The sequence below is a fragment of the Lutra lutra genome, chromosome 17 (genome assembly GCF_902655055.1).
Source record: "Lutra lutra chromosome 17, mLutLut1.2, whole genome shotgun sequence".
NCBI lineage: Eukaryota > Metazoa > Chordata > Mammalia > Carnivora > Mustelidae > Lutra > Lutra lutra.
This window is the reverse complement of record NC_062294.1, coordinates 47,746,324-47,977,481: the sequence shown is the minus strand read 5'-3', so window position 1 is coordinate 47,977,481 and position 231,158 is coordinate 47,746,324. Positions and strand designations below refer to the sequence as shown.

General features: G+C 55.9%; 9 protein-coding genes and 1 long non-coding RNA gene across 40 annotated transcripts; 6 read left to right on the top strand and 4 right to left on the bottom strand.

The window, feature by feature from the left end:
- Nucleotides 1–58,728: 58,728 nt before the first annotated feature.
- DEDD2 (death effector domain containing 2) lies at nt 58,729–75,040 on the bottom strand. 2 transcript variants are annotated; one of them, XM_047709950.1, is made up of 5 exons: nt 74,844–75,040; nt 73,895–74,260; nt 72,056–72,178; nt 68,041–68,181; nt 58,729–59,933 (listed from the first exon to the last, which is right to left on the bottom strand). In XM_047709950.1, exons 2-5 carry the CDS (start codon nt 74,220–74,222, stop codon nt 59,542–59,544), a joined length of 984 nt encoding a protein of 327 aa, XP_047565906.1. In that variant the 5' UTR covers nt 74,223–74,260; nt 74,844–75,040; the 3' UTR covers nt 58,729–59,541. The 2 variants fall into 2 exon arrangements, with proteins under 2 accessions (XP_047565906.1, XP_047565905.1); XM_047709949.1 differs by having other exon boundaries at nt 74,878–75,037.
- Nucleotides 75,041–76,705: 1,665 nt separating this feature from the next.
- Nucleotides 76,706–81,535, top strand: ZNF526 (zinc finger protein 526). 2 transcript variants are annotated; one of them, XM_047710311.1, is made up of 3 exons: nt 76,706–76,796; nt 78,653–78,752; nt 78,844–81,535. In XM_047710311.1, the coding sequence occupies exon 3, from the start codon at nt 78,861–78,863 to the stop codon at nt 80,907–80,909; it is 2,049 nt and encodes a 682-aa protein (XP_047566267.1). In that variant the 5' UTR covers nt 76,706–76,796; nt 78,653–78,752; nt 78,844–78,860; the 3' UTR covers nt 80,910–81,535. The 2 variants fall into 2 exon arrangements, with proteins under 2 accessions (XP_047566267.1, XP_047566268.1); XM_047710312.1 differs by having other exon boundaries at nt 76,733–76,751.
- Nucleotides 81,536–83,684: 2,149 nt separating this feature from the next.
- On the bottom strand, nt 83,685–92,833 carry GSK3A (glycogen synthase kinase 3 alpha). The gene is made up of 11 exons (XM_047710315.1): nt 92,416–92,833; nt 90,336–90,523; nt 89,244–89,327; nt 88,977–89,087; nt 87,311–87,441; nt 87,112–87,218; nt 86,059–86,156; nt 85,885–85,980; nt 85,337–85,523; nt 84,933–85,025; nt 83,685–84,374 (listed from the first exon to the last, which is right to left on the bottom strand). The coding sequence occupies exons 1-11, from the start codon at nt 92,696–92,698 to the stop codon at nt 84,301–84,303; spliced, it is 1,452 nt and encodes a 483-aa protein (XP_047566271.1). The 5' UTR covers nt 92,699–92,833; the 3' UTR covers nt 83,685–84,300.
- A 109-nt stretch (nt 92,834–92,942) lies between these two features.
- LOC125088818 (uncharacterized) lies at nt 92,943–94,571 on the top strand. Its single transcript, XR_007123793.1, has 2 exons — nt 92,943–94,148; nt 94,380–94,571. It is a non-coding gene; the product is annotated as an uncharacterized LOC125088818 (long non-coding RNA).
- A 3,130-nt stretch (nt 94,572–97,701) lies between these two features.
- On the bottom strand, nt 97,702–104,659 carry ERF (ETS2 repressor factor). Its single transcript, XM_047710314.1, has 4 exons — nt 104,495–104,659; nt 99,818–100,052; nt 99,316–99,431; nt 97,702–99,193 (listed from the first exon to the last, which is right to left on the bottom strand). Exons 1-4 carry the CDS (start codon nt 104,514–104,516, stop codon nt 97,893–97,895), a joined length of 1,674 nt encoding a protein of 557 aa, XP_047566270.1. The 5' UTR covers nt 104,517–104,659; the 3' UTR covers nt 97,702–97,892.
- Nucleotides 104,660–114,296: 9,637 nt separating this feature from the next.
- On the top strand, nt 114,297–140,973 carry CIC (capicua transcriptional repressor). Of its 8 annotated transcripts, XM_047710947.1 has the most exons (22): nt 115,034–115,177; nt 117,587–120,090; nt 120,292–120,403; nt 131,891–132,040; nt 132,123–132,357; nt 132,440–132,569; nt 132,665–132,847; nt 132,931–133,096; nt 134,060–134,262; nt 134,345–134,570; nt 134,991–135,094; nt 135,343–136,570; nt 136,650–136,837; nt 137,212–137,333; nt 137,434–137,600; nt 137,703–137,993; nt 138,090–138,415; nt 138,726–138,985; nt 139,086–139,240; nt 139,320–139,451; nt 139,741–139,872; nt 139,969–140,973. In XM_047710947.1, exons 2-22 carry the CDS (start codon nt 117,598–117,600, stop codon nt 140,334–140,336), a joined length of 7,371 nt encoding a protein of 2,456 aa, XP_047566903.1. In that variant the 5' UTR covers nt 115,034–115,177; nt 117,587–117,597; the 3' UTR covers nt 140,337–140,973. The 8 variants fall into 8 exon arrangements, with proteins under 8 accessions (XP_047566899.1, XP_047566903.1, XP_047566902.1 ...); XM_047710943.1 differs by lacking the exon at nt 115,034–115,177 and adding an exon at nt 114,297–114,391 and having other exon boundaries at nt 117,587–120,403; XM_047710946.1 differs by having other exon boundaries at nt 117,587–120,403; nt 138,093–138,415; nt 139,089–139,240.
- A 909-nt stretch (nt 140,974–141,882) lies between these two features.
- PAFAH1B3 (platelet activating factor acetylhydrolase 1b catalytic subunit 3) lies at nt 141,883–144,600 on the bottom strand. 5 transcript variants are annotated; one of them, XM_047709864.1, is made up of 6 exons: nt 144,461–144,600; nt 143,996–144,089; nt 143,727–143,816; nt 142,978–143,094; nt 142,775–142,897; nt 141,883–142,205 (listed from the first exon to the last, which is right to left on the bottom strand). In XM_047709864.1, the coding sequence occupies exons 2-6, from the start codon at nt 144,071–144,073 to the stop codon at nt 141,918–141,920; spliced, it is 696 nt and encodes a 231-aa protein (XP_047565820.1). In that variant the 5' UTR covers nt 144,074–144,089; nt 144,461–144,600; the 3' UTR covers nt 141,883–141,917. The 5 variants fall into 5 exon arrangements, with proteins under 5 accessions (XP_047565820.1, XP_047565819.1, XP_047565823.1 ...); XM_047709863.1 differs by lacking the exon at nt 144,461–144,600 and having other exon boundaries at nt 143,996–144,132; XM_047709867.1 differs by lacking the exon at nt 144,461–144,600 and having other exon boundaries at nt 143,925–144,056.
- PRR19 (proline rich 19) lies at nt 143,905–148,686 on the top strand. Of its 8 annotated transcripts, none has more exons than XM_047709860.1 (3): nt 143,905–143,973; nt 147,478–148,084; nt 148,170–148,686. In XM_047709860.1, exons 2-3 carry the CDS (start codon nt 147,484–147,486, stop codon nt 148,631–148,633), a joined length of 1,065 nt encoding a protein of 354 aa, XP_047565816.1. In that variant the 5' UTR covers nt 143,905–143,973; nt 147,478–147,483; the 3' UTR covers nt 148,634–148,686. The 8 variants fall into 8 exon arrangements, with proteins under 8 accessions (XP_047565816.1, XP_047565810.1, XP_047565812.1 ...); XM_047709854.1 differs by lacking the exon at nt 143,905–143,973 and adding an exon at nt 144,137–144,266; XM_047709856.1 differs by lacking the exon at nt 143,905–143,973 and adding an exon at nt 144,604–145,081.
- A 1,667-nt stretch (nt 148,687–150,353) lies between these two features.
- On the top strand, nt 150,354–158,765 carry TMEM145 (transmembrane protein 145). 7 transcript variants are annotated; one of them, XM_047709842.1, is made up of 15 exons: nt 150,354–150,549; nt 151,330–151,404; nt 151,521–151,598; nt 151,680–151,766; nt 151,859–151,960; nt 152,066–152,150; nt 152,259–152,330; nt 152,448–152,516; nt 152,951–153,031; nt 153,115–153,193; nt 153,339–153,432; nt 155,147–155,267; nt 157,259–157,465; nt 157,955–158,333; nt 158,432–158,765. In XM_047709842.1, exons 1-15 carry the CDS (start codon nt 150,430–150,432, stop codon nt 158,613–158,615), a joined length of 1,833 nt encoding a protein of 610 aa, XP_047565798.1. In that variant the 5' UTR covers nt 150,354–150,429; the 3' UTR covers nt 158,616–158,765. The 7 variants fall into 7 exon arrangements, with proteins under 7 accessions (XP_047565798.1, XP_047565802.1, XP_047565796.1 ...); XM_047709847.1 differs by lacking the exon at nt 157,955–158,333 and adding an exon at nt 154,159–154,331 and having other exon boundaries at nt 150,355–150,549; nt 158,432–158,647; XM_047709844.1 differs by lacking the exon at nt 158,432–158,765 and adding an exon at nt 154,159–154,331 and having other exon boundaries at nt 150,355–150,549; nt 157,955–158,336.
- Nucleotides 158,766–159,195: 430 nt separating this feature from the next.
- Nucleotides 159,196–196,822, top strand: MEGF8 (multiple EGF like domains 8). Of its 5 annotated transcripts, none has more exons than XM_047709831.1 (42): nt 159,197–159,896; nt 160,124–160,353; nt 165,915–166,078; nt 166,334–166,540; nt 167,322–167,502; nt 167,584–167,672; nt 168,262–168,674; nt 169,114–169,262; nt 169,400–169,522; nt 171,202–171,356; nt 171,618–171,737; nt 172,101–172,245; nt 172,329–172,492; nt 174,511–174,711; nt 175,107–175,307; nt 175,723–175,959; nt 176,842–176,960; nt 177,050–177,181; nt 177,282–177,395; nt 177,835–178,083; nt 178,608–178,807; nt 179,142–179,352; nt 179,451–179,700; nt 180,246–180,378; nt 181,801–182,048; nt 182,128–182,238; nt 182,377–182,495; nt 183,067–183,274; nt 183,862–184,042; nt 184,523–184,686; nt 185,436–185,580; nt 187,004–187,235; nt 188,406–188,529; nt 188,641–188,854; nt 188,983–189,197; nt 191,830–192,037; nt 192,222–192,381; nt 192,706–192,898; nt 193,384–193,554; nt 193,647–193,777; nt 194,299–194,431; nt 195,321–196,822. In XM_047709831.1, the coding sequence occupies exons 2-42, from the start codon at nt 160,167–160,169 to the stop codon at nt 196,587–196,589; spliced, it is 8,370 nt and encodes a 2,789-aa protein (XP_047565787.1). In that variant the 5' UTR covers nt 159,197–159,896; nt 160,124–160,166; the 3' UTR covers nt 196,590–196,822. The 5 variants fall into 5 exon arrangements, with proteins under 5 accessions (XP_047565789.1, XP_047565787.1, XP_047565786.1 ...); XM_047709830.1 differs by having other exon boundaries at nt 168,262–168,677; nt 169,117–169,262; XM_047709834.1 differs by having other exon boundaries at nt 159,747–159,882; nt 160,107–160,353; nt 168,262–168,677; nt 169,117–169,262.
- Nucleotides 196,823–231,158: the final 34,336 nt, after the last annotated feature.

Here is a 231,158-nt window from a genome sequence, read left to right as displayed (position 1 = left end):
CCCTCTGCTCCCCTCCCCGCACCCTCCCGCCCCCGCGCGCACACCTGCGAGGGTCACACAAAGGCGCAGGACTCCCAGCGCACCGCGGTGTAGACAAAGGCGCGGCGGAGTCCGCTGCCCTCTTCCTCCTGCCCGCGCTCGGTCCGAGGCTGCAAGGCCACCTGGCGTGTCCACACAGCCCGCCCGCCCACCCTAGGTCCCGCAGGACTCGCCGCGCCCACGCTGAGGGACCCCCAAACCACACGTGCGCACACAGACGCCTGGACTCACCCAGACACATACACTCAAGCATTTACACACATGGGCCCCAGCACTTCACACACACGTGTGCACACGCAGACACAAGAGAACCCTCGTCTATGAGCCCAGGGTCCAATATCAGCCCTCTCTACCCACCATCCGAGACTCCTGTGTACAGAAACCCCTCTGCTCCCTCACGTGGACACAAGGGCACATCTACACGTGTGTGCCCAGGCACACCTCCTGGCCATGTGTGCCCACGCTCACACCCGTGCACACTCGGGCAGGACAGAACACACAGGCAGACCCTTCATGAGTGCCCTTCCTTCTGGACCCAGTGCACCCAGACACACCCAGGCAGGCAGGCCAGCCCGCCCACTCACTGGGGATGGCCAGGGGCTTTTACATCCGCACACAGAGGGGACAGTTCCCAGCCACCTATACTCCACAGCATCCCATATCCCAATAGCTGTTTCACCCAGGAGATCCAGAGACCACAGAGCATCAAGCCACCCACCACAGCTTCAACTCAGACCTCCCCCTTCCTGGCCCAACCCCGTCTCTCTTTCAGATGCAGGGTTTCTGTACATGAGGGCCTTCCGGATGGCAGTCTGGCTGGTGGCTGTGAGTACTGGAGTCTTGTCTTGATGCTGTAGGCTCTGTTCTGATTTAGGATTTATATCTTGAGGGGCATGGAAATGAGGGTAATGAGGACATCACGGGGGGCCAGAACCCTACCAAGCCACCGTCATGATCCACCGTGGACATAGTCAATATCATCCATGTCAGGTTCCTGCTTTTGGACATGACTGGGTGTCAACCCCTTAGGATGAGAACGAAGGGAAGCGCCACCCATTTCTGGCGCTGCCCTCCCAGGTCTGCAGCTGAGTGGGGGGAAGCCAGGGAAGGCCTCAAGTGCTCCCCCAAGGGATAAAATCACCCCATACCTCTTGCCTCCCAGGCTGACAGAGTCCCTGAGCTGGAGTCAGGGAGTGGAAGAAGAATGGGTCTGAGATGTCTGCCTGCTGGGAAAGAACAGAGGGCCAGACTTTGGGGCCACTGGGTGGATAAGGCCTGGCAGCAAGGAATGGGAGGCCCAGGCAGGGCGGTAGTGCCCTCTCAGCCAGAGAAGAGGCCTCAAGCCATGTTGAGCAAGGCAGGTAGGACATGGGAGCTGGGGAGCAGTGGGGGGCCTCTCAGGTGTGGGGAGCCTGGGAGGGAGGCAGTACAGGGGAGGCCAGGCTGGGCTCAGGGCTGAGCGGTAATTAAAGGAGACGTAGGGGGCTCCCCAGGGCCAGCGGGGCTGGTAACTGACACGCGGGCCCCATTGCTCTGCTCATATTTCTCACCGGATCGATACGTTTGACTCCCGACAAGACAATAATCGCTTGTACGCGGCCGGTGAGTCGATCAAATACATTATTAGAGCGAGGTCCCCTGGGGGCCCAGCGGGGAGTGGTGGGGGGGAGCAGCCAGCCCACCGGGGACAGCAGAGCAGGATTCTTCACCCCTCAGGGCCCCCAGCCATGGCCTCTTCCTCTCTGTTGCCCCTGGGGACCCTCTCTGTGGCTTGGTTCCCTGACTTCTTTTGGGATTCCCGCTGTCTCTGGCAACCTCTCCACTCAGCCCCCGCAACATGTCCCTGCTCTGCGTGGGGACCCAGCGGGTCTTTCTCCGCAAGTGCTTCCTCATCTGTAGGGCTGTGCCTGTGCGAGCTCAGAGAGGCCCCTCAGACCCCCAGCTCAGCCAGAGACAGGGATACAGGCCACGCTGAGTCAACAGCCGGCCCAGTAGGAGAACTGGTGATTTACCGATACCAACCTTCCTCTTCATCTCAACTCGTGGGCCTTTAGAAGAGAACAGACTGAGAAGGCTCTGGAGGGGAGAGGGGGTCAGGGAAAACTGGCTAAGGGACCCAAACACATAGGAAAACAGGATGAGGAGTGGCAGACAGACACAGAGACAGAGAGGGGTCTGGCTAGTCCTACTGCAAGGCGGTCCTCCTGTGGGCCTTAGATACTCTCAAACCAAACCTAGCCTTGGCCTGCCCTGGGGACTGCTTGCCCACCTCCTCCCTTACCTGCCCAGTTTCTGGGCTTGAGCCTTCATTTCCTGTTTACACACCTGCTTCACCCTCTGCCCTGCCCTCAAAACGCTTCTCCAGTGGCCCTAAGTCAAGGTCAAACTGCAACCACCCCATGATCTGCTTCGGAGCACCCAGCATCCAGGGACTTAAAAATATATTTCTTCTTCACCATCATCATCATCACCACCACCAACACCACCAAAAGCAGCAGGAGCAGCACTGTCTGCTCTGTGATAGTTGAGCCAATACAGTATGTCTAGTTCTCATGACAATCTGAGAAAGGTCTATGATCATCCCCCATTTTACTGATGAATTGGAGCTCAGAGAGGTGAAGTCACTTGCCCCACGTCGCACAGCATGTGAATGGTAGAGTCAGGATTCAAACCCAGACCTGTCCTCCGCATAGCTTGCTCTCTCTCTCCTGCACCATGGGCCTCCTTCGAACTTTGGAATGTTCCCCATCCCCCAGTGGATAGCAGGAAGCCCGCCCAGGAACACCAAATCCCTTCATGGGCCCGCAACCCCACTCCCACAGCCCTTAGTCCTGATTTTCAACAATGCAGTCAACTCCCTCTGACTCATCAGCTCCTGGCTAAAGGTAGGCCAACCCTTCCATGTCCTTCAATTCAAGTGTTTCCTGCATGTCCCTTGGTGCCAAACCCTGGGCTGGGGGCTGAGGACCTAGAGATGAGCTGGGCTGAAACGTGCCTTAGAATCTGATGGAAGACAGAGGCTGGTGCGGTACGGAAGGCTTGTGAAGAGGTGGCATTTACAAAGCAGTCTGGCCTTCGTGAGGCAGAGAACGTGGGGGAGCCCACCGCCAACAACGGGAACGGAAGAGGTGGGAAGGGAGGCACGTGTGGCTTGGTACAGGGCAGTCAAGGCAGATAGAGGAGACAAGGTGGAGAAGCTGAGCCAGGCCCCAGGGTCTTGCAGGACTGGCAAGCATTTTGGATTTTACTGCAAGCACAGTGGGATGCCACCCAGAGGGTCTTCAGCAGAGAAGTGACATGTTTCTGTGGACGATTCAGGCTGCTGTGGGAGGCCAGACTGAAGGGCCAGAGTGTGAGGGAGGTCAGCCAGGAGGAAATGGGTGGTGTCCACGTGAGATGGAGGGGATGATGGCTGGGACCAGAGTGCTGGCAGTGGTGGTGGCGCAAACAGGTGTCCCTAGAAGCAATTTCCAGAGTAGACCCAATAGGATTGCATGATTTGCTGGAGGTGGGGTGGGAGTTGGGGGACGAGTCAAGAATGAAGCCCAGGAAGGCGGAAGTACCTTTTCCGCCTTTGAAAGGTTGAAGATAAGGGAGACCTCAGGCTGGGATGAGAAAGATCTGGGCAGGGCACCATACATGCCTTGAGGCTGGATTTGACGTTGCAGGTAGAAGACTTTTGAGCTTGGACAGTGCGTGTAAGAGAGATCCATGGTGTGAGGACAGGCTGGTGGGCGGAATCTGGAGGCAGGATGAGCACAGAGAAGACTGGGACAATGGCTGAGATGACAGGGAGGTTGGGGCCATGAGAGTCTGCCTTCATGCCAGATTCTACAGGACTCTGGTGGGCCTGCAGGTGGACGACTGGGGCACATGGCTGGGTAAATACTGAGACCATTACCGATGGACAGTGGGAAGGAAAGCAGACACCCAGGTCAGTGCTGGGGGCAAGATCAGGAAGAGGTGTGTTAGAAGCAGCGAGATCTATGGACTAGGAAGCCAGCAGATGCTTAATAAATTCACATGGACACAGCATTCCTCACTGTACCACCCTCAAGCCCGTGACACCATTTCCCCAAAACCTGCCAGAATTCCCGAGAGTTCACCTCAAGCAAGAAGAGATCAAGAAGCACTGTGATAGGACTTCAAGAAGACAAAAGTCACGAGACCAAGCAGATCCCCATTCTGAACTGGCCGTTTGGTGACCTGGGGCAGCCCTTTGCCTGCTCTGGGCCTCAGTTTCCCCATCTCTAGGAAGTTAGAGCTTCTTCCAGCTCTAACAGTCTGTGCTTGAATGAAACAAGAATGGGCAAATCAGTCTGAGGGATCCATGAGCTATAGGACAAACACAGGGAGAGAGAGACCTGTATTGCAGACCTACACTCAGGAGGATCTGGCTGTGGGTACTCAGGGCTTCACTGACTCCTCACCTTTTATTAAGGACTTTTGTTATCCCCATTTGAAAGAAATGAGGGAAAGTGAGGGCCACGGTCATAGCTAGTCTGGGGCACACCCACAGGCTCTCTGACCCCAAAGCCTGGGCCCAAACTGCCATGCTGAGCTCACTGTTGCTCCTCCTGGCTTGTACGCGTCTCTCCCATTGTAGGTCCTCTAAGAATAGGGCCCTTGGCATCTATCAACCCACACCCACCAGGGCCTCCAAGGAAGCAAAAGCACCAGGTGCCTGGCCGTGGGCCTTCCCCTGACAAGGCACCACCCTTGGCCCAGGAGCCCGCACCCAGCCCTATGCTGTCCGCACCAATCCAGGCCAGACTTCCCACTCCTCCAGCAAGACTGTTGGCTCAAGGCTGCCTCCCACAGGCAGGTAGGGAGCTGTCCAAAGGCTGAAGCACAAGGGCCACCATCTTTGGTCCAGAGGCTCTCCAGGAACCCTGCTCGCCCTCTGGGACAAGCTCAGTCCCTGCACCATCACAGCCTCCTGGGCCCTGCAGGGCTTCACCTCTCCCCACGGAGAGCACTACACACCAGCCACACTGGAGGAGGTCTGTCCTCACTGTCGGGCCTTTGACCTTGCTGATCCCTCCCTCAGAATGCTGTTCCCATCTCTTCACATTCCTCTTGTCCTTAAGAACTCATGTCAAAGGCTGCTTCCTCCAAGAGGCCCTCCCTTAGACTCTCTCCACGCCATCACCCGGTTTCATTTTCCTTGTAGTGCTCTCTGGAATTCAACTATTGGCCGCTTGTTTATCTGGTTCCCCCTCTGAATGGAAGCTCTCTGAAAGCAGGTGTCTTTTTTTTTTTTTTTTATCTTGTTCACTGTGGTGTTCCCAGCCCCTAAAATAGTACCTGGCACAGAGCAGGCGTTCCAGCCCTCTCTGTTGAATGAATAAACCCTTCTGGGCTCCCAGAGCCCACAGAATGAAGTCCAAGGCTAGCTCTCCAAGCCCAAGTGGGTGTGGACCTCTGCTGACCTGTGCAGCCATTTTGCCCTCAGAGCTCCCCTGCTTCCTCTGGTCAACACTTTGGATTCCTCCATGTGCCTGGCCTTTCTGCCTCCTTTGTCAGTCTCAGCTCAAATCTCCCCTCCCTGCAAGCCTTTCCTGACTCCTCCACCAGAGGTCCGATGAATAGTAAATGACCTTGTCTTCCCATGTCCAGGCAGCATTCTGGGCTTTAGTACCAATGGCCCTGCATTGCAATTGTTCCCCATGGAGGCCGCCCCACAGAGCAGGGCCTGAGGGCAGGGCAGAGCCCGATCTGATTTGTTACTGTGGCATCAGAGCCCAGTACTGGGCCTGCAGGCAGGCAGGCAGGTCTCCAGGAATGTTCGTTGTACAGCCCTGCAGACTGTAATTATCTGTACAGTGTAGATAAGCACTTGTTTAGGAGTCAGCCGTATGAGGATTTGCAAACTGATTCCTCCATTCACTTGCTGTGTGACCCTGGACAAGTGGATTCACCTCTCTGAGCTTCGGCTCCACCTCTGTGAAATGGGGGCACTATCATGGGCTGACAGGAACATCATCAATCTTAAATGTAATACTAGCAACCATGCACGAGGACTTCAGCAAGTTCATAAAGTGTTCGTCACATCAAGGTTTGAAAGAGGAAAATCAGCAACAACCCGGATGCCACCAACAGGACAGAGGCTGAGTAAATTGTAGTATATTCCTCCTCGGCATGTAGTTGTGAAAGACAATGAGACAGACCTAGATGTGGACTCGGAAAGTTCTCCAAGCCGCTGCTGAGTGAGAAAGCAAGCTGCAGAAGGACTTATACAATTTAATATCAATTACGTTAAACATCTACAAGCATTGCCATACATTTTCTGTGGGTGCATAGGTAGCCACAAATGCAGAGAGAAAGGTCTGAGGGTCACTAACTAGTGACAGCTACCTTTGGTGAGGGGACCAGACTGGGGAAGCAGAGGGTTTTCAACCTTTTCTGTTATGGTTTTGGTCTTTATAATCTGACTTTATTCTTTTTTTTTTTTTAAAGATTTTATTTATTTATTTGACAGAGAGAAATCACAAGTAGGCAGAGAGGCAGGCAGAGAGAGAGAGGAGGAAGCAGGCTCCCCGCTGAGCAGAAAGCCCGACGCGGGGCTCGAACCCAGGACCTGGGATCATGACCCGAGCCGAAGGCAGCGGCCCAACCCACTGAGCCACCCAGGCGCCCCAGACTTTATTCATTTTTTAAATTAAAATCAGAATACATTAGGGGCGCCTGGGTCGCTCAGTTAGTTAAATGGCTGCCTTTGGCTTGGGTCATGATCCCAGGGTCCTGGGTTCGAACCCCACATCGGGCTCCCTGCTCAGTGGAGAGCCTGCTTCTCCCTCTCCCTCTGCCTGCCTCCCTGCCTACTTGTGGTCTCTCTGCAAGTCTGCCAAATAAATAAAATCTTTTTAAAAAATTAAGAATACATTAAATGAGACATGGTGGCTAACTACAAAGGAATAGTGAAGAAACTGTTATTCCCAAAGTGAGGACAGTGGTTGCTTCCAGGAGGGGTGGGGGGTGTTGTTGGAGAAGGGCCACATAGGGGTGAAGGCTGCTGAAAGCTGGGGGCCTTCTTGATCCCGAACAAGTGGTGACTGCACAGATGTTCAGTTAATAAAGACTGATTAAGCTGTACGTTTATGACGCATCCACATGACAGTGCTTCCTGTGGGCAGGGCCAGCTCATATAGACGTAGTATCATCTGTTCCCCACCCAGCCCTAATTCACTGCACAGAAGCAGACATTCACAAAAGTCCTTGTTCAGTAGGGTGCGCCCCATAGCTGCCAGTGCTCCCAGGGACGAGCCGCTGTCCAGGGTACTAACGGCCCAAGCCTGGGAGCTGACCAGATAACTATGCCAGCTTCGAGACTCCTTATCCTAACCAGCTACTGTTCAACCCTGCCATGTGACCCAACCCTAGCCTGCCTCTACCACATCACCTCCCATCATGCCTCTGCCGTGCCTCAGGACCTTTGCTTGTGCTCTCCCCCTGCCTGGTGCCACCTTTCCCCAGATGTTCCGTGGTACCTTCCCTCACTCATTCCTGGATTCCACTTACATACATGTCCGCGACACAGAGAGGTCTTGGTCATCCCGCCTCATGTGAGCCTTTCCTCTCCTCCTTTCTATCCTCTCCCAGCACTTCTCACTGCCTAATGTTCAAGTTTTCGCAGATTATGTGCTTGTTTATAATCTGCTTCCCCACACCAGAATGTCCATGCCAGGAGGACAGGGAGCCTGTTTGTCCTGCTCGGTTTTATCTTGCTTTTTAAAAGGGCCTCCGCTGCCCAAAATTGCATTAATCATAAGCCTCAGTTCACTACATACTCCCATTGTTGCCTGGGCAAACCCCCTGCCATTATTTATTTGCTTATTTTATTCATTTTAAATAATGTGTTCAAGTGAACCCGCCACTCAACATTCAGATCGAAACCATGAAAATAATCGCTCTGACTCCTGCCTGACTTGTTCATGCTATGTCCCCAGTGTCTGCTATGTAGGAGGCACTTGGTAGCTATTTACTTAGAATAAGCTAAGGGACACTGACCACCACACACGCAAAAGGGAGCTAATGGGAGTGCCTGGCTGGCCCCTCAAGGAAGCAGAGGCGGGTGGAGAAGAAATCAAAGGCCAGGTCCTCCACTGATCTTCCCTGTCCTCCCTGGTGCCCCCAGGCTCTGCTCTGCCTGGCCCAAAGCCTCTTCTGTGCAATTCAACTCTACACCTTCACAGAGGGCCCACGGTGCCAGACCATGTGCCAGGAGCTGAGGATACCGAGCACGTCCTCAGTGGTTCTCAAACCGCCAGGCCCCGGGCCCCCTGGCTGTCCGCTGCTACTCTGAGCCATAAGAACAGCCAGCCAGTGCCTGCTCGTGCAGGCATGTGCTCCGTGCTCTTCTTGCATCATTTCTTGGCATCTTCCCAGTGAGCCAATAAAGCAGGTGCTGTTCCTTTCCCCTCTTTCCAGAGGAGCAGGCTGAGATGGGCCACAGTGGGCAGGGACTTGCCCAGACCAGGATGGGGCAGGGCGATTTGAGAGCCCAGCTTGCCTTACCCTGGGGCATGCTCCCTGCATTTCTGCCAAAGCAACTAGCAGAGAGCAAAAGGTGTCCCCTTTGGAGTCACATAATAGATGGTAAGGTCAGGTCCCAGTGGTGGCGTTCAGTGAGGCATGGGCAGGGGTGTCCCTTGGCCCAGCAATACCAGTCACAAAGGGTCTCATTGAACAAGAACTACCTTTTTTGACTTTACAGTTGGGTGCCCCTGCCAGACCACACCACCTGAGGGACACTAAGAGTTCTGTTTTACTAAATCAGATAACTTAATACATGACCTGGCAAATGTTAGTTATTTGGCATTTTGTTGTTGTTGAGAGCACAAGCTGACGAGTCCATTTTGGTGTTCCTTTATTCTCAGCATACTGGGAAGCTCAAAAAGTAGAAGTGGTCCCAGGGTTTTCTCAGCCTCTATGAAGCTTGCTGAGTCCTTGCTTCCTTGCTGTGTGACTTCAAGCAAGCCACCCAACCTCTCTGAGCCTCTTCTGGAACTGTGTGGCCTCTGCCCGTAGACATTTATTCGGAGGCGTTTAGCCTGATGGAATGAGGTTGGCCACCATCATATGGGACAGTCCCTGCCACAGTGGAAACAAACCGTGAGCTCTGGACACTTGAAGGAAAGTGAAGGATCAAGGGACATGTGTAGGGTTTTGGTGTGACAACCATTTACTGAGATGGGACGAGTTCCTAGAGGAGCTCAGGGACAAGGAATCCAGAGCTCTGCTTCAGACGATTAAAGGAGGCACCCTGCACTCACTGGTTAGAAACATTTTCCACGCATTTTCTCATTGAATATTCTCGCTGAGTGGTTCTATAAGAGAACCATTATGAACATGCTCATTTTACAGATGACGAAACTGATGCTCTGCAAGGTCGAATCATTTGCCTGGGCTGACACAGATGGAACCAGGATCAGCGTCCAGGCAGCTGGACTCTGAAGTCCGTGACGCCATCCACCTGCTCTTCCTCTCCCCAGGATTTTCTCCCAGGTCCTTGCCCACCTTTTCCCTTTGGCTTAGGCCTGGGTGTGCCGTCTGAGACATCCGCATGCCTCCTGTCCCTGTCCCAACTATGGTCTCCTGCCAACAGGAGCCATTTGCTAAGAGATTTCATGTCGGTTGCCTCCCCGAGTCACAGCGACGCTGGCGTGCACGCTGAACAGTGTCCCAGGGGCCCTGGTACATTCTCCAAGCTCACACAGCAAGGCCAGCTGTGAGGAGAGCAAACACCTGCAGACCGACTTGCCCCATGCACCCGCTTGTTCAGAGCTCACCTCTTCCGGGAAGTATCCTAAGGAAGCCCTCTCCGTCACCTCCATGCAGGACCTCTGTCCGGCAGTGAACTTCTCCTCCGTGCCAAAAACAGCAGGCACTTTGAGGTTTGTGTAGAAAACATTACTAAATATGCAACCCAGGATTTTGCCTCCCAGAGGTTGCCCCTGGCCTCCTGGAGAAAAAGCAGCCTCTGTCCTGGTGAGAGGAAGGGCTTGGGTGTGTGCAGGGTCAGACCCTCACTCCACCTGACCAGCCGTGTGACCTTGGATTGCTAGCTCCGCTACTTGAAGCCTCATTCTGAGCATCATCCCCAAAGCCCCCTCGGATTCCTCTACAACTGCAGCCTGGCACCACTTCCAGCTTCCTCCCTGCAGGTCTTCCTGCTGCCATGCATGACCCCCATAGTCTCCTCTTGCCCTGGCACCCCCAGAGGTTCTTTCTAAAACTTAATCAGGCCATCTCTCCCTTGCTTAAGACTTTAGGGACTTTTCTGCATTGGAACCCAAACCCCTTAACCCAGGCCACAATGTCCTGTGTGATCTGCTTCCTGCCTGTACCTCTCATCTCTTCCCCTACCACTCTCCCCTTTACCCACCCCACTCCAAGTCACACTGCCTCCTTTCTGTTCCCCAGACCAAACTTTCTGCATGTACTATTCCCTCTGCCTGGAAGATTCTTTGTCTAGTTAAGTCCTATTCTTTCAAGATTCTGTTTAAATGTCTTGCCTGGTCTCTGCTGGGTCCCTATAATTGTCTCTTCCTCGGAGTAATTTATCACAATTTCTGATTTTGCATTTCATTGATATTTACACTTAAAGATCCACATCCACTTTGGTTTGTCAACTCCATGAAAGTAGACTGTGTCGGTTTTGTTCACTGCTTTATCTCCAGTGTCCAACACAGGGCCAAGCACCTAGAAAGGGCTTGAGAGTCAGTCACACGGATCCTTTATGGGGACAAGCAGCTGAGCTAGGACTTGAGTCTTCTGAGCCTCAGTTTCCAGTTCTATAAAATCCAGATCATAATTCCTCCCTTCTAGGGCACTGGGGAGGCTCCAAACAGACAATGAATATTGATGGTGCTTTGGGGAAAAAAAGGTGTTCTTCAAATATAAAAGCTTGAAAGATCTGGGACCTAGACTGGCCATATTCAGAGAAGAGCAAGAGAGAAGGGCACGGCCATTTGTCAAGTAACCTTAACTGCCAGACATTTTACATTTCCTTGTTCACTGACTTCTGTGAGATGGTGGTTAGGGCCCAGAGGAGGAAGCTGAGACTCAGAGAGGGGAAACCACCTGCCCATTCAGTAAGTCCGTGGAAGAGCCTGGATTTGAATCCAACACACAGAGGCAGTCACGTCTCCTGTGCATCTCCCGCAGAACTTGACTTCTTGCAGTGGGCTCTGCAGTGGAAAGGGCCAACCAGAGTCGCTTGGGCCTGAATGGCTGTCCCACCCCGGTTCTGCCACTCGCTGGCTGGTGATCTTGGGCAAGCCACTCCCCTTCCCTAAGCCTCAGTATCCCATCTGCAAAGCAGGAATGATGAGTGTGCCCACCACCAGAGCCTTAGCCTGTGCTAAGGTTGAGCACTTAGCACAAGTAAGGAGTTATGAGCAGCTGTAGGACGTTACTCTTAGACACGAGGGAGAAACATGAGTGAAGTCTTGGGGGCAGGTTGGGGGAATGATGAGAAGGCTGTGGAAAGAGGTCCCATCAGAGAGGACCTCTCAAAGGAGGGGCCCCTGAAGCCAGAGAGAACAGGGACTCCCAGGTCTGCACCCAGCCTTCAAGGGGGGCAGTGGAAAGCCTTGACACATCTTGCACTCCGAAGAGTGGCCCCTGTCCGGGGGGTGGGCCGATCATCTCCAACCAGCTGGGGAGGGGGAGAGATACCCACCAGTAAGGGATGCTCCATCTCCGGCCCTTCTCTCCACCCCCCTGCTTCCACACCCCTCACCTCCTTCCAGGTCTCCAGGACCCCCACCAGATTCTCACCTGCCAACCTCATCTCCATGCCAGGGTCCAGCCCAGCCCCAGCTCAGGCCGCTCCCCGCCCCTGGCCACACACACACACACACACACACACACACACAGCCCACAGGGGTCTTTCTTTTGCTCGGAGGGCCTTTTACTAATTAGAAATTTATCATCTGAAGACCGTACAAAACATTTCCCAACGGTGAAAAGTAAGGGGTGTTTTAGGTGCAAGCTAGCATGGGACATGTGGGTCGGTACATGTGTCTATACACCACATTTCTAATACAAACTGCCTCTTCCCACCTGCCAGAGGGGTCACAGATACACAGCTCCTCCCCCGCTTCACAAGCCAGGGAGCGTGAGGCCTGATGGGGAGGAGACGGGAATGCTGCACCAACACATGGATTTGTTGCCTGCGGGGTCACTGAGTCCCTAGAGGAAGGACGGCAGCTTGGAAAGAAGACTGTGGTTCATCCTGGAATCCTCCCTTTCCAAGTACCCCACTATCTGTCAACTTCCCGTCAGTCCAACCTAGAGATGTCTGAATCCCTCTGCTCTTCCCTGCTCCATCACCAGCCCTGGCCCCAGCCCAGCTCCATCGCAGCCCAGCTCCATCGCAGCCCCCCTCTTTCTCCTCCCGCTCCCCACCCCCAACCATTGCTCAGGCTCCTCCTCCCTTCCTTGGTTGCTTACCCACTCCACACACACCTCTTGAGCCCCGTGCATATGGTAGACACTGAGCTCGGAATAAGTGACATGGTCCTCGGAGCTGGGATCTGGGGTCCTGAACCCATGCCCTACATGGCTCCCTAAAGCACGACTCTGATCAGTTCACACAACCCAGAGGAGAAGTCTTGGCATACTGGGCTTTTCTCCGGCTTCCCCTCCCCAGCCGCCAGGAGAAGGTGAGGGGGCAGGTAGGCAGCATGGATTAGGACATCTGGATGGAGAGGTGACCATGCCCTTCGTCAGTGTGACCCTGCCCCGCAGCCTCCCCGGGAGCCTGTGAGAACTCCAGATTCTCAAGGCCCCTGTCATGCCCATCCCCACAGGAGGGGGAAAACCAAGGGGGAGGGCAGGCAATGACAGGAGCAAAGCCCCATGGCACGTCTGTGGGACCCAACCCCCAGTTCTCCGGTTCTGTCTCCGCAGGTGCCACCTCAGTCTAACTCCAGACCCTGACACCCCCAGAAGAGAAGGGAGGTTTGAGATCTTCTCTCTGTACTTCCTGCTGACCTGACGTTCCAAGGGCCTGGACCTCTGTTTATTTTCACTTTGAGGGAACAGAGAGGGTGGCGGGGACAAACCAAGGAAGATGGGTAGGAGATGAGGAATGTGGGGGCAGGCAGGGTAGGAGAGAGGGGAGGGAAAGGCAGATAGTAGGGCCCAGAAACAGGGCACAGGGAAAGAACGACCAGGAACGCTGCAAGGAAAACGGACAAGGATATGGGGGTGCTGGCATCCCCGGAGACAGACAGAGTCACACAGAGACAGAGACAGAAGCAAAGAGAGACAAAGAGAAAGGGAGAACAGAAAGTGGGGAGCAAAACCAAGCGGGAGTGGGGCTCTAGGGGCCGTCTGTAAAGTGCTTCCACGATACCCCGCGCATAATGGGGCTGGTGTGGGAGGGGTGTCCAAGCCCCTGTTCCCCCCCACCGCAGGGGCCCAAGTGCTACGTGGGAAGGGGAGGCGCAGCCCCTGGAGGACTGCAGCCAGCCAGCGCAGGGGCTGGGGTCTCCCTTTCCCCACCTGTTCTTATCCCCTGCGCTTCTCTCCTGACTTCGGTCCACACCTCCCTCAACCTGTGGCCATCATCTCCCAGCCTGCCCACCCTGACACTGTCCTGTCCGTCCCCGGCCCACCCCCCAGACAACTCATCCATAGCCCACCTTTCTGCTCCCCAGCAGGTTTGGGGTTCAGGTGGGGAGCCCGGCAGCCTAGATGGGGAGGGGGCGGGTGGATTATCGAGGATGTACTGGACTGCGGCTGACACAGATGAGGAGGAAGAGGAGGGGGTCTTGGTGATGGACGATGCTGGTTCTGCGGTGGGGGGCAGCGGGGAGGGGGTGGAGAAGGGCTGGGGGAGGGGTGGTAAGGAAGCGGGTTGAGGTGGGAGCAGGACCAGGCTCACATTTGGCATTCAGGGCAGCTGACAATAAAAATGCTTTATTGCCAAGAAACTGGATCGATCGGGGCTGGAGGGGGCCGGCAGGGGGGACGCGGAGGGCTCGGCGCAGAGGCCGGCGGCCGGGCCTCCGCAGCGACCAGGGCCCGAGCTGCCCTCCCCCCTGCACCCCCCTCCCCGCCTCCTGCCCTTTCTCTCTCCTGCAGCCACCGCTTAGTTCTTATTATATTTTTTCTTATATATATTTTTCCCCCAGCTTCTCCTGCTCCTGTTATTTTTTTTCTTTTAATTTTTTTAAAACTCGCTGTACTCCCAATGCCCAAGGCCACGTGGGGGCAGGGTGGGGGTGTCTGCCCAGGCCAGGCCCCTACCCACAGGGCACCCAGAGCTGTTGGCTCTGGGCTGAGCCCCACTTTGCCCCCACATCCCCCAGTTCAATCAGTCTCCCCCCAGAGCCTGCCTCCGTGGGTGCCTATCTCCCCTGCCATTCATCTAAAGGGTCTCCTTCCACCCATTGAAACACCCCCCCCCCTCTGGTGGGCTCAGGGCCCTGCCTGGGCCTTCCTCCCCTCCCCCCTACCTGGCCCCCTGCTCACTCCCAGAGCCATTTGGCTGATGGTCAGAACTGTCCGTCAAGGGGGCTCTGAGCCCCTGGGGACCCAGATGGGAGGAGGGAAGGGGAGAGGTCGGGGGTCAGGCCACGTCCCCTCAGCTCAGCTCTCTCCCCTCCCCCTTCCTAACAAAGGGAACAGCGGCCAAAGCTGGGTGGGGGCAGCATGGTACTCAGGGAAGCAGGGAGGAGAAGGACTGTGGGGATGGCCACGGGCAGGAGGTGGGGGTGGGGCTTCCCTGCCCCTCCTCTGCCCTCCCCCTCGGGTCAAGGCTAAGGTGATTCCTCAACCTCTCCGGGAGGCTGGGCTGGGCTGGGAGGGGAGGAGGATCTGGACAGACAAAGAACCGGAGCCCCGGGGAGTTGGGGGCTGGGGGACGCACCTGGGACCCTGGCAGCCCCTTCGGAGGGAGGGGAGGCAGGCACCCCTCTGGCCTTGGTCTCACCCTCCGCATGGCCCTGCCTCCCTTCAGTATGGATCCCTGCAGATGCCAGCGCCACCCTCGAGCTTGGGCAGGGTTAGATGGGGATGGGGGGGAGGGGAACTGAGGCCCAGAGAGGGGAGATCGAGGCAGGGCTGGGATGGAGGATGGACACACAGCCCCAAGGCTCTCAGTGCTGTCTGGAGCCTCTCCATTTTCTCTGGTCCTACCTAGGGAGACATCCCTCCCTTCCCTGCCCAGCTCTGGGGAGACGTAGGTTGGGGGCAGGTCTTAGAAAGTTCTACCAAGAGGAAAGAAGAAAGAGGGAGAAGGGGAAGAGGCTGAGTTTTCTTCTCTCTCATCTGAGAAAGAAGGGGGATGAGGAGAAAGAAATTTTAAGCATAGTGTGTTCCCAGCACTGGCCTGACACAACTTTGAGGTGGAACTTCAAGTGAGAAAGGGCAGGAAGCCAACGTGGATGGGGCCTTCCCGAGTGCCCGGCTATCAGTGGCTGGGAAAGAGGACATTCAGAGAGGTTCTTTCACCGGCCCACCAACACACAGCAAAGGAGGTTGATTCAAATTCCTATCCATCCCTGGCCCAACCCAACACTGCCTCAAAGCCTCCCAGCTGCCCAGCCCGACTGTGGAGGGCAGAGGGATGCCAAGGCAGTGAACACCTCTGAGCACCCCCACCTACCCCTCCACTCCCTCCAAACCCCATGCCCACAAGAGAGGAAGAGCTGCCCTAGGCAGAAAGATTAGTGCTTAAATTCTTCTACCAAGGTGGTTCCCAGGGAGAGGGCCGCAGCCAAGGGGAGGTGGGGAAGGATACGGCAGGCCTCTTTTTGGGGGGGTGGGCTGGCTGGAACATGGCCCCCAGCCCGCCAAGGAGGCCCCAGATGGGCCAAGGACTATAGGGGTCCCGCTGCCCTCCCCCAAACCTCCCCTCCCTTCTCTCCCTCTCTTTCTCGGCTGGCTATCGACCGGGGCTGTGACATGGTAGATCAATACGGCAGGGATATAAAGCCGGCTGGCTGGCTGCCTGCCTCTGCCTCTGCCTCTCCCTCTCTCCCCGCTTGCCTTCCTTCCCTTTCTCAGAGCCTCGCCCAGGTCCCCCACCCCCCATGTCCCCCTTACCCAGGCCTCTGAGGGGCCAAGCCCACCCCCTGCCGCCAACCACCCCCCCTACAGCAAGAGAGCTTAGGGAGGCTGAGAGCTTGGACAGCCAGGAGAGGGGGTGAGTATGGGAGTGGGCAGGGAAGCAGATGGGGATGGGGGTCACACTGATAAGGTAAGGGGGGTAGGACAAACTGAGGGACAGTCCCCCTGGAAGAAAGCAGGCATCCCCTCAGCTGGGAGCAGCTCGGGGAGATGGGGCCCTTTGAGGGTATGAGAGGGATGGGCCTCTGGGAGGTGGGCAGGGGTACCTGGAGGGGAGCGGGGGAAGGCCCGGGGATGTGCAGAGTAAGGTATGGTGAGTGGGTGCCCAGAGCACCGGGGCCACCCCCAGGCAGCCTGCTGCCCAACCACAGAGCCCCTGGCTGCCCCCTCCTTGGGTCTCTGTGGGCAGACACTGCCCTGGCCTCGCCCCAGGGCCTGGCCCGCACGTGTGTGTGTGTGTGTGTGTGTGTGTGTGTGTGTGTGTGTGTGTGTGTGTAGCGGGGGTGGTGGGGGATGGTGTTGTAAGGCTTCCAGCAGGAGGCTCCAGGGACAAGCTATGGTGTCCGAGTTGCCATATGCCTAGGGTGTGCGTGTGTCTCCTATAAACCTGGGTGGCCGTGTGTCTTTGAGTCCTAAAGCTCTGCTGTGGAACTCCAGGACTGTGTGTCCCCGCGTGTCTCAGCTACTGAGTCATGTCTGTGTGACCACGAGTATGTGGGTGTGTCCCCGTGGACGTGGGGCTCTGTGTGTGCTTCCCCAACCCTGGGCATCCTCGAAGGTCTGAATGCGTGTACGCAAAACTGTCTGAACCCTCGGGGGGCTGTGCGTGTACCCCCAGGAGCCCCTCAGTGACCTCCTGTGCCCACGGAGCGTGCTGGTTGTGTGTTCTGATGTTCCTGGAAATCTGCGTGTGCGAGCCACAGCCCGCGTGTGTCCGAGCGGGGATGTTTCTGTGAGAGCGGGGGGACCGTGGAGCGAGTCCCCAGGTGTCCACGTGTGTGTGGCTCTTGTGCCTGTGTCTGTGGATGGTGGTAGGTGTGGTCGCCTCCGCATGGGATCGGAGCCTCTTTCTTCCTGAGAGCCAGAGACCCGGTGTGCCTTCTGTGTGTCTACGTGATGCCACGTGTCCCCCTGTGCCGAGGGCCGGGTGTTTTTCCACGAGTGGGCTGGAGGTTCTGGGTGTGTCCTGTGTGTGTGTCATGATGACTCGGTGCATCTGACAGTGTTGGGGGGGGGTTCTCCGAGTGGAGGAGGGTGGCGAGGCAGCAGAGACGGCTGGCCGGCCCATCTATCGCTACAGCTACCTCGCCTCCAAATCCACATGTGAGGGCCAGCTGTCTCCCCTTCCCTGCTGGAGGCCCCGATCCCGGCCAGGACGGGCCCAGGGCCCCCGCCCCCTCCCCACTTGGGCACCGGACCTCTGCTCCTCAGCAACCCCTGCTCTGGTGGACGCCACCTCGACTCCACCAAGCGACCTCCGTCCCTCCCAACCCCCCCAGCGCCACCCGCTCCCCCCGCCTTCCCCCCACCACAAGTCCAGTCCAACCCAGACAAAAGCAATTACTCCTGAGGTAGGATGTGAGTGTGGGTGTTAGAAACAGAAAAAAGGGGGGAGGGAGGGGGAGTGAGAGACACACACACAGAGGCAGGGATGGACAGCCAGAGACCCAGAGAGATGGGGACGGGAGAGACTGAGGATGAAAGAGACTGGAAGAGACCCAGGCACAGGAGGCAATGGAGGAGAAAAGGAGCAGAGGAAGGGCGAATGGGGCGGTGGGGAGACACAAAGACACGGGGACAAGACAGACAGAGCACAGGCAAGGCACAGATGGAACTGCGCTGTTTAAGCGAGGATGGGGGCCAGAGACGCAGAGGACTGAGAGGCTGGGGGGACAAGAGCGATGCACAGAGGGACACAGAAAGATTGCCATAGGAGAGCAGGACAGACAGGGAGAGCGAGACAGAAAGGCAGAGACAGCTGCCCAGAAAGGAGAGACGGAGAGCCAGGCAGCTGGATGTGGAGGGAAGTTGGGAACACGGGAGACACTGAGGCCGCAACGCTAGATAGGAGCTAAGGGAGGCCTAGTGCAAAGTGGTTTCTCCTCTTGCGTGCGTGTGCGCTCCCGCTCACACACACACACACACACACACACGCGCGCGCGCGCGCGCACACACACACGCACACTCTTACAGCTTTCTTCCCAGGCTCTGGGCCCCACCCCGGCCCGGCCCGGCCCCATCAGGGTGCCCAAGCCCTAGGGGCCCACGGTCCTCCAGGCCCCTGTGAGCCAAGGCAGGGGGCTGGACCGACAGATAGGGAGTGGTGGGAGCAGACTAGGCTTCTGGTCACGAGGCGGGGCGGGGAGGGGGTGGTCAGTGGTGGTGGTGAAGTACCTCCCTCCTACAGTCCCTGCAGTCTCTCCTTCCACCTGTAAGACATGCACACCAGGGGCCACCAGGGACCCTGGCCAAGTGCAAGTCTCTGTCCCATCTCGGCCTGGTGAGGGGTGGGGCCCCAGGCACCAGGTGTAGGATGTGCCTCCCACTATCCCCCTGATGTGCCCCCAGGCCAGGGGCCCTCACCCTTAGCAGCTCACTTTTGCGCCCTCATCTGCACACTCTTTCTGACTGTCTCTGAGCCCCTTGCTCTGCTCTCCCAGCTGACTTTTTGCTATTTCCTGGTCTCTTTGTCTGCTCTTCTCAGCTGCTCCCCCTCTCCAGGCATTTCTCTGTTGCAGGGTGCTCCCTGAGTCTCCTGGTCTCTCTCTCCCTTTCTCAGGTGACCCCTCTGGCCCTCCTGTCCACACATGCCCCCAGAGGTGGGCAGATGGCCATATGCTGGTTCTCAGAAGCTGTCCTGGGGTGTGAGGCTGGGTGAGAGGGGAGCACCTCTTTTCTTGTTTTTCCCTCAAGCACCGTTTTTCCTTCTCTCTTCCTCACCGCCAACCGCCCCCCCCCGCCCCCGCCATCCCTGCCAGGTCTACATCTCTGTGTAACTCTCTCTGGAGACAGAAAGCTAGATGTGGACCTGTACAAACCCTACTCGCAAGACTGGAAAGAGACCCAGGCTCAGAACAAGGAGGGAGCGGGGCACCATGGAGAAGCAGATACCCGGATGAAACCAAGCAAAGGAAAAAAGAAGGGGACAGGGGTAGAGCCCCAGGATGAGGAAGACGAGAGGAAGGAAGCCAGAAGCAGAGACAATGTGAGCTGGACAATGCCAGGGGGTGGGCTGGGAGTGCTCATCATGACTTGCAAGGAACTTTGCTAAAGCTACGTAGGGTCAGACTGTGGACTGCCCTCTGTCTACCAGCCCCCTATGCGGAGTTAGAGCCGAAAGCCTGCCCGTGGCCCCTGGGGCTCCAAGCCCACCAGAACAGGGGGACTTGGGCCTTCACTTGCTCAGGGACTGGGATGCCTGGGACCCAGCAGTCCCTGAAACTGCCGCCAGTCAATGGCCATTTGCACCTCCTCCAAATCCGTTCGCCCCACCCCGAGGCTGACAGACACTCCCAGTCCTGGGTGGGTGACAGCTCTCTCCACCCACCTAGTGACAGCAAAGGCAGCCAAAGGGATTAAGCGATCTTGTAACACCTCGGAGCCTCCTACCAGTACGCACACGTACACGCACACGGGCCTAAGGCATACACCCACTCAGGAGCTCACCGCCGCCCTCCGGACCACTAGCCCCGTCCCCACCGTGGGGCCCGCCCACGTCCAGGGAGCCGCTCCCATACTGCACCTCCTTCCGGCCCACCCAGCACCCACCCAATTCCTGAAGCTGGCAAGGCCCCTCCACAACGGAACAGTGGCTACCTGGGCCTGGGACATCCAAGCAAAGCCCTGACCCCACCTACTGACTTCTTGGTTCTGGTCTGCAGAACACCTGCAATGCCACCCAGGCCTGCATTTCGGATCCTGGGGCATCCTGCTGCCGCACCCATACTGTCACCCCTGGGGAGGAGGCAACCACCTTGTGGCTCCGTGTCCCCGCCTCTTAAGCAGCCCTGGGTTCTCTCAAGACCCCTCACCAGACCCGGCAAGAGAAGCCTGTCACCCCCACCTGAGCTTGTGTGTCTGAGGCAAACCAGACTCCCCCTTAGGGTGTACAGGGGCCCCAGGCACGCCTGAGTGCTGGTGTCTGAGCCACCTGTGAGACTCCAGGGCCTCATCCACACCCAAGGCCACCACGTTGTTTTGTGGAAGGATGGAAGGAGACAAGGTGGGGATACACCTGCTTCCTGCCCAGCACTGGGAGGGCCTCAGATGCCCAACGGACAGTAGCTGGCCAGGCCAGAATTCACGGTCCCCAATACTGACCAGTCCACTGGAACAGTAACTTACACCTTGGCTTCTCCTAACCCTTCAGGAGCCCATTCACTGCCTCCTCCTCTCCAAGACTGCCTGAGGCCCCCCGAGGCAGGTCAGTCACATGGCGCTCTCTCCCGACCCAGCGCCTGGCGGACCTGTGGGTTTGGGGTAGTAGTGTTTATGCCCAACTGCCCACAGCCTGGGGCCCCTCAGAGGCTACAGGGGTCTGCCCCCCGCCCTGAGTCACAAGGACTGGCACACTAGAAACCTCCAAAAAATGTTGGCTGCAGGAATAAATGGATGGATGTGGGTTTATGTGTCCGTGTGCTCACTTATTTATTCTTTCAGCAAATCCTTATTGAGCATTTACACTATGCCAGGGACTGGGTGTCCACAGCTTATGGCTGGGGGCAGGGGTAGTTACACACACAATATATGATCAGATATGGTAACAGAGGTAACAGCACTCAGGGAGCAGGAATGGGGGCCAATGCAGCCTTGCGGTGGGAAGGGGGTGGTCAGGGAGCCTTAGATGGAGAACTGAGGGAGGCAGAGGGGAGGGGAGGGAGCCCCATGGGCACAGAGGATGACCAGCACCTCCAGGGCTGGAGGAGGTCCCTGCACTGAGGAGGCCTCCAGGCACCCATGCAGAAACACTCATCTTCCAAGTGCAGGTCTAAGGGAAAGACAGTGGGGATGGGGCCAATGTTTGTTGTAGTTGTTTTGTGACAAAATTATATACCTAAGAGAGCGTGGCCTCCTACAAACATGTCTCCCTTGACGTGGGGGGGGGGGGGCGGCACGAACTTTCATGTGAACCACACAGATATTTGGTGACAGCCTTCAGGGCCCACTCACAGACTCCCATCAGCCAAACATCTCCTGTTATTACATTTGTCTCTAGGTTCTATCAAAAAAACCACAGGTAGCCCCAGTGTTATCCAGCCCCGCCGTTGCTAAATTTATCAGAGCTGGTACACAGTAAGACTTCAGGGGTTTTCCCCAAAGCACATCCCTCCCCACCTGCCCAACCAAGCAACAAGGATCCCAGAATTGGCCACCCTGAGGAGATTCCAGTGGTGGGTTCTGTGAGGTCGGAGAGAGGGCTCGCAGGTCAGGCAGACCTGAATGCAAAATCTACCTCTACCGCTTACTTGCCTGAGGCCACTTGCCACTGCCCCTCTCTGAGCCTCAGTTTCCTTTTCTGGCAACAGGGGACTACCATTCGCCCACAGGTTTGCACTGAGGATTAATGCCAAATGCCCAGACTAGGTAATCCCTGTCACGGAGGTGGCCCAGTAAGTCTCAGTGTCCTCATGAGGATGCAACAGCTCTTGGCACCTGTCACCAAATCTGTCAGGCATATGTCCATGAGACCTTGGATACTTAACAAATATCTGTTTGAACACAAAGAGCTAATACCAGAGGCTTGACTGCAACCTCTACCAACTCTGAAACGTAATTCCTTTAACAGCCTCTTATTTTAGCCGGACTTTCGGGCGTTCCTCCAAGTCAGCCTCTAGCCCCCAAACAAATTCTGCAACCAGGAAGCTCCTTGACCGTCTTGTTTTTATTTTCATTTTATTCTAAGTAGGCTCCATGGCCAATGTGGGGCTTGCACTCGTGACCCTCAGATTAAGGGTCACGTGTTCTACCGACTCAGCCCCTCCTTGACCGTCTTTTCAATGTCAAGAGCATCATGGGACGCGAGTGTTCCTGGGAAAGCTGCAATTCTGGTTCCCCGGAGAAGGCACAGAGCCTGTATTCAGACCCTTCCATTCCTTTCCAGTCAGAACCAGGTCCAGGCATGGGCAGCAGGAGTCCATGGAGATCCAGAGCTGCAACACAACTGGGGAGATGTAGGGATGTGTTTTCCCGGGAGGAAGTCTATACTAATTCCTGCATGACTAGAAATCTGTGGGCCAAAGATTACTCGAAACTCTGTGGTTTGGACCACAAGGACATTTTTGAAATTTTGTTAAGTAGCCGAAGTTTAAAGATTGGGAGATTTCACATGAAATTCTGGCTTTCTGGTTTCTTTTGGAAAACTGGAAAAATCTGGCAAGGGGCGTCTGCATCTTTGCGGAACACAGTGAGTGGAGCTGAAAAGCAGGCTTCCGCCCCAAAGCATTGTGTAGCCCACCGCGGTCCCCGCTGCAGCAGGCTGTAAAGCCTGAACTACGACTTCCATCTGTGTCTTAAAGTGAGTCTGGGACCTCTGCTACAGGGGGGATGCCCAGGTGGGATGCCTATGAGGGCAGCCAGAGGCCTCCGCAGACTCCCTGACACCCATCTGGGGCTGCTGTTCTAACTCGTAGGGAATGGAGGGATCTGAGTACAGGAAGTGTGCCTTCTCCGGGGAGCCAGAATTGTCCTGAACCAGAACAGTCCTGAGGCCTGTGGGTTAAGCTGCTCTGGGAGGACCAGAGGTGGCATCACAGAGTGGGGGCGGGGGGCCCCGCCCCGGAGCAGCCCTCTCCAGAGGCTCACTGGCAGGGCCTCAGCGAGCTGAGTGCAGCAAACACCGGAGCCCGTGCCCGGAGCCCCTGTTTCCTTCTGAGCTGAGCAGCTGGACAACTCCTGCTTCCGTTCAGGAGTCCCAGTGGGCTCCGAGGAGGGGGTCTCGCCAATCCTCACTCGCTCAGGGGGGTCTTCCAGCTGTCTGTCAAGCTCCTGCTTCCAGAGGCACATGCTCCCGTGCAGTAACTTCTTCCATCCTCCCATCCTGTGTGGTGGGTGCTATTATCACCCTCCTTTGATAGGTGGGGAAACTGAGGATCACACTGCTGGCACAAGGAAGAGCTCGTGCCGTCCGGCTCTGGAGCTGTTACCAACTGCCTCCCTAGCCTTCCGGCCTCGGGATGGTGCTTAGGCAGGTTCTGTCATTGTTCCCGTCACAGAGGAGGAAAACAGAGGCTCCGACTCTCCCAAGTCACTCAGAGCGAAGAAGGGAAAGGAAAGCGGTTCAGACACAAGTGTGTCTGCCCCCAACCTGTGATCTGAGCCACCCAGTCACCCACCTCTCTCCGACTGAGCATGACACTTGTTGGTAGAAACCCTCACAGTCACCCGCACCCAGAAGCACCAGTGTGGCCGGAAAGCCACAGGGCACACAGAGGCTGAAGAGGCAAAGCAGACTAACCTTGTGGAGGACAGAGTAGAGCAAGGGAGGGCAGCTCTCCCGGGGTGCAGCCCCGGGAAGAGGATGGGAAAGCAGGGGCTGCAGAGAGGGAACAGGACCCGGAGCGCAGTAGTAAGCAGAGCTCTGAGGCCGTGGCCCTTACCTCTTGGGCAAACGCAGCGAAGCTAATACATTCAGGCCACCAACCCGGTCCAGTCGAGAACCTGGAAAGAGAGGAGAAGAGAGTCAGTCTCCCAGGGAATCTGCAAAGCATCTCTACTCCGGCAGGATGAGGCAGTCTTCCAGAAGAGGGTCTCTGCTCCTGTCCCACCATCAGGAGGCACAAATTGGCAAATGTGGACTCAGGACCTGCCAGCCGCTTGCTGCCCTCAGTGGTCATTTCTGGGCTCTGAGCCCCAGTGTACCCATCTCATAAATGGGCATCCTGCTGCCTGCCTTGTTGAACATCTGTTTCTCCAATCAGGTGGAGGGCAGGGACTGTGTCTTACAGCGTTAGCCCTTGGCAGAGGGCCCTGCGAAACGCAGGGAGCTCCAAAGTCAATGATGGGTGAGGAGTGATTGGGTGGATGGACAGAGGGATTAACTAACTCACAAACTCTGTATCTCAAGGGACGGTTGGGAGGAGCAGATGTGAAAGACATCTGAAAGAGTTACTCATTATTGGGTACCTGTGTGCTGCAAGGAGATGAAGATAAATGTCCAGAAAAGATGATATTTTTTCTGACTTGTATATTTGTTCATTCATTTATTCGCTGGGTTAATCAGTAGATTAATCAGATTAATTAATTAATTAATTAATTAATCAGATTAATCAGTTAATCAGAAGCGTGTCTGACCTGAGCTCTGGACCAAGTGTGGGGGTACAGAGGTGCCTTGGACAAGGCCCCTGCCCTGTCTGCCCAAGGACTCACAGCCAATTTGTGGGGGGAAGCAAAATAAAGAACCCAACATCAACACATTGGGGTGAGCAGAGGGTGCTGCGGAACTCTCAGAGGAGGTCAGGGAAGACCTAAGGAGGGTGCCACCCCCAAGCCAAGCCCAGCAGACAAATAAACTTTAGTCAGGCAGAGGGTGGAAAGGAAGAGCATGTCAGGCCTCCACCTGCCCAGGGGACAAGGAGGAAGTGGGAAAGACGAGACAGCAGGGACCATAGCCCACAGGCCCTGAGCCAAGCAGCTAGGGGGAGGGACACACTCCACTTCGTCTTTAGGGAGGTCCCTCTGGGTGCTGTGCAGAAGATGGAGAGGACAGGGAGGACATGGGGAGACCTGTCCCCAGAGAGTGTTTACTGAGCCTCCCTGCACTCCTGCAGGGAGGCAGAGTGACAGCTGGTATCAGCCCCACTTTACAGATGCGGCAGACGAGGCTCAGAGGAGATCTAACTTCCCTGGGGTCCTGTGGAGCTGGTTAGAGAGTTAAGACCTTGTGCCTCCTCCTGAAACCTGGCTTCCTGCCTTCTGGGAATATGGTCTTCCTGGAAAAGGAACCCACACAGAGATCACCTTTGCCCCTGCTTGCTGTGGGCTCTCAGAGAAGGAGCAGGGACGGTAGGCTAGGGAGAGACTTCCCAGAGGAGACAGGATGTCAGGGAGACCCTTCCACCAGGAGGGTACTGATAAGTTCACAGTGACAAGCACCCCTGTGAAAGGAGCTAACGAAGCTGGGGAGGCCACAGCTGTCTCACACCTTTGTTGCACTGTGGGTGCTCTCCCAAGAGGGGAGACCACAGGGCGACAGGCAGGATGGCCACAGACCTAGAAGTTTGGCACATGACTTTCCTATCTCGTGGCAAATATGTTGGCACAGATGGGGAGACTGAGGCCCAGGACCAGCCAAGGACACAAAGAATTAGTGGAGGCTGGATAGGAGTTGAGAAGGACAGAAGAGAAAGAGAAAAAGATGGACTGAGACAGTAGACAGATGATGGATGGATAGACAGACAGATGGATAGGAAAGAGAAGAGAACAAATGGGGAGACATAGACAGAGAGGAGTGGAGGGAGCCACAGGCAGAGACCAGAGAAAAGCCCAAAGGAGGAAGAAAAAAAGGGGTGCGCCCCACTACACCCCCTCACTCCCTTTCTCTCTCCCGGGGCCTCCATCTTCAGGGTTGGGAGGGGACCAGTACCCCTGTTCCCTGCCGGGGTGGGGGGAGGAGCTGGAGTTTCTCCCCATTCAAGAGCTGCTCCCCCCACCCCCCCCACCCCTGCCCAGAGCTAATCAGCGGCTGTCATCTCCACGGTGAGGTCTTGGTTAAGGAGATTTAGGGCCGGGATCAATAGGAAATTTAAAAATCGATGCAGCGCGCAGGGCAAAATCGATGGCGTTTAATCGCCTTGCCGATTCCCAGTCAAAACAATTAGCCGCGCTGAGTGTTGAACACGGTGGCGACACGGCATTAACCGTCAATATTGGTGTAAGTGATGGCGGGCGGGCGGGGGAATCCCTGAGCCTCTGAGGAGCCCCGAGTCAGACAGTGCCTGAGGGCTGGGGTCTTCCCCGGGGCAGCGCCCCACGCTGGCTCTCCCTTCCGCACATTGCCACCCTCAGCAGCAATCCCCAAGGCTTGTGGGGAGCACTAGCCCTGGCCCATCCTCCTCATCTCTTCTCCCAGCCCCCATACCCCCATATGTCCTCTGACAGACCTCTCTCCCCAGTAAATACCATCTCCCCTATGCAGCAGGCGGATGGCCCTGTGGGAGCTGGCAGCCACCTCCCCAGCAGTGCCTGGGGACTGGAAGGTGGCAGAAGCCCTTTCAAGGATGCCTTCTCCCCATTTCACAGATGGGGACTCTGAGGGGCAGGGAGGGGAAGCAGCTGGCCTGTCTTGCGGACGAACTGGGCCTTGAATCCCGAATTCTCTGACTCCTGTATTCCTTGCAGCTAGCCAGGCCACAGAGAACGGGAGGGTTCTGCTATTGGCCCAGAGAAGGAGAGAAAGTGCCCAGCTCTCCTCAAAAACAGTATCAAAGGGGCGCCTGGGTGGCTCAGTGGGTTAGGCCGCTGCCTTCAGCTCGGGTCATGGTCTCAGGGTCCTGGGATCGAGTCCCACATCGGGCTCTCTGCTCAGCAAGAAGCCTGCTTCCCTCTCTCTCTCTCTCTCTCTGCCTTCCTCTCCGTCTGCTTGTGATCTCTCTCTGTCAAATAAATAAATAAATAATCTTTAAAAAAAAAAAAAAAAAAAAAACAGTATCAAAGTTTGTGTGTCCTGGTGCCGAGCTGGGCTGCCACGCGCCTGCCTGAGGGTGAGCTCTGGAAGGGTAGGCTTGGGCCTGGCTCCTCGGGGCTCCCCAGCATCACCCAGTACAGGGTGTGGCCCCACACACACACTGCCCTACCTACACTCCCACCAAGGGACTGACGGGCGGGGCCACTGGCCCCCACAAACACAGCAGCTGCATGGGCTCAGCTGGGTGGCCCTTAGGGAGGATGGCTGGTGTTCCCAGAGCGCTAGCTACAGGCCAGGCCGCTGGGCATGCTTAGCTGTTCTGTGGATGTGATCTCACAGAATCCTCACGACCCGTTGGGTGATGATCATCCCCAAGATAACACACGAGGAGGTGGAGGTTCAGAGAGGTGAAGTGCCTTGCCCAAGGTCACACAGCCAGGAAGGAGCAGCTCCATCTACCTGGACTCTGAGAGACACGGGGCACAAAGCAAATAAGATCTCTCGATGACTGACAAGAGAATTTGATGTAAGCAGAGGGTGCAGGAGCCAAGCACCGAGACCGAGTACCTGGAGGGGCCCCCATGGGATGGGGGAAGCAAGGCAGAGGCAGAACCAGAGATGGCACTCTGGGCTCTGGACCTGGCAGGACCACAATGGGAGGTGGCAAGGCCAAGGCTGACTCTCACCTTCTCTGAACTTGCAAAAGGGCTCCTGGTCCTGGGGCGCTGCGTAGGGGAGGGCAGAAGCTTCTGCCGCCACCTGCTCCCTGGCGTGGAGGAACAGGGCGGGGGCGTGTGGGCAGGGGAGGAGGCCCATGAGATGAGCCTGGGATTGATCTGACAAGGTCCTAATCAAATGGTCAATATCGCTGACCTGACCACTTAACCTATTGATAAGCTGGCAAAGATGGAGCAGACAGCAAGTGGGCTCAGGGCGGGAGGCAGTGCAAGGGCTGGGGGGAGCCCGAGAGGGCAGGGCTCAGGTCTGCAGCGTGCTGGGTCTAGGGGCCTGGAAGAGGGTGGTCTTCTCCCCAACTGCCCCCACCACCTCCCCTCTGATGGCTCCCATGTCTTCTGTCTGGGGGCTTCCACCAGAGCTTCTTCCTCCACTCAGGGCCCCTCAGCCCCGCCCAGAGTGAGGCTGGAAACCACCCCCAGCACCCAGGCCACTCTCAGCTCCGCTTGGATGGTGCCTTAGCTTTTCATCCATGGGAGGGATTTCTCCAAGCCTCGATGTCCCCACCTGTTAACTGGGGATAATTATAATAGGGAATGCCAGGAAACAACCCAGATGTCCTATGATTGGGAACCAGAACGATAAGCCCCAATACAGCTGCCACAGAGCAGAGGACCCCAGGCTTGTAGAAAACATGCTCGATATAAATCCATTGATAAGAGATCGAGGCTCATAGCCCATTGTTAGGAAGAGAAAGGCAAGTTATAAACTGGTATGTTGCCTGCGATCTCATTTGTATGGAACAAATACACATACGCTCTCCCCCTACCCCAAAGTAAAAGGTTTAGAAGTCAGAATTCTGAGTTTGAGCCCAGGCACCTGAATTTTAATAAGTTCTTTGGGTAAACTCATAAGGATACCCCTGTTTGAGGAAAAAGCAATCCAGAAAGACAGGCACTGAGAAGTTAATTTTTTCTCTTCTGACTTGATTATCATGGTGGATTTTCCCCTCCACTCTCTGAATAACTGCATTTTCTCTTTTTTCTACAATGAGCATGTATCACACCAGTTAACATCTGTAATTGCAAAAAGTGGGGTTGGGTGCCTGGGTGGCTCAGTCGGTTAAGTGTCTGCCTTCGGCTCAGGTCGTGATCTCAGGGTCCTAAGATAGAGCCTGGCATCAGGTTCCCTGCTCAGCGGGGAGCCTGCTTCTCCCTCTCCCACTCCCCCTGCTTGTGTTTGTTCCCTCTCTCGATATCTCTCTCTCTGTCAAATAAATAAATAAAATAAAATCTTAAAAAAAAAAAAAAGAAAAAGATTTATTTTAAAAAAAGTGGGCGGGGGGTGCCTGGGTGGCTCAGTGGGTTAAAGCCTCTGCCTTCGGCTCAGGTCATAATCCTAGGGTCCTGGGATCGAGCCCTGCATCAGGCTCTCTGCTCAGAGAGCCTGCTTTCCTCTCTTTCTCCCCACCTGCCTCTCTGCCTACTTGTGATCTCTGTCTGTCAAATAAATAAAATCTTAAAAAAAAAAAAAGTGGGGCTAATGAACCCTGCATTGGCAGGACTGAGGCTTGGTGCTTGGTGGGCTCATAGTGAGCGCTGTTTCTCTGGCCTTCTTCCCTCTCCTGGCCAGGCTGGTCTTACGTCCCCACTGTGTCCAGGCCCAACAGAGTCCAGCATCCCCCAAAAGGTGAATGAATCTAAAGCCTCCTGAGCAGAGAAGCACTTGTTCCTCTAACTTTCTCCTCTATCAGAGAAGGCAGGGTAGGCCCAAGCCAAATTCTGTGCCCTGTGCCCTCTTCAGGAAATTGGTCGAGGACTTACAGACTAGAGGGCCAGCTGGAGGGGAAGCTGCAGCCCAGAGCGGGGAAAGAACTTTTCCAAAGTCACAGAGCTGGGACCAAAGAGCAAATGTTCATGCAGACCAGAGGGCTCTCAAGAGACCATTGTCTCCTATGCGGCAGAAGAGCTCGGCCCCTGCCTCGCTGTGTGACCCTGGGCAAGTCACTTCACCTCTCTGAGTCTTGGTTCCCTCCAATATACAATAACAGTAATAATGACATCTGTCTCACGATGTTGGTATGAGAAGTCAAGACCAGGCTTATATCCAACTCAGCAGGGGCCAAGGGAGTGGTGGAAATGACACTGGGGTCACCAGCCACAATTGACATGTGTGAGCGGTGTGCAGGGGGTTGAAGGGGATGGGAGGGAGGAGGGGAAGGGAAAAGGTGTGTCCTGGCACCATCTCTTGGGGTGAGAAAATTCAGTGAAGGCACCTGCCTCAATACGTTCCTTTGTTCGTTCACTCATTCATTCAGTAAGCATTTCTGGAGGCCAGTTCCAGGCCAGACCCCATGTGAGGCCCTGCAGTCCAGATCGGAACAATGGGAGCTCCCACTAGGTTAGGAAAGGGGAATTAGGGATGGCTGGGGCTGGTCTCTCTTCTGAGACTTGCTGCCTCAGTGGCCTCCGGATTATCCCTGGGGGGGCTTCTGCTACGAGGGGCCTGAGTTCCAGGAGCACAAGCCCCCGCCACCTGACCAGTGTGGCACTTCGGGCATGTGTGTGTGTGGGTGCACACTGGGTTCTGTTCACCTTTGTGAATCCCAGCACCGTGCATGGGGCCTGACACTCTGGGGACACGCCATGCTCAGGGTTTTTTTTTTTTCCCCCTCCGTTTTTTCTAATGAAAAAAAAGTTCAAAGCACCTAGCACAATGCCTAACACCTGGCAGGTACTCAATAAATAGCAGCTATTATTAGTACCATCATCACACGGGCGCGCTCACTCTTCATCCCTACAAAAACCTTATTTTGCCGAGGAGGAAAGTTGAGGCTTAAAAAGCATGATGTGATTTGCCCTCGGCCTGGCCCAGTCGGGATGGGGCTGGAAGCAGGGTGTGTGGACACCCACCCCCAGTCTGGAGTCCCCTCCCCCATGGCTATGAGGTGGGGCCCCTGGGTGAGTGCTGGGTGGAGAGGAAGAAGGGAGGCAGCTGCGGGGGTGGGGTTGAGCAGATGAGATGATGCGGACAAGGATGAGTTGGCTGGGGTGTGCAGAACATGGGGTGGGAGAGAGAGTTGAGAGTACAGGCCCCGGGGAGGGTGGCAGGTCTAGAGCCTGGCTGCTTTGGGGTTCAGGCAGGCAGGGGCAGCACTTACCCCACCCCCGCCCCGGGAAGGTGAGCTCCTTCCACCCTTCCCCAGCACAGCAGACGTCCACCTCTACCATGCATAATACCAGGCGACTAGGATGACGGGGACTTGCTCCTTATCTTCCGACAAGCATCCACTGAGCTAGGCACCATTCTAGGACTGGGAATACACTTTCGAACAAGACAAAGTCCCACCCTCACAGCACTGACCTTCTAGTGGAGGGGGAGACACAATAGACAAGAATTCATCCCTAAGAGCTAAGAAGGAAAATAAAGCAGGTGAAGGCGCAGATTACAAGAGAATGTTTCTGTGGACTGAGAGGTCAAGAAAGGCCTGTGCAGGAAGGCAGGTTTTGAGTAACAGCCCAAATAAAGTGTGGTATCGGAGCTCTCCTGGCAGGGGAAATAGCAGGTGCAAAAGCCCTGAGGCAGGACCAGTGTTGGTATGTTTGAGGAACACCAAGAAGGCCAGAGTGGCCTGAGCTCCCCAAGGCAAGAAGAAAGGAGTAGAGGGGCACCTAGGTGGCTCCGTCAGTTAAGCGTCTGCCTTCAGCTCAGGTCATGATCTCAGGGTCCTGGGATCAAGCCCTGTGTCAGGCTCCCTACTCACTGGAGAGCTTGCTTTTCTCTCTTCCTCTTCCTTTGCCCCCGCCCCCCGCTTGTGCTCTCTCTTCCTCTCTCACTCTTGCTATCTCAAATAAATGAGCAAATAAATAAAAAGAATGATAATAATGTGGGGGGTAAAAAGAAAAAAAGAAAGGAGTGGAAATTGAATAGGCAGGTGGACACCAGCTCGTATGGGACTTCTAGGCTAGGAACATCTAGGAAGATGTTCTAAGTGGGGAGAGGGGATGCCAAGCTTTCTCCCTGTGGCAGGGGAGGGTTGGTCTCATTTTCAAAGACCAAGCTCCATCCTCACCCTTTGGCCATATACCCTTTGGGGCCTTCCGACCCATTCACTCTATAAGAACAAGCTCAAGAAGCTTTCAGTAAACCTGTGGTGTCCTCACAGGGCTTTGTCAGGGGACTGGGGACTCCCCTGGAGCAGGGAAGGGTCTGGCCCAGCCACGTGTCCTGGCATGCAGCTCAGGCCTGGCCACAGGAAGCCTCAGAAAACAGCAGCCTCCGGGCAGTCACTAAAGGGGAATGCAACCCCTGACCTCCAGCCCCCAGCCGATCTCCAATCTCCATGTGGGAGAAGTTGTAGGCCGTTCAACTCTGCCCAGAGGTCAAAAGATGGGGCTGGGAGCAAGGGGAAGATGGTCTGTGTCCCTTCCCTGGCCAGTCCTTGTCCAGGGATCCCAGAGTGGTTAGGGAGGGCCGGAGGTCCCTCCCTCCAGGTCTTGTTATCCTTCTCCCATCCCTCCTCCACACCAGGGGATCCTCCAAGGGATCCCTGACTTACTTCCCGGCTCATATCCTGTGGTCTTTCCTACAGACCTTCCTAGTGATACCAAGCCTCGTCACCTCCCCCTCCCTGCACACCCCTGCTATTCCAGCGACTCCCCACACTGGCTCACGCCTCTGTGTTAGTGCCAGGGAATGCCTCCATTCAGGAAGCCCTCTGCCTCCCCTTTTCCTCTAGACCCCCGACCCTTCACCATGTCACCTCTTCCTGCAAAGCCTCCGGACGCTCCCAGACAGCTTGGCCTCCCGCTCAGCATGGCCCCAGCACGTTCTGTGTGCCTCTCTCTGAGCCCAGACATCTGGGGCCCTAACCACTAGGGGAGAGCCCCTTTCCCACCAGAGAAGTTTTCTAGAGGGGGAATGAGGCACACTGGAGTGTGTGTGGGGAGACGGGGCAAGATCTGTGTCCTGCATTGTTTATGCCTGCATGGTCTTGGCGAGTTTCGGAAGGATGCGTGGGTACATTTAGAATCTGTGTGTTGTGTCCAACGCTCAGCTTAAATGTCACCTCCTCAGAGGTGTTCCCCCTGACCCACCAATCTAAACCAGGCTCTCCCATGACCCCTCCCATAGCCTCTTGTTTCTTTCCTTCCCAGATGTCATCACTGTTTATAACTAACTATACACTGAGGTCCGATCAGTGCCCATCCTGTTGGCTCAGACCTCTTGGAGAGCAAGGCCCATGTCTGTCTTGTAAATCATTGTTTCCCAGCTCCTAAGACAGGGACTGGCTCATGGAGGGCTCAGTTCCTGTGCGATGAGTGGATCCACTCCATGAATATTTTCGGACCTCAGCCTCTACCCATTTTCATTTAGCTCGAAGGGGATGAGCCTAAAGTGGGGGATGTTTATTCCTAGAACTCAGAAGAACATGACCCTTCTACTCACCATGACTGGCTTCCCCGTGGGACCTCTGAACATGGCCTACAGGCACCCACGGGCATGAGGGCCGGGATGCCACCATGTTCTGGTATTCATGTTGGAAAAAAAAAAAAAAACCCTCTCTAGGGGAGGCAACCTGGTGTTTGGGCATGTCTTGCCCTGGGGTGTCTTGGTACATACATGCCTGCATGGACGTCTGGGCTTTCCTACCTGTATGTGTGCGCCTCCCCTTTTCCAATCTAGCGTGTCCATTTCAGTGTCTCTGGAGATAGATGCACAGATGTCTGCGTGGATCTGCAGACTTTAGTACCTATGTGTTTTCTAAGAGAATCTCTGGCCAAGGGTCTCCACACCTGGAGTCTCAGGACCCACAGGTGTACACGGCCAGCACGTGTCTGAGAATCTATGCATGTGCCGTCTCAGCACCACCGCCTCTGTCTGCATGTGCAGCAACTTCAAAATTTGCATGTGTGTCCATTCAAGACTTCTGTAGCCTCTGTGGTTTGGAGAGAAATAGAATGTGTGTGTATGCGTGTTGTGCGTGTGTGTCAGGGTTGACATGGACGTTTGAATACCTGTGTGTCTCTCTTCCCCTGGCAGCTGCTGCCTCCCCAGTCTGGATGAGTACCTATTTTCTATCTCTCTCCCTCACACCCATCCACGCTCATGTGTGCCGTGTGGATGGGGAGGGGGCCAGGGTGTTGGCGAGCTCCTGTGTCACAAGGTTAATTTCTCCACAGCCAGGCAGGCTGGGCCCTGAGGGGAGTAGTGGGGGAGGGGCTGGTCCCCACAGCCCCTCTGATAAATATGTATTTGGGGCTGCTGTGCTCAAAGGTCATGGGGGGGAGAAGAAGGAGGAGGGGTGGTCCACACTGTGCTGTGCTGCCGGGTCCCAGTCCAGGCCCAGGGTGGGTTGTGCGTGATCACCTCCAGAGGGAGGATGAGATTCGGGGAGATGCCCCCCTCACCCTGGTCTGGCCCACCCCACCCACAGCCATGCTCAGTGGGAGACGCTGTCGTGGACACAGATATTCCAACTCTGAAGCAGGCAAGCACACGAGCCCACGCCCGCCCAGACCCAGACAGAGGCTCAAACGGATGCACAAAGACGGCCTCGTGAGCCACCAGATGCACAGATAGCTGGAAGCCCAGAGCCAGACCCACAGCCTTTCTTCCTCACCTACCCTTCACCCCAAAGCCAAAAAAATACAAGCCCACAAGAGTGCAGAGCATCGCACAATGAGAGGTCCCGACGCACTCAACCAACGCAGGCGCCCTTGAACACAAAGGCGCACGGGGTCCAACGAGAAAGGGGCCCGGACACTTTGCAGTTGCACACGTACACGTACAAGTGGGTGTACACACAGAGGTGCACACACAGGCGCACACCATGAGTCCCGGAGACGCAAAGTCCCACGGAGGTAGACGCGCCCTGACAGTCGCAGATAAACGCGCGTGTACAGACACACATCCACGAGCCAGCAAGTATGCACACATGTACAAAGACCCCAAAGCCCACACACCAGGCAGGATGCAAGGCGAAGTCAGGCTGGGAAAGCCACCCTGCTGCGGCACAGCCCGCCCCGGCCCTTTCCCCACCGAGGCGAGAATGGCCGCCTGGTCTCTGGCCCCCTCACCAGCTCCAGCCAAATGCGCCGTCATTTGTCCGGCCCCGACCACATCAATTGTCGAGCCTCCCCTCCTCGCTGACCAGCCATCGCGGCCATCAGCGGCCTCGGCCGTTAGCTGGCTCCCGCCTCTGGCCTGAATTTGTTGAATCTCCCTTACCTGGCAGAACCGTCCAGACCAATGGAGCCCTTCCAGGGTGGTCTCCCTGACCTTCTCCTCAAGGGAGCCTGAGGTCCCTGTTGTGTGACCCACAGCCCATGCCTTGGCGCGAACCCCCCCCCCGCCCCGGCACACTGCTCATGCTGTCATTCTTCAATGACCGCTGGCCACGGTGGTTCTGGTGGATCGGGAGGCTGTGTGTTTGAGTGTGTGTGTGTGAGCCCGCTTGCAGGCATGTGTGTACGGGTGATGGGATGGCTACAGCCGTGCTTTAAGTCAAAAGGAGTGTGTGTGCATGTGTGCATGTGTGCGTGTGTGCATGTGTGTGTGAGTGTGTGAGTAAGGGGTTAGGATCTCAGCAGCTGGGCTTAAAGTCAAGGAGTATCTGAGTGTGGTTGTGCATAAGGGGAGTTGGGATGTCGGGGGCCGGGCTTCATATGTATGTACACGCGTGTGTGCATGGGTATATGTGCTTAAATGCAGGGAGCGACTCGGGGTATAGGGCTAATCTTGGCCTGGGGGGCCAGGAGCGGCCGTACTGGACACGGGGAGCAGCACAGCACAGGGGTCTGGTTCTCAAGTGCCTGGGAGCAAGTGGAGTAGATCTCTCCCAGACCCCGTCGCTGTGTTTGTGAAAGTGACAGATGCTGCTCCCTAGCCTCACTGCGGCGGATTAAGTCCGTGAATGCCACATGAGTCCGCACCCCAGTGGGGGAGGGTCCCGGCCTGCTCTTCAGTGCATACGTGTAGCCACAGCCCTGGATAGTATAAGATCCTAAGGACAGGGGCTAAAGTTGGTTCCTGCCAGGGAGGCTGTGTCTGGATGGACGCCAGGGCAAAGGGCTCTGTGTGTGTGCACAGACGCCACACTCACGCTCACATACTAGTCCGCGTTGTCCGAGGCACACTGTCGCAAGACACACACGTGTGCACGTGACTGCATTACTGCTAGCTCCTCATGGCCGGCCAGATCACATCCAAGCTTCCTGAAGCCTCCACACAGGGGCCCTGCGACATTCAGGCAAACCTCTGCTCTTCGGGCCACACCCCCAACTTGGGCTGTGTCCTCCCCAGGTCCCCTCCGCCAGCGTTCTGCCCTCCTGGCTCTCCCACTTCCTTCATGCCTGAGCAACCTCAGAGACCCAACTCCCAGTTTAAACCCACACCTCCCTCCTTGTCCAGATTCCCAGTGACCTGGAAACTCCCTCGAGCTCACACGCCAGGCACTGGAATCTTGTCTAAAGCTGGGACGGGATCCACTCCAGAGTCTGTGGTTGGTGTCCAATAATTGTTTGCCGGGAAGGAGAGACCACCTGAATACCCCAGGGAACTGTACTTCATTTTCTCAGTGACTCACTCTGCTCAATAAATACCCATCGAATGAGGGGACCTAGTATGTGGGGGCACCACCTCCAGGCTCCTTCTGACTGTCGGAGCTGGAAAAGCTGCCTGCTCCGAGCCTTTGCTGAAAGTGAGGCTGTGGGCAAGTGACGGAAGTGCGTCTGCCTTGTGAGGCCACCATGTGCGTCGGGAAGGTAGCTGTACAGCTTGGGGCTCACCAGCAGGTGTTGGGGGGCAGGTAAGCTCATCTGTACCCCTGTCTTTGAACAGGCCCAGCCCCAAACTGTCACCAACAGAATGGGTCTTAACCTCACTCCTGTGCCAACTTTCCCTTCGAGATACAAAGTGAGACCCAGGTCCTTGAAGCCCTCACTGAGTCACGTAAGGCATCCATCCACCTGGCAGGTCCTGGGAGTCAGGTCTGTAGATGGACGTCTCAGGCAGCAGGGAGTAAGCAGGGAAGGGGCCAAGCCTGAGAAAGGATATGGTGCTGGGACAGCTAAAGGGAAGGGGATAGACCTCTAAGGACAGACCAAGCTTGGTAGCAAGAGTCCAAAGGCCTCCTTGCTATCATGACTCAGTAGCTTAGAGACCAGGAGGATGGTATGGACCTCAAAATCTCACCTGTGAAAGGGGCATCACCAGGGCTGCTCTCTAGAGCTAGGTGGGTGTAAGATGCTTATCATCATCATCATTATTATTAGCTCAGGAGGTATTGGGCCCAAGGGGAAAATGATGAGTGATATATATTTAGAAGAAAGAACAGAGCCCAGTCTGAAGAGACCCGACACTCACTTTCTCCTCGAATAATTCTCCATACCAAGGTTTCTCAAGCATTTCAATGCTGAAAACAAATCCTGGAAATTAACCAGCTCACATCAGACACAGAAACTGCTCCCTTTCCCCCATCAACGTCCAAGCAGCCCCTGGTGCGGCCATCTGTGCCCCAGGACTGCATCACGCCCCCCACATTAGGATTATGAGCCAGAGATCTGACAAGCCCTACCCAGTGGGGGGCTGAGATTGAGGCCCCTTGCTTGGCTGTCACACTAGTGGGAGAAGGGGTTCTGGCCTGTCGCCCCTACATATAAAGAGCTAGTGTGTACGAGCCCAGAAGGAGGTGGCCTGAGGTGGCCACTGATGGATCTGCTGGAAAAAAAGATCTGGCCAGCATGCTGTCTAGGATATATAGGCTAACCTCTATGACACACACAGTATGGGTGTGGGCGAGCGCGCGCGCGCACACACACACACACACACACACACACATACACACATATACACTGTGGCCAAGTTCTTTCCCTACAACGGTCCCTGTCGCAGACACCCTCCATTTTCCCCGCAAAGACTGACAGAGGGAAGTAAGGGTAACCAAGGCCCCCAAGAACAACACTGAAACCCACCAGAGGGTTGGCCAGTAGCTTAAGGGAAATGGGGATGGAGATCTGGACCTCTCGATGGGCACAAATGGGCCTCTGTCCAGCATCACCCAGAAATCAGGAAGTAGACACAAAACTGCGTTAGCAGAGACTAGAGATGCAGACTGCAGCCCTGATCTGCTTCCCTCCTGCCCGGCCTGCCACCCCCTGACATGGGACGCTTTGTTACCAGGAAAGAGCCAGGAAAGGTTTCTGTGGCCTGGCTGACTGAGGGAGGGGGCATCTTTTCTTGTTTTGTTTTCTCGAACCCAGATTCAAGGTTGCTGTGCAAACATGCCAAGCCCACCCATACGCCGATGACCTCTGTGCGCAGTCTTCCATCACTGCACCCAGACCCTGCTTCATAAACCCACCCTCCCCCTGATCCGGGGCCCACCGAGACCCTTAACAAAAACAACAGTAATAACAACAATAATAATAGCTCTGTGCGGCAACAGTATTTTCACACGTGACTTTATTTAACACAGATCCTCGTGTGCATGCACCACGTTTGGACCTAGTACACACACGCAGAACCTCTACTCCAACCACGCTGCACGTACGCCCTGACGCACCCACTGCCGATGCCAGGCTTGGCACACAGAGCTGCACACGCGTGGATGGCTGCCATGCACAGAACGAGCAAGAGCCTCCCAAGTGCACACTCAGCAAGGGGCTCCTGAACGTCCAGACAAGGGAAGAACCGGGATAAATGCGTGTACTTCCCACAATGGGGACCCCCAGTACCCAGCCCCCTGCTGAACACACGTGTCGTGATTCCACACCTTTGGCTCCTCGCTCTGCCCAAGCTCCTGAGCCCTGCACACAGTCAGTCCATCCTGAACACCTCTTGCAACTCACACGGGCCACACAGTCCTGTACACACACACACACACACATCCGCATGGTCTGAGTCTGGACACCAGCCCCCCCACCCTGCGCAATGACGCTATATTCTCATATCCTGGGGGAGGAGGGCAAAGTCACCAAACCCACCAGACAAGACAGCAAGAGACTAAAATCTACAGAGTTAGGCAGCTCATTGGGTCTTTCTCTACATCCAGGACCTGCTCCCCAGCTCCGCAGGCCCCAGGAGCTAGGGAGAAAGCCGGGAGTGGTCAGCAGGCCAGAGGCTTTCTCTTAGGACCTTTTACCTGGGACTCAGAAGCTCTAAGGACCCTCTCGGATGGACCCCCCCCCCAATTTCTCCGCTTTTCACTTCCCACTAGCCATCCTTGTCATTTTCTTCTGTGTCCACACCCTTCTCTCTCAGTGGGGCTGAGTCCACAGCCATGAGCCCTCACTTAAGGCATTCCCCTCCCCCTCTGATGGCCCCAGTGAGCATCCAGCGGGACTTCTCTAGGAAGCCAGAGGAAATAGGGGGTGGCGCTAGAACCCCAGGGCAGACCCAGGCCCCCAGAAGGGAAAAAAGACTAGAAATACTTGGGGGTATGGAATAGGGGTTAGGTGGGAACTCAGGGGATTCTTGTCTGTGCAAAGAGCCCCTCTCCCTGGCACGCTGCTCAAGGCCAATGCTACCAAAGTGATGAATAAATGAAAGTGAGGGAGGGGATAGGAAGGACAGGGAAACAGGGAAAATGAGTGGCCAGGAGGAAGAATGAAAGAAAAGGGTAAGGGGGGGGGAGGGAAAAAAAAGAGGAAAAAGAAAGGAAGGGGTGGAGAGAAAGAAGATAGGAAAAAAGGAAAACCTGAGTGGGGAGGAGAAAGCTTCTATTGAGAGGAGGAAGAGACAAACTGGAAAACAGGGAGAAAGAGAACCAGGCAAGAGGACAGGAGAGGAAGAAAAGAGAAGGGAGCATAGAGGCGGGAGGAGGCCGCCAGAGGGGTTCCCCAAGTTACAGACTTTGCCCAGAGAGCTGAGGGGTATACCCTAGCTCCCCAACATCACTCCCCGGCCCTGGAGCTCCGCTCCCACCTCTCCTCCTACCAGAAATGCCCCCGCCTCTCTGCGCCCCATCCCAGCTGCTCCCTCTCCCATCTCCCACCCTGCCGGCAGTCCCGAGCACCCCGTTTCTTTCTCTTGCCCCTCACTTCCACCCCCACCCCATTCTGGTCCCCCATGCCCTCTTACCTCTCCCCCCCCCATGCACCCTGCTTGCTCCCGGAGCTTCAGACAGCATCAGCAACCAATATCCTCACCATCATCACACTAAACCGGCCCCCACACCCCCAGGAAAGGGAGGAAAAAAAAAAAAAAAAAGCAGGCGGCACCACCACCAGCCCTGACCCCCTCTCGCCTCATTTTCTCCACAGTCGCCCCTTCCCCAAATACAGGGTCAAAAATGGGGATCCCGCCCAACCCGGGGAGCCTCTCCAAAGCGCCAAAGCCAGCCAGGAGCGGATGCCGCCTCGCCTCTCTTCTCTGCACTCGCTCCTTTTTGTATACGACGGCCCCGGCTGCGATGTGTTTTTATTTTCATTGGCTTTTTATTGGTATTATTGTTTTTCTCTTTTTCTTTATTTTTTTGCCTGGGGGCGGCAGCGACGAAGCGCCCACCGCCTGGTCTCTCCGTCGCCAGCTCCCGGCCGTCGGCTCTTTCTCTCCGCGCTGCTCTCGCCTCCCTCCTTTCTCTTCTCTGTCTCGGCTCGCTCCTCCGTCCTCTCGGCTCCGTCCTCAGTCACTGCGCTCTCTCCTCTCTACGGCCTCCCGCCCCACGCCTCTCCTTTCCCCATCCTGCTTGCCCCTTCTCCCCTTTTTCTCTCCCTCTTCACCTCCTCTCCGTCCCCATTTCTTCCCATCCCTCCCCCCACCACCACCAACCACGCACATCTCCTTTGGTTCCCTCGCCGCCACCGACAGCAAGCCACCCCCCTCTCGCCCCCAAATAATAAAAATATCCAGCCAGGGGCAAAGCCCCGACGCCGGGCGCCGGGAGGGAAGCGAGAGGGCCGGGGCCGCAGCGGCGGCGGGCAGCCCGAGCGCGGTGCGGAGCGAGCGGCGCCCGCCCGGCTCCCGCCCGGAGAGCTCTCTGCAATAGGCCGAGCCGGCTGCATTAAGCTTCTTGCAATCAATAAAGCGCGGGTCAGATTATGCAAAGCGCAGATATTAATATGCAAAGTTTTAAAGATTTTTAAATGGAAGGGCGAGCGCGGCGCGGGCGGGCGGGCAGGGGCTGCGAGGGGAGAGGGAGGAAGGGAGGGCGGGCGGGCGGGCGCGCAGGCGAGCTGGGGAGAGGAGGAGGCTGCCCGCCGCCCGCCCGCCCGGCTGCGCCGCGCCGCCTTGCCTTACCGCTGCTCCCATCGGTAGGCGCCGCTGTCTTCGCCATGCGCGTCAGCTGCACGGCTCCGAGGGGATGGCCGAGGAGGAGCCGCCGCCGCCAACGCTACCCCCGCTCCCGCTCCCGCTCCCGCGCCCGCTCGCTGCCTGCTGCTGGCGCTGCTCTGGCCGCTGCTCCTCGCCTGAGCTGCCGGCGCGAGCCCAGGCGCGCGCCATCCCCGGCTCCCACCTTGTCCCCATGGCAACCCCGGGCCCAAGGATGCTCAGAGAGAGAGCGCGAGCGAGAGAGCGAGGGGGGAGAGAGGGAGAGGGAGAGGGCGGGGAGCGCAGGGGACACGGAGGCAGGGAGAGGCCCGAGACCCACAGAGACACAGAGACACGCAGAGATGGAGCGAGTCAGAGATATGCAGAGATAGGCTGAAACAGAGAGGCAGTGACAGAGAGAGGGGAGAGGGGCGGGGAGTAGAGGGGGACACCGAGACAAGGAGAAGCCCAGAGATGCACAGAGATACACAGAGACACAAAGAGACACAGAAACACAGAAAGAGACAGAGGGGAAAGGGAGAGGGTGGGGAGCAGAGGGGGACTCAAAGGCAGAGAGAGACCCTGAGGCACAGAGACACCCACGAACAGAGAGACGTGCAGAGACAGGGAGAAAAGAGAAAAGGGAGCGGGACAGGAGCACAGAGGACACAGAGGCAGGGAAAGACTCATAGAGACAAAGAGATGCCCAGAGACAGAGACACAGAGATACACACAGAGATACACAGAAACATACAGACCCAGGGACAGAAAGAGAGGGTTGGGGAGCAGAGAGAGACTCAAGGCAGGGAGAGGCCTCAAAGAGACACTAGAGACACAGAGACAGGGAGGAAAGGGAGAAGGGAGAGACAGTGGTACGGAAGCCGGGAGAGACTAAGAGGCAGAGAGATATCAGAGATACACGGAAACATAAACACAGCCTCAGTGCAGGGAGTGATAAAGGGAGGTGGAGAGCGGCAAACAGAGGCACTAAAGCAGAGAGGCACTAAGAATCACAGAGACACTCAGAGACAAAGAGATAAGGAGAGGAGGTCCATGCACAGAGAAAAGAGATGAAGGACCAGAAAGACAGCCACAGAGCAGACACACAGACAGGAGACAGAGTTTTATATCTATATTTATAGATACAGAGAGAGAGAGAGAGAGAGAGAGAAACTCAAAGAGACATGCAGAGATAAGAGACATAGATATACAAGAATCAGAGATAGGAGAAAGAGCTACACTCCGACAGAGTGGGAGAGATAGAGACAGGAAGACAGAGACAGAGAGACAGGCACAGAGAGATAGACACGGAGATAAAAGAGACATGCAGAATCAGGGAGTATGAAGAAAGAGCCATTGTTGGGGGGGCGGGAGCAAAGCCAGAAAGACACACCAGAGACCAAAAGATATGGAGACAGAGGCAGGGAAGAAGGCACAGAGAGAGAGACAGAGAGACAGAGGCAGACAAGGAGACAGATTAGTGAGAGGTAGACAGAAACACAGAGAAACAGGGATTCTGAAAGACAACTTAAAAAACAGAAAGAAAGAAGGAAATGTGCAAAGAGAGACACAGAGGCCAAGACAGAGAGTGAGAGACAGCAAAAACAGAGATTTTGAGAGTCAAAGTTCTGAGCAGAGAAACACGAGTGACAGGGACAGAGACTGCAGGAGATGGGAAGGAGACACTGAAAGAGACAGAGAGATGGCGAGATGAAGACAGTCAGACACCAGAAGAGGCTTTCTGGTGGACAGAGATCCATGGGGAGATACAAGACAGAGACAGCAAGAGACAAATGAAGAATCAGAAATTGAAACTAAGAAGAGGAAGGGGGGACAAAGAGAGCCTAGGGAAGGCAGAACGAGGCAGCCTGGGGGGAGAGCAGAGACCAGGAGAGTGACAAGTGGGTCTAGGGTAGCACCCACAGGGAGAGAGCAGCTGGGGAAAACGAGAACAGTGGAGATGAGAAGGAGAAGGGAGGGAAGAAGGCAGTGTCCGCTCAGTGAGCACCTCCCCTGTACCAGGCAGAGTAAAGCTGAGAGGGAGAGGAAGGAAAGAGGGACTGAGGGGGAAGGTGGGCTCGGGTCTGGGGAGGGCAAGTGGCTCCCACCCCAAGTCAGAGGGGGGCGCTGTGCTGCACTGCGGGGAGGAGGATGGGGCTGTGACTGGTACCCAGACCCGACCGGATTTGGGGGAAGGAGGAGGAGGAGCATCGCGGAGTCTCAGCTCCGCGGGGCCGCGCGGCTGCCCGATGACGCTTTTTCACCCACCCAGCTGCTGCCCCGTGCAGACTGTGTGAGCACACACGGGACCCTGGTGACATGTGTGTGAAAGAAACACGAGAATCACCGACTGCCCACGTGTACTGAGAAGGCTCCAGGGACCTACGCTGCAAGCGCGAAACAGAAATAAATACAGGAAACACCTACCCCGCGGGCGTACAAAGTAAGTACACGGGACATGTGCGGTGCGTAACAGGCTCGGAACTACCTCCTAACCCCTGTACTCAGCAGCCTCTTGGGACCCACACTGTGTGCACAACACAGGTCAGTGCAAGAAAGACCTATCCCGTGTGCATACCAAGTAGGTACAGGGGACTGAGGCAGCACATGATGACGGAGCGGTGGAACCCCTTAGTAACACCCGCCCCCTGCACAGAGCAGGGCCCCCGCACTCCCTTTTGCACGACACAAATCAGGACGGGAAATGCCTGCACATGAACCAGGCACACAGGACCTGGAGGGCATGAACATTAGGGACACGGAGCCACATAACAAGCAGCTCCCCGGGACCCACACTGCGCTCACCACGTAAATAAACACAGGAAGTACCCTTATGCCCCGTGCCTATAAAGTAGGCACACCCGTAATATGAGGACCTCCCTGATGGGCACGTGACAGATACCCATGAGCAGGTTCTGGAGCCCCAGAGAGCACATAGTACACAAGTAAATACAACCAGTACCCACGCTGTTTGCCTACAGAGGCACAGGGTCCCGCTAATAAGGAGGGAACTCAAAAAAGGTCTGTGTCATGACAACATTGGAAACTGGAAGGACTCTGGAAGGACCAAGAAGGAACAGGGAGCAGACGATGAGTGTGCCCAACAGAGTCTGAAGCAGCCCACTGCTTGTGCACACGCACCCCGATTCCTGTTAGAAGGGAAGCTCCAGGCCAGGACCAGGGCCGAGGAGATCCCGTTCTCTACCTCACCCCCAGCAGCACTCAAAGAACCCGCACATGGTGGGAGCATGAAGGAGCAACTAGGCGATAATTACATATATGGTGGGTGGGGCTCCTGGGTAGCTCAGTGGGTTAAGCCTCTGCCTTCAGCTCAGGTCATGATCTCAGGGTCCTGGGATCGAGCCCCGCATCAGGCTCTCTGTTCAGAGGGGAGCCTGCTTCCCCCCCTCTCTCTGCCTGCCTCTCTGCCTACTTGTGATCTCTCTCTGTCAAATAAATAAAATCTTTTTTAAAAATTACATATATGGTGAGTTCACACTGAACACGCAGGTACCGATGTTCACGATCCCCAACTGTTACCAGGTACAAGCCAAGTCCTCCTCAGACACTCACTGGACAGTATGTAGAGCGGGGGTGCTCCACGGCCAGTGTATGAAAGACACCGTTTAATTACCCAGGACAGGGGCGCCTGGGTGGCTCAGTGGGTTGGGCCGCTGCCTTCGGCTCAGGTCATGATCCCAGGTCCTGGGTTCGAGCCCCACATCAGGCTTTCTGCTCGGCGGGGAGCCCGCTTCCTCCTCTCTCTCTGCCTGCCTCTCTGCTTACTTGTGATTTCTCTCTGTCAAATAAATAAATAAAATCTTTAAAAAAAAAAAATTACCCAGGACACCCCGAGGAAGACTTCACACACCAGGGGCAGATCCAGAAGGAGCCTTGAGTAAGCTGTGTGGACAGGTGCCCTAACTGCTCTCAAGGGCTCCACACACAGCCCTGAGTCCAGAGCTCACGAGGCTTGAGGCAGCCACCAGGCACACACACAGATGTACACGTACACGGCCCACAACATGGGGAGAACATGCATGCCCCCGCTTCTGAAGGAGCCCCGATTCCCGCAGTACTGGATTCCTGTGGGAAGTGTTTGGGCACGCGGGTCCAAGTGAGGCGGTGTCTGTGGCTGGCTGTGCAGCGCCCATGCCAGGGACCTCCACGCTTAGCTCTTGCTCCCTCCTCATTCTACCTGTTTGCATTCCGGAGATGTGTGTATGAATAACAGTAGCTGGTATATACTAAGTGCAGTATATTGTGAGCTATCAGGGTGCCTGGGGGGCTCAGTTGGTAAAGCGTCTGCCTTTGGCTCAGGTCATGATCCCGGGGTCCTGGGATTGAGCCCCATGCTGAGCAGGGAGTCTGCTTCTCCCTCTCCCTCTGCCCCTCCCCATGCACCTTCTCTCTCTCTCCTCACTCTCTCTCAAATAAATAAAATCTTTTTTTAAAAGATTTTATTTATTTGACAAAGAGAGAAATCACAAGTAGGCAGAGAGGCAGGCAGAGAGAGAGAGGAGGAAGCAGGATCCCCGCTTAGCAGAGAGCCTGATGTGGGGCTCGATCCCAGGACCCTGAGATCATGACCTGAGCCGAAGGCAGAGGCTTAACCCACTGAGCCACTCAGGCGCCCCTCAGATAAATAAAATCTTAAAAAATACATTGTAAGTTATGGCTACTCTTAATTGCATGTGTACATCTGAATGCACGTCTAGATGGACGCACACGTTCCCTCATGCCATGTGTCTGTCTGTCCGTCTGCGGCCACCTCTCTGTGTGAGTGTGCGTGTGAGGACATCTTTGTGTCTGTGTCCCCAGTCTTGCGTCTCCCTTACAACCTGAGGATAAAGGGGGTAAGGTAAGGGAAACTGAGGCCCACAGAGGGGGAGGACTCACTGGGGAAAGGAGGAGGGAAGTGGACAGGAAGAGGAAAAGACACAGCACTGGAATGGGGCCTAGGGAAGGAGGAAAGGGGATCTAAGGACGGGAAGCAGTGGGAAAGGGTAGGTGAGGAAGGAGGAGAATGGGTTGGGAGACAGAGGAGGCTTGCAGAAGGAGAAAGGGAGGTGAGTGAGTCCCGCTGGAGAAAGAAGAATACGGAGGAAGGTGCCAAGAAAAGGAAGGGGCCCAGGGATGGAGAGAGGGAGGCAAGGGAAAGAAATAAGAGAAAGGGAGGTTTTTCTGGTCCATACAAAATTTAGAGATTCCCCCAAGGGCCTCCCTTGGGAAGGGGTCTGAGTGGAGTATGAAGGGGAATGGCAGGAAACGGAGAAGAAAAGGGGAGAGAAACTATAATGTAGCTCCCCAGAATGGGACAACCTGCTGCCACCAGCATCCGAAAAGAAGCTCAGGAGAGAGGGGCCCCTGAGGCCTAGAGAAAAAAGTCCACAGAACATGCCAGGCCGAAGCATAGAGGCATCTGAAGAAGGTGGGTCCTGCAGGAGGTGGCAGGAGAGCTGAGGGACTGAGGGACTGAGGGACTGAGGGACTGGCAGACTCAGGGAGGCCAGGGCTCAATGAGGAGCCTTTCTAAGGTGGAGTGGAGACTTTCTAAAAGTGGAGACTTTCTAAGGCCAGAAGAAAGCTGGGTTGAGCCGGAGAGGGGCACAGAGGACCAGGTGGAGGCATGAAGCTTAGCAAGGGGGCAGAGGAGTGAGGACTTCTAGACTAGAAATGGCCAGGGCAAGTGGAAGAGAAGCTGGAGGGCAACATGAAGGCCACGGGCACCTGGCAGATGAGCCTTGCCTTACACACATCCAAGGTCCAGAGGCTCTCCCAAGTGGTCTCTCCCAGAACATCTGATTCAGTTCCATTTAAGAAAACATCTACCAGGGGCACCTGGGCGGCTCAGTGCGTTAAGGCCTCTGTCTTCGGCTCAGGTCATGATCCTGGGGTCCTGGGGTCGAGCCCCGAATCGGGCTCTCTGCTCAGTGGGGAGCCTGCTTCCCCCTCTCTCTCTCTGATTGCTGCTCTGCCTACTTGTGATCTCTCTGTCAAATAAATAAATAAAATCTTAAAAAAAAAAAGAAAGAAAACATCTACCAAGTGCTAGTGTGTGCCAATACTATGCTGTGAGCTTAAGACACAAAGGGGACTGAGGCACAACTCTGCCCTCACAGAGACCTGGTCTGGGGAGAGACAGACAATACATGTACAGTTACTGAGGGGAAACAACACAGAGGAACCCCAGAGCAAAGGGAGAGAAGCTGGACACAGAAGACTACATACTTTAGGATGCCATTTACATGAAATTCTACGCAAAGCAAAACTATAGCAACCAGAAAGCAGGATCAATGGTTGGAAGTGCTGTGAGCAGGAGGGGACTTATGGGGTAATGGGCATGTTTTGCACCATGATTGTGGTGGTGGTTACATGACTGTGTGTATGTGTGTTGGGTGGGAAGGGGGAACTCATCATACACTCAGAACTGGTGAATGCTATACTTAAATTATATTGCAATAAAGCTGACCAAAAATAAGTAAATAAACAAGCAACCATAAGGCAGAATGTTAAGACTCAAGATAGGGAACACTCAGTAAACACTCAGTACTCTGCAGGACCCAAGAGAAGGTAGAGGGGGCAGTGAGAGAGGGCTTCCAGGAGGAGGTGATGCCTGAGATAAGACCTGAAGGACAGCAGTGAGGGCTGAGGCATTTCCATGGGGGAGGGACTTTCACATGGAAGCATGTGAAAACCAGAAAAAGTTCAGTATGGTTTGTTTTTTTTTTTATTTTTAAGTAATTTTATTTTATTTTTTTATTTTTTTTATTTTATTATTTCTCCTTCCCCGATTTTATTTTTAAGTAATCTCTGCACCCAAGGTGGGGCTTGAACTCACAACCTGGCAATCAAGCATCACATGCTCCACCGACTGAGCCAGCCAGGCGCCCCAAAATTTCATTATGTCTTGAGGCCAGAATGCAAAATGGAACTAATGAGAGTAGAGAAAAGCGAGGTCCAGAATACAAACCCCACGACAGCTGGGAGTACCTTGTTGAATAAGTCCCCCCACCCTGCAGCCCCCCAGGCCCACAAGAGGGAAACCGAAACAGAACTGGGGATTGTGAATCTGCCCCTGTCTGCCTCACAAAAAGGACTTCCTCCGCCCTTCCAGAACGTCTTCCCTACTCCTTTCCCATCAGGACATCCCTCCCCCTAGGAAATAGCCTCTACAAGGGTCAACCCCCTAATCCCTGCCACAGCCCACATCAACCCCGCCAGTTTGCTGGTCACAGTAAATCCCTCTAACCTGGATTCCGTGTGGCCACTGCCCCCTGGTGGCTAGAGCCATGCATTACTGAGAATAAAGGAACAGTCCCAAAGCCAGGCCTAGTCTCTGCCCCTCCAGGGCCCATAAAGGCCGCTCCCATCACTGTCCCCTTCCCGGACTGCCTGCTTCTTGCTAAATCCAACAGGTGCTTCTCAGCCTTATGTGACTTGTCTTGTCGACCGCACAGGGGCCCAACCGTCTTTTAAAAATCCTATTTGCATCTAAGAAAGCTCACTCTCTTGGTTCTCCTGCTCTGTCTCAGCTGTTGTCTCAGAGTGAAATTTCCCCTCCCACAACTGCCTTCTCTAAGCTGATATACCCAAATATTTCTCCATCTTATCCCTCTCGCCTAAGCTTCAGACCCAGATATCCAGCCACCTCCTAGAAGTCTCAAAGGCATCTCAAAATCAAAATGTTCAACCTGAGCACACTGTCTTCCCCACCGTGCCCCACCCCCACACCGACGTGGGTTTCCTCTCCCCATACTGGCACCTCCATCCGATCCAGCAATCAAGTCAGAAAAATGGCCCCCAGCCTTGACAGCCTCACATTCACCTCCAAGTCAGACTCGAAGTCCCATCCAGTTCATTTACTTTCTTAATACTAAGACGGGTCATATAAAAATGGCCAAGAGTCAACACGGGCTTTTTCTTACAAACAGCAATTTCAGAGGTTTCAACCTATTTCTCAAATCTGTCCCCTCTTCTCTTCCAGTGACCCCCGCCTCCAGGTCCTCATTTAGACCTCCATGCCTCCTGCTCAGCCTGATGTATGGGCCTCCCATCCAGCCTCCCAATCTCCAGTCCTGCCCTTTCTAGTCCATCCTCCACAACTGGCCACTGGGGCGAGCTTTCTACAACACGGCTTTGATGAAATCAGTCCCTGCTTCAAACTCTTTCAGGGCTCCCCGTTGCCAACAGGATGAAAGCCAAAACCTTCCTTAACCAGTTTTTCAGGCCCTTCTCAGTATCTGGCTCCCCTCCTGCTCAAGTCAGCACCCACTACACATTGTATACTCCAACCAAACCAGACCAGCCCCACTTCCTTGAGCTGGCTTCCTCCAACTTCCTCCTCTTTGCATATCCAATTCTCTGTAACTGGAAGTAACTGGAATATCCTTTCCCCTTTCCTCCCCCTGGCTAATTTCCATTCGACTTCAAGAACCATTTCATAGTGGGCGCCTGGCTGGCTCAGTCATTAGAGCATGTTGACTCTTGAGTTCTGAGTTCAAGCCTCACATTGGGTGTACAGATTACTTAAAAAAAAAAAAAAAAAGGGCATTTCATATATCCTAGGCTATCAGAAATCTCCTGTTTATACATCCATGCATTTAATACACGCAGCTGGAGTAGCCATAAAAGTGTGACCTCCATGGAAAGTGCTAGGGATGCCAAGAGGGAGAGAATACAGTTCCCACATTCAAGAGCTCATGGTCCAGTAGGACAGACGAGCACATCGAGAAACCAAAACAATGTGGTGTGCTGGGACACAATACCAGCCTGAGAAATAACTTCTCCTGATGTTGGAGGAACATTGAAATCGAAGAGGACAGGGGCGCCTGGGTGGCTCAGTGGGTTAAGCCTCTGCCTTCGGCTCAGGTCATGATATCAGGGTCCTGGGATGGAGCCCCACATCGGGCTCTCTGCTCAGCAGGGAGCCTGCATTCCCCCTCTCTCTCTGCCTGCCTCTCTGCCTGCTTGTGATCTCTGTCAAATAAATAAACAAAACCTTAAAAAAATAAATAAAAAAATAAAAGAAAATCAGAGAGGACAGTATAAACAAAAGCATGCATGTGAGGAAGAGCAGGTTGTAGGCAGGCGGGCAGTGGAGTTGCTAACATATAAACTGTGATGGAAAGATGCCGCTGGAAGGGCCTGATGGGGCCCTATCATTAAGTATCTTTTGATCTCAGAGGCCACGGGTTTTCATCAAGGGCAGCTCTGTGTTTCTGAAAGGGCAACAGTAGGGGCCAGAAAAACCAGGAAACTGTTGCAATAACCCAAGCAAGATGAGCTAAAGGCTGATATTGTGACATTATTATTAGCAATGCAGAGCAGGTGACTAGTTTGAAAAACCTTGAGGTAAATCAAGTCAGCAAGGCTTTATGTTTGGATGTGAGGGGGAGGGAGAGGGTGGCATCAAGGTTAATGGCCATGTTTCTCCCCTGGATGACCGGGTGGATGGAGGTGCCATTCACTGAGACAGAAAATACGAGGAGGCCCAGAGCTTCTTCCAAGAGGTTCTTTTCAAAACCTCTGATGTCTGAGGTGCCCATGGGACACGCACTGGATCCAGCAGTCTATACTGGTTCTGCAGTCAGTATTAGGGTATATTTACGTGCAGTATCATGGAGAGACTCTGGGTTGAGGGTCTGGACATCATCAGTATACTGGTGATAGCTAAAGTCACATGGGTGGACAACGTCTCCCAGGAAGACCGTGCAGAATGAGAAGCACTATGGGCCGAGAGAGGAGCCTGGGGGAAGACGCACATTTCAAAGCTGTGCAGAGGAAGAAGAGTCCCTGTGCAGACCAGAGAAGAAGCGGTCAGGGAGGAAGAAGAACCATGAATATGCTAGGTCATGGGAGCTGTGGCAGGCAGCCTCTAAGAGGCACCCAGGGACCCTGCCTCCTGTCTTGTGTGATCCCCTGCCCATGAGTGTGGGCTGGGCCTAGCGACTCGCTTCTCATGGACAGACTATGGCAGAAGTAATGGGTTGTAAATTCTAAGATTAGGTTATAAAAAGACCACAAATTCTGTTCATGCCTGCACGTCTTTTTCCCCTTCTCTCTTTCTCTCTCTCCTTCCCTTCCCTGATCCCTCTGTTGGATCACCCACCCTGGGGAAATTATGGCATGTTATATCCCCCATACAACCCAAGCCTTCATACAAGATCACAACCCCTCCGCTAAGCCACTCATGGATTCTGGGCTTGCAGAAATTATGAGATAATAAACGTCTGTCATTCTGAAATGCTAAGTTTTGCAGATCGATCTTTTATCCAGAAGCCGAGGGAGGAAAGATTTTCAAGAGAGAGATACTGGTCAACGGAGTCAAAAACTGGAGGTAAAGACTGGAAAATGTCCTTGGATTCGGCAAGGGAAGGTCACCCACAAGCTCAGTGCAAATGGTTTCAATGAGTTGAGGCTCAGTTGAGAGAGGAGAGCTGGGGCTGGTGAGCAGGAGTGCTCTGTGTTGCAGACATCCATTGTTTCTGCCTGTCCAGCAGCCATTTCACCCTCGTCTATGACAGCTCCCTGATTTTTCTCTGAGTAACCACCTTGGCCTACCAGATACGACTCCATGAGACTGTCCGTCAGGATGCCCAGCTGTCCACAGGCCAAGGGAAGGCCATGTGACTCAAGCCACACCAATCAGAGGCTCTCCCTGGAATTTGAATCGTGAGCTTACGTGACCTGCCGCTGGAACCTGGTTAGAGCTGATTCATGCGGCCAGCCAGGGCCCTGAGGAAACGGTTATTCCTTCCTGCTGTCTCCATCCCTGCCACTGCCCTGGTTCAAGTCCTTTCAGAATTGGGGCTCTTCAGTCTCTCCCTCCATCTTGTGTGCCACCGTCATTTCCTCCTATTCAATTTTCTCTTGCTTATGCTCGCAATTCAGTCTCTGTTGCTTGCAGCCAAAGAACCCTAACTCATACATATTCTTTCAAGAATTTTGGATGGGATGAGGAGGAGAAAAAAGGACAAGCACTAGAGGTGGAAGGAGGTACAGGCTCTTTGTTAGTTTTTAAGGTGGTAGAAACTTGGACGTTTATTTATAGGCTAAGAGGGAAGAGAGAGAAGAAAGGACTGTCAAAAAGGGAAGAATGATGGAGTGATGCTCTGGGAGGCATGATGGGCTGGGGGACGCACGGGAGGAGAGGCTGGCCTGGAACACAGCCTGGAGAGGTGAAGTAAATCTGGGTGTGGATACTTACAGGTTTGAATAGGAAGCTGAAGGAAATCACAACTGATTTGCCGTAACTGTATTTGTTGAACATGAAAGAGTAGTGTTGGGGGAAACTTGGGGGAGAACGGCAGCAGAGAGAGGCTGGCCAAGAAGTAGGACAACTTTGCCACCATCCTTCTCTGAACCGGTCACAAGCACCTGGGCCGAGGCTAGGAATATGCTGCGAGATGAGGCAGAAGGTCTCCACGTAAAGCAATCAAGAGTGTGCTGGTCATTTTCCCTTTGCCCTTCCAGGTCTACTCTCCACCCTTCTCTACCCAGGTGGACAACATCCCCTGGGCTCCTTTGCCCTCTGACGTCTAGCTGGGACCTCCACAAAGGCGCCAGCAGGATATTAGAGCGGCAGAAGAAAGCACCATTCTGGATATTTCTTCTCTTACTCCCAGCTCTGTGTCAGTGGTTCTGGCCGTGGCTGTACCTTTCACAACTTCAGCGCCTCTCAGGCATGTCCCATGGCTCTCACTGAGCTCCAGTGGTACCATTTCCTTTCCTCACCCGTGCAGACCAAAGGGTGGTCACAGCTTCCTGTTGCTTTCACCTCCCTTGTTGGTTCCCTCAACCCTGCCCACACCTCTGCAAATAATTCCTTCATTAAATTATCTTCAAAATCCCAGCTGTGATGCCCTCTGTTTCCTGCTGGGACCCTGACTATTAGAGAGCTAGCGAGAAACATCAGATAGTCTAATATGAGGCTCTGGCTGGGCAGGGAAGGGAGAGAAGCCAGGAGGGGTCTGACCAACTAGCCCTAAACAGAGGGACCAGGGGAGTGGAGCTCTTTGTGAGTTAATCTACAGGTGTGATGGCAGTGGGGGTCTGAGGGCCTGGAAGGCAGGTGCTGGGATCAGAGCGCAAGATGCTGGATTTCTAGCACACAAAACAGTAATAGGTTGTGGTTAAAACAAGGGCTTTTTTTTGTTTTGTTTTAAAGATTTTATTTGTTTTTAAGTAATCTCCACACCCAACGTGGGGCTTGAACTTACAAACTTGAGATCAAGAGTCACATGTTCAACCACCTGAGCCAGCCAGGCACCCCTACAATCAGGGCTTTTTAATTTGGGACCCAGGGAATTCTGTGTTAGCATCCTAGCTCTGCCACTTCACTATGCGTCAGCCAGGGAAGTGACTTCACCTTCCTTAGTGTGCATGCTCACTTTAAAATGAGGCTACTAATACCAACCTTGCAGGTTCTGTGAGGGGTAAACACATGTAAACCACTTGGCACCGGGCCTGACATGTGGTATGAAAGCTCAGCAAATGTTCGTTATGTGCGCTGCACTTCCAAGCAATGACTAAATCCAAGGTGTGGTCACGGGAATGAAGGGCTACAGCGGGATGAAGGTCAGCAGAGATGAAGTGGAAAGAGACCAAGAGGCTAGATAATTGGAGGGTTGAGTCAACAATCTCCCTCCGACCAGGGAGGTTAAGTATTCCAGCAGGACCATGGCATGGGGTAGAGATACAGTCTTTGAGGAGGTTCTAGAGTCCTCAGGAATGAGGGCAAGTGACCAGAGTCAACAGATGTCAATGAGGAAGTGGCATAGAGGGTGGGAGAACCTGAAGACATAAGCCTCTAGGAAGCCCGAGATCCGTGATGCCAAATTAGAGTCAGTGTGCCTCTTCTGAGCCTCCACAGCTCCTTGCATGTCCCTTTGAGATGCCCCCAGTGACCATGTCCCCCACTAAGCCAGAGCTCGTCAAGGGAGGAACTGGATCCGACCCATCCTATAGTATCTAGAACAGAAGTATCCTTTGGCAAATGATTGTTGAATGACTTGGGGGGGTCAGGAAAGGAGCACAGTTCTGGGTGACATTTAGTAAAGTGGCAGGGCCAGCATGCTAGTGCAGGACTCTCTGGGTCCCAAATTAAAAATCCCTCGTTTTAACCACAACCTATTACTGTTTTGCATGCTAGAAATGTGCTATCTCATGCTCTGATCCCAGCGCCTGCCTTCCAGGCCCCCAGGCCCCCACGGCCATCACACCTGTAGATTAACTCAGGGAGAGCTCCACTCCCCTGGTCCTTCTCTTCGGAGCCGGTTGGCCAGACCCCTCCTGGCTTCTTTCCCTTCCCTGCCCAGCCAGAGCCTCATATTGGACCATCTTATTTAAGTTTCACTTTGTCCCATCTCTCTCTCTGCATTCTCTCTCTTTTTTAAAAAAATTATTTTATTTTATTTATTTGACAGACTGAGATCACAAGTAGGCAGAGAGGCAGGCAGAGAGAGGGGGAAGCAGGCTCCCTGCTGAGCAGAGAGCCCGATGCGGGGCTCAAGAGATCATGACCATGAGATCATGACCTGAGCCAAAGGCAGAGGCTTAACCCACTGAGCCACCCAGGCGCCCCTCTCTCTCTCTCTCTTTTTTTTTTTTTAAGATTTTATTTATTTATTGGACAGACAGATCACAAGTAGGCAGAGAGGCAGGCAGAGAGAGAGAGGAAGGGAAGCAGGCTCCCTGCCGAGCAGAGACCCTGATGCGGGGCTCGATCCCAGGACTCTGGGATCATGACCTGAGCCGAAGGCAGCGGCTTTAACCCACTGAGCCACCCAGGCGCCCCTCTCTCTCTTTTTAAAAAATATTTTATTTAGGGGCGCCTGGGTGGCTCAGTGGGTTAAGCGGCTGCCTTCGGCTCAGGTCATGATTCCAGGGTCCTGGGATCGAGCCCCGCATCAGGCTCCCTGCTTACCAGAGAGCCTGCTTCTCTCTCTCCCTCTGCCTGCTGCTCTGCTTACTTGTGCTCTCTCTCTGTCAAATAAGTAAGTAAAATATTTTTAAAAATATAAATATATTTATTTGAGAGAGAGAATGAGAGACAGAGAAAGAGAGGATGAGAAGGGGGAGGGTCAGAGGGAGAAGCAGACTCCCTGCCGAGCAGGGAGACTGATGTGGGACTTGATCCTGGGACTCCAGGATCATGACATGAGCCAAAGGGAGTCGCTTAACTAAGCTACCCAGGTCCCCCTGCCTTCTCTTTTAATAACCTAGTGCCTTAAAAAAGACCTCTTATTCAATTCAAAACAAATGTTCCCTGAGGGGCACCTTGGTGGCTCAGTCGGTTGAGCCGACTTTTGATTTCAGCTCAAGTTCTCATCTCAGGGTGGCGAGATCAAGCCCCACATAGGGCTCCACACTGGGCATGATCTCCTCTCCCTTTGCCCTGACTCCTCACTCACTTTCTCTTAAAAAAAAAAAAAAAGAAAGAAAGAAAGAAAAGGAAAAAAGAAAAAGACAAATGTTCCCTGAGATCTCATGGAATACATTCTATTCCACCTATCTGGAATATCTTTGTCCATTCTATCCACCCAAAGACTTCCTACTCTGCATTCAAGAATGAGCAGAAATTAATCATCAGGAAGAAGAAAAATAAATCACAATGACACCACACGTTCATCGGACTGGGAAAATTAAAGTGTCCGACAATCCCAAGCTGATGACAGTATGTAAAGAGAAGATGAAAAGAGAACTCTCATCAGGGTGGGAAGGAAAGTAACCTGGTACAAACACTTTAGAAAAGTCGTTTGGCAATGTGGTAGGCTGCAAAATGTTCCCCAAAAGATGTCTATGGCTTAATTCCTGGAATCTGTGAAGGTAACCACAGATGGCAAAAGGACAGCAGATGTGGTTAAAGTACGGATTTTAAGATAAGATTATCCTGATTATTCGGTTGGTCCCTAAGTGCCATCACATGTGTCCTCATAAGAGGGAGGTTGAGGGAGATGTGACACAGACAGAAGAGGAGGCAATGTGATCACAGAAGCAGAGACTGAGGGATGTGGCCACAAGCCAAGGGATGTTAGCAGCCACCAGAAGTTGGAAGAGGCAAAAAGCAAATTTTTCCCTAGAGCCTCTGGAGGGAGTGTGGGTCTGCTGACATCTTGATTCTGGCCCAGTGAAAATTTTAGACTTCTCACTTCCAGAACTACAGAGAATACATTCCTGTTGCATTAAGCCATCAAATTTGTGCTAATTTATTACACCAGCCATAGGAAACTAATACAGGCAGTATCTACCAGACCTGAACATACCCAGGTCCAGCAGTTCCACTTGCGGGTATATCCCAACGGAAACGTAAGCATTTGTTCACCAAAAACCATGCACTACAATGTTTGCGGCAGCACTATTCATAACGGTCCCAAACTGGAAACAACCTCAATGTCCACCAACGTTGCCATGCATGAAGTACTTGTGGGATGTTTATAACAATGAGTCAACTACTGACAGACACGTGGAAGAAACTTACAAACACAACACTGAGCAAAAGAAAACAGACACAACAGAAGACTTATTGTAGGGCTCCATTTATATCAAGTGCAAGATGAGAGAAGATTATCTACATCATTGCGGGACATAAAACTAGCAAAAAAAATAAAAAGAGGAATTATTACTGTAAAAGGGAAGGTAGTGTTCCCAGCTAGGGGAAATGGTGAGGGGGTGGGTATGGTCAGGAGGGAGCACATGGCAGACAGGTTGAGGGGTGAGGAGCTTCTGGGGTGTGGTAAGGTGTTTCTTAATGTGGGAGGTACATGTGTTTTACAACGTACTAACACCATATATCCGTTGTCTGTACTTTTCAGAATGTTCTAGTTCACAGTTGAAACGTAGGGTGGTGGTGTTGATTCTGAACAGAATGAACGGGGATCCGATCCACGAGGCCTTCCCGGGACCCTCCAATCAGTGTCCTCTGGGCTCCCCCGGCCTCTGATGCTTATTCGGTCACTGCCCACCCTGGGCTGTGACCAGCGGTGGCCCGGCGTGGCTCACCCGCCAGCACAGGGCCTGCGGAGCCAGCGGCGCCCCAGCCAGAGCAATGCCAGAGCCCCGGCGGAGGCCTCGGGACAGGCGCACAGCCATGACCCCTGCACATGGGGCCTTGTGTGCCCACCTCACACTACCACCTTCTAGCACAACCGTGCTGTGACTGTCGTCGTGGCTAGCCCGCAGGAGCATATGGCCGCTGTGCAGACGAGGGCTGACTCGGCATCGCCATTTACCTCTGACTCTGCCAATCCATCTGTCTCTCTGCACCCGGTTTGGGCACGTTCCCTAAGGCCTTCCCCGGAGCTGCCCTCTCTGCTGTAAGGCCCCTCTCTGTCATTCTGTTGAACTCCTACTCAACCTTCAAGAGCCAGCTCTGGGCTCCTCTCCTCTGTGAAGCCTGCCTTCCTCTGGGGCTCCCACAGGCCCCTATTTCGCCTGCCCTTAGTCTGCCCATGCCCTGCCCCACGGACCTTTCTTGACTCCTGAAGCTCTTTGATCTCCCCAGCTTGTCCTCATGGCCTTCTGTGACCCACTTCTTGGCCTCGGGGGTGTGTCGGTCACCCCCGCGGTCCCGCGCAGGCTCTGGCAAGTCCAGGCCAGCTCCACAGCAGACGCGCTCAACGGGGCTCTGGAGGCGACAGACATCTCGATGTTCCCGCCACCGCCGGCCATGCACTGCGCCTGCGCGGCCTCCGGTGGCCTCGCGGTTAGACGTCTCTACGTTCGGCACGCGCTGACTGGCGAAGTAGAAGGACCCCCGGCTGAAGCGGGTGGGGTGGGCGGGGCCTCGGAGAATGGGGAGGGGTGGGTCATAGGCGGGGCCCATGTCACGGAACTGACGGGCGGGCAGTGCCTGAATCTCTCCCCACAAGGGGGCGGGGCCCCTCATTCAGAAGAGGCGGAGAGACAAGCCTCAGAGCCGGATGATGAGGCTGTCTCCGCAATTCTGGCCAGCAGAGCCAGAACCAGCAGCAGCTCCCACCCGCAAGTACAGAAAATCCCCCAAACCTTGAGAAGGAAACCTACTCCCGCCCAGACCAAAGGCAGTTCCCACAACTGGAGGGAAGAAGGGGCGTAGAGACCAACCCCACCCCCCCGCCTCCCCAACCTGCATCCACTAGGTGAGAGAGGCTCTCGAGCTCAGTGCTTCTCTATCCCCCAGGCAAGCCACCTCCCCTTTCTGAAACCCATTTCCTGTCAAATATGGGGGTAGAATCCCTACTTCGCACAAGCTAAGCATTAAATAAATCTTGAGGAGGTGCCCAGCAGACCCTAGCTCCTGCCCAGAAAGGGTATGGTGCTAGACCAAGTCTTGATTCCAGGACAGGTCTCAATCCTTAGACTTGCCACAATGTCCCTCCCCACCAACAAAGGCCAGGGGTCCAGGTTCCCAAGTGTGGGCAGAAGTACCTCTTCCCCCAGGAAAGGCCAGCAGTCCCTGCCTACCTCCTCCCACCCACCCCCATTCCCCAGCCCGATTCCCTTCCCCCACAGGAAGGAAGACCTTGGTTATTGTGTAAGAAACCTGAGTTCCTAAGCCCTTAAACAAGGGGTGGGGAAAGAGGCCACAACCTCCGGTAGCCACAAGGCAGCAGGAAGCAGTGCTGGGCCTGGGAGGAAGAACACAGGTCCAGATTTAAGAGGTGACTGTCCAGAAGGCATGAGGAGTCATCTGGGGAGGGATTCCAGGCAGCGAACTGTGGCTCGTGACCCGTTTGGCTTCCAAAGCTTGGGGCTAGAGTGCTGGGCTAGATAGCTGGCACCTCAGTGAATAAAATAAAAACACTAGTATTCCCAAGAACCTAACAAGAGCAAAGCATGTGCCAATGGGGTTGGGACAGGTTATGACTCCCAAAGCAGTTAATTCCTTTGACAGATGAGGAAACTGAGGCCCAGAGAGGAGGGCAGGCCTGGGGTAGCAGCAGCTGATGACGCTCCAGCATCCTGCCCTTCCTCTAGCCAGATACTGGGCCAGGAACCCCAGGGCTGGAACTGGGCTCAGGTCCTCATTAGCTCCTTCCTCCAGCCCATAAAGAAAGAGTCCTAGGGAACCTTAATGCCCACCCTAAGCCCCAATCCAGGGCAGTTTTATTGGCGCCATTTGTAAAAGGCCTTTCCCATCAGTCCCAAGCCTTTGCCTTCCCTTTTGGAGAAGGAAATTGGTTTCTGATCCTGGCCCCACGGGCAACGACACACTTGGTCTGATGCTACTGCAATGCACATGTGACACTCCGGGTGCAGGTCCTTGTTCACGTCTGCATCCAACTGTGGGGAGCAGGAGAATGTGGAGATCCAGGTCTGTGTCTGGAAGTTGGGCAGAGCCCCAGCTGGCTAGAGAGATGTGTGGGCAAGAGGAGCAGGCCCCGTGTGCACCCTAGCCCCAGTGCCCAGTGTGGCTGAGTTCCAGGCTTGGGGACAGTAAAATCAGAGATCCTGAGAGAGAAGCCCTTAGGCCAAAGACATGTGTGGAGCAGGCCAGGGCAGGAGCCCAGGGAAGATTCCAGAGGGAGCAGTGTGCATGTGCGCACAGAGTTCACAGTCAGGGAAACGGTGTGCAGGGGGCCTTTGGTGAATGTGTAGCTATGCCTCCCGCCCGTTCTGATCTGCATGCCTGAGTCCCTGGCCTCCTGAAGCTGAGGGAACACACGAGAGGGTAGGGTTGGGAGGAGGCTGGGAAGGAAACTCAGTTGGAAGTGGTTTAGGCCTCACAGCCCACATCCTGTGGGAGAGTCTGTCAAGGGGCCAGGCCATCTGTCCCAGTCCTCGGGGCTGCTGGAGTTGACAGTCCTCTAGGGGCAGAGATGGATGTCCTCCAGGGAAGAAAGTGGCCCGGAGGCTAGGAGGTGGGTTCAGTCCTGCCGTGTCCAGGATCAGGAGGCCTCAGTCGGGCGCCGTCCTCCCTCCTCCTCCATCAGCAGCAGGCGGCGCCGGCCAGCCTCATAGTCAGCCTCGTCCACACTGACCAGCAGGCGGACAGCCTCCCGGCCTACGGCCTCGCGAAGGGCCTCAGTCAGGAACACGCCCCGAAGGGCCTGCAGCAGGGCGCCACTCAGGTAGTCGCCCCAGAAGGCGTCCAGATAGGAGAGCTCAGAGAACTTGATGTCACACACCACGGAGCCCAGGTCCCGGGAGCGCAGCACGGCCGTGGCCTGCCCAAACACGTCCAGCTGCCGGGCCAGCGCCTGCGGCCGCCGGGAAGCCACACCCTGCTCCAAGGCAGGCCCGTGCTCACAGTACTCTGCTCGCACCCTGAGCCGGATGTCTGCGAAGAAGGAGGGACTTGTCAGGGAGGGGCCAACACTACACACACACACACACACACACAAGGACACACACAAGGAGGGACTTGTCAGGGAGGGGCCAACACTACACACACACACACACGCACGCACGCACGCACGCGCACACTAACGCACGCACACCGCAGTGGGACCAGGGGCCCACAACCCCTTCCTCTGGCCCCAGCCTCCTCCCACAGGCTCCTCCCACTGCCCTATGGGTTGCCCGGCCCCTGCCCACATCCTTCCCCCTTCTGGTAACCACACCCAAGCACAGAGACACCCTCCCATGGCTTCTCTCCTGCGGCCTGGCCTCTGTTACCTCCTGACCCGGCGCCGTCCTCTCTCCGCACGTGCCCCACTCCAGCCGCGGCGCCCTGCTGCACCCCCACCCACTAGGCAGGTTCTACCCAGCCCTGCCTCTCCTCCCGATGGGGATGCTCTGGCCGGCCCAGTATCACTTGCTCCCTCAATTCCTTCAAACGCCACCTTCCCAATGACGTCTCCCCTAACCTCCCCATTTAAAACTTCACCACCAGCAGGGACCCCAGCCCCCCACCCTCCCAGTCCCCCAGACCCTGCTCCCTTTCTTCCCAAGGCACTTACCACCTAACCTCGGAGGTTTCCCTTATGCTGTCAGGTTTTTCATCTGTCTCCCCTGGCTGAGCCCCCTATGAGCCCCCCGGAAGGAAGGGACTGTCTGTTTTATTCACGGGTGTAGCCCTGTGGCACCCAGCAGACGCTCGATAGATACTTGTGAAAGAACCGATGCGCAGGCTGAAAGACCTGCCTTGCGGTAACGGGCCTCGCCCTGTCCTGCACTCAGTGAGACTCCTGTGGGGCCGCCACACCCAACAGGAAGAGCGCCACCCAGGGCTCTCAAGGCTGGGACGGGGACGGCTCTGCTGGTAGCAGGTGCCCTCTTCCCTCAGAGGCTGCTAAGATGGTGGGCCCTAAGCTCGGAGCTGCTGGGGGGGGGGGGGGGGGCACTTGGCCACCAGGAGGAGAGAGCATGATTCTCTGCTACGATCCATTCCCTTTTTGCTCAAGCCAGTTGGAGCTGAGTTTCTGTTCTTTACGACCCTGCCCCCATCTGCCCAAATGAGGGGGCAGCTCTGTGCAGGGCACAGCACCCAAGATTTCCTAGACTGTCCCTATAAATGTGACCTCTGGCGGATCACCTCCCTGTGGGATTACTAAAGCCCCACTTGTGGGGCACCTGGGTGGCTCAATGGGTTAAGCCTCTGCTTTCGGCTCAGGTCATGATCTCGGGGTTCTGGAATCGAGCCCCACATCGGGCTCTCTGCTCAGCGGGGAGCCTGCTTCCCCCCCTCTCTCTGCCTGCCTTTCTGCCTACTTGTGATCTCTGCCTGTCAAATAAATGAATAAATAAAAATATTTTTAGAAAAATAATAAAGCCCCACTTGTAACTCAGGCTACTAACAGAACTTCCTCTCCACACAACCCCGGCTGTGAGAGAGTCAGGTATGAGCTGGAAATGACAACAGGCACCACCCACACATGAACTCATTTAATCCACGAACGCCCCGTGAGACAGGCTCTATAATCACCCCAATTTATAGGTGAGCAAACGGAGGCAAAGAGAAGAGAAGGGATTTGCCCAAGGTCACGCGGCCAGAGTGTGGCAGTGCTCCACAGATGTCACTGGGCCGCTCATGCCCCAGAGGGCAGCTTCGGGTCAGCGAAGATGAGTCCAACCCAGAGCCTTTAGATGCCGCTGTGTGACCTGGCACAAGTCAGCACCTCTCTGAGCCCAGGCTCTTGATGAACCCGGGAATTCCAACTCTGAAAGACCGTTGAAAGGACTAGAAAGAAAACAGTGGATGGAAAAGAAGTGACTAGCACTGCCAACGGTGCCCAAGGGGTGCTCCAAGAACGGTGCCGCCGACAGCTCTGATGTGCCAAACGCTTCACCCTCAGCCTTCTGCCGGACTGGCCCCACGGGGTACGGGCCACATGCCACCCATCTGACGGATGAGGAAACTGAAGCTCTGGAAGGGGAACTGCCATGTGCCCAACTCCCTGCGCCTTCCACACATGGTGTCAGCAGCGGGGCACAAGGTGGAAGGCAGGTCCCTGCTCCCCCAGATGACTTCTCAGCACCACCCACTTCCTCCTCCCACCCCAACCGTTCCTCTTTCTGTGAGGGAACCTCACCCTCTCCGCTCAAAGCCCAGGGAACCCCACCTGGCCTTGGCGCCTAGGACTTCCCACGGCACTCAGGCCCAACTCCCTCCATCTTAAGAACCACATGAGACCGCCAGGCCTACAGCCTAGACTCCCCTGAGTGCCTGACCACACCCTCAGTTGGTGTGGGCCAGGGAGCAGGGGACTGGGAGAAGCAGCACCTGTCCAAGGCCACACGGGGCAGCTCAGTGGCAGAGGCACAAAGCCAGGTGGCGGAGTCCGACAGACCTTGAGGCGAGTCCCAGCTCTGCCACTCTCTAGCTGTGGGGCCTTGGGCATGTGACCTCACCTCTCTGAGCCTCAGTTTCCCCATCTGAAAAACATAAACAGACAAACAAGAGGTCCCTGCTGCATGGTGCGGTCATGAGGATTCAAAAAAGCAACTCATGAAGCAGTTGCCCCAGGTCCTACAACATAGGAGGCCCCCAAAAACAGGAACTGTGATTTCGACACCCACCTCTCTACCCCACGGCCCCTGCCCAGGCCTGGTCCTCTCTCTTTTGGGCCCAAGTGAACCTCCCCTCTCACCTTCTCCTTCAGTCCCGGCTGCGTTCTCCCCTGTCCCACCTCCAGTCACAAGGCCAGGGCCCCCAGCACAAGCCTTACTCACTCGCACCATCACTGGTCCACCTCCTCTGTGCAGAACAGACCCACTCGCCCACCAAGGCCCAGCTCACAGGACCACACATCCTGAGCCAGTGAAGCCCTCCCACATCGCCCTTCTCCTCGGCACAGCTCCGTACTCAACCTGTGGCAGAAACTGTTCAGATCCTGCCCCCAACATGGGGGGTAGAAGGAAAGCAAAACCAGGATGGACTAACGTGTGTCCCATCAGTTCTTTCATCCCATGAATCGATTTACAAAGCCCCAGGAATGTGGGGTGACACGCATGCCCCACCACCAGTGGGCTGGCAAGATACAGAACCCCAGTTAGGGAACGCCTCCCATGGGCCAGGCCCTCCCCAAGGGCTTTCCCGATCTCTGGCCCTGAATCCTCACAGCATTCTCCTTATCCCCACTGACAAATGAAATCCTTCCCCAGACCAGAGGCCAACATCAGGTCTGGAACACAACAGTGTGGCACTCAGAGAAAGAGGCCAAGGAGACTCCACAAAGGCAAAGGAGAAGACCTGCTTTACCACCCCTGGCCAGGGATCAGGGGCACCAAGCGCCATCTCTCCTTTAGTCCCTGCCCAAGTGACCAAAGAACAACAGGTGACACGCACAGAGGATTTACTGCAGACTGACACACACGTCACTTATTGACCCTTTGATTCTCCCTGTAACCTTCTAAAGCAGTGCTATTACCTCCTTTTTGCAAATGGGGAAACTGAGGCACAGAGGATGAGTCACCTGCCCAAGGGCACAGAGGCAGGAAATGGCAGAGCTGGAATTCCAACCGGGGTGCCTGGCCCCGCAGCCCGAGCTCTGAACTACCCTGCCCTGTTGCGGCCTCTCGCACAATGATACATGGTCACCTATCATTAAAAGACATCCCGAGGGCCACAAGAGAAAATGAGAGAGAGCGAGGTGTAATTTAGATTGAAACAATCAGACAGAACCTCTCTAGGAAATGACACTGGAAGTAAAATGTGAAGAACAAATAGGTCGAGAGAGAAAAACGAGGAGAAGGAAGAGCAGCATTCCCAGGAGAGAGAATGGCCCCCATCGAAGTCCAGAAGCAGAAAACGAACTACATGTTCAGAGGCTGGGGGCCAGGGTGAATGGACCACGCGGAGGAGGAGGACACCAGGGGATGACTGGAGGGACAGGACCCAACCCGGAGGGGCGGGGAGTCCAGGGCCTCGCGAGGCAAACACACCCCTCAGCAGCTCAGGGGCCTCCTTGGTAAAGCCTCACCCCTGCACTGGCTCTCGTGGGGTCGCTTTGGGGATTACACGGCTGGCTGCAAGTACAGAGCAGAGGCCAGTGCCTGGCACACAACGAGCCCTCCGAGGGCCTCAGGAACGACGTGAGCTCACACCGAGACGACTTGGGCCGCACTGCAGAGGCAGCAAGGCGGCAGGAACAGAGCCAGAGCAGGGGCCAGGGAAGGCCAAAGGGCCAGGACAGATGCAGCAGACACGGACAGAAGTGGACAGGCTGGCCCAGTGTGTCCGCGAGGAGCAAGGTGTGAAGAGCGTCTGACCCCTGTGTGACCTGGGCTCAGAGCTGGCTGAATTGCTTCCACTGGCCAAGAACGCCGAACATTTAGCAATGGTCCCTCTCCCCTTGGGCAGCTGTGCAGCAAGGCTCCCTGTCGCCAGGGCAGAGGGAGTGGTGCTACCTTCCTACTGAGGAAAGCTGCTCTTGCTCCTGCACTCAGGTGGGCCCCAGCATCCTCCTGTCCCCCAACCCCAAACCTCATCCCTCTCTCCTCGAGCGCAGAATAAGATGCGGAGGGAAATGGGCAGGGATGCCCAGGGGCTGCTCAGGAAAGGACAGGGACAAGCACAAGGGGGAGAAGGGCAGCCAGAGTGCTTGGATGGAAAGACCACTACCCCTCCGCTGCCACTCCAGGGCCAGCACCCCCCCTCCTCTGGACAATACTGGTGCCCATCCTTGCTTTAGTCTTCCCCAGGGACACAGTGTCATATCAAATGTAAGGTTTTTGGGAACTAGCAGATCAAAGCAACGAGGAGATGCTGCCGCCAACGTCAGAGAAAGATAAGCAGCCACTCACTCCCCACTTCCCGATGGAAGGCCACAGCACCACCTGGGAAGTGAGCTTGAGAATAAAACATCGCACCAGAGTCTGACCAAGTCTCTCCAGGCCAACCACCGATTTCCATGCAACACAGACAACAGAGGACCGTATCAATCTACTCCACTGCAGGATGCAGTTGGCAAAATCCAGTCTTCAGGAAACAGGACAACTACCTTCAACAAACACAGAGCTCAGGGGATGGGGGAGAGAGAATGGACGTGGCAGGGGGATCTCCGCGATCAGAAGAGACCTCCAAGAGCCAGCATCAGGGCGCCTGGGCGGCTCAGTCAGTTGAGTGCCAGCCAGACTTCCGCTCAGATCATGTTCCCAGGGTCCTGGACTGAACCCCACATCTGGCTCCCTGCTCAGTGGAGGGTCTGCGTGTTCCTCTGCCTCCTACACCCTGCACACACACGCTTGCACTCTCTCTCAAATAAATTAAATTTAAAAAAACAGAACCAGCACTTCTGAGACAACTGGACATCAGAGGACTTACTGGACATCTGACAGTAAGAAACTTGACATTTTCGGGGCAGTAATTTTTCAAGAATTCTGATCTTTTAGAAGTTCACAGTGGAAAATCCACGGAGCAAATAACAAGACTCCTGAAAATGACTGCAACACCGTGGACGGTGCAAGAGGACTGCCCACGAGCCGACAAGGGCTGAGGACAGTGAAGGGGGGACGGGGTCATCATGCTGGTGTGCCTGCCTCTATACCTTCTCCACAGAAAACAGGGAAAAGAGCAAAGCTCCTCCTGTCATTCAAATCCTCTGGCTGCTTTCCGTCACATAAGGCAGTGAAAGCCCTGGCCCCCGGCCCTGCAGGACGGGCCCCCCACCTCGCCTGAGCTCACCTCCCAGCAGCCCCCTTGTTCCCCGGGCTCCAGCCTGGCCAGCTTCCTCACCAGCCCTTCACCACCACAGGCTCAGTCCTACTTGGACCTTGGCACCTGCTGTCCCCAGATCCAGAACACTCTTCCCCGGGCATCCACACACTCACTCTGTCTCTTCCAAGGGGGCTTCTGAGACCACCCTATCTTGAAAATACACCCAAAACGGCATTTTCCATCACCCCCTACCCCCCTGCCCTGCCCTCTCTTCTCAGCCGCCATCTGAAGTTTCTGTCGGCTTTCTCCTCCCATCGAAACACCCAATGGGCGGACAAGCGCCGCCCCCCTGCTGTGCCCAGCGCATAGTAAGCGCTCTGAGAATCTGCGTGGAGTATGAGCAGGAACGGAGCTTGCCACTCTGCAGATGGGGGCTGTCACCCCTACCTCAGGGCTGTCTTGAAAACTCAGGGCCGAGCGAACAGCGCGCCCAGCACAGTGCCCAGTGGATGGCCCTGAAAAGGGATGTGGAAACTCAAGAGCCCCTGTGTCCAAACCCCAGCTACTCCAGACACCCTTCCCCTTGAGAAACCCGGAGTTTGGTCCAGTTCCGGCCCTCTCAGGAGGGCAGTTGACTAGGGGTTAAGCCCCACAGCTGTCACACACACATGGGGGCAAGGAAGTCGGGTCACTCTAGTCAGAAGGTGCCTCTTTCCACCCCTGGTCTTGGGCCTCATTAAAGGTGAAGCATCCCGGCTTCCAGAGGGAACCATCAGCAGCCTACAGGGGAGGGCCTCCCTCCAGCCCCACCCTGCCCAGTGAGTCAGCAGTCAGATCTGCTCACAGTCCTCCCAGCCCTCCCAGCAAGACCTAGCCACACCCTGGGTAACAACCTCCCCGCCATAGCCCAGCCCACCTGAAGAGACCTGAGCCTCTGGGGCAACAAGACCCCTCCCCAGCCTTGGCTCAGCAGGCCCCCTGCTGCCCAGCCAGGTCAGTGTTTCTGCTCAGGACCGCCTGCCTCGGGAGAGAATCACCCCGGGCAGCCACCCCATCCAGCAGAGGGTTGTCGGAGGATACTGTCCAGCTGAGGGTTGTCGGAGGACACCAGCTGGCTCTACTGCTCTGTTCCTCCTGGTAGCACCCAGCACAGGTCTCTGCAGCCTCATCGGATGAGTGGATGGGACCACTCCGAAGAGAGGGAACCCGAGACGTGTGGGCTGATGAGCCCGCGCCCACCCATACCCCTCAGGGCCACAGTTCTCAAAGGCAAGGCCCAAGCACAAATCTCTACAGCAGAGCCCACAAGGCACCTAGCCTAACACACCCCCAGGCCCAGGCAGCCCTATTAGCGCCCTCCCCTCCCCAACAGAATGTCTCTGGGCCAGACCTTCCACCTCTCCCGCTTGGGCTCTCCAGCCTCTTCCCTCCGTTCCCTGCTTCCTTTTTGTAACTGTCACGGCACGTGCCATACCTATCTGTACCTGGCCCGCTTCTAAGCACTTTATACGTCATCATTCACTAACGGAATTTCCAGATGGAATCAGAGTTCCATCGAAAACAGGTATCAGATCACCTCGCTCCCTGATGAAAATCCACTATAACACTTGCTATATGTTATAAAACCCACACTCCCATCTACTCCAAGGTCTGCCAGGCCCAGTGGCTTGGCTCCTGCCAGGCTCCTCCACCCACTCCCCACCCTCTGCTCACGGCACTATCTAAAGCCAGCTGCAGTCTCACTGATCTGTCACCCTACGAGAAGGTCGCCTCCCCAACCACAGGGCCCTCACTGCTATTCCTGTCCCAAGCACACAGCACAGTGACAGCAAGACACACAAATCGGTATGTAGCACACAGCGTGGGCCCCTGGCCAGGCACTGGGGGAACATTTTACCGGGTTAATTCATCTTCTCTCTCAGCAAGCCCAGTTGGGGAGCACTCTATCAGCCTCATTTTACACAGAAGGTTCGGTCACCTGCCCAAGGTCAGACAACCTAGCTAAACACCAAGGCTAAGTGACCCTAGCAGCCTGCTCCAGGATCCTCAATTCTCACCCACGCATTGTTCTACTGCAGACTAAGTAAACCTATAAAAATGGTTACTGAAAAAAAAACAAAATTGAGAGCAAGAGATCGCGAGGAAAAGCTTCCTGGAGGAGGTCACACACGTGAGCCTTCCACAACAGGCAAGACGGAGACATGCAAGAGGAAAAGGACAAACGGAAGCCACCACCTCCCCACTGGGTGGGCCACACTCTGCACAGGCGCCCGCCTCTACCACCCCTGGGCTCAGCAGCCGGCCACAAGCACAGGCCATGCATTCACCAAGGCCCACAGACACCTACCACAGGTCACTTTGCCTTCTGAGGCAGGTCTGGCTGGCTCCTGCGGCTGCTGGGGGGCGGCGGCAGTCCCTCTCCGCCGCCGCCTGGCACCACCACTGGGCCGGCCCCGACTCCGCCGCTGCCGCTTGGTTGGTGGGGAGCCTGAGGAGAGAAAGATGGGGCACACTGAGGACCAGGATAACAGATAGAACACGGTAGCAAGGGCCTGCACAAGGGCTCAAGGCTGATCTCTGTGCCCTGAGACCCTGGGAGAGCCCCTCCGCTTCCTGGGCCTCAGTGGCCGGGTCCATAAGACGAGCAGTGAGTAGAACCTAGTTTCACCCAGAAGAGCACACCCCACCATCCAGCAGCCCCACTTCCAGGTCTGACCCTGAAGAAAGCCCTACACAGCCTCGCCAGGAAATACGCATGACAACAGACAGACCACTGTGGCATTGTTCCTAACTGTCTCAATGTGAACACAATGTAAAACATCTGGCAAGCAGCACACTAGGTTAATTACCAGGGGGTTGACTCTTCAGTAAAGTAAAAGCCAGGTACAAAACAAGTGTCTACAATTTGCTACATCTTGCCTTAAAAATAAAGAGAAAATAAGCATACAAACTTGCTATTTTTCCAAGACAAAACACTGTATAGGCAAACAGAAAATGAATGAAATTAGTTATCTACTTACTAGGGGTTGGGGGCCAGTGGAAACAATCCTCCTGAGAACATCCTTCTCACGTTCTATTAGTTTTGACTTCTGAGTCATTAAAGAGGTTTACATACTCAAAAAATTAGAGACTAAAACACCAACCATAAAATTAACAGAAACAAACCTAGCTGCATATGTAACTGATAACACGAACTGGAGAAGAATTATTTCAAGTAACTTGGAAGAATGTTCTGACTGTAAACTCTTGGTGGGACACACTCCTAGGGCGGGAACCGTAAGTAACCAGTCTGCTTCATTCAGGAGACGCAGTCAGCAGCGGCACTGATGTACTTTCAAAGCTATGATTGTCATAAAACGAACCAAATAGATTTGTTATCTCAAAGCTATTAATAACCAGAATTTTTAGTGTACAAGAAACAAATATTTATAACGTTGATTTCGAAAACTATAAGACAAATTTTTTTTGTTTGGGGGTGGGGATAGAGCGTGTATGCAGGCAAGAGCCAAGAAGGGGAGAGGGAGAGACAGCATCCCAAACAGGCACCCTGCCCAGCACAGAGATGGACACGGGGCTTGATCTGAGATCATGAAATGAGAAAGATGGGACACACTGAGATCATGACCTGAGCCGAAATCAAGAGTTGGACACTAAACCGACTGAGCCACCCAGGTGCCCCAAAATATTAATATGAATTTTCTTTTTTTTTTTTTAAGATTTTATTTATTTATTTATTTGAGAGAGAGATAGTGAGAGAGAGCATGAGCAAGGAGAAGGTCAGAGAGAGAAGCAGACTCCCCATGGAGCTGGGAGCCTGATTCGGGACTCGATCCCGGGACTCTGGGATCATGACCTGAGCCGAAGGCAGTCGTCCAACCAACTGAGCCACCCAGGCGTCCCTAATATGAATTTTCTTAAAGCAATTTCTAGCTCTGTTCACTAAAAGAGGCCAGAAACAATACACACACTCAGCACCCAGGTCTAGGTCTCTAAATGCCAGTGCCTCTAGAAGAAACAAGGCTTTTTCTGGAAACAGCTGATTCCAGGGCTAGGGAAGGAAAAAGATAGGTGAGTCCAAACATCTTGCAGTGCCCCAGAGCAGGAAGCCCAAAGAATGATGGAGCCCCATCAAAAAGACAGTAGGACTGGGGCGCCTGGGTGGCTCAGTGGGTTAAGCCGCTGCCTTCGGCTCAGGTCATGATCTCAGGGTCCTGGGATCGAGTCCCGCATCGGGCTCTCTGCTCAGCAGGGAGCCTGCTTCCCTCTCTCTCTCTCTCTGCCTGCCTCTCCGTCTACTTGTGTTAAATAAATAAATAAAATCTTGGGGCGCCTGGGTGGCTCAGTGGGTTAAGCCGCTGCCTTCGGCTCAGGTCATGATCTCAGAGTCCTGGGATCGAGCCCCGCATCGGGCTCTCTGCTCAGCAGGGAGCCTGCTTCCTCCTCTCTCTCTGCCTGCCTCTCTGCCTGCTTGTGATCTCTCTGTCAAATAAATAAATAAAATCTTTTAAATAAATAAATAAATAAATAAATAAAAACTTTAAAAAAAAAAAAAAAGACAGTAGGAGTGTCAAATAAAAAAAAAAAAAAAAAAGACAGTAGGAGCTAATCAATTCCAGCCTCAGGAAAAATGACTAATGGATTCCAACACAGTAAATAAATAATTATACAGGAATCCATAGTGCTACTACCCCTCCTCCCAGGAAAAGAGAGAAAAAAGGAAAAGTCTCAAAAGAGTGCCAGCTAACAGACCACTGGAAAAGAATAAGAAAACCACCATTTTGTGAACACCAGTGTCCGCACTGATTTGAGCGGAGATCATCGATGCCTACTAAACCCACCAGGGACGCTGCTGGTATAGGGACGTGCCAAGGTGTCCCCCCACAGACTAAGCAGTCAGAGGGGAAATGTCCCTTTACAAAGGACAAATATGGCAGAATCTCTTAACAAATATGGCAGAACCACCTTAACCAAGTGCTCAAACCTGCCTACTCACAGCAAGAAAACCAGACCATCAGCCTCCTGATGTGCTCCAATGTAAAGCCCACAGCATCAACCAAGGAACATTCCTGCCAAAACATGTAACCTGAATCTCATCGAGCCTCCTGACCCACTTTTTACTGCACCTTATTTCACTCGATTCACAGTCCTGAAAACCATTCTCTACTACTCTGACCACACATTTACAGGGTTTTTGAGTTTCAAGTCATGAACCAGAAACAACGCCCAGTGGCTGCTGCCATGCTTGTCTCCTGGGGTGAGGGTGCGGGGGCTCCCCACTTCACGGGAGCTATACCAGCTCCAGCACCCCACGAGGAAATGATCAGATACTTCCAAAACAATTGTGACATTCTACAAAACAAGCAGACAGACATAGTCAGTAAGTCAAAGTCATAGCAAGAAAAGAAACAAATCTGGGGTGGAGAAGGAGTTTGGGTTCTCAAGTAAGAGATTAAGGAGACATAATAAATTAATGCAGGGGTGCCTGGGTAGCTCACTGGGGTAGGCGTCTGCCTTTGGCTCAGGTTATGACCCCAGGGTCCTGGGATGGAGTCTGGCATCAGAAATCCTTGCTCAGCGGGGAGCCTGCTTCTCCCTCTCCCTTTGCCTGCCACTTCCCCTGCTTGCACTCTTTCTCTAATAAATAAATAAAATCTTAAAACACACACACACACACACAGAAACTCAACTATGAGTGGGTCCTGAGAGTAGAGACCATCCTGGGGGAGACATGAAAATGAAACATTAAAATATTAGAGGATCAGTATTTATTTTCTTAGACATAATGGTCTGGAAATGACCTAGGAGAATCTCCTCATTGTCAGAAAATGCCTGCTGATTTAGGGATAAAGTATCCTGATGGTTGTAACTCATTCTAAAGCATTCAACCACAAATCCACCTTATACACACACACGTAAGGCAAAAGTGGCAAAATGTTAAAATTACTGAAAATAGGAACAAGCTCACTGCACTCATTTTTCAGCTTCTCTGTATGTTTCAAATTATGTTTGAATAATTTAAGAACTAGGGAAGAGGAAACGCCCTAAATGAATTGGCAGGGTAATTAAAAGAAACGAATTAAAGATCCTTGACATGAATAAATCTCAGCCATGTGTCCAGGAAAGCCAACCACGTGAAGACTGCCCACCATGTGATGTCATTCAGATGCCCTATAAAACTACCACAAACAATTCCATACATTGCTTCCGGACACATGCTTTTGTAGGATAAACACCACACACAATGCAACGTGGACACAGAATGACCCATTGGGTCCCTTCCTTGGTGGGCTGGGATGGAGAGGTTCATCAGGGTTCAGGAGGAGAAAGGCACGCTGCCATCATACCCACCCCAAGAGGCTCACCTGTCTCCCACTGACCCTGCTGGGCGTCTGAAGTACCACTTGATTGGCGACGGCGACGGCGGCTGCCTTCAGTCCTTTTGGAAGAAGAGCTGGAGGTGCCATAGTTGTAGCGTTCCGGAGACACTTCACAAAAAGAAAAACAAAGTATTCAGGGCCTCCAGCCCCTCCCCAGCCCAACCTCCAATTCCCACCTGGAGATGGACGCCTGCCCCACTAGGTGCTGAGCTCCCTAGAGCTCGGAGCCCAGAGAGCAGCTCCCTCCCAAACGCTTCCTGCCCAGTAGTCACTATATGCCTACAGAAGGGGCTCAGAACCTCTGGGGCTGTCCAACCCATGTCTACAGCAGCTCCAATGGCCAAGGCTGGATTCTGTAAGCTGAGTCATGGTCAGGATCCCTGCAATGTCACCCCCCCCCGCCACCCTCGAACTGCCCCCAACACTCCTTGAGGCCCCAAGGAGTAAGCAGGCTCTCCAAATCCTCTCTTCCACAGCATAACCTCCACGTATCTTTTTTCCAAAAGCACGGTCAGTTCTTCTCTAGTGGTGCCCTTCTCCTGGTTACCCAATGCCCATGGGCTTCCTCTGGCCAAGGGAAGTTCGAGATCCCCCTCCGTGACTCACCACCTCACCTCTAATGACCCAGCTGAGGGCTCAATAGCTCCAGGCCTATGCACAAACAGGACTCCTGACCCTTAAACCCTTGGGTTCCCCACCTTCTCAGAACTGCTCCTCCAGGAGTACTTCTCTCACAGGATGCAGGGCATCATCTCAGAGCTGAGCCAGCCAGGTCTGAATCCCGACTCCCACACTTTCTACCTGTGTCACCTGCAAGCCCGTGTGTGAAGTGGCTTCCTCCCTCCCTCTCTGCTCTTGCTCTGTTGGTACCCCCAGCTCCTACCACACTGGTCTCTGACAGTACCAAACTCAGTACTGACTCAGGGCTTGAAAGCTTCTCTTTCCCTCTCCCTGGCATTTTCTCCTCCGCACACCAGGAGTAGAGCCACCATCTAAACATTGCTTTCTCCAGGCACCTGGGTGGCTCAGTGGGTTAAGCCTCTGCCTTCGGCTCAGGTCATGACGTCAGGGTCCTGGGATCGAGCCCCGCATTGGGCTCCCTGCTCAGCAGGGAGCCTGCTTCACCCTCTCTCTCTGCCTGCCTCTCTGCCTACTTGGGATCTCTCTCTGTGTCAAATAAAAAAATAATAATAATAAATAAACATCCCTTTCTCAGAGAGGTTTTAAATGGTTACCCAATCTGGGGAGCAGGAGGGGACTCCCTTCACTATGAAACACTCCCTATTCTCTGCATTCTCTTAACTCTGCTTTTCATAACCATATCTAAAAATAAGCTATCTGCCTTAATGGCTGCTTCCCTCCACCAAACATAAGCTTCATGGAACAAACACTTTGTCAGTCCCAACACCTTGTACTTCCTGTGCTCAGCACACAGGATTCCGTTCTTACATGTGGGAAAGCTGCTTAACTTCTCTTAACCCTGTTCTTTTCCCTGTAAGATGGGGACACTAACAGGACTTCCTCATGGGATTACTGGGAGGATGTAAGGCGACAGGAAGGGCTTACCACCATGCTTAGCAAGAAATAAGCCCTCCATAAACAGTGGCCACAAACGTCATTGCTGTGGCCAAATTCCACAAGCTCACCTCTCCCAAACCCATGCCTCCTCCCTGCTGTGTTCCTCATTGATACTCTGAGCAAAGGGGAGGAGCAAGCTGGGACGTAGGATGATATGGAGCTGTTCCTGTCAGGCCACCCTGGAGGCCCAGCCAGGGCAAGGCCTCATCCCCACCGGAAGTCTGTCACCCTCCCATTCAACCATACCTGGACGGCGCCTCTTGCGCGCCAGGTGTGGCAGCAGGTCGTGGCGAGCCAGCACGCGCAGGAGTTGCCCCAACAGCCGAAGGTTGCTCTCGTCACACTGCCCTCTGCGCTCCAGCTCCAGCAGCAGCTCCAGGCCGCTTCGGGCGCGGGCCAGACCACCGGCCGCGCCGGGGGCCTCGTCGAGCAGGAAGGCCAGCAGCTCCAGCTCGCACTCGGTCAGCTGTCCGCCCACCACCTCGAACATACGGTGAAGCGACAGCATCCCGTAGTAGTCCAGGCATTCATCCTCCTCCCAGCTCGGAGCCGGGGTCAACCCGGACAGCGCCATACCCGGGGGAGGGGGCAGCACAAGCTCTGAACCAGGGCCTAGAACCCACACAGCGGGGGAGGGGACAATGGTCAGCGACGCAGGGACCCGGACCCCGCCCCCGCCGGCGCGTCTCTCCCGCCCCGTCCTGCCGGGCAGGGCCACCTTCGCACCCCAGTCTTCTCTGCCGCTCCCCTTCCCCCAGAAAGGAATGGTATCGCCCGAGGTCCCCTAGTAACAGGTCGAGACGCTAGACCCCGCTTGTCCTCCCACCAGTCGGGCCTGCCCAGCCCGAACGCCCCTCCCCAGGTGGTATGTCCCGAACCAACCTCCTGACCCGACCAAGTAGATTGGGTCCGAACAAGCATGGGGCCCCATCCCGGAGAACCCTGCCAACTGCCCTTTGACTCTGGGCAGCACTGTCCGGACGTGCCCCTTGGCTCCGTCCAGTGGTATTGTCCGATCAGCGCCGCGGCTCCACCCCAATGGTAGCGCCCGAAAGTAACCCTCTGCCCCCTCCAAGTGGAACCGACCAAAGCAGCCCATCACGCCGCACAGGTGGAGCTGTCCGATCCCGACCCCCTTGCCCTGTTAGGGCGGTACCGCTCTCCCCCCAACACCCAAGAGGTTCTGTCTACCCACCACCAGCCGCCCTCAGGCCTTTCTGGATCCTCACCGGACTCCGGCGTCTGACGACTCCTGGGCGACAGCCGCAGCCACTTGTTTTGGATCTTTCTGGCACCTTCTCTATTATTACGCCTGCGTCACCGCGCCCCTCCTCCTTCCCCCAACTCGCGCAGGTGCGACCGCCACGCCCCTTAGGCGCAAGCGCAGAGTGAAGCTTCCAAGCCCCACCCCTCAGGGCCCGCCTCCAACCGTAGCGTCCTGCCCGCCAGTGCCGCGCCTGCGCAAAGCGAGAGTGATTTCCGCGTTTGAGTTGGATCTGATTCCTGGTTGCAGGGTTGCTCCTGTCAGCCGGTGACTTAACGCCGCTGGGTGCTTGTTGCCCCACCTCAAGCCCTGTTGGAACTACTCATCTCATGGACTACAGCCCCATCCTAAACACGATCTAGACGCCCACATTACCACTGCTCCCAGCTGCCCATGGCAAAGGACCACAATAGCGACCGTCCTGGCTTCAAATAGCTCCCGGGCCCCTTATGATCTGGACTTGGCCTCTCCATCAGACTGCCCCTTACTCTTAATGGCAACCAGGAACCTACGTCACAACTGTGCCATCTCATGACCCCAAATGGAATCTCCTTTCATCCAACAGAAGCCCCCATCTCCGATGTTATTCCCCTGATAAAGACCAGGGATCTCTCCATCTCATGTTAGGAACCAGTACCTTCCTCCCGATTGCAATAGTCCCCTCCATCCTGTTCACTTCTTGATGGCATCCATCACGGATTGGTCCCCTATTACAGTCAGACACCCTCTTCCTGTCTCAAGCCCACCCCCCATTTTGTCCCCCCCCCCCTCCCGCAGCAACCCTTTCCAATCTCTGCCTTCCAAGGTTAGGGGCTTCCTAATACCTCGTCTCTAGCCTGCAACTACAAGTTGCACTTTGGTGAGGGTAGATCCCTACCAAGAGAATTGGAGTCCAGGCTGCCTGTCTGAGCAGCTACCCTGAGGCGAGGCCTTGGGCACCATAGCCACCCCCCACCCCCCGCATACACTTAGGTGACTCAAAGTCAAGGCTCACACGTACCTTGAAACAAGTCCCCTCCCCGGAGTGGTCCCCACCCCTGGAATTATCTCCCCTTGAAAGGGAGGGGACCTAGGTCCTGCTTGGCACTGGCTCAGCACTGGCTCTGCTTAAGCCGCAGCAGTAACCTTAGAAGAGTCCCTCTCCCTAATGGCAATTGTCACCTATTGAGGCCTAGTCCTGGGCCAGACACACAGTAGGGGACGGTTAAGTGAATATCGTTAAATTAACTGACGAGTGGGAGGGAAGGGAAAGCGGTTTTACAAACTGGGAAGGACTCCGTCCATGTTAGATGGGTTATAGTGAGCGTCCACGGTGTATCGGGCCCTGCGCTGAGCGCTTTCACGTGTTTGATTTCATTTAATCCCCTCAACAGCCTTTGAGGTGGATGTGATTCAAGCCCATTTTACACAGAAGTAAAAGTGAGGCCCTGAGAGAGTTACCCCAAGTGTGTCTGGCGTCAAATCTATGCTCTCAGGGATGCTCAGCCTCTTCAGCTACGAAATAACACCTCTATCAAGGTCTCCCGAGATCCAGTTCACTCCATAGTCCCTCTCTTTCCAATGATGCCCACTTCTCACCACTTAAACTCTGATTTTTGGCAGACTAGCCCAAGAGAACTGCGCAGGCGCTCTTCTGAGCCGCCCGCCCCCCCCCCCAACTCCGCCCACAGGGCACAGTTGTGTGCGTGGAGAAACCCGCCGAGCCCCGCCTGAACGTCAATACGCAGGCGCAAGGGCGCGTGCCCTTCGCTGCCGCCTCTAATTGGCTGCCACGGGTAAGGGCACCGCCCAATGGGAGGCGTGGATAGTGAGGGGTCCCGCACGCCTGGAGCAGAGAGGGTCTGTGTCAAGAGCGGCGGAGGATGCAGGAGGCTGGAGAGACGGGTGAGGGCGCCGCGGGGCGGGCGGGGGACGGGAGCGCTGGGCGTGCGGAGAGGGCGGAGGGAGAACGAAGGGGACACCGGGGGGGACGAAGAGCCTTGGGGCCTGCGCTAGGGCGGGAGCGGCGTGGAGTGGAAGGAGAGCGCTCCTTCCTATGTGTCCTAGAGCATTGAGTCCGCTCGTGCGGCGTGCAGGACCCTACCCTGGAACCCAACGCCCCCACCCCTTGCAGGGTGCTCTCCTGCAGCGGAGCTGATAAGTCTGGTCGATGAACAGGGACGTGTAGCGGAAAAGTTGAACTTCCAGGCTCCTGGTGGGTTCTTTCCTGGAAGGACTTACTGATCTACTGTGTAAAAAGCTCCTATCTCCTCCCCACCAATACTACACCGCCCTGCAATTGAGAACGGAGGAATGTAGACTAAAAGTCCAAATTTTAGATTGCTCGGGCCTCCTTCCAGAGGGACATTTACTGGGTGCCTACTTTGCGTAAGCTTTACACCAGGCCTTGGGCCTCACCCCATGGGAGTTCTGTTTGGAGTGTGGCTGTAAACAAGGAAAAACTGAACTCTAGGGCTCCGGGCTGACTCCTTCCAGGAAGATCCTTTATTGGGTGGCTGTTGTGTGCAGGACCCCGGCAACTCAAATATTGGTGAGGGAGTTGGAATAGGTAGTTAAGAAAAAGTAACTCCTGGGCTTTTAGTGAATCATTTATTCGAGGAGCATCTTCCTGGGCATCTGCTAAAAAACAGGGTCATGTGCTGGGCTGTGTTACTGTGGGAGTACACGGTCCATTGGGAACATTGGTCTGTTGCGAGAAGTGGAATGGGCACAGGGAGAGTTAGACCTTGTGGCCTGACTTCCTGGAGCGAGTATCATTCATTCACAGAATATCTACTGAGTACCTGTTGTGGGCTAATCATTGTTCCTGGTGCTGGAAATACATCAGTTATGAAGAAACTAACTTCCCTACTCTCTGGGAGTTTTATATGAGGAACTTTGCCTGCCCTCTGGCACTAACAGATGAGTTAAACAAGAGATGGAGACAGTGGCGGTTGGATTCAGAAACTCAGCTGTGAGGGGTGCTGCCATTTGCTGAAGTGCCTCTGAGCCCCTTCTCAGAGGCCAGGGTTGTGTTGACCCCACACACGTAGAAAGGGAGATGGGGGCATGTAGAGCGAAGTTCAGAAGTTAAAAATGCCCATCCCAGCTCCATGGTTTTTTTTGGTGACATCAGCCCCTACAGTGAATCAGCCCTGCTGTGCCTACATGCTCAGTCTGGAGAGGAGCACAGACTGTATCCCAGGTGGGAGACATTGGCTTTGATAGAGGTGGCACAGATTACTATAGGAACTCCAAGGAGGCAGGAGTGGACATCCCTCTGAGGATGTAGAGATGTTGTCAGAAAAGGCTTTACAAAGGAAATGCTGGGTAGGGTTTTGCTAGATCAGAAAAGGAGAGAATTTTCTTGGCAGAAGGAATAGCAACAGGGAAGACTTCAGGTTCAGGAACATTTCTGGAGAACTATGAGTCATGGTTCTGTCTGACCTTTCTCAGGTACCAGGGCCTTCCTGGTCATCCTTGGTGACAAAATAGCATCAGAGAGAGGAAGTAAGAGCTGGAACTCAGATTCAAGCCAAGGGCAATCTGGTCCAGAAGCCTGTGCTCTTGAACTCTTTGCTGTATCTCTGTGTGTCCTTACAGTAGTAGGAAAGGGGGTGACCAATGAGGAAACCAACCAGGTAAAGGTCAAGAGGGATAATGAGACATGTGTTCTTAGAAAGGATGCAAGTGGCCCTCTGGGAAAGGAGAGACAATAACATCAGAGGCCTGACTGAAGGGGACCTTTCGCTGTCTTCCAGGTGTCTGGCACCATGGGGCTCGTGTGCACTTCTGAGTCTCGTGTTCATTGAAAACTAAGGCACCAGCACTGGATCCAGGCTTGCTGAGTGATAAAGGCTGGTGAGTGAGGGGACGAGCCGAGAAGCTCCCGAGCTGCGCCCCCATCCTCCTCGGTTGCTGACATCTCACCAGCTCTGCCATCTTTCTCCAGGCACTGTCCTCCCCAGCATGGCGGAGGTGGTGGCCGAGGTGGCTGAGGTTGCTGAGCTACCCGCACAGATGTCTCCAGGGGCAGTGGAGATGTCAACACCAATGTTCAGGGAGATGACGGAGATGTCGGGGATATCAGCAGAGGTGACCGAGATGACACCAGGGGAGGCCCTGGCCTCATCCCTTTTCTTCCAACATCACCAGTTTATGTGCTCTGAGTGTGGCAGCCTCTACAACACGCTAGAGGAAGTCCTCTCACACCAGGAGCAGCACATGCCCACCATCGCTGAAGACGAGGCCTTGGCCACCCAGGATCCTGGCCTGGATCCAGAGCTCATGGCAGGGACCGAGGATGGGCCTTTCCAGTGTGGGGAATGCAGCCAGCTCATCCTGTCCCCCGGCGAGCTCCTGGCCCACCAGGACGCCCACCTCCGGGAGTCTGCAAGCCAGATCCAGTACCAGTGTGGGGACTGCCAGGAGCTCTTCCCCTCACCTGAGCTGTGGGTGGCCCATCGCAAGGCCCAGCACCTTTCTGCTGCAGCTGGCGAGCCGCCAGTGCCGCCCCTGCTGTCCCCGCCAACACCACCCCCTCCACCCCCAGCTCCACCCGAAGTTAAGATGGAGCCCTACGAGTGTCCCGAGTGCTCTACACTCTGTGCCACTCCCGAGGAGTTCTTGGAGCATCAGGGCACCCACTTTGACTCCCTAGAGAAGGAAGAGCGTAATGGGCTAGAGGAGGAGGAAGATGACGAGGAAGACGATGAGGAAGACACTGAGGAGGAAGAGGAGGTGGTGGCAGAGGTCAGTGATGATGCTGTGGGAGGTGACAGGTCCCCAGCTGGCCAGGCCCAGGGCTGTGGGGATTGTCCCCAACGCTGGGCCTCCGCTGAGGTGCGCCGGCGACATCGGCGGGCCTCCCGCAGCCCAGCACCAGGGGCCCAGCCCTTCCACTGCGGCCAGTGCCAGCGCAGCTTCAGCTCGGCCAACCGGCTGCTGGCTCATGGGCGGGCCCACGTCGGGGGTACGCACGAGTGTACCACCTGCTCCAAGGTCTTCAAGAAAGCCGCCTCCCTGGAGCAGCACCTGCGGCTGCACCGCGGCGAAGCACGCTACCTCTGTGTGGACTGCGGCCGCGGCTTCGGCACGGAGCTCACGCTGGTGGCACACCGGCGGGCCCACACCGCCAACCCCTTGCATCGCTGCCGCTGTGGCAAGACGTTCAGCAACATGACCAAGTTCCTCTACCACCGGCGCACGCATTCAGGCAAGAGCGGGGCACCCCCATCGGCGGCAGCCACGGCAGCAGCCTCCCCAGCACCCGCCGAGCCTGCACCGCCGCCCCCGCCACCCGCGCCGCCCGCCCAGCTGCCCTGCCCACAGTGCTCCAAGTCCTTCGCCTCGGCCTCCCGGCTCTCCCGGCACCGGCGCGCTGTGCATGGGCCACCTGAGCGGCGGCACCGCTGCGGTGTCTGTGGCAAGGGCTTCAAGAAGCTGGTCCACGTGCGCAACCACCTGCGGACACACACGGGCGAGAGGCCCTTCCAGTGCCATTCATGCGGCAAGACCTTCGCCTCCCTGGCCAACCTAAGCCGCCACCAGCTGACCCACACGGGTGTGCGGCCCTACCAGTGCCTGGACTGCGGCAAGCGCTTCACGCAGAGCTCCAACCTGCAGCAGCACCGGCGGCTACACCTGCGGCCTGTGGCCTTCGCCCGCGCACCCCGCCTGCCCATCACCGGCCTATACAACAAGAGCCCCTACTACTGCGGCACCTGCGGCCGCTGGTTCCATGCCCTGGCTGGCCTGCGGCTGCACCAGCGGGTCCATGCCCGCGCCCGGCCTAGCCCCCCTCTGCCGCCACCGCCCGCCCCGCCGCCCACCCCGCCCCCACCCCCTGAGCCTCAGCAGACTATCATGTGCACCGAGCTCGGGGAGACCATTGCCATCATCGAGACATCCCAGCCGCTGGCGCTTGAGGACACACTGCAGCTGTGCCAGGCCGCACTGGGGGCCGGGGAGGCCAGCGGGCTCTTGCAGCTGGACACGGCCTTTGTGGGCCGCAGCTGAGGAGCCACAGGGGAAAAGCTGGGTTGCCGTGGCATTTGTGGGCCTCTCTGGGGAGCACGGGGACACCCCCACCCTACAAGGGTGCCAGCATCCACCCTGGCCTCTTAGCCACTGACTCCTCATAAGAGCCCTGCCCAGGTGTGTCTTACCACTTTTCTCTGCCTATGGGGAAACTGAAGTTCTGAGGCCTGATGTGATCCGGCTCAGGGCACCCCACCTGCAACCCATCACGGGGCTCACCAGGGCTCTGTGCTCTGCCTCCCTCACCCATTGCTGGTGCCCAGCAATGTCAGGTTAACTTTCCTGAGCCCCAAGTACGTGCCACTTCGGTGTTGGGCACTGTCATATACCTCTTCAGGCTCTCACTTGTCCCCAAGCCCTCCCCTCGCCTCCCCTGGACCCTGGGCTCCCTGGTCTTGGCTCTGCCTGGTGGAGAAAGGTACTTGGCTTCTTTGGGCTTCCTTAAGCTCACTTTTGACAGTGTGGCAGGAAATCTCTACGCACCCAGGTACTCTGCTACAGGCCAGGTGATGCCAGAGCCCCAGCAATGACTTGGAGCCAGGCTCTACCCCAGGTGGTGCACAGTGGGGTAGGAGGAACACCCAAGTACAGACGGCCTTGCTCTCTTGAGTGTGTCTCATTGATTCATTCAGCCTGGGAGTCCTCAGGCCTCCCTCACACGTGCTGGGCAAGGCTGGGGCGGGAGAGGAGTCAGGTCTCTTCCCTGCCCCTGGGGAGCAGGCAGATCTCAGCTCCGGGATCCTCAGGGCTGTGAAGGGAATGTGCAGGGAAGGCGGGATCCCAGAGCAGGGAAGAACCCCCCCCCCGCCCCCCTGCCAAGAGGAGGTAGTCCTTGAGGAAAAATTAGGAATCTGCTAACAAAAGAGGAAGAGAATGTAGCAGGCAGACAGCACTGCAAAGAGGGTGAGTTCTTGGTATACTTGGAGACTGTCCAGTTATTCACAGCTACAGTGACAGCAAACGTGACTGCCTAGCCGTGGCAGGCACTGCAGCTAACCCTGTACGAGGATTATGACCCTGAGGGCCCGTGAGGTGATCTCCGCACTAGCCCTGTTATACAAGAAAACCGGCAGAGACTCGCCCAAGGTCTCACATGAGGCAGCAATATCTCGGAGATTTGAATCCAGGGGGACTATTCAGCCCATCTCTGTAACCAGTACCATCGAGGGAGTTTGACCTGAGACAGGTCGGGGGGTTTGGGGGGGTGGGGGGTGCAGGGCAGTACTCAGAGGAGGATTTGCTACACCTGGAGGAAAAGTGAGCTGGAGTCACAGAGCAGGTGGTTTGTTGGGGCCTCGAAAGATCAAAGGTCTTAGGAACAGGAAGGGATCCCCAGCCTTTTCAAAAGTTCCCTAAGGTGGCAGTCCTTTCTTTAAATGGAAATAGAGGAGTTAAAGCAGGTCCCTTTGGCAGGTTCCCGTCAGCCTCTGCAGACTGAGTTGTTCAGGCAGTGGGGGGCTGTGGCTGAAGGTTGGGAGGGAGGCAGGCCCAGACCTGGGAAAGCCAGGAAGGCATGCCCCAGTAGGGTTGGGGGGTCAAAAGTGGGGCTTCTGGCTCCCCGGCATGAGGGTGAAGCAAGGGGGAGGTGGAAGTTGGTCTAAAAGGGAAAGGACGGGACCCCCTCAGTGACCTTGCGGCTGAACAGATATGAGCAGCAGGGAGGTGGGGGACCAGCCCTGCTCCCCTCTGGCCTGCTTGCTCTACATATTCATCTTACAGACAAGGTGATACCCAGAGGGTGTTGAGCAGGGATTGTTCTGGGCAATATACAGATGCCCCTGTGGCTGGCCTAAGCAGACTGGAGTCCAGATGCCACAGCAACAGTCCCTGACCTCTTGGGACATGTTCAAATTTCTCTTTCTGGGGCCCTGGCTGGCTCAGTCAGTAGAGCATGCAACTCTTGATCTCAGAGTCTCGAGTTCAAGCCACCCCACCCCCCAAAGGACACAGTTTACTTAAAGCAACAAACTCCTTCTTGTTCGCAATCCAAGTCCAGTGGAGGACATACCAGTTGCTCCTCCCTAGGACCCCCCTTCACTTGTGGGGCCTCCTGCCCTCACATACCCCATTGGCACCACTTGGAGGAGCTGCCATTGCCTTCTGCCCGTAGCCCCGTCTGGCCCATCATGCTTTTGAAGCAAGTGGAAGCAGCCAGGTTCTCTGCACCAACCTTCCCAGGCTTGTCACTTCCAGCATCCCCAGATGGGAGCCAGGTGTGTGCCCTGTTTGAAAGCTAGGAGAGCTGTTAGCGTTTAGGGACCGTACCTCTGCCCCTGTCCGTGCCTACTAAGAGTCTACATCCAGGCTGTTTTGGCCTGAGTGGCCACGCATCCGGTGTCCTGCAAAGCAGCAGATAGTCCGGGCTATGGGACACAGAGCCATCTATCAAATCTGAACTCTCCCCACCTCTACCCTGTGGCCTTGACCCTGGATCCCCAGTTCTCTCAGCTATCACCTGGGGAGGACAGTGCCTGCCTCCTGAGGCAGAAGAGGATGATGGCAGGGTCCATGAGGCTGGCTTCCCCAAGGGCTCTGCAGTAGGTGAGCCAGACTGGTCATCCCCACACGTGTGAAGGAGAGCTGAGGCCAGGGGAGGCAGGGCTCGTGAGCCCAGGCTGGGACTCGGGACTCAGGCCTCCGGCAGCCCAGCCTGACTTCAGTCTCCACAGTTCCCCTGCCTGAGAGGTCCTGTCCCAGCACAGCTCCTCAGGCACCTCCCTCACCTCTGTGGAAACAAGGTAGCCAGACAGGAAGCAGGTTTTCATGCCAATAATTTATTGAACGGAGGTCTGTACACAGGCAAACCTTACTGTGGAAACTAAGACATCAGGAGCTCCCCAACCCCCACCCCCTCAGCCCTCCAGGGTGGGGAGAGGAGGGAGGAGACCTTAGGGGCAGAGGACAGGAAGGGGAACACAGCTGTAGAAGGGGGACGGGCCAGGTTGGACGGTGTGAATCGACGTTTTCTTTAAGAAAAAAATTATAACAATCTATTTACACCCGGGGGGACCAGGGAAGGGAAGAGGAATAGACGGGCTGGTCTGGTTCTATTTACAAGGGACACAGGAGGGGAGGAGGGATTGGAGGAGTGTAGGCCTGGGAGGAGGGGAGGGGCCAAGGGGGTAGGAGGTCCTCATGCCTCCAACCCCCAGTCCTTCCTTCTCTTCCCTCCCCACAACCAGTTAAAATCCTCTTAAAAAGCCCACCACAGGGTGAGGCTGGTGAGGGAGGGACTGGAGGCAGGGACAGGGACTCATTTACCTCTGCCCTCTAGTCTATGGGCCCAGCCAGGTCAGGAGCTTGATGGGCTATGGCCCCCCTTCCCAGCCCCACTGGGGGCTCCCCGATGGAAGGGTAGTTGGTGGGGCCCTCAGGAAGAGTTAGTGAGAGGAGCTGTGGCGTCGGGTGTCTGCCAGTCCGAGCCGGTCTGAGCCTCACTTAAAGCTGAGGGGGAGGAAAAAGACAGTTACCCTTGGCCTCTCAAACCTCCCACCCAAGAGCAGGACCCTGGTGGGAGAAGCTACATCAGAAACGGACACTGCTGCTTTAGGTCCAGCTCCACATATTCAAATGCCCAAGGGCCAGGCTGGTCACTGAATGACTCACCAGAGAGCTGGGCCTCACGGAAAAGAGGGCACTTAGAACTTGGCCCCAACTCACAGCACTGCCCTGAGGAAAGACAGGCCCACTGCTGCCCAGTTGGATTTTCTTTCCCAAGAGACACAGGAAATCTAAGTTTGTACATGCAATGGCCTCAATTTTTAAGTGTGGGCAACAAATTTAACTTCTTGTTTGTGCAAGCCAAGCATACATCTTTGGTTTTCCAGTTAGCACTTCAACACAAATACAGGCAATCCGGCCCCATAAAGGTGGCTGTCTGCACATGTGCTCTCAAACGTCAACAATTCCCATACCCATGCAGGGAACTCGGGGGCTGTGGCAACACGCCAGCCTCCCAGGCTGAGGATGGCCTTCATCTGCAACAGAGGGCCTCCGACTTACCTTGTGAGGATGGAGTGAGGGTGGCAGTGCCCGCTGGGGACCTCAAGTGAGGAGGGATGAGAATGGCGTTGAGAGATGGTTGGATGGAGAGTTCTAGAAACAGGAATGGACATGCCCAGTCAGGTCGCAGGGTGTTGGGAGACCAGGTCGAGGTTGAAAAGGGCCACCCCAGGTAGGGACCCAGCTCTTGGCAAGGACAACTGGCATGTGTAACCACTGAACACTTTCAGTGACCAACTGGAAGGGGCCCAGCACAGTTGAAGCCACTTCAGGTCTCCTGTATTGGGGGCATCTCCCAAGCCCCCCCCCAACCCCAGCATCCCACTCCTATCTTTAACACCAAGCCCTCTTCCACAACTTTTGCCTGCCCTTCTGGCTCCCCGCATCCCAAGCTGTGCCCTCACCTCCAGGACTAAAGTTGAAGAGGGGGGGAAGCGGGCGGTTGTTGGGGAGCTGGGTTCCGTGACATCGCAGTTCATCAAAGAAGCTGTGGGCGCAGGCTTCCAGAGGGGAGAGCCTTGAGGACGGTGTGTACTCCAGCAGGCTAGAGCAGAGTGCAATGGCCTCCGGCGGCGTTCGAGATTTGAACACCTTAAGGGGAGGGGACGGTGGTCAGGAGGGTGAGCCACCCAGGCCCTGTGGACTCCTGCACCCCCACTTTCCAAACAAGGCACAGCTACTGAGGGAAAGCCACATTCCTTCGGGTGAGCAGCTCACATGGATCCCGTCATTGGACAGGCCCTGCAGAGAGCCTGTTTCACCAACAGAGAAATGGCACTCTCAAACTCACCGTGGACCCTCAACTTCCGGAGGATGGAAGATGCCGTGAACTTTGAAATCTGATGAGTTACGGACCCACTCCCAAGCCCTGACTCTATAGCCAGGTCCCCAGACCAGCTGGCCTCCAAAGGGGACCTCGGCCATGCTGCCTGAGCCCCCAGCCCTGCCCCACCTTTGTCCAGGGATGAGCTTTAATCTGGGGAAACTTGAACTCCGTGTAGTTGGGGTTCATCTCTCGGATCTGTTCCCGGGTTGGTGTTCCCAGCACCTGGAGAGGGAGGGAGGACTCTGAGCCAAAGCCCCTATCCCTCAACCCCAATCCCTCCCCACCCCACTGCACTCTCACCTTGATGATCTCCACCAGCTGGTCTACCCCACTGTCCCCAGGGAAAATTGGCTGGCCCAGGAGGAGCTCGGCCAGAACGCAGCCAGCTGACCACACATCTGGAGGGGAATGCAGAGAGGGTCAGGGCTGCCCACCCATCTCCTCACAAAGGCTTCTCTCCCCCACAGTCATCCTGAGGGTGCCAGGAGGGAGCCCCATTTTCTCGGCCCCAAGATGAAGCGCCCTGCTCAAGGTCCTACACAGTTTAGGGACATGGGAGCTTGCTGCTGAACCTCCAGGTCCACTTGGCCACGCCACACTCTGCGACCTGCGCTTGCCGCCTTCATTGCCTCTCTCCCCACAGGAACCCCAGTTAGCCCCTGCTCTGCCTCTAGCCTCTGGGCAGCCCAACGTACCTAGAACAGGCTTCTGTGTTCTTGGGGCCTCGAGAAGCTCAAGTCCTAGGCCTAGGCTCTATCCTGCCCGAGGGAACAGCTACAGGCAGGCAGTCTTGCCCCGCTCCCTGGTATGTACCTTGGCCCCCAAGGCACAAGTTCACCCCTAAGGACCACACAGTTTCTTCACATTGCTGAGGGATGTTCTCTCCCAACCCTTTCACCCCCTCCTTGAGCCTGGAAAGGTAGCACTGTCATCCCCACCAATGGGGAAGGTCCCAGAGGCCCCCGGTGGGCAAGTCACACCCTCCAGTTGATAAGCCTGGCCTCCAAGGTCACAGGCAGCTCCTCCCCCACCAGCCCCTCCCCGCCCAGGCCAAGAAGGGAAGGCTGACTGAGAGGTTCCAGAGCCGGAGTGGACTCTGGAGTCAGGTCAGCTTTCAAAGCCCAGCCCTGCCCAGCCGTGCCCAACCCCAGCAGTTCGAATGCAGGCAGGTGGCCTCCCTACTCTCAGCCTCAGACTGCTCATCTGTGCAACGAGCAGACGCCAACACTGCCCTCCAAAGTTTGTGAGGACTGGATAAAAGAACACAGGTTAAGTTTGTATCACAGAGGGCAGCACACAGCCCACAGAAAGAAGGCAAGCCGCTCCCTGCTCCCCCAACCCCGCAAAGCTGACCAATGGAAGAGGTGTAATCAGTGGCTCCGAAGATCAGCTCCGGGGCCCGGTAGTAGCGAGAGCAGATGTAGGAGACGTTGGGCTCCCCCCGCACCAACTGCTTTGCACTGTGGGAAGAGAGGACCAGGAGTAAACAGAAGGTGAGGGTTGGCATCCCATCGCCCCTTCGGCCACTCAGAGCACCCCAGGTCAGGCCCACCTGCCAAAATCGCAGAGCTTGAGGACAGCAGTGTCGGGGTCCACCAGCAGGTTCTGGGGCTTGATGTCACGGTGACACACCCCCTGGGAGTGGATGTAGGCCAAGCTCCGGAAGAGCTGGTACATGTACACCTGGTGGGGGGAGGGGACAGGGCAGCTGCAGCTGGGCCACACACACACAAACACACATCCCGCCCCACACATGCTACCCCGGGTCTTCAAGCTTTAGTATGAATCACTTGGAGGACTTGTTTAAATAGGGACCCCTGAGTCCCACTCCCAGAGTGTCTGATTCTGAAAGCTCAGGGTGGGGCATTTGCGACAGGCCCTCCCAGGCTGCTGCCGCTGCCACTTTGAGAATACCGCCTCAGCCGCACACCTCAGAAGCCTGACAAAGAGTCACAGAGGTCGGGAAGGCCTTGTGGGAGCCAGTCGCTCAGCTCCAAAACCACTGGCTATAGGAAGGGCTCAGCTTCCTCCGCCTGCCAGTCAAACCACCCACAGGCTAGCCTCTCTCCAGCTGGATTTTCCTGCCACTCTGCCTCCCACTGATTAGAACGTAAGTGCCAAGAGAGCAGGGATCTTGGGGTGTTCATCACCGCCTCGTCTCCCAGGGCCTAGACCAGTGCCTGGCATGGAGTAACTGCACAGGCCAGCTTCCTGGGCCCCCCTCCTCCTGTTCCCGCTGCCCTTGGCTAGAGATGCCGGCTCTTCACCCTGCCCCTCACAGGCTCCCAGAAGCCTTCCTTGATCCTTCTTACCCCCAAAGCAGGCAGGCCTGGGGGCCTGTTTCCAGAATTCCCTGTGCTCCTTCTTTATGGTAGTTGCTAGTCATTTACAGTTCTTTGTGACAACAGCTGTCCACTCGGGCTAAACTGAGAGCTCTTCCAGAGCAAAGCCTGGGTCTCTGTCAACTGGCCTTCTAGAATTGCTCACTGCTGGATCCAGCACACAGGCAGCTACAGCACAGACTCACCAAACCAGAGGGCTCCCCTCCCGGGAGGCACGGTCTCCCAACAGCACAACCAGTAGGGCTCTGTGGCCCATATGGGGTCAGGGTTCTTAAAGCCGGCAGGAGGAACAACCTTCATCAAACTTGAACCCACCCGCCTCCTCCCTGTGCAGAAGGCTGCTGCAGCCGCTGCTCTCCACATCAGCCCTCACTGATTCACTCATCCATTCATTCAAACACCTGCTGAGGGATTGATTGTAACACCCAGGACCCAGCACCAGGCCCTGGGAAATGAGCCTGCACAATGATGAAGACGCAGGCTTTCCTCCAGCCCTGCCTCCTTCTCACACCCCCTCTGCCAAGGGTCCAAAGGCCAGGACTTGACCTCAGTGTCTCTCCCTTGGCACTGTCAGGCTCTGCGCTAACTCCACCAACACCACTGGTGCCCCTGGGCTCCCAGCGGGGACCCAACCAGGTACCCTGCAGTCTCGCCAGACCCCAGTCAGCCTGCCTCCCTGATGTGGTCAGGCCCCAGCGGGGCCTGCCCCGCCTTGGGCAAGCTCTGTCTATGACAGTTATGGAGACAAGGGCAGGGAACTCAAGAGCTCCAGAAAGCATCATCAATTTGGAGGAGGAGGGAAGCTACAGAAGACAGGAGGATCCAGGGCCCTTGGCTCTGTAAGCCCCGGTCCCAAAAGCCTGCCTGCCTGCCCACCTTGACGTAGATGATAGGGATGGTCAACTTGGCCTTGGTGAAATGGCGGGCCACCCGGTACACCGTCTCGGGCACGTATTCCAGCACCAGATTTAGATAAAGCTCGTCTTTCTGCAGAGAGCAAAGGAGAGGTGTGAGGCACTGCGAGGAACGGGCGGGGAAGGGGGAGGGAAGGCTCGTGGGGGATAACGGGGGAAGGACTGGCAGTCGCAGGAAAGGCAGGCAGGAGCAGGGGTGGAGGACGCCCCCGCACAGCCAAGGTCTCACCTTCTCCCCACTGGAGTAGAAGAAGTATCTCAGCCTCACGATATTGCAGTGGTCCAGCTTACGCATAATCTGCAGCTCTCGGTTCTTGGGGGCAAAGGGAAGTGCCTCAGACAACAGCCGACTCTCCCTGCCTCCCCACCTCTGGCACCCCTCGCCACAGCCCCGCTCCTCCACCCCTGCCAACAGAGCCAGGCACCGACTCCTTGCATCCCAGCTCCAGGGCCCCTCAGGGGCACCCCCTAATTCCTCACCCCATCCCATTCTCCCCACACACAGGCTGGAGGCCTATGGGCTAAACCCAACCTACAGGTGAGTTTTTTTCAGCCCACCATCCAAAAATCTCCAATTTATGGCTGACCTTTGAAAATCAAATGGCTTCACCTATAAATTCAGTTTTCCAGCTTATCTTGAATAATCAAATGACGTGGCCACACAAGACCCAAGTGACAAAAGATGAGTACGCCCCACGCAATTCACCCCAGTCTCCACTCCTCTCCACTGCTTTCCCTAGAGACATCTGGATCCTTATACCCTGACTTGGATCCTGAGTCCCAGGCTCCAGACTTTCATCTTCCAAAAGGGTCTGGCCTCAGCCTCTTCTCCGAGACAGAGTCTTGGTCTCTTCGCTGTTCTCCGTTCCCCTGAGTTCTGCCCCTGGAACACCTGCCCTCAGATCCCTCTCACTTCCGGGCCTCAACACTAATCAAATTCTCAGCCACACTCTGGAGAAGGGTAACTTAATGCATAAGGTGGGAGGCTTTAGAATCAGACAAGCCAGAGTTTAGTCTTGCCCGCAAGTCAATTCTCTTATCCGACTCTCAGTCTTAATAACACACCAATACCTACCCTCAAAGAATCTTCACGTGAATTAAAGAAGAACTTGCCTACAAAGCAATTCACACCAACCCAGAACCCAATAAACATCAGCTCTGGGCTCTCTCTAAACCCACACTCCCATCTTCCACACAATTCATGCCCTTCTGCTGGCCCATATTCAGATCCCTGTGGAAACCCAAGTTTAGCACTCTCACTAGGGCCCTCTCGCCCATCATGCCTGGTCACACTTCCTTGTCCCCATTTGCCCCAAGCTACCTTGAACCTCTTGTCCTGGAGAACCTTCTTGATGGCCACCAGTTCCCTGGTCTCAGCCAGCCGTGCCTGGTACACGACCCCAAATGAGCCATTGCCAATCACTTTGATGTCTGTGTAAGCCACCTCCTGGGAGCGCTCTGGGCCTTGGCCTAGAGTGGCTACCACTGTGGTCACCTTCCCGCTGTCACCTGGGAAACAAAGGGGATACATGATTCACTGACCTTCCCTTTCTTGCCACTGCCCAATCACAGGGCTGTGGGAGGGAGGGGAAATCACTACAGGATGCTCACTGGGGGCCTCCTTATCCCTTCCTTGTCTTTGAGCAAAGGTGGGTGGTGGACGCTTCTAGGTGCCCTTTCTCCTCTTCCTTTCAGGGAACCCTAAATCCTCCCTCTTCTCAGGTGGGAGGCCATGGACAACTAAACCTCTTGCTCTTCAAGTGTTGATAAACGGTAATTTCTACCTCTAGTAAGCAGTAAATCACTGGTTCCTTTTGGTTTGAGGACACCCTCACACTCCTAGATGTTGACTCTGTCCACTCTGAGCTTACTGCCTGCTGGGGCCCCTCCTGACTGGGGAAAGCCTGACCCAATCTCTTCCACTTACCGGAGCAGTAACCCTGAGGTACTTTTGCTAAAGGAAAGCACTAGCCCTTCTGACAGCCTGGGGATAGTGACATCTAAGTCCTCCTTGGTAGAACTAGTAACTGCCACTGGGTTTTGGTGGCAGAAAGGACCCCTCCAGGCAGGAGTGCTAGTGCCAGGACTCTCACTTTTTGAGGACAGTTAGCCCTTCCCCAAGTATTTCAGGGCTAGAAAAGGTGCTAACCTGACCTCTTCAACTGGTGTTCATCTGTGTCCAGAGCCCTAGAACCCTTCATATATTTGGGTGGTCCCCAACGGAAAAGTCCTAAGTGATGGGAATGGTGAACCTGACCTCTGTTAAGAAGGAGCTATCCAGGCCTCAGTCCTCGGAAGGAAAGTTGCAATTCCTAGTTCCATTCTCTAGACAGCAGCAAACTTTTATGGCATTCTTAGGGAAGAGTGATCCCTTTTCTTTGGGGAACCTTTCATCAGTTCGTTTGAAATCAAATTCGTTTTGAGGGGCCAATGACACCTTCTTTTAGAAGGAGATTATCCTACACAGGTATTCGTCCAGAACCAATGACACCATACCTCAGAATAACGAAACGGGTTTAACCTCAGATCCATAGTCTATGGGGAACTATGATCCTCCTTGACTCTGTTCCATTTTTGTGGAAAAAGACCCACCATGACAAGTTTTTTGTTTTTTTGGTTTGTTTGTTTTTAATAAATTCTACCCCCAACATGGGCCTTGAACTCATGATCCCAAGATCAAGAGCTGTATACTCTACCGACTGGACTGGCAAGGCACCCCAAGCCAAACATTTGGAAAAGTGACTATGGACTTGATCTGCAGGATGCACTGATTCCCAGTTTGTCCTTTTTTGTAAGAAACAGCAACCATTAATTTCTACCATTGGAGAATACAGTTCTACCTGTTACAGATGGGTGATAGTAACAGGTCTTGTGCTTTAAAATCAAAGACTACCTGGGTACCAGGTTTGGGAAGCCTTGACCCTATCTTTCGGAGACAGAGGAAGCGCAAATCCGTTTCTGTGTGATAGTCACTCCAAATCCCCATCTTCTAAGGGGGAGCAAATTCGGATCCCCCCCTTTTGGGGTGATGGTGATCTTATTCTTTTTGGGAACAATAACTCTCTAGCCCCATTTGCAAGCGACGATGACTCCTGATGCTGTTGTCTAATGGATGGCAACATCAGATTCCTGTTTTTGAGGTTCAAGGATCCAAGACCTCGGTACTGGAAGAACAGGAATCTGTGACCCCTGTTTTTTTGAGGATTACTAATTCTAATCCTAAACTCCCAATTGATGGAAACCCCTCAAGTCCCTTTCTCTGGGCGGGGGAGAGCTCAGATCCCATCTTTGGGAAGCACAGTGAACTGAAGCTTCTATCTGGGCATATAGAAGAACCAGATCGACGTCTGAAGGGCTTCAGGAACCCTATCTCCACCCCCACGGACACCGCTAATACTCACGGCCCAGCTTCACTCCAGGCGGCGGGAAGCTAGTGCCCGCACCGGGGCCGCCGCTGCCTCCTCCACCGCTGCCGCTGGGGCCACCCCCGGAGCTCGAGGCCCCCACGCCCCCACCCATTGCTCCGACTGACGCCTTCCCACCGCCGCTGCCGCCCGGGCCGGAGGCCGAGCCCCCGGGGCCGCCACCGCCGCCGCCGCCTCCGCCGCCTGGCTCCGCGAACGAGCTGGTCCGCGCCCGGCCCGAGCCCCCAGGGCCGCCCCCTGAAGGCGCGCCGCCGCTCATGGCGCCGAGCGCAGGCCCAGGCCGCGGGGCTCGGGCTGCCCGGGCTGCCCCCGCCGCCGCCGCTGCCGCCGCCTCCCCCGGGCTCTGGCCTCTTCCAGGCCGCGCCGCTCGGGCTCCGGCTCCGGCCCAGCGCCCGCCGAGGGGCACGCCGGGAGATGCAGTCCGCCTGCCCTACGCGCCGCGGTCGCCGCCCTCTGTCCGCACAGAGAACCGCGTGGCACGCCGGGAAATGGAGTCTGCAGAGGCCGCGGAGTCGACCGCGGGGGATGACGGGTCGCGTTGCACGTCAGGAAATAGAGTCCTGGGCAATAAGTCCCCGGAATGTGTCGACGGCGGACTCTGAAGCACTTTGGGAAGTGGAGTCAGAGTCACACACTCACTCCACTCCAGCAGCTGCGAGCCCTAGTTGTGTTTCAAAAATGTAGTCGCTGCCACTCTCGGTGAGCTTTGTAGACCTGATGCACGCCGGGAAACATAGTCCAGACGCTCATTTAGTCTATTGGCTGTGTATGCCGATCGGAGCTAGGTGCACTGCGGGAAATTGAGTCGGCGCCCGTGCATTCGCCGCTATCGGGCCGCGAGGCGAGTCGGGAAATGGAGTCGTCGCCACGCCCTCACCGCATTGCAGGTGTAACGCGACTTCCAAAGCATGCTGGGAAATGGAGTCCCATGTGCTCCCCAAGCCCCAAGAGGACACTGCAATTACGGAGATAGGCTAAGAAATAGAGTAGGGAGGTACAGCGTTCCTCCGCCCTCCTATGCTAGGCCGCAGTCCCTGCCGGGAAATGTAGTCAACACCAAGGCTTCAGAGTAGTTGCTACAGTGAGCCTTTGTGTCTTCTGGGAAATGGAGTTCAAGGCAGCCTCTCCATTTGACGGGGAGGAAATCTACCAGGAGCCCGGAGCATGTTGGGTAATAGTCCAGCCCGCACCCTGACCCTTTCTTTCTGAGACGAGGATGCAGAGGCTTGCTGGGAAGTGAAGTTCAATCGGTACTTTTGGGAAAGCGTTTAGCCAAAGGTGAAAGACATCAATCCCTTGGGGGAGACTGCAGAGTGTTCAACGCTTCCTTCCCCTCCCCAGGTCCCAAGAAAGAGCTAAAATTGATCAGGAGCCGCAAGAAAATGGTGTCCAAACATTCCAAGTTCCAAGTTTCCAAAATCAGGAAGGAAATGTCTCCCACAAACAATATGGGGAACAAAGTTCCCGGTGGTCTCACAGAACAATAGTCTTCAAATACATTCTAGCTTTTTCTGCCAACCTGGGCTGCACCAAGAGGCTGAGACGAGTATTAAAAAGGTGAAGACAGAATTTCCCCTTTCAGTCTTTTGCGTCCTCCGCTTCCTAAGTTTACAGGATCCAGGAGGGCCCAAAACAAGGAAGCCGGCTGTTGAGAGTAGCCTCGGGTTTTGTGCACGGACTAGGTCGCCCTATTTATCGATGAATACCGGGTAAGACACTATCCCCAAAGGACGCTGGGAAACGGAGTGTGTGTGTGTGTGTGTGTGTGTCTCTCTCTCTCTCTCTCTCTCTCTCTCTCTCTCTGTCTCCCGGAAATACTTGGAACTAGAATGAAATCATCTTCAGCCCCTCCCACCTTGTAGAATAATGGGAAATGGAGTCTCTAGACTTAATTTTAATCTGAATCTCTGTTCATACTAACTGTCCTACCCTTTCTGAAGCCTGAAGAAAGTCTCGTCCACTGGGTCTGACTGCAATTCCCAGCGGACCCACAAGATACCCTCCCCCGCCCCCGCTGGGGCCTGCTGACAGTCTCGCCTAGAAGGCGAAAGCTTTCTCGCACTACAATAACCAAAAGGCAAAGCGCGGACATACTTCCGCTCCCTTTTCAATGAACGCGGGTGCATTAGGAACAGTCGAGAGCGGGTGTTTCGGGGAGTTGTAGTTTTTCAGCCAATGGTGGTTGCTGCCCTCTGACGGCAGCTCAGAGATGAAAAGCAAAAATCTGAGTCAATCCTCAAGACTGGGAAATCATACACCGGACCAACAAGGCCCAAAAGGACAGCAGAGCGGGGGGCGGGATGGGGCGGTTACTTAACGGACAAAACTCACGGGACGCGCGCAGTGTACGGCTCGTGGGCAACCGCCACGAGGGGACTGGGGTCCGTGGGAGTCTGAGGGCGACCGCCTGAGGGAATCTTACCAGAATGTTTGCAAGGGTGAGAACGTTTGTTGAGGGGTGCTAGGGCAGATTGTAAACTATGAGGGGCCTGTGGGGGTCTGGAGGTTTTCAGGGGAGTCCGTGGAGAGGTCAAGGGATCTTACTGGGGACCAGTGGAGAAGTCACAGAGGATTTGGAGCGTTTTTAAAAGGTCTGTGGGATCTCTGAGGGACCCAAAGGGGTGAGCAATGTTTAAGAACCATCAGGAAGGAGCTTCAGGGGACTGGGGGGCTGGAGGAGGGCAATGCTGGGGTTATAGGCATGAAGAGAGTCTCTGAAAGTTTGAATTAATTGATGAAGTGTTGTGAGCTCTATAAAGGGCTCCCTATTTGGAATCCACGATCCTGGGGTGTAGAAGGGAGCAAGGGTGTGGTCTTGCAGAAACTGAATAGGCTTAGGTGAGTCATTAAAGATTGGAGGACAGGGTGCCTGGGTGGCTCAGTGGGTTAAGTCGCTGCCTTCGGCTCAGGTCATGATCTCAGGGTCCTGGGATTGAGGCCGGCATCGGGGTCTCTGCTCAGCAGGGAGCCTGCTTCTCTCTCTCTCTCTCTCTCTCTCTCTCTGCCTGCCTCTCTGTCTACTTGTGATCTCTCTCTGTCAAATAAATAAAATAAAATCTTTAAAAAAAAAAAAAAGATTGGAGGACAAGCTGGAGTTTTCAAGACGGGATGCCACCTGTGACATTGCACTGGATCAGAATGGGGCAACAAGCCTGGCTCTGCTCTGGTCTGACCTGGAAAGCAGTTCTGGAGCTGAGCAGTTTTTAATCCATACTAGACCTGGTTGGAGGTGCTCTGAAGGCACCGGAATCAGGCTAAGACTACTAGTCCGGGTCCTCCCTCCTCCCCCCAGTGATAACATCCCCCTTTCTCCATCACACCACCACCACCAAATCCGTTGCATCTCTGTTGCCAGGAGACATGCTTCATCCCAACTTCCAGAAATAGCCCAGTGGCCCCCACCCCAGGGAGTGACTTACATCACCCAGGAGAGGGAGCAGTTGCCCACAGGCTGCCAAGGGAGCCTCGGTTTCCTGCCAGTACCCCAGCCCTGGATCCTCTTTACTGCCAATCGACATCATCTGGGACCACCCACCCTGGGCTGGCAGGAAATGAAGGTGAAGCCTGAGTAGATAGGAGCTGCCAGTTCCTTCTCCCTCAGAACTGTGCAGGGTGGAGTTTCTCTGTGAAGCCAGTCCAACAGGCCTGAGTCCTCAATTCCCACTCCATTTCTTAGCTGTGTGGCCTTAGGGAAACTCCTTCCCCTCTCTGAACCTCCTGCACCTCAACTATACTTGAAGGGGTTGGGCTGTTCCTAATGACAGCTTTCAGCTAGAATTCCTCCCGTTTCTTTCATCCCTGAATCAAGCTCTCCAGCTTGAGCTACTGGCTTTATAAGCTCACCTTTCAGAGCCTATGATTTGGAGACCTTGTCTACAGCCAGCCATCCTGGCCTTAGGAGGAAAAGGTGTTGTCAAAAGAACATGCACTTCAGAAACGGACCTCATTTCATGTCCTGCCTGGGCTTAGGGCCTTGAGCAAGTCCTTTAACTGAGCCACCGGCCCCTTCCTTGATGGTTGTGGGAGATATGGCACTGCAGCTGACCTGGCATCAGGTACTGGGTCCCCAGCAAGCCAACCAAGAACAACCAGAATTAAGCCTGTCCCTTCTCAACTTGCTGGTGGACAGTTCCCCTGGTTTGACAGGACCAATAAGGAACCCTGGAAGGCCTACATTTCAAGAGACCCTGCAGGGAGGGCTGTTGCCAAAGTCCCAGGTCACAGGAACACGGACAGGAACACAAAGCAGCAGAAAGGCAACGCAGTTCTGGTGATCCGAAGAGCAGGGGCAATAGCATGGTTCCAAGAACTGGCGGATCCCCACCAGAACAGGGGAGCTATCACAGGGCCAGCAGATGCCTGAGACCTTTACCATCAGGCCCTGGGGGTTATCGTCCCCTTGAGGATCCGATCATTTCCCAGGCCTAGATTGGACCCATTCAGAGGGGGATTAGACCCTTTGGCCATAAAGCCACTGGAGAAGCAGTCTAGGCTCCTGTCTTTCCCAATCAAAGGCTGCAACCTCCTGGTGGTTTTCCCAGCACCCAGGACAAATCACCGCATCCAAAGGTCCAAAGTTTTATTGTTTTGAATACATTCTCCAGCAGCCCCCCAACTTCCCTCCCCCCGACCCTCCATCCCCAATACAGAATAAGGCTTGACCACAGACCCCCACCCCAGGGGCCCCAGCTAGGAGGCAGAGGGGGCTTCCAGTTTGGTTTCAGGGCACCCCCTTCCCACCCCCCCACCCACCTGCCTATGGGCTAGTCCTAGGAGCAGCTGGGGGTGAAGGGGTTGGACCAGTGCTGGGGTAGGGAATGGGAGAGGGATAGCAGGCACTTGTAGAGATTTGTGGCCTATGGGCGGCACCCCTCCCCCTCCTCTGCCCCCCACCCCCCAACATGGAATTTTTGGTTCATCATAAAATGTCCCTCCCTCCCCTGCTGCAACCCTGTGGGGTATAGAAACCCAGGCACTCAGGGCCCCTGGAGGGGCAGGGAAGGCAGGATAGGGGCTGAGGATGGCCAGGAGTGGAAAAGGACAGGGACAGGAGGCAGAGAATAGGGAGGGAGACAAGGCTTTTACTTCCTAAGCGATTGTAATAAAAAACGTTTCTGGGCATTGAGGCCAGCGCATCAGTTCAAATATAAATTCCCCAGAATGGAGGTGGCCCCCTCAACTCCTCCCTCCCTACCTCCCCCCCACCACCACTTTGCCTGGAGCTTAGAAACCCACAGATAGGGGAAGCCCCCAGCCTGGGAACCCACCCACCCTCACCATTAAAAAAAAAAAAAAAAAAAAGAAATTAAAAGTTTTATACAAAACGTGGGGCAGGAAAAGGGAGGAGGCAGGAAGACACCGGAGAGCTGTCCTCACCTCCAGGACTTGGGGGCGGTTAAGGCAGCAAAAGAAGCATGGGAGGTGGGGGGACCGGGGCCCCCTGCCCACAGCCCTCAGGAATCTCGATGCTCCAGAGAGAGCTGGGCTGTAGCGTGCTGGAGGTCAGAGCTCACGCGCCTCGGGGTGAGGGGTCCCCCGGCCTCCCCAGGCCCCTCCCCACGCACCTTCTTGTCCTCACCCTCATCCTCCATGCCCCCAGCGGGGCCCCCACCCCCCTCCAAGCGACAGTCTTCACTCCAGCGTCGCTTAAAGCGCAGCTTGAGAGGCATGCACTGGGCTGCCCCGGGTGCTTCACCGGGCTCCGGCTTGGGGGGTGCAGGTGGGGCACGAGGGGTCTTGAACACCTCCCCGTCTTCCTCATCCTCATCGCTGATGTCAGTCACCTCCACTTCCTCCGACTCGCCTTCCGAGATGGGCTCCACCTTGATCTGAGGTGGCAGTGGTGGCGGGGGTGGGGCCAGTGCCCCGGCGCCCTCCGCCAGCCCGCCTGCGCTGCTGACCCCGCCAATGCCAATGCCACTGCTCTTGTCAGCACCCGCCGGAGCCTTCTCCCCAGCAGCCCGCTGCCGGCGTCCCAGTGGGGGCGGCTGGAGCTTAAACTTGAATGGGGAGGAAGAGGAGGAAGAGGAGGAAGAGGCTGAGGAGGGGACTGGTGGGGTCTCGGGCGCCATGGGCGGTAGCGGGCACTTGTCAGGGCGCTGGGGCTGGGGCACCACCAGCCCGGGGTAGTGCAGGAAGGCGCGGGGACTGAGGTGGTAGTTGTAGACGCTTTGGGTGTGGGCCTGCAGGTACCGTTTCATGTCCTCGGGGCTAAAGGAGAAGTGGGAGCCTCCCCCTGAGCCGCTGGGGCCCCCACCACCACTGGGGTACATCGGGCTCAGCGTGGGTGAGGGAGTGTAGGCCAGGTGAGTGGGTGTCATGGGCAGAGCCGGCGAGAGCTGAGGGGGTAGCAGGGAGCCAGGCCCAGCCAGAGGTGACACAGGAAAGGGGCTCAGGGGCTCAGGGCCACCCCGGGGACGGGGGTAGACGCGGAAGACGCCAGGGTCATGGGGCAGGCGTGCCAATGGGGGCCCACGGAAAGCCCCCAGCTCTGGAGGGCCTGGCGGTCGGGCCCGGGGGTCCTCTCCCAGCGGCTCTTCCAGCTCTGACGTGCCATCGCTACAGTCACTGACTGAGCCTCGACCCAGGCGTCGGGCCACCACAGCTGAGAAGAGGGAGGATGAGGATGAAGAGCAGGCCGGTGGTGAGCGGGGATCCTCGGTGGGGGACAGCACCTCGGAGGGCGTTGAGGGAGGGAAGCGGAAATGGCTGCCACCTGACGGCACTGGCGGGGCACTCTGGGGCACTGCACCCCCTGCAGAAGAGGGAAGATGTCATGTCAATGCCCATGTCAAGCCCCCTGGCCCAGGCTGGACACAGAGGTAGATTCCCCACTTCCTCCATCTGAGGCCCCGTCCACCAGCCACAGTAACTCACCAGCCAACCCCACATCGATGAAAGGGTAATTAACCAGCACCAGTTTGTTGAAATTGAACTTGTAGGTGAACCGTTTCCCCTTGGTCTTGTGCAGTATGCGTTTGTTGTAGTAATAGCTGTGGGCACAGAAACACATGGGATCATTGGTGACACAGGACCCCAGTCTAGACCCTGTTCCTTGACCGGGGAGTCCAGTGCAGTTCACCAAGAGGGACTAAGAACCCTGGTCCACCTGAGAGAAACCAAGCAGCAGGAGGAATGGAACTAGCTCTCCCCTCAGGTCTAGGGCCAGACTAGAGGCCACACACAGGACTGCAGTCTCTCCCCTCAGGACACCTCTATGGGACAGAGGCGTTCAGAGCAGGCTTGGGACTTGCCCATCCGTGGTCACAGGGCTACGATTTGGCAGAGGATCAAACCCAAAGCCTATTCCCATGGGCTACAGGCTCCCCAAACAGTGGGGGCTAGCCACATCTGCCCAGGGGCTTCTGCCCCTCCTCACCGCAGGGCCCGGCTCAGCTTGTCGTAATTCATCTGAGGTTTGCACTTGCGGACACCCCAGAGCCGAGCCACTTCGTCGGGGTCCTTGATGACGAATTCCCCGTAGTCCCCCTGCCAGGCGATGACCCCCTGATACTCCTCCTTCCGCAGCAGCTCCAGGATAAAGTGCCACAGCTGGATCTGCCTCGAACCAGGGGACGACTCCGGCTTGTAGGCCCAGTCCGGGAAGGCAAACCCTGGGGACGGGAGGCAGGGGAGTGGCCCCAGATCAGGACGCCAAGTCCAAGGCTCTGGGTCCCCTCCCAGGGTCCACCCTCCTACCCCACCCTCCACATGGGGAAATCTGTCTCCCCTCCGCCAAGTCAGGACCCGAGTTAGAGGGAGACAGTGTGTGTCTGTGTGTGAGGGGGCTAGATGGGAGCTTGTGGGGGGGGGGGTGGGAGGGAAGCTGGAGCCTGCTCCAGCGACATGGGGAGAAACAGGAAACCGTCGGCGGCGGGTCCCGGGGCCAGTGCCAGGGGGCCAGGCACCAAGCCAGGCCGGCGGGCAGGGCTGCCAGTGGGGGGAGGGGCAGGAAGGGGCACACGTGGCCAGCGGGTTGGGGCGAGCCCCCCCAACCCCAACTCCCATTCAGGAACAGTTATACCCCTCCCCCAACTTACCCCATAGCTCCAGTCCCCTCCTGAGAACATAACACTGTCTCCCTCCCAAAACCTGCCAGAGCCTTAATCCCACCCCAGGACCCGATGATTTTTTTTTTTTCTTCTTCTTAAAAGGACCAGGAGGGGTGGGGTGGCTGGTTGACGATGAGGTCAGCGCTTGCTCACACAGAGGCTTCTGTCTTCCCTGGAGAGTGAAACCCAGACTGTCTGAGAGAGGCCCCCCCACAAGCCCCAGCCCCTCTGTGCTGCGCTGCCCTCCCGGGACCCAGGCACATGGACACAACCTGGCTGGAAGGCCCCAGCCCAGGCTGGGAGGCTGAGCAGACAACACTGCAGCCAGTTCCCCCTTCCGCCTTCTCATCCTCAGCTTCTTCCCTGCCCACCTGCCTACCCGCCCCCAGCATTAACCTTGGGTAGAGGTTGGTGGTGGGCTGGCTGGTCCCTGGAGGGGGTGGGCAGCCTGGGGGTGTGTGGGGGGGGGCTGCGGTTGTCATTTCCCAAACCCCCGGGTAATCAGGGGCCATCAATAATTCAGCACTAGGCAGCCGGTAATGGAGGGGTGGGAGGAGGGAAGGGGAGGAAGAGAAGGAGGGGGAGGCAAGGCAGGGGCTCTGGTGCCACCAGAGGGAGAAGACCAAGGTGTGGACAGCTAAGGATGGGCGGGGTCTCAAGTCCCAGTCAGACTGCCCCTGTGAGCCTCTGGCCCAGGGCCCCGGATCAAGCCCCAGCTCAAGCAGGTACCAACAGGGCCTAAGCCTATGGTGAACCTCCCTCAGACTCCACCGTGGTCTGGACTCCAACAGGGGATCCTTCCCCTTGGGGACATGGAGGTTCAACAGTTCCTACTCCCACAGGGACCACCCCTTCTAAATCCAGAACTGACTCTGTTCCCTACAGTGACCCAGCTTCCTGAGCCCTGGCCTTGGGGAGAATGGGATGGCCAGCATTCCCCAGGCAGTCCCTGCCCCATTCAGAAATCCCGGCCTCAAACTAGCCCCTCAGGGCTCCAAGGATGCGACCTCCAGCCCTCCAGCTGGTCACAGACCTGGAGTCCTACACGAGCAGCCCTGCTCCATTTAGAAGTGACAGCCCCCCAACAATGCCTTCCATAGATCCCAGCATCCATAACCCCATCACTCTCATAGGAATCCAGGTGTTCATCCCGTTATCCTCACCCCGTTTGAGAATCCAGGTCCCAGGGTCTTCCTCAGGGCCCCAAGGTCCTTGGGAACCCAAGTTACCAAGTCACTAGCTCCTCGTACCCTCTGAGTCCTCCCAAAAGCTCCTACACCCCCTCCCCGACTCAGGGCACCAAGCTCTGTGCTTCTCCCACCTAAGCCTCAATCTGGCTCTCAGACCCAGGACTGTGTGTGTTGGGGGTGGGGGGGGAAGCCCCTGAGACGGCAGTCTGGAATTGGGGGGGTATACTGACTTCCATCCTCACCCCCCCAAAATTAAAGCCACCCTTTCCAGCCCACCCGCCCCAGCCTCCTTGTCCCGGTAACCAGGCAACGTGTGTGCAGCGACAGTCCTGGGAGCGGGGGAGCAGGAGGCTAAAAATAAACTTTGCAGAAGAGAAGGAGTGAGAGAGACTACATGCAACACAAAGGGAACTCGGAAGGGAGGTGGGGGGCTCTGGAAAGGCCTCAAGCTGCATTCCGGGGACTGTCCCAGGCCACCTTTTTAACCGCCCCCCTCCCTGACCAAGCCCCCCTCTGTGGTTAGAACCCTGGATCCCACTCCAGGCAGGGACCCTCCCCACTCCCAGGTCCACCCCAACCCGGCTTTCCTCATCGGACATAGCATACATGAGGGCCTGTTCCTGGCTTTGGGGGGAGAAGAGCAGGGGTGACGTCAGGGTGTCTCAATGGGGCTCTGTTCCCCAGGCCTTGGAGCCAGGAGCCAGGCACGGGCAAGGGGAGCATGTGTGAGTGTGTGTTGTGTATGGGTCCACGTGCTTCAACAGGGAACCACCGGGCCTGCACGGAGAAAGCTCCAGGGAGCAGGACCTCCGGAGCATGGGGGCTGCTGAAACAGGGAGCAGGCAGCTGACACTGAGAAAGGTGCTCAGGACATTTTGAGACAGGGTGGAGAGGTGGCAGCAGACAGACAGGAAGGGTTGGGATGGCAGGGTCCCAGAAGTCACACCTGGGTCCCACAGAGGCGGGGTAGGGATTCTCCCAGATAGACTGGAAACCAAGGGGGGGGGGCGAACTCCTGGGCACCCCCCAAATTCACATGACTGGCCAAACTTTTTTTAAAGGGACTCTGGGGGTCGGAAGGGAGGGGTGGTGGTAGAGGAAGAACACGCCGACCTCCTGGGGGGCCCTACCACCTCCCCCACTCCAGGCAGCCCTCGGTGGCGCCAGAGCCGGGAAGAAAACAGGAAGTGGGAAACAGCCGCGGCAGAGAGGAGAGAGGCTGGGATGGAGGATCGGATGGAGGGGAGTGCAGACGGACAAACGCACCGATGGACCGATCGGGAAGCCATTCCAGGCCCCCGCCCCTTCCCCCAGCCGGAGAACCCACACGCGGCTCAGCCCCAAGACAGACTTAGGGGAGCGGCCCAGCCGGTCCCACCAGGAGAAGGCCCGAAGCAGGGAGGGAAGACGAGGCGGGGTTGTCTGGGCGCCTAGGCCCCCTCCTCGGGCGAAGGGAGGCTTCTGCTGCCCCCAAGGCCCGGCGGCCCTACAGCTTGTGGGAGCCAGAGAGTATGTGGGACGCACGTGACTGACCCTACAGCACTCCGCACCCCTGCCCCACCCCCCTGCCCCCCTCCTCGGCTCCAATCCCCAGGCGCCGGAGCACCGCTCGGAGCCCTTTAAGAGCCGCCCCCACCCGCCGTGCGAGGGGGGGGCGGGGTGGGTGGGCCGGTCGGGGCACACACCCGCACACGGGAGCCCTAGCCGCGGCCGCCGCCGGGGGAAGGAAACAAGTTTGAACAGCGGCGCCCGGCCCCCTTCCCCCTCCCCCGTCCCCGCCCCGGGCCGGATTCCGACGGGGTAGACGGGTAGGGGGCCGCTGGGACCCCTCCCCCCAGCGCGCTCGGGTGCAAAGTCCAGCCCGCGGGAGCCCGGGGGCGGCGGGGGAGGGGAAGGGGGAAAGTCCGAGTGGGAGGGGGGTTAATCCCGCTGCCCCCCGCCCGCCGACGGAGGCGGGGGGAGGGGAACCTTGGCCCCTTAAGGAGGAGCAAGTTGGCGGGGAAGAGGGGGGCGGAGGGAAAAGACGGCCGGTTGAAAGAGAAGCGCTGGATGAGGGAGGGGGGGCGAAGGGGGAGCCTCCGCGGCTCCCCCCACCTTCCCCACCCTCCTCAACCCCCGGGCCCGGCGACGGGAGGAGGGTACCCAGGTCTCCCCGGAGCCACCTTAAAGCCGCGCGTTCTAAGGTCGGAAACAAAAAGTTCCTTTTTCGAACGTTCGGGCTGCGCTTTGGAACTTTGCGACTCGGCGCGGGCGGGGGAGCGAGGAGCCGGAGGAGACGGGCGGGGGAGGGGCGGCGCAGACCGGACCCCGAGTCCTGGGCTCCCCAATCACGCCCTCCTCCTAGAAGCCATCCCGTATGCCCCGGTAAGCCGGTGCGGGGCACGCGCCGCGGTGAAGGTCATGGGCCGGACCACGCAGCGCGGAACCGGGAATAGCGGGCCCCGTGGACAGCCCCCCCCACAACGCCCCGCACACGTCCCGGCCCCCAGAGTGCAACGTGACAGAGCGGCGGGGAAGGACCCCGCCACCCCCGTGATCCCGAGAGTGGGCGAGAACCCAGCTTTCGGGGTTCAGCAGGGAGAGGACCAGGACTCGCAGCACCCACACCACTCCGCCCGGACCCAGAAATTGGGGGGATCCCATGCAGCACCCCTCGCTTGTGCCACAAGAAGCAACAGGTCTCGAGTGCTCGGGGGTCCCCCCAGAACTAGGGATCACTCGGGCTACCCCGGAACCCTCCAGCCCCCCCAAAGTTTTTCCGCCTGGTTTCCCGGGGCAACAAGTCTCCCCCACACGTGCTGCCCCCGCCCCCACCTGTGTCCGCCGGGGTCTTCATGCTGGGGGGCCCGGGGCGAGGCGCCCCGACTCCGGGCCGCAGCTCCCGGCGCCCGCGCTGCCCCGTCCCGTCCCGCGCCCGTCGGGCCGCCCTCGGCGCTTCACCCGGCCTCGCCTCTCAGAGCCTCTCCCCTCCCCGCCGCCGCCTCCCGGGTTAATATCGCACTCCGGGGCCGGGACGCCCACGCCCCCCGGCCGGCGACGTCACCGCCGCGTCGCCATGGAGACACTGCTCCCGCCCCCTCCCCGCGCACTCACACACACACTCGCCGGCGCGCAGCCACTGAGGACCGGCCGGCTCTGGGCTTAAAGGGGCCGCGCGGCGGGGGAGGAAGGAAGGAGGGGGCGGGGGTGGGATGGGGTCCTGGGGGTCATGACCCTTTTCCGAGGCTCCAAGTCTGCAGATAACTTAAGTCCCCGGCACTCGCGACTTGCCGCCCCTCCTCCTCTCCTGCCCGCTGCAAAATCCAGAGTTTCTTTTGGGAGCTTGTAAGAGGGCGGGGGGGGGGGGGGGGAGCGGGGGGGAGGTGGTCATCGAGGGGGGGTCAGAAACTTTTGAAAGGCCTGGACCTTTCGGGAGGGGCCAGAATCTTCACTGCAGGGGGCGGGGTCAAGACCTTGGAGGGTAATCAAGACCACAACATTTCCCACCCTGGCTTTACCCTTCTCCCCCCACCTCCCCCCAGCCCTGACCCTGAATGGGGGCAGCTGTCCAGGGGTGGGGTGGAATGGGTGGGAGGCATTTCCCAGCATCGGAAATGGGGAGGCGGCTGTGCCCTCCTCTCCTCCGGGGATGGGGTCTTCCAGATATCCCCAACCCCAGCTGGGGAGGAAGTGACCAGAGAGAATGCATTCAGGAGCATCCCCCCAACTCTATCCCCAGGCTGCAGCTGTCCTAAGGATGCCGCTTGTGTCTGAAGTACCCCCCCACCTCCACCACCAGCGCGGGGATTCCGGAGGTGGGGCCAGGATGCGAGGGGGCGACCAAAGTCTGAACAAATGTGATCCCAGGGGGCACTGGGGGGTCGCCAGGAGAGAGGAAGGTAGGGCTTAAGGATGAAGGCCAGTGCGTAGGGCAGTGTTAAGTCTGTTCTCCGCAGCAGGGAGGGATGGATGGAGCCTGAGGCTTCAGGAAACAGGAAATCAGCGCGATCAGATGGCTAGTTGGAGCCGGCAGCAGGGTAGGAAGAGGGCAAATAGAAGCAAGCAATACCCGCAGACAGAGCCTGGAGTGAGTTTCAAAGAAGACTCGGAGGTACCAAAGGAGGAGAATAATGCAGGGGCTGGGGGGTGATGCTCAGAGAAACTGAAACTGAGAAGATGGGCAGGGAAAGACAAACAAGTCAGGAGGGTCAGACTCTGACTTCTTAGGTCTTCAACCCACAGTGCGTTCCTAGATGCATTAGAGCTGTCTGTCACCATCGCCAAAGAAGTCTCTAGCCTCTTCCTCCGTGGAGACCAACGCCTCCAGGGAAGCATCACCTCCTTGGGGAATTATGTAACCTTGCCTACAGCCAGTGCAGCTCCCCCACGGATATTGTAACCCTCTGGGAGCTGTGTGGTCCAGCAATAATAATCGCCATCATTGTTATTATAACAGCTCCCGAATTCCTAGTGCTCATGATGTGCCAGGCACTGGGCCAAGCATTGTCTGGGGCATCTTGTCATTTGATGCTCACAAAATCCCAAAGAAGGAAGTTACTATTGTTATCCCCATTTACAGATTAAGAAGGTGAGGCTCAGAGGGGAAATCAGTCTGCCAAATTTCTACCTCCAGGAAGTGTTAGGAGTCAGGACTCTAACCCGACCTATTCCGTTCGAAACCACCACCCTTCACCACTCAGCTTTAGGAATACCGTCCCCCAATCCCTGCCAGAACAAGACCATGAAGAGTTTCAAAGCTAATAGGTCTGTAACAACTTCAGGGATCCCACGCTCCCATCAACAAGAGAGACCTGGGTTGCAACCCTAACTTTGCTATTTCCTGTCTGTGACGTAGAGCAAGGAAGTTTGCCTCTTTAAGCCTCAACTTCCTCATCTGTAAAATGGGGATATTATTAGATCCTACGTGACCAGATTGTTTTAAGAAATCGGAGATGTGAAGTGGGCATGCAGAAAATACTGGGAATAATTAGTAGCAGAACGAACTGTATACCCAGTAGATAACGTAGGCACCCCTCACCGTATAGACCCCCAACCATAGACAAGAAACACAGGGTATTGACCGTGTGAAAAGGCCTCTTGATGGCATAAGTCCCACCCTGACCCAGTCAGGTAACTCAATCTTACTGTTTCTATGACATACAATCATGGAGGGTGGGCACGCCTCGTGATAGAGTCCGGGCCATCGCAGAGAATGGGCATTCCTGGTGAAAATGTCCCTTGGGTAGTGTGACCTCTGGTGGTTTGTGAAAACCTATCCACCAATACTGTAACCCCTCAGGGATTGATGAGACTCTACCACAGAAGTGTGGATCTTTTTGGATAATTCACTTGCCTCATGAACGCTGAGAGCCATCCTCAAGGAAAGTGGACCCATCACCACGGGTCGTTCCTTAAAGACGCACCATCCAATCAAGGCCATATCAATTCCAATGAACAAGGGGACACTCCCCTCCCCGCCCCCTTGGAAGAACCTCCACAGATCCCTCCTGGGGCTTGTGAAAAGTGCAGCCTCTCACTAAGATCTAAGACACGCTCTGAGGAGAAAAGAACTCTGTCTAGACAGTGAAGGTGCCCTCGGCTCCCACAGACCTAGCACTCCCTGTTCCAGTTTACTATCCTGACACAGATAACATTTATCCTGTTGCTGTCAGGCTAAGGCATGGACAGAACTTGTCCCCAAAGAAGTCCCAACACTCCACGGACCTCACTTCTGGAAAGGAAACTGTATGGATGATGAAAATCATAGTCACAACCTACCCATCACCTATAATGAGCAAGAGTGAGCCGTTTCTACAGTGTGAACATTGTAGATCCCTTAGAAATAACATGAATCACCCCATAGAGAGAGTGCCGCCACCTCAACAGGGTGAACGCCCTCAAACACAAAATGTGATCCCATTAGAGAGTATCGAAATGCTGAAGGGCCCCCGGGCTCAGACCTGGGTCCTCTTCTCTCCTCCACCTGTTGTTCGTTCCTTTTGTGATCTCCACCAGCGCCATGTTTTCACATGCCCTCTCGATGCTGGTTCCACCCGAATTTCTCTCTCCAGCATAGGACTCACCCCTGGTCTCCAATCTCACACACCCAACTGCCTCACCGGTGTCTCCCTTTGGATTTCTCAAGCTTGCCAAGTCAAAATGGCTTCCGTCTGCTCCCCCAAACTTCCCCATCTTGGGCACCCGCTGTGCCATTTTGCAAACTGCTCAGGCCGAATTCGAATTCTTGGAGTCTTCCTTGACTCTCTCTCCTCCCTCATCCGATCGGAAAGGAACTCCCATGGGGTGGACTTTCAGCTGTTTCAGAATCTAGCTCCTCGTCACCACCGCCACCACCACACCCCTGGTCTGGGGACTCCTCACGCTCTCCTGGCTGCCACCAGCCCCTACAGTTTGCGTGCACCCACAACCAGAGGGGTTCTAGTAAATCACATGACTTCCCTGTGCTGTCCCAAATCCTCTGTTCCCTGGGAGTAAAAGCCAGCTCCCAGTAGTGACCAGCAGGGCTCTTCCTCCCTGACTTTGCCTCCCACCTTTCCCCTCCATTTCTGTGCCAGCTGCACTCCCAGCCTCTTTGAGATTCCTTGAACAGGCCGGGCAGATGCCTGCCTCAGGGATGTTGCCAGTGCCGTTCCATTTGCTTGGAAGTCTCCCCTCCCCGCCCAAGCCACCAGAAGTCTACATATCTCTGCCCTTCATCTCCTTCAGGCTTTTTACTCAGAAAGCACCTTCCCAATAAAGACCCTACCTGATCACGCCATTTTATTTTACTTTAAGATTTTATTTATTTATTTGACAGAGATCACAAGTAGGCAGAGAAGCAGGCAGAGAGAGAGGAGGAAGCAAGCTCCCTGCTGAGCAGAGAGCCCGATGCTGGGCTTGATCCCAGGATGCTGCGATCATGACTTGAGCGGAATTCGAAGGCAGAGGCTTTAACCTACGGAGCCACCCAGGTGCCCCATGATCACGCCATTTTAAATTGGAGCTCCTGTCCTAGGCCCCTGCGTCCCTTCGAGGCACTGTTTTTCTCCATGGCACTTTTTCTCAAGTGACATATATTTCTGTGTCATTGTAGTTCCCTTAGAAACTACAGTGTTTCTAACATTGTGAGAATGTTAGAATTCTAACTCGTCATCTGAATCCCTCCTCTAGCCTTGCTCTATCACTGGCGCCTACACCGGTGGTGGTGGGGGGGTGTTGTAGAACAGTCTGGTGATACATACCTGCTGAAATGAACTGAGTCCATGTACAGTGGGCATAACCCCACCGTGAGAACCCACCATACAGACAGAACAAAGCCCATAACCGATTGAAACTCCCATTTGCGGGGTGGCTCTCGTATGGACGGTGGAAACCCAAATAGTACAATGCTCAAAAATGGCGTGAACCCCAGGACAGGCAGCACGACCCCATAAACCTCATGCAGATAGGGTAACCCTCATAAATGATGAGCCCCATTCAAACAGCACAGCCTTCATAAACTTTGTGAGCCTCGTAAAAAAGGGCACCCCACATAAATGGTGTAAACCTCACATTGCCAGCATAACGCTCATGAACAGTGCAAGCCCCATATACATGGTGGGACAGCAAATAAACCATGCGGGTACCCCTAAAACAGCTTTCATTACTGTGCTCTGCCAAAGAGGCATCGTGGCTTGTTGAACTCTGTGTGAATTCCTCTAGCCACAGGGTCAACTCATACAACCTAGGTAAACCCACATGCACAGCGAAGATGAGCGTATAAGTAGGGTCATTTCTGTAACTGGTGGGCCTTTTTTTTTTTTTTTTTTTTTAAGATTTTATTTATTGGGACGCCTGGGTGGCTCAGTTGGTTAAGCAGCTGCCTTCGGCTCAGGTCATGATCCCAGCGTCCTGGGATCGAGTCCCACATTGGGCTCCTTGCTTGGCGGGGAGCCTGCTTCTCCCTCTGCCTCTGCCTGCCATTCTGTCTGCCTGTGCTCGCTCACTCTCCTCTCTCTCTGACAAATAAATAAAATCTTAAAAAAAAAAAAGATTTTATTTATTTATTTGACAGACAGAGATCACAAGTAGGCAGAGAGGCAGGCAGAGAGTGAGAGGGGGAAGCAGGCTCCCCACTAAGCAGAGAGCCCGACACGGGGCTTGATCCCAGGACCCTGGGATCACGACCCAAGCCGAAGGCAGAGGCCCCAACCCACTGAGCCCCCCAGGCGCCCCACTGGTGGACCTTTTCATGTGAATAGTATAGCCCCATAGTCCTACGGCCTCATGCAATATAACCCATGGACACTGTACCCTTGCGTGGACGGTGCCGTCTGCCTCAGTGGACCACTCGGTATACAGCATAGATTTCACAATGATTGCAGTAGGGACGCCTGGGGGGTTCAGTCGGTTAAGCGTCTGACTTCAGGTGAGGTCATGATCTCAGGATCCTGGGGTCAAGCCCCACATCAGGGTCTGTGCTCAGTGGGGAATATACTTCTCCCTCTCTTTCTCTGCCCCTCCCCCTGCTTCTGTTGGGTCTCTCTCTCTCTCTCTCTCTGTCAAATAAAATATTTTAAAACATGCAATGGTTGGGGCGCCTGGGTGGCTCAGTGGGTTGGGCCTCTGCCTTCCGCTCAGGTCATGATCTCAGGGTCCTGGGATCAAGTCCTGCATCGGGCTCTCTGCTCAGCGGGGAGCCTGCTTCCTCCACCCCCTTCCTCAACCCCCTGCATGCCTACTTGTGATCCCTCTCTCTCTGTCAAATAAATAAATAAAATCTTTAAAAAAAAAAAATCCAATGGTTGCAATAAACCTCAATGTCACTACATCAGTTTTATTAAGTCGTTGATAATGTAGCCCTTTTCCATAAACAGGGAAAAACCCCATGTTCCATTTAAGCCTACTGGGCCTTTGTAACCTTCGTAAAATTATATTATCCACCCTCCCTCCCCAAAGTCCTAATTCTCCCATTAAAATTTACCAAAATGCCCCTCAACACGCACATGTATTAAGACAGTAGAACTAGGGGCGCCTGGGTGGCTCAGTGGGTTGAGCCACTGCCTTCGGCTCAGGTCATGATCTCAGGGTCCTGGGATCGAGCCCCGCATCGGGCTCTCTGCTCAGCAGGGAGCCTGCTTCCTCCTCTCTCTCTCTGCCTGCCTCTCTGCCTGCTTGTGATCTCTCTGTCAAATAAATAAATAAATAAATAAATAAAATCTTTAAAAAAAAAAGACAGTAGAACTAAATAAATAAAAATCTTAAAAAAAAAAAAAAGGGATGCCTGGGTGGCTCAGTTGGTTGGACGACTGCCTTCGGCTCAGGTCATGATCCTGGAGTCCCGGGATCGAGTTCCGCATCGGGCTCCCGGCTCCGCAGAGAGTCTGCTTCTCTCTCTGACCTTCTCCTTGCTCATGCTCTCTCTCACTGTCTCTCTCTCAAATAAATAAATAAAATCTTTAAAAAAAAAAAAAAGACAGTAGAACTCCCTGAAGGATGGTGTAACCTGTCACAGACAATGAGGCCCCAAAGAAAGACCACAAAATGGTGAATTTGTGAATGGCAGGGATTTCCCAGGTCCCAACACAGGACAGGGCACATAAAAAGCACTTCTTTTTACTGAGCATGTACTACATGCAAGGCCCTGGTTTCAACATCTGCTTTCTTTCTTTCTTTCTTTCTTTTTAAGATTTTATTTATTTGACAGACAGAGATCACAAGGAGGCAGAGAGGCAGACAGAGAGAGAGGGGGAAGCAGGCTCCCTGCAGAGCAGAGAACCCAATGTGGGGCTCGATCCCAGGACCCTGGGAATCATAACCTGAGCCGAAGGCAGAGGCTTTAACCCACTGAGCCACCCAGGCGCCCCTCAAAATCTGCTTTCACTGTCACTTCACCTTTATCAGGCAGGGACTCCAATGATACCCATTTTTCAGATGAGGAGAGTGAGACTTAGATTTCAAGCCCAAGACAACACAGCTAACCATGGTGACAGCTGGGGCATCAAGTACTGGACAGGAATGCCTCCCGATAGATTGGCAAATGCCCCAAAGATATGCTGAACCCTGAACTCCTTCCCCAAAGCCCTGCCACCAACACCACCAGCAGCACACAGACAAACTGTGAGGACAAGGTGACCAGTGAGACTGAAACAGTGTAAACTCTTCAGGCAGTAATAACCTCCTGAATATTGACAATCACACTAATAGCTAAGATTTTTTTAGGATCTGCTCTGCTGGAGACACTATCCTAAATGCTTTGCACGTGTTAACTCACTACAACATGCCAAGATGTTGTTTTTTGGTTTTTTTGTTTGTTTGTTTGTTTTAAAGATTTTATTTTTTTATTTGACAGAGAGAGATCACAAGTAGGCAGAGAGGCAGGCAGAGAGAGAGGAGGAAGCAGGTTCCCCGCCGAGCAGAGAGCCGGATTTGGGACTCGATCCCAGCACCCTGAGATCATGACCCAAGCCGAAGGCAGAGGCCCAACCCACTGAGCCACCCAGGTGCCCCTGTTTTTTGTTTTTATAATTATCCCTGTACGGATGTAGAAATGGTGGCACAGAGGGCTGAAATGACTCGCCCAAAGTCACACAGCTGGGAAAGAAGCCCAGCTTGGTTTGACCCCAGCAGCCTGGCTAAGCCTGTATTATCCTGCTTCCTGTAACATCACCCTCCCTTTCGCAGGACAGTGTAATTGCAGTGAACTGTAGAGCTAAGTTAACTACAGTTTATGTAATTCTCCCAGGGGCAAGGGTACAGCTCACTGTGCACACCTTTCCCCGATGACAGGGAAAATAGGCCTTAGGCAGCATGAATTCCCGTGGACAGGTCTCTCTCCTTCGTGCATGCTTATTAACTCCAGTAAGCACTGAGGATTCCTCTGTGGACGCTGGCTTTTGTTTTTGTTTTGTTTGTGTGTTAGATTTTATTTATTTATGAGAGAGAAAGGGAGAGAGGAGCGGAGGGAGAGGGACAAGCAGGCTCCATCCGCACAGAGCATGGAGCCTGATGTGGGGTTCAATACCATGACCCTGTGATCGCACCTGAGCCAAGGGTAGGACGCTTAATCGACTGAGCCACCTGGGTGCCCCTCCTTTGTGGACATTGTAAACTCGCCACAGCCAAGACAATCCTGAATGGGACAGCAGAGGCCCTTTTCACCACAGCTGAGTACTTCCTGGGCAGGATGAGTTCCTTCGTGGACAAGACAGACATCCCCACCGACAGTGGGATTCTCCCTCGAACCTGATGTGAACTGACTGTGGACCGTGAAATACCATCCCCATCAATGGAAGTCTCCCTCTAACCCAGCAGAGTCTCCCATGGGCAATGCGAACTCCCACCCAGGTGTGTCTCCCCGCGGACAGTATGATGTCTCCTATCCACGACAAAGTGAAGAAGAACAGGAAATATTGCATGTACTATGAGCCCCTTTTGTGACAGGGTGAACCGTTCTCCAAGGTAGGTCTACATAAGTAGGCAATGGGAACCTTCTGATGAGTATAAACTTCCCTCAGACCCAGCACCTACTCCACGGACCCAGTCTCAACTGCCCTGTAAAAGTTCCCACAAAGCCTGCTCAATGTTTAAGTGCACACTCTTCTAGAATGTTATTTAAATAGTATAAAATACCATGGTTATAAAATAGTACATGCAAGTCATAATATAAAACAGTGTAAGAGATTGTGTAAGAATCCTTCTCAGTGTGAACTTGCAGACAGTGGAATTTCCCCCTCTCTCAAAGCAGATCTCCCAGCCAATCTCCTTCAAACTCAAGGAACCCCATTGGACAATTGATACTTCTTCCCAGCCCCGCGGTGAACTGGCCATATGTCACTGGTGGCGGGAATGTTGCAGAGCATGGCGCCTGCAAGCGGCTGGGTGGGTTTTCTTCACAACGGGTGTGAATCCCGTGTGCATACGGGGAACCCATCACAGGCAGTGGAAGCCTCGGCTGAGGCCCACGTTCACTGCTCCCCATTACCGTCTATCTCTGGCAAATGCAACGGGAGAGTATGTGTGCACTGCAGACAGCTTCACACCTGGTGTAAACTCTTTGTCTGGGCTGCGGGAATCTACAACCGATGGGGCATATCCCTCTCCTCCCCACCTCGTGTGAACGCGCCCCCCACCCCGAGACCTTAGAAAAGTCTCGCTCCCGCCAAGTGCGAACACCCACAAAGCAGCTCTCCACAGAACGTAGTGTGAAGGGAATCTGGTGTGAAGCCCCACGAAGCGCCGCATTTTCCCATCTCGTGCCCCGAGCTGCCAGAAAACTGCACCGCCCTAATTGACAAAGTCTTGGAAGACAAGACTTGTCCCCCCGGGTCCCAAAGCCCCGGGCCGCGCGCGTTCACTACTCCACTGCAGCGCGCTCCTCCCCACACGCGCACGTTCTCTCCCCTCCCGGTGGCAACAGGGCTTTCCGCGGGGCCGCGCCGGACTTTCTGAAGCTGTTGATTGGTCATAGTCCCGGCCACCCTACAGCCAATCAAGCGGGAGAAAGATGACATCACTCGTTCTCCTCCCCTCCCCCCCCACCCCAAACTTCCCTACTCCCGGCTACCGACAGCAACAACCACGTGGGGGAGGGGTAACAGAGTAGAACCCGGTGAGGTCATTGCACCGCCCCGGCCGCCGCTGATTGGCTGCGGGGCTTGCGGGTGGCGGTTGGCTGCTACTCGCACCTCCCCCTCGTGCCGCTACCGCCGCCACTGAGAGGAGCCACTAGCGACGCCAGAGCCGGGAATCCGGGTGAGTCGGGGCCCTGGGTCTAAGATGCTCCCGGTGTGCGGGGAGACTTAGAGGAACTGCCCTGTCCGACTTTTTCTCCTCTCCCGGGTTCTTTGGTGCTACAGCACTCTGTCACATGGGAGTTGTAGTCTGCTTTGTACTATTGACTATGGGCCGGAGACGTAAGAAGACTACCATTCCCAGCAGGAATTGCGACTTGCCGGTCAACAAACGCCCAGGCCACGCCTCCTCAGCCTGCTTATTGGACAGCCTATCCCTTAGCCCTTCCTTCTTGCACTTCATTGGTTACTGTCCCTCACAGAGGCTGGGTTCCGGCCTAGAGTGCAGGGCGACTGGGTACTGTATTCGTCATTCTGCACTAAGACGGTTTGCGATTGGTCAGGGCTGATGCCCATCACTTGTTGTGGGGCAGGGCCCTAGGCAGATTAGGCGGTCGTAGGCTCAGGTTGGTGTCGGTCCCAGAGGGAGGACGGTCTTGGACTTTGGCCCCGCCCCCTGGCGCTGCCGGGTGGGCGGAATTGGTCATGGCGAATGTCGCTCGTCGTGGAGAGGCGGAGCCGACCAGGCTGCGGATATCTATTGGTTTAGGACGGCGCCGGTCAGCGGGGTTGTGGCCGGTGATTGGCTGGCTGCTCCAGCTGTTGCAGGTCCATTCACCATTTTGTGTGTTGGAGTAAAAAAAAAAAGGGAGAATCGAGAGGGAGAGCCGGAGGGGGGGCGGGGAGGGACCGGACCGGACCGAGCTGGGGCCAAGGCCCCCCGCCCCGAAACCCTGCCGAGCCCGAGGTGAGGGGCGGGGCCAGGGCTGACACGGGCAGGGGGGATTTGGGGTGCTGGGGGCCGAGAGGGGACAGGTGGCAGGGACGGGGAGGGGGTACAGGGGAAAAAAGGTGGGTTGGATGGTGGGAAAGGAGGATAGAGTGGATGAAGTGGTGGGGAGGAACAGTGACAGAAAAGGGGTGACGGAGAGGGGATGGTGGGCAGAGAATGGGTAACAGGAATGGAGGGGTGACAGGACTAGATCAGGGTGACAGGGAGAGGGAGGGGACAGAGTTGGAGGGGTGACAAGGAGAGGTGATGGAGAGAAAAGGTGACAGGTCCAGAGATGGCTGACAGGAGAGTGACTTGGAGGAAGGGGTGACAGAGATAGATGAGGGTGACAAGGATGGGGTGGCTGAGGACGGGGGGCCTAGGGCCTGTGAGGAGAGAGGCAGAGGTAGAGGTGGTGACAGGACGGGAGAGAGAGTGGCAGAGAAGCTGGTGCCAGGAGGGCTGATGGGAGCAGAGGGGATGAGACCCTGAAGAACCAGGGCCTGGGCTGGCCTGGGCTTCAGGAGTTCCTGCTTAGATTCTGAAGGAGGTGAGGGCCCACAGGGCCTTGGGTGGGAGTTATCCAAAGTGGGGTGGACAGGAAGAGAGTAGGCCCAGAGGGAAAAAAAAAAGGCTTGGCTTTTGGGGTGAAGAAGCAGGACCAGGAGGCAGGGTCCAGGGGTGCCAGGCAATATGGTTGTAGGCCCTGGGGGGGTTATGCAAAGGTTTGTGTTTGGGCAGGACTGGGGCCGGATCTTGGTCCCTAGGACGGTGGCCCAGCGGGTCAGTGGGGAGAAGGTGGTGGCAGCTGCCCAACTCCTGGACACTTGGATCCCTGCCCCAGTGTGAGAAGCCCCGGGCCCTATAGCTCTGCCCGTGAGGACCCCAGGATTGGCCCAGAGAAGGAGCAGCCTGGGATTGTAGGGTCCACAGGAGGAGCAGGCCTCGAGTGGGAGAACACAAGATCAGGGGTCCTGGGAGAGCTGGCAGACTGAGTCAGGGGTATCTCTGATTGTGTTTGGGTTAGGGCCCTGGACACCCCCACCCTCCCAGAGGCCCCCTTTTGGCCTCTCAGCTTCTCTTAGTCACTTCAGAGTAAAGTTTTTTCCCTTTTCTTTTCTCAGGGCAGCTTGAAAGGGGGCGGGCAGTAATGACTGTTCAGGAAGTGGGTGAGGTTGGCCTGCTGGGCTTGCCCTGCTTTCTTTGACCTTCTCCCACTTACCCCCACCTGGAGTCAGAGGACATATTTGGGGGCCCCCTGGCCCCGGCCAGCTCAGCCACCCTGTCAGAGGCAGCCCAGTGGTGGTGGTGGGGGGCATGCGTGCAGGCCAGAAGGGGGGCTGGGCTTGCTGGTCTCACACTGGGTGCTGTGGGGGGGAGGGGCAGGCTCCCATCCAGTGGGACAGCGAAACCCTGGGGTGTAGCTCCGTGTCCCACTGTGTGATGACGTGTGTGCCTCTGTGTGTGTTTTTGTGCGCGTGCGTGTGCTCATGCACGGCCCCGTGGCAGCACTGGGTATAAGCTCTTGCCCCAGACGTGCCCCTGCCTGCTCCCTGCCAGGATCTGGGGAGATGGCTATACCTGGCAGGCCTGGGTGCAGAGAAGAGTGGGCAGCTGTCCCTCAGGACTTTCAGCTGCCCACTCCTTCCCACGATGGCTGGCCATGCCAGGCAGCCCAGAGGGGTGGGGGTGGGGGTAGAGAGAGGCTCACATCACAGCCCAGTCACCTCCTTTTCTGTGACTGTGTTCCTGTGCATGTGTGTGTATGTGTATGAGTGTGTGTGCTGTCTGGACAGTGACAGTGCAAGGAAGCGTGTCCTCTGGATCAAGTGACAGGCAGCACACTGAAATGGTTAGGAGCACAGACTTCTGAAGCAGCCAGATTGCCTGGGTTCAGACCCTAGCTCTGCCATTTCCTAGCTGGATGAATTTGAACAAGTTGCTTGTGTTCTCTGTGCCTCAGTTTCCTCACGTAGGGCTGTTGGTAACACCTGCCTCTTAGGGATATTGTCAGGATGAAATGGGTTAATAAAATCAAGTTCGGCCCACGGCTTGGCACAAAGCAAGTGCTCTACAGGCATGAACCATTACTGCCTTTTTGTGCCCCGTCAGGCAGTTGCACATACCTGCTGTGGCCTGTGTAGAGGGAACAGATATACGTCAGTGTCCCCAACGAGCCAAGAGTACATAACTCAGGGGACATGGGTGCCAGTCTGTGTCCTGGTGCCAGTCAGGGGCCCCCATGAGTGGAAGACAGCCAAGAGAAAGCCTTCAGGTATGACGGACCTGACTATGGCCTCAGCAAGTGGGAAGTCTTGGGGGACACTGGCTCTGGGAGGTTCCTGAGTTGCTCCCGATGATCCCTGTCTGCCCTCCCACCTGCAGGTGGACAAAAGATGAAGCCAATGAAGAAGGCATGTGTCAGTCTCCCAGGTTCTGGCAGTGGCGGCAAATCCCCACCGGCCACCCGGGCCAAGGCCCTGAGACGGCGAGGGGCTGGGGAGGGCGAAAAGCCAGAGGAGGAAGATGAAGAGGTACAGCAGCAGCAGCCCCAGCAGCCTCCGGGGCCAGAAGAGGCTGAGGAGGGTGAGGAGGAGGAGTCCGAGCGGGGCCCTGGGGCTGAGGGGCTGACCCTGGAGCCGCACCCTGACGACCCAGCGGCCCCAGGCCCTGCTGAGGACCCCAAGGTAGAGGGGGAGGCAAGTCGCTGGGAGCCCTCCCTCAGCCGTAAGACGGCCACGTTCAAGTCTCGAGCGCCCAAGAAGAAGTATGTGGAGGAGCATGGAGCCGGCAGTGGTAGCAGTGGGCCGGCCGGGGCCCCTGAGGAGCGGGCACGAACCCCTGAGGAGGCCGGTGCCCTGGGTGTCCCTCCACGGCCACCCACCTCTACCCGTTCCTCTTCCACCGACACAGCCAGCGAGCACTCAGCTGACCTGGAAGATGAGCCCGCCGAAGCCTGTGGGCCAGGCCCCTGGCCCCCAAGTGGCACCAGCGGCGGATACGACCTGCGGCAGCTGAGGTCCCAGCGGGTGCTGGCTCGGCGTGGAGATGGCCTCTTCTTGCCGGCCGTGGTGCGCCAGGTGCGCCGAAGCCAGGACCTGGGCGTGCAGTTCCCTGGGGATCGGGCGCTGACATTCTACGAGGGGGCACCCGGCAGTGGTGTTGATGTGGTTTTGGATGCCACGCCGCCGCCAGGTGCCCTCGCGGTGGGCACAGCCGTCTGTACCTGCGTGGAGCCCGGCGTGGCTGCCTACCGTGAGGGTGTGGTGGTGGAGGTGGCCACCAAGCCTGCCGCCTACAAGGTCCGCCTCAGTCCTGGCCCTAGCTCCCAGCCTGGCCCGCTGGCCGCTGTCCCACAGCCCCCACAGCTGCCACACCATGAACCTGAGGAGGCCGTGTGGGTGGCCCGTTCCAGCTTGCGCCTGCTGCGGCCCCCCTGGGAGCCTGAGGCCCTGCCAAGGAAGCCCCCCGCGGGCCCTGAGGAGGAGCAGGCTGAGCCGGGGGGCGCCCTGCCCCCCTGCCCTGCTGCCCTGGACCCCAAGCAGCCTGAGGATGCCGAGGTGTCTAAGATCAGCTTTGGTGGCAACCTGGGGACTTGTGAGGAGGGTGAGGAGAAGCACCCGCCAGCCCTGGGCACCCCGGCCCTGCTCCCGCTGCCTCCGCCCCAGCTCCTGTCACCGCCACCAAAGTCCCCAGCTTTTGTGGGCCCGGGCCGCCCCGGGGAGCAGCCGTCACCCTGCCAGGAGGGGAGCCAGGGTGGCAGCCGGAGCAGCAGTGTGGCCTCCCTGGAGAAGGGGGCAGCGCCAGCCGCCCGGGCACGCACACCGCTGACAGCCGCGCAGCAGAAGTATAAGAAGGGTGATGTGGTCTGCACGCCCAACGGAATCCGCAAGAAGTTCAACGGCAAGCAGTGGCGCCGGCTGTGCTCCCGAGATGGCTGCATGAAGGAGTCTCAGCGGCGGGGCTACTGCTCTCGCCACCTGTCCATGCGAACCAAGGAGATGGAGGGCCTGGCGGACAGCGGCCCAGCTGGGGCTGGGCGGCCGGCAGGCGTGGCGGCACGGGAGGGCAGCACCGAGTTTGACTGGGGTGACGAAACATCGCGGGACAGCGAGGCCAGCAGTGTGGCAGCCCGCGGGGACTCGCGCCCACGCCTGGTGGCTCCTGCTGATCTGTCCCGCTTTGAGTTTGATGAGTGTGAGGCGGCCGTGATGCTGGTGTCGCTGGGCAGCTCTCGCTCTGGCACACCCTCCTTCTCTCCTGTGTCTACGCAGTCGCCCTTCTCACCTGCCCCATCGCCCTCCCCATCGCCGCTCTTTGGCTTCCGCCCAGCCAACTTCAGCCCCATCAACGCCTCACCAGTCATCCAGCGCACTGCCGTCCGCAGCCGCCACCTAAGCGCCAGCACCCCGAAGGGAGGTGTGCTGACCCCACCAGACCTGGGTCCCCACCCGCCGCCACCTGCCCCCAGAGAGCGCCATTCTTCTGGCATCCTACCCACCTTCCAGACCAACCTGACCTTCACCGTGCCCATCAGCCCTGGGCGGAGGAAGACAGAGCTACTCCCCCATCCGGGGGCTCTGGGGGCCCCTGGCGCAGGGGGCGGAGGAGCCAACCCGGACTTCCCCAAGAGTGACAGCCTAGACTCTGGTGTGGACTCGGTGTCCCACACACCTACACCCTCCACGCCGGCTGGCTTCCGGGCTGTGTCGCCTGCCGTGCCCTTCTCCCGTTCCCGCCAGCCCTCGCCATTGCTGCTGTTGCCCCCACCTGCTGGCCTGACCTCGGATCCCGGGCCCTCTGTGCGCAGGGTTCCTGCTGTGCAGCGGGACTCCCCCGTCATTGTTCGCAACCCTGATGTGCCGCTGCCCTCCAAATTCCCTGGGGAGGTGAGCACTGCTGGTGAGGCGCGGGCAGCGGGACCTGGGCGGGGCTGCCGAGAGACCCCAGTGCCCCCTGGGGTAGCCAGTGGGAAGCCTGGCCTGCCCCCACCTCTGCCAGCCCCTGTGCCCATCACCGTGCCTCCAGCCGCGCCGACTGCCGTGGCCCAGCCGATGCCCACCTTTGGCCTGGCTTCTTCACCCTTCCAGCCGGTGGCCTTCCACCCCTCACCTGCTGCCCTATTGCCCGTCCTGGTCCCCAGCAGCTACACCAGCCATCCTGCCCCCAAAAAGGAAGTCATCATGGGCCGACCTGGGACAGGTAAGAGATGCCAGTGCAATGGCTGGGTGAGGGCTAAGGGGACGGGGCTACTCGCAAACTGGTTCTCGAGAGGTGAGCTCCCCACCTGGGGAAGGGCTCAAGGGGAGATTAGCCTCCTCTCTGCAGAGATAACACTGCAGGAATTCACGTGCCAGGGAAGGGACTGGACTTGGAAGGCTCAGGGCACTGTTTCTGGAGGCCTCCTATTAGGAATGCACTCCCAAGGGCTCGAGCAGTCAACAAACCTTTCCAGAGCTTTTGGGAGCCAGGCCCCCACAATTCTCATGGGGTAACAGAGGAACAGAATTGATGGTCGTGATGACAGCTGCCATGTCTGGAGGACTGGTGGGGACAACATCATGATAATAAGCATTGCCTGTGAGTTATCTTGCCGAACCCTCAGACACACACCGTACTGTACCCGGGACTGTTTTCAGCCCTTTGGAAATATTCGCTCATTTTGTCTTCATGAGCCTAACAGGCAGTGGGGGTGGGGGGAGTAGGATTAGGCTCATTTAGAGGCAACTGAGACCAGGTTATTTCCTTGCCCTGAATCCCACGGTTAGTAAGTCCTGGACCCAGCCTGCAAAACCAGGCAGGCCAGCTGGCTGGTCCCTGCTGGGCCACAGTGCCAGGTTATAGATGGGAAGATGGAGGTTCCAAGGTGTCTTCTGCCTCGGGGTGGCAGGATCAGGACCGGAGTGCTCATCTCATGCCTGTGCCCAGGAAATATCACAGGTGCAGTCAGTGCCATGATCGGAGCTGGGGGTGTGGTAGGCAGGCCTCCAGGTGTGAAATCCAGTCTGGCTGTCCTCAGGAAAGGGCGTGTAAGCCAAGAGTTGAAGGATGAGCAACCGTGGGCTGGAAGAGCCTCCTAGGAGACCAGAAGGAGCACAGGCGAGCAAAGCCACTGTGGTCAGAGGGCTGAGGCCGGAGGCCGGGAGAGCCAGTGGCCAGGCTAGGTTGGGCCTTGTCAGAGCAACCGTCAGGGAGGGTGCCCAGTCACCAGCCCCTTCCCTAGCATCTTCTTTTTTTATTTATTTCTTAATCCACTGTTGACTGGAGTGCCCTGGTTGTGTGGTAGTCGGTACTGAGGACACAGCCCTGCCCTTACAGGGCACACAGTCCTGAAACAGACAGATCTGTCACCAGACAGTGAGCAGCCAGAGCGGTCAGAGCTGGGATGGGGGAAGCCCAGGAGGCCGTGGGAAGTCAGGAGGGCTTCTTGGAGAAGGGGCCAGGGTGTCTAAAGTGAGATATGCAGGGTGTGCAGAAGCGAGTCTGGCAAGGCCGGCAGGAGGACCATGAGGCAGAGGGAAGAGTTTGGGCCCAGGCCTCGAGGCCAAAGTAAGTATTTAAAGGAAGTGGAATCTGCAAAATCAAAGGCTCTAGAGGATGGTGAATGCGGGAATGCACGGCTCTGTCCACGAGCAAGGGTCAGTTCCCCGAGGGCCCTCAGGAGACTTGGGAACTTTATCTCGGTGGCATTAGGGAGCCAAGATAGGCTTTGAGCTGATCATCTGACCACACCTGGACCATGGAGGGGGAGTTCCAGGGCCTGAGAGCAGAGACAAGGAGATCAGGGAGAAAGGGGGCTGCGGTGGGGATCTAGGTGGGAGCTGGGACTGGGGCAGAGAGGCTGATGCGACTGGGATCCCAGGCCCTGACCTCACAGAGCTCCAGCCCAGACCCAGAGCACAGGGACACAGGCGCCGTGCTTGCCCCTCAAACTTATATGCTGAGGTTGTGAGTTGTGTTTTTTTCCCCTGCCCCTAGCATTTTTTACATTTGTTAGTGTAGTTGATAGGAGCCCATTTCCACAGAAATGGGCACAGCAGGGATTTCTGTCTTTAGCCAGATGAAGAAAGTGAAGCAGAAGGACTCCATCTAGAACTATCCTCCTCTCCCCCCCCACCGCCCATATGCCCATAGCCCCTGACATTGCCTTCATAGCATTGTATCACGTGACCCTCACTGCTGGCATTTGGAGGGGGATGGCACTGATGCAGGGGACCCGAGGCCCACCAAGGCAGACCCAACAGGGGTACCTGCCACCATTTTCCAGATGAGGAAAAGCGACAGAAGAAGAGTCCTGATTGAGGTCACCCAGCCAGGGAAGATCAGGACTGGGCCTTGAACCGGGTCTCCCAATCTCCAGATCATAGGATGCTCACTGCCAGAAGCTACAGCGGTCATAATTTCTTGAGCACCACCCATGTGTGCGCGTGCGCGGTACTCGGCTCTCTGAGTACCGCCTAAGCGTTTACTCACCGAATCCTCACAACACCCCAGGAGGCCAGCACCATTAGTACTTCCAGTGTTGAGGAAGAAACCACATCTCAAGCGGTTAAGTGACTTGCCCAAAGTCACCCCGCTAGGAAGAAGGATAGGCAGGATTTGAACCCAGGCTGTCTAGCCCCAGGCCCTTGAGTCCTGCCACTAACAACGATAACAGTAATAGTAACCAGCCTTTCATTAAACATTTACCACGCGCCCAGCCCCAGGCCATCTCATCAAATCTGCCTGATGCTGTGCAGGAGGGATTACCAGCCCAGTTTAAGGGTGGGGACTGAGGTTCAGGGAAGGGAGGCTGCAGGCTGTCTGGTCGTCAGAACCTGTCCAGGGCCTGTCCTGGCAGTTCTGAGCAGCGCCTCTCTAACAACACCCATGCTGAGGTATCCAGGCTGCCCTAAGGTTCCCAGCCAGTAGGTCCTCTTGTTCTTCCGAGAGGCCTCCCCAAGCCCTTGGGAGGCAGGCACCCTGGGGCCTTCTGCCTCTGAGGCCCAGGTGGGGCAGACTATGCCCGGTGGCATAATGAGGCCGTGGTTCTGTCCCTTTCTGCCTGCTCATGCCAAGGCCTGACCCTCACCCAGGGCAGCAGGTGTGAGGGGGCGGTCTGGGACAGCTTGCCTGCTCCTGCCCCCCGCCAGGCATTTGCTTCCGCTGGGGGACGTGCCGGGGCAGGCGGCTGGCATTCTCCACATTCTGTGCGTGGCCGGGCCAGCCAGCTGCCATTGCCACCTCCCTCTGACTCTTCCCGCCTGCTCCCCAGGAGAGGAAGCCACCCCAGGGCCTGCAGCCCCAGCCTAGGAGGCCAGATGTCTCAGCCCCATTCCTGGCATGGCCTCCTTTCCAGCTCCCAGCTTCCGCCTGGCTTCCCTGTACTGACAGGCAGTGCCCCCTCTCCTGGGCCTCTGTCTGCCTGCCTTTGAGCCACTGTGTGTCTCTCTCTTTCTCCCTTGGGTCCCTACATCTGTCTGTCTGGGTCTCTATTCCTGGGTTTGAGTTTCTCTCTCTGGTCTTCTATCTGTCTGTCTCTCTCTCTGCCTCTCTGTGTCTTTTTTGGTTTGTCCTTCCCTAGACATCAGTCCTTTTCTGAGCTTTCTTTCATCCCACCTTTCTTCTGTTTTGGGTCCCTGTCTTGGGATCCTGTGTCTCTGGGCCACCCTCCCCTGACCCTCCTCCCCCTCCTCAGACAGACTTGTTGCCCCTCTCCCAGCCCTTCACCTCCACCCTGTGCCCATCAGGCGCTCCACCCCTTTGAGTCTGTGGACAGTTGCTAAGCACTAGGTCCCTCACTCCCTTCTTGGGGAGTGGTGGGAGGTTGTACCGGCCTGGGAGCCACTTCCTGTTCCTTGACAAATTAATGGCCCACCACTGTCCCTGAAACGTGGTGAGAGGTGTCAGGAGCCATCTACATCCAAGCACCTGTTCCCAAGACAGGCAGGAAGGCGGGGGCTGCATGGGCCAAGCTAGGAGATCCGGCTGTAGGGGAACAACAGGAAAGCAGCTCCTGTGCCCACACACCTGCTAGAGGGTATGACCCAGATCACTCTGACCGCCCCCTCAATGCCTTGCAGGAGACACATTTGGTGCCAGCTCCATTTAACGGAGTCCCACATGTAGTAGGACCTCAGACACAATGCTTGGCCAGGTAGGGAAAATAAGGCCCAGAGGGGCCTAGGTTCTCTTGACTCCCCAAATCCAGATTCTGCCCAGCAGAGTTTCTGTTTTGTCTCAAACAGGGAACCCCTTCTCTCCGACCAGAAGTCCCTCATCTCTCCCAGGCCCAGGCTGAGCAGCCCTGGGGGATGTGGGTGGGGAAGGCAGACATGGAAGCAGGCAGAGGCAAGGATGAGCGGAGGGAGGTATAGAGTCTGGGGAAGCCAGAGGACAGAGACAACTCGGTGACTCGATGCAGGGTGATGAGGGAGGTACGGGTGTCCTCAGTGGAAGTGACATTTGAACTAAAGCTTGAGGAATGAGTGGATTTCAGGAGAGTGAAAGGCGTGATCCTGGCAGAGGCAGCCATAGGAACAAAGGCAAGGAGGGGTGAAAGTGCATGACCTCTCTGTGTCTAGTGGAAGCTGGAGCTGACACTAGAGCCCAGGATTGGCAGAAGGGTGCCAAGGAGCACAGGTCTAGCCAAGCCAGCTTGAGTGCTGGTAGGTCGGTGAAGAGGCAAAAGTTTAGACCGGAGAGGGAAAAGGTTAGATTTGGATGTCAGAGATCCCTGGAGACTGTCCTGGAGAGGAAGGAGGCCTAGGCTGGGAAGAAGAGGATGACCTGCCAAGAGAGAAGAGAAGGGGCGTTTTTGAGGTAGCGGAGTCAATCTTAGAGACTTCCCTAAAGAGACCCCAGCACCGGGAGCTGTAAGGGATCAGGCTGCCTCCTGGCGGCGGCGGCGGCGGCGGCGGTGGTTGCCGGCGCGCGCATGCGCGGGAGGGGGGCGGCCCGGAGCCCCCGGCGCCCGGGCATTAATGGCTCCATTAGTGGCCGGGAGGGAGGCGCATTAGCGGCGGCGACGGCGTCTGGCTCCCATTACCACCGGCGGCAGCGGCTGCACCACAGGCGGCTGGACCTTAGCCCGCCGCGCCGCCTCCTCCGCCCGCACCCCGTCCCCTGTTCCCGCTCCTCACGGGGGCCTGGGCCAGGGAACCCCTGTCTCCCTGTTTCCGCAGCAAAGCTGATTGAGGCACGCCTAGGTTCAAATCCCGACCGTGCCACCTCCTGACTGCAAGATCCTAAACCCCTTTGAACCTTTTTCTTGCGAAGCAGCCGGGGAAACAGGGTGCACCCGGACTTTGCAGATCCGGACCCGTACCCTGAGGGCCGCGCCCCGGCCCTGTCCGCACGGAGGGGCGCGGATTCCCGCGCCCCAGGGGTAGGCCCCGGGCGTCGGGCCTCCGTCTTTTCCATTGGCTGCCTACGCGTCTGCCGACGCTGATTGGCCGAGACCACCCCCCGCCGTTGCGCCATTAACCCTTAAGCAGCCGCGCCCTCGGGGTGGATGGGGGGCCCCCCCAGCAAACAGCTCGGGTGCCAGCTGGCCCGTGCCCCGCCGCGGCCCGCGTGGGTGTCAGGCCGGCCGGGCGCCCGCCCGCCCTCCCAGCACAAAGCGGCTTTGTGGGGCCCGCCGGGGACTGGCTGGGGGCCAGGCGGCGAGTGGAAAATCTCGTGAGCGCGGTGAGGGGAGGAGAACGCAGGGCGGCGCCCCCTCCTCCGCCCGGGTTGGGGTGCCTCCCTCAGTCCGCGCCGACCAGCCCTCTCAAGCCTGGGTGCCTGTACACTCCCCCACACCCCCGCCTCTTTCCACCCCCAAACCCACATGCGCCCCTCCGTCCTATCCTAGTCCGTCTCCCAATCCCTGGGGACCCTCCCCCACACCTCTTGCCTGCCTCTTTCCCTCAGTCCCCCTGCCTACCCCAGCCCCACTCACACTGACTCACCCCGGCGCTATTTTTAGGCCCCCATCCCTCCCGAGCGGCACCAGCCCAATCTTGGGCTCGTTCCCCAGGCAACCCTGGCCGTCGCCGACGCCGCCTGGGGTGGGTGGGTGGGTGGGTGTGTATGTGGAGAGCGGGTGAGGGGAGCTGGGGACACCGGGGTGGTGAGCCAAGGCGGGGACCCAGGCCTGTAGAGCAGGGTGGGGAGCCGCGGGGGACAGGGGCGCGGTGCCTCTGGGGCTCAATAAATGGGCCCGTGAGTTCAGAGTGTGTTTGCTAGTCCCTCAGTCTGTCAGCATCCCTGGCTGTAAGCCCCAGGCCTCTGGGCAGGCCTCAGCCTGTGCCACCCTGGGTGGCAGTTGGTGTCTCTGTCTGGGCTCCCTGTCCCTGGGCTACGGGGCGGGGTAGTGCTGCGGGGGATGTTTGGCGCCAAACCTTTTGTGGAATTGGTGGTGGGTGGTGTAGGGGGTACCTGCCTTGAGTGAAGGATGGTGTTGCACCTCCTCTCAGATGGGGCTGGGGCCCTGGTTTGGGAAACCCCCTCAGCCTTTCCCAATTAGGGAGGCCCCAGTTAGGGTTGAGGATGGCTGGAGAGATGGAGCTGTCTGGGGTTAGGACCTGCTCCCTCCTCTCCACTTCTAATCACCCCCACCCAGGGTTCCTCCACTCTGAACAATGGAAGCTAAGTATAGGGCTGGCCCAGTGCCCAGGGCAGGGGGGCCCTTCCCGCCCGGATTCCGGCCCCTCCCTGCCAGGCTGGGTCCCCACTTGGCTGTACCCTACCCTGTAAGGGGCCTCTTCCCATCCCTCCTATGTGGGCACTGTGTCTTCTACCAGATGTGCAACCCTCGCAGATGTGTGGGGCCCTCTTTCCCTGCTATGCCAGGCCTTGCTCTTTTTCTCACCCTACAGAAGTGGGGGAACTGGGGGCAGTGTTTCTCCGAGCTCTGTCCTGGGCTGCATTGCAGTAGGGAAGGGGTTAATTTTCAGTAGGTGACTCACCGGTGGGGAGAGGAGGGGGCAGCGGTGGGGAGATAGTGGGCCACATTGATTTCAGCCTTGATTTCTGCCTCACATTGCAGTCCCTGGGGCAGTGAGGTAATGGAGGGTCTGAGTCTGGGGCTGCATAGGGAGGAGGGGGCAGTCACCTAATAGTCCCTCCAGTGGCCCCCTCCAGGCTCACAGCCAAGTGTCTGGCCCTGCAGTCTCTGGAGGTCAGAGGGCTATGGACCTTCCCTTCCCCTCTGGGCCCAGATTACTGGTTTCTGTACCCTTCCCATGCCTTCGGCTCTATCAGTGGATGGAACAGGCTGGGAAAGGGATTTGTTTGTGCTTGTCGCTGACTCCACCTGTGTAGGAGCCCACTCTTTGTCCATCGGAGGTTGTGCAACTTTTAAAAGCTGCCCGGGTGTGACCCCAGGCCTCTGCCTCTACTGGATGTGACCCCAGGGCCCATCTTGAGTGATCCAGAGCCTCTGCCTCTCTCCCTGGTGGACTCCAGACTCTTGCATATGTCTCTGTGGGTACTCTCTGGCTTTTCTGTAGTTCTCTTTGTATCCTTGTCTGACCATATTCCTGGAGGTCTGGGAGTGTCTGCCTGGGTCCACCCCAAGGTTAAATTTTCAGTAGTGGAAAGAGCAGCTGAGTTGGAGCACTGGGCTGTTAGGTTCTGGAGGGATGATCTTGCACAATTTATTCAGTTTCTCTGAGCCTCATTTTCTTGTCTGAACAATGGGCATAATAAAGTGTACCTCCCTAGTGGATGTGAGGATTCAACAAGCAGTATAATACATTCAAGCTCCTAGCACACTGAAGCCCCAGTGTTCATTTCCTTTCTTCCTCCTGGCCCCTTTCTGGAAGGGGTAGCTCCCAGCCTAGAGTGGTAGGGCCAGCCCATGGTGGTGCTCTGTGCCCCCACCCGCCTTGCCTCCCACTGCCTTACTGTGAGGTGGAGGGTCCCAGATGGCTGCTAAGTGTCAGGCCAGTGAGTGACCATGGGGGGCCAGGGTACTGAAGTAGTGCTTACTGGGCTAAGTTTAGGTAGCGTGTGGGGGGTCAGTACAATGGCATCTGTGAGAGTTAGCCTGTATTGGGGACGGGAGTTGCCAGGAAGGCCACATGAGGGTGTGTGAAGATGGAAGAGTGTGTGTGGTTGTGTGGGAGGGATGTAGGGTGTGTGTGTGTGTGTGTGTGTGAGATGGACAAGCAGCACTTGTGATGAGATGTGTGAGATAATGCTGCCTGTTTGATATGTTTGTATGATGATTCATGTGGGCTGGCAATGAGAATATGCGTTGGTGAAGCACGTATGACAAGGCGTGTATGAAATGGGTGATATGGAAGATGGGTGAGAACGAGTGTATGATGATGGGTGGGGAGTGATGGACCAGGAGTGTGGGAGGTCGTACTACATGTGAGCAGGTGTTCAAGGTATGTGACTTCGTGTGTGACAGTTTGAGTGTAAGGCCAAGGGTACATGTTACCGTGGGGTGTGTATGAAATAATGGGTGTGGCAGGAAAACTCTGTCTATGAAAGGGTGTGTGTGTGTGTGTGTGTGTGTGTGTGTGGTGGGGGAAGAGTCTGCTGGTGTTGAGTTGGTAAGGGCTCCCCGTGGCTCGCGTGCCTACCGCGCAGTTCTTCTGCCCTGCGGAGCCGTGCGCGCTCAGGCGGGCGTGAGGGAGGCGGGTCAAGCCGCGCGTGAGCGTGTTCTTCGCGTGGACTGGACACACGTAGCACCACACACAACCCTGGAGCCTCCGCAGCGCGGTGCCGCGAACCGCCCCCCTGGCTCGCTGCCTTTACTGCAGTGCGCCCTCCCTGCCACCCTCCTCCCGCGGTCCCGCCCCGGGCCGGCTTGGGGCCAACCGGATCCCGCCCCGCCCTTTCCTTATTTGCATATGACTGACGTTCCCCCGGGGCGGCCAATGGGGGCGGGCGCGGCGGGGCCTGACCCGCGCGCGGCGGCGGCAGCCAATGGGCTCACGCGCGGGGGGCCGGGCTTGCGCGGAAGGCCGCGGGGGAAGCGGGGAAGGGGCGGGAGGAGGTGCGGCGGGGGGAGGGGAGCGCGTAGTAGTGGCGGGGCGGGGAGGCGGCGGTGGCTCTGCGCGGGGCTCGCTTGGAGCGCACGGACGCACGCACGCTGGTCCGTCTGGCCGCTCGGAGCCGAAGGTCGACCCGGCGCTGAGCCGCGGGCCCGGAGCCCGGAAAGGCGGGGCGGCAGCACCGGCAGCCGGGGCGCTCGGGACCAGAGCCGTTACCCGCCGGAGCTGCGAGGGAGGGAGGGAGCGAGCCAGCGAGAGGAGAAGGGAGGGGGCCACCCCCGCGCACGCGCGCCGCGCCCCGCCCCGCCTGCCCCGCCCGCCGGGCACCAAGCGGGAGGAGGGAGAGGGAGGGGGCGGCGCCGATGGCCCCTGTGCCGCGCGCCCCGTGACGGCCCCCGCGCGCGCCGGGGGGCGGGGCGGGGCCGGCGCGCTCTGACCTCCCCCGCCCCCCGGGCGGCGGGAGGCAGGCGGCGCTGTGCGCAGGCGCGCCCGGCAGAGACCCCCCCCCCCGAGTGGGGCGGCCGGAGGGGGGCGGCGGGGGGGGCATGCGGCGACGGCCTCCAGCTCCCCCCGGGCCCGAGCGGCGACGGCCGAGGAGCCGGCGGCGGGCGGAGTGGCGGCGGCCGCTGAGGAGGCGCGAGCCCCGGCCGGGCCCCCCCGCGCCGGACCATGTACTCAGCCCACAGGCCCCTGGTGCCCGCGTCCGGCGCGGCCTCCCGTGGCCTCGGCATGTTCGGTCAGTAGAGCCTGGGCCCTGGGACTGCAGGGGTCAGGGTGTCGGGGTGCTAAGTGCGGCGTAATGGTGATAGGGGTATAGTACGAGAGTCATAGAGGCGGAGTACAGGGGTGACGGGAAAGTTACAGAGCTCAGCTGGGCCAAGCGGTTAGTGTTGGCAGGTGGGAGTGTAGCGAGAGTGATGGGAGTGAGGCGAGGGGAGTAGCTGGGGACAGCTGTGGTGTTTGGGTAATGGGGTGGAACGGTCCGTTGTCATTGGAGGTGAGGGGTGCAGAGTAACTGGGTTGGGAGCGTGGATCAGGATAGGGGCAGCATGAGACCTGCTGGTCTTAGGTGTGGAAGAGATGGGGAAGGGAATGTGATGGAGTAGTGGGGCTAAGAACAGGGTTTGGGAAGTGAGTGAGACACTGCTTGCTTAGAGCAGAGTGATGGGCTGGAGTGTGTGTGGTGTGCTTTGCAGAGGCAGAAGGAGGGACCCAAGAACCTGGACCACAGTACACTGAAGAGGACTTGAGGGGCAGGACTAAAGGACTCTTCCTCCATTGTCTGCTGGTCCCCTTCTTCCCCACCCAGCAGATGAGGAGGCCCAATGAGAAAGATCTTGGTGAAGAGAGGGACAGGTCAAGGTCCTTGGGGTTGGAGGGCCGAGCAGGCTTTTGTGGTCCCCAGTGCCCCAGGGATTGGGGACAGGGTTCTTAGAGCGTCTTGAGACCCCCTCCAGTGTTGGCTTCCTTATCCTTCTTCTGTTGACTTGACATCTACTTTTTCTTTTGTCAGCCCCTTGCAGAATGAGGTCTTACGGCTAGCATCTCCTAAAGAGCTCTCTTAGTCCAGGCTTTTGAAGGCATAGAGGGGTCATCCCAGGTCAGATTGATCCGGATCAGGGGGAGGCCTGGAATGATGGAGACCAAGGCTAGGGCGTTTCCCTTCTCTCTTCATCGTCTTCCCTCGCAGGGGCCTCCTCAGCTGGTTCCACTTCCCCCAGGGAGCCAGCAATGAGAGGGCAGCCCACTCCTAACCTAGGCCTGCTCCAGGAGTCCTGCCAGGGATGGGTCCCAGCCCAGGGCTTAACCCTGCTACCACCCAGCTCCTGGGGCAGAAGGTGGGACCCCTGGAACTGGCCTTCTGGGAGGGAAGTGGTTTCCTGTGAATATTCTCAAGAAAACACCTGGCACTTTTGTCTTCCTTGGGCACAGACTTGTAACAGTTCTCTTGCCTGCCTCATTGTCTGTGCCTTTTCTTCCGAGGGGTTTACCACACCCTCCCCTTTTTGGGCAAAGAGGCTGGATGCTGCACCCAGGATAAGCTCAGAGCTTGAGAGGGAGGGGGGCTGGGAGACCTCTTTGTGGGCAGTAGATTCTGTTAAGGGACGGAGGAGACACTGGAGCCACCTGTGCCCAGCCCGGGAAAGGCAGGTCTGGCTCCTTGGGGTTTGTGGTATGGGGAGGGAGGCAAGGAGAAAGACTTAAGACCCCACACCTTGTGGGTGATGGAGAGGGAAGAGAAGGGGAAACGAAGCATGGTCTCCTCAAGAGAGAAAAAGGGAGTAGGAGGTGAAGATGAGGGGCTATGTCAGTTAGGGTGCTGGGAATGTGGCATGACTGGGGAGAGTTCCTAGCCCTGCTCAGGTTTTGGGGCCTTGGGAGTATGAGATGGCGGTTGAACATGGCCTGGTTTGTGACAGGAGCCAGTCATTCCTCTGGCCTGGTCCCTGGTGGCAGGGCTGGTGGAGGTGGGGGAGGGAATGGGGCGTGAGGCCTATTTCCCTTCCTAGCTTCTGTTTTCTTTCGTGTAAACCTCGGAATCGTACAGGGAGGAGTTTTTCCTGAGTGATGTTGCACGCATGAGCCCACGAGGCTCTGGGATAGTGGAAGGGGGTGTGAAGGAGGCGTGGAGCCACCTCATCCAGGGTGGAAAAGAGCTTGAGTTGGGGTACAAGGCTAAGGTTTCCTGCTGCACAGCTTAGCTGGCTTCTTCCCACAGTGTGGACAAATGTGGAGCCTCGCTCTGTTGCCGTGTTCCCCTGGCACTCCTTAGTCCCTTTTCTGGCCCCCAGCCAGCCCGACCCCTCTGTGCAGCCAAGTGAGGCCCAGCAACCTGCCAGCCACCCAGTGGCCTCCACCCAGAGCAAAGGTGAGGAGTGGGGGGCTGCAGAACACATGGGGATAGCATCCAGGGAGCTCAAGAGCCCTCTGACCTGCCTCTCTGCCCCCAGAACCTGCTGAGTCGGCGGCTGTCGCTCATGAGCAGCCACCAGGTGGGACAGGGAATGCTGATCCTGGGCGGCCCCCTGGAGCCACCTGCCCTGAGAGCCCAGGGCCCGGACCCCCCCACACTTTGGGGGTGGTGGAACCTGGAAAGGGTCCCCCTCCCACCACTGAGGAGGAGGCCCCTGGCCCTCCAGGAGAGCCCCGGCTGGACAGTGAGACGGAGAGTGACCATGATGATGCGTGAGTGCCACGAGGCTTGGGAAGTGGGAGGGGATGGTGACCAGAGATGGAGCCCTCACTGTCCCTGCCACTCCCGCCACAGCTTCCTCTCCATCATGTCTCCCGAGATCCAGTTGCCCCTGCCACCCGGGAAACGCCGGACCCAGTCCCTCAGTGCCCTGCCAAAGGAACGAGACTCCTCTTCGGAGAAGGATGGACGCAGCCCCAACAAGGTGCCTCACCTCTATACCTGTCCCCAGCTTGCCCTCTGGCTGCCCAAGCCTGTTTTGTGGTTCTAACATCCCACTTGGGCCTCTGTGTGCTGCAGCGGGAGAAGGACCATATTCGGCGGCCCATGAACGCCTTCATGATCTTCAGCAAGCGGCACCGGGCCCTGGTCCACCAGCGTCACCCCAACCAGGACAACCGGACCGTCAGCAAGATTCTGGGCGAGTGGTGGTATGCCCTGGGGCCCAAGGAGAAGCAGAAGTACCATGACCTGGCCTTCCAGGTAATGCCTCTTCCTCTTGGTTCCTCCGCAGCTTCCTCTGGTGGGGTAAGTGAGTGGAGGATCCCTCCTCTCTCTCCTGCCAGGTGAAAGAGGCCCACTTTAAGGCTCACCCAGACTGGAAGTGGTGCAACAAGGACCGGAAGAAGTCCAGCTCAGAGGCCAAGCCTGCGAGCCTGGGGCTAGCAGGAGGACACAAGGAGACTCGGGAGCGGAGCATGTCTGAGACGGGGACTGCCGCTGCCCCTGGAGGTTGGTTGGCTCCTTGGTTGACTTGCCCTGCCCCCTCCCTCCCTGAGAGGTGCCAGCTACCACCTTGTTTGCTCAGCCCCTGCACCAGAACCCTATGTGCTGTCATTTCATTTGAAGACCCTTACCCATAAGGGAACTGGTAGTTTTCTCATATAAAAGAGTCAGGGAGGGCCAGACAGATAGAGTTTCCAGACAGTCATTTCGTTATCAATTGTCATTTATTGAGCATTTACTACATGCCAGGCACCAAGGAGAGTATAAGCTCTATTTCTGAAAGTCATACCCTCGTTTTCCAGATGAGAAGACGGACTCAGGGCGCCTGGGGGGCTCAGTTAAGCAGCTGCCTTCGGCTCAGGTCATGATCCCAGGGTCCTGGGATGGAGCCCCACATTGGGCTCCATCCTCAGTGGGGAGCCTGCATCTCCCTCCCTGTGTGCCTGTGGCTCGTCCTGCTTGTGTTGTCTCTGACAGATAAAGTCTTAAAAAAAAAAGAAAGAAAGTGAGACTTAGGCAGAGTTACTTGTTGGAATTTGTAGAAGACTAGTAAATGGTAGAGCCAAAGCTTAAACCCCAGTTTGGTAGGTTTCCAGAACCATAGTTGGAAGCCCCTTGTTGGCTGCTTTTGCTGACAGAGTGTCTCGCTTGCATAGCACTATTCTGAGGCACGTTTTTGGAGTGACCTGTGGGTTCGGGCCTGCAGTTCTCTGAAGGTGGGGTTGCTTCCTCTCTGAGATATGGGGATGGAGACTCAGGTCCATGGTTATTAGCAAGCGAGCATCACACTGCCTTCAGAGAAGGCCTGCTTCCTGAGGAGCAATCCATTAGAAAATGCCAGGCTGGTGGCTCCCAGGTAGCCCAGGATTTTCAAACTTCTTTTGCTCAGGACCTAGAGATATCTGTGGACAGCTTGGGTGCCACTAAAAGACTTCTTGACTCTGACACCTCTCTCCTTATGTTGTGCAGTGTCCTCGGAGCTTCTCTCCGTCGCAGCCCAGACACTCCTGAGCTCGGATACCAAGGCTCCAGGGAGTGGTTCCTGTGGGACAGAGCGTCTGCACACAGTGGGGGGACCTGGCTCGGCCCGGCCCCGAGCCTTCTCCCACAGTGGGGTCCACAGCCTGGATGGTGGGGAAGTAGATAGCCAGGCACTACAGGAACTGACTCAGGTCTGGGGGCAGGGGAGCTGGGCAGGGAGGGCTGCCCCCAGGTGATGGCCCCCACTGAACTTTCCTGGTGCCCGCCCTGCAGATGGTGTCCGGCCCCGCATCCTATTCTGGTCCAAAGCCTTCCACCCAGTATGGGGCTCCAGGCCCCTTCTCAGCCTCTGGTGAGGGAGGTGCCCTGGCGGCTGGCGGGCGACCCCCGCTGCTGCCCACCCGGGCCTCCCGTTCCCAGCGTGCAGCCAGTGAGGACATGACAAGTGACGAGGAACGCATGGTCATCTGTGAGGAGGAGGGAGACGATGATGTCATTGGTGAGCAGTTGCAGGGTCTATAATCCTGCCCAGAGAACAACAGGCTAAGGTTTGGGGAGTGGGCAAAGAGTTGATCTAGGTCTCAGGCTTTTCTTCTTTCTTGTCTTGCGTGTTTGTTTATGACTGCAGGCATGTTCAGCTCAGGCCCAGCCCTGCCCTTGGGAAGCTCCTGGCCAGGCAGGAAACCAGGAGGACAGGGGCGTGGATGGTCAGGCCATGGGGCGCAGTGTTAGGTGGTGGTACCCGCATGCTCTTAGGCTCCCCCGGTGGGCAGGTGGGCACACCCTAGGCGGAGGAACAGCGTTCTTGGACAATAGTTACGGCTGGCAAAAGGGGTTGAGGCCAGGGCCTGGGCTCCCTGCTGTCCCTCCTGGACAGTCTTACACCCAGCCCTTCTGCCAATACTCTTCTCTCCCTCAGCTGATGATGGCTTCGGCGCCACTGACATTGACCTCAAGTGCAAGGAGCGGGTGACTGACAGCGAGAGCGGAGACAGCTCTGGGGAGGACCCAGAGGGCAGCAAGGTGAGAGCTGGGGAATTGGTGCTATCTCGTCATGGTCCTAGGAAGGGGAGATGTGTGCTCTTGTGTGCATCACTACAGAGAGATTAAGGCCCAAAGAGGGCAAGCTCCTCACCCCATGGTGAATTGGGTCACAGACTGGGTGAACTACTGAGGCCTTCAGCTGGCCTCGATGCCAGGCGGGAGAGGGTTGGTCAGGTTGTGCCTGTCGTGGCTCCCTTGATGTGGTCGTGTCCCCTCCTTCCACCTAGGGTTTTGGCCGGAAGGTGTTCTCGCCTGTGATTCGTTCCTCCTTTACCCATTGCCGCCCACCATTGGACCCTGAGCCCCCAGGGCCCCCGGATCCATCACCTCCAGCCTTTGGCAAAGGCTATGGGCCCACCCCGTCGTCGTCCTCGTCCTCACCTGCCTCCTCCTCAGCCGCCACCTCCTTCCCACTGGGCTCAGGGACCTTCAAGGCCCAGGAGTCAGGTCAGGGCAGCACAGCAGGCCCACTACGACCCCCACCTCCTGGGGCTGGGGGCCCAGGGACACCTTCCAAGGCCACCCGGTTCCTCCCATCGGATCCTGCCGCCTTCCGGCGCAAGAGACCTGAAAGTGTGGGAGGCCTGGAGCCACCAGGCCCCTCGGTCATTGCAGCACCTCCTGGCGGGGGAGGAAGTGTCCTGCAGACGCTGGTCCTGCCCCCAAATAAGGAGGAACGGGAAGGCAGCGGAACCCGCATGCCCTCGGCCCCAGCCCCGTCACTGGCCTATGGGGCTCCAACAGCCCCGTTGTCCCGCCCAGCTGCTACCATGGTCACCAATGTGGTGCGGCCTGTCAGTAGCACTCCTGTGCCCATCGCCTCTAAGCCCTTCCCCACCTCTGGCCGGGCTGAGGCATCTCCAAATGACACTGTGGGTGCCAGGACTGAGCCGGTCACGGGGTCCCGGGCGCCAGGGAGCTCCCCGCTGGGTGTAAGCTTAGTGTACTCGGACAAGAAGTCGGCAGCCTCTTCGCCGGCCCCGCATCTGGTGGCTGGGCCCCTCCTCAGTACCGTGGGAAAGGCCCCTGCCACAGTCACCAACCTGCTGGTGGGCACACCGGGTTATGGGGCCCCAGCGCCCCCTGCTGTTCAGTTCATAGCCCAGGGGGCCCCTGGCAGTGGAGCCACCACAGGCTCTGGAGCAGGTGCTGGGAGTGGCCCCAATGGGCCAGTGCCCCTGGGCATCTTGCAGCCAGGCACCTTGGGCAAGGCTGGGGGAATCACCCAGGTGCAGTACATCCTGCCCACGCTGCCCCAGCAGCTTCAGGTGGCGCCTGCCCCGACACCAGCCCCTGGGACCAAGGCAGCAGCTCCTGGCGGCCCCGCACCAACCACCAGCATCCGTTTCACCCTCCCCCCGGGCACCTCCACCAACGGCAAAGTTCTGGCAGCCACCGCACCCACCCCTGGCATCCCCATCCTGCAGTCCGTACCCTCTGCCCCACCTCCCAAAGGTGAGGCTTGGGCTGAGTGGGGAAGGAGAGGGGCCCCAGGCCTGTGTAGCTCTCTGGCAACTTCTCTCTCCCTTTGCAGCCCAGTCGGTGTCTCCTGTACAGGCTCCGCCCCCGGGTGGCTCAGCCCAGCTTCTGCCCGGGAAGGTACTGGTGCCCTTGGCGGCCCCTAGCATGTCTGTGCGGGCTGGAGGGGCTGGCCAGCCACTGCCCCTGGTGAGCCCGCCTTTCTCAGTACCTGTGCAGAACGGGGCCCAGCCACCCAGCAAGGTAAGGGCATCCTGGCTCCTCCTGTTCCTGTTCCCTCCTGTGTGTTGGTTTCTGTGTCATGGTGTCTGTGTCTTTCCTTTGATCTCTCGTGTTTTTTTCCTTTCTTTTTTTCTTTCTCGAACTGTCACTAGGACCGTGAGTGCGTTTTTCTGCGTCCTTCGATGTCTGTGTGCATCTCAATTCTGCTCTCAGTGTCTGCACCTTGTTCCTTTGTGTTTCACATGCTTTGCTGTTTTCTTTGTTCCTTTCTGTCTTAATTCTAAAATTTGTGTTCCCTGTCTTTGTTGAGACCCACCTTTCTAGGTCTGGGTCACCCCCCCACCCCATTCCCAAGTCCCCAGCTCACCCCAGCCTGTGGGTGCCCTTGCCCACAGATCATCCAGCTGACTCCAGTGCCCGTGAGCACACCCAGCGGCCTGGTGCCGCCCCTCAGCCCAGCCACACTCTCCGGACCCACCTCCCAGCCTCAGAAGGTCCTGCTGCCCTCCTCTACCAGGTAATGGCAGCTGAGCCCTCACCTGGAGGCCAGGCCAGAGAAGGGTCTGGTGGGGGTGGGCAGCTCACCTCACTCCTCCCCCTTCCTCTCCTTGCGGCAGAATCACCTACGTGCAGTCGGCGGGTGGGCACGCCTTGCCCCTGGGCACCAGCCCTACGTCCAGCCAGGCTGGAACAGTCACCTCGTATGGGCCCACGAGCTCGGTAGCCCTAGGCTTCACCTCGCTGGGGCCCAGTGGACCCGCCTTTGTGCAGCCCCTGCTTTCAGGTGAGGGGCAGTGTGGCAGGCAGAGCTGGGGACCCAGGGTGGTGCGGAGGCGGCCCAGGCCCTAACTGGGCCCCTGCCTCTCCTGTGTCTCCGTCCCTGCAGGCCAAGCTCCGTTGCTGGCTCCTGGCCAGGTGGGCGTGTCGCCAGTGCCCAGCCCCCAGCTGCCGCCAGCCTGCACAGCCCCCGGAGGTCCCGTCATCACTGCATTTTACCCTGGCAGCCCTGCACCCACCTCCTCAGCACCCCTAGCCCAGCCATCCCAGGCTCCCCCGGGTCTGGTCTACACCGTGGCCACTAGCACCACCCCACCTGCTGCCACCATCCTGCCAAAGGGCCCACCAGCCCCTGCCACTGCCACCCCGGCCCCTACCAGCCCTTTCCCTAATGCTGCAGGTGGGTGTTGGGCCAGCCCAGGGTGGGGTGAGTTGGGGGACTCAGGAGAAGGGCTCCAGACAGGCCTGGCTCAGCAAATGCTTTTCTCCCCACCAACAGGCTCCATGACCTACAGCTTAGTGGCCCCCAAGGCCCAGCGGCCCACCCCCAAGGCCCCCCAGAAAGTGAAGGCAGCCATTGCCAGCATTCCCGTGGGTTCCTTCGAGGCAGGTGCCCCTGGGCGGTCAGGCTCTGCAGCCCGGCAGCCCTTGGAGCCTGGCCCAGCCCGGGAGCTCCCTACCCCTGAGTCTGAGCTTGAGGGGCAGCCTGCAACACCGGCCCCTCCACCACCCCCAGAGACCTGGGCTCCCATGGCCCGGAGCAGCCCCCCGCCTCCCCCACCTGCTGAGGAGCGGACAAGCAGCAAGGGCTCTGAGACTGTGGTGAGCGCTCAGCAGGCCCCAGGGGCTCCTATTGCTGCCTGGCTCTGCACGTCAGTCCATCATCTGCTTTTCTACTCCATTTCCGTTCCCCGCACACCTGTATGACCCATGTTCTTGTTTCCCCCGGGGCTGGGGGTGGGGGGTGCAGTGGAGCTGGGCCTTTTATGTTCCTTTTGCTTGTCTGTATGACTGAGTCTTCTCCAAGACTCTACGTCTGGGTCAGTCAGCATCCCACCTCTTTGTTGTTCTGAGTTTTGCATCACTGAGTCTGAATCCAGTATTCTCCATCTCTCTGCTATCCCTACCCCAGGCCAGCAAATTCCCCAGCTCTTCGTCTTCAGACTGGCGAGTCCCTGGGCTGGGTCTGGAGAGCCGTGGGGAGCCTCCCACCCCTCCCAGCCCAGCGCCAGCTCCGGCCTCAGCCCCCAGCGGCAGTGGCAGCAGCAGCAGTGAGGGCAGCAGTGGGAGGGCAGCCGGGGACACCCCTGAGCGCAAGGAGGCCGCTGGTACCGGCAAGAAGGTGAAGGTGCGGCCCCCGCCCCTGAAGAAGACCTTTGACTCTGTGGACAAGTGAGCATGGGCTGGGGTCTGTGGCAGCATGTGTGGGGCTGGCAAGAGAGGGGGGCAGCTGCAGCCTGGGACGGTGGAGGTGACCCTGCTGGCTCTCCAGCAGGGTCCTGTCAGAGGTGGACTTCGAAGAGCGCTTTGCTGAGCTGCCTGAGTTCCGGCCTGAGGAGGTGCTGCCTTCGCCCACCCTGCAGTCTCTGGCCACCTCGCCCCGGGCCATCCTGGGCTCCTACCGCAAGAAGAGGAAGAACTCCACCGGTAGGCGAGTGCGGGCCACCAGGGGAAGGCGGGGGACAGATGGGGGCCACCTCCGCTGAGCCTGCTTCTGTTGGACCAGACCTGGACTCGGCCCCTGAGGACCCCACCTCGCCCAAGCGCAAGATGAGGAGACGCTCCAGCTGCAGCTCAGAGCCCAACACCCCCAAGAGTGCCAAGTGCGAGGGGGACATCTTCACCTTCGACCGTACAGGTGCAGGCACTGAGGCAGGCGGAGCTGTGGGTGACCCAGCACCTGCAGGAAGGGTGGGGTCTTGGAGATGAGGTCACAGAGGAGAGGTGGGGTGGGTGTCGCTTAGAGGAAGGATGGCGGGTCCAGGATGGATTGGGGAGGTTCTGGAGTCTGCTAGGGTCCAGAGGCAGGTGCCCTCTCTGAACTCTGCTGTGGAATAGAATTTGGTGAGGGCTGGTTGGACACTTCGGGCGGGGGCAGGGGCCGGCTGCCGCAGTCCCCAAGACCCTGCCGCCTGCTCCATTCCCAGGTACGGAAGCGGAGGATGTGCTCGGGGAGCTGGAATACGAGAAGGTGCCATACTCTTCCCTGCGGCGTACCCTGGACCAGCGTCGGGCCCTGGTCATGCAGCTCTTCCAGGACCATGGCTTCTTCCCATCAGGTGAGCGTGGCTCCGAGTCTTGGCGGGCACTTGCAGCGGTCCTGCCTGCTCCTCTCACCCTGGCCTCCCCACCCCCCACTGTCCTTCTGTCCCCAGCCCAGGCCACGGCAGCTTTCCAGGCCCGCTACGCAGACATCTTCCCCTCCAAGGTGTGTCTGCAGTTGAAGATCCGTGAGGTGCGCCAGAAGATCATGCAGGCGGCCACTCCCACGGAGCAGCCCCCTGGAGCTGAGGCCCCCCTTCCTGCACCGCCCCCCACTGGCACTGCTGCTGCCCCTGTCCCCACTCCCAGCCCTGCTGGGGGCCCTGACCCCACCTCACCTGGCTCGGACTCTGGCACAGCTCCAGCTGCCCCGCCACTGCCTCCGCCTCCGGAGCCAGGTCCCGGACAGCCTGGCTGGGAGGGCCCCCCCCAGCCGTCCCCCCCACCCCCCGGCCCCTCCACAGCTGCCACAGGCAGGTGAGGGCTCCGAGAAGACCCCAGGACCCACAGTACGCCCCTCAGGACATGGACAGTATGTAGGTGGCAGGAATGGGGGGGGGGGGGGAGGGCAGGATGGTTCCCTCCTCCCCAATAAAGCCATTTCGTCCTTTTTAGTTTTGGGCGGAATGAGGCCTGCTCCTCTTGTCTATCCCCCTCCCCCCACAGCTTTCTCCCTGTGATGGGGGGGCAGCTGAGGGGAAGCAGGGGCACAGTCTCCCTCCACCGAGCCCCTGTATATAACCTGGAGTGTGTTACCTTCAGACCTTTTCACTTGTACTTTATGCAAAATGGCTCACGTGAGGGCTACAAGCTGGTGCGTAGTGTGGGCCTTGGGCCACAGGGAGGTGCCTGTGGAGTAGGGGGAGTTCATGCACCCCTTTTTTCCCCAGAGGGGCTGGACTCAGGTTAGTTTGGGGTGGGGGCTCCTGCACTTTGCCACAGGCATGGGGAGGGTTCTCTCCCCACCCCCTCTGCCCTCCCAACTTGGGTTGTACTTTCTAAGAAGGTGATTCCCCCTACCCTTGTCCCTATCCCCAGAACAAAACATGTTGATCATGTGCAATATTTCTTACTGTGCCGAGAAGCCGAAATGACCGAAATTAAAGCTGTTTAACACACCTGTGTGGCTGCCCACTCTACAGGGAGAAGGGGTGTGGGTTGTGCTGGTCCTGCCTCCAGATGGGCAAGAAGCTATACACTAGCTGTCTGCTCCCCCAACACACCCCTCACCGCAGGGAGCAATGCCAGGTCGCACCCTGGGGGCCGAGGACCCCGGCTCACTGTGGACTGAGCAGCCTCTCTGGCCCTGGTGCTTGGGGGTCACTGTGGCTACTCTGCGTCTTACGCAGACATCCGACAGGAGGGGGTTTGGAGGTGTGAGATGAGGCTCTACAAGGTGGGCAGTTCACCCTGGAAGCCGCAGCTGGACCTGGGGCAGGGTACAGTGCTGTTCTCGGTGCCTCTTGCTGCCCCCACATGGCCCGAGCCAGCACTGCAGCCAGGCAGCAGGAGCCTCTCTGGGGCTATACCCCGCAGGGCCAGCCTGTGGACTGTGCCTCCCTGGCGAGATGAATACCCATGCCCTTTGTGGAGGGAGGGCTACCTGCGATGGGGGAGGTCAGAAAGCTTCTGCAGGAAGTGGCATCTAAGCTAAGACGAGAGCACCAGAAGTTCCAGCCTGGGGGAGATCTGCTGTAAAGAGGGGAGGACAGCTTTGGCTGGGCTTTGCTGGGTCACTAGGTCACTACTAGGTCACTAGTAAGAATTCTTACTTAACCTTGACCGTATAGGGTAGAGTGGGCAAATTGACTTCACCCAGTGTGTTACTGATGGGTGGGGCCTGCATTTAGTGTTACTGGTAGTAGAAACCTGCCAGACTCCACCAGAACCAGAGGGCCTGGATGGATCAGCCAATCCCTGCTTTGGGCCGAAACAGAACACCCTCCGGAGCTCCAGGGTCACAGAGGTCGAGGTAGAGGTGGAGGGACCTAGAAAGGCTGTCCCATAAAGCAAGAAACGGGAGACTAAGGAACGAAAATTTAATATCGGGGAGGGAGAATGCTTAGGGTGCGGCCTCTGGCAGGGGGACCCCCTGGCCCTGGTCTTGGGCCAGCAGACGCAGAAGCAGGGAGTGCAGGGCTCGACAGACAGGTGTGTAGCCCAGGCGGCTCAGGTGCAGGTAATCATACATGTCATGGTGACTTATGGTACCGTCTGAGTGCACAAAGCCGGGGTCGGCATCCAGGAAGTGGGCCCGTGGGTGGCCAGCCAGTGCTGCTCGGACCAGCTCGTTCACCCGTCGGTTTTTCTCACGAAGTGGGTTAGGGTGCTGGCCCCTCGGAAGCAGGCCCTGAGGAAGGGCACCAAGAGTCGTGAGGAGACATCCTACTGGCATCTGTGCTCTGGGCCAAACAGTTCACCCTCACCACGGAGTCCCCAGCTGTGCAATACACTAGTGATGGGAAAGTGGGGGATTGGCGGATGATTCTCAATATTGTGTCTGAGACCCCAATTCAGCAAGAACCTTTTGGGTGTTTGTATCTTTTCCAAGTATCAATCCTAAAAATATCAACAGCGTGGCAAAGGGTCAATCCCTCTTTCTGAGGAGGAAAGGTTCCGGCTAGAAGTGATGGAGCCTGGATTTGCCCTGGGAACGTCTGACAACTTCTGGCTAATTGTTTTCGGTTTGGCAACACCCCCAGAACCTTCAGCAGTTTCTTGAACAAAAGAGGCTAACTGGTCCCTGAAGGTGACCTTAACTGCAGCCACTGGGTCTCTAGCAAGCTTTGATGTGAGCTTCTGCATGAAAGTCACTGCTCTGCCGCCCTGCTCCCCAGAACCAGCTTCGGTTGCACCTGAGGGCGTCCCGGGCCACTGCCATTCTCTCTTCCCTGACACCCCCCCCCCCCAACCTCTCACCAGCACCACGACGCGGGCCTGGGGCTGCCGCTGGTTCACCAGTTCCACAATGGCCTTGATGCCACCAGTCACTTGCTCTGCTGTGTGCCCATGGTTGTTGGTACCCACCCAGACCACCACAATCTGTGGAAAGAGAGGCAGGAAGCAGAGGTAAAGGGGGAGGCTTATAGGGGGCTTTCACTGCCCACCCAAGCTCTGCTCACCTTGGGTCGGATGTGTTCCAGCTCCCCATTCTCCAGCCGCCAAAGCACATGTTGCGTGCTATCACTGCCAATGCCAAAGTTAAGTGCGTGCAGAGGAGAAAAGAGTTCCCGCCAGATCTGTGGGCAAGAAGTGGTGTGGGCACAGGGGCGACAGCAGCAGAGACCACCGCCCTCTGTCCCAGTGTGCACTAAATTCATTCAGCAAGGAAGAGCCGGCCCTGCCTTATGGAAGCAGTTTGGTCAAAACCTCACCTGATGCAAACTTAGTCTAGTCTCCCTTTCCTGGAGACTCATAGAAGCAAGACTCGCTTTATGGAAACCCATTCAGCTTGAGTCATGCACTGACTGAACTACTAGCCTTACAGCCGATGAAAACCATTACAGTTTGACCTCACTTAGTGGAAAGGTAACACAACTGAGCCCCCTTTGTGGAGAGCTATTCCAGTTGACTTCCATTTCGCAGAAACACTAGGGCTTTGAGGATAACCATTCTTTGTGAATATCCATTCGGGCTGCGCACTCTCTTAAGCAAACAATAGAGTCTCACCTCAGGCAATCTTGCAAGAAAGCCTCCAACTGACACAGTTCCTTGTCGGTACAATGTTGCACCTTACACCAAGATTTTGGGTGTGGGATGCTGCCTGAGGCTATTTTGGGTACCTCATACTCCTTCTGGCCCCGCCTCTGATCCAGGTGTGTCTGTGAGCGCACAGGCCGGGGTGGGGCAGGGGGACCGGGACGAGTCTCACCTCGCACTGGTGCATTAGCTGGACCAACGAGTCCCCGATAAAGACGACTTCGGGTTCCTTATCTTTGCTGTCGGCCACGAACCGATGGTGCTATGGGGAGGTACAAGGGAGAGTCAGTAACACGCGCGCTTCTGGGCCCGCCTCGCTCCGCTTCCTTAGGCAGCACCACCACGATTGCCCGGTTTCCTAATCACGTACAGAGCGGCGCCAAACAGCTGCTCTCCCGAGGCCCCTCCCGGACTCCTGAGTACGCGGGCCGGGTCGCTCACCAGGGACATCCAGCGTCCGTCGCCCTGAACGTCCTGCACCGGCGTGGGCTTGCTGGCTGGGTTCTCCTCTCCGCTCATCTTGGCGCCGCAGCTCCTGCAGGATGGGCGAGCGGGGCCGACCCGGGAGAGTTGGCGGAGGAGCTCTGCCACGCCCACCCCTCCCTTCCCGGCAACAATGGACGGTCCCGACGCCCGCAGTCCAGCGAGGACAACGGCGGATCCCGGGCGCCGCCTCCTCTGCAGGAGCGGAAACCTTCACTTAGAAGGGGAGGTAGAATCGGGAGCCCATGCTTCCCCCGCGGCGGCCGTGCAGTGGACTCGTCCAGCGCTTCCCGCCCGGGCCACTCTTTCTCGGGCGGCGGCCGCTAGAGCACCCGGGCGCCTGGGGACAGTGGCGAGACCAGGCAGCACCCGTGGGGGAAGGGAGAAACCACCACACCTGCGTCAGGGGGAGGGGCGAGCTACCTGAAAGGCCGAGAATTGGCGGGGGTGGGGGGTGGGGGGGTGGAATCTAGACTCTTTCCTTGAGGGGAGAAACCCTTTTGCTATAGGGCGAGAAATGTGCGGAAGGGATCACCAGCTGTGTGTGAGAGAGAAAGAGAGAGAGATCACCAGCTGTGTGTGTGTGAGAGATCACTAGCTCTGTGTGTCTCATTCACGTGGTGGTGGGGGGAGGGGAGTGAGTGGACGAGTCCATTCCTGGATCCCTTGAGGGGGTGACTCGTACGCACCTGGCTACTCGTACGCTCCCATTTTCTACTGATGTGGGGAGAAAAAAGGAAGATGGCAAAATGTGAAAAACAGAGCCTCACTTGTAAGGCTAAGGCACCACCACGGTTTTAGTGAGCTTATATGTTCGTGCCCCCATCCCAGACCCCCTCTCAAAAGCACCAGTTTTTGTGGCATAAAATCTAAACTACGTATCTTTGCATTACATACACCACAGGTGCTGCAAAGAGGGCAGCAGAAGCTGCAGAAAGAGAAAGGAAACTAGAGATGCCACAAGGCCCAGGTCCAGCCTGGCGCCCCTCCCGTCCAGCTCATCTTGCAGATTCGTGGCCTCCGTTCCCCTCCCTAAACCCACAGGTGTGTCTGGGCTCTGAAACCTACATCCATAGCCAAAGCCACCTAAAGTCCCCCCTCCCCCGCCCAACGCCCCATATTAATCTCAAGTCTTCCCAGCTCTTCCTGTTCTCAGGGACCAGGTTGGGGGGTCCCCAACCCCCCTAAACTTCCTGGTTATATTCCTGTAGCTCTACTCCCAGAAGGAACCTTTCCATCTGTTGATTCTTTCTAGGTAGGTTGATACTGAGATAGTCCTATTTACCATGTTAAAGTTTTGCCTCCATCCACTAGCCTGAACAGGGTCTGACTCATAGTACCAAGAACTTGAATGAATATTAAATAAATGGGTCAGATCCTGGCCTCGTCCCAGTGTTTTGGGGAAGAGAGATGACACACAGCAGGGAGAAGGATCAAGGTTGTGATTAAGAGAAGTAGAGAAGGAGGAGGAGGAAGAGAAGGACTCTGAGGGTGAGAGGTTTCCTAGTTGTATTTGAGTTAGGCCTTGAAAAGTCAGGAAGACTGGGTAAGCAGTATTACATGGGTAATAAGGCTTGTTAGGGCATGGGAAATACTTTGGCCATAGCTTGATTTTAAAGGCTTGGGGGTGTAGGGGGGGGGCGGGGGGGCACCTGGGTGGCTGCCAACTCTTGATTTCAGTTCAGGTTATGATCTCAGGGTCCTGAGCATCCTGCTCTGCGCTCAGCAGGGAGCCTGCTTGAGGATTCTCTCTCCCTCTCCTTATGCCCCTCCCGTTGTTCAAGCTAGCTCTCTCTTAAGTAGAGAAATACGACTTAAAAAAAAAAGATTAATTAATTAATTTGAGAGCATAAGCTGGGGTAAGGGCAGAGGGAGAGGGACAAGCAAGCTCTCCACTGGGCAGGGAGCCCAATGTGGATCTCAATTCCAGGACCCTGAGATCATGACCTGAGCCGAAGGCAGACACTCAACCAACTGAGCCACCCAGATGCCCCATGATAAATACATCTTAAAAAAAAAAAAAAAAAAAAAGTCTGAGGGAGCAAGTGTAGATAGATAAATTGGAAAGGTAGAGAAGGGCTTCTGGAAGCAAAGCTTAGCAATAAACAGCTTTGAGGCATTCATTTCATTCAAATCGAGAACTGTTTCAAGTTAGGTATATTCGCTCATTTCATACAGCCACCACATGAAGAAGGAGGTACTCCTCCCAACTCCATTTTACAAATTAGGACACTTGAGGGTCTCGGCAGTTACACAGTTTTCCATGTCACACAACTCAAACATGCCAGCTTGGGCTTTTGAAGCTGGGTAGTCTAACTGCAGATCCAAGTTCTGAATGACTCCACACAGATTGGGGAAGAATTCCGTGACTGCCTGGTGACCCGCTGCACATAAAGACTACGATGGCCCCTTTTCCCCTTCTGCCTCGCCTCATCGCACTTTCCAGAGAGAAAGTCCGCTAATAGACATCTAAACCAATCAGCACTCAGGAAGGGGGTGGGCCCCAGTGGGCCTCACAGCCAATTGGTGGATGGGAGGTGTCTAAGGACAAATGAGAGATGTTTCTGACAGTAAGGCTGGAATGGGTGGGACTATAACCGGCACCCGGTGCCTCGTGCCTGGCAGGAGCCGGAAGTCCTGGGAGCAGGAAGCTAGAGGGAGTGGGAGGGCACACGCATGCGTGTTGTACTCAGGAGGCCCAGCGTGAGGCTCCGAAGAGACCCCAGTACGTCGTGAGCTAGGGTTACCGCGGAAAAGAAGCCACTGCACCCCACAGCCACGTGGGGGTAGGTGGGGGGCAGGGTTCGTTGGTCCAGGAGAAAGTGAGATGCTCCACGCCCTGCCCCCACCAACCGTACCCTCCCTCCCTAACCTCAACTGTCCACCCTTGCCTCGTCTCCTACCCTAGGCCACCTCGCTGGTCCTGTGACTAGGCCCCATGTCCTGGTAGCTCCGCCGTTGCCCTTTCTGCTTTCCCCAGGTCTTCTCAGCCTCTCCAGCTTCTTTTCTGCTATTTATCTCTTCTGCCTTTCTCCCTCTGCCATCTCTTTCTGCATTCTCCAGTACCTTCTCTATCCTTGGATTTTTCCTCTGTCCACAATCCCTTACTGGTTCAGCAGATACCTGTGGTCTCATGATCCCATCCCCCCCCCCCCCATCTTTTAGCTATTTCGTTATGTCCCGGCACTCTGTAACCCTCTCTATTCCCTGACATCCATAGCTAAGGATCTTCCCATTCACCGCGACTCCTTTGACCCCACCCGACCTCTCTGACTCCTTCCCTGACCAAACCTTTGCCAGTCGCTCCCTCCCCACTACCTTACTCCCATCTCATCTCTGTAAGTAGTATTTCCACCTCACCCCAAACCATCTCTTCTCACCATTCACTTTTAGTTCCTGATTACCTGTATACCGATGACCATCCTAGCTTTTTCTTCCAGGACACAATGGACCCCCGGGGGCCAGCCCCCCAGCCTTTCCAGCGGCCTGAGAAACCTGGTCGTGTGTGCCGTCGGAAGACCAGGCGGGAGCGCAATGAGGCCCTGATGGGCAACCGCCGGCCATTGACCCGTCTGGATCCTCCTGTGGCCAGTCAGGATCTCTCTGTGGCCCCTACCGCTCCCAAGCTTGTGGTCATAACCCAGGGCCGGCTGAGCCGGGAGCACCGGGGTCTCTTCAGCCATGAAGTGAAATCTCTGGACGTGGCACGGCTGCTTAGCTGTGAATCCCTGGAGTCAGGCACCCCTTCATTCTCCACCAAACCCTCCCCAAGCCCAAGCCAGGCCCAAGAACCGGCCCTGCAGTCAAGGGGCAAGGAGAACCAGGTTCCTAGAGGCTCGGGCCCAGGCCCACCCAGTCCCCCAGAGATCCCTGGCTTGGGACAGCTGCTGGAGGAGCTGCAGTGCCAGCTGATTCTGCCACAGGCCTTCCCCAGGAGGAACCTAGTGCAAGAAGCCAGGGATGCCATCGTGGGCACCTTACAGTCCTGCCATGGCTGTGTGCCTGACCTCACCCTGGTGCTCCATGACTTCCAGCCATCCTTACCAGGTGAGCCTGCCTCCTGCTCCCTGTATTCCCCTTCCCCTGTCTGCTCTAGCTCAGCTATCTCCCATGCTTTTTTCCTTTGTGCTAGGGACCAAGCCTGGAGGCCCTGAAAGCCAAAGGATGACACCCTCCTGGATCAGCAGCCCTGAGCAGGCCCTAGGGGAGGGGAGGCAGAGGAGGCAACGGAGGACAAAGGAGCTTACCTTTGCTATTTCTCACACCTCCAGCACTCCCATGGTGCACAGGGTGAGCCTGGCACCGCCAAAATGTCCCTGGCAACCACCCTTGCCCTTGTTGCCTTCACCATCCGGGGCAGCCTGGGGCCCCCCAACAGCCTTTGACCTGCTGAAAAGCATCTGGCTCGTAGCCACACCGCCCCCTCCCCGGCCCTGGGGGGTCCAACCCCTGCTTCAGCCACCATCACCCTTGTTGCCTGGAACCTCTGCCCTGGACTGGAGCCCCAGCCCTCCTGCCCCACTGCCCAGCCTCTCCTGGGTAGTGGCCCAGAGCAGCCCAGAGGCCTGGTCCTTTCCACCCATGAGACTGTACTGAGGGGGCTGAGGCTGGGCCGGGGGTACTCCTAATCACCTCAATAAAGTACCTTCTACATGGTCCCCTTGATTTTCAGTGAGTAGCTGACCAAGGATAGCAGTTTTGCTTTGCTCTGAGTTCTGGGTCCAAGGTGGAGGGGAAGATGCCGTCACTTATCACCTTCCTAGGGTTTGAGGGGCCAGAGAGCTGGGGAAACCTGGGGCTTTAGTCAGTTCCACACATTCACCCAGTGAAGCCAACTATATGCCAGGAGTGTAAGGAAGGAGTGATGATTCTGCCCCGGTGATGAGGGAGTTGTTCAGAAGGGAGCAGACCTAGACCTTTACAAGTCTTAAGATGAGTAAAAACTTACTAGTAGTGGAGGAAAAGAACATTTCAGGCAATACTAGGAACGCTGTTCTGTGGTACAGTATGTGCATGTAGTCCATATTCCTAGGCTGTCCTGGGACCTAGAGTGAGTCACGTCCAGGCCCTGCTGTTGATGGGCTCCTGGTCCGGCAGGCACAGGGACTGTGTTTGCAGGATCATGACAGGAGAGGGAGAAGAGGCCTGAACCTGCCCCCCAGACTTTTTACTTTGGCCCAAGATACATTTTACATTTTTTAATTAATTGCCTACTATTACAGACCAGTTTGCTTTAAAACAAAAGCAAAACCAAAAAAGCCCAACACATTTCTGGCTTCTCTGGGGTTTAAAAAAAAAAAAAAAAAAAAGGAAAGAAAGAAAAGATCTGGCAGCAGATCTACTATCCCTTCTGGCAACAACTGGCTCAAACCGAGGAGCCGAGGCCGCCTGTTCATGGGGCTTACACCGAAGTGTTTCATGCCCTTATGTTTCCTGCCTGGCCCCTGGCTTAGAAAGTTTCATAAAATGATATTTTGAGGAGCAGCACATTTTTTGCAGAGGAGGGGGAGGAACGAAGCTAGAAATGTTTGCTGGAATCTGATCAGGAAAAGGAAGCTGAGGGACTTGGATGCTACTCTGTAAAGCCTTTCCAGGGATCCCATTGCCCACTGGGAAACCATAAGGTTGGAACCAGCTGGTAGGAGACTGAACTGGGAGATTACAGGACTTGGCTGAGGTCTAATGAGAAAGTGGCAATGTTGGGTTTTGAACTCGCGGTTGATTTCAGTCCTCTCTGGGCTTCTCACAACACCACCTCTTCTGAGAGGCAGTGAGCAGGTTTCACACCCTGATGAGCCGTGACTGGACAGGGTCAGGCAATGGAGTGTAGTGGTTGTGGCCCAGGGTTGTGCCATCTCTGTCTTTTGTGACCCAGAACAAGTGGTTTGCCCTCTCCTGCCTCTTATGTCTCTCTGGGCACTTCACGGAGCCCATGGGATCTTGGGAGGACACAGATGGGGATGGCTGTCATGCCAGCGGGGATGAGCAAAGAGGAGTTTGGGGACTAAATTCGAGGGAGGTCAGGACAGAGTTGGGGTCTGTGGGTTGGGGGTCATCCCAAGATGGCAGTCTAGAGGAGGAGGAAGGACTTGGGGGAATGGGAGTTCAGTGTAGGACACGGGGAGCCAGAGGTGTCAGGGACACTCCCAGAGGGGAGGCTGGGGCGGGGTTGAGAGGCTAGGAAAGGAGCGCCCTCTCTCACACCGATTGAGAAGGCGCCAGACCAGGGCACCCCGGCGTAGGGGGCGGGGAGCATGGCGCCCGGCGGCCCCTTTAATCGGGGGCGCGCGCTGGCCGGCCCGCGCGCTCTCGCTGCCGTCGCCGGCCCGGAGCGGAGCGGAGCGGGAGCCGGAGCGGAGCTGGGGCCGGTGCCGGGGCCCGTAGCGGGCGGAATGGAGCCTCCGCGCGCGCCCGCTATGCGCCGCCTGCTGCCGCCGCTGCTGCTCCTGCTGCTGCCATTGCCCCCCCGCGCCCGGGCCAAGTACGTGCGGGGCAACCTCAGTTCCAAGGAGGTGAGCGCGCTGGGCCCTCCCATGCCACCCGCCGGGCCCCCGGGGACTGGAGGGAAGGGAGGGAGGAGGGTGCTGTCCGCCCCCTGCCGCCCGTCCCCGGCAGTCCCTGGGAGCCGCCGGGGGAATGGGGCTGGTGTTGGGGGGGCGGTGGGAGGACTGGGTCAGTGATGAGGCTGAGAGGGGCTGTGGGGTCGAGAAGAGACTTGGGGGTTATAGGAGGGGCATTGAGGTCAGAGCTGGGCGGGGAGGAGGGACGGGTTGGGAGAGTCAGAGTTTGGGGTGGGGGTGGGGGGGGGAAAACGCCGAGGTGGTGCTGAAGGGACAGCACTTTTCACTCCGCGGAGAGCCTTGAGTTCACACTTCTGCTCAGGGTCTGGAGAGGGCCGTTTGGAATATTCCCCAGGACAAGATGGTCTCTGGGACTCCCGTGAGGGGGGGGACATGTGTGTGCATAACTCCCGGCGGGGGGGATGGCAGTCAGATGGTGTCTGGGACTGAACGTGGCTGGTGTGGGTATCTTGCCCCCAGGGTCTTTCTCAGGGCACTGGGAAAATAGGAAAAGTGTTTTGAGGGGACAAAATAACTTGGGGTGGGGAGGCACCTGAGGCAAGAATCCTGGACACAAAAGGCAAAGGGATCACAGAAGAATTTGGGAGGTAACCTGGTCCCGTTAATGCTTCTTGGGAAATCAGGTACCCAAGGGTAGGGAAGGAAAGTTGGGGGCCTGTGGAGTGGAGGAGAGTTCTCAGAGGACTCAGCAGGACTGGGCCCCTTTTCCAGGACTGGCTCTTCCTGACAAGATTTTGCTTTCTTTCGGATTACGGCCGACTGGACTTCCGCTTCCGATACCCTGAGGTGAGCCTTCCCTGACTAGTCTCCTTGCTGAGGCTGGAGACTCCCTCTGTCTCCCAAGGCAAGGGCCATCCCAGCTCCCCGGACTCCCCCAAACTTGTAAATCTCTGGGTCTGCAGGCCAAGTGCTGTCAGAACATCCTCCTCTATTTCGATGACCCATCCCAGTGGCCAGCTGTGTACAAGGCAGGGGACAAGGTGAAGGCCGTGAGGGCATATGGGGGGGAGGAGGGAAGGTTGAGGCTGGTCAGGGGGTGACCATGTCCTTGCCTTCTCCAGGACTGCCTGGCCAAGGAGTCCGTGATCAGGCCCGAGAACAACCAGGTCATCAACCTCACCACCCAGTACGCCTGGTCAGGCTGTCAGGTATAGGCCCAGTCTGGGGGAGTGGGCAGGTGCTGAAGGCTGAGGACTTGGGGGCTGCACAAAGAGGCTTCACCCTTCTTTCTCTTCCCCAGGTAGTGTCAGAGGAGGGAACCCGTTACCTGAGCTGCTCCAGCGGCCGAAGCTTCCGCTCCGTGCGCGAAAGGTGGTGGTACATCGCACTCAGCAAGTGTGGGGTAAGGGGCCGGGATGGCCACCTGGGCCTCCTCCTCCTTGCCTTGCTGTTGGCCTCCTGGCTGCCCAGGCCCCCCTACCTGCTCAGGCCTCCACACTCTCCACAGGGAGATGGGCTGCAGCTGGAGTATGAGATGGTCCTCACCAATGGCAAGTCCTTCTGGACACGGCATTTCTCGGCCGATGAGTTTGGTGAGCATATGGGGACCTGGAAGCCAGGATCTTTGTGGGACTCTAGAGTGGGGTGCCTGCTGACACCCAGTCTGACTGAACCCTTTCCTCCTTCTACCAAATCGGCAGGGATCCTGGAGACAGATGTGACTTTCCTTCTCATCTTCATCCTCATCTTCTTCCTCTCCTGTTACTTTGGATGTGAGTCCAGCACTTGGTGGGAGTGGTGGGAGGTTGGGAGTTATGGGGGGGAAGGGTTGGGGGAGGTGGGCTACTCTCCTTTCCTGTCTGTGAACCCCCTTCCCCTACCTCTTCTAGATTTGCTGAAGGGTCGTCAGTTGCTCCATACAACTTATAAAATGTTCATGGCGGCAGCCGGAGTGGAGGGTGAGGTTTAGAGTAGCCCAGCTTTGAGTGCTGTCAGAGGAGGGACTTAGGGTCCAGATACCTGGGTTTGAGAGAGGAGGGGCTGGGGCCTGGATCCTGGGTTTGAGGGAAGAGGGGCTGGGGCCTGGACTCCTAGGTCTGAAGGAAGAGGGTTTGGGGGCTTGGACCCCTGGGTCTGAGGGAGGAGAGGGCTGGGGCCCTGGACTCTTGGGTCTGGAGGAGGAGGTGGCTATGGGCCTGAACATCTGGGTCCCGGTGACGAGGGGCTGGGCCCTGGACTCCAGAGTCTCCTAGGACATCAGTGGGAAGGAATGGTCTAGAATCCTGATGGGGATGAAGGAGGGATTCTGCCCATCTAGATCATAGAACTAGGGAACAGTGATGCCCCAATGCCAGTTTTTGTTCTTTCCTCCCTCTGCCCATTCTCCCCTCAGTCCTGAGCCTCCTGTTTTTCTGCATCTACTGGGGCCAGTATGCCACCGACGGCATTGGCAATGAGAGTCTGAAGATCTTGGGTGAGAACGAAGTGGGCCGGGGAAGGGTGCCCGGGCTCTCTCTGAGCCCTGTGTCTGACACACCCTCTCCTCCCTCCTCCCAGCCAAGCTGCTCTTCTCCTCCAGCTTCCTCATCTTTCTGCTGATGCTCATCCTTCTGGGGAAGGGATTCACGGTGACACGGTGCCCAGGCTGGGGCAGGAGGGAGTGCTGGGGGGTGGTGTGGCTGGGCTAGGGAACAGGGCACATGGGTGGATCTGGGGGGTGGCTGCTCGCTTCTCCCTGACAGCCCCCACCCCTGCTGTCTCCCCTCATGGCCGGCCGCCAGGGGCCGCATCAGCCACTCGGGTTCCGTGAAGTTGTCTGTCTACATGACCCTGTACACCCTTACCCACGTGGTGCTGCTCATCTATGAGGCTGAGGTGAGTGCCTCCTGTCACTGCCCAGGCCTTGCCTCCCCACCACACACCCCACCCAAGACTTTTGGCCACCTCCTCCACCGGTCTGCCAGCCCTTCCCCACATCGCACTCTTGCTGGCTCGCTCTCTCCCACTCTGTGATTTCTGCCTGCCCATCTGTCTCTCTGAGTGCCTGCCTCCCCTCTTCACCATCTCTGTGGATCCTTCCTCCTCCCTCCGTCTCTCACTGTCTGCCACATTTATGCTCAATGTCATGCCTGAGAGTTCAGGAGTCCCGCACACTGGCTCTCCCACTCCCCAGCTAGCTGACCTTGGATGATTCTTGCCCCCTCTAAGCCTGTTTCCTCTTCTGGAAAAGTAGGAAGATCTTACCTATCCCTGGGGGGCTCCTCTAAAACTTTATATCACCTTGGCTTTGACTTTGGCCCAAATGTGTCCCTCTTAGCCTCAGTTTCCCCCTCTGTGAAGTGGGGTGATAATAAGACCTGACTCACCGAGTTGATGTAAATGAAACTCTCACGCATGGCAGGTGCCTCGCCCCTTATTGGGCCCCTTGTAGCTAAGGTATTCTCTTCCTCTATGTGCTTCTGTTTCCATTTTGTGCTCTCCTGCTGCTTCTGTCCTGACCAAGTACCTCTGCCCCCTGGGTGCCTAGGAGTGGGGTCTGGGGGTCCCTGTGTAGGAGGGCAGGGGGTCAGGGCTATGATGAACCCTCTTCTTTGGGTCCAGTTCTTTGACCCGGGCCAGGTACTGTACACGTATGAGTCGCCGGCAGGCTATGGGCTCATTGGGCTGCAGGTGGCGGCTTACGTGTGGTTCTCCTACGCCGTGTTCATCTCCTTGCGCCACTTCCCGGAGAAGCAGCCCTTCTATGTGCCCTTCTTTGCTGCCTACACCCTCTGGTGAGACATGCTGGGCCCTCAACCCGTCCCTGTCTCCTGGTCCTGGGGCTTCCTGGAAACCGCTGTCCATTTCTCAGGCCCTGTTCAGTGAGGCAGCTGTCCCAGAGTCTGCCATTGACTCATTTTGTGACCTGGAAAAAAATCACTTTCCCAAATTAAGAAAAAAAAAAGAGCTTCAGGTTGCCTACTCATAAAGAAAGCATTTTCTTGAGCATGCGTCAGGCAATATGTAAGGGCCTTGTATCTGGCACATAGTTAAGTGTTCAATAAAAGCTAGTTGTGATTTTCTATCATTCAACATGACATAGCAGTACAGTAGGCAGATTCTAAGCCTGACTGCCTGTGTTCAGGTCCCAGTTCTAAAGCTTGTAAGCTGTGGGACCTCACGCAAATCAAGGAAGTTCTGTTGGCCTCAGTTTCCTTACCTGTTTAATGGGAATGAAAATTGTACTTGCCTCATAGCATCATTGTGAGATTTAATGAATTTATATATGTGATACACAGTGAGTCCTTAACTGTTATGCTCCTTTGTTAATTCATTCACCAAACATCTTTTTCCTCTCAGGCACTGGGGATTTGGGGCGGGGTGGAACTGAGTTAAATTCAACCTAGTCTTTGCCTTCCAGAATCTCCCAGGCCAGTGGGATTCCTGCCCCCTTTTAACCTCTGGCTTCTGAAGGTCACACTGGCTTTTCTCCAGTTTGGGACCCACCTGGGCCCTATGTGTGTGTGTGTGTGTGGCAGGGGAGCTGGGGCCCTGGGGTGGGGACGAGGGCAGGGGCAGTGTCTCTGCTGACCCAGTGCCTCCACTTCAGGTTCTTTGCAGTTCCTGTGATGGCCCTGATCGCCAACTTTGGGATCCCCAAGTGGGCCCGGGAGAAGATTGTCAATGGAATCCAGCTGGGGATCCATTTGTATGCCCATGGCGTGTTCCTGGTGAGGAAGGGCATCCAGGTCTGGGTGGGAGCCTAATGGGCGGAGGTTGCATGAGACTGAACCTTCTGTTCTTAGCTCTCCATCCATTTCCTTCATTTCATCCCTTTAGTCACCCAACAGACATTGAGAGTCTGCTGGGTTCCTGCAGGCTGCTCTCCTGTGATCCCCCCAAAGTCCACCCTCTTCTATTCCTTGCTCCCATCTGGCCTCTTCCCCAACCCTATCCACCCCCCTGTCCTGTGTTTTTTTCTTAAATAAACTCTACACTCAACATGAGGCTTGAACTCATGACGCTGTGATGAAGAAGCTACATGCTGTACCAACTGAGCCAGTCGGGCGCCCAACAACTCCAACAACCCCACCCTCTTTCTTTGACCCCCTCCCATTCCCATTCCGGACCTGTGTCCCCAGACTCTCACATTTCCCTTCTGTATCCTGCCTTTCCCAAACCCCTTCGTCACTACTCCTCCCTTCCCTGTCACCTTCTCCCATCTGTCATTATAGGCCATTGTTCAGGAAGAAGCAGGTGGGGTGGGCCAGGCTGGGGTCCCAGGGGCCTAGATCTGAGTGATATCAAGAAGATATCAGCACCAAACCTCTTCTTTGCCCTGGTTTATATCCTATCTGGCCTTCTGGGAGACAGTTCATGTGTCTATACGTTCATACATCTTGTTTAATTGTCAGACCAGCCTCAGGACAGGATGGGTAATGGTTGTTGAATCCACTCTACAGAAAGGGGAAGGAACTAAGGCCTAAACAGGGAGGTGACCTGCGAGGGCTCCATGGCCTTTGGTATTAGGGCAGGGACTTTGAGCCCAATCCTTCTCCAGCAGGGGGAGCCAGACAGGAATACAGACATTGATGAGGGCCCTGGAGCCTGCCTGACCCCAGGTGTCCATAATATGCTCTGGGTGGGGAATGTACTCAGTCACAGGCCCCGTCCCCCATCTTCCAACCCACAGTCTGACTTAAGTTAAAGATTCACCTTCCCAGCACAGCCCTTCTGGAAACTCTGCAGGAAGTCAGAAAGGGACAGAAAGGGAAATGCTGGGAACCATCACTTGCTGAGCTCTGCATCAGGGGTTTGCGTTTCTGCCGTCTCCTCATCTTTCCAAGTAGGCACTGCAGTCCCTTTTCCCCAGCGAGGATCAGGTAGTTTTATCAATGTGCCCCAGATCCCATACTCAATGAGCTGTGGGACAATGAACATGGAAATGCAGCGCCCTTTTAGCTATATTTCACCTTTAGCCAGTTTTTTTCCTAAAACATGCTCAGTTGAGCACAGGTCCACCTCCCGCATTCCTTGTCCTTACTGAGCACAGCCTTGGGGGGGGGGGTGGTTGGGAAGTCATACTGGGCTCCCATGTGCAGTGCTAGAGTCACACCCAGTCCCTGCCCTCGTGACCTACTAGACTAGACACATCTCTACATCCAGCCAATATTTACTGAGCGCTTATGAGCCAGGTACTGTTCTAGAAGGTATTGGGGATTCAGCAGGGAACTGAACAAATTCCTGCCTTCATGGTGCTAGCATTCTAGAATCTACCTGGTATTGTCCCAATTGATCTTTCTGATTATGAAAATATTCTGTACTCTGTGCTGTTCAATGCAGTAGCTACTATCCACATGTGGTTACTAAGCACTTAAATGTAGCTAGTGTGAAGACAAAAATTTTCGTTGTTTCCTTTTAATTAATTTAAACGTAAATAGCTCCATACAGCCAGTGGCTGTCATACCGCACAGTGAAGGACGCTGACACTTAACCGACCAGCAATAAGTCAGTGATCAGGGCCCCGATGGAGGAAGCATCACAGGGCGGTGGATGGAGGAAAAAGGTGCAAGCCCAGAGTAGGTGCCTAATCCAGGCTGAGGGGCCGCAGGGAATCCTGTGGGATGTCAAGTGAGGGGAAATCCTTAGGACCCCATGTTTACGGAGCCGGCCTGAGGCCTGGACAGTGTTTCTCCAACCAGCACTTGGCCTCTCGCCCCAGATCATGACCCGCCCGTCTGCGGCCAACAAGAACTTCCCGTACCACGTGCGCACGTCACAGATCGCCTCAGCCGGGGCCCCGGGGCCCGGAGGGAGCCAATCCACCGACAAGGCCTTCCCGCAGCACGTCTATGGGAACGTGACGTTCATCAGCGACTCGGTGCCCAACTTCACGGAGCTCTTCTCCATCCCCCCGCCCGCCTCCTCCGTAAGCCCCGCGCTCCCGGCGCACGAGGAGCTGCTGGCGCCGCCCCTGGAGTACCTGACCCCGCTCCCGGCCCCGCCGCCGCCCCCCTCTCCCAGACGCCTCAGCCCACCCCCAGCCTTTCGCACGCCGCGAGCCCCAACACCGCGCCGCGATTGCACCCCGGCGCCGGCGCCCACCCTGCCGGACTGGGTCCTGGCGCTGTTGCGCACGCCCCCGCAGACGCCACGCGCCGTGCCCCCGCCACCGGCCTTCCGCGGCTCTCCCCCAACTCTCCGGCCGCCGCCGGAGTTCGCCCCGCGTGCTCCGACGCCGCCCCTTGAGTACCTGGCCCCGCTGCCCAGGCGCCCGGTCACCCGCTCCTTCCCTGATTGACACTTGCGCCCGCACCTCGGGGGGGGGGGCTCCTTTGCGGGGAGGGGGTCGGGACTTCGGGGCCGCATCTGCCCCCCGTGGGTCCTGGACGGCCTCTGACCCTGACCCCCCTCCCAGGCCGGGAAGCAGGTGGAGGAGACGGCGGTGGCGGCGGCGGTGGCCCCGAGGGGCCGCGTGGTGACCATGGCCGAGCCGGGCGCGGCCTCCCCGCCCCTTCCCGCTCGGTTCCCCAAGGCGGCCGACCCGAGCTGGGATGGCCCGACGCCGCCCTACCAGCCGCTCGTGCCCCAGACGGCGGCGCCGCACACCGGCTTCACCGAATACTTCAGCATGCACAGGGCCGGGGGCACCGCACCCCCGGTCTGAGCACCCTTGCCCACCCCCACCCCATGGTCCGCGTGCCGGGCCCCGGCCGGGCTCCGGATCCCCGCTCTATCCCGGCCCCAGGGCTCTGCCATCCCAGGCCTTCCCGACCCTCCCCACCCCGCGCGCCCAGGTATGGGTGCGTATTGTCCCGCTCCTTCCCCCGCCCCTTCCCCCAACTTTTGTGCCAAACGGTCCCGCGGGAGCCGCTCTCCCCGTCCCCTCCCTCAGCCCCTGCCCCGAGCGGCGCCGGATTCTGGGCTCCCGCTGTTTCGAGACCTACGGCCCCTTGGCCCCCTCCGAGACCTCTGATCCCGCCGGACCCCGGAACACCAGTGACGATCGCCGGGACCCTGCCCGTGACTCTCCAGGACTCCGCGACCCCCAGCCATTGCTCCTGGGACGGATATTGTGAATCTGGTCTCGACTCTGAAACCTTCCCTTGGATCTCTGTGACCTCGGCCCACCCCTGTCTCCATCCGGGGGCCCTCCCTTAGGTCCCCGGCAAAAAGACTTTTTCCCTTCTTGCCAAAATAAAGCGGATTCGTTGAGTTTTTATCTATAAGATGGACTCTTTACATCTTGATGGTTCTCAGAGGCGGAGCGGAGCATGAACCATTCCAGGGTCTGGGCCTCAGTGTGTCCACCCGTGAAATGGCACTTTGGGAGGGCCTGAATAACCTGGCCTTGATACGGGCCCCGAATCTGGGAGCACTGAATATCTGAAGCATCTAACAGAACTCTCCTACTGTGCGGCTCCTCTATTTTTACCGTTCCTTCTCCAGTCAGAGGTAGAGGCGCCCTCCAGTGGCACAAACTTTCCTCAACCACCTGTACCCCGAGGCTGGGTCGCGATTTCAGCACTGCGCATGTGTAATTCTCTCTTCGCAGGCCAAGGCGATCACTGTTGCGCACGCGTCTGGGAACAAATGGGCGGGGAAGTTTCCGGAAGTGGCCCTCTGTGGAGGGGTGGGGTTGGGTGCTCCGCAGTCCTCCCAGGGCCGCTCTGACCAGCGTCTCTGCGACTTCTCGCCTCCTCTCCTTCTTTCCTCCCACAGCGGCCGCTCGGCCCCCGCCCCCTCGTCCTCCCAGCGGGTCTTCCCAGGCCGCTCTGGCCCGAACAACCCCTCGTCTCTCTGATCTGGTCCATCCGGCTCCGGAGGGAGGCGCGGGTGGGTGAGCAAGGGAGTGCGTCTGTGGGGTCCAGGCCCGAGCCCCTGAAGACGGGCCCCGCCCCCGACACCCGCTCGCGCCCCGCCCCCGGCTCTAGGGGTTTCTCTCGGACCTTCCGGGCCTGGCCCGGCACGACCCGCACCCTCTATGGAGGACCCCGCCGGGCTGTAGAGCCCTTCGCCCCCTGGGGACCGACCCGTATATAAGGTCCGTTTCGGCCTACAGCGGCCCGCGTTTATAACTGCCGGACACCGTTTATGGGGTCAGATAGCCTATGGGGACCCGTGATTATAAGGGACTCCCATGGTCCCTAGGGGTCGGCCCCGTCCATAACGACCCCATTTACAGGTCCTTCCATGGGTCTGTAGGGCCTTCCCCGTGGCTTCCAGAGCCCGTCTACAGCGGCGGTTCCCTTCGTGGGGTCTGAGACTCCTGGACCTCCGTGGTCTACAAGACCATGTCCCGTCTATAGAGGTCACATTTGCAGGGCCTCACGCCGCAGGGAGGGTCCTCTCCCTGTCTTTATTTATTTATTTTTTTTTGTTTTGTTTTTTTTTTGTTTTTGTTTTTTTTTTTGACAGAGAGATCACAGGCAGAGAGGCAGGCAGAGAGAGAGGAGGAAGCAGGCTCCCCGAGAGAGCAGAGAGCCCGATGCGGGGCTCGATCCCAGGACTCCGAGATCATGACCTGAGCCGAAGGCAGCGGCTTAACCCACTGAGCCACCCAGGCGCCCCCTCTCCCTGTCTTTAATAAGGCCTGTTCTAGTCTGTCAGAGTCAGTGCGGGAAGCGGCAATGGCCCCGGACAAGGCTCCGGCAGTGGCTCTGGCTCTATCTTTGGCCCTGCTGGGGCAGCTGTTCCCTGGGGCCCAGGCAGGGGACTGTAAGGGGCAGCGGCAAGTGCTGCGGGAGGCGCCCGGCTTCGTGACGGATGGTGCGGGCAACTACAGCGTCAATGGCAATTGCGAGTGGCTCATCGAGGGTGAGTGGGGCCGCGTGGGTCACACACCCACCCATTCGCTAATTCATTCATTTGTGCACTCATTAATCCCACTCACCGCATTCCCACATCCCTGTTCTGGTCCGGGCCCTTTGCTCTGAAGCGCAGCCAACGTGGGCCCTGTCCTGGGAGGCCTGGAAGCCTGGTGGGGGAGTTGCACACAGGCCCAGATGGACAGTTACAAGCCAAGAGCTTAAGTGAGAGATATTCTGAATAATTGTTAGCAACTTGGGCTCTTAGCCCAACCACCTGCTTCAAATTTGGGTTCCACTGCAGCTTCCTTTCTGTGAGGTCCAGCTTCCCCTCCTCCCAGGTAGCATTCATACTAGTACTGACTTCATAGGGTTGTTGGAATTCAATGAGATCATTACTTAACGTGCCTGGCACATGGTAAGTACACAGTAAATGGTATTAGGGTAATACTGTTATTTTAAAAGTAGTCCAGTAAAGGCATTTTTTTTTTCCCATTCATATGCCAGACATTATATTTGCTACTGGGACATAACAGACCAAGGCAACTCTAACGATCTGTGATGACTTGGGGCTTAAAATCCAGTGGGGAAGACAAACACATGAATAGACAGTAAAAACCTAAAGTGGTTGGAACTGTGATGGAGGAACCCCAGGGGCCTTTGGGAGCCAGAGGAAGTAGCTGGCCTGGGGGCTGGGAGAAGAGAGAGGGCTTCCTGGGGGAGAAGATGTCTGAGCTGAGAGCCAAAGGACCAACAGGAATCACCCAGGAGGATGGAAGAGCATTCCAGAGGGAACAGCCTATGCAAAGGCCCCATCCTTACCCTTATGGGCTCCTGGTCCAGTGGGGGAAGCAGACCCACCCCCAAGGAGTGGGAACCCCAGAGAACGTCTGATTTAGCTTGGCCTGTAGCTAAGACCAAAAGCATATGAAAGAGGGAACAGAAGGCCCCCCCCCAGGCCAGGAGTATAGCCCATACAAAGGCCTGGTAGCAGGAGGGCTGATGTTTTTGAGGACCTAGAAATCTGTGCTATGACACAGAATACGTATCTGTGCTAGGACACAAATATAGGAAGACAAACCGTGAACCAGAGGGTGGAGGACTGATTTTGAGCTCTATCCTGAGGGCATTAGGGAGGTGTCATGAGAAGTCCAGAGGCAGTGGCTGGAGAAGTCCAGGAAGGCTTCTCGGCAGTGGATGTAGGAGCTGGCATCCAAGGAGTGGTAAGAGTACCCCAGAGAAGGTTCTGGGCAAAAGCCAGAGGAGTGATGTCCCAGATCACGCACGGTCTCCCTTTACAGGCTGCAGACTTTGGTCTTTATCCAGGGACACTGGGAAGTTGTGGGAGGGTTTTGAACAGGGAAGGGCATGATCTGATTTATGCTTTAGGTCCCCATGGCCATTGTATGGAATATGGATGAAGCCAGTTTCTTGAGGATGAGTGTGTCTGTCCCCAGCGTGGGGTCCATTCCTGTCTGGGGGTGTGGGGGGGCACAGGATAGGAAGTATGGTATGTGTTTGATGTACACATCATTCTTTGGCCTTAAAGAGCCCCAGCCTTGTTGGGGACGGTAAGGCTGGCTGCAGATGTTATTCCTACAGTACGCTCAGGGCTTAAGACAGAAGGAGGTAGAGGGGTTGGGTAGATGGGTCTAGGGGGATGAGAGTATTCTTCTGGGGGGTCACAGAAGAGGAGCCCTTGGATAGGGTTCTGAGGCATACATAGGAGTTTGCTGGGTGAGAAAAAGGAACAGCTTCTGTGAAGACAAAAGAGAGGTTGATGTGTCTCAGGAGCCATGTCTAGGTTTTTCTGGTCTGATCGGACTGCTGGCTGAGAGGTATGGAGGACGCCCCAAGCAGGGGAAGGAAGACCTTGAATGTCATGCTGAGCAACTTGGCTTTTTCTCTTGGCATTGGTGGGGAGCCACAGAATGATCTTGAGCAGGATTTAGAGCCACCTGCCTGGTGGGGGCTGGCCTAGAGACTTGGTATGCTCATCCTGCAAGAGAGGAGGAGGTGGAGAGGGGCTGAGAGCACAGAGAGGTATTTGGGAAGTTTCACTAGTGAGATCTGGGGACCACCTGGCTGGACGTTGGAATAGGGAGTCCAGGCCACTTCCAGATCCTCCTTGATCTCCCATGCTTCCCAGTGCCTGTCACCTTTGAGAACCAGCATGTTGCCCCGTCTTTTAAAAAATAAGCAGCTGACCCACTTCCTTTTGTACCACATCCACACTTTATCGTAGGCAGTCCTCATAATATCCTCATGAATAAAGAGGCGTTCTGCTTTTGAAAAGCAGGGGGTTGGGGTGCCTGGGTAGTGCAGCTGGTTAACCGTCCAGCTCTTGGTTTCAGCTCAGGTTGTGATCTCAGGGTTGTGAGATCGAGCCTCGAGTCAGGCTCCTCACTTAGCTCAGCGTGGCATCTACTTTGGGTTTCTCTCTCCCTCTCCCTCTGCCCCTCCCCTCTGCATTCTCCCCACCCCCGTGCGCACATTTTCTCTCTCTCTCTCTCTCAAATAAATAAATCTAAAAAGAAAATGAAAAGCAGGGAGTTTTGGGGTTGAACCTCTGTCCAGGGGGACATGGGGTGGAGTCCGTGTTGGGTGGAAGCAGGAGATCTTGAACTTAGGGAGGACCTTGGGGAAAGCAGATAGTGAGCTGGCTTCCGGCATGCCCTTGACAAAGATGTACTTGTTGTGATTCTGGGAACTGAGCTTTATATTTTGGTTGAGGCTGGCAAGATTCTGGGAGGTCTGGTTGCCTGGTCTGGTGAAATGGTTCTTCTTCATTCCCCAGACCATGGTTTGGGTCTGTGTGATGTTTTTGAGGATTCTGGAGGGAGAGCTGCCAACTTTAGCCAGCTTTCTTTCTTTCTTTTTTTTTTTTTTTTAGATTTTATTTATTTATTTGACAGAGAGCACAAGCAGGGGGAGAGGCTGAGGGAGAGGAAGAAGTAGGCTCCCTGCAGAGCAGGGGAAGCCCGTTATGGGACTCAATCCCAGGACTCTGGGATCATGACCTGAGCCGAAGGCAGTGGCTTAACCAACAGAGCCACCCAGGTGCCTTTCAGTATTCTTTCTTTTGTGTGGTTCTTCAGTCCTTCATCCAGCATTTCCTGAGCCCTCACTCAGTGGCAGGCACTGTGCTGGTTAATGTCAGGGAGGGACCCCAAGATGAGTTAGGCCTAGGCCCTGCCCCATGGGCCTCCTTGGCTGCAGAGGAGACAGACGCAGACATAGGTGGTCCTGGCTCAGAGAAATGAAGGTTATAATGGAAAGCGAGAGCCCCCAAGATAGGCACCTAACCTAGCAATGGGGGGGGATCAGGGAAGGCTTCCTGGAGGAGTTTGCTCTTACCAAGGGAGTAGGTGCTCCAGGGAGAGAGGCTTGTGCAAAGGCCCAGCTCCTGATGGAGTTACAAGGAGTAGGCTGACATGAGACAAATGAGACTTCAGACTTCAGGTTAGGGAGCTGGGCTTTGTTCTGGGGATGGTGGGGAGCCATGGAGGGCTTTATTTTATTTATTTATTTTTTAAGAGAGCATGTGAGCAAGTGCGGGAGAAGGAGGGGCAGAGGGAGAGAGAATCTTTTTTTTTTTTTTTTTTTTTTGGTGCCAAAACCAAGAGCAGAACCAGAGAGAGAAAATCTTTTTTTTTTTTTTTTTAAAGATTTTATTCATTTATTTGACAGAGAGAGATCACAAGCAGGCAGAGAGGCAGGCAGAGAGAGAGGAGGAAGCAGGCTCCCCGCCGAGCAGAGAGCCCGATGCGGGGCTCGATCCCAGGACCCTGAGATCATGACCCGAGCCGAAGGCAGCGGCTTAACCCACTGAGCCACCCAGGCGCCCCTCTTTTTTTTTTTTTTAAGATTTTATTTAATTATTTGACAGACAGAGATCACAGGTAGGCAGAGAGAGAGAGAGGGAGAAGCAGGCTCCCCACTGAGCAGAGAGCCCGAAGTGGGGCTCTATCCCAGGACTCTGAGATCATGACCCAAGCCAAAGGCAGAGGCTTTAACCCACTGAGCCACCCAGGCGCCCCAGAGAGAGAGAGACTCTTTAAGCAGGCTCCACGCTTAGCTGAGGTCGTGACCTGAGCTGAAATGAAGAGTCAGACACATAACAACTAAGCCACCCAGGTGCCCCAGCCATGGAGGGCTTTTGAACAGGGTAGGGCCAGGGCCAGATGCCAAGTGGGGACAATCTCTCAGGGAGCCTTGTCAGGGCAAGACGGGAGGCCAGGGAGGAGGCTGAATCAGTGAGCCTGGGAAGAGACAGCGAGGCCTGGGAGTCGCCATCTTGAATCTTCCCATCAGCCTCCGTGGGTGGGGGGAGTATCTCCATTTTACGTAAAGGAAACCAAGGCTCAGAGAGCCTGTGGAACCAGCCCAAGAACCGGCTAGTGAGTGGTGTGTGAGCATCTCTAGTACGCAGGGGAGTGTGCTGAGGGACATCAGGGAAGGGGCTGGCGCAGGGTCCCCCAGCAGGTCAGGAGCCGAGCAGGAACCCAGGTCTAGTTTCCCGAGCCCCCAGTGTGAGATGTGGGATGGGGGTTACGGAGGGCTAGGCCTCTCCCGTGGTCATAGCTGGATGTCCACTGGGACTGCGGTCATCTGAACACTCATCTGGGCCAGACGTCCATGAAAGCTCCCTGGAGGGGCTGGTGGTTGCTGGCCATCAGCTGGAGGCTCAGCTGGGGTTGTCAGGTGGGACGCTGGCACGCGCCCCTCCCCCCACCCCATGTAGCTTTGGCTTTTCGGAGTTTGACAGCTGTGTTCTGAGAAGGAGCATTCTAGGATGTCCAGGTAGAAGCTGCGAGGCTTCTCTGATCCAGCTGTGCAAGGGCCAGAATGTCCACTTTGCTGCTCTGTGTCAGTCACGCTAGTCTTTTGGAGGGTCTTCCCAAGGTACAAGGGGTGAGGAATCAGCCCCTCCCCTCTTGATGGGAGAGGCCAAGAAGTTTCAGTCAGCCTTAGGACTGTTATAACTCCACTTTCCAGATGAAGAAACAGATCCAGAGAGGTTAGGAGACTTGCCCGAGGCCACACAGCTAGTAGCTAGTAAGTGGCAGAGTCAGGATGTGAGCCCAGGCAGGCTGGCTCAAGTCTGTGCCTTTAGCTACTACAAGAAACCGAGTGGAGACCTGGGGAGGAGGGGAGAGGAGCTGTGGTACTCCAAGGTTTGGTCCATCCAGGGGGAAGAAACTGGCCTCTTCCCTGACCCTCAGGCTTAGTGTCGGAGGCTCAGAGCTCTGTGTGACCCCCGGGGGGGTTCTTTCTGGGGCCCTTCAGCTTGGCTGCCGGAGTGGTGGGAGGTGTTCAGCCTGGTCTCAGGAGTCCTTTCTGGGGCTGACACTGTAATTCCTTTTCTGGCCCCCATCTCTCTGGCTGTCACTGCTCTGATCTCCCCGGGCTGTTGAGACCAGGGGGCCCCTCGAAGGCAGAGCTCAGGTCTGACCTATCTTCAGGCCTTCAACATCACCAGGCAGGCCTTGGTATTTTGGGGTGGGGTACATGGAGGCACGGGAAGAGGGTCCACATCTGAGCCCAGCACCCCCTACTCTCCCTGCCCAGCCCCAAGCACTCAGCACCGGATCCTGCTGGACTTCCTTTTCCTGGACACGGAATGCACTTACGACTACCTGTTCGTGTATGACGGGGACTCTCCCCGAGGGCCCCTGCTTGCCAGTCTGAGTGGGAGCACTCGGCCTCCACCCATCGAGGCCTCCTCAGGCAAGGTTGGTGGGGCTGGTTGGTGGGGGTCTCTGGCTGGAGGTCTGGGTGGAGTTTGGAGGAAGAGGGGTCGATACACAGAAGAAAACAAAAGAGGGGGAGGGGCAGAGACCCAGCAAGAGAGAGTTGGCAGCAAAGAAGGGTGGAGAGAGACCAAGAAAGGAGGCGGGGACGTGCCCGGTGGGGTGGGGATGGGAGCAGCCCACCCTCCCAGTCCAGTCCCCGGAGCCCCTGCAGCCGTGCCCACCTTGTGCCTGCAGATGCTGCTGCATCTCTTCAGCGATGCCAACTACAACCTTCTGGGCTTCAATGCCTCCTTCCGCTTCTCCCTGTGCCCTGGGGGCTGCAGCGGCCGAGGGCAGTGCAGGGCCCCTGGGGTATGCGCCTGCGAGCCTGGCTGGGGGGGCCCTGACTGCAGCCTGCAGGAGTGTTCAGCCTACTGCGGCAGCCATGGCACCTGCACCTCGGTGAGCCTGTCCCCAAGCTGTGTGTCCCCCGCCCCCAGGTGACCACACCTACTGCTCTATGTGCCCCTGCCTGAAACTCCCTGGCCCCTTCCAGGACAGCCATCCCCGCTTAGGACCCTGCTGTCACCCACAGGACTCCCCTCTCCTCCCAGACCCCACTCCCATCTGCCCTCCAGCCCCACCGCCTTCATCTGGGACCCCTCCTGTGCCTGCGTCCACCCTTCCTGCCTGTAACCTACCTTTCGCCGGTGAACCCACCTGCCTTCCCCTTGCCCGCCGGACTCCATCATCCCACCCAGTCACTTTTTCTGGCCTTGGGCCCGCAGCCCTGACTTCTGCCTGCTGACCACTGACCTTGTGCCTTAGCCGTGCACACCCAGCCTCGGGACTGGATCATATCTTGAGCCCTCCTGCCTTCACCTCCCCAGACTGAGGTCGTCCAGCCTAGGCTGACCTTGCCCTCATCGCTGCCTTCTCCTCCAGTCTCTCTTGCTGTCTGTCCTCATTTTCCTCTCCAGGGCCTTCTGTCTTTCCCATTCCCTTTTCTTGATGGTCTGTCTGCTTTTTCCTATCTCTCTGCTTCTCTCCGGTTGTGTCTCTATGTCCCTTTCTTCCTCTGTCTGTTGGCCTGTCTTCTTCCTGGCTGTTACTCCATTTCTCCTTTCCTGTCCACCTTTTTCCTTCTCCCTTTTGGTCCCGTGTCTCCCCCTGGCTTCGTCTCTCCTCCCCCTTTCTCTCTTTCTCTCTCCATCCCTGCCTTTGTGTTCCCATCCCCCTCCAGCCCCTGGGACCATGCCGCTGTGAGCCTGGCTTCCTGGGACGTGCCTGTGACCTGCACCTATGGGAGAACCAGGGGGCTGGCTGGTGGCACAACGTGAGTGCTGAGGACCCCGCCTTCTCAGCCCGGATCGGGGCGGCCGGTGCCTTCCTGTCCCCACCGGGGCTGCTGGCCGTTTTTGGAGGTGAGCTGATGGGGCACGCATCTGGGGTCTGGCGGCCTGGCAGCCTGTGGCCAGGGCCTGAGCCCTTCTGTCCCTCAACAGGCCAGGACCTCAATAGTGCCCTGGGGGACCTGGTCCTATACAACTTCTCTGCCAACACCTGGGAGCGCTGGGACCTGAGTCCTGCCCCGGTATGAATCCCCGCTGCCCCCCAACACCCAGGCTGCCTGACTCCCCACCCCGCTCAGAAGCGCCTGTCCACTCCAGCAGCCCCAGCTAGGGCCCCCTAGAGAGACCCCACCACCCCATACGCCTGCAGCCTTGCTGCTTGATATAGGCCCACATCGTCCTCCCAGTGCCGCTTTTCTGCGTTTGGCTTTCTTTTTGCTTCCTGTATCTCCTTTTTTGCATCTTACTCTTCTGTGAATCTCCTGTCTCTTTCTCTTGGTTTCTCTCTCCATTTTTGTTTCTGCCCATTGGTCTTCTGCTCTCTCTTGGTCTCTGTGTCTCTGCTGGGCTGTCTATCAGTCTGTCTCTCCCTCTGCTTTTCTCTGCCATCTCCCCTATCCCTATCCCCTATCCCTACCCCCCAGCCTCCTTTTTTTTTTTTTTTTTTAATTTGTTCTTCTTTGCTTGTGTCTATCTTGCTGGGTCTGTCTTCCTTTCTCTCTTTGTGTATCTCTGTTTTTCTCTGTGTCTCTGTCTCTACCTCTCTCTCTCTCTGGCTGGCTTTCTTGTCACTCTGTGTCACCATCCTGTCTCCCGGTCTCTTGCCCACAGGCTGCCCGGCACTCCCACGTGGCTGTGGCCTGGGCCGGCTCCCTGGTGCTCATGGGCGGCGAGCTGGCTGATGGCTCCCTCACCAGTGACGTGTGGGCCTTTAGCCCGCTGGGCGGGGGCCACTGGGAGCTCCTTGCACCACCTGCCTTGGGTTCCTCAGGGCCACCAGGCCTGGCAGGTCACGCAGCTGCCCTGGTGGACGATGTCTGGCTCTATGTGTCCGGTGGCCGCACGCAGCACGACCTCTTCTCCTCTGGCCTCTTCCGTTTCCGCCTCGATGGCACCAGTGGAGGCTACTGGGAGCAGGTGATTCCGGCCGGTGGGCGGCCCCCTGCCGCCACTGGCCACTCCATGGTGTTCCACGTGCCCTCACGCACCCTGCTGGTTCACGGTGGACACCGGCCCTCCACTGCCCGGTGAGTGACCTGCTCTGCAGGGCCAAGCCTGGCCTGGTCACCTGGGTCTTCAGTCTTTAGTGGTCTTTGCCCATTGATGGACTTTTGCAATCATCCAGGCCTTCCTTCCTTAGGTCATTCCCTAGTTCACTCGTTCTTTTATTTGCTCATCTGCTCACTGACTCTCTAACCCTTCATTCAGTCTCTTAGCCACTTACTTCCCGCATTCTTCCACCCATCTGTCCACTCATCTACACCCTGCTGGGTCAAGGCCAGCCCTGGCTAAATGATGTGCAGAACCCAGAGATGACCAGACCTGGGTCCTGTCCACTGGGAGGCGGGTGGGGACATAAACCCCATCACGCCAGTTTCACCCTGACCAATCATGGGGCTCTTGAGAGCCTGGAGAAGGGAGAGAAGCCCTTCCTGCCCTTAGGCCCTCCTCTGCCCCTCCCGATAGGTTCTCTGTGCGGGTGAATTCCACTGAGCTCTTTCATGTGGATCGGCGTGTGTGGACCACCCTGAAGGGCCGGGATGGGCTTCAGGGCCCGCGGGAGAGAGCCTTCCACACAGCCAGTGTCCTGGGGAACTACATGGTGGTCTATGGTGAGGAGGCTCCCTGGTCCCGCCTGCCTGCCTGCCTGCCTGTCAGGGCCCCACACCCACACTGAGCTGAGGCTCCCTGCCTGGGGGTCCCCATCTTTGCCAGGCTTGCCAGCTGTGCCCCTTTCCTCCTTTCCCAGGGGGCAACGTGCACACCCATTACCAGGAGGAGAAGTGCTATGAAGATGGCCTCTTCTTCTACCACCTTGGCTGTCATCAGTGGGTGTCGGGGGCCGAGCTTGCCCCCCCAGGAACCCCTGAGGGTGAGCGGCCCCCTCTGTTTTCCTGAGAGTCACACCTCTCTGACAGTGAATCTGGGCTTTGGGCAGGAACCATGTTGGTGCTCGTAGGGTGAGCCAGATGTCCTGTTGGAGCTGGGCTGCGGAGGCCAGCCCGTGCTGGGGGCAGCTTGGGGCCTCTGTTGCCATGGAGACGGGAGGCCGGCCCCAGAGCATTGGTCTAGGCTCCAGCCAGCTTTTGTCAGTTTCCAGCTGCCCCAGGGAACCGCCTATGTTTGACCTTTTCAAGGTCATAGAGTGGGCACGTGGCAGAACCAGGATGGCTGGCCCCAAGCAACCATCTGTACAAAAATATCATTTAATCTCTCTGTGCCTCAACTTGCCCATCTGTAAAACGGGAATGACAGTAGCACTTAAACCAGTGGGCTGTTGTGAGAGCAGTTGAGATGGCACGAAGAAGGAAGACTGCCTAGCCAAGGGCTCAGTATGTTGGTTTTATGAAGATGTCAGAATGCTGCCCCAGGGCCCGAGGGCTTGCCAAGAAGCGGGTGTGGAAGAACCTTTCAAACTCATTAAATCAGACTGCTTAGAGAATCAGAAGGAAGCCACAGGTCCTGAGCTCGGAAAGATACTTGTACACACAAACCGGGCATATCATTTCAGGGCGCTGTGGACGTCTAGGAGACCCATCTCCTCTCCCTCCTCCACTGGACAGAAGAGCAAGGACAGAGAAAGTCATAAGGAAGGGTCATTGACATTTAAGGGGTAGGCTGAGCGAAGGGTTCCCCATGGAACCCTGTTTGACCATCAGGAATAAAGCCTTGGCCTGGCATTCAAGGCCTTGAATCCAAGGCTCTTCTGTTGGTCACCGACCACTTACCCATCACTCAGGACTCTTAGTTCTGAGTGACAGGCTCCAACCCAACCAGCTTGAGCAAAACCAAGTTTCTTAGCTCACTTGAGTGACAGCTGGCTTCAGTCTGGCCTGGGTCTGGGAGCTCACAGGTTGGCATCAGCTGGTTCTCATTCAAGTTCGCTTCAGTCTGTGGCAGGTTTGTCTTTTGCAAATGGTCACCAGCAGCCCTGGGCCTATATACTACCCCTTTAAAAGGCCCAGAGGGAGGAAGCACATGCCTTTTCCCCCAAAATCGTAGGAATCGGGTCCTATTCCTGAATGAGTCCCTGACATGACGGGCCTGGGCTACACCCCAGTGCTGCTAGAGGCTGGGTTAGCTCAACTCGACCTGTGGACTGTGATGGGAGAGGGTGGTTTTCCAGAGGATGATCAAAGGCTGTCCCAGGATGGGAGGCTGGTGCCAGACAAAACCAGGTAAGAGTCTGGTGGCCTTGCCTCATGGCTCCCCGAGGGCAGAAAGATGGTCCATGTCTAGAGGAGGAAACCAAGATAAAGAGAAGTTGCATCTCTTGCTCAGTGCCACACAGGTAGTTGGACCCGTGATTTGAACCCAAGTAAGTGGTAGACCTAGGAATGGAAGCCAGGTTTTTCTGACAACGAAGATCAGGCCCTGTCATTAAAAGGTGTCCCGTGCAATGGTGTGGGGACATGTTCAGTTGAAGCAGGAAGTCGGGGGCTGGACTGGGGCATGAGAAAGTCGGGACAGTCCTCCGGGCAAGGGAGCCATGAGCTTGGGAGACTGGCTGGAGTCTCATGTCCTTGGGTTGGGGGGGTGTCTGTATTCTAGGCCGAGCAGCGCCTCCCAGTGGGCGGTACTCACATGTAGCAGCTGTGCTTGGTGGCAGCGTCCTGTTGGTGGCTGGGGGGTACAGTGGCCGGCCCCGTGGGGACTTGATGGCCTACAAGGTGCCTCCCTTTGTGTTCCAGGCGCCTGCTCCGGACGTGAGCACTGGGGTGATAGGGAGAGGGTGGCTGGTTGGGGTGGGGGGGGACGGGAAGGAGGCATGGTTCCCAGGGAGGAGGGAGCAAGTTGGGGTGGGTGCCTGGGAGAAGGACTGGGGGGTCCCTGGGGCTGAGGACAGAGTGCATAGGGGTCCTTAAGGTGTCAAGCAGTTGGGGTTCCCTGGGATCATCAAGGTGGGCATGAGGGAGCAGGCTCCCATCTGAGGAGCGCCCCCCCCCCCGCCCCCTGTGTCTCTGCAGTACCACTTAGACTATTGCTCCATGTACACGGACCACAGCGTCTGCTCCCGAGACCCTGAGTGCAGCTGGTGTCAGGGGGCCTGCCAAGCTGCACCACCTCCTGGGACTCCCTCTGGGGCTGTGAGTGACCATCCCAGTGCTCTTTCTCCTCGCACGGAGACTCGACCCTCAGTGTCTCCCTCTGTCGAAACCCAGTAGAGAAGGACTTTCTTCCATTTGGGAGGCTTGTTTTCACGGGAAGCTTGGCACTCCTGACCTCTGACCCCTGAACCTCTGGCCCCTCCTGATCCTTTTGAACTTAACGACCCTGCCTGCAGAGCCCCTAGGTCCTGTCCTCTCCATCTGTCTCATTCCAGTTCATTTTCAGTTCCCTTCTCCGATTGCCTGCCGCTTTCTACCCCGTGACTCCTGAACCTGCAGCACTTCCCAGGTCCCCGTGAAGCCCCCGTGGACAGTAACCCCTGTCCCCTCCCTTCCCTGCAGTGTCCAGCTGCCAGCTGCCTGGGCCTGGGCCGCCTTCTGGGTGACTGCCAGGCCTGCCTGGCCTTCAGCAGCCCCACAGCTCCTCCCCGGGGGCCCGGCGCCCTGGGCTGGTGTGTGCATAATGAAAGCTGCCTCCCCCGGCCTGGTGAGTATGCAAGGGCGGTGTGGGAGGGAGCAGTGTAGCACCCCACACTGACCGCCATTCCTGCCCTCCTCCTGTCCTCACAGAGCAGGCCCGCTGCCGAGGGGAGCAGATCTCGGGCACTGTGGGCTGGTGGGGGCCTGTGCCTGTCTTCGTCACATCCCTGGAGGCCTGCGTCACCCAGAGCTTCCTGCCTGGCCTGCATCTGCTCACTTTCCAGCAGCCGCCCAATGCCTCCCAGCCTGACAAGGTGGGGAGCCGGGGGATGGGGCCCAGTATGTGGTCCTGGGGTTTTCATTTTTCTTTCTTTTTTTTTTTTTTTAAAGATTTTATTTATTTATTTGACAGAGAGAGATCACAAATAGATGGAGAGGCAGGCAGAGAGAGAGAGAGGGAAGCAGGCTCCCTGCTGAGCAGAGAGCCCGATGCGGGGCTCGATCCCAGGACCCTGAGATCATGACCCGAGCCGAAGGCAGCGGCTTAACCCACTGAGCCACCCAGGCGCCCCTCATTTTTCAAATGGTTCTATACCAATCTTGTGGTTGCCTAATAAGCCTTTACATTCAAGGGTTTGATCTTCCTTATTGACCTCATAAGAGTTTTTTTAATTGAGCCACCCAGGTGCCCCATCATAAGAGTTTTTTTAATTGTGCTAAAACACACATCACATAAAATTTACCATCAGCAACATGAAGCACGCTCACAGTATTGTGAGATCATCACCTAGTTCCAGAACATGCTTGTTACCCCATAAAGAAACTCCAGATCCATTAAGTAATCCCTCTCTGTTCCCCCTCTCCCCCGGCCCCTGGCAACTGCTAACCTTTTAGTGATTTGTCGTTGGCAATCCGCTAACTCTGGATTTGCCAACTCTCGTATGTCGTGTAGCTGTCCCCAGCATCCCCCCAACTCGATGTCACCTGAGTCTCTCCAGAAGATCATCTGGGATTTCTTTTATATCCTTGTAGGTCTACTTATTCAGATACATGCACGTGTGACATTTAATTCTTTTTTTTTCTTTTTTTTTTTTAAAGATTTTATTTATTTATTTGACAGATAGAGATCGCAATAGGCAGAGAGGCAGGCAGAGAGAGAGGAGGAAGCAGGCTCCCTGCTGAGCAGAAAGCCCGATGTGGGGCTCGATCCCAGAATCCTGGGATCATGACCTGAGCCGAAGGCAGAGGCTTTAACCCACTGAGCCACCCAGGCCCCCCTAATTCTTTTTTTTTTAAAATATTTTATTTATTTATTTGACAGAGCGAGAGAGGGAACACACACGGGGGAATGGGAGAGGGAGAAGCAAGCTTCCCGCCAAGCAGGGAGCCCGATGTGGGGCTCGATCCCGGGACCCTGGGATCAGACCTGAGCTGAAGGCAGACACTTAACGACTGAGCCACCCAGGCACCCCTAATTATTATTATTTTTCTTCCCCAAAAAGTAATATTCCAGTTGCACTACACTGCCACTTCTATTTTTTAACATGTCCTGGCAAGCTTCTTAGGACTTAGGAAACACCCTCAATTTTTTTTTTTTTTTTTTTTTTACAGTTTTGTAATACTCCATTTAGATTCTAAAGCTCTAGTGCTATAGTTTCCTTAAGTAGTCCTTTGTTGACGAATACTTGGCTTATTCCATTCTTTTGCAATTATAAAATGATTATAAAATGCATGCTAATAAATCATGTAGTATGTCTGTCACTTTGAATGTTGGATCTGGATTCCCTTTTTTTGTTTTTTAAAAAACTCGTGTGCTGGTTTATTATTATATAACCAAGAACATGTTACATAGGGTGAGGTCTGGAAGGTTCGTGAGCAAAGGAGCTCTGTCCCCATATAGAGCTAGGGTCTGGGAGTTCACAGGAGCTAGGGTGTGACCCCCCTGCTGGCATGGGCTGGCATGGGCTGTGTTCACCAACTTGGAAATTTCTCTGAACCCTGTAGTTCAGGGACTTTTTAAAATAGCGTGGACTCTTAAGGGCTTTGGTAGAAAGTGGAAAGGTGGACTGTTGGGGAAGAAGCTCTTGAAAGGTCTGGGGTCCCGGAGTTTGATGAAGGAGGTGATGAGCGGGGGGCCGGGACCGTGCTATCTGTTGTCCAAGTTGGAGTCCTGACTCCGAGTGCCCCTGGCCTCGGTCTCTTGTTTGATGCAAGAGGGAAGGAAGTTGGGGTGCCTGATTTTTTCTGGTTCTGATGTTTGCCTGAGGGGCATGGCCACCGCGGGGCCACTCGGAGAGGCACTCACGCATATCTTCCTCCCCGGCGGGCCCAGGTCTTGATCGTCCGCAGTACAACCATCACCCTGACGCCCAGCCCAGAGACCGACGTGTCCCTGGTCTACCGTGGCTTCATCCACCCCCTGCTGCCCGGAGGGCCCGGAGGGGCGGGGGCTGAGGATGTAGCTGTGTGGGCCCGGGCCCAGCGTCTGCACATTGTGGCTCGGATGGCCCGGGGCCCTGACACGGAGAACATGGTGAGGGTGCCTGACCATTCGGGGGGCTGTTAGTTGCAAATATGGGGGGTGGGGTGTATGGTGCAGGGAGGGACTGGGGAGAAATCAGAGGCATGGGACATATCCTTAGTGGAGGGAGAGCCCTGGGGCTTTCAGTTATGAATGGAATTGGGAAGGAATTTTGAAGAAGGTGGGGAAAGTCTGAGTTACCAAGTCAAACGCCCCCCAAGGAGGTCATGGGTGATGGTAGTGGGGTTAGTTGAGGGTTCTCAGAGGTTCTTGGGGTCTAAGGAACTCTGAAGCCCTCTTCCTCTTCCCAGGATGGAGGTGAGGTGGGTTTGGGGCTCTTGGAGGTTTCAGGGGTTGGGTCAGCTGGAACGTTCTGACCCCCGTATCTGTCCCTCACCTGTACCCAGGAGGAGGTGGGGCGCTGGGTGGCTCAGCAGGAGAAGGAGACGAGGCGGCTGCAGCGCCCAGGGTCTGCTCGCCTCTTCCCGCTGCCTGGCCGGGGCCACAAGTATGCAGTGGAGATCCGGGGCCAGCTCAATGGCTCAGCGGGCCCTGGGCACAGCGAACTCACTCTGCTGTGGGACCGGACTGGCGTGCCAGGTGGCAGCGTGAGTACTTCTGCCCGGGCCTCAGACCCCCGGAGCTTTCTGAACCCCAGGCTGCAAATTCTAACTCTCCTGACCTAACCTCCTACTCCCTGACTCTTGACCTCTGGGCCTCACCTGGAGCCCTCCAGACACTGACCTTCAGACTCCAACCTGATCTCACATTCTGACCCCCTGCCCATATCTCTTACTCCTCTTGCTCTGACTTCTGCCCTCTGTGCTCCGCTCCCTCATCTGGATGCTCTCAAACCCCGATCCCCTTTTGTCTGCTCCTCCTAAATCCTGATTTTCCATATGCTTGAGTTCTTGACCTTGTCTCCAAACACTTAAGTGTTCAGCGCTCAACCCTGACCCCTACCCCGGTCCTCAGCTCCCGCCCTGGGTGGACCCCCGACCCTCATGTGAGCCCTTCCCCCAGGAGATCTCCTTCTTCTTCCTGGAGCCCTACCGCTCTTCAGCCTGTTCCTCCTACTCCTCCTGCCTGGGCTGCTTGGCAGACCAGGGCTGTGGCTGGTGCCTGAGCAGCGCCACCTGCCACCTACGCCAGAGTGGGGCCCACTGCGGGGACGATGGGGCCGGCGGGTCCCTGCTGGTGCTGGTGCCTGCCCTCTGCCCGCTCTGCGAGGAGCACCGAGACTGTCATGCCTGCACTCAGGTGCCTGCCAGGCCATGGAGGGGAGGTCTCAGGATCAAGGCAGTCGAATTAGGCGACCAGGGGTGGGGGCGGGGGTGAGCCCCTGGAATTGGCACCGGCATCCAAGGGGTCCCTTGGGTACAGTGGGGGGAGACAGGTGGGCCGTTGTCTTTGATCTGCAGGTGAGAGCCAGGTGGGTAGCAGAGGAGAGGGGCTAGAGAGTGGGCTCCTGGCAGTCAGGACTCTCCCAGTTGTAAGGGTGAGAAAACCCCAGTTAGCACCTCTTTACCGGAGGGGCCTTTATGGGCCCGGGCCCCAGAGCCCAGAGATAGGTCTTTAGGTGTGTAGTTCAGACAGCGTCTTTGGCATCCACCTTCTCCATCCTATATCCTCACTTCCCTTGGAGGTTCACTTCTTGGGAGAGGCAAGGGAACCACAAGGGCCCCAGACTTTCATCCCCCTCCTTAGCCCCTCCCCCAAGTCCCAAGTAAGAGAGAGCACCTTTCTGTCCCCACCCCCTCTTTCCCCCAGCTCAGCAGAAGTCCCAGAAGCAGGTTTCTGTCGGCTCAGGTCGGGTCTTGAGCCAGTTCTCAGAGCCATCTGGGAGACTAGGGTAGCGGGGTGGGAGTGTGGCCCTTTGCCTACCTCTGGGGCTTCAGGATCCATCAGCTGCAACTGGACCAGACACAGGGGTTCTGTTGCCCCAAAAGGGGGTGGGTGCTGGGAAGGTGGATCCCATGGATGCCATTGGCTGAAGGAGGAAGTCTGGAGAGACAGACAGCGGGGGAGGGAAGGGGGCTTGGAGGGGTGGTTTGTGGGGTGGAGCAGGTGAGGGAAGCAACTGCTTATGGATCCCAAGGTAGATGGCTAAGCTGGGCTCTAACTCCTTCTTTAATTCCCCAGGACCCCTTCTGCGAGTGGCATCAGAGCACCAGCCGCAAAGGGGATGCCGCGTGCACCCGGCGGGGCCGGAGTCGGGGTGCCCTGAAGAGCCCAGAGGAGTGTCCCCCACTCTGCAGCCAGTGAGCCACCTGGGCCCAGGGAGTGGGGATGTAGGGAGCTTGGGGGAGCTGGTGCACAGTTTGACCCTGCCCCTGCTCCCCACCCCCAGGCGCCTGACCTGTGACGACTGTCTTGCCAACTCCAGCCAGTGCGCCTGGTGCCAGTCCACGCACACCTGTTTCTTGTTCGCAGCCTACCTGGCCCGCTACCCGCATGGGGGCTGCCGCGGCTGGGATGACAGGTGTGGTCTGGGCAGGGGGGTGAGGCTCACAGAGAGAAGGGCAGGGCGCGGGGGGGGGGGTAGGGCGTGGACACCCCCACCCACGCCTGTCGCCCCACAGTGTGCACTCGGAGCCTCGGTGCCGGAGCTGTGACCGCTTCCTGACCTGCCACGAGTGTCTGCAGAGCCACGAGTGTGGCTGGTGTGGCAACGAGGACAACCCCACGCTGGGCCGGTGAGGCCGGGACCACAAGGCCGGAGGGCTGGTGTGTGGGCAGGGTGTGGGGCTCTCTCCTGCTCTGATTCTAACGGCCGATTGTCTCTGTTTCTTCCCTTTCCCTCTCTCTTCTCCATCTCCACCCTCTCTCTGTCTCTGTGACTGGTTTCTTCTCATCTTTCCTCCTTGTCTTTCTGTTTCTGTCTTTCCTTCTCTCTCCCATTAACCATTTTCCTGTGTGTCTCTCCCATCCCCTGTTTGCTTGTTACAATTCCTCCTGTCTGACTCCTCTGGGTTTCCCTCTCTCCTTCATTTTTGCTATGTCTTTCTGTCCATATTCATATGTCTGTTTCTCTCTCTCTGATTGGTCCCTTTCTGTCTGTCTCGATCTCTCGATTCTTTATCATCTCCCCATTCCCACCCTCTCCTCCGTCCCCACCCCTTCCCACCCCCCCAGCTGCCTCCAGGGAGACTTCTCAGGGCCACTGGGTGGGGGAAACTGCTCCCTGTGGGTGGGGGAGGGCCTGGGGCTGTCGGTGGCCCTCCCTGCCCGCTGGGCGTATGCCCGCTGTCCCGATGTGGATGAGTGTCGCCTGGGCCTGGCACGGTGCCACCTGCGGGCAAGCTGCCTGAATACACCCCTCAGCTACGAGTGTCACTGCCAGCGAGGCTACCAGGGTGATGGTGTCACCTACTGCAACCGCACGTGAGCGGGGAGGGGTTTCCATGGAGATGTCGCCCTGGGGCTGGGGCACGTGTAGATGGAGGGAGGAAGCCATTGCGGTGCTGGGGTGCCTCCCTGGGGAACCAGCATCCCCATGAGCCAGGGGGCTTTACCTTGTGGGTTAGGCCCTCCCCTCATTAGAGTGACAGGGTCCCCAGTGCAACACTAGTTACTGTGGAGATGGGTCACCCCTGGACTGCGGGCCATAGTCTTCTGCGTTGCCATGGAGATGGAGGAGGACCGAGTTGAAAGGGATTTTCACAGAGAGCAGATTCCTGGTGGTTACCATATGTGGTTACCATAGAGACGGGATATGTGGTTACCATAGAGACAGGAGTTACCACGTGGGACACCCACAGAGTCTGGGACGTGTGGCAGCGGGGAGAACAGGCGATGGCCTGGGTTGGCATTGCTGTGGAGAGGAGGTGGTGGACTGGGGTGGGAGGTGGGTGTGCCTTGGGTACTCCGGCCCCAGCTAGCCTTGCCTTCCCCTGCCATGCCCTCAGGTGCCTGGAAGACTGTGGCCATGGTGTGTGTAGCGGTCCTCCTGACTTCATCTGCGTGTGTGACCTGGGCTGGACGTCGGACCTGCCCCCGCCCACACCTGCCCCGGGACCGCCTGCGCCCCGCTGCTCCCGGGACTGTGGCTGCAATTTCCACAGCCACTGCCGCAGGCGGGGGCCTGGCTTCTGTGATGAGTGCCAGGGTGAGCGGCCTCCTCCCCGACTCCCGGGGCTGGCCTCAGGGACCCTCCTCAGGGCTCTAGTGTCCTTCCTCTGCCTGGGCGACTGGGTCCCCCAACCCAGCTAGCGCTCCCCCTGCCCCATGGTCTGCTCCAGACCCCACAGGTTTCAGTGCCACCCATGTCTTTGGTGGGGGCTTGGTCTCCCCTCTGGAGGTGTGCAATACCTCCCCAGTCTCGGTTCCCCTGGTCACCGTGGTCTGGAGCAGCTGTGCGGGGTCAGGGATCGGCTGAGCATTGTATGGCTCCTCCTGCCCTTGGCCTGACTCCGTGTCCTACCTACCCGGGGCCTCCACAGACTGGACGTGGGGGGAGCGCTGCGAGCGGTGCCGGCCCGGCAGCTTTGGCAATGCCACGGGCTCGGGCGGCTGCCGGCCGTGCCAGTGCAATGGGCATGGAGACCCGCGCCGTGGCCACTGTGACAACCTCAGCGGGCTCTGCTTCTGCCAGGACCACACTGAAGGTGCCCACTGCCAGCTCTGCTCCCCTGGCTACTACGGGGACCCCCGGTGAGCCAGGGGCCCACCAGGAGGGCCAGGGGAGGGTTAGGGACAGGATGGGACAGGGCGGGACCAGTCTGACGCTCTTGCTCTCTCCATCTACCCAGGGCTGGTGGCTCCTGTTTCCGGGAGTGTGGGGGTCGTGCCCTCCTCACCAACGTGTCCTCAGTGGCCCTGGGCTCACGTCGGGTTGGGGGGCTGCTGCCTCCAGGGGGCGGGGCAGCGAGAGCCGGGCCGGGCCTGTCCTACTGTGTGTGGGTTGTCTCGGCCACCGAGTTGCTGCAGCCCTGTGCCCCCGGGACCCTGTGTCCCCCACTTACCCTCACCTTCTCCCCCGACAGCAGCACCCCCTGCACAGTGAGTACCGAGGGCACCAGGGTTCAGGCCCATGTCTCCCCTGCCCAGTCCAAATCCGCAGACAGACCCTGACCCCTCATCCCTGTTCCTTTATTCTCCAAACCTTAAGCTGTCTTCTTCAGATCAAAGACCTTCATTCCGGAGCCCCCAGACCCTCCCGTTCCCCAGATCACCTGTTTCGTGGGCCTCCCACGCCCCAGTCCAGGCGTGGTTGGTATTTGCACTGTGTGGGTCAACTCTGACCGGTAGGTCGTGGCTGCCAGGAGCTATGTGTTGAGAGAGAGGCTCTGTGCGAGAGTGCTTGGTCCCTGAGCTGTGTCTGCTGTGAACACAGGAGGAGGATGGTGGCCACAGTGTGACTCTCTGTTCAGAAGTTTCAGGCGGCCCATTTTCCTGGGCTCAGAGTGTCTTCCCCTCTTGAGCTCCTCCTCCTCCTCTTCCTCCTCCTCTTCCTCCTCCTCTTCCTCCTCCTCCTGGACCCCACACATCCTTCTTCCTCACCCTTACCGTCCCCTGAACCTTCATTCTGTGCCTTCCACCTCCAGCTGAGCTACGTCCTGGCCTTTGATGGATTCCCGCGCTTCCTGGACACTGGCGTCGTGCAATCTGACCGCAGCCTCATTGCTGCCTTCTGCGGCCAGAGGCGGGACAGGCCCCTCACTGTGCAGGCCCTGTCGGGTACGGGGTCTGGGGAAAGTGGGACCCTGTCCGAGGCTGCGTAGCCCTTGCCCCTTACACTGTCCCCCAAGGTGGGCTCAAGGCCCAGCCTGACTCTGCCCCTGACTCGCTGGCTGATGCGGGCCCTTGTCACATCTGGGTGGCAGAGAGGATTGCCCTGGCTGGGCTGCCTGTCTGGGGAGAAGGGCTGAGCGGGACAAGTCTCTGGGGGACACAGAATGTAGTGTGTGAAAGCCCTTGCCCCCTTCTCAGCCTGGTGGTTCTCAGCCAGGAGGGATTTTGCCCCTTGGGCCCTTTGGCTCTGTCCTGAGTGCTCCTGCCATGTCATGGGCAGGGGCCAGAGGTGCTGCTCTGCACTCCGCAGTGCCCCAGACACACCACAGCTGAGACTCACCAGGCCTCATGGCGTTGGCAGTGCTGAGGGTTTGGGAAACTGGCTCCGGCTGAGCGAATTGCTATAGAAATGATTCATTACTTGGGGCAGTTGAGGCGCCCAAGATTGGAAATGTTTCTGTTTGCCTCGTAGTTGAGCGAGATCTCCAAGGCTGGGGCAGGTAGTTGGCCGGCTTGGGATCGCGTGCCACCCCAGCCCCCTCCCCAGGGAGCAGCTAGGACCATGGGGCCCTCGATTTCATGTCATTCAGCCGTTGGGAGTACCCCCAGTGAGGCATGCCTGAGCTGGGTGCCGGGGGGTTCAGCAGGGAACAAGGGGACGCAGGCCCTGCCTTCAGGGACCCACGGCAGGGGTGGGGTGCAGTGGGGGACAGACAGCACTGAACAAATTACAGTCAGAACAGGGACACCTCTGCTAAGGAACAGAGGAAGTGGGAAGGAGCAGCCACCTGGCCGGTCTGGGGAGTTGGGGAGGGCTTTTTTGCAGAGGGATATTTTCCTGGAGGTCTGAAGGGGTCCTTGTGTGCCGGGGGGTGGGGGGGTGACTTCTCCAGGCCAGAAGAGCAGTGGGTGCCCAGGCCCTGAGAGGCTGGAAGGGGGCCTGCTGTGCTGGAGTGCTTAGGGCTGGGACAGTGGGAGGTCTTGAGGTCAGAGGGCCTAGAGCCCCCCTCCAACATCATTTTAATGAGGTCGTATATGCATATGCTCTATCTAATTCCTGCCCCCTTCCCCACTGCTAATCTCTTTGTAGGGAGACCCAGTTTTATGTCTGAGCTGTAGGGAGCTGTGCAGGGTTTCCAGCTTGGTTTCGAGCTGCCGGCAATGGGATTGGGATCAGAATTTGATGGGTTGGGTGAGGGAGAGGGTGTGCAGCGTGTGGGGGAACAGTGAAGCATGGCACTCATCCTAAATGATAAGGAGTGCCTTGCTGCCCTGCCCGGTGACACCAGATTCTCTCTAACCCCGGGGATAGAGTCGTGTTCTGGAGCCCGGCCCGGCCACAAGCCTCTGGCCCCTCTCCCTGCACAGGGTTGCTGGTGCTGCACTGGGAGGCCAATGGCTCCTCATCGTGGGGCTTCAACGCTTCCGTGGGCTCTGCCCGCTGCGGGTCGGGGGGCCCTGGGAGCTGCCCGGTCCCCCAGGAGTGTGTGCCCCAGGACGGAGCTGCTGGTACCGGCCTCTGCCGATGTCCCCAGGGCTGGGCTGGCCCCCACTGCCGCATGGCTTTGTGTCCTGAGAACTGTAATGCCCACAGTGGGGCAGGGACTTGTAACCAGGTATGAGGGGGAATGGGCAAGCCACAGGGGGCGGGGGTGGTACGCCGGCTCCCCTGAGCCTCCTTCTGCTATTCCCCAGAGCCTCGGTGTTTGCATCTGTGCGGAGGGCTTTGGGGGCCCCGACTGTGGCACAAAGCTGGACGGTGGGCAGCTGGTCTGGGAGACTCTCATGGACAGCCGCCTCTCAGCCGTGAGTCGTGGGTGCCACTGCATGGAGGTGCCATGCTGCCCGCCTCCTGGATGGTTCTCCCCTTCCCTCCATCCCTGGGACCACCCCTCAGCCCCGACTCCCAGCCTGATCCCACGTGTCCCCCACCACCGCCCCCAGGACACTGCCAGCCGATTCCTACACCGCCTGGGGCACACCATGGTTGAGGGACCTGAGGCCACCTTGTGGATGTTTGGGGGCCTCGGCCTGCCCCAGGGGCTGCTGGGAAACCTGTACAGGTGAGGACAGCCTCCGGAGGGGGTGGGGGGATGCCTGAATGAGAGGAGGTCACCTCGGGAGATGCTGACACGTGTGTCACATAAGAGTTCCCTCAGGGGTAAAAAAAAAACAAAACCAAAAAAACTGGTGTTAACAAAAACCTCTAGGGGCGCCAGGTGGCTCAGTTCGTTGGGCATCTGCTTTTGGCTCAGGTCATGATCCCAGGGTCTTAGGATCAAGCCCCAAATGGGGCTCCCTGTTCAGTGGGGAGTCTGCTTCTCCCTCTGCCCCCGCACTGCTCATGTGTGCACTCTCTCTGTCATGCGCTTTTCCTCAAATAAGTAGATAAAATATTAAAACAGCAACAAAAACAAAATCCTCTACAGGTGAAAGACACCCAGAAGATGCTGGGACGCCTGTCACAGGAGGCTCACCCTTATTTGGGCGGTTGCCACCCCAGGGGAGGGATGTAAGATGGTTGTCAAAGGAGGGGCACCCTAGGGGATTTGGGGATATGTCTGGAGTGAGGTGACCCCAGGTCATGCTGGGATGACTGTATGGTGAGCTTCCTTTTCCGCCCCTTGGTGCCAGGTACTCAGTGAGCGAGCGGCGGTGGACACAGATGTTGGCGGGAGCCGAGGATGGGGGCCCGGGACCCTCACCCCGCTCCTTCCACGCGGCTGCCTACGTGTCTGCTGGGCGCGGTGCCATGTACCTTCTGGGGGGACTCACAGCTGGGGGTGTCACTCGTGACTTCTGGGTGCTCAACCTCACCACCCTGCAGTGGCGGCAGGAGAAGGTGAGCCCCTCTCCCTTCCCCAAGCGTGCCCCCCCCCCCCCGCAAGCCATCTCTAGCAGGGCTCACCAGAGCACTCCTGCCCATCTCAACCCCAGGGGATGCAGCTTCCCCCTCCACCCTCCTGTCTGCCCATCCCCCCTGCCCCCAGTCCCCACTGCACCGGGTCTCCAGTGTGAGTCCAAGAGTTGAATCTCGTTGGCTGTCCTGGGTCACCCTGTAGTTCCAAGCCAGCCTTGGCCAAGTGGATGGGATAGTGTTGTCCGCTCAGCTGGGATGCATGCGCTGTGGTGGGGGGGTATAGTCAGCCCCATGTGGCCAGTGACAGCAGAAGAGCCAGGGCTTCCCAAAGGAACACCGGGCTCCCTCTCCCTATATCGGTGACATTGAGCAGGCAGAAAAGGCAAGGGGGCCTACCGCACCCCTGCTGGGACCATGGCGAGTTAGAAGCTTGGGGTCTGACAGCTTCGGGCAGCTCGCTACCTCCTTATCAGTTGAAGGGGAGTGTGGGGAGTTCCGAGTCTTGTTTCCGCCTGGAAGCTGAGCCCTAACCTCCAGCTCCTTGGTGACCTCTGCCCTTTATCCTCCAGGTGCCCCAGACCGTGGAGCTGCCAGCGGTGGCTGGTCACACCCTCACTGCCCGCCGAGGCCTGTCTCTGCTCCTGGTGGGTGGGTACTCCCCCGAAAATGGCTTCAACCAGCAGCTGTTCGAGTACCAGCTGGTGACTGGCACCTGGGTGTCCGGAGCCCAGAGCGGGACACCCCCTACGGGTAAGGCTGGGGACAAGGAGGGGATAGCACCTTGAATGCCAGGCCATCCGGGGCTTTGTGGAGGCTCTCTGTCCCCTGCCATACCCTGTGGTCCCTGCCCCTTAGACCTTGTTATGTCCCCGTCTTTCCCCCACACCCACCCAGGTTCTCAGACCCACTCTTGGGAAGTTCAGTTTCCCACAAGAGGCAGCCCACCGCCTGCCCAGTGACAGTGGGTCTCTGCATTCCTCTCTTAGGTCCTAGATCCCTGCCCCTCAGGCATTCCCCCTCTCTCTTCTTTGCTCACTGTATCCCCCCAGGACATGCAGGTCACCCTATCTCTCCCTCTTCTCTTGCTGGGAATCGCAAGTGCTGGTCCTTTTGAACCGAAGCAGCTCCTGCCTGGTGTGGGAGCCTAGGAAGAAGGGGAACCTAGGAAAGTGGGAGGGCAATCCTAATTACCAGCCCTCCCCACACCGTCTGCTCACTTGTGCTCCCCAGGTCTCTACGGTCATTCTGCGGTGTACCACGAGGCCACTGACTCCCTCTATGTGTTTGGGGGTTTCCGCTTCCACGTGGAGCTGGCTGCCCCATCCCCTGAGCTCTACTCTCTGCACTGTCCCGATCGCACCTGGAGCCTGCTGGCCCCTTCCCAGGGGGCAAAGGTCAGGAAAAGAGGCATACACAGCTTGATCAAGAGGGCAGGAAGGGCCACCCCCCCAACCCAGTGCCCCAGGGACTGACTCAACCCTGGACTGCTAGTCCCCTCCTTTACAGTCCCCTAGACTCAACTGTGCCCCCACCACATCTCCCCTTCTTCCATCACTTACTTGGAGGGAAGCATCCTAGAGCAGGAGGTCAGAGGCCTTGCTTCTGCCCCAGCTCTGCCCCACTGTTGGTGTGGCCCTCCACTTCCCAGCTTCCCCTTCTGTAAAACCTGGGACTGATGCTTCTTGTGGGGGCCGCCTTCAAGGCCAGAGGAGATAGTGGGTGGGAGTACGTGGTCCCCGGATGTGCTGGTTAGAGATGATTGAGTGTTCCATCTGCGAACATATTTCTAAGGCCTTTTGGGGACTGGACTATAAGGGAGGCCTGAGCCTTACTCCCTGGATGTCCTCAGCCCAGCTGGCCAGGTCACACGAGAAATGTGGGATTCATCTCAAGCAGCCTGGGTCAGGTTCCTGGGGGAACAGCACAGGGCATGGGGGTTCCAGGAGTTTGAGGTAGGGAGCTGGCCCTGGGGGCTGCTCTGAAGAATGAAGGAGGTCTTCTGGAGGAAGGAGCTGAGATTTGAGGGAGGTTGGGTTGGGTAGGGCTGATGGGGGCTGAGGTGTGGGAGGGTGGTGGGTGGGCTGATTGGTGAGTAGAGGAGTGTGGGCTCTGACCGGCCATTTTGCTGGTGTCTCCCCAACAGCCCCGCCCCCGACTTTTCCATGCCTCAGCCCTGCTGGGGGACACCATGGTGGTCCTTGGGGGGCGCTCAGAACCCGATGAGTTCAGCAGCGACATTCTGCTCTACCAGGTCAACTGCAATGCCTGGCTCCTGCCTGACCTGACCCGTAAGTCCAGTGCCCCCCCCCAGCGGGCCCCCGGGATGTCCCGCAGGAGCCCTGGCCCTGTCCTAGGACCCCACTCATCCGGAGTCCCTCTGGCCCCGTTAGACCCCCCCAGCAAAGCTGCTTAACTCTCTGTTATCTAAATACCCACAGAGATGCCTGTCTTCCTTTTCTTTTCTTGGGAAGTTTATTTATTGTTTTGATTATAAAAGTAGTAATAGGGGCATCTGGGTGGCTCAGTCGGTTAAGCATCTGCCTTACTCTCAGGTTATGACCCCTGGAGATGACCCCTGAGAGACCCTGAGGGTCCTGGGATCGAACCCTGCATCAGAGCCCCGATCAGCTCCCTGCTCAATGGGGAGTCTGATTCTCCCTCTACTGCTCCCCCTGCTTGTGTTCCTTCTCTGTCAAATAAATAAATAAAATCTTAAAAAAAAAAAAAGTAATAACAGTCATTGTATATAATTGGTGAAATAAAAAGGAAAAAATCCTCATGATCCCACTTTCTGGAGACACCCCTGTTATACGTGGGGGTGTTTCTTTCCAGTCTGTTGTTGAGAGGCCAGAAAGGGGCTTGGACCTTGTCTTTTTTGCTTCCCAGCGTGACTGTGTACGCCTCTGGGCCTTTTCTGTTTTGGTTCTCTCTCTGGCCCTCGGTCTCTAATTCCCTTTTGCTCTTAATCTATCTTGTTAAATGCTCTGTGACTTTTTCTTTCTTTATTTTCCCCTGGAGCATTTTAAAAATTTTTGTTTAATTTTTAAGAAGATTTCATTTATTTTTTTTTGAGAGAGCGTGAGAAAGCACTCTCTCTAAAAAAAAATAAATGAAATCTTCTTAAAATTAAAAAAAAAAATGCTCCAGGGGAAAATAAAGAAATAAATTTTTAAAAAAAATTTTTAAGAAGATTTCATTTATTTTTTTGAGAAAGAGTGAGAAAGAAACTAGGGGGAGCACCAAAGGGAGAGGCAGGCTCCCCACTGAGCAGGGAGCCTGATGCGGGGCTTGATCCCAGGACCCTGGGATCATGACCTGAGTGAAGGCAGAGGCTTAACCCACTGAGCCACCAAGACACCCCCTTTTCTGGAGGATTTTACAGACTTGAGGTGAAATTCACATAAGAAAAGGAACAGTTGTGAAATTGACGATGCAGTGGCATTTGGCGCCTTCCCCACGTGCAACCTCCTCTGTTAGGTTCCAAAAGCTTGCTCCCTTTCCTTATTCCATTCTTTACACTTCCTTTTCCTGTTTGTCTCTCACTCTCTTTTCTTGCCATCTGTGTTCTCTTGCCCTGTCTGGCCTTATGTATCTTCTCCGTCTGTCCATCTCTGCGGTCCTCAGTCCATTGCCCTGCTCGGTGTTCCTCTCTGACCAGCCTCTTCGTGGGGCTCTCTTCCCTAAGTCTCTGAACAGTCTGTCTTTTCCCAGGCCCAGCCTCCGTGGGGGCCCCAATGGAGGAGTCCGTGGCCCATGCTGTGGCGGCGGTAGGGGGCCGTCTGTACCTCTCAGGGGGCTTTGGGGGCATGGCCTTGGGCCGCCTGCTGGCCCTGACCTTGCCCCCTGACCCTTGCCGCCTGCTGCCCTCACCCGAAGCTTGTAACCAGTCTGAGGCCTGCACCTGGTGCCACGGGGCCTGCTTGTCTGGGGACCAGGCTCATAGGTAACTGTGGTGACCAAATAGCACATGGTGGGCAGTACCCGTGCCCCCCGAAGGGGGTTCTGTGCTAGGCCAGGCTTGCTGTGTGCGGGGGTGCTCAGGAGTGTACTGTCCAGGCAGGACCCTAGCTCACATGGGAGAATGGACAACCACATCACAGGCAGGGTCAGGCTGGGGGACCCTTGAGTGAGAAGCCCTGCTTGTGGGCTGGGGTATCATCCAAGAATGTTTCCTGGAGGAGCTGGGACCGAACCGGGTCCTGAATGACTCACTAGAGTTTAGACCAGCAAAGGTTCGGAAGCGGGGCTGTGCCCGGTGTATTTTAGGGACCATCTATGCCGGGGGAACATGAGACTAGAGCAGTGCGTGGGGGCAGCTCAGAAAGGGCTCCCGGAGCCTGGCTATGGTGCTGGGCTTCTGTTGTTTGGGAAGCCAGACATCTCAGGAAGCTGAAAGGGCTGACCTTGGTTCAGCATAAACTCTTTGGGCTACGTGATTATCCTGAACCGGTATGAAGCCACTAATGGCCTTGGCTTGTCCCATTAAATGTCACTGTTTTTGCTTCTGAATTATTAAAGGCTTTGATTTATGAGGTGCTCCCCCAGATTCCACTAGGAGTGTTATGTAACAGTGGATACACCCACTGCTTTTCTAAAATCTGGAAAGTTCTGAAATGTGTGCCTTCAGGGATTTGGGGTAAGGGATTATGAACCTCCACTGTGGGTGATGGGGAGCCAGGAAAGGTTTGAGCAGGGGAGGGCAGTGGCAGGCCTGGGCAGAAAGCCCTCGGGCTGTTGGGAAGGAGCCAGTGGTGAGGGGAGCCTGTGGAGACCTGGGAGGCGAGAGATGAGGAGGAGGAGGAGGCTGGAGAAGAGGCCTGAACTGGGCAAGGGGCTGCAGGAGTGGTGAGTGGGGGACACCTTGGTGGCTGGAGGGGCAGGGAGTGTATGATATTGTCTGGTATCTCTGGCCAGAGTGGCAGGGGGATGGAAGACCACCGCCAAGTGGGGTGGGGGAGAACAGGTTGGGGAGGCCTGGGCTAAGACCAGTCCAGGATACATGTGGGGGCGCCCTGTGGGACGATGTCCAGGAGGCACCGGGAAGAGACAAGGGTAGGTGGAGGAGGGATGGGGTCTGGTTGGGTGTGCTGAGCCAGGCCTCATGCCTCCCCAGGCTGGGTTGCGGGGGCCCCCCATGCTCCCCCATGCCTCGCTCCCCCGAGGAATGTCGACGTCTCCGGACCTGTAGCGAGTGCCTGGCCCGCCATCCCCGGACCCTTCAGCCTGGAGATGGAGAGGTGAAGGGGGGTGGTCTCAGGGATTTCAGCTGGGGTTGGGTGGGAAGAGCCAGGTCAGAAGGGGTGCCAGGGACCCTGAGGACCCCAGTGAGCCCATGTTGCCCCCTCCAGGCATCCGCCCCCCGCTGTAAGTGGTGTACCAACTGCCCGGAGGGCGCCTGCATCGGCCGGAACGGGTCCTGCACCTCGGAGAATGACTGTCGGATCAACCAGCGAGAGGTGTTCTGGGCCGGGAACTGCTCCGAGGCGGTGTGCGGGGCGGCAGACTGTGAGCAGTGCACCCGAGAGGGCAAGTGCATGTGGACAAGGCAGTTCAAGAGGACAGGTAAGGCTGGCTAACTCCCCACAAGGACAGGCTGGGGTCCTAGCCTTTGGGGGCCCAAGGAAGGGCAGAGCCGGGGAGAGAGGCCGGTGGCCTGAACGGGGCTCTGACTCCTGTGCCCTCAAACCCAGGGGAGACTCGCCGCATCCTCTCAGTGCAGCCCACATACGACTGGACGTGCTTTAGCCACTCCCTGCTGAACGTGTCCCCAATGCCGGTGGAGTCGTCGCCCCCGCTCCCCTGCCCCACCCCCTGTCATCTCCTGCCCAACTGCACATCCTGCCTGGACTCCAAGGGTGCGGATGGGGGCTGGCAGCACTGCGTGTGGAGCAGCAGCCTGCAGCAGGTACCCCTGCCTGTCCCCCCGTGCCTCTGCCCTGCTTCCTTCTCCGCCTCCCTGGCTGTGGCCCTCTGTGGTGCTTCCTCTGCCCTCCTCCTTCCTTGCCTCTCCTCTCCCACCAGCACCTCCTCCTTCCCTCCTGGCCTCTTGAGTCTCCCTGTCGTATCTGCTCAGACACCACCTCCTTCCGGACCCTGCAGCTGGGTTCATGGTCCCCTCCATCCTTCCTGTGACCACTAATGCCGTCCCGCCTCTCCCTCCCCAACCTCCACGCTTGCCTTCTCTGTCCCTTTCTCTGCTTTTGGAACTTTGGGTTGTAAGAAACAGAGACCCCCTCAGTTTTATTACACAGAATTGGGGGAGGAAGTCCTGCAGCTCTGACCTTCTGGAGCCCTGGGGTCTCTAATCTCAGCCGTTCTCCATTGTCCGCTTTCTGCCCCCAAGTTCTGCCCAGTGGGAGGATCCCAGCCTCCACGCTGTGGGACACACCCAGCAGGTCATCAGGGCCAGGTGGGCAGTGCTCCCCCTGGAGGTTCTCTGTGTGACCCCTCCAGTGTGGGTCTCTAACCCATTGAGGCCTCATCCCCAAGTCTGGGGTCCTTGTGGTGATACGGGTTCTCCCCAAATAGCATCAGGATGCCCGTCATCCATCTCTGTGGGCACTCCCGGGCCCAGAAGTCGATGCCAGGGAGCCTGCTGGCTGGTACATCCTGCCCACCCAGCCCATCAGCGAGGCGGGAGCCTCCAGGGCTGTGCTGGTGCTACACGTGGCAGGGAGGTCACTTCTGTCAGGGCTTTGGACTTCCATGCCGTCTGCCAGCTCTGGAGTGTTGGCTCGGCTTCTCACAATCCCGACAGCACAGACTGGACAAAACAGATGCACAGAGCAGCCCCGAGAGGCGTGGACTCAAGGGCTGCTGTTACTTTAACCCCCGGCAGTCATTCTTTTGAATGACTTTGGCTTCAGAGCCTGGGATGGGCAATAGAGTGCTCCCTTCCCTGGCTTCTTTTCACCAAGTTCTTTTCTTTTCTTTTCTTTTTTTTTTTTTTAAAGATTTTATTTATTTATTCATGAGAGATAGAGAGAGAAAGGTAGAGGGAGAAGCAGGCTCCCCACTGAGCAGGGAACCTGATGCGAGACTCGATCCCAGGACCCTAGGACCATGACCTGAGCAAAGTCAGATGCTCAACCATCCAAGTCACCCAGGTGCCCTCTTCACCAAGTTCTTTTTTTTTTTTTTTTTAAAGATTTTATTTATTTGACAGACAAAGATCACAAGTAGGCAGAGAGGCAGGCAGAGAGAGAGAGAGGAGGAAGCAGGCTCCCTGCTGAGCAGAGAGCCGGACGTGGGGCTTGATCCCAGGACTCTGGGATCATGACCTGAGCCGAAGGCAGAGGCTTTAACCCATTGAGCCACCCACGCGCCCCTTCACCAAGTTCTTGACCGAGCCCCTTCCCTGTGCCAGGTGCTTCGCCAGGTTGCAGGCACCCGTCGGGACGAGCCAGAACCCTGCTCCCAGGACTTAACGCTCCTGCATCTTTCCTAGAAGCACAGGGAATGCAATTTACGTGTTGGACAGCATCGCCTGTGGCCACTAGGGAGGTCACAGCAAGAAACGCTGTACAGACTGGGGACTTGCGCTCCCCCGGTCCCTCCCCTCCAGATAACCCCACCGCCTGCCAAGGGGTGCCCTAAATTTAGATCTGGAAGCCTAGCTCTGGTGGTTGGGCAAAGCTCAGCTCACTGCTGGCCGTCAGTATCCGTGGGCTGCGAGCTCCGGCCGCAGTGGCAGGGCTGTCTATTTGAGGATCGTGTGGTTGCTGAGTGCTGTCGGACAGCCGGGACTAATGCCCATCTTCTTATACTTCCGGCCTGACCAGTAAATAAAATGCTCTGACACCCTGTGGTAAGTTCCCAAGAGTCTGACCCTGACCGTGCACCTTGTCTGGGCTCCAGGACGTGCTAAGTGATGGCGCATGAGCTGCTGGGCAGCCCCTGGCCGCAGACTCCGCTTCCCAGCTTAGCGCAGGAGGACCCTGGGCCCCAACAGCCAGCTCCACTTTTTTCCTAAGTGGCAGTGGCTTGCAACCCCCTCCTGTCGCTGGTTTCTGTCTCTACTGGGGTGGTTGCCTCCCTTTGGTTGTGAGAAACAGCCATGAGTCCTAAGCCAGGTGGGGAGACTGACACCCCCAGTCACACCAACACAGTGGTACCTGTTAGCAGCCAGGCCTGACAAGGGACTGAGACGGAGCCTGGAAAGCTGCCCCCCACCCCCCCGCCCTACCGCCGGCTTGGGGTGTGTGGTCCTCTCAATGCTTCCTTCTGGATCTGCTCTTTTCCTGCCCCCTTCTTCTTTTCATTTGCTGTGATTTACTCATTCAGTCAGCACCTCTAGGCCTCACCTCCAGTTTCAAGGATGCCACCAGCCTGACTCCCCTTGTGGACTCCCAGTTACAAATGCTTGACACAAATGCTTGACAAAGTGGTGTCCACTCTGGCCCATCGGCTGTGGCCAGAGAGGGGTGAGAGCTCCTAGGAGGGGCTGTGGTCCGGGAAGACACCGAGGATGTCTTTGATCCTCTTTCTCTCCCTCTTTCTTGCCCTGCCCCCCTTCTCATTTCCCCTCCTCTGTACAGTGTCTGAGCCCCTCCTACCTGCCCCTACGATGTATGGCTGGAGGCTGTGGCCGCCTGCTCCGCGGACCGGAGAGCTGCTCCCTGGGCTGTGCTCAGGCAACCCAGTGTGCCCTGTGCCTGCGGCGCCCCCACTGTGGCTGGTGTGCCTGGGGGGGCCAGGATGGGGGCGGCCGCTGCCTGGAGGGTGGACTTAGCGGTCCTCGTGATGGTGAGCTGCGCTGGGGGTCTGATGAGAGGGACTGCCCTTGGGCTGGGGTCTGGCATGGAGAACCTGGGGGGCACTGGGGGCTGTCTCGGAGGTGGGGGTCAGGGGAAGGTGGAGCAAAGCCCCATGAGGCTGGGGGCGCATTGCCGCAGAGGCACTCAGGCAGAGCTCTGCGTCCCTGTGCCAGGGCTGACCTGTGGACGGCCTGGGGCCTCCTGGGCCTTCCTGTCCTGCCCTCCTGAGGATGAGTGCGCAAACGGGCACCACGACTGCAATGAGACGCAGAACTGCCACGACCGGCCGCACGGCTATGAGTGCAGCTGCAAGTCGGGCTACACCATGGACAAGTGAGGTGGCGGGGGCGGGGCCTAGGTGACTCTGGGGCAGGGGGCCCTGTGGGAGCGGGAAGGCGCAAGGCATGGGATTCACACTGGAAGGGGTAAAGGGCCAATGCGTGGAGGGGCCACATTGGTGAGCTGAACATGGCTCGCTGGGAAGAGAGAGAGAGGGTGGCAGGCTAGCCCCTGAGGGAGATGGAGGCGACCCCGGAGGGGGAGCATGGAATAGCCCAGGGATGAGCCACCTATTGAGGACCATCTAGTGGGTGGCGGGCCGGCTGGAGGCTTGAGGACCCATGCTGGGCCCTGACCCTCCACTCCCCACCCCTGCAGTGTGACTGGACTTTGCCGCCCCGTGTGCGCGCAGGGCTGTGTGAACGGCTCGTGTGTGGAACCCGACCACTGCCGTTGCCACTTTGGCTTCGTGGGTCGCAACTGCTCCACAGAGTGTCGCTGCAACCGCCACAGCGAGTGTGCAGGGGTGGGGGCCCGCGACCACTGCCTGCTCTGCCGCAACCACACCAAGGTGGGCTGCCCGGGGCCTCAGGTGCGCCCCGGGACAGAGCCTGGGGGGCTTTTCGCCCACGCGCTAGAGTCGTGAGCCTTACTCTGAGCCCTGCGGAGCCAGGCCCAGGGAGGACATGGGGAGACTTGGGGGACACTGAAATCGTGTCAGAGAGGGGCCACCCTGGAATAGTGGACAGAGTCGGTGCTGGACTAGGGAGGCTGGGCCCATGGGGGGAGGACACAGGGTGGTGTAGGGAAGGGCTTTCTGAGCTTAACGCTTCGGGCTGGATGGGCATGAACACCATCCCCTTCCCTACGCCCCAAGTCACTGGCACGTGAGGGCGGAGGGCTAACTTGCACCCAGGTGGGGTTCAGGCCTGAAACCCTGAGCCTGAGCCCCTGTTGCACTCCCGTGGTGCTCCCTGAGGCCGCTTGTCCACTCCCCAGTATCCCCCACCGCCACCATTCACCACCTGCTCTGACCACCCCTTCTCTGGTTTCCAGGGCAGCCACTGTGAGCAGTGCCTCCCCCTGTTCGTGGGTTCAGCTGTTGGGGGTGGGACCTGCCGGCCCTGCCATGCCTTTTGTCGTGGCAATAGCCACATCTGTGTCTCCAGGAAAGAGCTTGAAATGGCCAGGAGGGAGCCTGAGAAGTACTCACTGGATCCAGAGGAGGTAGAAGAAGCCATGGTCCAGGACTCCTGGGTCTCGGGGAGGAAGGGACTGGCCCATGCCTCTTTGCGATCACCCTATCTTTCCTTGGCCAGATTGACAACTGGGTGACCGAGGGGCCCAGTGAAGATGAGGCTGTGTGTGTGAACTGTCAGAATAACAGCTACGGGGACAAATGCGAGAGCTGCCTACACGGCTACTTCCTCCTGGATGGGAAGTGTACCAAGTAAGAAGGAGGGGGCCCGGGCACCCTTGCCCTGCCGACAGGGAATAACTCTGGGAGCCACACCCCACTCCCCAGTTCTTTGCCCTTGGGCAGAATTGGACAATATCCCCAGGGAGGCCCCAGGCTGAGGCTGAGTTAGGGGCCCTGAGCCAGACTCAGGTGGGAGACCCCCTTGCTCAGAGGCCGGTGCTGACATGCAGGCTACCGAGCACCCCCGTGGATGTTGGGGGTAGAGAGAGAGCTGCCAAGGGGCAAGGCCTTGGGGCGGCCTCCCACCCCAGGCCTTCCTTCTGAATGCTCAGTCGACCGGAGTCATTCCAACCCAGTTTCAAATCCTGACCTTGCTGCTGACTGGCTCCACAGCCTTGGGCAAATGGCTTGACAAAACCCCGCCCCTGGGAACCTCAGTTTCCTCTTCTGGCTTGGAGCCTGGATTCAAGTTCACCTATGCAGTGTCCAGCCTGGAGCCCTGTGGGCCAGGGGAGCTCTGTGACCCCCATCTTCTTCTCCACCTTCCTCAGATGCCAGTGTAACGGCCATGCAGATACATGTAATGAGCAAGACGGGACAGGCTGCCCATGTCAGAACAATACAGAGACGGGCACGTGCCAGGGCAGTTCCCCCAGCGACCGTCGGGACTGCTACAAGTACCAGGTAAGTCTGGAGAAGTGAGTCCCAGGCCAAGAGCCCCACACCCCGAGAGGCCCACTCATTTATCCAACATACATTTGCTGAGCACCTACTATGTGCCGGCTGTGTGGGAGGCACTGGGAAATGCAGTAGGGACCAAAATGGGCAGGGCCTACTGTCCTTGGGAAAGTTACATTCCCATGGAAGAGTCTAGCAACAAACGAACAAGTAAGTCAAATGCAGAGTATGTTAGTGATGAGCAGTAAGGAGCAAGGAGGGCCAGCATTGTGGAGTGGGGATGGAAGATACGATGACCCAGGGAAGGCCTTGGTGAGAAAGTGACACTTGAGAAAAGACCTGATAGAAGTCAGGATACCAGACAAGCAGCCGTGGGGGTTGTGGGCGAGCAGAGAGTAATCTGGGCAAGATGATCAGCCAGTGCAAAGGCCCTGTGGTGGGATGTATCTCAGGCTGGTAGGTGAGGCCAGCCCATCCTGCGCTGTGCTTGGGCTTTCTGCGGTCCCATGCGCAAGCCCTGTTTACTGCCTGGGTACAGAGGAAGGATCTCAAGTTCAGCGAGGTTAAGTCACTAGACTGAGGCCACACAGGTAGTGAGGAGTAGAGGCAGGTTCAACAGAGCCCTTCATCGCTACTCCTGAGAGTTCCAGAGGTCTCCACATCAGGGTACTGTGGTCACTGGAGCTGATGGCAGGGATAGCGTGGAGCCTAGGGTTCTGGTGGCCTCCATACTGTGTCACTGAGGCCCCAGGGGAGGTACAGTCACAAGAAAGCTGCTGGGGACTGAGCCTGGGGCAGTGGCTGCTCCCCAATTGGTACAGAACATCAGGACTTGGAGGGTGGCCGGGTGCTGAGCTCAGCCCTGATCACCACCCGACCACCCCCGTGCCCGCAGTGCGCTAAGTGCCGGGAATCATTCCATGGGAGCCCGCTGGGTGGCCAGCAGTGCTACCGCCTCATCTCTGTGGAGCAGGAGTGCTGCCTCGACCCCACATCCCAGACCAACTGCTTCCACGAACCCAAGCGCCGGGCTCTGGGCCCCGGCCGCACCGTCCTCTTTGGCGTGCAGCCCAAGTTTACCAATGTGGACATCCGCCTGACACTGGATGTGACCTTCGGTGCCGTGGATCTCTATGTCTCCACCTCCTATGACACCTTCGTGGTCCGCGTGGCCCCCGACACAGGCGTCCACACCGTGCATATCCAGCCACCTCCGCCCCCACCGCCTCCCCCACCCCCTGCTGATGGCGGAACCCGGGGGGCTGGGGACCCAGGGGGACCGGGGGCCGGGAGCGGGCCAGGCACTCCGGCCGAGCCACGGGTGCGGGAAGTGTGGCCACGGGGCCTGATCACCTACGTGACCGTGACGGAGCCATCGGCTGTGCTCGTGGTTCGTGGTGTGCGGGACCGGCTGGTCATCACCTACCCACATGAGCACCACGCTCTCAAGTCCAGCCGCTTCTACCTGCTCCTGCTGGGCGTGGGGGACCCGAGTGGGCCTGGTGCCAATGGCTCGGCCGACTCGCAAGGGCTGCTCTTCTTCCGGCAGGACCAGGCCCACATCGACCTGTTTGTCTTCTTCTCTGTCTTCTTCTCCTGCTTTTTCCTTTTCCTTTCACTCTGTGTGCTCCTCTGGAAGGCCAAACAGGCCCTGGACCAGCGGCAGGAACAGCGCCGGCATCTGCAAGAGATGACCAAGATGGCCAGCCGCCCTTTTGCCAAGGTCACTGTCTGCTTCCCACCCGACCCTGCTGCCCCAGCCCCTGCCTGGAAGCCTGCTGGGCTCCCGCCACCCACCTTCCGCCGTTCCGAACCCTTCTTGGCACCCCTGCTGCTGACTGGGGCCGGTGGGCCCTGGGGACCCGTGGGAGGAGGCTGTTGCCCTCCAGCCATCCCCGCCACGACCGCTGGCCTGCGAGCTGGGCCCATCACCCTTGAGCCCACTGAAGATGGCATGGCTGGTGTGGCCACATTGCTGCTCCAGCTGCCTGGGGGACCCCAGGCGCCCAACGGTGCCTGCCTGGGCTCAGCCCTCGTCACGCTGCGACACAGGCTGCACGAGTACTGCGGGGGCGGCGGTGGCGCTGGGGGCAGTGGGCATGTGGGTGGTGCAGGCCGGAAGGGACTGTTGAGCCAGGACAATCTCACCAGCATGTCCCTCTGACCCACAGTGGGGTCCTCAGCCGTGGCAGCTGGGTGCCCTGATAACGCCGCCCTGGACTTGGGGCTCCTCTGGGGGCCCCCAGACACCATGTCCTCAGAGACCTCCGGTTCCCTTCCTCTGGGGCTCCCCAGACAGGGCATTTGACGTTCTGCATTCAACAATTATTTATTGACTACTTACTCTACACTGTTGAAGGCGCTGGGCAGAACAGAAACAGAGACCAGTTCCCTGACCTTGTGGGGCTTCGGTTCTTAGGGGAGACAATCAGTGCGTGTCCATGCTTGCACACGCGTGCGCACACACACCCATGAGTACGATCATGTCTGTGAAAGAAAGGTGCCAAGAGGGGATCATGGGATGTGGCCGTGAGGGACTGTGGGGTAGGTTTGGTATGGCATTCAGAGAAGCTGGGCCCAAAGACTGAGAGAATCGGCTGCGGGGAGAACTCTGGGAAGTGAGTCGCAGGCGGTGGGGCCTGAGGGCAAGGAAGGTCGGATTAGTTGGCACTGAGACAGGTACCCTCAATGGCTGAGTTGGGGGGTGAATTGGGGGCAAGGAAGGCTGGATTAGTTGGCACTGAGACAGGTACCCTCAATGGCTGAGTTGGGGGTGACCTGACCTGACATGTCAGGTCCCAGTTTTATTGTCCAAGGGGCGCCAAATGTGTGGGTCCCCTAAGGGGAGTATGCAGATTTCATTCACTCTGAGGGTTTTGCACAGCTCCAAATGCCACGGTTTCCTCCTGGGTAGGAAGCAGAGTCTTGGGGAGTGGCTGAGATGTCCCCAGTATGGAGGGCTTGGGGGTGAGGCCTCTGGGGAGAGAAGACTGAAAACGTAGCCTAGGGTTAGGTTTAGGGACCAGGGGCATGGCAGGCCTGAGTAGCCTGCACTGTGATTGGCTCTCCAGTGGGATAATTTTCAGGGCAACTGTCAGGCGGACCTCAGGCTCTGGGTTTGTAGCAGGGGTGCCGCCGAAGTTCAGGGTGGCATAAGGGGGGCATGCAGGTTCCTCCCAATTGGAGGGTTCCGTGAAGCTCCAAATGGCAGGGTTCCCTCCTGGGTGGCAGCAGTAGTTCTGAGGTGTGGCTCAAGGATTCTCAATCTGGAGGGCTTGAGAGCCAGGCCTGTGGGGACGGAAGCCTGAAAACCCAACCTAGGGTTAGGGTTAAGGCCTTGGAGTATGGGATGCCGGAACATCTGGTACTGAGGCAGGCTTCCTTGAAGGCCGAGTTGAGGGCGATGTTCTGGCAGCCCACCAGGCTCCTAGATTGTGGCCAGAGTTGCACTAAAGGTGAGGGTGCCCTAAAGGTGCATGTAGGTATCTCCCGCTCTGAGGGTACTTCACCAATCTTAATGGTATGGTTTCCTCCTGGGTGGCAGGCAGAATCCTGGAGCATGGTATTGGGGTCCCCAATCTGGAGGGTGTGGAAGCCAGGCCTCTGGAGATGGAAGCCTTAAATGCCAACCTAAGGTTAAGATTGGGGCCATGGGCCATGGCAGGTCCAATTTGCTGACGCTGATGTGGGCTGACTGGGGGCTGAGTTTAGGGCAGGGATCAGGTGGTTGCGATAATCTTCAGGTTTGTGGCCAGGGGGGCCACTGATGCTGGGGTTATCCTCAGGGGGCCATGCAGGTTTCTCCTGCTGAAAAGGTTCTTTGTATGTACAAATGGCTCAGATTCCTCCTGGGTGGGAGTCAGAATGTGGGAGTGCAGCTCAGTGTTCCCAACCTGGAAGGCCTCAGGGCCAGGCCTCTGCAGACGGAAGCCTGAAAACCCATTCTAGGGTTAGGGTTAGGGCCTCCGGGTATGGTAGGCCCAATTTGCTGGCACTGAGGTGGGCTGTCCTGAGGGCAAAGTTGAGGGCAATGTTCTGACAGCCATCAGGCTCCGATTTTGTGGTCAGTTTGGCCACTGAAGGTGGGAGTGTCCTCAAGGGTGTATTTAGGTTTCTCTCACTCTGTGGGTCCTGCACAGCTCCAAATGGCATGGTTTTGACATGAGTGGCAGATGGATTCCTAGGTTATGGCTCAGAGAACCCGAATCTGGAGGCCTTGTTAGCCAGGACTCTGGGGACTTAATATCATAAACCAAACTTTTTTTATGGTTATGGCCTAGAAGCATGGAAGACCCAATAAGTCAGCACTGAACTGGGCACCCCAATGGCTGAGGTGGGTGCGGGTTAAGGGGCACATCCAGCCCCGGGGTTATGTCCCAAGGGGTGCCCAATATGGGGGTGGCCTCAGGGAAGCTTGCAGATTTCTCTCACTCTGAGGCTTTTACACAGCCCCAAACACCACAGTTTCTTCCTGTATAGGAAGCAGAGTCTTAAGGTGTGGCTGAGGGTTCCCAAATCTAGACAGCTTGGTGGTGAGGCCTCTGGGGACTGAAACCTGAAAACCCAGCTTGGGTTAAGGTTAGGGTCCAGGGCCATGGCGAGCCTGATCTTTCTGCACTGCAACAGTCTCCCCAGGGGGATAAATTGAGGGCAGGTGTCAGGCTGCACATCATGCTCTGAGTTTATGACCAGGGTGCAGCTGAAGGTTGGGCTGACCTCCGTGGGCATGCAGGTTTCCCACAGTTGGAGGGTTCTGTGAGATCCAAATGGCATGGTTCCCTTCTGGGAGGCAGCTGTAGTCCTGAGGTGTGGCTCAGAGGTTCTCAATTTGAAGGGCTTGGGGGTCAGACCTGTGGGGAAAGAAGCTTGAAAACCCAACCTAGGGTTAGGATTAGGGTCTTGAGGCATGTCAGGCCTGATCTGCTGGCGCTGAGGCAGTTTCTCTTGAGTGCCAAGTTGAGAGTGATGTACCAGTGGCCTATTAGGTCTAGGATTATGGCCACAGGGGTGCCAAAGGTGAGGGTGCCCTAAGGGGGTATGCAGGTATCTCCCGCTCTGAGGGTACTGCACTGCTCCAATAGCCATGTTTTTTGCTGGGTAACAGTTGGAATATTGGAGTATGGCTCCAGGGTCCCCAATCTGGAGGGCTTGGAGGCCAGGCCCCTGGAGACAAGCCTGATAAACAAACCCAGGATTAGGGTTAGGACGTAGGGGCATGGCAGGCCCAATTTGCCAGCGCTAAAGTGGGTTGACCTGGGGGCTGAGTTTAGCGGGCTCAGGTGGCACAGTGGGCTCCATGTTTGTGGCCAGGAGGGCCAGTGATGCTGGGGGTGTACTCGGGAGAATGCAGGTTTCACCCTCTCTGAGGGTTCCTCACAGGTCCAAAAGGTTCAGTTTCCTCATGATGGCAGTTGGGAGTCCTGGGGTGTAGCTCAGAGTTCCCCAACCTGTAGTGGATGAAGGCCAGGCCTCTGGGGACAGAAGTTTGAAAACCCAACCTAGAGATAGGGGTAGGGCCTCCTGGCATGTTAGGCCCAATCTGCTGGCACTGAGGTGAACTAACTTGAGTGCTAAGTTGAAGGGAATGTTCTGGAGGCCAATAGGGCCTGAGTAGGAAGCAGATTAATGGAGTGCGACAAAGGGACCCCAAATCTGGAGGGCTTGGAGGTGAGGCCTCTGGGGACAGAAGCCTGAAAATGCTGCCTAGGGTTAGGGTTAGGGACCAGGGGCATGGAAGGCCTAATCTGCAGGCGCTGAGGCAGTCTCCCCTGAGCACCAAGTTGAGGGCAATGTTCCAGCAGTCCATCAGGCTCTGGGATTATGGCCAGGGAGGCACCGAAGATGAAGGTGTCCTAAGGGGGTATGAGGGTATCTCATGCTCTGAGGGTGCTGTGCCACTCCAAACCTCACAATTTTCTCCTGGGTGGCAGGCAGAATCCTGGAGAGTGGCTCTGGCATGCCTAGTCTGGAGGGCTTAGGGGTCTGGCCTCTGGGCATGGAAGCCTGAAAAGCAAACCTAGGGTTAGGACAAGGGCCTAGGGGCATGGAGGCCCAATCTGACAACACTGAAGCAGACTGCTCTGGAAGCTGAATTTAGGTCGGGGCTCAGGCGGCGTGTTACTCTCCAGGTTTGTGGCTAGGGAGACCACCGATGCTGGTGTTGTCCTCAGGGGATGCATCGCTGTATCTCCCATTTATATGTTCTTCACATGTCCAAATGGCTCTAATTCTTCCTGGGTGGCAGTCAAAGTCCTGGGGTCCAGATCAGGTTTCCTGACCAGGAAGGCCTGGGGGCCAGGCCTCTGGGGACGGAGGCCTGAAAACCCAACCTAGGCTTAGGGTTAGGGTCTCTGGGCATGGCAAGCCCAATCTGCTGGAGCTGAGGCAGTCTCCCCAAGGGCTGAGGTAAGGGTGATGTGCTGGTGGCCGTGAGGCTCCGGGTTTGTGGTGAGGGGTGTCACTGAAGGTGGGAGTGGCCTCAGGTTGTATGCAGGTTTCCCCCAGCTCTGAGGGTTCTGCACAGCTCCAAACATGATGCTTTCAACATGCATGTCAGGTGGAGTCCTAGGGTATGGCTCAGGGGTCGCCTATCTGGAGGCTTTGATGGCCAGTCCTCTGGGGATTGAACATGTATGTTCAATGTATGTTTAGGGTTAGGGTCTAGGGACATAGAAGGCCTGATCAGCCAGTGCTGTGGTGGGCACCTCAATGGCTGAGTTGGGGGTGGGGTCAAGAGGCACGTCAGGCCCCGGGTTTGTCCCCCAAGAGGGTGCCGAATGTGGGGGTGGCCTCAGGTGTCCATGCAGATTTCTTTCTGAGGGTTTTGCACAGCTCCAAATGCTACAGATTCCTCCTGGGTAGGAAGTGGAGTCTTGGGGTGTGGCTGAGGGGTCCCAAATCTAGAGGGCTTGGGGTTAGGCCTCTGGGGACAGAAGCCAGAAAACACAATGTAGGTTAGAGTTAGGGCCCAGGGGCATGCCAGACCCAATCTGCCTGCACTGCGCTGGGCTCCACAGTGGGATAACTTCAACGTGGTGTCAGGTGGCACACCAGGCTCCAGGTTTGTGGCCGGGGCACTGCTGAAGGTCGGGTGACCTTGGGGTTATGCAGGTTTCTCCCACATGGAGGGTTCTGTGCAGCTACAAACAGGGTGATTTCCCTCTGGTGGCTCAGGGTTCTCAATCTGCAGGGCTTGGGGGCCAGGCCTGTGGGAACAGAACCCAAAAACCCAGCCTAAGGTTAGGGTTAGAGCCTCAGGGTATGGGATGCCGGAACTTCCAGCACTGAGGCAGGCTCCTTTGAGGGCAAAGTTGAGGGCAAATTTCCAGCAGCCTGTCAGGCTAAGGCATAGTGGCCAGAAGGGCACTGAAGTTGAGGATGTCCTAAGGGGGAATGAAGGTATCTCCCGCTCTGAGGGTGCTGTGCCACTCCAAATGGCACACTTTGCTCCTGAGTTGCAGGAGGAATCCTGGGGTATGGCTCTGTGGTCCTCAAGCTGGAGGGCTTGGGGCCCCGGCCTCTGGGGATGGAAGTCTGAAAAGCCAAACTAGGGTTAGGATTAGTTCCTATGGGCATAGCTGGCCCAACTTGCTGGTACTAAGATGGGCTGCCCTGGGGGCTGAGTTTAGGGTGGGACTCTGGTGGCGCTTTAGGCTCCAGGTTTGTGGCCACGGAGGCTGCTGATGCTGGGATTGTCCTCAGGTGGGCATGCAGGTTTCTCCCCTGCTGAAGGTTCTTCACATGTCCAAATAGCTCAGTTTCCTCCTGGGTGGCAGTCGGAGTCTTGGGGTGCGGCTCAGGGTTCCTGGCTGGGAAGGCCTGGGGTCCACGCGTCTGGAGACAGAAGCCTGAAAACCCAACCTAGGGTTCAGATAAGTGCCTCTGGGCATGGCAGGCCTGATCTACTCTTGCTGAGGCGGGCTTCCCTGAGGGCCGAGTTGAGGGCAATGTTCTGGTGGCCGTCATCCTCCAACTTTGTGGTCTGGAGGGCCGCAGAAGGTGGGAGTGGCCTCAGGGGTGTATGCAGGTTTCTCCCACTCTGTGGATTCTGGACAGCTGCAAATAGAACAGTTTCTACATGTGTAGCAGGCGGTGTCCTAGGGTATGGCTCAGAGGACCCAAATCTGGAGACCTTGTTAGTCAGGACTCAGGGGACCGAATATCATAACCTGATTTATTTTATGGTTATGGCCTAGGGACATGGATAGCCCAATCAGTTGACATTGAGGCAGGGACCCTCAATGGCTTAGTTGGCTGTGAGTCAGGGGGCATTTCAGGCCCAAGGGGCGCCATATGTGGGTGTGGCCTCAGTGGTCCATGAAGATTTCTCTCACTCTGAGAGTTTTGCGCAATTCCAAGCACCACTGTTTCCACCTGGGTAGGAAGCAGAGTCTTGGAGTGTGGCTCAGGGGTCCCAAATCTGGAGGGCTTGGAGGTGAGGCCTCTGAGGACAGAAGCCTGAAAATGCAAACTAGGGTTAGGGTTAGGGACAAGGGGCATGATAGCTCTGATCTTCCTGCACTATGGCGGTCTCTTCAGGTGGAAAAATTGAAGGCGGGTGTCAGATGGCACATCAGGCTCTGGGTTTGTGGATAGGGGCACCACCAAAAGTCAGTGTCCTCAGGAAGGCATGCATGTTTCTCCCCTTCAATAGCTCTGTGCAGCTCCAAACGGCATGGTTTGCTCCTGGGTGGCAGCTGCCATCCTGAGGTGTGGCTCAGGGGTTCTGAATCTGGAGGGCTTGGGACCAGGCCTCTGGGGATGGAAGCCCGGAAACCCAACATAGGGTTAGGGTTAGTGCCTCAGGGCATGGCAGGCCCAATCTGCAGGCGCTGAGGTGGTCTCCCTGAGGGCCGAGTTGAGGGCAGTGTTCCAGAGGCCTGTCAGGCTCTGGGACCGTGGCCAGGGAGGCAGGTAAGGGTGTCCTAAGGCCATATGCAGGAATCTCCTGCTCTGAGGGTATTGCTCTGCTCCAACAGCACTCTTTTCTCCTGGGTAGCAGGCAGAATCCTTGAGTGTGACTCTCGAGTCCCTAATCTGGAGCACTTGGGGGCCCAGTTTCTGTGGATGGAAGCCTGAAAAGCCAACCTAGGATTAGGATTAGGGCCTAGGGTCAAGGCAGGACCAATCCACTGGCACGAGACAGGCTGTCCTGTGGGCTGAGTTTAGGGCAGCACACTGCTGCTGCATTAGGTTCAGGGTTTGTGACCATGAGGGCAGCCAATCCTGGGGATGTCCTCAGGGAGGAATGCAAGTTTCTCTCACTCTGAAGGTTTTTCGCAGGTCCAAAAGGCTTGGTTTCCTCCTAGGGGGGAGTTGGAGTCCTGGGTGTGACTCAGGGTCCCTAACCTGGAAGGTCTGGGGGCCAGGTCTCAGGGGATGGAAGCCTGAAAACCCAACCTAGGGTTAATATTAGGGCCTAGGGGCCACAACCAAGACTCTCGCAGGACAAACGGAGCACAAGCTGAGCAGGGAAACAGAAAACAAACCCCAAGTTCACGACACTCACAAACACACACGCACACACGCGTGTGCGCGCACACATACAATGTGTGCAAAACACACAATGCATGCCACACACCCATCCAAAACCATGCACTGCAGACATACACCATTCACACCCATTTCATTGACCTCCAATGCAACAGAGTCACCCCCAAAACACCCCCTATGATCTACACATATAGATCACCTGCAGGGAATGGCGATGTTACACGCAAACTCATTGAAGGCACACACAGTCCATATCCTACCAAAACTCACACGCATAACAGATACCACACTCCTACCTCATGGACGACACACTCCCCTCACCTGGACCTCACAAACACATCACACGTACACCTCACACACACAGCACGTATGTCAAATGGACACAGGGCCAAACACCCACCCAAAGCCTACAGGCGTGCACTCCACAAAAATGAAATACACCACACGCACACAGGCAGACATCACCCATGCACCACACAGCTACATAGGCAGGACACACACAGGACACCCAAAATATCCCACGACACCAAACATGCATACCACCAAGAAATTCCAGAAATGGAACACACAATACCCAGAAGAGGCACAACATACCTACAACACCAACAGGGGTAAGGCCCCCAGGGACAGGATCCACCCATATACCACACCCACACATAGACCGTGAAAACCATGAACACCACACAGAGCACTCAGAGGACACACACACACACACACACACACACCAGAAGGACAGCAGACATAGGCAACACCTCCCTCACTGGCACATGACACCTCCAGTAAACGGCATCCCTATAGCACCAACACACACCTCATGCCATCCAAACTGTGCCCAGCAAAAACACCCCCACACACCCCACACTGATATCACTTGTTTAACACCCAACCGATTCATACCACTCGTCCTTGTCCCGTCTTGCGCATGTCCATCACAAACCAGATACACATGACACAGACATCATAGAGAACACACACACACAAACCCACATCATTGAGACCACACACACGACCCTATGCTCCACAATCACTACACCTATTCCACCCAGAACACATATCTCCTGCACACACCACCCATACAAAACACAAACGCACCACCGCACCAACAAGACACTCCACTCCACTATGGGCAATCAAGTCACCTACTCCTCTCACCCATACTCCACAGGCAACCAAGAAATCATGGCACTTGCAGCACCCACGATCAGCGCATCCACTGCCTACATACCACAACTCTACCCCTCACCCACACCTCACATCACTACACATGGACCATAGGAATTCCTTATATTCATCAAACACACCCCAGACATATGCCAAACACACACAGTGAACCCATTCCAAAACCAACACACACAGCCATCTGTTACATGGATCAATGCACACTGCACAGACAGCATAAATTACGTGCATACATTCCATATGCAGTGGTCACATCACAACACACACCATTTCTATACCAGAAGCACGCCATGCCCACACCACACAAACACCATACATACACCGCGATTCACCATGCACACCAGGCATCTCCCACAAGCATACCACACAGAGACCACATTAATGGGCACCCCCCACACGCACACCATGCACACACCATAGATACCCCAAACTCATCCCACCTAGTCCACCCTAATCTACACCGCACACACACCAGAAGAAAAGAACACAAACAACCCACACACAACACATACCCCACTAACACAGTGCATGGCTATCATAAATATACACCACCTACCCCCCACCCATAGGCATTGGAGAAACATCAAACATCCACCATATGAAACACATCTCCATCACACACCAACGCCACGTAAAACACACAAGAGACACACCATATCCATCAGACTCATGAACTGCATGCACTCAACACACCTCTAACACAGAGATACACTCACTTATGAAACACACCTATGGAAAACACACAACCACCTCAAGAGTCAGAACACCTGTCAGATTCAAACCATGTTGAAACAACACCCACCACACACACACACACACACACACACACACACCCAAACACAGAGTTCTGCTTCCTTCTTGGGTGGCTGGTGTCAGCCTGCTTATGCATAGCCAGGCTGTCTCCTTCCCCAGGCTGACTGACATGCCTTCAGGAGGAAGAAGAGATTGTTCACACCTACCCAGAATGCTGCATGGCAGGGCGTGCTCTGAAAGAGCCCTTGCCTAGTAGAGTGCACTGAGTCCCAGTTCCAAACAATTGAGAGTTGCCCCCCAAAGCACCCCAGCTCTCCCTTAGCCACTCCTAACGGTAGTCAGTATGGGAAGGACAGGAAAAGGAGCCAGGGCCAGAAGCATTCATTGTTTTTTGGCAGAAAGGACCCAGGCCGCTTGCTGACAGGGCTCCCAGGTGTAGCCTCTGGAGGTTCCCTTTGCCCAAGCCCACAGCTGATTCTTATTCCTGATATGGGGAACTCGCTAGGAAAGTGTGCTTGCTAGTCCTTTCCTTTTCGACATCATCACATGCTCCTTTGTACTGAAGAAATCTGTCCCTCGGTATCCACTTCCATGCATTGCTTCTCATTCCATACTAGCTTCAGGCCTGAGGGCATTCGAATCCTGTGTCTCAGTCAACCTGGGAGTCTGGCCGAGACCTCGGTCCTGTGCATGAGGTTGGGCCCCAGGATCCGCTACAATCTAGTCTCAGAAAGACATGGACATGGGGAGGGATAGCGGATTGTCATATGGCAGCAGAGGCTGGGCTGGAAGTTCTCAGAGACACCTGGTCACATTTCCATAGCAAAGGGAAAGAGTTAATACAATTGTCAGATTGATTTCATTCCCATTGGAATGGACCACATGGGCCCTCCTGTAGCTCTTCTCCCAAGCTTGCTGAATTTCGAACCTTCCAGTGGCTTCCATTCCTGGGATATGGAGCTGTCATTCACACAGCCAGCACTCCTTGGTCGGTGGCAAGTTTCCCTTGTGGTCCTGTGCTCAGAGAGAGCAGTCAGGGTCAGATATTGCCAAGGAATCTTGGGCTCCTGCTTGTGACTGCATGCTGCTTGGCTGCATGGAGGAAGGACTGGAATGGGTGGTCAGCTGGCTCTATTCTTTGACTCCCTCTGATGCCGCCGTTCTGAAGACCAGGTGGCGATGGCGGGCAGAGTATTCTGCAGGTCCTGGTGAGGCCTTTTTCAGAACATATTTGGGGAATAGTGACCGAAGGCCCAGTTGCAAACACAGGAGCTTCCACTGAGAGTAATCCACAAATGCTTCCCCTGAACGACTGCTATCTCTGGTCACTGGCTTGAAGGGCGGAGAAATATCTAAGGCCAGAAGGGTTTCCTCTTCTTTCTAAATGATGAATGGAAGCGTCTGGCTGACCAACTCTCTGGTGTAGCCAGTGGGGATTTCCCGTCGCCTGAATCCAGACTTGTGTCTTAGTCCTGAGAAAGTCAACTCGTTGGGAGACTGGGCTAGTGCTTCCATTCTGAACTTTGTTGATTCGTTGGAAAGACAGGGTTGGGGGGTGCGCACGACTTGGGGGAGGGGCAGAGTGAGAGAATCTTCGTGGAGACTCCCCACAGAGCACACACAGCAGGACAAGGACGTTCCATCCCACCACCCATGAAATCATGACCTCGGCTGCAACCAAGTGTCAGATAATTAATGTTCAGGTCCATAATCAAAGGATTGAGAGTGATAAAAAGCGAAGGTCAAGCAAAGCTTTTTCGTGCCAAACATTGAGAATCAAACTGACTGGTCAGGGCTATCTGTTGGAAAGAGGCAACCCCTCCCAGCCTCATAGACTAACTTTTATAGAGGTAGTTTAGCTGGCCTATACACAGGTGGCCAATGAGATTGCAATACACAGAGAAAACTGCACAGTCATGCTAGGTCTGCCACACACAGAAAGAACTGCTAGGTAACACATGGGTGGCCAATTGAATTTCATTTTACCCTAGTAGATATTTCTGCACCCTGCTGATTAGATGTCTTCACCTGGCCTGACCCGCCCTTGTGTCTAGACTTTGCAATTAAGTCCCTCTGGGAGGGGTGGGGTCAATCTAAGTTCACTATATAAACACAAAATGACTCCCTCTGGCCAACCAGTCCCTTACATTCCCCCCTTTTCTTTGGAGATCAGTCAAATCCTTGACTTTTCAGCCAGTTCTATGTTCTTCTGTTGTAAGGGGCTATATTGAGCATGTAAGTCTAACATTTTATCGCTCTAGTTTTCTTTTGTACATATGACACTAGTGCACAGTTGGCTGATGAGTTAGCCATTTACTGCTTTGTATAAACTTTTCCATTTTTCCTAATTTTGTTCATCTAATTTCCCACCTATACTTTATATAAACAGGTAATGGTAGGAGCAAAAATACACTATCAGGTAACAATAGGAGCAACAATAAACTCATAGTCTTTTGAGTCTTAACTTTAGTCCACGGTCAGCAGGGTCCATTGGCTGTGGCTGCCATCTTTGGGGGACATCTTTGTCCTCAGCTTGTTTGACATGACCCACGTGAATCCAGGCCCTGATGCCTTCCTCTTTTATTGCCGTGGGAGGTAGTCAGGATGACAGTAAATGGTCCCTTCCAGCAAGGCTCCAAAGTTTCCCACTTGGTGATGTATCCAAACCAAGTCCCCAGGTTGGCAAGGATGTGGTTCCACCTCCGCCTCTGTCTCAGTGTGGGCAGTTTGGATCCCTGCGAGGGTTCTTTTTAAGACAGACTGTAATGCCTTCAGTGACTGGAATACAGACTGATCAGTCATTTCTGCTAGGGCCACCTCTTGTAGCTGAGGGCAGAGTGGGAGGGGGTGTCTCCTGAACATTATTTCAAATGGAATCACCTTGTTTAAGTAGGGTGTACATTGCACCCTGAGGAGGGTGAAAGGAAGGAGATACACCCACCCACCACCAGTCTCCAGAATTAGCTTTGTCAAGGTCTCTTTAAGAGTCCAGTTCATTCTCTCTACTTGCCCGGAACTCTGGGGCCGGTAGGCACAATGTAGTTTCAAATTAGTGGCCATGGCCTTGGCCAATGCCTGTGTGACTGAACTCACATATGCAGGGCCGTTGTCTGACCTGATCGCAAGAGGCAGCCCAAACCTAGGAATTATTTCTTCTAATAGCTTTTTGGCTACCACTCCTGCTGTCTCATGTTTGGTGGGAAAAGCCTCTACCCAGCCTGAAAAGGTATCTACAAAAACTAACATATATTTGTGCCCATATTTTCCGGGTTTCATTTCTGTAAAATCTATTTCCCAATAAACTCCTGGTTCCTTACCTCTTTCTCTTTTCTCTCTTCCCATTCTAGTTCCTCCCACATTAACTGCCTGGCATTGAGCACATCTATCAACTATATCCTGAACCATACACCCTAATTTAGAAACCTGGAACTGCTTGCCTATAAGTTCCTTGAGTTTGCCTCTCCCCAAATGAGTACCCTGATGTATCTGGTCTACTAACTTCTTACCTAATCTTCAAGGAAGAATTAACTTTCCTGTTTTAGTCTTAGCCCAGTCCCCTTCATAGTCCAATTTAACCCATTTTTGTAAATATTTTAAATCTTCTTCGGAATAGTTCGGTTTTTCTGGTGGGGCTAGAGCCAGGAGTGTAACCAGCTCTTGCGCTGTTTCTCGGGCTGCTTGCTTTGTGGCTCAATCTGCTAATTGGTTTCCTTTTGAAATCAGATCAGTCCCCTTCTGGTGTCCTGGCAATGCATAACGGCCACCTCTTTTGGGTCCCAAATAGCCTGGAGGAGAGCCAATATTTCTCCTCTGTTTTTAATTCCTTTTCCTTCTGCTGTTAATAAGCCCCTTTCTTTGTAAATAGCCCCATGTATATGGAGAGTAGCAAAGGCATATCTGCTGTCTCTATAGATGTTGGCGGTTTTACCTTTGGCTCTCTGCAGTGCCTTGGTGAGTGCAATCAGCTCTGTTTTTTGCACCGATGTTCCATGTGGCAGGGCTGCCGTCCAGAGTTCCTGCTCAGGGGAAAGCACCGCAGCCCCCACATACCTCTTTTCATCGACCTTGTAGCTACTCCTGTCTGTGAACAGATTCATCTCTGCATCCGGAAGGGGAATATCTCTGAAGTCCGACCTTACTCCTGTGACTTGGGTTAGGACCTCCCCACAATCGTGTGGATGGTCAGCCAGCTCCTCTGGCAGCAGCATGGCTGGATTTAGCACCACCGGGGGCCGGGAGGTCACTCTTGGCTCGTTGAGGAGGGCCTGATACCCTGTCACTTGGGCGTTTGTCATCCATCGGTCTGGTGGAGTCCGGAGAAGGCCCTCGATAGCGTGGGTGGTGGTCAAGATGAGATTTTGACCCAAAGTCAATTTACTTGCATCCTTTACCAGGAGGGCCGTGGCAGCAATTATGTGAAGGCAAGGGGGGAACCCGGCCACTACTGGATCTAGTTTCTTGCTAAGTTAGGCTACTGGCCTTTGCCAAGGCCCCAGAGTCTGAGTCAAAACTTCTTTGGCCACCCCTTCTTTTTTATCCACATACAAGTGGAAGGGCTTGTAACATCTGGGATGGCCAATGTTGGGGCACTCAGTAAGGCTGTTTGTAATTCCCAAAATGCTACTTCTGCCTCAGCTGTCCACTCTGTCACAGTGAGCCCCCCTTTTGCCAGTTCGTAGAGAGGTTGGGCAATCTCCGCAAACCGAGGTATCCACAGCCTACGGTAGCCCACTGTCCCAAGAATCTCCCTCACTTGTCGGGACGTGGTGGGGCGGGAGTATTGGGTGATCACCTGTTTCCTGGACTCAGTGAACGCACTCCCTTGTGGAGATCAAAGCCTAGATAAGTGGTGTGGCTCTGACAGAGCTGTGCTTTCCTTGCTGACACCCAATACCCTTTTTCCTGCAGAGTCTGTAAGAGAGCTCTGGTCCCCTGCAAGCATGAATCATGGTCCTCTGCGGCTATCAGCAAGTCATCAACATACTGTAACAGAGTGAATCCTGTACTGGAGGTTCTGTACTCACACAAATCCTCGTGTAGGGTCTCGTTGAAGATAGTGGGTGAATTCTTGAATCCTTGGGCAAGTCTTGTCCAGGTGAGCTGGCCTTGGAATCCTTCCTGTGGGTCAGACCACTCAAAAGCAAAAAGAGGCTGAGATTCCTTTGCTAAGGATATGCAGAAAAATGCATTCTTGAGATCTATGATGGTATACACAATTCTTCTGGGGCCCAGGAGGGAGAGTAGGGTATAGGGTTTAGACACCATTGGGTGGATATCTTCAACCCATTTATTAACTTCCCACAAGTCCTGAACGGGTTGGCACTCCCCAGTCTCGGCCTTTTTGATGGGCAGCCAAGGTGTGTTCCATGGAGATTTGCAAGGAACTAGGATCCCGTCTCCTTGGAGGCGGTTAATGTGTTTTCTGATCCCTTCCTTTGCTTCCTGAGGGAGGGAGTACTGCTGGACACGACAGCCGTAGCCGTCACTTTTAATTGTACCACCACTGGAGGCTGTCCCTTGGCCAAGCCAGGGGGCTTCCGTTATGCCCAGACTTCAGGAAACTCGACCTGTAGGGTTTGGAGAAGGCTCCCCCCCTTTGTCTTCTCTGGTTTTGAGACTGGCTCATAAAGGAGGTATTCATCTACTGCTGCCATAAGCACCTGCACTAGTGGGTTGTCCTAAGGTTACAGTCCTGTTTCCTTCTGGGAACCGAATGCCAGCCTGTAACTTGTGGAGATCTCTTCCCATCAAGTTATATGGGGCATTAGGGAGGACCAGAAATCAGTGTTTAACCACTCCCGAGGCCAAATCTAAAGTCCTCTCTGTTGTCCATTTATGTCTCTCTGTGCCATTTGCTCCTTGTACCCAGACTTCCTCTCCAGATAGTTTTCCCATAGGTTTAAGTAATGATGAAAATTGGGCTCCTGTGTCCACCAAAAAATGAATTGATTTCCCCTCCACTTTAATTTTTACCTGAGGTTCGGGGAGGGGCTCTGAACCACGGCCCCTTCAGTCTTTGGTAGCTAGCATGGCCATCTTCCTTTCGGGGCACTCCCTGGCCCAATGTCCTTTTTCCTTACAGTAAGAGCATTGATCTGAATCTAAGTCTTCCAGCCTGCCTCCTCTGTACTTGGGCTTTTCCTTCCATTTATCGTCCCCTACCTGCCTTTCCCTTTTCCATTGACCTCTTTCCCCCTGTCTCCTTCCCGCCTCATGTAATGCCAAAACCTTAACCAGTTTTTTGGTCTGTTTTTCATCCTCTTGTGCATCCCTGTTGTTAAACACCTTTTCTGCTATTCCCACTAACTCAGTCAGATTCTTACCTTCAAATCCTTCAATTTTCTGAAGCTTCCTCCTTATATATGGGACTGACTGACTGGCAAAAGCAAGATTCACTGCCCTCTGATTTTTGGGTACCTCGGGATTGGTCGGTCTATACATTTTATAGGCTTCAATAAGCCTTTCTAGGAAAGCTCCTGGAGACTCATTCTTACCTTGAGTCACCATACTAATTTTAGATAAATTTATGGGTCTCCTTGCAGCTGCACAGAGACCTCCTAATAGGGCCTGGTGGTAGAAGTGTAGGCTCTCCTTACCTTCATTGGAGTTTGGTCCCCAGTCAGGGGGTTCCCTTGGGTAGTAGTCCTCCATCTGCTGGGGATCAAGGTCCCCACCAAGTTTCTCAATTATCTCCTTATGGGTCTCTCGAATGATGTGATCCCTCTCTTCAGCGTTAAAAAGAGCCATAAGGAGTTGTTGCATATCCACCCAGGTGGGCTGGTGGGTAAGAAAGACAGTCTTCAAGAGACCAATTAAATCCTGAGGGTGGACAGAAAAGGATTTGTGTTGGGTCTTCCAGTTATAGATGTCAGTAGAGGAGAAAAGGATATGGGTTAGGTGGGAGCGACCTCTCCTGTCCGGTGAAACAACCTCACGGAGAGGCAGCATTGGCGAGGTAAAGGGAGGCAGAGGGGGGTAGGGGAAAGGGGAAAAATCAGGGCAGTCTTTCTGCTTGGTGTCCCATAGGTGGACCCTGACCATGTATGACTGGTCAGGGCGTCTTGAGAGTCAGGTTTAGGGGACAGATTAGGGGGGAATTCTACAACCTCCACATCCGATGGAGGTAGAATGGCCTTCTTCCCTGGTTCCCCCTCATCTTTCCGTTCTGGTATTGGTGATCTGATTTGCCTTAGAGGGAGAGAGATGGTTTCATTAGCAAGGGGAAGGTGAGACTAGAGCCATGATGGTGGCTCTTCTATCAGATATCGCCAGGCCATGATGTACAGTATCTGGTCTCGATAGAGATCAAAGACCTCACTGTGGGTAGCGTAGATCTGAGCCAAGACAAATGTTTCTTCTGGTGGCCACCCTGTGGAGAAAGTGGGCCACTCTATTTGGCAGAGTGTTTTTAGTTTTCCTGGGTAAACCTTGTCACCCGACTGGGTGGCTTTACCTTGAAAATCCTTGAAATGCTGGAGAACAAGATTTAGGGGTATCACAGGTCCCTTACTCCCCGCTTGCTCCATTCTCCAAACACAATAAACAACACAACAGACAACAAAAAGACAAGACAAAGACAACTGCAGGCCCAGTAATCCTCATCCAGAGCCTGCTGCTGGTGGGGACTTTCGTGGTTCCCTGTAAATACAGCAAACAGCACGACAGACAACAAAAGGACAAAACAAAGACAACTGCAGGCCCAGTAGTCCTTAACCTGCCACCGGTGGGGACATCCTTGATCTTTGATCGGCCAGGGGGACTTGAATCCCCTGTCTGCCCAGGGGGACTCAAAACCCCTGATCGCCTTAGGGGAACTCAAACCCACCGACTGCCTAGGGGGACTTGAACCCCCCAACTGCCCAGGGGGACTCGAACCCCCCGGCGATCTACCAGCGGAGGGATGGGGTGTCCCTGCAGCCACACCAGCCCTGAGGAGCATGGCTGCATCCAGCTTTTTGGGGGTGGGCTATACCCTGGAGCTCTGCAAACAGACAGACAAGATCCCAAGATCTTTTTTTTTTTAATATTTTATTTATTTATTTGACAGACAGAGATCACAAGTAGGCAGAGAGGCAGGCAGAGAGAGGAGGCAGCAGGCTCCCTGCTGAGCAGAGAGCCCGATGTGGGGCTCGATCCCAGAACCCTGGGATCATGACCTGAGCCGAAGGCAGAGGCTTTAACCCACTGAGCCACCTAGGTGCCCCAGATCCCAAGATCTTACCTCCAGAGGCTTTCCCAGAAATTCTGATGCTGGCTCAGTTCTCCCTGATTGATCCCGGATGAGTCCCCAATGTTAGGATCTGTAATCAAAGGAGTGAGACTGATAAAAGTGAAAGTCAAGCAAAGCTTTATTTCGCGCCAAGCATCGAGAATCAAACTGACCGGTCATAGCCATCTCTTGCAAAGAGGCGACCCCTCCCAGCCTCACAGACTAACTTTTATACAGGTAGTTTAGCAGGGCTATACACATGTGGCCAATGAGATTGCAATACACAGAGAAAACTGCACAGTCATGCTAGGTCTGCCACACACAGAAAAAACTGCTAGGTAACACAAGGGTGGCAAATTGAATTTCAATTTACCCTAGTAGCTATTGGAACTGACTGTGTTGAAAACCTGAAGAGTCACGTACAGGGCCCTCCTCTCAGACATCCATACCGGTGAACATAGGAAGGTCTGTATTCAGGAAAATCCTTCAGGTGGACACCCATTCATGGCAGTGTCTTCCCAGTTGAGGAAAGAAGGTAGAAAAAGGATGGATTCTTGGCCGTTTAAATAATGTGGGTGAATTGCAGACTATGGCACTTAGGGGTCCAAAGTGTATATTGGTGGAGCAAGTCCTGTGGTCATCCACACTGTCTACCTCTGTTGAAAACGCTTCCAAAGTCGTGAGGGAAGTGTGCTTTAGGATGGACTCGCGACAAGGTTGAGGCTGTCGAATGGTGGAAGCTGTTGGAACTGACTGTGTAGAAAGCATGAAGAGTCGCATACAGGGCCCTAGTCTCTGACATCCATACCGGTGAAGGTAGGATGGTCTGTGTTCAGGGAAAATCCTTCTGGAAGACACCTGTTTTTGACAGTGTCTTCCCAGCTGAGGAAAGAAGATAGAACAAAGATGGATTCACGGCAGGTTGGAAACTGAGTGAGGTGCAGTCTTCGGGTCTTAGGTGTCGAAATCGTATATTGTCAGAGCACGACCTGTGGTCATCCACCCTGTCTATCTCTGTGGAAAACGCTTCAGTCGTCATGAGGGAAGTGTGCTTTAGGACAGACTGGTGACAGGGTTGAGGCTGTCGAAAGGTGGAAGCTGTTGGAAGTAACTGTTGAAAACTTGAAGAGTCACCTACAGGGCCCTAGTCTCAGATATCCATACTGGTGACCATAGGAAGGTCAGTGTTCAGGGAAACTCCTTCAGGTGGACACCCATTCATGGCAGTGTTTTCCCAGTTGAGGAAAGAAGATAGAACAAAGACAAACTCTGAGCCATTTGGATACTGTGATTGAAGTGCTGGCTATGGCTCCTAGGCGTCCAAAATGCATATTGGTGAAGCACGACCTGTGATCATACACACTATCTACCTCTGAGGAAAATGCTTCAAACGTCGTTAGGGAAGTGTGATTTAGGATGGAATCGCGACAGGGTTGAGGCTGTGGAAAGGTGGAAGCTGTTGGAACTGACTGTGTTGAAAACATGAAGAGTTGCCTACAGGGCCCTAGTCTCGGACGGACATACCGGTGATGATAGCATGGTCTGTGTTCAGGGAAACTCCTTCAGGTGGACACCCATTCATGTGTCGTCCAAGTTGAGGAAAGAAGATAGAACAAGGACAGACTCTGGGCAATTTGGACATTGTGAGTGTTGTGCAGTCTACGGCTCTTAGGCGATGAAATCGTATATTGGCCGAGCACGACCTGTTGTCATCCACACTGTCTACCTCTGTGGAAAACGGTTCAAATGTCATGAAGGAAATGTGCTTTAGGACGGACTTGCAACAGGGTTGTGGCTTTTGAAAGGTGGACACTGTTGGAACTGACTGTGTTGAAAACATGAAGAGCCGCGTTGAGGTCCCATTTTCGGAAGTTAATATCCATGACCATCAGAATGGCTGTGTTCAGGGAAATTCCTTCAGGTGGACACCCATTCGTGGCAGTGTCTTCCCAGTTGAGGAAAGATGATAAAACAAGGAGGACTCTGGGCAGTTTGTATACTGGGAGTGAGGTGCAGTCTATGGCTCTTAGGCATTGAAATCGTATATTGGCAGAGCATGACCTGTGGTCATCCACACTGTCTATCTCTGTTGAAAACATTTCAAACGTCATGAGGGAAGTGTCCTTTATGACGGACTCATGACAGGGTTGAGTCCATGGAAATGTGGATACCGTTGGAACTGACTGTGTTAAAAATATTAAGAGTCGCGTACAGGGCCTCAGTCTCGGACGTCCATACCGGTGACCATAGGAAGGTCTGTGTTCAGGGAAACTCTTTCAGAAGGACACACATTCGTGGCAGTGTGTTCTGAGTTGAGGAAAGAAGATAGAACAATGTCAGACTCTGGGCAGGTTGGATACTGTGAGTGAAGAGCTGGGTACGGCTCTTAGGCATCTGAAAAGTATATTGGCAGAGCAAGTCCTGCGATTATCCACACTGTCTAACACTGTCGAAAAAGCTTGAAACCTTGTGAGGGAAGTGTGCTTTAGGATGGACTCGCGGCAGGGTTGAGGCTGTGGAAAGGTAGAAATTGTTAGAACTGACACTGTTGAAAACATGAAGAGTCATGTACAGGGTCCTAGTCTCTGACATCCATACCGGTGACCATTGGGAGGTCTGTGTTCTGGGAAACACCTTCAGGTGGACACCCATTCAAGGCAGTGTCTTCCCAGTATAAAAAAGAAGATAGAACAAGGACAGACTCTGGGCAGGTTGGATACTGTGAGTGACGTGCAGTCTATGGCTCTTAGGTGTCAAAATCGTATATTGGCAGAGCACAACCTGTGGTCATCCACACGGTCTATCTCTGTCGAAAACACTTCAATCGTCATGAGGGAGGGAGGTGTGCTTTAGGACGGACTCGCAACATGTTTGAGGCTATCGTAAGGTGGAAGTTATTGGAAATAACTGTGTTGAAAAGATGAAAAATCTCGTACAGAGTCCTAGTCTCGGATGTCAATACTGGTGACCATAGGAAGGTCTGCATACAGGGAAATTGCTTCAGGCGGACACCCATTCGTGGCAGGGTCTTCCCAGTAGAGGAAAGAAGACAGAAGAAGGACGGACTCTGGGCAGGTTGGATACTGTGAGTGAAGTGCAGGCTACGGCTCTTAGGCATCCAAAATGTATATTGGAAGAGCACGACCTATGATCATCCACACTGTCTACCTTTGTTGAAAACGCATCAAACATCATGATGGAAGTGTACTTTAGGACGGACTCACAACAGGTTTCAGGGTCTCTAAAAGTGGAAGCTGTTGGAACTGACTGTGTTGAAAACATGTAGAGTCGCATACAGGGACCTAGTTCCAGACGCCCATAAAGGTGAGATTAGGAAGACCTGTGTTCAGGGAAACTCCTTCAGGCTGAGATCCATTCATGGCAGTGTCTCTCCATATGAGGAAAAAGATAGAAGAAGGACGGACTCTGGGCAGGTTGGATATTGTGAGTGAAGTGAAGTCTATGGCTCTTAGGCGTCTAAATCTTATATTGGCAGAGCACGACCTGTGGTCATCCACACTGTCTACCTCAGTCGAAAAAGCTTCAAACTTTGTGAGGGAAGTGTGCTTTAGACTCACCACACAGTTGAGGCTGTTGAAAGGTGGAAGCTATTGGAATTGACTGTGTTGAAAACATGAAGAATCGCATATAGGGCCCTAGACTCGGACGTCCATACTGGTGACCATAGGAAGGTCTGTGTTAAGGCAAACTCCTTCAGGGGGACATCCATTCATGGCAGTGTCTTCACAGTTGAAAAAAAGATATAACAAAGATGGACTCTGGGCCATTTGGATAGTGTGAGTGAAGTTCAGTCTATGGCTCTTAGCTGTCCAAAACGTATATTTGCGGAGCATAGCCTGTGGTCATCCACACTGTCTCACTCTGTCGAAAACTCTTCAAACGTTGTGAGGGAAGTATGCTTTAGGACGGACTCGTGACAGGGTTGAGGCTCTCGAAAGGTGGAAGCTGTTGGAACTGACTGTGTTGAAAACATGAAGAACCTCGTACAGGGGCCTAGTCTTGGATGTCCATACCTGTGACCATAGGAAGATCTGTGTTCAGCGAAACTCCTTCAGGTAAACAACCATTCATGGCAGTGTCGTCCAAGTTGAGGAAAGAAGATAGAACAAGGATGGACTCTGGGCAAGTTGGACACTGTGAGTGAATTGCAGGCTACGGCTCTAAGATGTCAAAATCTTATATGGGCAGAGCACGACCTATGGTCATCCACACATTCTACCTCTGTTGAAAAGGCTTCAAAAGTCGTGAGGGAAGTGTGCTTTAGGACGGACTCATGACAGGGTGAGGCTGTCGAAAGGTGGAAGCTCTTGGAACTAACTGTGCTGTAAACATGAAGAGTTGCATACAGGTACCCAGTCTAGGACGTCCATTACATTGACAATACGTTTCTTGTGATCAGAAAAACTCCTTCATGCGTACACACATTCGTGCCAGTGTCTTCCCCATTGAGGAAAAAAGATAGAAGAAGGACAGACTCTGGGCACGTTGGATACTGTGAGTGAGGTGCAGTCTTCGGGTGTTAGGTGTTGAAATCATATATTGGCAGAGCACGAACTTTGGTCATCCACACTGTCTACCACTGTTGAAAACGCTTAAAACGACACGAGGGAAGTATGCTTCAGGACGGACTCGTGACAGTTTTAGGACTGTCAAAACATGAAAGCTGTGGGAACTGACTGTTTAAAAGATGAAGAAAAGCTTTCAGGGCACTAGTCTCAGAATTCCAAATCGGTGACCATAGGAAGTTTTGTGTTAAGTGAAACTCATTCAGGCAGACATCTATTTGTGGCAGTGTCTTCCCAGGTGAGGAAAGAAGATAGAACAAAGAAGGATTCAGGGCAGGTTGGATACTGTGAATTAAGTGGAGGCTACAGCTCTTTGGCTTCCAAAACATATACTGGGATGGCATGACCAATGGTCATCCCAACTCACTACCTCTGTCAAAAACGCTTCAAATGAATAAGTCAATCGGAGAAAGACAACTATCATATGATCTCCCTGATATGAGGGAGAGGAGATGCAACATGGGGGGTCGAGGGGGTAGGAGAAGAGTAAATGAAACAAGATGGGATTGGGAGGGAGACAAACCATAAGTGACTCTTAATCTCACAAAACAAACTGAGGGTTGATGGGGGGAGGGGGTTGGGAGAGGGGGTGGGGTTATGGATATCGGGGAGGGTATGTGCTATGGTGAGTGTTGTGAAGTGTGTAAACCTGGCGATTCGCAGACCTGTACCCCTGGGGATAAAAATATATGTTTATAAAGCTGTAAAAAAAAAAAAAAAAAAAAAAAAGAAAGAAAGGATGAATCCCCAAGTTTTGTAGCAACATGGACGGGACTGGAAGAGATTATGCTGAGTGAAATAAGTCAAGCAGAGAGAGTCAATTATCATATGGTTTCACTTATTTGTGGAGCATAACAAATAGCATGGAGGACAAGGGGAGATGGAGAGGAGAAGGGAGTTGAGGGAAATTGGAAGGGGAGGTGAACCATGAGAGACTATGGACTCTGAAAAACGATCTGAGAATTTTGAAGGGGTGGGGGGTGGGAGGTTGGGGGCACCAGGTGGTGGGTATTGTAGAGGGCACGGATTGCATGGAGCACTGGGTGTGGTGCAAAAATAATGAATACTGTTATGCTGAAAAAAATAAAAAAATTAAAAAAAAAAACGCTTCAAATGTCATGAGGGAAGTGTGCTTTAGGATGGACTCAACATTTTTGAGATTAGGAGAAGGGAGTTGGGGGAAATTGGAAGGGGAGGTGAACAATGAGAGACTATGGACTCTGAAAAACAATCTGAAGGGTTTGAAGGGGTGGGGGGGGGTGGGAGGTTGGCGGAACCAGGTGGTGGATATTAGAGAGGGCACAGATTGCATGGAGCACTGGGTGTGGTACAAAAACAATGAATACTGTTATGCTGAAAATAAATAAAAAAATGATTAAAAAAATAGAAACTGTGGGAACTGACTGTGTTGAAAACATAAAAAGTCGCCTACAGGGCCCAAGTCACAGAAGTCTCTACCGGTGACCATAGGAAGGTCTGTGTTCGGTGAAACTCCTTCAGGTGGACACCCATTTGTGGCAGTGTCTTCCCAGGGGAGGAAAGAAGATGGAATAAGGATGGATTCATGGCAGGTTGGATACTGTGAGTAAAGTACAGGCTATGGCCCTTAGGCATCCAAAACGTATACTGGGAGAGCATGACCAGTAATCATCCCAACTCTCTACCTCTGTCAAAAACGATTCAAACGTCGTGAGGGAGGTGTGCTTTAGGACAGACTCGCAACAGTTTTGAGACTGTCAAAACTAGGAAGCTGTGGGGACTGACTGTGTTGAAAACATGAAGTGTCACATAGAGGGCCTTCCCTAGTCTTGGATGTACACGCTTGTGATCATAGGAAGGACAGTGTTCAGTGAAACTCCTTCAGATGCACACCCATTCATGGCAGTGTCTTCTTGGGTGAGGAAAGAAGATAGAACAAGGACGGATTCACGTGCAGGCTACGGCTCTTAGGATTCCAAAATGTGTACTGGGATAGCATGATCAGTGGTCATCCCAAATCACTACCTCTGTCGAAAATGCTTAAATCGATGTGAGGGAAGTGTGCGACAAAACTCGGGATAGTTTTGAGACTATCAAAACATGGAAGCTATAGGAACTGACTGTGTTGAAAAAATGAAAAGTCTCGTTCAGAACCCTGAACGTGAGGGAAGTGTGTGACAAAAACTCGCGACAGTTTTGAGACTGTAAAAACATGGAAGTTGTGGGAAACTGACTGTGTTGAAAACATGAAGAGTCACGTATAGGGCCCTAGTCTCGGAAGTCCATACCAGTGACCAAAGGAAAGTCTCTGTTCAGTGAATCTCCTTCAAGGGGACACCGATTCGTGCCAGTGTCTTCCCAGGTGAGGAAAGAAGATAGAACAAGGATGGAATCAAGGCAGGTTGGACACTGTAATTTATGCGGAGTCTACGACTCTTAGGCTTCACAAACTTAGACTGGAAGAGCATGATCTGTGGTCATCCCAACTGTTTACCTCTGTCGAAAATGCTTAAAACAATGTGAGGGAAGTGTGCTTTAGGACAGACTCGCAACAGTTTTGAGACTGTCAAAACATGGAAGCTGTGGGAACTGACTGTGTTGAAAACAAGAAGAGTCGCGTACAGGGAGCAAGTCTCAAAAGTCTATATGGGTGGCCATAGGAATATTTGTGTTCAGTGAAACTCGTTCAGGCAGACACCCATTCGTGGCAGTGTCTTGCCAGATGAAAAAAGAAAATAGAACAAGAAGGGACTCAGGGCATGTTGAATTCTGGGAGTAAAGGACAGGCTATGGCTCCTAGACATCCAAAACTTATACTTGGAGAGCATGACCAGTGGTCATCCCAACTCTCTACTTCTGTTGAAAATGCTTAAATCGACGTGAGTGAAGTGTGCTTTAGGACGGACTCACAACAGTTTTGAGACTGTCAAAACATGGAAGCTATGGGAATTGAATGTGTTGAAAACACATGAAAACACATGAAGAGTTGTATTCAGAACCCTAGTTTTGGGGGTCCATTCTGGTTGCCATAGGAAAGTCTGTGTTAAGTGAAACTCCTTCATACGGATATTCTTTTGTGGCAGTGTCTTCCCAAATGAGGAAAGCAGATAGAACTAGGACAGAATCAGGGCAAGATGAACACTGTAAGTTAAGTGGAGGCTATGGCCCTTAGGCTTCCAAAACGTATACTGGGAGAGCACACCCAGTGGTCATCCTAACTCTTTACCTCTGTCGAAAACAGCTCAAACGTCATGAGGGAAGATGCTTTCAGACAGACTCAAGACAGTTTTGAGACTGTGAAAACATAGAAGCCGTGGGAACTGACTGTGTTGAAAACATGAAGAATCGCGTTCAGGGCCCTAGTCTTGGAATTCCATATCGGTGATCATAAAAAGTTCTGTGTTCAGTGAAACTTTTTCAAGCCAACAACCATTCGTGGCAGTGTCTTCCCGGGTAAGGGAAGAAGATAGAACAAGGACGGATTCAGGGCAGGATGGATACTGTGTGTTGATTTCAGGCTACGGCTTTTAGGCTTCCAATATGTATACTGGGGGAGCTTGAGCAATGGTCATCCCAACTCTCTACTTCTATCAAAAACGCTTCAAATGTCATCAGAGAAGTGTGCTTTAGGATACAGTTGCGACAGTTTTGAGACTGTCAAAATATGGCCACTGTGGGAACTGTGTTGAAAACATGAAGTGTCACGTACAGAGCCCTCCTACTCTCGTATGTCCGTGTTTGTGACAATAGGAAACACAGTGTTCAGAGAAACTCCTTCAGACGGACACCCATTCCTGGCAGTGTCTTCCCAGGTGAGGAAAGAAGAGAGAACAAGGACGGACTCAGGGCAGGTTGGATACTGTTAGCTATGTGCAGGCTAGGCTCTTAGGCTTCCATAACGTGTACTGGGACCGCATGACCAGTGGTCATCGCAACTCTCTACCTCTGTCGAAAACACTTAAATAGACGTGAGGGAAGTGTGCTTTAGGACAGACTCGTGACAGTTATGAGACTGTCAAAACATGGAAGCTGTGGGAACTGACTGTGCTGAAGACATGAGGTGTCACATACAGGGCCCTCCCTAGTCTCGTATGGCCATGCTTGTGACCATAGGAAGGACAGTGTTCAGGGAAACTCCTTCAGATGGACACCCTTTCGTGGCAGTGTCCTCCCAGGTGAGAAACAAAGATAGAACAAGGACGGACTCAAGGCAGGTTGGATACTGTTACCTACGTGCAGGCTAAGGCTCTGAGGCTTCCATAACATATACTGGGATAGCATGAACAGTGGTCATGCTAACTCTCTACCTCTGCTGAAAACGTTGTGAGAGAAGTGTGCTTTCGGACAGACTCGCGACAGTTTTGAGACTGTCAAAACATGGAAGATGTGGGAACTGACTGTGTGGAAAACATGAAGAGCCACGTACAGAGCACCAGTCTGTGACTTAGATACCGATGACCAAAAACGGTCTGTGTTCAGGAAAACTCATTCATTCAGACACCCACTGGTGGCAGTGTCTTCCCAGTAGAGGAAAGAAGATAGAATAAGGATGGACGCTGGGCATGTTGGATACTATGAGTGAACTGCAGTCTATGGATCTTAGGTGTCCAAACATATATGGGAAGGGCATGACCTGTGCTCATCCGGACTGTCTAACTCATTTGAAAACACTTCAAACACCGTGAGGAAAGTGTTCTTTAGGATAGACTTGTGACAGGGTTGAGGCTGTGGAAAGTTGGAAGCTCTTGGACCTCCTGGTGGAAAACATGAAGAGTCTTGTACAAGGCACTTACTGGTGACCATAGGAAGGGCTCTGTTCCAGGAAATTCCCTCAGGAGGAAACATATACTTGGCAGTGTCTTCCCAGTTGAGGAAAAAAGGTAGAACAACGACGGTCTCTGTGCAGGTTAGATCCTGTGAGAGAAGTGCAGGCTGCTGCTCTTTGGGTCTAAAACGTATAGTGGCAGGGCACGACCTGTGCTAATCCTCACCATCTAACTCATTGGAAAACCCTTCAAACATCGGGAGAGAAGTGGGTTTTGGATTGATTTGCGACAGGGTTAAGGCTGTGCAAAGTTTGTAGTTGTTGGAACTGACTGTGTTGAAAACATGTATCATTGCGAACAGGGCCCCGGTCTCGGAAGTCCAATCCGGTTACCACAGGACCGTATGTGTTAAGGGAAACTCCTTCAGGTGGAAACACATTCTTGGCAGTGTCTTCCCAGTTAAGGAATGAAGGTAGAACAACGACGGGCTCTGTGCAGGTTAGATAGTATGAGTGAAGTGCAGGCGACAGCTCTTTGGAGTCCAACAAGTGTAGTGGCAGAGCACAACCTGTGCTCATCCACGCTGTCTAACTCAGTTGAAAACACTTCAAAGATCGTGAGAGAAGTGTGTTTTGGATGGACTCGTGAAAGGGTTGAGGCTGTGGAAAGCTCGAAGCTGTTGGAACTGAGACGGAATCATGAAGATTCACATACAGAGCCCCAGTCTGGGACTTCCATACCTCGGACCATGAATGGGTCTGTGTCAGGACAACTCCTTCATTCAGACACCCATTGGTGGCAGTGTCTTCCCAGTTGAGGAAAGAAGAGAGAATAAGGATGGACGCTGGGCAGGTTGGATACTCTGAGTGAAAGTGCAGTCTACGGCTCTAGGCATCCAAAACATACATTGGAAGGGCACGACCTGTGCTCACCCGCCACTGTCAACCTCAGTTGAAAACACTTCTAACACCGTGAGGAAAGTGTGCTTTAGGATAGACTTGCGACAGGGTTGAGGCTGTGGAAAGTTGGAAGTTCTTGAGCCTCTGGGTGGAGAACATGAAGAGTCGCAGAAAAGGCCCTTACTGGTGACCATAGGAAGGGCTCTGTTCCGGGAAATTCCTTCAGGCGGAAACACATGCTTGGCAGTGTCTTCCCGGTCCAGGCAAAAAGGTAGAACAACGACGGACTCTGTGCAGGTTAGATTCTGTGAGTGCAGTGCAGGCTACTGCTCTTTGAGGTCCAAAACGTATAGTGGCAGAGTACGATCTGTGCTCCTCCACACTGTCTAACTCAGTTGAAAACACTTCAAACATCGTGAGAGAAGTGTGTTTTGCATGGACTTGCGACAAGTTGGAGGCTGTGCATAGTTGGAAAATATTGGAACTGACTCTGCTGAAAACATGTTTCTTGGCGAACAGGTCCCTGGTCTCGGACATGCAAATTGGTTACCAAAGGAAGGTCTGCGTTAAGGGAAACTGCTTCAGGCGGAAACACATTCTTGGCAGAGTCTACCCAGTTGAGGAAAAAAGGTAGAACAACGACGGACACTGTGCAGGTTAGATCCTGTGAGTGCAGTGAAGTCTACTGCTCTTTGGGGTCCAAAACGTATAGTGGCAGAGCATGACCTCTGCTCCTCCACACTGTCTAACTCAGTTGAAAACACTTCAAACATCGTGAGAGAAGTGGGTTTTGGATGGACTCGTGGCAGGGTTGAGGCTGTGGAAGTTGGAAGCTTTTGGAACTGACTGAGTGGAAAACGTGAAGATTCACGTACAGAGACCCAGTCTGGGATTTCCATTCGCTGACCATGGAACGGTCTGTGTTGAGGAAAACTCCATCATTCAGACACCCGTTGGTGGCAGTGTCTTCCCTGTTGTGGAAAGAAGATAGAACAAGGACGGACGCTGGGCAGGTTGGATATTCTGAGTGAAGTGCAGTCTACGGCTCTCAGGCGTCCAAATTGTATATGGAAAGGGCACGACCTGTGCTCATCCGCACTGTCTATGTCAGGTGACAACACTTCAAACACCGTGAGGAAAGTGTGCTTTAGGATGGACATGCGAGAAGGTTGAGGCTGTGCAAAGTTGGACGCTCTTGGACCCCCGGTTGGAAAGCATCAAGAGTCTCGCGTACAAGGCCTTTACTGGTGACCATAGGAAGGGCTCTATTCCAGGAAATTCCTTCAGGCGGAAACACATCCTTGGCAGTGTCTTCCCAGTCGAGGCAAAAAGGGAGAACAACGACGGACTCTGTGCATGTTAGATACTGTGAGTGCAGTGCTGGCTACAGCTCTTTGAGGTCCAAAACGTATAGTGGCATAGTACGACCTGTGCTCCTCCACACTGTCTAACTCAGTTGAAAACACTTCACACATCGTGAGAGAAGTGTGTTTTGCATGGACTTGCGACAAGGTGGAGGCTGTGCATAGTTGGAAGGTATTGGAACTGACTCTGCTGAAAACATGTTTCTTGGCGAACAGGGCCCTGGTCTCGGACATGCAAATTGGTTACCAAAGGAAGGTCTGCGTTAAGGGAAACTCCTTCAGGCAGAAACACATTCTTGGCAGAGTCTTCCCAGTTGTGGAAAAAAGGTAGAACAACGACGGACACTGTGCAGGTTAGATACTGTGAGTGCAGTGCAGGCTACTGCTCTTTGGGTCCAAAACGTATAGTGGCAGAGCACGACCTGTGCTCATCCACACTGTCTAACCCAGTTGAAAACACTTCAAACATCGTGAGAGAAGTGGGTTTTGGATGGACTCGTGGCAGGGTTGAGGCTGTGGAAGTTGGAAGCTTTTGGAACTGACTGAGTGGAAAACGTGAAGATTCACGTACAGAGCCCCAGTCTGGGATTTCCATTCGCTGACCATGGAACGGTCTGTGTTGAGGAAATCTCCATCATTCAGACACCCGTTGGTGGCAGTGTCTTCCCTGTTGTGGAAAGAAGATAGAACAAGGACGGTCGCTGGGCAGGTTGGATACTCTGAGTGAAGTGCGGTCTACGGCTCTCAGGTGTCCAAATCGTATATTGGAAGGGCACGACCTGTGCTCATCCGCACTGTCTATGTCAGGTGACAACACTTCAAACACCGTGAGGAAAGTGTGCTTTAGGATGGACATGCGAGAGGGTTGAGGCTGTGCAAAGTTGGAAGCTCTTGGACCCCCGGTTGGAAAGCATCAAGAGTCGCGTACAAGGCCCTTACTGGTGACCATAGGAAGGGCTCTGTTCAGGGAAATTCCTTCAGGCGGGAACACATGCTTGGCAGTGTCTTCCCAGTTGAGGCAAAAAGGGAGAACAACGACGGACTCTGTGCAGGTTAGATCCTGTGAGTGCAGTGCTGGCTACTGTTCTTTGGGGTCCAAAACGTATAGTGGCAGAGCACGACCTGTGCTCATCCACGCTGCCTAACTCAGTTGAAAACACTTCAAACATCCGTGAGAGAAGTGTCTTTTGGATGGACTCGTGACAGGTTTGAGGCTGTGCAAAGTTGGAAACTGTTGGAAGTGACTGTGTTGAAAACATGTATCATCACGCACAGGGCTCTGGTCTCCGACGTCCAAACCCGTTACCACAAGAAGGTCTGCATTCCGGGACACCCCTTCAGGTGGAAACACATTCTTGGCAGTGTCTTCCCAGTTGAGGAAAGGAGGTAGAACAACGACGGTCTCTGTGCAGGTTAGATCCTGTGAGAGAAGTGCAGGCTGCTGCTCTTTGGGTCTAAAACGTATAGTGGCAGGGCATGACCTGTGCTATCCTCACCATCTAACTCATTGGAAAACCCTTCAAACATCATGAGAGAAGTGGGTTTTCGATGGGCTTGCGACAGGATTAAGGCTGTGCAAAGTTTGTAGTTGTTGGAACTGACTGTGTTGAAACCATGTATCATTGCGAACAGGGCCCCGGTCTCGGAAGTCCAATCTGGTTACCACAGGACCGTTTGTGTTGAGGGAAACTCCTCCAGGTGGAAACACATTCTTGGCAGTGTCTTCCCAGTTAAGGAATGAAGGTAGAACAACGACGGGCTCTGTGCAGGTTAGATAGTATGAGTGAAGTGCAGGCGACAGCTCTTTGGAGTCCAACAAGTGTAGTGGCAGAGCACAACCTGTGCTCATCCACGCTGTCTAACTCAGTTGAAAACACTTCAAAGATCGTGAGAGAAGTGTGTTTTGGATGGACTCGTGAAAGGGTTGAGGCTGTGGAAAGCTTGAAGCTGTTGGAACTGAGACGGAATCATGAAGATTCACATACAGAGCCCCAGTCTGGGACTTCCATACCTCGGACCATGAATGGGTCTGTGTCAGGACAACTCCTTCATTCAGACACCCATTGGTGGCAGTGTCTTCCCAGTTGAGGAAAGAAGAGAGAATAAGGATGGACGCTGGGCAGGTTGGATACTCTGAGTGAAAGTGCAGTCTACGGCTCTAGGCATCCAAAACATACATTGGAAGGGCACGACCTGTGCTCACCCGCCACTGTCAACCTCAGTTGAAAACACTTCTAACACCGTGAGGAAAGTGTGTTTTAGGATAGACTTGCGACAGGGTTGAGGCTGTGGAAAGTTGGAAGTTCTTGAGCCTCTGGGTGGAGAACATGAAGAGTCGCAGAAAAGGCCCTTACTGGTGACCATAGGAAGGGCTCTGTTCCGGGAAATTCCTTCAGGCGGAAACACATCCTTGGCAGTGTCTTCCCGGTCCAGGCAAAAAGGTAGAACAACGACGGACTCTGTGCAGGTTAGATTCTGTGAGTGCAGTGCAGGCTACTGCTCTTTGAGGTCCAAAACGTATAGTGGCAGAGTACGATCTGTGCTCCTCCACACTGTCTAACTCAGTTGAAAACACTTCAAACATCGTGAGAGAAGTGTGTTTTGCATGGACTTGCGACAAGTAGGAGGCTGTGCATAGTTGGAAAGTATTGGAACTGACTCTGCTGAAAACATGTTTCTTGGCGAACAGGTCCCTGGTCTCGGACATGCAAATTGGTTACCAAAGGAAGGTCTGCGTTAAGGGAAACTGCTTCAGGCGGAAACACATTCTTGGCAGAGTCTTCCCAGTTGAGGAAAAAAGGTAGAACAACGACGGACACTGTGCAGGTTAGATACTGTGAGTGCAGTGAAGGCTACTGCTCTTTGGGTTCCAAAACGTATAGTGGCAGAGTACGACCTGGGCTCCTCCACACTGTCTAATTCAGTTGAAAACACTTCAAACATCATGAGAGAAGTGGGTTTTGCATGGACTTGCGACAAGGTGGAGGCTGTGCATAGTTGGAAGGTATTGGAACTGACTCTGCTGAAAACATGTTTCTTGGCGAACAGGGCCCTGGTCTCGGACATGCAAATTGGTTACCAAAGGAAGGTCTGCGTTAAGGGAAACTCCTTCAGGCGGAAACACATTCTTGGCAGAGTCTTCCCAGTTGTGGAAAAAAGGTTGAACAACGACGGACACTGTGCAGGTTAGATCCTGTGAGTGCAGTGCATGCTACTGCTCTTTGGGTTCCAAAAAGTATAGTGGCACAGTACGACCTCTGCTCCTCCACACTGTCTAACTCAGTTGAAAACACTTCAAACATCGTGAGAGAAGTGGGTTTTGGATGGACTCGTGGCAGGGTTGAGGCTGTGGAAGTTGGAAGCTTTTGGAACTGACTGAGTGGAAAACGTGAAGATTCACGTACAGAGACCCAGTCTGGGATTTCCATTCGCTGACCATGGAACGGTCTGTGTTGAGGAAACTCCATCATTCAGACACCCGTTGGTGGCAGTGTCTTCCCTGTTGTGGAAAGAAGATAGAACAAGGACGGACGCTGGGCAGGTTGGATATTCTGAGTGAAATGGAGTCTACGGCTCTCAGGCGTCCAAATCGTATATTGGAAGGGCACGACCTGTGCTCATCCGCACTGTCTATGTCAGGTGACAACACTTCAAACACCGTGAGGAAAGTGTGCTTTAGGATGGACATGCGAGAGGGTTGAGGCTGTGCAAAGTTGGAAGCTCTTGGACCCCCGGTTGGAAAGCATCAGGAGTCGCATACAAGGCCTTACTGGTGACCATAGGAAGGGCTCTGTTCAGGGAAATTCCTTCAGGCGGGAACACATGCTTGGCAGTGTCTTCCCAGTTGAGGCAAAAAGGGAGAACAACGACGGACTCTGTGCAGGTTAGATCCTGTGAGTGCAGTGCTGGCTACTGTTCTTTGGGGTCCAAAACGTATAGTGGCAGAGCACGACCTGTGCTCATCCACGCTGCCTAACTCAGTTGAAAACACTTCAAACGTCCGTGAGAGAAGTGTCTTTTGGATGGACTCGTGACAGGTTTGAGGCTGTGCAAAGTTGGAAACTGTTGGAAGTGACTGTGTTGAAAACATGTATCATCACGCACAGGGCTCTGGTCTCCGACGTCCAAACCCGTTACCACAAGAAGGTCTGCATTCCGGGACACCCCTTCAGGTGGAAACACATTCTTGGCAGTGTCTTCCCAGTTGAGGAAAGGAGGTAGAACAACGACGGTCTCTGTGCAGGTTAGATCCTGTGAGAGAAGTGCAGGCTGCTGCTCTTTGGGTCTAAAACGTACATTGGAAGGGCACGACCTGTGCTCACCCGCCACTGTCAACCTCAGTTGAAAACACTTCTAACACCGTGAGGAAAGTGTGCTTTAGGATAGACTTGCGACAGGGTTGAGGCTGTGGAAAGTTGGAAGCTCTTGAGCCTCTGGGTGGAGAACATGAAGAGTCGCAGAAAAGGCCCTTACTGGTGACCATAGGAAGGGCTCTCTTCCAGGAAGTTCCTTCAGGCGGAAACACATGCTTGGCAGTGTCTTCCCGGTCGAGGCAAAAAGGTAGAACAACGACGGACTCTGTGCAGGTTAGATTCTGTGAGTGCAGTGCAGGCTACTGCTCTTTGAGGTCCAAAACGTATAATGGCAGAGTATGACCTGTGCTCCTCCACACTGTCTAACTCAGTTGAAACACTTCAAACATCGTGAGAGAAGTGTGTTTTGTATGGACTTGCGACAAGGTGGAGGCTGTGCATAGTTGGAAGGTATTGGAACTGAATCTGCTGTAAACATGTTTCTTCGCGAACAGGGCCCTGGTCTCGGACATGCAAATTGGTTACCAAAGGAAGGTCTGCGTTAAGGGAAACTCCTTCAGGCGGAAACACATTCTTGGCAGAGTCTACCCAGTTGAGGAAAAAAGGTAGAACAACGACGGACACTGTGCAGGTTAGATCCTGTGAGTGCAGTGAAGGCTACTGCTCTTTGGGGTCCAAAACATATAGTGGCAGAGCACGACCTCTGCTCATCCACACTGTCTAACTCAGTTGAAAACACTTCAAACATCGTGAGAGAAGTGGGTTTTGGATGGACTCGTGGCAGGGTTGAGGCTGTGGAAGTTGGAAGCTTTTGGAACTGACTGAGTGGAAAACGTGAAGATTCACGTACAGAGACCCAGTCTGGGATTTCCATTCGCTGACCATGGAACGGTCTGTGTTGAGGAAACTCCATCATTCAGACACCCGTTGGTGGCAGTGTCTTCCCTGTTGTGGAAAGAAGATAGAACAAGGACGGACTCTGTGCAGGTTAGATTCTGTGAGTGCAGTGCAGGCTACTGCTCTTTGAGGTCCAAAACGTATAGTGGCAGAGTACGATCTGTGCTCCTCCACACTGTCTAACTCAGTTGAAAACACTTCAAACATCGTGAGAGAAGTGTGTTTTGCATGGACTTGCGACAAGTAGGAGGCTGTGCATAGTTGGAAAGTATTGGAACTGACTCTGCTGAAAACAT

Excerpts from the sequence above, each read along its gene's own strand:
- DEDD2 (XM_047709950.1), bottom strand. The coding sequence starts at position 74,222 with ATGGCGCTGTCCGGGTTGACCCCGGCTCCGAGCTGGGAGGAGGATGAA. Across the intron at positions 68,182-72,055 it reads GCAGGGTCAGTGGGAGACAG|GCTCCCCACCAACCAAGCGG; the intron begins GTGAGCCTCTTG and ends TTCTCTCCTCAG. Across the intron at positions 59,934-68,040 it reads AGAAGGCAAAGTGACCTGTG|ACATCCGGCTCAGGGTGCGA; the intron begins GTAGGTGTCTGT and ends CCTTCTTCGCAG.
- ZNF526 (XM_047710311.1), top strand. The coding sequence starts at position 78,861 with ATGGCGGAGGTGGTGGCCGAGGTGGCTGAGGTTGCTGAGCTACCCGCA.
- GSK3A (XM_047710315.1), bottom strand. The coding sequence starts at position 92,698 with ATGAGCGGCGGCGCGCCTTCAGGGGGCGGCCCTGGGGGCTCGGGCCGG. Across the intron at positions 87,219-87,310 it reads AAGCTCTGCGATTTTGGCAG|TGCAAAGCAGTTGGTGCGGG; the intron begins GTGGGCCTGACC and ends CTCTTCCCACAG. Across the intron at positions 84,375-84,932 it reads CCTCACTCCATCCTCACAAG|CTTTAAGTGAGGCTCAGACC; the intron begins GTAAGTCGGAGG and ends CCTCCCCCTCAG.
- ERF (XM_047710314.1), bottom strand. The coding sequence starts at position 104,516 with ATGAAGACCCCGGCGGACACAG. Across the intron at positions 100,053-104,494 it reads GAAGACCCCGGCGGACACAG|GGTTTGCCTTCCCGGACTGG; the intron begins GTGGGGGCGGGG and ends TCCCGTCCCCAG. Across the intron at positions 99,194-99,315 it reads CATCGATGTGGGGTTGGCTG|GGGGTGCAGTGCCCCAGAGT; the intron begins GTGAGTTACTGT and ends CCTCTTCTGCAG.
- CIC (XM_047710943.1), top strand. The coding sequence starts at position 117,598 with ATGAAGCCAATGAAGAAGGCATGTGTCAGTCTCCCAGGTTCTGGCAGT. Across the intron at positions 132,358-132,439 it reads GAGAGTGACCATGATGATGC|CTTCCTCTCCATCATGTCTC; the intron begins GTGAGTGCCACG and ends CTCCCGCCACAG. Across the intron at positions 137,601-137,702 it reads TGTGCAGCCCCTGCTTTCAG|GCCAAGCTCCGTTGCTGGCT; the intron begins GTGAGGGGCAGT and ends CCGTCCCTGCAG.
- PAFAH1B3 (XM_047709864.1), bottom strand. The coding sequence starts at position 144,073 with ATGAGCGGAGAGGAGAACCCAGCCAGCAAGCCCACGCCGGTGCAGGAC. Across the intron at positions 143,817-143,995 it reads ACGGACGCTGGATGTCCCTG|CACCATCGGTTCGTGGCCGA; the intron begins GTGAGCGACCCG and ends ACCTCCCCATAG. Across the intron at positions 142,206-142,774 it reads AGGCCCGCGTCGTGGTGCTG|GGCCTGCTTCCGAGGGGCCA; the intron begins GTGAGAGGTTGG and ends GCCCTTCCTCAG.
- PRR19 (XM_047709854.1), top strand. The coding sequence starts at position 144,171 with ATGGACGGTCCCGACGCCCGCAGTCCAGCGAGGACAACGGCGGATCCC. Across the intron at positions 144,267-147,477 it reads ACCTTCACTTAGAAGGGGAG|GACACAATGGACCCCCGGGG; the intron begins GTAGAATCGGGA and ends TTTTTCTTCCAG. Across the intron at positions 148,085-148,169 it reads CTTCCAGCCATCCTTACCAG|GGACCAAGCCTGGAGGCCCT; the intron begins GTGAGCCTGCCT and ends CCTTTGTGCTAG.
- TMEM145 (XM_047709840.1), top strand. The coding sequence starts at position 150,430 with ATGGAGCCTCCGCGCGCGCCCGCTATGCGCCGCCTGCTGCCGCCGCTG. Across the intron at positions 151,599-151,679 it reads TGTACAAGGCAGGGGACAAG|GACTGCCTGGCCAAGGAGTC; the intron begins GTGAAGGCCGTG and ends TGCCTTCTCCAG. Across the intron at positions 151,961-152,065 it reads TCGCACTCAGCAAGTGTGGG|GGAGATGGGCTGCAGCTGGA; the intron begins GTAAGGGGCCGG and ends CACTCTCCACAG.
- MEGF8 (XM_047709831.1), top strand. The coding sequence starts at position 160,167 with ATGGCCCCGGACAAGGCTCCGGCAGTGGCTCTGGCTCTATCTTTGGCC. Across the intron at positions 167,503-167,583 it reads GCTGCTGGCCGTTTTTGGAG|GCCAGGACCTCAATAGTGCC; the intron begins GTGAGCTGATGG and ends GTCCCTCAACAG. Across the intron at positions 189,198-191,829 it reads GGAGCAGCAGCCTGCAGCAG|TGTCTGAGCCCCTCCTACCT; the intron begins GTACCCCTGCCT and ends TCCTCTGTACAG.